We start from the raw sequence: 288,358 nt of genomic DNA, 5'->3' as shown, positions 1-288,358 counted from the left end.
AACATTCTTGTTCTAAAGCTTGACTGACTGCTTTAAATATTTTATAGAAAGTGTACTATGTAATCTGTAGTTTTCTAGTAAATTCCTTGGACTTTTACTGCTTCAAACTTTGGAAGCAAAATCTTCACTTCATAAGAAAAACATCTAAAGAAGCTAGAAGAAATAAAAATCTGCTTTAGAACTCGCTTCACAGTGTTTATAAAATACAGAGTAAGATGTGATTGATTATGTAATTTTGTTTTTCCTCCTTTATTACCATCTTATCAAATTATTTCTATATATGTATGTGTAATGTGTGTGGCCTTTCTCTAATATAGCAGTGTGTGGCTGTATTTCCTTTGTATTTCTTCATTAATGTTTATACACCAGTCAAATGTCAAAACCTGGGGGTTCTTTGGTTTTGTTTTGTTTTGTTTTTTGGTGGGGGGGAAAGACATTGGAGGAGAAACCTATTGTCAGAGACACTTTGTCAACATCCTACACAGAACTCATGGCTATAACACCAGGATTTCTAATGATGTCTATAATAAAGTCACCTTCCTAGTCCATCCCTCTGAAAGGTAAGGTACAGGATGTTACTTGGAAAACCACACGTAAAGGTACAGGTGCACTGTAGTTATCTCTGATGTCAAAACACAGAGTAAGTCATAAAATATTCATCTAGAAGCCTGAGGCAAGCCTCAGTAAAAAGTAAGGTTTGTTCTGTAAAATTCTGGTGTACATCAGCTGCTACTGCTGCATTGGATAATATTACCTGCTCCCAGTAAAGCACACACTGATCTACTTGTACAAAAGAAGGTAGAAGAAAATGAAAAGAAAACTTCCAAAACTATTTACAGCACTAACAGGAGCACAAATTCAGTGAACTAGGAATGAGACACTGAAGCTTTTGGAAATCTCCCTTTAAGACCCTGCAAACCCTTCACCTTATTATAACATAAGTGTATTCTCCTGTAAATACCTCCCATGAATGTCCAGCCATTTCCTTTAAATTGTATCTCACTCATGTATCTTTAAGATACTCACTCTGTATCTTTAAGAGAACTGAAATGAAGTTCAGGAGGGGCAGGGATTTACTTGAAAGAATCCAATGGAGGGCTACAAGGATGAGGAAAGGATAAGAGACCTGGGGCTTTTCAGTCTGGAGAAGAGAAGACAGAAGGGATCTAATAAATGTATGAAGACTAGGTGTGAAGAAGAGAGGTGGGGGTGGGGGGGTGGGAAGGCAGCCTCTGCTCACTTGTGCCCTGTGATAAGACAAGGGTCAATGGATGTAAACTTCAGCACAGGAAGTTCCACCTCAAGATGAGGAAGAACTTTAAGGATCACAGAGAACTGGAACATGCTCCCCAGAGAGGTTGTGGAGTCTCTTTCTCTGGAGACTTTCAAGACCCATCTATATGTGTTCCTATGTGACCTGTGCTAGATTCTATGATCCTACTCTGGCAGGGGTGGATGGACTCGAAGATCTCTAGTGGTCCCTTCCAATCCCTAACATCCTGTGATCCCATGAAAGCTTTCATTTTAAACAGAGCTGGCCTCCCTCAGGTTTGTGCGTGCATTAAATAAACCCTGAGTCATCTGAGCAGAGGGACCCACTAAGAGAGTATATCCAAGCATGAAACAACTGTCTGAAGCTATAAAATTTCAATTACTATATTCCAAAATTTGGAACTAATTTTCATGCTTACAGACAACAGAAATTATTTGGGAAACAAGCAGTATTGCTTCCATAAATGAAACCAAGGTTGTCTAAGTTGTCCTTTGACCTGCACTTTAAGTACTTGTATGCATTCCTAGGATGCAAAAAGGATGGGGAGCATTTCCAGGTCCCTTTGTGCTTTATAAATTAATGGACAACTGATGGGTCAGAGGAGAGTAATGCTTGTTTAACTCAGATGAGTGAAGGTTCAATATTTCAGTCATCACTCCATGATTGAGCAACTAGGCTTTCACTTAACATGAGCCTCTTCCAACAGGAGACCAGGGCCAGTGGAACATTTGTACATGGTGGTGCTTGTTCTCCCTTCTGACCTCCTTTGTGCTTAAGGAAACAGCAGGCTTGTCTAGGATTTAAGTGCATCAGCAAGGGTCATAGTCTGACCCCACACAGTGGGTATGGTGGGCTACCTGAGCATTAGGTATGATGCACAGCTCTCTTCTCCTTCTGAACTGGAAAAAGAGCAGTGCTGGTGAACTCCAGACCTTTGAAGGTCCTGGCCAATACCCCACAGTTCTGACAGGCAAGTCCACTGCTCCAGTCTTGCCTTACAGAGCATGGTTGGGCCTCCAAACTGAGTCCCTTAACAAACACTTGCCTCTGTCCTGCATTTTGGATGCTTATAGCCCTGGGACTTTACCTGCAACTCCACCATGGATCAATCTCTAGGTAGAAAAGAAGCTGACCTTTTGTAATCATGCTGCCTCCCCACTCATCCCACTGTCCTGGGGAGTTGGTGGCCACAATACCTTCCTGAAAAACCTTGGTAAGGAACTAGCACCTAAGGGTTGTAGGCTATTTGCAGTACTAAATATGTATTGCCTGAGTACTCTCAAGAGTCCCATCATCACTATCAGTTTCTTTCACTAGTAGGAGGTGGTCTGTGTGGGGCCAAAGAGAACAAATAGAAAAAGACAATGTGAGTGGGGTTCCCTCTAGAAAAGATGATATCTAGGAACTACTGCATTGTCTTCTCAATGAATAAATACTCCAAAATTATTCCTGAGAGACATTTGCGCAATAAAAACTTACAGAGGTGGCTAATTTGCAATGTCCTTAGCAGCATCTATTCTAGTATTTATTTATAATTTTCCCTAAAAAAGGTTTTCATGAAGCTTAAAATAAATCTGCTGCTACTTCTGGACATACTACTCTACTGCAGAAATATCAGATTACACCAAAAAGAGAGAGAGGAAAAACAAAAAGAAAAATACCTGACTGAAAATTGTACAGGACAACTGCACCACACAACAATGAGAACAGAAAGAGAGCAAGCTCAGCCCCCACCCCCCTGACTACAACCACTTCTTACAAGTGTTATGAATTTCAGCCAGCATTGCTCAGAATAGTGTAGGCATGTGCTCAAAGCATTACAATTACTTATCTCAGCCCAGAGAGTTTTTTTTTGGTGTTACTTTCCTTCCTGTCTCGGGGGTCGGGGGAGGAAGTGGGGCTTGGAGAAAGGGTTGTGTTAACCTACTGTCCATTTACTTCTAGATATGAATTCTTTTCTTTGTAATGGATTTTACATCATCTTATACTATTAGATTCTGACTAATGGATTTCTAGCTGCACGCAAGGTTTTCCACCTCTGGAAACATTGCCACTCCTGACTTGACACACATGACAACAGTCCTTGGTACCAGATTTGGGACTACACATGCTGAATTTCCTTTATTGGAATTTTCTGTCTTTCTTCAGTGTGTTTTTATTTAAATTAAAAGAAAAGGAAGGCTAACTATCTTCAACTCATACTCACAGCCTATCATGCCTTCTTCCTTGCTCTTGTGTATTTTTTGTCTGCCTGCATCAGCTTTTATTCTATTTTTTTTTAAGTTTAATTTGGATCAACTTCTATTGACTCTCATTTTCCCCTTAAATTTTCCGACCTCTTAGATGTATTTCCTTTGCTGGTTAGTTACCTTTTCTGTTCCCCTACCAAATACCATCTTGTTATTCATGCACCTGAGTATCAGCCTTACTCCTAAAAGTCTCTTTCCTTCCCCATGGCACTCATATGCCAGACAATTCCTAAGGATTTTTTTAATCTTCATCCACGTTCGTGTCCCTAAGATGTTAGTCTAATTAATAAAGAATAACATGATCAGGATCAGAAGATTTGCTCCCCCTCAATGCTCAAAGCACTTTCACATCATTGGCGGTGGTCTTCTATGGAGATACAGATCCTCTCAGCCTGATGATCCTTCACATACCATTTTCTGCCTCACAGTTTGAGCCCTGTTCCATTTCAGTATAAAGGCATTCGATTTGCTGAGGCCTTTCCCTCTTTGATTTTGTAATTACTTTATGTCAGCCTGCACATACCAGACTGTTTTTGATCTGTTTTCCTTTCCCTTCCCTAACTTCCGTCCCATTAATTCCCCAAACTCCATTGGTAGAAATAGCTGTTAGACATTCCTTCTTCTTCTGGAATATTGCATTCTGTGCTAAACTAGACAAATCAGATCTGGAATTAAAAGTGTCTACTTCTTGATTCAGGACAAAGTTCATATTTTGACTGGCTTCATAGTATGCTGCAATGAGGAACAGCACTGGCTTCTCCTGAGGGCAAGAAATGTGCCCGCACTGGTGAATCATTTTTGCTCTTCCAGGCTGTGGGCCGTCACTGAGCAGAGACACATCAGCCCTAAAATTACAGACAGTGGTGCATCCTTGGAGCTGCTATGATTCACAGTTCTGGAAAGGGTGTTCTGACAAAAATTAATTGCATCCTGCTGAATACTCCTGCTTTGGTCTCTGTGCCAGCAGAGAATGGATTTATGACTTTCAGGAAGATGTTCTTTGGTGTGAGTGCAAGAACGGCTGTTTGTTAGGGCAGGGTTTCCTTTCTCCACATCTTCTCCTCTCCCTCTATTCGAACTGTAACTGAGGTAAATCAGGGGATGAACCCTGCAGTTATGCAAGACCAAAAGTCTAGGACCAATGCTACTCTTTCCCAGGGGATGCCTTGTTTGCCTCCCAGGGGATGCCCTGCTTGCCACCCAGGGAAAGTCAGTCAGAGTGTCCAGGGAAGAGGTGAATCCCAGTCCTAAAAGAGAAAAGAGTAATGGAACATCCTGTCCAGAAGGACAGAGGTTTGATAAACGACTCTGGATTTGAGTAGAGAGAGAAAAGAGAGTGGGAGGTAGAGGGTGACCCTGCTGTGTATTGAGGTGACAGGTTTGGAGGTGTCATTGGGTGCACAAGTTTGAGGCTGGCGGTGGCAGAGGGTTTATTATGGAGGTGGAAACTAACAGCGTAGTTACTTAGATTCAGAGGGTGAGGTTCAGAACACAAAAAGTGAGTGGGACAGACTCGACAGAGAGAAGCTCAAATTATGCCTGAGAAATACGTGGAAACCCCTGTTCTTCAACTTTTGAGACTTGTTTGTTTAGTAAACACTTGGTTACTAGAAAGCTAGTTCAAGAATATATTATTATGCTGTGCTCCAGAAATAATCTTGTTTGGGATTCTAAGCCTAAGATTCTGTTTCTAAATGTATCAGGTAGTCTAATAAAAGCTATTACCTCTTTTTAGAAACCTTGCCTCTCATCTATCCCTTAGCCATCACTGCCACAATATACCTTCTCCTTCTCTTTACTCCATCATAGTAAATCATGTAAATAAAGGAGTTCCCCTGGGGAGTAATAGCCTAGCTGTGTACCCTGCTGCTAACTCTTATGGAAACAGTCAATACTGCCTTGAGAATTTGCCACTGTTATATTTCCAACAGCTTAATGTGAACTAGGCAATCAAATGCCCCTAGATGCTTTGAGGTCCTATCATTAAATAGCAAAGTAAGATAACGTTTTCTGGCAGATTGTATTTCTATCAGGATGGCTACTCCCTGTATGCAAGTACTGAGGTGGCAAATACCTTGTAAAAGCCTAAAGCAGTTTAGATGGATTAACTTCTCAAAGCAGTATTTAATATTTTATTACTGTAGAGTTTTCTTACACTAAACTTGAGTTCATTCACAGTGTCCAGGAGACAGGCTTCCTCAAAGAGGGAATATCATTAAGAGTTTGGCAGTTTTATCAGGCTGTGAATTTCAGTAATGCTGGAAAATAAATATTAGCTCTTTTCAATTCAACTGCCCGTCACGGATTGCCTTTAAGGCAGAATTGGAGGTCAGCACCCAAGTACAGCGCCTCTTATTTGTCTGAGGGAAATGCCTCTCTAAGATACAGTAAGCAGATGTTCCTCTCACTCCAAAATGTGCCATTCTTGAAGAGGGGGGGAAGGAACTGCCTTCCTTTTTTAATACATATGCAGGCAGCAATATTAAAATCAGAAAAAAAAAAAAAAAGGCCTCTACTGGCTTCAGTCCATTTTCTTCTGAATTGAAACAGAATGAAAGTAACATTTTGCTTTACCAAAAGGTTCAAAATACATTTGTCAGTCAAAATACCATCGAAAGTAATGAAGCCATTAAGTCAGCATTGACCAGTCCTTGTAATATTTGGAAACCAAAGAAAGTGGTTAGCCCAGCCTGTAATGAATGGACTAGTGGAAGCCACAAGTAGGGAGGAACTGATGCTGTTCACAAGTGTTTCCAAAACAAATGATCTACAGACAATTCTAGCACTATGTGTTGTATGCTTAAAGCAGATTTTACATGTAAAGGATGACCTAGGATGGCTTCACCATGCACTTCTGCCCAAAGGGACAGGATACAGAATGACTGCAGAACCATAGCCTGCTGGAGTTCCCACTGCCAGATTCTGAAGGTGGTTTGGCAGCTTTGCAGCCTTACTGGATAACTGCAGCCTTACTGGATAACTGCAGCCTCACTGGATAACTGCAGCCTCTGGGAGGTTAAAAGACTTAACTGCAACTCTTAGCAATCACTAATCTAAAGTGTGCTTTTGATAAATCTACATATTACCTCTTCCAAAAAATGTTACTGGACCTTCAGTTTAGCTCATTATCCTGTAACATACCAACCTATTCTTGATGAAACCCTATTAAAGAACTATGGACATTATTGTTGCACATTTGTACAACATTACAGTCTGTCTATCTATAGGTGCATGTGTATGTGTACAGACCCTAACATTCAATGTACAGAGAAGACATACAATGAGGAATCAAACCTGCTTTCTGGGAAGCAGTTAAGTGTTTACATTATTGATGTCTGTAATTAAGCACTGGGGATCATTGACAGGTTCTGTTAATTATGTGGACTGGAGATGCTCTAATTCCTCCTTTTCAAGGGCCATCAGCATTTTAAAAGCTAAGGAGGAAACAGAAGAAATCATGCCAGGAAAGGATTGAAATGAACATACTTATTTGAAGGAAAGAGGAAATGTAAATCTGAACAGAGATCCAGGGAAAGATTAGATGTAAAGGCTAAGTGCTTCCTCAGTGGCCTATTTTCCTCTTTGAAGGCAAATTTTGAGGTGGACATGTTTGCATAAGAACTGGTATTCTCATTTTGTATCAGGTAAGCTTTCAAATAGCATAACAGATAGATGACACACGGAATGAGGAGACTTCTAAAATCTGGTCAGGTGTAACTGGGATTTTACTTTTTTTTCTTCTCACTTGACACTAAAGCCATTGCATTTGCCATGTCCAACATGTAATAATATATTTAATTCTACTTTAATAGCTGAGTGCTGTTCTAAATGGTTTTGAAGCAACTCAGTCAACTAAACATTTCCTTCTGAGAGGTAAGGCAAGCCTTTAAATGGAGGTACAGTTCTCTAGGTTATACAAGGGCATCAAAGCTCCCTTCAGGCTGATTCAGAGGATTGTTCTGATACAGTTAATTCTTACAACTGTTAGTAAATCCAGTGACTTGCTGGCATTTATGAGGTTGTTGAGACTTTCCAGTTCACATGAATTTCCATTATAATGGTAATGTTTGTAGATTTTTTTTTCCCCAACCTGTCTCAAGTAGCTCATTTTAATTTCTGAAATTTATCTTCAAGTTTCAAAACTGTTATTTATTGATTTTCCTTTTCTGGTTCCTTCCCCTTAGGTTTCAGTTACAAGAACCATCCTGGACAGCACATGCAGCAGCGCAGCCTGAGTGTTCCTCTCTTGTCCCTACACCTACACTTGAATGTCACTCACCACAGGTACTGCTTCCAATTAAAGATAAAAATAACACTCAACCATTTAGCACTCTCTGGATGTATTGCTGCATAACTAGCATATGATGCATTCTAATACAATTTCTGCCAGCAGTTCATCTTCTATACCAACCATGCCCTGACTGTCACAGAGTGTAATTTTATGCATGACCTCAATGGCTGACCCTTCTAGAGTCATGTAAGGAAAAATTATTTCAGAGCAATCCTGCTAGGTAAGTCTGTCAGATAAACAGATTCAGGGTATTAGGCATGGTCCGTTCTTCAGCTGCATATACTTTCAAAAGCTGGCTGGCTGAAAATGTTTGTGCAATGAAAATTACACAAAGAGTCCTTCTGCTGAAAAAAACGACATTTTAATGCCAGTTTTGAAGTACTTTTCCGTAATAAGTTGCTTTCTTTTTTGAAGTTAAAATAACAAATAAACAGCTTTCAGAATTCAGAGGTTAAAAAGTCATACGTGATGAGTGAAGACTGTACTCAAGTTAACTAGCATGCCTTGTGTTCAGTCTTCTTCTAAGGGAGTAGTCTTCTGCCAGGGAAAGGAGTTTCTTATAGACAGACAACCACCTATGACTTCTGATTTCATTTCTACCACTTCCTTCTTTGAGATACTGAGTGAAGTGCCTTAACTTTTCCTTCATCACAGGATTTTTTTTTTCATAAGATCTGCAGAAGAGTGATGCAATATTAATATCTCCTTAAGGACAAATCTGATAATGGATTGAATTTCTAAAGGTTACATTTCATATCTTAGCTGAAAAAAAATTCTATCTCCAGATTCCTGTTAGCAGACTTGAAAGCAACCCCAAATTTCTTAGATTCCTTGAGTGTATATTCCACATAGTCATGTAACATTATATGCTATAACCTATTTGTCACTCCTTCCTTACAATTTGCAACTGTAGGAAGAAGGGGATTTTGTGGGCTGTGAACGGTTTAGATGGGCAACTCCCTTTTCACAGGCTTTGCTTTGAACGTGCACCTAAGCTTTTAACTACGTTACTATCATCAAAGGCAATGTCTGATATTGCCAAACACATGGAGCCTGAAACACTACAACACACAAGCTATTGTCAAACCTTTCTTTGACAGAAATTCTAGAGATCTTCATGGTCTTTAGTGGGCCAACTCATTTGTGGGTTGTTTTTTTTTTTTTTTTTGTTCACTAGACCCATTGGTTCAAAGGCAAACCAACAGGAAACACATCAGTTTCAACAACACCCATGAGTTGTCATCCTATACTGTTGTCTCAAGGTAGTGAGAAGAAAGTAAAAAAAACATTATGCAACAATTATTCCCACCTAGCCCAAGGCAAATCAGTCTTTGGTGTGCATTTTTGTCTAGGCTTGTTGCTATCAGTGCAGGCAGAGACACATACTCGTGGGAATGAGCTCTGACTTCTTTCAAGATTCATTGTACATTGAAAATAAATCTCATATTAGACATTTGTCCACTACTCCTCCTAATGGTACTTGGAGAAGATGATTAGTGTGGAATATCAACAACACCATCCTTCTAATAGGGAGCCAGTCTCATAGAGGATTGCTTCTTAACAGTGACCTTACTTGTGGATTCAGAAGCAGAAGCTGTGAAACTCTGCCAGCTATTTGCTTTGTCGTCCTCGTGAATTATGCAACTGGTAGAAGGAAGCTTTGATGTTGATTGGAATACTTGACTTTCCTGTACCTGTCTAATATCATGATTATACTTTTGTATTTGATTAAAACAAGGAATCTACATTAAAGAGCTACACCGAGTACCTCCTGGCTTGATTAAAAAAATTAGAAATCAGATCTTTTCCCAGGACTTTAGCATTTAGAAAGTAGTCTCAGACAAAGTCCAAGTTTACCTTTTGTCGTAAGAACAAATGTAATGACCTATTTTGCATAATATTTCAACAGAGGGAAGTTCAGACTTTCTGTTCTAAATTTCAACATAGCTGCAATCTTGCAGTTAAGAAATTATTAGCCCTGCAACTAGGTACCTTTAATTGAATCCCTGACACTTGCTTAATTATAGATAGCATCACTACAGACACATTATGAGAAGCAGTAAAATCAGCTATGACACTCCTCTTCTAGTTTTCCATTGGCTGGAAACTTGTTAGGCTTGATAGGTAGGCACTGTAGTCAGAGGGGATTTCAAAGCAAATAAATAGCAGGTCCTTTTAGCCCGTCAGAAATGGATTTCCACCTATCTGAACCTCAGACTGAAGCAAGCTGCTAAAAACAAAACAAAAGCAAAACAGTGACTTGCCATATAAGGAAATTATTGGAGAAAATTTTGGAGGATTTTCTAGGCCACCTCACTTGAGGTGTCTTTTTCAGAAGAACCATGGCTTGCTGTGTGTTACAAATCACTGGTCTACTATTTGGAGGTATCGGCATGCTTGGGACTTTGACAGCCACGGTTATGCCACAGTGGAGAGTTTCTGCCTACATTGAAGGCAACATTGTAGTATTTGAGACCATCTGGGAAGGACTGTGGATGGACTGCATCAGTCAGCGGGGCATCAGGCTGCAGTGCAAATTCTATGATTCTCTCCTGGCTCTTCCTTCACCCTTGGAGGCATTCAGAGCTCTCATGTGCTTTGCAGTGGTCCTATCAATCATTTCCTTTTTGATGGCCATTGGTGGTGTGAAGTACACTCGTCCAACCAAGGAGGATTCTCAGGGCATCAGCATCTTTCTACTGGCAACTGGAGTCACCTTTCTCCTGACAGGCATCCTTGTTTTGATCCCTGTGTCCTGGACTGCAGGTAGCATAATTCGTGACTTCTATGATCCAGAAGTCCCTACTCCACTGAAACGAGAACTGGGATCTGCTCTCTATGTGGGCTGGGCGAGCACTGCACTTCTCATTGCTGCAGGAGCAATGTACTGTAGCTTCTGGTGCTGGGCAAATACATCCTCAAAATCCAGGTATCCAGTACTTTCCCATCACAGATTGCACAAACCTGATTTTGCAGGAGGGCCATCTCTAAGTGTGCATGCCTATGTGTAGTTGTTACATGCTTAGCCTGTTGATATGTACTGATTGACTTCAGCACCTGATTAAGTCTGAGTCTGTACTGGAGGAATGATTTTGTTCATTTGCTATTTATGATTGACATGGTTGGACCTGACAATCTCTGGAGGTCCCTTCCAACCCATAGCGTTCTATGAATCTCTGGTGCCATGACATATATATCTGCTTTCTAACATGCTTACAGAAAATGTAGTTACATTATATTAGATCACATTCAGAAGAAAAGCCTCACCATTTTATGGGAATGAAGAACAGCATGGAAACAGCAGCAGCCAGGAGTCTCTCAGAGAAAATGAACAGTGTACAGCTGGGCTGGAAGGAAGGCAGATGCTGTGCCATAGCACTGTTGCCCTGCCCCATAATCCTTAATACACAAAGGAAGCAGTGCATTTTACTCTAAAGTAGTCTTCATAAAGACTGCTCTAGGACATGGCTGAAGCAGCTGCTGAATGAACAAAGGAGTCACCAGCTCCCAATACTGGCACTCAAATTTTCATATTTTCCCGTCAGAGACCTCTGTGTTTGGCTATAGATTTCATTGACACTTGTTGAGTTGGAGTTGCAGTATTCTTCTCACTTCTTCTGCAGGACACATAATCCAGCTCATGGAATTGTAAATGTTTGGTCACTTCATCAGATTTGCCATGAATTTATTAGCTTTTTGTTGCTTATTACCTCTTGTCTTTTATGGTTTCTCCTGTTCTACAGGTTGCACCAACTCTTCTATAAAATTCAGGGCAGACCATCTGTTTTTATGCACTTTAAAGTAACATGCTAACGTGAAGTATATTTAAACAAGCCAGGGAATGTAAATGTATAATCCCCATTTTCTCACTGAAGCATCATGAGTTCTTGCCTCCATCTTCTATCACACCCACAAAAAGCCGAACCCTGATGTTCTGACTGTGTTTGCAAGACTTGTTTGAAAATGTAGGCTGAGCTACATCATGCCTGTCTGCCCATCATGCAGAATTCATCAGCATTTGTGGCTGTGCATTTTGTTTCCCATAACTGAAAACTTGGAACCTGCTTTTGACAGCTTCTGTGTCATAACATTGATAAGTGACCAAAAAAGGCCCAGTTCAAAAGATTTTTTTTCTCTTTATTTTCATAGTGGTAAGGGATACTACCTTTTCATTGATGATTTTATGACAGAGGCAGTCAGTCTGATCCTTTTCTGTGTCCGTGACTGGTATCCGAACAAAAGGGTGTGATGACTTTTTGAGCTGAGCACTGCAATGCCTCTGTGTATTCATTTGACTGTCCCATTTGAAGCACGACAGGGAATGATGCATTTAATTAAACAAACCTTTTATTAACTTGAGTTCAGATGAACCTAAAGGAAACAGTGCTATTGAACACAGATATTCATTACATATATTAACTAATGTGTGTTTACATTTATGACAAACAGCTCAGGTCTTTTAGTGACGATGTTCTAGTCACCAGAAAACAGGTTTAATGTATCCTGCTCATCACTTGAGCAGTCAAATCACCACTTATTAATTCCAGATGAGCACCATTAAAGAGAGTATTTGCAAAGAGCTTTTCTAGCACTAAACCACAGATTTTTCACGTTGTCATATAGCTGTTATGTCTATCACAGCAGCTGTCATTGGGTCAGACACCTCATTTCAGTGTAGTCATTCTGTTGATTTTGGTAATAATTTGTACTACCCTGAGGACCTACACCTATTATTTTATTGTGTTTACGTCCTATATTGTATATTTTGTTTAATAAGGAACTATTTGGTGAGTAAGCCAGAACTGCATTTTTTGAATTAATTTAGATATGATGTTTGATTAACAAAACAGAATGAATACATTTGCAATGCAAATTTGATGCATATTTATATGTATTGGATTTAAATTATGACATATTCAGTGTAATGCAACTTTATGCATACGTAAGTGCTTAAGAAGTAATTAAGTGCAGTCTTCTGTAACATTAATCAAAGAATCCTGAATGCTTTGACTATAATTGGGTTCATCTAGATATTGAATTTGAACTGGACGTGCCATTTATACTAGCAACTTCATTTTCAATGTTGAAAGACAATCTGCTTTATTTGACCATTTAACATGACTTTCAAAGAAAACCTAAGCTTCTCACATCGAACATTAACAACCTGATGGCCGCATATTGTTTTATTTCTCTTTTACCACTTGATCAAAAGATGAGATCAAACAACCTTGTAGTAGGTTTTCCAAGTGTACAGTGAGGCTGGGCAGCTGTTCAGATGTCAGGGGTTTTATTGACACAAATAGCAATTTGGGGTGGTATGATTTATCACTTTAGACTCACCTGAGTATGTTTAAGAGTCTGTGGTATTAGAATTTCTGAAATTGGTGCAGGAACAAACTTCTCATGAGAAGTTAATCTGCAAAAGATGTAACACGGTGGTTAACCTTCTCCCTTTGAACAGAACAGAAATTCCTGAATTGTGGATTGTGATGGGGAACCTCCCATAAAGGTGATTAGTAGGTATTTTACCTCTGCATGCAAGGAATGTATTTGTCTGAATAAACTGCATGGGAGTGTTTACATCTGCTAAGGAAGACAGGGTTTTTTCTTCTTCATTTTTCCCTGTTGAAAACCTGTGATGCTCAGAACTGACTAGTTGAAAGATACAGTTTGGAGGTATAGAATCATAGAATAATAGAATGGTAAGGGTTTGAATGGACCTCTGGTGATCATCAAGTCCAACCCTCCCACCAAAGCAGGGCAGGCCATACAGGAACACATTCAGGAGGGTTTTGAAAGTCTCTTAGAGAAGGAGGCTCCACAACCCCTCTGGGCAGCCTGTTCCAGTGTTCCACCACCCTCACAGTAAAGAACATTTTCCTTATGTTGAGATATGAAAAGGTCGTTTAACGGCTTTAATGAAAAAACTGTGGTTGAGATTTGAAAGCAAACTGCATCTGTTCCTGAGTTTTCTGAGGGTAGTAAGAAGAACTGGGCTTGAGGAGAGTGATGGATGAGCTTTTACAGGTCTTTAGTGATCAAAGTTGCACCTTCTGCCTTCTGCCTGCTGCTTCAGGAAACTTTCTGCCTGTGTTGGGTTATATCCAACCAGACCTGGTCTCAAGTAACGCAGCATGTCTAAGGTGAATCTTGGAGATTATTTAGATGGCTGAACATGTCAGGAACACTCTGTGTAATGAAGCAATAGACATATAGGGAAGGGGCCACCACTTCACTGCAATGCAAAGGAGGGCCATGGAAACGGAACATTGGTTACATGCTATGTGATGAAGGACCCAGAAGAAGCAAGAAATCACTCTTGACTGCACTTTTCCCTCAGAAGATAAGCCCTGGCACGTGGGTGACATTTGATATGGATGGGCCAGAGATTACTAAAATGTTGTGTGAGGTTTTCATATTCTGGAACTTTGCTTTCATTGAGGAGTGGAGGCAGTAAACTTCCTTTAGTGATGCTGTGTTTGAGTTCCACTACACATAACTGTCAGAAACTTCAGGCCTGCTGGGTTTGTTAATAACAGCTGATTTAATACCATGGTTAAATATCTAGTTCAATATCTTGGTATTATAATATACTTTAGTATTTTGTGGTTGTACAACAAAGTGACTTTGGAAATAAATGTGAATAGCTGAGATTTTGTTATGTATTTGAAATAAATGTAAGAACCCTTGAGGTAATTTTTTTACCAATATATCATTGTTTCTTTTTTTATAATAAAGTGAATGAATGCATTTCCCCATTGCCAGAGAAAGACAGTTTCAGTATTTTTGTAATGTTCTTTTCTGATTCAGTCTTGGTTTTTACATTATGCTTTGGGTTTTGCTAGATAATAAACAAAGTGAGTCTGATTCCCTAGAAAATAAAATGCACAAAGCTGATTTAGTTCTGGCTTCCAAGACTTTCTGATAAGAAGTTTCCTGAAGCAAATCAATATTTGAAAAGCTGTTCTGAAATGTATATTCATCTCTGGGATGAAAAGAAAATTTTCTGGAGCAAATAATCCACCACTAGGATGTAGCCAAGGGAATATATTTATGGCAGAAATGATGGCTTAGTAAAACATTTCATTATAATAGAATGATGAATCAGGCAGATTTTGAGAAAGGTAAATGCATGTAGTCATCAGTCCTGATATGCAAAGACAAATCTCTGTGTGAGGGACACTAAGACTAAATGAGTCCACACTTAAAAATGTTACAATGCTCCTGGAAATGAGCAGGAGGACTCAAAAAGTCAGAAATAGGAGTTTGTGTCCTTCTGATTGGCTGGAACCACCCTTTTGGAAAAGGCACAAGAGATCTCTTCAGGGAAGACCTACATCATCTTTGAAAACTGGGACAGAACTGACCCACCAAATAAACAATTCCTTTCCATTATATCTGATATGGAAATACTCTCTGACTGACACACTTTGCTTTCCTGATTTAAGTCTGAGACTGAGTTAAGACTAACTTGATGTTTTATAACTATTTTAAGAAACAAAGAGGAAAAGAAAACAAGAAATAGCCTGATAAGTGTAGGACATTTTCAACTGAAAAGGTCTCTGACAGTGTTTCTTGTGTTCAGTTAAAGCTTGCAGAAATCTCCCAGCTGTCAATGAGGATGGACAAAAAATATGCACAAAAAAAAGCACAAAGATTAGGGAACAGAGCTCATTAGGGGAAGGGTTGTGACAGCAGTAATAACAAGCCATGTATACCTGCAGAGTCAGTGTCTAGAGAGTGTGCTCAGTTCCAGGGATCAATAGCATAATTTTTAAAACAATTGAAGGAATAAAGAGAAAACACTATATTGAACTCATCTGTTTGTGCCAGAAAAAAAGCAGAACATAAGATTACGTGACATTCTCATCCCTGCACTTCCATCCCTTTAGAAGTGAAAGAGTAAGCTAATTTTACCATTAGGCTTTTTATTCTTTTATGTAGTCACTTGTGAGTCCCTCCAAAAAGACTTCTCAGTTCTCCATTTCTCACCTGAACACTGTGAAATCTTGAGGCATTGTAAAAAGTTAAATGTACTGTACTTTCACTTTCTGTTAGCAGCCTGTCCAAGTAGCAAGGCCAGCAGCATACATGTGCTGAAGCAGAGACTCTATCAAAGCAACACTGCTCTTTAAAGTGCCTCGTTCATATGGGCCCTGCAGAGGAGAATGAATCTTGCTCTAAGATGTGTTTTAAGAACTGTCATTTTATTCAAGGATTCTGGATATGTCTTTTATCCATGAGTGCTCACCACTTGAGTTATAGTGGTTGCTGCAGTGACAAGGGAAGCAAAGCCAGAGGATCTGAATGCAGCTCTCTGCTCTGAGGAGGAAACTGACAGTATTGCCCCAAGATGTTTGAACCAGTTATCATTCATCCTAACACAGGTATGCTTCCCTTGCCCCAGTAATTTCCAGGCAAACACTACCTGTGTATCAATCACTACAGATGAATTTATCATGCAGTTTTCTCGCTCATTCCTTTTTGTTTTCTATTTAAACGTTGCTATTCATTTAAACAACAAGAAAAAGAGCTCGCAGCAATATAACTGACAAATCCAACACTTTTGTGCAAAGAAGATGCTTCAAAAATAGAAACCACAAACCAATCAAGTTCTGTTCCCTGCATCAGCATCAGTCAGAATGAATAACACATTATGCTTGCTAAATCTCTGTTGCCCACTTCTGCTATGGACCTTAATCTGTGGTCTTTGTCTCAGTTACTGTGAAGTAGTCCCTGATTTTCAAATGACAAAGCTGATGAGTGCATTAGTGTTTCATCTTCTCTCTGATGCATGAGTGACTGACAGAATGATAAAGCAATGTTTATTCATTCAGAGTTTCCACTGTAATGCCAGATGGTGCTGGGAGATAAAAAATAATCCCTAGACCTCAACAAACATTGCCTCACATACTGTTACATTCATTCTGAATTTAGCAAAAATTTGCAACATAAACTCCATGTGCTGAAGAAGAGAGTATTGTTAACTAAGTACTTCTTGTGAGGCAAAGTTTCACAGCTTTGTCTGAGTCCTGGTGTCTCACCAGCACATACAAAATGCTGACTGCAAGTTCTTCTTACACCAACCCGGTGGCTGCTTCAGCCACACCAGGGCATGTAGGAAAGGCCAATGTTGATGCTAGAGCTCCTGCCTGAAGCCCCAGGACAGGGGACAAATAATGACAACAGTCCTTGCAGGTGTCTAAAGGAAGACATACTCCTTCCCTCACCTGAATATGCCCTTGTGATGGTTGGCCTTGGATGGCTGCCAAATGCCTACCCAGATGCTTCCTCTCCTCACACTTTTCTTTTGCTCCAGTGTGATCTCTCCAGGGACTGCAGGGATCCCTACCAGGACACCTGAAGCACCTCCTTCCCCTTCTGCCTCTCTCACCTTGGGGTTCACAAGGCTGTTAATCACTCTCTTTGCCTGACCAACTGGCACCATTTTGCCCTTCTTTACACAGGGTTTCTCTGAGGCACCACCATCACGGCTGTGGGGCTGAGCACTGCCCTGCAGTGGGTCAGTTGGAGTGTGGGTCTGGCTGTGTCTACAGTAGGACAGCTGCAGCCTCTCACAGAGGCTGCCCTGCAACCTGCCTCCACCAGCATCTGGCACCTATAATCAGTACATCCCCACTGAAAGCTTCCTCCTAGGATGCAGCCCTAAGGGGTGGCAGTGGGGCCATCGGGGCAGCACAGTGCCCTCCATCTCTATCAGAACTCATTCCCCAGACCCCAGCGAGATGAGCTGGTCGAGGCCAGTGATGATGACTAGACCTGGCCACAGCCCAGCCATCACCATGTACCACTGAGAGCCCCAGGCCTGCCTGGGACAGCAGTGAGAGAAGCATTGAAGGGTGCAAGGCTGCATCTAGGTTGTGTACCAGGATCATGTCAGAGCTGACCTTGTGCACTGGCAGTCAGATCCTGGGAGAAATGGAAGAGGTTGCAGAGCCTCTTGGTGGACTGTCCTGATGTTTCCCATCTGTAGTTATCTAACCTGGGTACCTCACATTTGGGTCTCCAGGGAAGATCTCCTGGAGTCCTCCTGCTCTGGTTCAAGCCACGGCTGGCCAGGATGGGAGCAGTGAATGCTATCAGGAGGGATGCTGCTGCACACAGTGCCGAGTGGGAAGCTCTGATGAGATCACCAGGCTCACTCCATGGATGCACATAGCTGCCTCATGCAATCTATCCCCTCTGTCTGCAACAGAGAGACTGCACTGATTTCATGCTGCTGCACTGGAATGTGCCTTCTCTCCAACAGAGTTTGGCCCACTTACCAAGTCTACTTTTATGTGTGTCTCTTCATCAGGAAAGTGTAGTGATTATCAAAGTAATTATCAAGAAATTGACTTTGTGGAGTAAGCAACTCAATTTGCCTAGGGATGTGTACAAGGAGATGAAGTGTTGGCTAACACAGGCAACAAAAAGCACTGACCTGTCTCTGAGCAGAGCAGCAGTGACTTCCTTTCCCTGGGCTCACTGCACCCATTCCCTCATTTGTGTGCCACCCAAAAAGCTGTTTGACACCCCGCAGTTTGGAAGCACTCCATTGCTAAGAGGCAATTAGATGCTAATCTTTCTTTGAGTGGTGCCCATGACAAATTGTCTTTCAAGAGAGACTGAGCACTGCCATGTGATGCACTGTTCATAAATCCGTGGTTCACCTGGCCTTATGACCTTGCAGGGCATAAGAAAGATAGAGGAATGTGAGACTTTGGAAGTAAATGTTCAATGATTTTTTGTATGCTCATTACTTAGGAGTGAGGGTAAAATTCAAAGTTTATTCAAACCAATGGACAGGTTCTTGTCATGATCAATAGATCTTTTAAGCATCAGATACGTCAGCATCAGTTCTAGTTATTCAGGATCAGCTGGAGATGCCTGTTCAGTTGCCCAGGGTTTCATATAAGAATGGATAGCACACTGTAACTGACTGCTGAAATGCAGTGCTGAGTGTTCTTTCTCCATTGATATTTATGGAACAACATTTCTGGAACAACTTTCCCAATTCCTCATATCTACATGTGTGCTCACACACCCATGGTGGTAGAGGTACGATGGCTATGGACACTGAAATTATTTTCCATAAGATGAAAAGTGTTTCCAGATTACACAATCTGCCACATTGGTAAATTAAATGTTGCTAAACATGGAGATTTTCCAAAGATTAGAAAGACATAGTCAAGTATGGTTTACTCACTGTGTATTTACTTCCCTAATTAGCAGCTGAACAGCCACCCCTCCCTTTAAGGTATATTTTGGGATTTTTTTTAATTGTGTTGTCAGCTGGGAAGTTAATCAATCTAGATTTCATCCAGGTTGGCTTATGCTGTGGAGCAACTGGGCATAAGTAGAGCAAACTAGGATAGGAGAAAGGGATGTGGGGCTAGGGGCAACAGACCCCCCCTGCCCCAATCCTCCCCCAAGGTCTACTGCCCCAGGCCACTCTTTTTTTTTTTTCTCCCCACTCTCTCTAAGCATTTCCCCTGAAATCTGTAGTATTTAATTTATCCTTGAGGCTTTGATACCTGTGTCAAATAAAATTGAAATTGGCTGACAAGTACTAGAGTTACTGGGGGAGTTGGATAGACAGACAGAATAACTGTGGTTTTCATGAGAGGAGAGCTGAAAATGTATTTTTAAAGAGGTTTAGTGCTAACATATTTTCCTGCGTTATTTATGTGGTAGAATATGTAGTTCCTAGCACTTCTGTGAGAATAGTCTCATTCAATTAACTTCAACCATCTAACCAGCAGACAATTAAAAATAATCTTTTCCACAAGATCTAGATTAGTAATGGTTATTGGTGTGGTCTTTTCCATTTATAAATGATTTAACAAGAATAGATTCCTTTTTTGATGCCAAAGTGTTATCGAAATCTTTCCAATACCATGGTGTGAAACACTCACATATAGGATTTCCTTTTTATCTTTCCATCACATTCTAAATAGTAAGTCAGTGTATTTATTATTAAACTTTCATTTTACATTATATACCTTTGAGTGTCTGCAGTTGGTTGCATAAAAATTTATCAGCTGACATCAACAGAATAAAACAGGGGTATTGACTTGTTGGGATAATGTCATGTTTCTGACTGTGCAGCTTGCTTTACTAGCAGAGGATTCCTGCTCAAGGAAATCAGTGCAATAACGCTTAAAAAATTATTACTAAGATTCTGTATTAAGAGAAGGAAGCAGTTTTTTATTTTATTCAGCATGAACTCTTCAAGTGATGAAAAAATCATGCTTTCATGAAAGCCATAAAGCAAATGATAGAAGTAGGACTTGACCTAATAGTACCATCAAAGAAGAAAGAAAATAGAAATATCAAATTATTAGCTGGATTAATAACTAAAACTTCAGCTGGACTAAAGACTGTTTAGTAAAATGATTCTAGAACAGCTGAAATACTGGGTTTGTACTGTTCTGGATTGTTAACTTTTTCCCTCAATGCTGTACAAAATTATTAACTGACCTTTAATTAAGTGAGAAAGTAAGACGGCCCAGGAGAAGGGCAGAAAAGCCAATATCCTTTAAATATTCATAACATTCTACATAATAGTCAGATTATGAAAAGCTCTTACCCTTTATAACAGATAACTATGAAATTTTACTAGGACATAGTTGCTTTATTTTTCAATCTAATTACAAGAACAGGGACCGTGTGTGTAGTTGAATGAATTCAAATGGCTATTTATTTTTCCAGAAGCGTGTTTAGCAGTAGCAATAATGCAATTGCTAGCCACAGGAAGTGGCTAAATTAACTAATCAATCTTATTAATCATTGGAAGCAAAATTCAACTTTCAATATAGTGGAGTTCTTATTAAAAAATGATTCATTTCCTGCCTCTTTTATAGCTAAAAAATGACACCCTTGTTTTATTTATGCAGCTGAGTATTTATTTTTATATTTACTCGTAGCATTAAAGTTTAATACGTCTTTGTCTGTTGTTAAATCGTTAATCTTTGGTCCCCTAAATTCCCAGTGCAACTGTTTATTCAGGAGAATCAATAATTCTTAGAGTACTCTGCACTTTTATTTTGTGACAGATTAATGATCAGATTAGTTGCACGGAACAGTTGCTTCTAACAGAAGTATTAGAGGATGCCTTAGACTTTACTGAAATCTGTGCATAAAAATAAGAGAAGTTTGAAGCTAGCATATGTGATATGGAAGCAATAACTATGAGTGACTAAGGTCAGGGGCAAAAACCTAATTGGAAAAGATAATGGCTGAGCAGAAGGAAGCTGGAGAGTTTTTAGAGCGCAGAAAACCAATGTAAGTGTCATTAGGAACCCTGTAAGAAGAGTGACAGCACTTGCAGTAGGAATGTCAGCAGCATATGCATGGTGTTTCCTAGCAAATAACAGCAAGACATCAAAAACATTGCAAGAGTCTAAATGAGAAGAGTCTGTGATAGGGAACATGACCATCCAGATCACACCAGAAGTGCAGGGTGTGACTAGTAGTAAATCGTGCTTAGTCATTGACTTGTGTCTTTAAATCAGTCTCTGTGTATTAGGTACAGCATTTTCTGTGTTTTCTGTGAGACCAGGAAGATGTGGAATTCTGGTGGAAGGAACTTTAAGGCCCTGGTTACACAATGCACACAAGCACACGCTTGCCTTGGTTAAATTCTTGCGTGCCTGACGAAACTGCTCCATTGGCCCAGGGAAGTGGAATGTTATGTACCACATGCTGGATGAGGCCAAGAAATGCCTGGTTCTCAGCTACAAGATCAGCCCACGTGGTTATGCCTGTAACAGATAACTAGGGAGAAGAAACATTATAAAAGATGAAGGTGTGGGAAAAGATTAAGTACTTCCAACAGGGAAGTAAACTAATAACATCTAACAAAAGGGTTGTTGGTAGCTGAGAAGCTGATGGGCCAGAGGAAATTAAGCAGCAGCAAAGTGGCTTACAAAAGGAATCATTTAAAATAAGCATGTGTGCACCTGGGTGTGATGGTTTTAAGATTGTGTCTTTGATTCTTCTCACAAAGCTCAAGCAGAGAAAATAAAAGAATGTAAGTAAATCACTATTGGGTGTAAGTGAGCAAATAATGATTATTCTAAACACTTCCATTGGAGAGATAGAAATGTTTAAGAGCCAGTACTCAAAACAAGATACAGGACAGTGGGGCAGTCGGGCAGTCTATCTTCTCTCAGTCTGTGTGCCTGCTTCTTCTCTCTCCTGGCTGAAGATAGCATACACCCACATACTGAGCTTGACAAGCTAAGTCAAGAGTCTCTCTCTGATTCTTGGCTTTCTTCCCTTTCGCCTACTCTGGGAGGAGGGGGGGGGGGGGAAGAAACATGGCCCCTCTCTTTTGGGGGGGCCCAAGGGGCTTTGTTGTGTTTTTCTGTCGATTGTACATATTTGTAAATGTTGTGAATAGTGTATACTTGTACATATTCATTGCATTTCATCATAGATTGTAGTTTTGCCTGTAAATACAGCTTCATTTGCTTCCAGACTGAGCTAGCCTGGTTATTGTCGATGTGGGAGGTGGATTTCAGCACTCACACTGGGACTTAAGCAAATGTATATATCAGTGATGATCATAAGACCTCATTCAAAACTCAGTGAAGCAAATGCACTGCTATAATATCTGTGGGTGCTGCACAGAGCCTTCATGCTTCTCATAGGTCTGCATGGGCTCCGTCAGTGTTGAAAATTCTTCATGAACATTTTTTGGCTTACATCTTGAGCAGCTGCCAGTTCCTGGTGGAGCTACCTGTGCATACATGCAGTGGAACGAAATAACCACCTAGCCAGAATCTTCCTGTCAGTGATTCTGAAAGGCAGAAATAAATAATGGGATATTGCCTTTCTCTTACATCTGTATTAGCTCAAAGAATTCTAATAAACCAGGAAATGTGGGTGTACATTCACAAAGTCACATGGGTTTGTCTCCAGCAGAGGACATTCTTGTTAAATAATGCAGTGATGAAGCAACAATTGAGAAATATAGATGAAGAGATAAATAGATCTTTCATAACTCTCACCTTAATTACCTATGCATCAAGCATAACTGATCATGCAGAAATGCCACCTGGCTTGCAATATTCTGGATAAAGGAGCATCAACTAATCTCCAATCTTTGGGACTGATATCTCATTTTAGTAGCACAGTAAGTATTTCCCTTGATATTTCTACTCCTTCATTCTTATTTTGCAGCACAGCACTTAGATAAAGAATCTGGTCCTGGTGACTTGTTGCAGTGTAAATGATCGCTTAGGCATCATGTGTTTTCCAAAAGTCCTCTGCCTCTGGCAGTGCATTATCCATACTGCCAACCAACAGCAGCCTTGAGGCAAGTATCTCCCTTCTTTGTTCTTCAGTAAGTCACCTGCCTTTTGGAGGTCTCTGGTTCTCCTTGAACTGTGCTGCTCATTTGCTGACACTGAGCACGTTTACAGATTTTGAACTTCGGAGACAGATAAAGAACTCAAAACCATAGATTTAGTGGCCTTCTGTGTATAAATTTCATCTTTTGTATCTGCTCTAGTACAGTGTCTCAAATGGACAGCACTTACTAGATACCTACTTAGTCTCTCTTTCTTTAATGCCCTGCAACAGACACAAACCAATTAATTCTTCCTGTAGTGTTATGTTATACACTGAAACTTGACTGACAATAATATTATTTCAAAATATTCAGAGCTTGCTTTGCATATTTCAAAGGATTCTTTCTCTTGTTGTAATTAATTCTCTGCATTTGGTCAAAGATGGCATTTGTTATCTTTCTGAACATAAAAGGTCTATTAATATGTAAATTAGCAGGTTTTCATTTTCTTGGAGCAGAAGAACTTTTTAACATTTTAACGATAAGTTCACAATAGTGGTCCCTTTCTATGTGTCAAAAGTGTAAGTTTTGCTTATATTTCACTACAGAATGCCAAAGTAAAATCAGATTTTGTTACAGCAGGGAAGATTAATGCTAGACAGCCTAGTTCTCTGCCAGTGGTTGTGGAGAATTATCAGCAGAGGCAGACATAAATGTGTTAGGAATTAATGAATTTAGGGAGTTAAATTCTGAACTCTGTTAAAAAAAAAAAAAAAGCAGCATGTGCAGTAGGTCAGTATGATTCAAGAACACAGAGTCACCCTTGGTGACAGAAGCTGTCTTACAGGTACAGTGGGACTTGTTGTGGTTATCTCACACACACCACACACACATCACCTCCTGCCCCAAACTGCTGGCAGTATGTGTGCAACCAGCAGACTGAAACAGAAAAAAACAGGCTCCATCCACACTAGGAGTGTAGAGGATGTCTGTTGTTACCAGGAACATGAATTAATAACTTCAGAATAATAACTTCATGGAAGATATCTGGTCCTTGGAGAGAACATTTTCACGAGCTGTGAAACAGTGCTTTATGGATGAAAAGAGATCCTTTCTTTTGACTGCTCTCAGTATAATGGGAACAGTCAGACTTATTTACATGGAAAAAAACAACTGAAAATTCAAACAAATAGAAGTGCTTAGCCTGGAATTTTATTCCTTGGAAAACTTAATGATTTCTAAAAGGATGTATTTGACTCTGCTGCATAGGCATCAAAAATGTGTCTGTATCTGGTTCAGGTGAGTTGGAATTAATTCTCCCCAGAGCATTATTCTAGTGCTGTGTTTTGCAGTGCTGTATCTGGGTGTTGATAACACAGCAGCATTTTGGCTACTGTTGAGCTGAGCACCCAGGCTGTGCTTTTCCAGAAGTTTCTCCCCAAACAGTAGGCTGAGGGATGGGCAAGGTCTTGGGAAGGGACACAGCTCGGCCAGTTGACCCAAACCGACCGAAGGGGTATTCCATGCCATATGACATCAGCTCAGATACAAAAGATAGATCAAAGAAGGAAGTGCAGGGACATTCGTTGATGACATTCGTCCTCTAGAGTAACTGCTATGTGTATTGAAGCCTTGCTTCCCGGGAAGTGACCAAACATTTCCTGCTGATGGGAAGTAGAGAGTAACATCTTTGTTCACTCTTGCTTCCACATGCAGCCTTTGCTTTTGCTTTGCATCCTATTAAATTGCTTGACTCACAAGCCTTTTTGCTATATTTTCCCTTCTCCCATGTCCACGTAAGAAAGGGAGTGATAGAACAACTTTGGTGTGCATCTGACCCCAACCAGGGCCAAACCACCACACTGTCTTTCAGCCCTTCCTCAAATTTTATTTTCCCACGTTAAGAACTGGTGTGTCCCCCTACTCCTCTGCCAGAGAAGACTTGCTTTCTGAGAGACAAAGAATCCTAAAATATCTGTGAAGTCACATAGTCTGTGGAGCCCCAACACTTAAACCTTATGTTTCTGTTCCATGCCAGGCAGTTACCACTGGCTACTGAAAGGTGAAGGACCTAGAGAACCTAGAGAAGATGTCGTATGAGGATGAGCTGAGTGAACTGAGATTGTTTAACCTGGAGAAAAAGAGGCTGAGGGAAGACTGTATCACTCCCTACAGCTACCTGAAAGGAGGTTGTAGCAAGGTGGATGTGGGCGTCGGTCTCTCCTCCCAAATAACAAAAAGATGTGGCCTCAAGTTGCACCAGGAGAGGTTTAGAATGGACAGCAGGAAAAATTTCTTCACCAAAAGGTTGTCAAACATTGGACCAGACTGTCCAGAAAAGAAGTGGAATCACAGTCTCTGAAGGTATTTAAAAGACACTTAGTGACGTGGTACAGTGGTGGAATTGGCAGTGCTAGATTAAAAATTGGAGATGATGATCTTAAATTTCTTTTACAACCTATGATTAAATTTCTTTTACAACCTATGATTCTCTAATTCCCCAATCCTTATTTTCCTGGTTCCTGTGATACTGACTTGTTGTTTGGCCCCTGCAGCTTCAATAGGATTCGCTGTGCTATGTTTTGGATGCTGGGGAGTTACAGAAATTCTTAAAATTGATTTTTGCCCTGTTTCCCAGGATGAAAAACATTTGGTTTACCCAGTTGCCTTAAAATGAATCATAACTCAAGCAGGGGAGGGGGAATGCAATAATAATAATAATAATAATAATAAAAAGATACACAATAGACAACAGTTGCAAGTACTATGTGCTTGAGGTGTGTTGTGATAACACAGATAAATCAGTCACACAGCATGGTGCCTTCCAAAGCTCTCACATGGCCCTTGGTGAGCCATTTTGGGAAGGTCATTGAGCTAAAAGCTAATGCTGAAATTAATCCAGCAAACAAAAAAGTGTCAGTTTTAAGCCAGATCAGCTGTCTGAAGTGGCTCACCCTGCGGTTAAATTGACATGAATGTTGGCACAAAAGAAGGGTGGAGGGTTGGGAGAGACTGAACAGCCCAGATTTCATCATCTTAAACCCCTGAGATCTGCACCTGCAGTGCTCATGTCACTGCAAAACACCTCTGTCATTTATACAAGTTTGTACAGGTAATGTAGCTAAATAAAAATCAACATGGAGTAAAAATATGTAGTTTATCACTGGCTTTTCACTGGGATAGGACATAGAAGTCATCTGCTCAACTTGCTGACATCAAAATATGGAGAATTATTTGTCATTCCCATGACATTTTTTTGAATTGGTTTAAAATACTATTTTAAAACAAGATGACTGACAGGTATTTTGTGTCTTCTGGATCTTGAAGTCTTTAGGTTCTTCTGCATGAGCTCTGCATTGAAATCATGAAAGCTGTTTTAAGTGAGGAAGAACTTCAAAAGTTGGAATTCTTTCATAGTCAACTGACTCTAGGGATTTTAAGAACATCAAACAGGCTAGACATTTAACTAAATCCTAATAGCTGGCATATTAAATTCTTATACATATACACATATGTATTTGCATATAGGCACATAACTATAATAAAAAAACCTATTCCTTTCCTTAAAGGAATTTGCAGTTCTTAGGAGTTTTAGTTCCTGTAGACCATGAATATAATCTCTGGCATAAACAGTCTGTGAATATTTGAAACAAGGTCCTTTGATTAGTTCTTGATCTTTTTGTTATTTTCCCCAGGGTTAATTTGTGGTTTTCTTTGTTGTTGTTTTGTCTGGCACTATTCCTGCCAAACCAAGGAAACAGGAGCTGCAATATTAGTTAGTTCTGAAGTGGCTCTGGAGCTGAACGAGACTTCATGGAAGAGTAGATCTACAGCTGCTCTGGTGCCTGGAGAGTGAAAGACAGGAGAAGTTATTTCCCTTGTGGTGGCTCCTTGGACCTGCTTTGGTCTGTCAGGAAAATTTTTCCTTGTTGTTAGTTCAGATGAAATGCCACAAGAATTAGCTCAGGAAAGCAGGTAAGAAACAGCTATCTGGTGCATGTGCAGAGCGTGCAGTCATGGCAGGCCTTGATGAGTTTTAGGACTCAAAATTCTTAGTCAGAGACCTATTTTAAACTTATTTCTAGTGGGAATTAAAATTTTTCAAGTTCTTATATCGAAAGGTGAAACATTTGAAAAGTGTGAAGATGGTAGAAGGGCATGTACTATACCTCAGGAAAAATGACAGCTGCACTTGATGCTTTTTCATGTTACAGTACATGTTAATAACACAATTTTTACAGCTGATAGTACCTGTTAATAACACTATTTTTACAGCTGAGGGGACATCCCTATTCTAAAGCTTTTATATTTCCTCAGCTTGCAACTATTTTCCTGTATTCTGCATGGGTACCGCAGAACAGTCAGTTGCTGGTTTCTAGCTGAGTTTAATGCTCCATGAAAGTACTGCCTAAAACTTGTGGCTAGGGACATGTTAACAATGCAATGAAAATAAAAACAAGTTTTGTCATCCTAAGTGACCTCCAAAATCCACTTGGTTCCTGTAAAATAGAAGGCTCTGTTTTCTCTACGAGCTCCTTCACATTCACAAAGAATGTGAATGGTGGTGTGAAACAAATCTTCAGTCAAATCAGATTACTTAACCTCATTTGGAAAGCAGAATGTCATCTACAGTTTGGCACTAAGCTTACTTCATTAAAAACCTGTGTGGTGGTTTTCTTTTTTAGTATATTAATATAAAAATACCTCATCAATATAAAATCTTGAGTAAAGTTTTCAGTCATGCCAAAGTGATGCGCAGAGCTGAACTGAGCAATAAAAATTATTTAGTAAAGATTTTCCAAGGTAGAAAAGACACTCAGGAGCTAGTTCTCAAACAGATGAGACCTAGGTTTGCCCAGGTCCTCTGCTACAAGGCCATGCCTTTGGGGCCAAGTCTGCAGGTGGGAACGAGCAAGCCTGTCTGATACTTTAACAGATTCAGCACCTTTGCTGAAAACAGCAGAACTGGATTGACTGGGCCACTGAGGATCTGCTGTGCTTTGGAGGGGTAATCTGCAAGAGAGGAGTGAAGTAACCAGTTGGAAGGAGATAACAGTGCACACTGCCCTGGAGTCTGCTGAGGTAGTAATGGGGGTCAGAGGCAGCCTCTCTCTGAAAGTAAGTAGATGGGAATTTCTTTCCTTAGTAAGAACCTGAGAGTTTGAACCATCACTGATCCCTGGCTCTGTGATGATGTTCAGATTGAGCTAAGCAGCTGGTGAACAAGTGGTGGCTGGGTAGAAGTGGTGTTAAACTGCAGCTAAGACTGATTCCTTGACCCAGATTGTGGCTCTGTGAGACTCTACATACATTTTCTCCAGAAAAGGTGAACTGATGTGTTGCTTTGGTGCCTCTGCTTTACTGAGTCCATCTACCACCCTGCCTTGGCACCTAAACGTTTCAGTGTTGATACAATTAAACAATAGGGTGTCACCAACTGAATAATTGCTTCTCAGTATCTTTTAACCATTTCTGCAAGTAAATACAAGGGCTGAATCTAGGTAGAATGACAAAGTCATAAACAAGAAAATAAAGCAAAAGCTTTGCCTTAATTAGCAGGTCTGCAACCAAATGCAACCACTGTGAATGAACAGAGATAAGGACTGCTAAGCTGAAGTTTCATTTCGAGGCTGGATGTCAAGAGAGGGTAATTTGATACATTCTGTCGACCTAATAGCAATTTGTCAGACATGTTCCAACCTGTACTACTGTCTTTGTTTGAGATGAGATGCCCTACTTCCCTGATTAAAATGAAGTCCTGATTTGCAATTCTGAACCGAGATAATTGCTTCAGCAGCATTCCAAACTGGGCTACAATTATGGAGTGGGCATGCATTAACAGTGGTAATTTAATTTGTGTGTCTATTTGCTACACAAGTAAAGAGTCTTTCAAGCATTACTGTTAGTGATATTTTTGCTTCTAATACATATTGGAGGCCACATTCACAAGATATACTTTCATGAATAAAACATCAGTAAACCAATTCCTCTGTCTACTGAAACAAAACAAACGTTGCCTTTGGGAAACCGTATACAAACAGAGAAGCATTCAGGCTTGCACAGAACTGGCTTACCTAAGAAGGGCAGCAGAGCTGCCTGAGACAAGCATTTCATTTCACTAGAATTGCCAGAATTCTGACAGAAAGTGGTCTTGAACATCAGCTAATCGAAGTAAGTGCTACCCAGCTCAGAAGAGGAGCTTATAATTAGCATCATAATAAAACTTGCACGCTAGCCTTTCACTTCCTCTCTCCCTCTGCCTGTTGTGCTCAAAGGAAAAAATGCCTTCAGTAGTCAATGGCATCATTTTTTTTTTAAACAGATGGGGATTTTCAAAGGTGCTGAAGGAGATTTCTTGTTCCCTTCTACAGAGAATTGCAGTGATGGATGGGAATATGTCTTCTAGGAACAAATGTAATGACTGTTTCCCACAGACTACAACTTAACAAAACTATTTCTTTGGAGTACTCTGGTTTAAGTTGACTGGAGTTTTTATGGCTTCTTAGTTATATTACATATTTTGTTCTTCTTGTTGTTTTTAATTTTTTTTCCACCACAAGACATATTCTGACATAGCTTTACGTGAAGTGTTCCATATATTTTAAATATGTTCCTATGTTCCATAGATTTTAGATGACTTTAGTGGTCTCATTTGATGCTTTCTAGCCAGCTAATGAATTCAGCACTCTGTTACACAGATATTAATCTGATGTAATTCCCTTGAGTCTTAGTTATGTATTTTCACACAGAATCAACCAGGTTGAAAAAGACCTCAGAGATCATCAGGTCCAACCTATTACCTAATACCTAACACCTCCTGACAACTAAACCATGGCTCCAAGTGGCACATCCAATCTTTTTTGTACACCACTAGGGATGGTGACTCCACCACCTCCCTGGGCAGCCCATTCCACTGGCCAATTACTCTTTCTGTGAAGAACTTTCTCCTCACCTCAAGCCTAAACTTCCCCTCATACAGCTTGAGACTGTGTCCTCTTGGTCTGTTGCTGGTTGTCTGGGAGAAGAAACCAACCCCCACCTGTCTACAACCTACTTTCAGGTAGTTGTAGAGAGCAACACGGTCTCCCCTGGGCCTCCTCTTCTCCAGGCTAAACAACCCCAGCTCCCTCAATCTCTCCTCATAGGGCTTGTGCTCAGGACCTCTCACCAGCCTCATTGCCCTTCCCTGGACATGTTCAAGTATCTCAATGTTCTTCTTAAATTGAGGAGCCCAGAACTGGACACAGTACAGTTGAGTACAGGGGCACAATGACTTCCCTAGTCCTGCTGGCCACACCATTTCTGATGCAGGCCAGGATGCCATTGGCTCTCTTGGCCACCTGGGCACACTGCTGGCTCATGTTCAGCCAGCTGCCAACCAGTACCCCCAGGTTCCTTTCTGCCTGGCTGCTCTCCAGCCACTTTGTCCCCAGCCTGTAGCACTGCATGGGGTTGTTATGGCCAAAGTGCAGAACCCATCAGTTGGACTTGTTAAATGCCATCATGTTGGACTCTGCCCATCTGTCCTGCCTGTCAAGGTCCCTCTGCAAACGTAACTAAACACTAATCCAGTAGCTTCTGAATTCTGGTAGTTTTGCATAAGAAAAGGTCTTTAACTGGATCTTCTATCTTCACATGATTCTGATGAAGGTAACCACTTTGGAGTCTAGGTTTTGGATGGAAACTTCATCTCAGAGGCAATAAAATAGCCAACGTGTTAATGACTGACTAAGTTACCCACTCAAGGGCCTGAAGCAATGAGTCGTTAACCCAACCATGTAATTAACTTGGACAAGGGACACATTGCATTTAAACTGATTATGGAAAAAAACCCAACCAACATATGCCAAGTAATAAAAAACTTTCAAGGATCTAGGCAAGGACATAATATGAAATAAAGCTGAATGCAGTACATTTTACCCTGAAGGATACCTAAGTGCTTTGCAAGTGATATACAGGCAATACTGATGAAATAAATCCACCTTCAGGTGAGGTGCAGTATTCTCCTAGCAGAGCCCATGCTCTACAATATGGGGAAACAACAGAAATAATTATTTGAACTGTAGGATGCATGGAAAAAATCTGCATTCTAAAAGGACCCTTGGATCTTCAGAGTAGATGGGATCTCTGTTTTTATATGTCTTTCAGAACATTCCAATTAGGGCAAAGTATATAATACCCCATACTAAGAGATACGAGTAGTGTTATTACAGGCAAGAGGGTCAATGAATGTGCCTATGCAGGAATACCAGAGAGGAAATTAGTTGCTGTTGACAGGACAAGCACCAGATGCCTTGCATTGCTTCTTTTTGTTTCCAGCTCCACAGCTTATAATTAGGGAGACTTATAATGCAGTGAAGTATTTCCTCTAGGAGAATACATTTACCTTTGTCAGATCATATTTCCAAGGGAAGTAGAGAGGGATAATGTCTTCCCTCAGTTGAGAGGCTTAGTTATGCATTTGCACTGAGAATAAGACAACGTGTCAGCCATTCATTACCTGACTGTCATAAAGAAACTGCCTCTATTATTCAGATTGGCCTTTGTGGAGATGCAGACTGACCTTACTTGATCATTTCCTACTTTTCCATCATTGTTCATTGGAAGTCTCACATTGCAGAACTGTCCAAGCCTTCCATGGATGAGACCCAGCTGGAACTGTGGGATGTCTCAGTGCAGACTCTTGGAAGTAGCAGGTTAATTTAACAAAGTTGTGCACATATCACCCATCAGGCACAAAAATGACTTTTTCATGTCATGTGAGCCCACAGGTTGAGCAGACAGGCACCTCCAATAGATCCTGGAGCTCCATGGTCCAGTGTGCTATGTATGTGGCTAGTGGCAGCTCACCCTCTTGTGGTACTCAGCTCCATGACCAGAGGTCAGCTCCTCTGATGCTTTTCCCCATCCAGTCATTATGCAAGTGTGAGCTGTGTAAGAGAAGGCTGAGTTCTGATATAGCTGTGTTGAACATCTCCTTTCAGCCCAGGGGATATGAACAACTTGATCAAGATTCTACTGCACTAAGCTTCCAGGAAAATGAGGGATGCAACCATCATCTCATTTCTCAGATTTTTTTTTTTTTTGAGCACTGGGAGGATAAAATGCCTCAACAAAGTGTAAATTCTCTATTCCTGTTCTAAAACTCACTGTATTACAGCTTTGCCCAGTGGTAGGATAAGTGGTTCAGTTTCCCTTGTTGGGATATGCTACAAGCATACTTTGAAACTGAATTGCTCTAAATATTAGCACTTCAGAGAAGTACCAAAAATAGAAGTAGTCTTTATCAAAATGATTCCATTGGTTAACTGCAGCACTCTTTTTAGCAATTTCAAAATTAACCAAAATAAATAAAAAGAACCTCAGTGGGATCTTGAGTCTTCTTCAAGAGCAAATTTGTCATTACTCTAATGAGTATATAAAGCAGATTATGGAAAACTTGGAAAAAGAAAGTTTTAGGAAACTAACAAAACATGAAGCAAGGTAAGAGTGAGATTTGTGGACAAGACTGTACATTTATTAAGGTGTTAATGTATATGTGTGTGTGTGCTGCACTCAGGGGGAACTGGATATGACAGTTATGGGTGAAAAAGATACATATGGCTTGGAAATGCAGTCTGCTTTTAAAAGGAAGTCAGAATATTTTCTCTGTACTTGTTTTAGGTGGCCATCTGAAAACCCACCTTAAGCACAGAGCTTTCAGTGTGATGTCAGTTATAACCACTGTATCCTAGAATTTGTGTTCCAAATGAGCTTGGGTGAGAGGGAAAGGGGGTAGGCCAAAGCCTCCACTATCAGCAAATTTCTGCCACAGGAATGACATTTATTTGCATTGTATCCATTTAAAACTGGTCACTTATTTCTACATTTCTCCTTGGAAATAAGTGGGAAGGTGAAATGGAGACTTTTAGAAGTATTGTCTCCAACTACCTACATACTACTCACCTTTCTCCACTGATGTACAATTACTAGCCCTTATGTTTTTGGTCAAGGTCAGAAAAAAAAGGCAACTGTAATCTTTCTGTCAGCATCCAAGGCTTGAGACTAAGTACAAAGAGCTAACATACCATACAAAACGTGCCATTAACTTCTGCTGTTTGGAGCTATGGAGTAGGGCTGGGGTAAAAAAACAAAGTAGGAGTTGTTGAGTGTTATTTTTTTGATACTGTCTATATAATTACTGTTAACCAGATTTTTATAGTCATATTATGAACAAAATGAATGAATGGAAAATGAAGAAGAGCTACTTCCACCTGGAATACTGTGTCCAGTTTTGGGCTCCCCAGTTCAAGAGAGGCAGAGAACTGCTGGAGAGAATCCAAGAGAAAGCCAAGAGGTTGACTAGGGGACTTGAGCATCTCCCCTGTGAAGAGAGACTGAGATCCCTGGAGCTGTTTAGTCTGGAGAAGAGAAGACTGAGAGGGGATCTCATCAATGTCTACAAATATCTGAGGGGTGGGTGTCAAGGGGAGGGGACCAGGATCCTTTGGGTGGTTCACAGTAATAAGACAATGAACAATGGGTTCAAACTTGAACACAGAAGATTTCACCTCAACATGAGGAGAGACTTCTTTACAGTGAGAGTGATGGAGCACTGGAACAGGCTGCCCAGGGGGTTGTGGAGTCTCCTTCTCTGGAGAGTTTCAAAACCCACCTGGATGTGTTCTTGTGTGGACTACCCTTAAGTGATCCTGCTCTGGTAGGGGGGTTGGACCTGATGATGTCTTGAGGTCCCTTCCAACCTCTGATATACTGTGAGACTGTGATACTTCTGTTGAGATCACAGTCTGGTTCTCAGATAATTGTTGGAAAGCACGTATATTTGCAGTAGAGGAAAGACAGACCTCTGTCAAAAAGTAAAGATATTTTTATTTGCAATAGATATATAATGACAATTCTTAGTGAATGGTACTATATACCCCAGCACTGTGCTTAGGTCATCAAAGCAACAACTAAACATACCACAGTATCTAAATCTGCAGAAAATGATATCATTATTGTAGTTGACCATTGTATAAGTTACATTTGCCTAATTACCACAGGAGAAACCAAAGAGTGTTGTGTACGGCTATTGACAAACTCTGATTTGGATGTATAAAAACACCAGGCAAATACAGGTCATGAAGAACAGGAGAAAATTTATGGCAGAGGAGAGGGAAGCTCCAAAGCGAGAGAGGTTGACTCTCTTTAAACAATGCTGTACACTTCTTATTTTTCAAAACCTTCTCATTTTCTCTTGTAAGTATAACAAACCAAGCACTGGTGCCCTTCTGTTCCACCAGGAGGAAGACAAAGAACAGTGATCAATTATTTGTCTATATGTGAATGAAAATAGAAAACAATTTACTCCCTCAATTTAGCCCAAAGTCAGCTTTTACCCAGAGGGTGAGAAGAGTTAGAGACTCAGGCTCATAAATTTATTAATGGTTACATTTTTACTATTGATTTAATGTGGGAGGTTCTTGATTACAACAGCATTGGGTTTCAAAATGAGACAAATGATGAAGGAAATGCAGTCATTCCAGATGTGAAAAAATGACAATAGGAAATTCCTGTTTATATTCAATTTGCATGAAGCATATTTGATAAAAATCTTTCCCAGCTACAGACATCTCAAATAAGACCAAAAGGAAAGCAAAACTTTTGGGATGAGAAACCAATGATCACATCAATGGATTTATATTTCAGAATGAATTTGACTTCCTGCCATTTCCCTGTCTGAAGAAAAATCCAAATTACTCTTCCGAAAGTGCACACAGTTATTGAGAGCTTAAAAAAGTCATTCTTGCAAGCAATAAAAGACATGCTACAGGTCCTCTAAGAAGTGCAACATTTTTGAAAGCTGTGGATGCATAGTAAGCAATTACTGACTTCAGTGAGTGTGCAGTAACCAGGATACATTAGCAGTGGAAACTGGATGAATGTATGCTAAGCCAAACACTGTAACCTCTAAAAACAAATGTTCGATACTAATTTTCTACAGGCCCACGTTAATCTATACTGCAGGGATATACTGTACAAGAATTGAGGCAAACAGTCTTAATGACCATCAAAATCGATGTATTTTCACTGATCCCTGTAAAAGATGCCTTTCAGAGGCTGGTGGAAGATGTGGGATTCTGCACTGAGTGAAATGGCAACCAGTGTTATGTGAATTATCTGCCAAACTCTTATTTCTAGCCAAGGAGTGGCAAGCAGGATTTGTGTGTTGGGTTGGCAAAACACAGGAACAAATCCTGTTCTAACACAGGGACCTTTGTGTCAGTGTGAGCTGAAATTCCCCCCACACCAACAATAACCAGGCTAGCTCAGTCTGGAAGTGAATGAAAGCTGTGTTTACAAGCAAAACCTACAATCTATGATGAAATGCAATGAATATGTACAAATGCACAAAATTCACAATATTTACAAATATATACAATCAACAGAAAAGTACAACCAAGCTCCCTTTGCTTCCTCTGAGGGGACCTTTCCCAAGGGGCCTCTCTCTCCCAGGGGCTTTCCCCCCAGACCTCCCTGGAAGAAAGCAGTGTTAGCTAAAGCAGAAAGTTGTTAACTTAGCTCGCCACGGTCAGTGTGTTATCTTCAGCCAGCAACCAAACAGCCCCAGCAAGCTGCCCCAACTGCAGACTGCCCCACTTTGTTTTGAGTAGTAGTTCTTAAACATTTCTATCTATCCAATGGAAGTGTTTAGAACAATCATTATTTTGATTTCTTACACCCAATAGTGACTTATTTACACTCTTTCACTTTCTCTGCTTGAACTTTGCAAAGAAAAATTAAAAAGACAGTTTCAAACCATCGCAACCTTCAAGTGTGAACATTTAACTCCTTAATTCTCTCAGACTACACTTCCATGGCTTTCTGGAGGCACATAAAAAGACAACAGTAAATTAAAGGATCCTGTTGCCTTTTTCTGAATAGAAAAGATTCTCTTGCTTTTTGTTGAAAAATGAAAGCATTCATTTGTTTGAAATGCCTATCATTTTATCTCCACTGTTACTAGGAGAAGAGGTGTGAAGGAAGAGGAGAAACTGACTGGTTGATCAGAAGATGCCAGGAGCTGCATTAGAAAGAGAGTAAGTGAAGTGTTCTCTATTTGGAGAAGCAGATGGAGTCTAGGCTGGCATAGAAGGAGACATCAGCTGTTGCTAATGGTAATGTGGGCAGTTTATATTGCTATTATCAGCATATCATGATTTCTTAGTTGGAATGATAAAAAGCTGCTTATTCTTTTATAGAACAGCGAGCAGATAATTAGAGAAACCATTAACATTAGTAATTAGAAAAGCTTCAACACTTCAGTCAAGCAGCTGACAACCTCTGGAAATTACTAAATAGTGCTTCTTCGGTTCTGCTGTCTAAAACCCTGTTACCTTGAGTCCTTTGCCTGACTGACAGTGCAGACTCAAAGCCACTAATTATATCTTGGAAATCTGTGTCTTGGTAGTAGATGTAAAAAAAATAAAAACAAAAAACCAAAACCAAACAACAAAAAATCATTGTTGTGGGTTCTCTGTTTTCTAAAGTACTTCTTTAAAATAAAAGTTTGTTTTTTTTTTTTCAAAGAACACCTTACCAGCTGCAAAAGCTAACAGTAGAAAACAAAGTCAGGATCATGCCTCAAAGTAAAGGCAGGACCAGTTTCCATAAGCCAAAGCAAAATTTCTGGAGCAGAGTTTGGAACAAGCATTCATTCTCTTACTGTGAGCCCACAGAACAACCTACATTTTTGTAGACATGTTCTCTTTTTGACCAAGAGCTAGTTTCTAGGAGGCAAGTTTGCATGTGCTGTGTTTTTAAATGCTCTTGAGACAGGAAAAAAATAATAAATTTAGGTAGGAGAAAAATAAGTCATTGAATTGAGCAGAAACATGGTTTGAAATCTCTGTTGCCTTTCTCTGACAGCTATTTCACAGCCAAGAGCTGTAATAATATTTTTGTTTGAATTCTCCACCCCACTGCATAAAAGCTCTTATCAGCATCCTTCATAGGGAAATTAAATGCAGCATAGGTTTCTTTCATAGGTGTTTACTGTCTTTGTTGCACCATTTATCTCTTTAGAGAAGCTGTATACAGATTTTCAGCTTGTCTTTAATTCCATCTACTTCATCTATTGGTTTACAAATAATTGTCTTCAGCATAGACATGGTAAATTTGATTTAAAAATCACCCTCTCTAAGACCAGCCATACCTCAGAAAGAGTCAATCAGTCTGGTGCTATTAAGTACTTCAGGGGATGTCTTTTGCATACATAGTTAGAAAAACTAAGTCTCAGAAGTTGAAAGGATGTACTGTTGTAACCATCTTATGAATTATGAATATGTTCCTGTTTTGACACAGATTTCATTTTTACTTACACAGAACTTATCAAACACAATGTAAAAAAAAACAAAACAACCAAAACCAACCAAACAAAAAACTCCCCATACACAAAAACCCCCAAACAAACAAACAAACCAGCATGTGGTAGTTTTAGGCTATGCCTTTAAAAATTTCGAGCAGATTTTGAGCAGAAAGTAGTAAAGATGTAAATAAATCACTATTGGGTGTAAAAAGGAAAATAATTATTATTCTAAACAATTCCATTGGAGAGATATCTCACATGATTTGGTTCCCAAAAAAATCTCTAGCTCTTCTTCTCCCTTCTTCGCTGGGGAGATATAGCAACAGGCTTTGCTGACCTTGACTGCATTGTTTTGTCTGGTATTAACCTTCTCTGCTTCTCTCTTTTTTTCTGTCTTGTACAGGGTGGGGGGAGGCAGCTTTCCCTGGTCTTTTAGCCAGGGAAAGGGGTCCTTGTACTGTTTTATTAATTGTAAATACTTGTAAATATTGTTAATACTGTATATTTGTACATATTCATTGCATTTCATTGTAGATTGTAGTTTTGCTTGTAAATACAGCTCCATTTGCTTCCAAACTGAGCTAATCTGGTAAAGTTAATGTTGTGGGGGAATTTTCAACCCACCACACATCATTAAATGGAATAAGTCACAGAGCATTTGGGAAGGAACTTTCCCAATACTGCAGAAGAATTGAGGAGCCTCCAGGTTTATTTTTCATTTGTTTTACAGCAGTCTAAATGCCATTGCCCATTCTTCTGCATACACTATAAGTGTAGCTAAGAGATAGTTTTAGCCCAAAATGTTTACAGTTGGAGTTTCAGAAGAAGGACGTTGAATACAACAGAAAGGGAGCACATGAGGTAGCAGGAAGGGTGCACACGAGGTGACAGAGACACTTGCTTAGAGTAGCAAAGCCATAGCTGTTGTGATTCAGGCACAACAGATGCCTAATCGTTATCTGTATTCAATGACCTGAAGGAGAGGTTAAAGGAGGGTGAATGAGGAAGAAAGAGCTATTGAGATGCAATTATCTTTACACTAGTTTTAATTTGCACACTTTAATCTGCATAGGCAGATCTAAGTAGTCCTCCATCGCCATTTTACAAGGCACAGCAACTGCAGGCAGGCTTAAACTTACTGGTTGAATAACATAACAGAATTAGAAAAAAGGGACACAGAGATTGTTCAGGAGCAAAGGCAGCACCTCCTGACTCCACTGACAATCTCTGAGGTATGATTTTTTTGTTTTCCCTCCACTCCTGAGGATCCTGTACCATGAGAGGTTGTCTTTGGAGCCCATGGATAGCTGCAATACATGCTTGTCTGCAAGGGCAGAGGAACATCAAAAAAGTCAAACCTCAGGGACTACTAGTCAGTGGGGTCAGCCATCAAGCTGCAACCATTCAGGCAGGTCAGAGGACATGGCCAAAGGACACAACTGGGCACAGCTTTGTGAAAGACTGGAGGTGAGCTGGGTCCTGCACATGGGCTGCGCTCTGAGCTCAGAACACTTTGTCTGGGCTTTCTGCATGCACAACAAAAATGTATCACAGGAAAAGATTTCTCTCTGTTAAAAACTGGAGTGGGGATATTACAGTTATAAGCTGCCATGATTGCCACAGAGCTCATCACTTTTTCTGTGTTCTCTCTTTGAAAGATTTTGTTTTCCTATGGAAATTAGATCTATAGTTGTGATATCCATTTAAATGCATCTGTTAGTGTCCCCTGAAAAATATTGAATCTATTAGTCAGTTTCAACCAAATCTGACAGAGGATTTTTTTGAGAGTTTTGTAAACCTCAGCAGCTAAATGGAGAGAGGTCTTTTTAACAACTTTTTAGGGGGAGAAAGGCAGCAGCATAAGATCAATTATATTCTCACACATCTGAGAATCCACATTATGAGAAGTGGCTTTCTGAATATCCATTTGCAGGAGGCTTTTTGATTAAACCTGGTACTTTAAATCCTAGAGAATACAAGCACTTCACAGCAGTTCATTGGAAGCAGGCTTCATTAAGTTAGCTGCTCACAGAACGACTGATTTTCCTCCCTGACCTGCTGGTGCTTATAAAATGAGAAGCACTGTAGTTTCAGAGTGCCCTAGAACAGCAAAGAATGGCCTGTGAAGCCCTGGAAGGTCATGAGATGGACATATCAGGCATTCTGTAGAATTAATATTAACAGGGCAGCCAGCATCACTCTAAACTGCGAAGTTGTGACCTGATCAGAAAAATAGGAAGGAACTTAAACTTTGTTAGGTCACATGTGAAAACACCATAAAGAAGGCTAAAGAAAATCCTGAAGAATAATCAGCAAAAAGTAACATTGTTTTCAGACACAGCAGTTGCAGGTTCAGCAAGGTCAAGTTCAAGGTTGAGCACCTGGATCAGGGAGGCTCCCAGCATTAATAAAGGCTGCAGGATAAGGGATTGAGACCAGCCCTGCAGAGATAGATCTGGGGGTACCAGTGGATGAAAAAATGGGCATGAGTCAACGATATGTGCTCACAGCCTAGAAGGCCAATAGTATCCTGGGCTGTGTCAAAAAAAGCATGGTCAGCAGGTTGAAGGAGGTGATTCTGCCACTCTGCTCTGCTCTCATAAGAATTCCACCTGGAATACTGTGTCCAGCTCTGGAGTCCTCAGCACAGCAAAAACACGAGCCTGTTGGAATAGGTCCAGAGAAGACCACAAAAATGATCATATGGCTGGAACACCTCTCCTATAAAGAAAGGCTGAGAGAGCTGTTGTTCAGCTTGGAGAAGGCTCTGGGGAGACCTTATAGTAAGGGACTTGTAAGAGAGGGGCACAATCTTTTTAGCAAGGCCTGTTGTGACGGGACAAGGAACAATGGTTTTCAACTAAAAGCAGGCAGATTTAAACTAAATATAAGGAAGAAATTTTTCACAATGATGATAGTGAAACACTGGAACATGTCGCACAGAAAGGCTGTAGATGTCCCATTCCCAGAAAGTTGAAGGTCAGGTGGGACAGGGCTCTGATCTAGTTGAAGATTTCCCTGTGCATTGCAGGATTGGACTAGATGACCTTTAAAGGTTCCTTCCAGTGCAAACTATTCTGTGATTTCATGATAGTATGACATCTGCCAGAAGATGCGAAGACCTAGTAGACAACAAAGGCATAAAAGAAGCGAATGCTTAAGTAATATTAGGACAGAGCAGAGAAGTGAAATGATCTTCTGCCTCTTGAATCTTAAGGCATTTCTCATGCTGAAGGTCTTTATGAGGGATGTACCAGAGGCTACATCTCAAATAAGTGCATTGGACAAGATTATAAATCAGGTGGATGAAGATAGCAGACACAAATATCCTGGAGCTGGTGGAGTTTCTGTGGAACTTAATGGTGAAATTGAGATGTGAAACTGCTTGCAGGAAACCGTTTCCATATCACAGGACTGCAGAATGGGTAGCAAAACCTCGTATGAGAGAGGAGTATGATCAGAAAGTCTGATACCTCCACCAGGCAGCCTGGTCAAGCTAGAGTAAAAAGAATCAGTGGGTAAATAAATACATATTGGATACTGGGAAAGCTCAACAGAGCTTTGTCAAAAGGAAGCCAGGCCTTACAAATCTTTTGGATGGAGGCCTCAGGAGGAGCCAGTGGGCATGGACTCCAGGAACAGTCTGCTGATGAGGCTGGCATGGACTTACAAAGGGAACGAATCTCTTTGACTATGGCTCTTCAAGAAGCCAAGCAGCCACTGGGCGTGAGGAAAGTCTGCATGCCTGGAGGTCCACTGAAAAATACATGAAACAAAAGGTATGAGTAAGTGGCTCTTGTCACTGTAGCAGAAGGTCATCAGCAGAGCCCAAACACAAATAAGGGAGATTGCAAAAGTTGCTGGTGCTATTAGCCATTTATACTAATAATACAAATAATTCCTGAATTGCATTGGGCATCCTTCAATGTCCCAAAAAACAGAAACCAAAAGAAAGGTTTCTGAGGCACAGTACTTTATCTTTCCTCCAAGGCCCAGCACATACTCACTCAAAGAGGGATTATACAACAGGAGCTATGAAAGTGTAAGAAGAGACCCAGTGCTCCAGGGTTTAGAGAAGAAGAAATACTGAATTTCAGTATGTGAGAATATTTGAAATTCTAACATATTGTGAAGATAGCTTTCAAATAATAGAATTTTATGAAGCATAGATTAGAGACCTTCAGAGGTCATCTAATCTGGATTACTGCTCAAGACTAGATCAGGTCAGATGGCTTTCTCTCACAATACCTAGAAAGAAGGCTATTTTACAACTTCTCTTTTTCAGTGGGTGTGCCACTTCTGTCGAGGAAAAAAAAAGGAAAAAAGTAAAATAAAGATGCCTGTATTAAGTTATTTCTACTCACATTTGGATTCTGTTCCTTGAAGCATCTCGTATTAAAGCATTTGTTTGCAATGCTGAAGATGAGAACCAGAATTCTTCCTCAGAAAAAAACTCCAGCTTTTCCTGGAGAAGTGATTTCAAAAGCTGAACCTTTGAGAAGCACACTTGTGAAGCCTGGCAGAAACCTCTGCTGTTCTGCAACAGTCTGAGCTAGAACTTCACCTGTACAACCTCACCATCCAGCCAGATAATTAATGACTCACAGATACCTCATGTCACAAGTAACACAGTGTTCGTATCGTATTAAAATATGAATTTTAAAAAACCTTTTCCAAGCATCAAGACAGTGGTTTATAGCTAAAAATGCATCAACATCAATACAAATTAATTATTTGAATGACAAGAGAGACTTTAATTTAAATCACATCAATGAAAATAGTCATTGAAGAATGAAATGTCTTATAGCAATTGACTCTTATAGTTGAACATAATTGGAAGGGAATGCATAGGGCATCACTCATGGCAGTGATTTTATACCTCTGTAGAAAAGCTGTTTGCAAGATTCTTTTAATAAACCCTAGCCAAGCCAAACCCAAAAAGTAATAACTTTATATTTGCTTAAAATATTATTATATCATTGCCATTATTATCATTATTATAATATATGGTACAGATGGGTTTTTTTCACATCAAATAAAAAACTTTCAAGTGCAATGGAGGTCAGTGTGTGCCCATGAAGATTCTGAGGAACTTGGCTGGATGAAACTGCTTGAATATTCACAAGTTCATTTTTCTTCAGTCACACTTCCCAAGTAAAGAGAATTTAAACACCCTACATTTCCTGACTGTCTCTTCCAGTATTATATCTACTCTGAATTATTGCATTTATAGGTGATATGGTAATGCTTTGGTGGGTGCACATAATGTTTCCTTCTTAGAAGTAATCAAGATCTGTCAGACCTATTTGAGAATGTGAGCAGTCCAATGATCCTAGATCACATTCAGGGTCTGACCTATGCTTTGCCATGATTCTGGTTTATAGCTAACAAACATCATCCTGAGAGATAATATATATATTCTCCTTTAAATTTGGGGCCAAAAGCTTGTGTTCTAAAGCTCATTTTCTTTGGCATAATCCATCGCTGCCATCTGTAAAACCTCTGCAGTGAATGTGCATGGAATTGAGTAACAGTCATGGAGCTGGTGTTGTTAAAATCATACACACACTGTTGTAGAATGCATTAGAGGTCTGAAAAGGCCATGCTCAAGCTCAGTGTGTCTGTCTTGAGAATAAATTTAATGGCTATATATTCCTCAACCAGAAATGAGAATAATGCTATTTACCCTTTCCTCCTAGCTGACAAGCTGCTGAATACTCTCTGGGAGAAGCAGGCTGTAGGAACCTGGAATATGTACCACCATTACAAAGCAGTGCTTCATCTCAATCTTCCTTTCTCTGCTGAGGCCACAGCATTATCTCCTCACCTATGGCCTCCTATGGCCTGATAGCTTTAAGACTTCAGCTAGGCATAATAGCTCAGAAGAACATGCACCCTGGTGCATTGGTGATGATAATGTAGAAAATGCTGCAATACAGAGGTAGAACACAAAGGAAAGCCCATTGCTGTATCACAGGGGGTAACTCAGACTGTTCAGGATGCAAATCAGGGATGAAAAGTACAATACGTTGCTATCAGAACTCTTTGTAAAGAGTGTATGACTGCAAGAAGTTCTAATTATGTAGCATTTTGATTTCAGCTTTCCTCAAGTAGTAAAACCTTTGCTGTCTAACCAGCTGCTGAAGCTCTACAGCAGATTAATTACAAGTTTCAGCTTAGCACAAGTCAAGAAGTCTCATGGTTATCATAAATTTAATTAATCTGTTTGCAAATGTCTGCATGAACTCAGAAATACAAGCATGGTTTGTGTGCAGATTGCTAACATACATGCACAGAGATATCCCCATTTTTTCAGTACAAGCAGAGCACAAAAAATCCACACATGCAGTTTTCAAAGGAGAAGAGCAGTCCTGAATCCTGCTGAAGATGATGGAAACCAAAGCCATTCAAGCCATTGAGCAGAGATCTATTCTTCATGGGGGCAGCAGACATTCTTTTAAGGACAGGACAGATACTTCAGATGTGGAGGAAGTTTCAGAACTCCTGTTCTGCTTCTGAACTCCTGGGTGATATTAGATAAGTTGCCAGTGTCTACATCCACAAAAGAATTCAAGCCCCTCATTTCAAGGGCAAAAGTAGGGCCTTGGTTTTGATTTTAGAAGTGGGATGTTAGCACTATGAGGACAAAGACACTGAAGAATGTGAAGTGCTGAAGTATTGGGATAACAAGGATAGCATAAGTACTTGCAATTGTCAGCGTGCTGGTGTCTAAAATGGGTATTCACCCACTAAACTCTAGTCTACAAGCCTCCTTGGGCAGCTGAAGGAAACCATGTCTGACATATTGGGTGGGTGTGTTGATCCACTTGAGGGTAGGAAGGCCCTGCAAAGAGATCTGGACAGGCTGGATCAGTGGGCTGAGGTCAGTTGAATGAGGCTTAACAAAGCCAAGTGCCAGGTCCTGCAATTCAGTCACCACAATGCTGTGGGCTTGGGGCAGAGAGGCTGGAAAGCTACTGAGCAGAAAGGACCTGGGGATGCTGGTTGACAGCTGTCTGAACACGAACCAGCAGTGTGCTCAGGTGGCCAAGAAGGCCAACAGCATCTTGGCCTGTATCAGGAATGGTGTGGCCAGCAGGACAAGTGATCATGCCCCTGTACTGGTGCTGGTGAGGCCACACCTTGAATACTGTGCTAGGTTTTGGGCCCCTCACTAGAAGACATCGAGGTGTGAAGCATGTCCAAAGAAGGCCAACAAAGATGGTGAAGGGTCTAGAGAACAGGTCTTATGAGGAACTGCTGGGGGAACTGGGATTATTTAGTCTGGAGAAGAGGAGGCTGAGGGCAAACTTCTTTGCTCCCTACAACTACCTGAAAGGAGGTTGTAGTGAGGTAGGGGTTGATCTCTTCTCCCTAATTATCAGATTATAGGACAAGAGGAAATGGCCTGAAATTCTGACAGGAGAGGTTTAGTTTGGATATTAGGAAAAATATCTTTACAGGAAGAGTGGTCAGCACTGGAATAGGTTGCCCAGGGAGGTGGTGGCGTCACCATTCCTGGAGGTGTTTAAAAAACATGTGGACATGGCGCTTTGGGACATGGTTTAATGGCCACGATGGCATTAGATCAGTGGTTGGAGTTGCTTATCTTAGAAGTCCTTTCCAACCAAATAAATTTTATGATTCTGTGGTTCTCCGATTCTGTGATATTACACAGAAAAGAATGCAAATATTCTTTACATTTAACAAAAAAAGGGAACAATGCCAGCTAGCTGAAGCAATGAGGCAAACAGGACAACTTAGATTTTAAAGCATCTGCCCATTTTAGGAATCAAAGGGTCAGCCCTGTAAAAACAACTCACTACTACACAATTACACTTAGGCACTCATTTAGAGAGGTTGTCCCAGAAGGCATTACAGCAAAAGGTGGTTCATATGATCTGTAATCTCTGCATTGGTCTCCAGTGCAATCTCTGTCTTTGGCTGAGCTCTGCTCAGACACAGTAGCTGATGGGACAAATACGTAGGATCACTAAAATCCTATATTCTGAAGTTACAGGTCAACCAGTCTGCCTTCTTCAGAAAGGCAAAAGCTGTGTTTCCTGTTTCTAAGAAAGATATCTAACCATTCATCTGCCAAAATCCTGGAGTAGATTACAATCTTTCTTGGTTTAAATTCCCCATTTTTTTGATAAATAACTGCAGTTTTAATTAGATCAGGAAGAGGGCTTTAGGTCTTTTGTCAAATATAATTCCAGAACCCTGCTTGCATTTCTGAGAATATATGATCTGCCAAACATATAACATGGGTTTGCTTAGTTGTTTTAGCAGGCAAAATCACATTGACATGGCTGGCTGTTGCCAGTGATACCATAACAGTTCTCAGCAAGTGAGGAAGACTCTGGCTAAACCATACTTGTCCTTATAGCTAACCAGCTTTAACTTCTGCTAGGCAATACAGTGGCACTAACTGCATTGACAAGGAAGGTCTTTCTTCTGTTGTACCAGAAACTACATCTAATGGTTTGTAGCATGAGCCTGAAAAGGGACCCTGTAAACTTTACGTGAGGTGTCCCTTACCCGTTCCAACATCAACCCATACACTGTCATTCTCTTTTATCTCCTTTTTAATTATGCTGCACCTTCCACATAATCCAAGGAAAACTGAAAAAAAAAACAAACATCAAGAATGTGGTGGCAAATGGAAAACTTCTTTCTAACCTGAACTTTTTTCTTCCTTCTTTTCTTCCTTCTTTTCGCTACTCCCCTACTTTTCTTATTTTCTTTTCCCTACAACTTAGCTGGGTAGGCTAGAAACACATTTAAAAAGCAGAAAAATAATTGCATTTATTGCACTCACAGTTACTAGAGGTACTAAGATGCCTCTCTCCCTTCCCTAAGCTAATCACCTGTCCCAGTATAGGCATTTCTGTTGAGTCATGAGTTTGCTTCTGAACAGCATTCTGAACTGCTGGCTGAACTGCTGCAGCTGCCCCTGTGCAGTTATGGACCTGGCACAAATGCTGATGTGAGCTCTTGTTAAGCTTGCGTACAATTAGGTTAAGCTTGGGTACGACAGCTTCAGGTTGACACATTTTACCACAAGTGGGACAGGCTAAGGCCGTAAATACAGAAAGCTGCTGCCTACCGGCTGATAGCTAGCAAGCAGGTAATAACTACAACACCCATGGGAGGTATAGCTGTACCCTTGAAGCCCATGGTGGATTTGGGACTGAAGCCTTCATAACACCTTAGTGTAAGAGCCAGGACTCACACTGCTGTTTCAGTTCAGTTCACTAACTTGTGGGCCACCAGTGGCCCTTCTCACTGATGCCTATGGAAAGAAAATGTGGGTTGTATGATGATGGGCACTGTATAGCAGTCAAATAATTTAATTAACTGCTACCACACTTGTGGCCTGTGTTGCCTTTCTAAATGCTCTCACTAGAGAGTGATTTGCTTCTCAGCTGGGTTAGTACTGAAGGATGAGCTGTGATGCTTGGTGTAGTTTCCTTTATGTAGGAAGCGGGGGGGGGTTTAGTTTTCCTTCAAGGATTAAATTTGTTTTTCCTGGTGGATAAATAGAATTTGTACAAGTCTCTCGCATTTCTTTTTATTAAAAAGGGGGTAAAACCAAAAAAAAAAAAAAAACAAAAAAACAAAACCAAAACCAAACCAAACCAAACCAAAACAAAAAACAAACAAACAAACAAAAAAAGCTTTCAGCTCCCCACCATAGCCATCTGTTACTCACTAACCTTCCCTCCCTACTCCCTTGACTCCTTGGAGTGCCCCAGTTCCTCCAGAGGAGGAAATGGGTCAAAGCTGCCACACTAAACTTCAGGATGTGGCAAGGAGGAGACATACAATGATCATGTTAAGTGAAGATGTAAAGAAAATAAATACAGTCATTTTTTTTTTTTAGAAGTGAACAAAGTAAACACATTTTTCAGTGAGTACTTCATAATCTTCATTAAAAGAATTTCTCTGCAATTGAAAACAAAGTTTTATGGAATTATTTTTACTGTTTTGTACTTTTGCAGATGGGCAACCTTAGCACCATCTGGGCATACTGGGTGCTATTGTAACAGAGCCAGTAGCATAATCTGGTTTCTGTTGTTGTGCATAAACAATTGAATGACTTAGATAACAAAGGAAATTTTACTAGTAGTTGAACAGGACAAAACCTGAAAATGTGACTATTACCACTTTATCATTTATTCTTCTAAAATGGGTAGTTTATAAGTTTGTAATGTTATCCCTTCATTTTCCCTAGGTGTCCTTACCCTTCTAAATGGACACCCTTATGTGTGCCATGCCCTGGCTGCCCTTGTTGGTCAACATTAAGCTTCAGATGTGGCTGCATTTCAGGATTTGATGATTCATTACCCATGTATGTATCCCATACAAAACTCACAGGCATGCTGAAGAACTAATATTTTCAAAAGAAAGACAATCTGTTTTCTATTTTTGCTATATGTTGAGAATTGGATTTGACAAATATATCTTTCCTGAGGCATTACTTCTCAGTGAAAAGACCAGTGTAAATCCATATGCAGATTATGCAGCAACTTTGACCCATGTTATCTTCTGAATTTGCTGACCCAGGTGCCCACTTATTTTAGTGGCATCCAATGATTTTGCAAATTTTCCCACTTTCCTCTTATCTATTTAGATTTTTTTTGTGTTAGATGTGTCCTTGAAAGCAATTACTAGACACAAGCTAATACACGATGCAGGATATAAAAATGTTTCTGTTGCTTGATTAGTTCTATTTTCTTCTTGCATGTGCATAGATGTGCTACAATTCTTCAATCTTGCTTATGTAGAAAAGTAAATTGCTGTTTATTAATGGAAAAATGTTGCTAATTTCAGACTGAAAACTTTTGATATCTTCAGGATTAGCAAGACCAAACTAATCTTGCCTGTCAGAATGAAACCATGAATATGGCTTAATAGCTGTGGTGATGTGAAGTCAGCTGCTGGACTCCATGATCTTAGATGTCTTTCCAACCAAAACAATGTTATGATTGTATGATACTACCATGAAAAAAAATGGGTGCTTTCTTGATACAAAGACACAACATGGGATGAGTGTGTGGGGCTGGCATTCCCTAAAGCCATTAAAATATGAACAAATACACACATCTGCCGGCACGTGCTGACAAATTGCTTGTCTCTCAGGTTGAGCTTAGTAACAAACTACCTGAAACTAATACACAGAAAGACTTGTAAGATCCAAGTGCTTTGTTACTTATTGGCAAGTTCTCCATTTTACTGGATTCGTGCAGCTCAACACTGACATCCCATGGCTGCTCCTAAAAACCCCAACTGTTGCCGGTCCCTAGAGGAATAGTGACATACAGCTCCAGGATTCCTAAACTGCACAGACAGAAATGCAGGAACAGAAGACTTTTGACTGTATGGATTACTATGGAGTAACTTTTATCTTCTGGCTGCTATTTGAACAGGACAGTTCTGGAGCCCCTATTACAAGAGGGATATGGACATGCTGGAAGGTGTCCAGAGAAGGGCCACCAGGATGATCAGAGGGCTGGAGCACCTCTCTTATGAGGACAGACTGAAGGAGTTGGGGCTGTTCAGTCTGGAGAGGAGAAAGCTCCAAGGTGACCTTATTGTGGCCTTTCAATATCTGAAGGGAGCCTAAAAGAAAGCTGGGGAGGGACTTTTTAGGATATCAGGTAGTGACAGGACTAGGGGGAATGGAATAAAGCTGGAAGTGGGGAGATTCAGGCTGGATGTGAGGAAGAAGTTCTTCACCATGAGAGTGGTGAGAGCCTGGAATGGGTTGTCCAGGGAGGTGGTTGAGGCCCCATCCCTGGAGGTGTTTAAGGCCAGGCTGGATGAGGCTCTGGCCAGCCTGATGTAGTGTGAGGTGTCCCTGCCCATGGCAGGGGGGTTGGAACTAGATGATCCTTGTGGTCCCTTCCAACCCTGACTGATTCTATGATTCTATGACTTGCTGCTGGGTCTATAGTTGCCTTAGGCTATATAGTTGTGACACTATAAACTTCACCCATGTTTAAATGAAGAAGGCTCTGACTGAGACCAAGAGAACATCCTCCTTTCTACGCTTCCACTGTGGTTCTGCACAGAGGTCAATTGATAATCAGTTTCTGTCAGCATGGCCCATGTATCTTGGGTGAGAGATCTGAAACACAGGCTCAGGGATGCAAGGCCTGCAGAATGGGTACATTTGTGAACATTTTGACAGTCATGTGGATTATTTCATGGTTTTAAATGCCACATGTAGGAATGTAAGCAACACGGACAATATTCTGTAGATCAAAGTAGGCTGACCAAAGCCTGATCAGCTTATTGCAGCTTGGAGAAAAAGCAATATCCTATCATGTTTCTCATGTCTGATTATAGCATATCAAAGGGTAAATTTTCTTCAAATGGTATGAGGCACTGTCCATTTTCTGCCTTTTTGTAAAAATGTGATCAATTGCTCCCTTGTTTGACTAAGGAATGTCGGTGGGGGGGAATTTCAGCTCACACTGACACAAACATATATAAGACAAAAATGATAAGTAGGGGATTTTAGAAAGGGTACTGATTCATCTGATAAAAAACTAAATAAAAGAAATCATAGACTAACTCAGAGCTTTAGGAAAAAATAAAAAGCTTGCTTTTAAAAACATTTATTTTATTTTATTTTGTTTTTTATTATATTTTCATTTTATTTTATTTTTATTTTATTTTAATTTTAATTTAATTTAATTTAATTTAATTTAATTTAATTTAATTTAATTTAATTTAATTTTATTTTATTTTATTTTATTTTATTTTATTTTATTTTATTTTATTTTATTCTTTATTAGTATGTCACATTTGTAAATGAATTAGGAAAGCAAAAAGATCTAACAATGGACTGGAGATCCTTATCAGCTATTAAAACATTTTTTTTCAGCTGTTAAATATCTACAATTTCCTGTGCTAGGACAAAATATTAACCTAAGAATTAAGGATGTGATCTAAAGCAGACTCAATAAAATGGGGATGCAAATCCAACAAGAATACATTCATGTCCTAAAGAGACATTCAGACGTGGTATCTTCAGGTGATTTCAGGAATTAAATCTGCAACATTTAACCTAATTTATTGGGGTCATATTTAAATAGGTTCATACAGGCAGTACTAAGAATTTCTGGGAATTGAAGCCCTTAGGTCTTCAGTTTTGACACATATTGATAACATGTTCAGGTATCTGCAGAGTTTCAAGCAACAAGGTAGTACATGTTTATTTGGGGGATTCTGATGAGATGTGTGTCCTGGGTTAAGACAGCCCTCTCTCACAAACTCCCCTCTCTACACACAAATGGCAGGGAAAATAACACAAAAAACCCTCTGGGTTGAGATAAAGAGAGTTGAATGAGATTCTAAGATGCCCAGTTACCTTAGCCTATTTGCAGAAAAGTGCAGCAAAATGCAAAAGCAGCAGCAGAAGCCAGCCACTTCCCTCACCCTCCCAACTCGCAGCCCACCCAGCAGAAAGGACTGACACCCTAAACCCAGAAACCAAAACTAGCAACTGGAACAGTTAAGCCTCTCATGTTACAATCTGAACTTCAAGCCCTGTAATACTTCGCTTCAGCCAGCACTTCAATTTTGAAGCTGGCATGACAGCACCACTGTACTGAATATCAGCAGCAGATTCAATTCAACACATGACAATGTGATAGCCAGATATTACTCAATGTCCACTAATGGAATAACTACAGTGGACCTAGATCTCTCTCAGAATTATGCCCTGGTAATTCCCTTATCCAGGCTGGACTGCAGGTAACATTTTCTGTTTACAAGTCTTGAGATGCAGTTACAAATATAATGTATGGCAAATCAGTTCTTATCTATTATTTTAGAAAAGAAGTCATATGATTACATCTGAGCAAGCAGCCATTTTCACCATAATGGAGATTACTTATATATCATGTCCTGAAAGCAATAAGTACAGATGGTCCTATTGCTGGAAATTTTAGTGAGGAGATTATACATCTAGTGGGACAAACAGAGAAATGTTACATTTCCCTCTTCTCTGTACCTTTTCAGATAGGAAAAGCCAAATATTCTGCCTATTCTTCCAAACTTCCAATTAATTCTGTGGATTTTTGTAATCTCTGAAAGGCATCTACTGTCAGGAAACCTAAAATATAAAACTCAGGTATCTCTTTTAGAGGCCATGTTTGATCATATAGGTCCTAATAGGCTTTTGATTACAGTACACTCCATATCACATTTCTTTTATGGATTAATGGAAGACTTTTGTCTTCAGAAACTTCTAGCTGACCAGAGTCAACACTCCTCTTTCGTGAATTTCCAAATTTTGTTTTATTTTATTTTTTTGTATACTTAATATCTGTTAGATAACACTGATATGGTAGAAAGGGTCAGGGAAAACAAACATGCATCGTCCAAAAGAAGCTGGACATGAGCAGACAGTGTGCACTTGCAGCCCTGTGATGGTTTTAAGACTGTCTTTTTAAGTTTTCTTCACAAAGTTCGAGCAGAGAAAGTGAAAGAATGTAAATAAATCACTATTGGGTGTAAGAAAGCAAAATAATGATTATTCTAAACACTTCCATTGGAGAAAGAGAAATGTTTAAGAATGTCTACTCAAAACAAGGTTGGGGAGTTGGGCAGTCTGGGACTCGGCTTGCTCACTTGGTTTTCTGTCTGCCAGCTGCTTCTTATTTTCTGGCTGAGGATAACACACTGACCTTGACAAGCTAAGTCTAACAGGCTCTCTGCTTCTTGACTCTCTGCCTTCTGCCAGTGGGGTTGAGGGGGGATTCCTTCTGGCTGGGGGAGAGGCCCCGTGGGGAAGGCCCCTTGGGGGAAGCAAAGGGGACTTGGTTGTACTTTTCTGTTGATTGTACATATCTGTAAATGTCGTGAATAGTGTATATTTGTACATATTCATTGCATTTCATCATAGATTGTAGTTTTGCTTGTAAATACAGCTTTCATTTGCTTCCATACTGAGCTAGCCTGGTTATTGTCAGTGTGGGATGGGGATTTCAGCTCTCACACTGTTACAAGCCCAGAAGGCCAATCACATCCTGGGCTGCATCAAAAGATGCTTTGCCAGCAGATCCAAAGAGGTGTTTCTACCACTTTACTCTGGTGAGACCTCACCCAGATTACTGTGTACAGGTCTGGAGCCCTCAATATAGGAAGGATATGGACCTGATGGAGAGGGTTCAGAGGAAGGCTATGAAAATGAGCAGGGGGTTGGACTACCTCTGCTACAAGGACAGGCTGAGGGAGTTGGGGTTGTTCAGCCTGGAGGAGGCTCCGGGGAGACCTGATAGCAGCCTTCTATTACCTGAAGGGAGCCTACAGGAAGGAGCCTACAGGAAGGATGGGGAGAGACTGTTCACAAAGGCCTGCAGTGACAGGATGAGGGGCAATGGCTTCAAACCAGAGAAGGCAGATTTAGATTGGATATCAGGAAGAAGTTCTTCATTATGAGGGTGGTGGAACAATGGAACAAGTTGCCCAGGGAGGTGGTTGAGTTCCCTTCCCTGGAGATATTTAAGGAGGCTTGATGAGGCCCTGAGCAACCTGATCTAGTTGGGGATGTTTCTGCTGACTGCAGGGAGGTCAGACTAGATGACTTTTGGAGGTCCCTTCTGGCCTGGACCATTGAATGATTCTATGAAAACAGCCCCAGAACTCTACTATTTTTTTCTGATAATACCTGAAATAAAGGATCTAAAAGCAACCATAAAAAAACAGAAGGCCAGGATGTTTTTGCTTTACCTAAAAGAAAACATTGGAAAAAATCTAGAGGAGTTTGGCTATACCTAGAGTAAGAAATGCTTCAGAGTAAGGAATCTGAGCTGCCTAAATGGCTTTCAAAACTGCCAATAAAGAATTGATTGTGTTAACAAATAAATTGATTCCTGTGCAGTTTTGCTTTGGAATGGACAGGAACCTGCCTACTGCAGCAAGCTCTTCCCATGTGATGTGCTCATATATGGAGAATAGTACTGAAATTACTGATCTGAAGTTGTCTCTCACCTATTTCCAGAGCTTCATCCTTTGCTAATTTTGGGGTTTGATAAAAGATTCTGTGTCTACCATACTTCTCCTGGGTATGAATGTGGAAAATTGCAATGGCTTACTTCTGAGAGTGCTCGAAACCTTTCAGGATCAGGCTGCTCTTGCCCTTCACAGAATCACAGAATCACAGAATTACAGAATGTTAGGGGTTGGAAGGTCAACTAGTCCAATCCCTTTGCTAAAGCACCTAGAACAGGTTGCACAGAAATGAGTCCTGGTGGGTTGCGAATATGTTCAGAGCAGAAGTCTCCGCAACCTCTCTGGACAACCTGCACCAATGCTCTGCTACACTCCCAAAGTAAAGAATTTTTTCTCATGTTCAGATACAACTTCCTGTGTTCCAGTTTGTGCCTGTTGTCCCTTGTTCTGTTGCTGGGTACTGGTGAAAAGAGCCTGGCTGCCCCCTCTTTATAGCCCCGCTCCAAGTGTTTATTTACATTGATGAGATCCTCCAAAGCCTTCTCTTCTGCAGAACAAACAGCCCCATGTCTCTCAGCCTTTCCATGTATGAGAGATGATTCAGTTCTTTTATCATCTTCATAGCTCTCCACTGGACCCTCTCCAGTTCTTCCTTGTCTCTCTTGAACTGGGGAGTCCAGAACTGGACTCAATACTCCAGATATGGAAGGAACAGGCAGAGTAGAGGGAGAGGAGATCCTCTCTCAATCTGCTGACCACACTGTTCTTAACCACCTCAAGATACCACTGGTCTTCTTGGCCACAACAGCACATTGCTGGCTCATAGCTAACTTGTTCACCAGGACTTCCAAGCCCTTCTCTACAGAACTGCTCTCTGGCATGTCAATATCTAACTTGCACTGGTGCATGGAGTATTGATGCATTGATTCATTGATAGCTTGAATAAGACCCTTGAACCTTACTACTGAGCACAAGACCAGTGGAATTAATCTTCTGGAGTGCTTTTTGGTTTTCTGTTTTGGTTTAAGGTTACATGATCTTTTTAAACGTGTTTAGCACTTCATGCTTCTGCCTGAGTAAAAAACAATTGAGATAGTTTAAAAAACAACTTTAAATCAAAATAAACACATTAAAATATTATGATAATTAAGAAATTGTTTGCTTAAATACATTGAATTTTGTAGTATACTAAATCAAGAGTTGTTGTAGTCACCATGGAAAAACAAGCTCCGTTTGTTGACCTTTGTATTTATGTCCAAATATATTGGAAAAGGATCAAAACATTCTCTGCCTGTAATTCATGTTTTTTCTCGTTTAAATCTTTTACAAACGAAATACACTATTTTGGTAACTTTTGTTTTTATTGTGCATGAATTTATTACGCAGTCATAAATTCAGGATACAAAAGCCAAAGGAAAATGCATTTCAGACAACTAGTGTTTAGGCTACTTAGATATCAAACAAGATAATATCTGTGCACAAGAGAACATGCTTATGCTGTGGTCATAGATATTGCTATCATCACCCTGCTTTGAGGGCTTGTGTTGAATGAAGACACTTTCTCTTTTTCGTGGATCTTCATAACAGACCTGTCTGACTCAAGAAATGCTCCAGCAAACATAAGCATGCTCTCCCTTAGAAACATGAGAGGTTTGGCAAGCTCATCATGCATGCATGGAAGGACAACCTCATTTTGCACTGCATAATGTCTTTACCAGCACAACTCCTGCCACAAAGGAATTTGGGGTGATATCTTACTTTAAATCATTCCATCATCCTGATCAGGGCTTTTTTTTTTTTTTTTGTCCCCCACTCTTCTCCCTGTTCTTTTTATTTTTCTCTCTTGGTGCATGTATGACTCATATCAAAGCTACTACAGAGCAGTTCCTAAGGCAGGGCCTGAGGCTGTTCCTTAAAGTTTGACTTGACAATCTGAAATAATGTTGTCTGCATGTACACCTCAGTCTACTCACAGGTATAGACTGTGTATTTCATAACTTTATCAGTCATAGCCCTAAATCAAGTGGACAATCCTCTAGGGAAACAGAGAGACAGCACTTACTGCTTTTTTTTTTTCTTTCTTTTTTTTTTTATGCATTACAAAGGGAAATATCCTTTAAACACATAGTAAAAATGTGAACCAGACATTATTTCTAATTTAGGTTGCAAAGTTCCTTTATTCTAACAAAGTCTCTGATGACTGATTTTTTCTCCCTTTTTAATTTTTTCTGTTTCTTCTGTTTGCTATGGAGACATATTACACTCAACAGAAAGCATCAATGGAAGAGTAACTTTAAACTGTCTAATGTGCTTGCTGAGAAATCGAATGATTACAAAGCCAGTCTATTCCTTCAATTGACAAAATGCAATTTCTTCTTACTGCTTTGCCTATGAAGGTATTTTTCTTCCTGGAAGGGGGACATTTCTCTAATCAGCAACAGTGGTTTTTTTCTATTGCTAGCCAAAATATACTTAGAAAGAAAAGAGTGAAAGGACAGGTGTCTATTTCCTGCTTTTAAAAGTATTGAAAGGTTGTTGTTTTTTTCTGCACAGCTGGTGATGGCACTGTGATGCAGGGTAAGTGTAGGTAGGCTAGATACAGACCAGTGGTGAAAATACAGAACTGAGAATGACCACAATGACCTCTCCCTTGGCACAGGGCCTGTCTTTGCCTATATATCGACACAGGGAGATCAATTTAAGCTGAATAGCCGATGGCTATTAAGGCAGGTATTTCCTTTATTTAACGATGCCAGATGCAAAGAGGTAGCTCTCCCAGTTCAAGTAACCAAAGATGGTTTCCACATGCTGTATATACACTTAACAGTAATACATACTCATCAAATTTCTGGGAAATTGTTTACATAGGCATGGAATCATTGAAATACATAAAGTCCTTTTACATCTTGGTCTCTGCTGTCACTTTCTGACTTTCCAAGAATATTACAGTCTCTTGTTTATGTTTTGGCCGACTTCTCAGTGTGTGAATTTTTATTCCCTTAGCCTCCCCACTCCCTGCTGAAACTTTAGCCATTGTTCTGTGGCTGTGCCTTATCTTCACTCTGGCCAGCTCAAGGCCTCACTATTATTTATGTCTAAAAGTTGCAGTGGGTTAAAAATTGCTCCCAACATAAAATTGCCAGACCAGCTCAAGTGAAAGCAAATGAAGCTATATTTACCAGCAAAACTAGAGTCGAGAAATATGGAATGAAATGAATATGTACAAAATATACAATATTTGCATATATATATATATTTACAATTTATAAACAACACAAGAACCTCCCTGGACAAAACCAGGGGGTTACCAATAGCTTTCTCTCCCTGCTCCCTTCCCTTCCCCCTATACATGGGACAAGAGAAAGAGACAGAAGAGCAGAGAGTAGTTTGTTAGTACTTAGCCACAACAAAGTACACAGTCAAGGCCAGGAAGCTAGCAGAAGCCAGAGGGGAGTATCTGCTAGAGCAAAGAAGCTGAAAAGAGTTGAGAGTTAGTGTACAGAACTAACCCTATGTCAGTTATCTGACCAATGGGATTGTTTAGATCTTATCATTATTTTCCCTTTTACATCCAACAGTAACTTACATTCTACTATTTTCTGTTCAAGATTTGTGGAAAATTTTCTAGGCACAGCCTAAAACTGCCACAGAAGTCTAGAGGCGAATCTCTCTTAACTACTGCAAAAGTTTCTAACTGTAAGAAAAACAATTATTAAGTCTCCCTCCTTCAATATGGGCATTTAGCAACTAGCATAAAAGAGCTCTCTTTTTATAAATGCTACTGTGTATTGTTTGATTTCCTAAATCTGCAGTTGAATGGTGAACTAGAGATCTGAAGGGTGTATGAAGTTACCTGCAGCCCCTGAGATCTTGTTTGTAATTCTTTCTGTCTCTATTCAGAATCTGGTATGTCTGAATTTTCCCTCCTGAAACTATCAATCAATCCCCCAAACCTCAAATTCAAATCTCCAGATATCCAAGTACAGAATCTCTGGAAATGTATATTGAAAGAGTTGGGTTCAGGCTTTCAGGAGGCTCAAAGAAGTAAAATCAACCACTCAGCCACTAGCTATGAGTGAAACAGTCACAGCCAAAGCTGAAGACTTCTTTCAGGTGTGTCAGTAAAAGTAACTAGCAGTCTTTTACCAATGGTCAATGCAAATTCAAAATGCTGAATACACTATTTTTGTGTTTTCCCACAATTTCCACTATAAAAATGATTAAAACACACCATGAGGTTGTTTAGGTTGAGACTAAAGAAAACACATAGTTGTGCTTAACATAAGTTATAAGATGGTGCTTTGGGAGAATATGTCATTCAGAACTCTGCAACAAAAACCATTAGTGTTGTTTGCATCATTAATTGCAAACAAAGAGCTGTATCTGGTAGAAATAGTCAGGTTATTAATAAGAACGTTTGACTCTCCTTCAGAATACAGGTTTGCTACCTGCTAGCCTTAAGGGATTTGGACATTGGGCATAAAAATACTTGAGTCAAGGTACTTTTATTACTTTTTATATGAGTACTTAAACAATGCATTAAAATAATTACTTTTGGTGAAACAGCATTTAGCACACTTTTCACCTTTTTTTTTTTTTGTGCTAGAAAAAGTCATGCAGCTGACAGCAGGTAATCAGATCTTTTTATAGCACCATTTCCCTGAAAGCATGCAAAATAGTGGATGAAACTAATTTTAGAAGGGTAATTAAAGAAGGAAACTATACCCATCTTTTGTGCTTTGAGGCCCACTTCAGCAGACATCGAACCACATGCTTAACTTCAAGTACATGCTTGCCTGCATTACTGAGCAGGCATAGATTGCTTTTCAAGTGAGAAATGGAGCAGCCAGGCTCTCAGTTGGTGTACATCACTGCATTGCCACTGTATGCAGTCAAGCTGAGAGCTCACCACAAGGTAGCTCTCAGCACAGAAGTCTGTCAGTAAGCTCTGCCTGTAGCCATTTAACAATACAATTCTCACTCACTTCAACAGAGCAAGAATTTTGTTTGATGAATCTAACTCCTGAAAGCACCTTTTTGGTCTTGGGGAGAGATCCTACTCAAGGAAAAAAAAAAAAAAAGAAAAAAAAAAAGAAGAAAAGTTTTGTCTGAGTGAAGTTTCATGATTATGACATAGTCAGGCCAATATATTTCTCATTAAACTATACATATGGGATCCAGATCTAGCTGCACACATGAGAAAAAGGAATAATTACATTTGTCATGAGGCATTAAACAAAGTCAAGGAAGGTACCAAATGACATCTGAATGAAAAAAAAAAAAAAAGCCCACAAAATCAGTGTTCACACAAGGCTGCCAAGAAATTTGTCAGCTGCTTCATCAACTGGGAATTTCAGATCTTCATTTTAAACTCTAGCTATGAAGAAACAAGCTTTAGGGGGTTCATATTTAATGAAGGTAGTTTAGTTCACAAACAAAAAAAAAAAGTCAGCAGGAAGAAAACCTTGCCTATTGCCATATGGGATCACACACACAGTTTGTTTTTTTCTTCCCAGGGTTGTTATTTTCAGGTTGTCTTTTTTCCCTTTTGCTGAACTAGGAACTAATATTGCAATTAATTTGAGCTTCATTACTAGTGAGTGATGCAGAGCCCTAGTGGCTTTCTTGCTTTATTGCCAAGAAACAAATTGTGCTGGCAGCTGCAGTGGAGACTTTTGCCTGTAAATGGACACCTTGCCTATCAGAGCCCACCATCTGGGCAGGGCAGAGGGAGCTGATACACACAGCCCCTTCATGCTGCCTCTCAAAAACTAAGGTCCTGTCTTGCAGTTCTTCACTACTCATACTGTGGTGGTTATATTAACTAAAATGATTTTCAGTGGCAACTGATTTGAAGCAATGAAATCCCCTCAGGCAAAGCAAGCCTTAAGGATATGATTGGAGATGCAACTGCTCACTGGAGATGTAGCATGAAAGCCACAGCTGTAACACTAAAATACTTCTAAGGATTCTCCAAAGTATGTTTATGTGCAGGTCTGTCTAACAGTAGGTAGGTCCCAACGAGCATCACTACTTTAGGATTTTATGACTATTTTAACAGGTTTTCTTAGCTTCATCTCTCTGATTTCCAGCAACCTAGGTGAGGTTTATGCCTCTCCAGCTGTGCAGAGGCATTGTCTCCTCCGCTTGTGTAGATCCTTAATTTTTAACACTTGCTCATTTAATTTCACAGTTTGGCTTCAGTGGTACCTTCCCAGACAAAATTAACAGCTCCAGTTGGGACCTAGTATAATGGAAAAGCAGCTCAATTAATCCTTTACAATCCAATTTTCTAATTTCCATACTGTGATACAGGTAACAACGAAGCTGTACATATATATATACACACACATTTAAGCACATTGTATGGTTAAAGTTCCTTTTGTTTCCATGTACAAAATATTTAGATGGACTATTTTATAAACTACAAATCTCCTAATAATGGAGATGAATGGCAGCCAGAAGAGCAGCATTAGTGCCAGCAAACATACTGTAGCTGTGAATCCAAGCAACTGGCAAGCCTTTTTTCATCTCACAGGGGCTTAAAACGTTTTTCTATTCAGACTTACTAGAAAAGCTAAGAAGACTACAACCTTGTTTAGCACCTTAGGGGCTTGTGTTAGAGAAGTTGTTTGTGTGGTTGGGTAAACTCACCTAAATGTGTTACTGAAGCAGTTTTGAGTATCCATAGAAAGTTGAAGTCAGCAACATGGTTAAAGTCTCAGGTGCTAAGATGTCTTACTCTTAGAGAAGTAAATAGCATCTGGAATTGGCTGATGACATTTGCATTGCTGGGGAGACCCTAGTAGCCATCTCTATCTCCAAAGATCAACTTTGTAACGGGAATGACTAGAAATCGTCACTCCCACATTACGTCCAAGGATAGGAACATTTATTCCTTCAACTGATGTCCAAAAACCTTGCCATCATATGTGATCGAGTAATATTCAAACCTAGAAGCCATAGCTGATACAAGCAACTGTTAGCATCATCAAAGCCTCAAAAATAATGAGTAAAGCTCACCTCCATCCCTGGAAAGATGATGGAGCAGCTCATCCTGAAGGTCATCTCTAACCACATGGTTATCAGGAGTAACCAACATGGATTTACCAAGGGGAAATCTTGTCTAACTAACCTGATAGCCTGCTATGAAGTTATGACCAAGTAGGCAGATGAGGGAAGAGCAGTGGATGTCATACATCTTGACTTCAGTAAAGCTTTTGATACTGTCTCCCATAACATCCTCATAAAAAAGCTCAGGAGATGTGGCATAGATGGTTGGTCAGTGAGGTGGATTGAAAACTGGCTCCACAACAGAGTTCAGAGAGTCATCATCAATGGCGCAGAGTCAACTTGGAGGCCTGTGGCAATTGGTGTTCAATGCCTTTATCAGTGACCTGGCTGAGGGCATTGAGTGCACCCTCAGCAGGTTCTCTGATGATACAAAACCTGTGGGGGTTGGCTGACACCTGTCAGGCTGTGCAGCCATCCAACGTGACCTGGACAGGCTGAGAGCTGGGTGCAGGCAAACCTCATGAAGGTTAAGAAGGACAAGGGCAGGGTCCTACACCTGGGGAGAAATAACACCAGGCACCAGGACAGGTTAGGGGCTGCCCTGCTGGAAAGCAGCTCCACAGAGAAAGACCTTGGAGTACTGGTGGACAGCAAGTTCTCCATGCAACAACAATGTGATCTTGTGGCCAAGAGAGCCAATGGGATCCTGGGATGTATCAAGAAAATGGGATGTGTCCAGCAGGTTGAGGGAAGTTCTTCTACCTCTCTACTGTGCCCTAGTGAGACCACACCTGGAATACTGTGTCCAGTTTTGGGCTCCCCAGTTCAAGAGAGACAGAGACCTGCTGGAGAGAATCCAATGGAGAGCCATGAGGATGATTAGGGGACTTGAGCATCTCCCCTATGAAGAGAGACTGAGATCCCTGGGGCTGTTTAGTCTGGAGAAGAGAAGACTGAGAGGGGATCTGATCAGTGTCTATAAATATGTGAGGAGTGGGTGTCAGGAGGAGGGGGCCAGGCTCTTTTGGGTGGTTCACAGTGATAGGACAAGGAACAATGGGTTCAAACTAGAACATAAAAGATTTCACCTCAACGTGAGGAGAAACTTCTTTCCAGTGAGGGTGAGAGAGCACTGGAACAGGCTGCCCAGGGGAGTTGTGGAGTCTCCTTCTCTGGAGACTTTCAAAACCCATCTGGATGCATTCCTGTGCAGACTGCCCTAAGTGATCCTGCTCTGGCAGGGGGGTTGGACCTGATGATGTCTTGAGGTCCCTTCCAACCTCTGATATACTGTGATACTGTGATACTGTGATATTGTGGTTTTGGACTTTTTAAGCCAAGCACAAAGAGAGATGAAAAGTGAAATGATGCCAGCAAGTGAATGGCCACAGAGACCAAAGTATTCTCTTACTCTTAGGTGTAATAGCAACGACAGTTGTTAAAAGGAGATATAGTGACACCTCCTAAAGGACCTTTCATATGGCCACTATTTCCTGCTCTATGAGTATTCTCAACTCTATTACTTTAAAATTTTGTGTTAATTTCTTAGCTAATAGCAACTTCATTATATAATCCTTTGCTCTGAAAGCCTCAGGATGTCTCCTTATATCTCTTCTTTTCACGACCTATGGCTTTGCTGTTGATTCCAAACTTCATGATGTCCCATTACCATGCTGCCTTTCTAATCTAAGAACACTCATCATTCTAGTGCATTTCAACCTTATTCTACCTCAGCCTTGAGGATACCAAGAATCACAGACTGATTGAAGTTGGAAGGTACCTCTGGAGGTTATCTTGTCCAAATCCTGTGCTCATCAGGGCCACCTAGAGCTGGTTGATCCAGACTGTGTCTTGATGTTTTTTGAACATCTCCAGGGTAGGAGACTCCACAACCTAGCTCTATGGGCAGCCTGAGCCAATGCTCACAGTAAAAAAAGTAGTTCCTGATGCTCAGATGGAGCCCCTGTGTTTCAGTTTGTTCCATTACCTCTGGTCCTGTTACTGGGCACCATTGAAAAGAGCCTGGCTGCATACTCTTTGCACATTTGATGAGATCTCCCTGAGCATTCTCTTTTGCAGGATAAACAGCTCCATTTCTCTCAGCCTTTCCTCACAGAAGAAATGCTCCAGCCCCTTCATTGTCTTCATAGCCATTGCTGGAATCTCTCCAGTATGTCTATGTCTCTCTTGATCTGGGGGAGTTCAGTACCTTATTCAGCACTCCAGGTGTGGCCTCACCAGTGCTGAACAAAGTGGGAGGATCACCTCTCTACCTGCTCACAGTACTTTGTCTAATGCAGCCCAGGGTTCCATAAGCCTTCTTTGCCACAAGGCCACATCACTGGCCCGTTTTTGACTTTGTGGCCACTAGGACCCTTGGGGCCTTTTCTGCAAAGCTAAAATGCTCCTGAGCTGTTGAACTTAAGTATCCCCTTCCTGTTACTCTCAAACTAGAATGCATCATAGTTCCTCCTTGTTAAATCTAGGGATCCCTTCTAACACTACTCTTGAAATTCTGTAACCTATTTTCAGTGTTCATTATAACTGGTGCTTAGCATGCAGCTTCTCAGAATTCTCTCCACATCTGCATGTACAATAAAACTATATCTATTGTTTGTGTGACTGCAACAAGTAATTAATCATTAGTGTATAAAACCCTGTGCTGAAGGATTTCAGGAACACACTTTTGCTTTAGTTATTGAAAACAAGTTTGCAAAATACTGTACAGCCTTTCAAGTCTCATATTGTGCCTTTTATTGTAATTTATGGCTAGATGAAGCTAGAACATATCATATTCCTCTTTGTTTCAACTCTATGTCTGACAAAAACATTTGGTAGTTGATGGAAAATATGGTGTAATCCTAAATCACTTGGTTCAATCATGTCTATAGCAGTGGCATCTACAAGGGAAACATTTACACAGAGGATATTTCTTCCACCTAGAATATTAAAACTCATTTCCAGATAGAAAATATTTTTGTCATAAAAGCTATAATCCATACAAACAATTCAAAGCCTGTTTATTACTACTTTCATAGAATGATATGGTAGTGTATAGAAATCGGTAAAAGGAAAGCAATAAAACCCTAGCAAGTGCATTTGACCATCAGTGTAATAGAGAGATGCCAAGAGCTGAATTCTCATTTCCAACGTTCATTATTCTGAATAGCTACAGTTTTAAAGGATCTTAGAAGACTAATTCTTTTGCATCAGAACAGAAATCTACCTGCCCCTTCTTCTGTTTCTGATGAAACGAGAAGCATACACTCAGGGAAAGAATATCACAGCAAGTGTAGAGTAATATATCCTGCAGTTTGCTCTCCCCATGTTCAGTAACCTGCATTTTAGGGATTTCTTTAGCCAGAGCTTGCAATTAGAGCTTTATATTTGCTTCTCAGAGAGGAGCTGCTGCTTCTTCTCTGTATTCGCCTAGTCACAGCCTGTGAATGAGCTCCACAGTTTGGGTGCTTTGTGAAAAAACGTTTCTTTCAGCTACTCCTAACGTGCCACCTGATAATTTCCTTTGGTGAATGTTAGTTTTTGTGTTCACAGAAGTAAGGAACAATTATCCCTTATTTACTTTCTCCCTAGTATTCATTATTTCTGATCCCTTTGCTTTTGCCCCCTTTTCAAACTAAAATGTCCTGCTCCATTCAATCTCTCTTTCTTCAGAAGTCCTTCTCTGTTCCACCTTGTTTCCTTGCATCTGAGCTTGCCTAGCATACTCCTGAGGTGACAAGGTTGACAGGAATGTGCCATGATATTCAAGGCATCAGGTGAGCTACTTCTTTTTGCAGTGACATAATGATGTCCTCTGTTTTCTTCACCTTTTTAACAGTTCCTAAAGACCACAGCTGAGCAGTAAATTCATTTTTCTTTAGTACATTTCGTGCAGTGATTCCAAGGCAATTTCCTAGTGCATTCAGAACTGACAACTTTGTGCACCCGTGTGTGTGCAGCCATACAGGCACAGGAAAACACATGGGAAGAAAGGTGGTGTGTCTGTTAAAGCTGCTTTTATTTTGCATTTCCCCTTTGTTGTTACTGTCATATAGCTTTTCAGCATTTGGTCAGTAACACAAAGGGTTGTAATTATCTGTGATCTAAGTGTCTACTTTTGTGATCACTATAATGGCTCTTGGATGAGGAGACAATCTGCTCTGGCCTGTCATGTGTAAAAGTGACAGATCTCATGGAGCACATAAATGACCTCTTAAAAAAATGATAAGGATAAATGTCAACAATTATAAGATAGATGGCAACAGTATTGTGACATGTTGTGGAAATGAAATCAATGCATGGGCAAGAACAGAGGCTCAGGCTTACCAGACCTACACATGGCAGCAGATGGAGAAGCTCAGACTCAGTTCTTCACTGAAAACACAGTGCAGGGAAGGACAGTTGAGATGTATAATATTTGTGGGGAACAGGGTCTGCATAATCCAAAACTGAACCTGGTCACTGAGAATTAAAATTAAAAAAAATCAAGGGGGATTTTTTAAGCTAAGACTGAGAGAAAGTCAAGGTACACGGTAAAGCACATCCTACAGGAAGGTGCATTGAACAGGGATAAAGTAAAAAAATGCTATATCCTCAAATAAATGGTGTGGTGGAACCATAAAATGCAGCAAAGCCACAGCAAAGGACACCTTAGCAAGTAAATCTCCATTTCAACACATTGACAAGCAGACTAAGACCAAATATACATGTGCTGCTTTGTGCTACTGGTAGAACACTGCACCACTCTAAGAATGTGAAACGTGTGGTTTAAAACTGACATAATGAATAAACTGATATCTCAGGAACTTGGCAGAAGGAACATAATCAGATCAGTTCTGGTTTCAGGGAGTTAAAAAGTAATAGTGTAAGTAGTGGCTGGAATCATATAAAGTAAATATTCTAACTGCGTATACTGGACTTGGCTGGGATGGAGTTAATTTTCTTCATAGTATCTAGTATGGGACTATGTATTATATCTGTACTGGAAACAGTATTGATAACACAGGGTTGTCTTATCTGTTGCTGAGTGTTGCTTGCACAGGGTCAAGACCTTCTCTGCTTCTCACACCACCCCAGCAGTGAGCAGGATGGGGATGCACAAGAGGTTGAGAGGTGACGCAACTGGGACAGCGAACCCTAACTGACCAAAAGGATATTCCACACTACACAACATAGTGCTCAGCACACCTCCCCTTTCCCTGGGGGAAGAAGGAGGAAGGGGGAGATGTTCAGAGTGATGATGTTTGTCTTCCGAAGTACCCATTAGGTGTTTCTTAGCTATGAGGAAGAGATGTTAAAAGAGATTCATGTAAGGAGCTGCTAAACTGGTAACTATAATCTGTTCCCTAAAATAGCCTTGAGGCCAGTGAAAAAGACAGTGACAAAGGTAAAGACAGTTAAAAAAAACCCCAAACCCAACAATTCCTAGACAGGAGAAATATAGGAATTAAAAACAATAGCTCAATTTCTGCATTGCTTATATTAGTCAGAACAACAGTAAACCTTAAGTTAGTGCATGCATAACTAGATAATGGGCATGTATTCATGTGACTTCTGTGGAGGCAAGAAATGCCTTGTGAATCTGTTAGATTCTTTTCACATTAGCAATGAGACTAATATCCACTAATAAAAGACAGATGACCTCTTTTTTCTTTTTTCCTAGTGTGTCTGTCAGAGAGGCTGAATATGCGTATTTTTCTGACTTCATTTGGAATAGTTTCCAAAACAGCTCAGCATTTTCAAACTGCCCCAGAGTACATCAACTTGGCAACAAAACCCTGACACATCACAAACAAACATACGTGTTCTCTGAAAAACTGTGTTTGAGTGTCTAGATACAGCCTACATCTTCTAAAATGCAGAACTGAAGTGATGTTAATGTCTATTGGGAAATGCAAAGAATGAAAAATAAAATTCAGTGCTTTTAATCTTTGAACACTTTTTAGTCATAAACGTAAGCTTCTCACCAATTTCAACCTCTCTTTTTTCACCAACTACACTATCTAATTGTTCACTTCTACTATTTTATACTCTATACTTTATTTTTTTTCTCTTTGTATGTGTCCTCTGGACTTTTTTTAGACCAGGACATTTAAAAATTCCTATCACTGCTGAACTTTCCTGGAGCTGTTTTTCTTTTTTTATATTTTTTATTTCCCCAAGAAGACCACAGATTGTTTACTCAATTGTTTTAATTTGAAGTTCCATAATTCCAAATCAAACCTAACTAGGCTATTTCATCAAAGAAAAACAAGAACATTACCCAAAAAGTACAAATAATACTGGTAAAAGCAACAAGTTGTTTCATAAGGGGCTTTAAATGTTTATTCTAACGTATGCTGATTGTGCCTGAGTGGGAGAAAGTAAATTAAATTAGTACTTAAGGTTATCCTTAAGGTTATCATTAGGAAACAAACTTTTTTTTTTTTTTTTTAAATTGAGAAAGCTCCCTAAATTAAATCCACTGTAACTTAGACCCACCCATTACATAAGCCACTAATCCACATCAAAACCCTTTTAGTAACATATGGGCCATAACAATTTCCGGTGCTCCTTACTTCTTAAGCATAACAAGCTGTTAACCAGGAGGGACTTATGTTTGTGTTGGTAGTTACCACAGAGATCAAGACTGGAGTTTTCCCATCGGGATCATTAGAGCCCATTAAAGAGGCTGAGATTCACAGTTAATGATATTACTTAGCAAAGAGTAGCGTTAAGGCATCAGGAATAACAATCCAAATCACAGTACCTGATGGAAACGCCGTGGCAGAGGTACACTTTGTACTCAGGATGTTTGGGGGGCCCTTGAAAAATACATGCAGGTTGTCTGCATTATTGTCTTCCTAAGGAGTGCAGTGGTACACGGTCTTCCTATTATTTTGAAAATAAGAACACATTACATGAGAATATTTTTGTAGCATCTAATAACAAGTTTAGATTTATTTTCTTTAGAATACAACATTTATATTAGAAACAGAACTTGATGACAGAGTATCCAATTAATCGCTAGCTTTGTATGCATCCAGCATATAATGAATTTACATGAGTGTGGGAAAACAAAGCAATATTCATCCTTAGTGTAATACCACTAATTATGGATGCATGTTTCAGTTTTCAACTGTTCCATTATTCAGAGCACCCACTCTCCTTCCATTCATTCTTTTCCACCTCTCAAACCTTCCTCTGTGGCCGTGCCACCCCTTAAAAATAGCCTCTCATTAGGGCATAACTAATCTTGTAGGCTAGATGTATGAATTAAACACTATTCATCATGAATGCCTAGGACGTACTTTAAATTGTCAGGTATTTGCAAGTACAGCTTGAACAAGTCACTTTTTTTCCTCAAGCTGTTCAGAGAAATAGAGGGATGTCACTGAAACAGAATATGTCTCTGCAGGAAAGAGTCCATGGTTGCTTCTTTGCTCTGCACAGAACAATATAGGTCTGAAAATACAGAATTGGAGCTTTAAACTTAAATGTTAAACTCTGTAGAGAGGAAGATGGTCTTTTTATTTGCCCACAAAGGGCCATGCCCACCTACAGGGCTCCAGAAACCAGAATAATAGTAATGCTTCACAAAAGTAGATATAGGCCAAAAACTGGCATTAACTAAACTCTAATAGCTCCCACTGACTGCATTCCAGACAAAAGAGATTAAAACTAACCACCTTAGCGAAGATGGGGAGAGAACCTCCAAGCACAAAGCTGATTTTTTTTCCTCTTTATTGGTATTTAGTTCATTTAAAGGTAAGTTGAAGATTCAAAAGCTGGTGGTTTTTTTTAACTGAGAGTTGTTATTTTTTTTCTTCCCCCAGCAGTATGTTCTAATCTTGTTCACTTTACTTGAGAACATGATGAAAAATCGGGAACAACTGTGTGGCAATGACTTTCCTGAACAGAAAGGAAATGTCAAACAGAATTGCTGCTTGTGCCCATGCTCCACAGAGAGATGGTGGATCAGACTCTATCCTCTTCTAGCAGAAAGAGGAAGAAACTTTCAAGTAACAACCTTGGCCACATCTTCCCAGAACCTGCTGGGTTCCTTTAGCCTCCAGGAAGCCAGGCTTCCTTTTCTCCAAATTATAAGCAAATCTCAGCCTCAGCTGATTTATGATTCTGGCTTCTTTTATTTATCTTCATTGTTTATCTTCTTTATATTATCTTTTTTATTTATCAGATAGGAGTAACACACACGAAAAGGGCCCTATTTGCTTTATATTTCACCTCTAATTTGGAGTATCCAATATCCCTCTTACCTTTCTTTGTCACCTTAGGACTGTCATATCAGCACAGTACAGTGTGGATATCCAGCAAGAAAAGAAGCTTATGTGTATCCAGAAAGAACACCCACTTAAGAACTCCACTTTGTTTACTACGTGTTGCCAGTTACTTTTATTGCCTATAAATTCCCCAGTGGCTCCTCTATTCTCTTCCAGGACAGTGCTTGTTCTTAAGGAAAGTGAATCAAATATTAAAGACCCTTCTTGAAACAGTTTCTCAGAGCAGGCAGCATCCTTTTCCAGTCAGAAAGTGTGCAGATTGATGCCTGGGCTGAACTAATTCCTGTGGAGCTGATGGCTAGAATCTCTATGGTCCTTTCACTGATTCTGTCATTGGCATGAATCAATGTATATTTTACACAAAAGATGAGGATTCTGAGGGACAGAGAAAGAATTCCTTGTCCTGCAGAAACTGAAATCAATAGTGGTGAAACTCTCTGTTTTAATGTACAGGACATATAGCCCAGTAATTAAACTTTAGTTTCATAGACTGAGCTTTGTCCACTAGGAGCATGACACTCCTTTCTAGGACTAAGATTACTTAAACACAACAATCCCCCAATGAACACTTTTCTGACAGAAAATGATCCAGTGTCTACTCATGGGAGGCTAGGTAATTTGCATGTTATTTGGAAATTCAGGAAGAGCATTCCAGCTTTAGATTTTGCACAAAACTGAAAGTTCACCCTGCAGAGATCTAACAGAGATGCTGCCAGCCTTATTGTGGCTTTCTGGGCCACAGATATCACTCACCAGTTGTATATTTTGTAAAAAAAACCCAAAACCTGTTTTGATTTTCCTTCCATTTCTGCTGGTCTCTGAAAGAAACTCTGAGATAGTAAACAGAAGGCAGCAACCCTTTACCACCACACGGCCAAGTGGTGATCAGGTGCCTTGAAAATAAGACATCTGATTACAAGTTGGATAAATAAGCATAGAGAGTCTTAAGCAGGAAAAGTGTTTTAAAGGGATAAGAAGAGTTTTGTCTTGGATCTAAAGTGGTTTGTGAGAGCAACCTTTAGATGTGTAAGCTAAAAATCAGACAAGCTGTCTAGGAAATACTTCTAAGAAAAATTAATAAAGTCTCCATCAAATTTATTCTCCCTGGAGAAGGAAATCCCAAACAGCCAGTTGCTCTCCAAGCTGTTGGAAGCTATTTATTGAGGACAAGCTAAGTCTTCCTCTTATATATATTCTCTCAGCATATCAAGAAAATAAGCCAGATAGAACAAAACAGTACTACTTATTCCCTGAATACTCACAGCCAAGGAAGCAAGAACTCCAAGATCATGTACCTTTCTGTCCAGCTCAGGACAGTAGTCACATACAAGGCTTTTGAGCCTGAAAGATTCATAGGAAGATATGGATGTCAAGATCTGTGTTCTTTGCTCAGTTATATAGTAATCTGCAGTCAGGGCTTCGTCCAAGCAGATGCACTATCATTATTTAGGGAATACTGCTGCACTCTGCAATGTGTCTTAAGAAATTAACACCTGCCAAGTGCTTTGAAAGGACTGTCTTGTGTGCGTGACAAGGATTGCCTTGCTATTTCTTGCTGCTGACACATACCTTATATCCAATCTCAGGAAAAACTGGGAAGAAACATTGTCACATTCCCTTTGTGACTTTAATTCTTAGCCCCACAGCTCCATTTTTGCCATCCAGGAATGCTGTAGGACAGAAGGTTAGATGGCACAATTCCAACTTGTGCAGGAGCTGGTACCATGCTGGTCAGGGGATTAACACTCTCCCTCTGCAATTTAGGTTGCCAAACCACTTGCCTGCAGCTACCAACATATTATCTTGACCTATATACCCTCTTCTCAAATTGCTTTGGAGTAAAAGAAGAAAATGGCAGACTGTAAGTGCCCATAGTACCCTGAGAGCCACACATGTGGATAAGGGCTTTTTCTCTCTTATGTGCTTAAGTCACAGCACACACTGGCTTATGATCCTGCCCTAAAAATGTGTAGCTATTAAACCAAACTGACTTAATTCACTGCAGATTCCTGCATAATTCACAGTCTGACTGACCTATTAAGCAGAGGGTTTTCATTTCTTCCTGCTATGTATCTAAGATTATATCTTGATGCTCTCTAGGTATATGGATGACATCATCTTAATTTGAAGAGTGATTGCATCAGCAAATAGTTCACACAATCACACATCCAAAGTGATTCATTTAGTGAATGCACAATCATGTATGCCAGCAGATATCTATAAGTGAGCACTACACAGACCTACAAGAAGTAAGCAAAGCCAGTTTCCTTACAAGCTTGTTTGGATTTCAAAGCCAGAAGCCTAATACTGCACAGAGCACCACTGCCATTTTAATACATCAAAAGGACATAATTGAAATGAAAGCAAGTAATTATGACATGCAGATAAAATGTATTTTAATGCATGCAAATCTACTAAAGTTCACTTTGAATGTATGTCCCTGACTGAAACAAATTCTGGTAAAATCTATCTGTAACACTGTTCCCTTCTGCCCTTTCCTCCTGTTCATCTTCCATTCCATTGTACACTTCAAACTGAGATAATTATAATGAGTAAAATGCACCACATCATTACGATAACATGGTTCAGCAGGAATAGGATATTTCTTTGATTTTTTCTGCTTATACTGTAAGAACCACTGTGCTCAAGAATTCAGAAGAGCAGAAAACTAAAGGACATATAATGAGAATTTTGTGTACTTCACTCATTTAGTGCATTTGCATTCTCATAATAAAATTAAATGACCTCGCTTACCTCACTTTTATTTCTCAGCATCGTATTTAGCATTTTTCAGTCACTGTAAAAATGTCTGGCTTATTTCTCAACAGTAAAGATGTCAAAGTTATAGCAGTGATGGTACTCAAATTTCACAATTTTTTTCCAGAGAAAAGCTATTCATCACCTTCTAGCTGAAAAGTTAAATTTTTAACTTTTTTAAAATTTATTTTGCTTTAAGGTTTGACTTTGAATGGGCAGTTACTGTAAATCATACATTTTGAGAGCAGAGACTTATGATATGATATGATATGACAATAAAGAGTGCTGAGGCCAGAAGTATTTGCCTCCCCAAATTAAATAAGACTATGCAGTGTTTAAGAACTGTCATTGACATGATGCCAGCTAGTCAAGCACAGGAGAGAGTTAAACCACCAATGTGAATTCAGGAGAACTTTGGTTGGAATTTTGGCTTTGCTGTTGGGTTCCTTCCAATCCAATGCCAGACTAAATCCTTGTATGCTTTGTATTCTGGTATATAAAACTAAAATAATAGTACTTTCTGCCACATTATATCTTTCTTGTTCTGCTCTGTAAATTCTTCTGAACAGGCACTGTCTCTTGTTCTATATCTGTGTGGTGCCCAAGCATGGAGCTCTGAATGTGACTGATCCATCTTAGTAATAACAAAATAACACTTTCTATCAATTCTTCTCTGTGGAGGGTGCTCCTGATGGTAAGATCGGAGGCCTTAGTCAATTCATCCTAATTTAAGTTATTTTCTGAGATGTTAGCATAAGATCTTGCAGTGGGTGACTTTAAACAAGCACGTTCAGAGGTATTACAATGCATGTATTACCTTGAACACCAACTCCCACAAGGACAAATGAACATCATGTTCACATGCTGAAGAGGATCAGGCAAATTTAGTTTGCAACTCTGGTTCTTTCACACAAAACAGAGCTTAAGGCTGACAAAGATCTGCTGGACCAAGAAAATGTGGCTGTGCCTTGTGTAGCTTTTGTTTCTTCTGGAGGTCATTTTGATGATACGATAAAGTAAAACTGATGGTTTAACTTGAATCAGTGGGCATGCTTTGTGGCTGCTTGTCGACCAACTTTAGGTGCCTAATGGTTAAGCTTTTCTCCAAGGGTCCTTCTGTGGTGAGAAAGGGGCATCCAAAAGCAACTGTGAAACAGGTTCCTGCTTTGAACTGTCCCCTGGAAAAACATGTTTCTGCTGACTAACTACAGAAGGGATCTATTTCCTAGTTTAAGCATTTTAAGTTCAATACCACAAATCGTTGATCATGATCCTACCTCAAATCCATGGCTGGAATTTTTTTTTGTTTTGTTTTCTTTTGTGCCATGAGCCTTCAGCTGAACTCAGGGTTGACAGATACAATTTGTTAGACTTGAATTCTAAAGTTACCATAAATATGTAGCTGGTACTGTGCCTGCTACTCTCTCAATACTCTAGCTTTCTCAGTGGGACCACAAATATCATTATTCCTGTAGATAACTACATTCAGCCAGGGTGGTTTTCTGGCCATTTTTGTGCATAACATGCTCTGTGGCACAGGCATGACTATTGACATCTGCACCTCTTCTTCCAATAGCCTTCCTGTATTTTATATTTTTCCAGATTATTATTAATTTCAGTAAATGTCAATATAGATTCCGTTCCATTTTGGAAATGTTATTAGAAGGTCTAACCCTATTTGAACATAATTCATTATTATAAATGACCACATTATAGATGGCCCAGGTCTTCCCATAATGAAACTGCAGAACATAACATTTTACTGAGGATACATGGTAAATGGCAACATTTCTCCACTGTCTTCATTTCTTGAAATTCCAGCTGCCACTGTCTTCATTTCTTGAAATGCCAGCTGCCACTGACATAGAAGTACACTCCAAAAAATTCTCTAACATAATATTTTGAACCTTTTCCCCCTCATGGGAATTTGTCTTGGCTGACAAAGTATAATTTAAGTTTTATCTCTAGTACTTCTATTATATGTAGCTAGTGACCACTTATTGCAGCCACTGTCCTGCTAGGATGTGTGCCTAGTGTGTGATTCTCTAACCAGTGAATCAGACACTGAGAGAAACAAAGCAACAACATTCCTAGGGAAAATATTCCCGCAGAAGCCAGCCCCCTTACATGCTGCAGAAACCACCTCCTTGACACGCTGGCACCTCTTACTGGGAAAAGGTTTTAGCTTATATATGTGGTTGGGTTTCACTGGTTAAGTGATTGATAAGAAAGAGAATTTAAGCAGCTACCTGGAGCAGTACTGGAGCTTGGGGGGTTTAGGGCTTCTAGGGACTTCTGTTAGTTAGCTACTTCATCTGTTAACGGCTTCAGGGACTTCTGTTAAGGACACTTTAAGACTCTGATTTAATGCTGGGGATTCTACCATGCAGTCATAAAGGACTTCTGAGAGGACTTCTGAGATTCTCTGCTCTGCATTTCTGGAATTTCATTTCTAGAGCTGCAGTGGGGTTTGTGCCCATTCGTCACGCAATGGCACCTCATTATCAGGAGCTAGCTACTACTACTGCATCGGCTCCCTGAAACAGGGGAGGTGATAAACACTCTTGAGAAAGAAAATACTTAAATACTTCTTTTGGCATTTTAGATTAAAGTAATGAAAATTCTTTTGGTTTACAGGTATTTTACATAAGGGCACAGTACTCTTATAGATACAAAGACAAGAGTTTAGTGGGGGTTTACAAGTACCTTCTATATCTGTGAAGACAATTACTTTGTTGCAATAGCATCCATATTCAGAGAGAACAATCTTTCTGTCATAAGCAAGACTGGTTTTGTGTCAGCAGAAAGCTTTGCTTTTTTACATAGTTTAGGACTGAAACAAGCTTATTTTTTTAGAAAAGTTACATGTTATTTTAGTTGGCAGGTTATTCGGGTAAAAACACTACATATCCTGTAGATTTTTGGAAAAGGGGTGGGACTAGATTTTGTAACAAGATAATGGAGTTACCTCTCTCAACTTGCCTTAAAATGGAACAAGGATATAAAGAATGGGGTTTACAAATGAATCGAAGGAGGAGTTTCTAGCTGCAGTGTCAATAACAGTAGCTCTCAGGTTGCTACATGTGAATATAGTGGACTTGGCACAAGCTAAACTAAAACTTCAGGCATGCTTAGCTTCCTTGCATTAAAAAGTCAGGCTGCAAATAATGTTTGACTAGTCATAAGGCCATGTCAAAACCAGTATCTGCCTTCGGGGCAAATGTGGAAACATTGAGTGGGTGATGCTTTGAAAAACTGATAGTAAAAAACATGAATTCCTGGCACGCATTCTACTGCTCAGCTTTACAGAATTGTCACCAAACTGTGAAACTAGAAGTAGATTAGGATAACAGAGGAGTCAGAATCTGAGAAAGGAGATTTAAAAGTAAGACTTTCTGTTTAGAAAACAACACACCCTTAACCAGATGTAAACACTCCCAGCAAGCAGCTCTAGAAGGGGCAGCATAATTGCATATACCAAAACAGCAGAGCTAAGAACAGGAATCAGGGTGGTCCCACAGCATGACAAACAGAAAATGAAATGGTCTGTGAGTACATTTACTTGAACTTTGTGTTCCTCCAGGCTGACACATAAATAGGCACTGATGAATAGCTATGTAACTTTACAACTATAAATGCCTCACAGGGTAATATTGAATGATTCCTGTATGTGAGCACTAAATAGTAGAATAGGAGACACAAGCTCAGAAAACTGGCTTCTTATCTAAGCAGACAGCAGATACTTCATGCACTGGTTTCCCACATACTTCTATGCCAGACACTGTGTGCACAGCAAGTGAGGCAGAAGAGACAACTTCCTACTTTCCTCCAGGGCTGTGGTTGTACAAGACTGATTGACCTGGGAATGCTGGAAAAGGATTAGTAGCAGCAAATCTAATTAATCTTTTGGATGCAGAGCGCTTTGTCCTGTATGCGATACAGAAAAAAAGATTCCTGAACAGCCCTGACAAGAGCTCTGATCCTTAGATAGCCACAGGAGTCAGAAAACCCCACATCTTCAGACAGTGAATGAACGTCTGATATGTGATAACTAAAATACAACAGACTGTAGGAAGACAGCAAACCTTTGAACAACTTTTGGGAAGGCCATGCTTTGTCTTTGAGTTGGAAAGAACGTAAACACCTTGTAACTGAAGAGAAAGACTAGGCAGAAGTTGACTGGATATGTTGAGAAGCTTGTTTGCCAGTATTAACCTATTGTATGTTTTGCTTGGACCCATGTCAGTGAAAGGATAGCCACAACTGGGATGTGGCAGCTCTGTATTGGGAAAGTATATAAGTTGACTATGTAAAAGAGTAGAAGGCTTTGGCTTATGCTTAAGCTCTTGCTTTTGCTTTTGCTTGTGCTTAGTGCTTGGCTTAGTTGCTTAGGCAGTAAATGCTTTTGCCTTTCACAATAAGAATCTTCTCGTCTTGTCTTCACCTGGAAACACCATAACATGCAGCCTGTGAGAAGAGCACTACTGCTACAATTATAGCAGACTACAGCAATGATATCTAATTTAGATTTTCTTTTTTTCTCCTATCAGAGGAAAAAAACACATACATATGAATCTGTGGTTCATATATGGACAAACACAGAACTTTTTCATATGAAAAAGAGATTCCAACTGCCCAATAATTTTGATCTCTTTCTCTTCTACTCCTCACCTTAGACTATCCCAGTATTATTTAAAATTCATTTTATTATTGAAATATTCTTTTTTCTTTTTTCACCTAAAACTTAAGTTATTGTTCCAGTTATTCACAACTCGTATGTGAAACAGTGGCCATTCATATTCTTAAGGCTTGGCATAAGGTATTTCACTGGGAGGTTATGGACATTACATGTCTGCATGCAAAACCAGTGCCTTCCCTCTTTCTCCAGAAAGGCGGTATGGACAGACAGATGAGACTAATTTTTAATCTCAATGCTGCAAAATTTATGTTCTGAAACACAAACAAGCTCTTCAAATAACATTTGTGGGGTTTGTTGGTTGTTTTATAACCTTGGAAAAATATATACTTTTTCTCCTGGAAATGGCCAAGGCACAGAGGAGAGGGACCTCGGGGTCCTGGTGGATAGAAGGATGACCATGAGCCAGCAATGTGCCCTTGTGTCCAAGAAGGTCAATGCCATTCTGGGGTGTATCAGATGGGGTATGGTTAGTAGATCAAGAGAGGTTCTCCTCCCCCTTTGCTCTGCCCTGATGAGGCCACATGTGGAATATTGTGTCCAGTTCTGGGCCCCTCAGTTCAAGGACACTGAACTGCTTGAAAGAGTCCAGCACAGAACCACAAATATGATTAAGGGAGTGGAACATCTCACATATGAGGAGAGACTGAGGGTGACCTCATTAATGTTTATAAATATGTGAAAGTTGAGTGTCAGGAGGATAGAGCCAAACTCTTATCATTGATGATAGGACAAGGGGCAAGAGCTGCAAGCTGGAGCATAGGAGTCTCCACACAAACATAAGGAAAAAGTTTTTCACTGTGAGGGTGAGAAAACACTGAAACAAGCTACAAAGAGTGGTTGTGGAATCTCCACTGCAGACAATCAAAAACCTGCCTGGACAAATTCCTATGTGACCTACTCTAGGTGATCCCGCTCTGGCAAGTGGGTAGGACTACATAACCTGCTAGATGACTGGTTGGGTTTTTATTCACTTCCTTGTCAACAAGTCTGTTTTTCCTTTCCATGTGTTTATAAGGACAGGAGACAAGCTTTATGCACCATGAAAAGCACTCTCCACTCTCAAATTGTTCCACTGAGATCAGTTGTTTCCTGAGATTTCCTATAAATACATTGCATTCATTTGGTATTTCCAATAGTTTTGCTTGACCTAAACTATTAAAATTATGTTTTAGAACTATGCACAACATTTCAATACTTTAATCCCCCAAGGTAGAAAGATGTTTTTCATACCTAGATTTTTTTCTAGAAAATGTCATAACACATCAAGCCCTCCTTGACCTGTTTGTGTAGCTGCACTGTGGAACATGTATCTCTGCATAGCACATGTATACCTTTGGACTATGTCAGACAGTGAGCTTCACATTGGATTAAGTCATCTGAACTCCACTAAATCTGGCACTGACGCTCGGAGAAGTGTCTGGGCCACAGATGGGAAGAGATAGGATGAGAGGTTCAGAAAACCATCAGATGACATATTCCTTCCCCACACGTCTTCTCATGCTCGTCTCCTGTGGACCTGATGCTGCTCTTGCTGCAGACGAAATGCAGGATTGATGAACAAAGCTTTAGTCTGACCACTGGCATCCACTCCCACAACTGTTTTTTTAATGTGACTTCAAGAGCATGTCAAGACTCTTGTGTTCACATTCAAAATCTCTGAATTAATCTCAGAGTACCTTTGAGATAGGGAATTAAAACTCCAGATGATTTCAAGAGGTGTCTTCCAGCTTCAGCCATTCTGTTATTCAGACAAAGATGCTGTTTGTTTAGAATGTGATATTTACATTCTAGAATTTATTGCGTTTTTTTATTATCATGCAATTTAAAAATAAATGTTTTGGAAAGTCAGAGGGAAGCACAAATATGGAAACAAAGAAGTAAGATGATATGATCTTTAAGTGTTTTGTTTTCAATTGATGATACTCACTAACATTTCCCTGAAGGGAAGTTTTCAGTTAAAAGCTCTAAAAATTCCACATTTAGAATAGAAAACACTGATCTGCTATTTATGTGGTAATAGGGTACTTAGGACACAAGCAGTCTTAATGATGAAGATCCGACATCTTTACAGATGATATCTTCACAGATGACATCTTCACAGACTCATTTATGTCCTTGGAACACTGGAGAACTTGCAAGTGCTTTCTTGGGGAGAAAATGACTCAGGGACTAAATGGCTTCCAGCACTTTCAAGAACTAAGCATGTCCTGTGCTTTGGTTCCTAGGATAACTGCAAGCAGAGAGGTTAGACTTGTGTTGTAGGTTAAGGACTAAAGAAGAGCAAACTGGAAACTCTTATAAACACAAAACCAAACAGTTATGCCTACTTGGGTTGGGTGATGGAACCCCTTGGCTTAGGAACAGAGCCAAGCAACAAGTAAAGCTAAGCTTTGAAAATTCAGAAACAATCAGGTACATTAGCTTAAGTTATCACAGTATCACAGTATATCAGAGGTTGGAAGGGTCCTCAAGAGATCATCAGGTCCAACCCCCCTGCCAGATCAGGATCACATAGGGTAGTCTGCACAGGAATGCATCCAGGTGGGTTTTGAAAGTCTCCAGAGAAGGAGACTCCACAACCCCCCTGGGCAGCCTGTTCCAGTGCTCTCTCACCCTCACTGGAAAGAAGTTTCTCCTCATGTTGAGGTGAAATCTTCTATGTTCGAGTTTGAACCCATTGTTCCTTGTCCTATCACTGTGAACCACCCAAAAGAGCCTGGGCCCCTCCACTTGACACCCACCCCTCAGATATTTATAGACATTGATCAGATCCCCTTTCAGTCTTCTCTTCTCAAGACTAAACAGCCCCAGGGATCTCAGTCTCTCTTCACAGGGGAGATGCTCAAGTCCCCTAATCACCCTCATGGCTCTTCGTTGGATTCTCTCCAGCAGGTCTCTGTCTCTCTTGAACTGGGAAGCCCAAAACTGGACACAGTATTCCAGGTGTGGTCTCACCAGGGCAGAGTAGAGAGGTAGAAGAACTTCCCTTGACCTGCTGGACACACCTTTCTTGATACATCCCAGGATCCCATTGGCTCTCTTGGCCACAAGAGCACATTGTTGTTCCATGGAGAACTTGCTGTCCCCCAGCACTCCAAGGTCTTTCTCTGTGGAGCTGCTTTCCAGCAGGGCAGATGGAAAGCTACTCACAAACTTCTGAGCTGCTAATCAGCAGAACTTTTGCTGGATGAAGTGATACCCAGGGTTGTGATTTGTAATCTAAGAGGGAAGGAAAATCCAAAAGGTAAATCCCAAAACAGAGGAAACGTGAGCGAGAGCAAGTTGCTGTGGTGGAGCTTTGTAGCTCAAACACCTTCGTAGCTCAAACACCTTGGAACAAGCTGCTATTTACCCTGAAGACAGGAGTGCAGTGCAGATGCTCATCGCAGTCCCGGTCAGCGCAAGCTTTTCAAATCATCCCCTATAAATTCCCTTGTTGGAAACCAAACAGCCCAATGGCAGATTACCTATTCAAATCTAGCCAATTGATTCAAAGTGCTGTGTAATGGGCAGACTGCACATGCACTCTTGAACAGACAGCTGCATATGTCAGAGAGTATCTGAAGCACATGCAGCACGGGCCTTAGCTCTCACACCCCCCCCCCCCCAGCCTGTCTTAACAGCACCTGCCTATTGTTGGCTTCTCCACCTCACCCTGGACCCTGTAACAAGGGAGGGAAAAGCAGGTTTGGCTTGTTAGAGCCTCTTCCAAGACAGACTGTGTATATATATCCTTTTACTGTGATACCTTTTATGCTTTTGTTTACTTTTGTAAGTAGTATTTCTATTTAACCTCCAATTCTGTGTGTTTTTATTTTACTCTTTTGGAGTAAAATACCTTCCCTCGCACCTCAAACCAAGACATTCTATCATACTGGCCCAGCCTTTCTAGAACAGTTTCTTGTCCTTCAAAAAATTCCAGGTGATCTTCAGGAAGTGGACACCTGGAGGACATACTAGGTTGAATATCTTAACAATGTCATTCTGTTAATTCCTTTTGGTCAATGTTTTCAACCATTATTTTCCCATAAAACATTTACACATGAAGATGGTCCAGCAAGGTTATCAGAAAATAAACAAAGATAAAAAAGCCTCATGCTGGAGCTAATGCAGTCATAAGCATGTGCACATTAATCAACAATGCTCAGAATAAAACTAGTCCCACTGAAGCTGAAAACTACTTTAGTGAACACCAGCTGAGGATTCTGATCATAATAATATCAGAAGAATAAGTGAAGATTTGTGGCCTTTGCATGTTTTCTGTACTATATCTGATCTGAGAAGAAAACAAGATTTTAAAAAATCTAGAGTCAGCAATTTACTCCCAAACCCGTGAAAGCAAATACTTCATTTGTATTGGTGTAAGATATGTCTGCTTAGGCTGTTTTATTGCTTTATGAATATTTCAGCTAAACTTTAGTATTATATTAAGGAACCTAAAAATATCATTCACTGCAAGAAGGGATAAAACCAGCCTGGTATTCTTAATGGCACTCCTCCAGTAGGAGAGGTTGGAGTTTTGGATCCTTGGATTGTATCGCAGTTCAGGATAAGAATCTGATTGATTTTGCATCATCATGTCTAAATTTCAAGTTGTTTTGGCTTGTAACACTGAAGTCTTAAATCAAATGAGAAAACTACATCAATTAGGAAGATTTAATATTCCCTTGCTGCCATTAATACAGATCTAGATACACTTCATTTTAGAACGTGTTAGGATTGCAGCCCAAAAGAGGCTGGGCCCTTACCAGCATAAACTGACATAGGTCCAAGACAAATGGAGATGAATTATCTTGCCTCTAAGTTCTAAGCAGAATTTTAATACTGTCAATATGGTTAATTAGGGAGACTTGTAAGTGTCAAGACCTGGTTGTCCTGTACCAGCCCTGGTCAGAAAGGGATGTGGGGGCATTGTGCTAAGGTTCAAATAATTCCCTTGGAGTAAAAAAAGGCAAAACTATGTCAAACAGCTGATGAACTGGGTTTATTAGATTGGACTTGAGCAGAGGAAAAATGGGAAGGAAAAGCAGTGGGGAAAATTTATATCAAAGAGAAGGGATATCACCATTTCCCCGGCTTCAAAAACTTGGCATTATCAGGAGCAGTTCAAAGTTTCTTGGCACTGGAGGAGCAGGTCCATGCCATGTGGCCTTCTCCAGGCCACAGGCAGCACGAAGCAGGGCTGGTGGTACATGACTTTTGTCCAGGACACAGGCAGTGGTGGGAACTGAAGAGCGCAGAGCTGGTGGTACAGGGCTGCCTGCCACAAAACCCTCAAGGCACACAGGCAGTGGTGGAAGCAGAGAGGCATGGGGCCATGCAGAGTAGGCAGAGCAGAGGGGAGTGCTTCCCTGGAAGTCCACCATGCTCCCCTCAGCCTTCCCATAGGCAGGCACAGGAGAAGGGCATAGCCCCCAGAGCTAGGCAGAGTATCGTGTGCGCACCCTGCCCTTCAGTCGTGATGTTTGAGACAACCAAAACAGTCAAGGTCTCACAGCAAGTACATCCACTTATGGGCACAGACGAAATAAGGTTTTTTTTGGTGTGGTGTTTTTTTTTTTTTTCAGTAATTCATTTATAGTGGTGAACTGTCTTTCCATTCTTTGTTCTTCCTTTCTCAAATACATATAGCAGAAGTAACCAAAAAAAATTCTATATATCATGGTGAAAAAACACAACATTGTATAGATTACATAAGCAGAAAAGAATCAGGAATTAGTGGTGTGAAGGAAGCAATCCAAAGCAGTGAAAATCACTTGCAAAAGGATTTTATTCATTCATAAGAGAAATGCGCTGTCATAGTCACAGCTATAGAAGTTGCCCTACATCAATCAGATTGTTTCAGTCAACTTGTTCTTCATGCTAATTAAGAACAACAAGTTGAAAGAGATCTAAGAAGGCTAGCAATGAATTTCTCAATTACAACATCATGTTTCAGACATGATCAATTTCTCTTTACATATCAAGCTATCAGTGTCATGGCCAGAGAGGAAAAAGCTGCATTTAGAGCCAGTTTGAGACTTGTTATATACAGCGCTTTCTCCAGAGGGACATTTTAGCAATTAGTGATGTCAGCCCTAATTTTTTTGAGACAACACAGAAGAATTAGGGTTTGGGGCTGAGATGTATTATCCTCTCTGTTTTCTATAGAAAAGGCACACAAGTGTGTTGAGTGGGTCAAATAATGGGACAGTCGTCAGCTAGTTGCAGAGAGCACTCATGCAGCAACACAATAGAGTGGAGAGAATGTGAATTAGCAGTCAGGAGAAAACAGAAACTGGAGCTGGAATGCATAATATGGAGAGTGTGACTGTTTTCAACTCACAATGTAATGCTAATGCCAAGGTTTTCAGCATCATTCACTATGTTAGAGGCAAAAATCAAAACATGCAAGAAACTGGTTTACAGATGTAATAGCACATCTTAGGTTTAATTTGAAAACTGCAGAGAAGAGTTGCTTAAAAAATATACACAAGGTGCTTACAGAAATGCAGTAGGCTGTGGGTTTTTAAAACAACCATAAAAAATATCGAGGCATAAGTTTTAGGGTAACATAAATTGTTTGTACATAGGAACTTCAGGCTTAAATTGATGGCATTAAATACAGGAATTGCTTTGTAATTATAGGAAGCACATTACATGAGAAGCTTACTTCAAACATCAGAATATTAAAGAACTTGATCCAAACCCCGAAGTCAATAGAATGGGCAGCCCTGCAAGGACCCAAACATAGCTGGTGTGATGGTTTTAAGACTGTCTTTTAAAATTTTCTTCACAAAGTTCGAGCAGAGAAAGTGAAAGAATGTAAATAAATCACTATTGGGTGTAAGAAAGCAAAATAATGATTATTCTAAACACTTCCATTGGAGAAAGAGAAATGTTTAAGAATGTCTACTCAAAACAAGGTTGGGGAGTTGGGCAGTCTGGGACTCGGCTTGCTCACTCAGTTTTCTGTCTGCCAGCTGCTTCTTATTTTCTGGCTGAGGATAACACACCGACCTTGACAAGCTAAGTCTAACAGCCTCTCTGCTTCTTGACTCTCTGCCTTCTGCCGGGGGGGGGGTTGAGGGGGGATTCCTTCTGGCTGGGGGAGAGGCCCCGTAGGGAGAGGCCCCTTGGGGGAAGCAAAGGGGACTTGGTTGTGCTTTTCTGTTGATTGTACCTATTTGTAAATGTTGTGAATAGTGTATATTTGTACATCTTCATTGCATTTCATCATAGATTGTAGATTTGCTTGTAAATACAGCTTTCATTTGCTTCCAGACTGAGCTAGCCTGGTTATTGTCGGTGTGGGACGGGGATTTCAGCTCACACTGTTACAGCTGGAAATGAAATGTTTAGCCTCAATTCTAGTAAGACCAATACCATGTAAACTGCAAGGGGAGGACCACCTAAGAGCTAGCTCCAGACACTGTTCGTCTTGTTAGCGTAAATATCTGCACTGCACAATCTGCTGATGTTTAGACACATGGCAGGAGCAGGAGCTCATGCACCTATTATCAGGCATGTGAAAGAAGGTACTAGACACACTGTGCTGCCCCAGAGTTCATGTATTACTGAAAAATACAGTAAATTAGCCTGAGCAGAGCACTGTTAGCGATGCTAGACATTATTAGAGTGACACACAGGTATATTTACATGGCACGGCCTAGCTTACAGAGAAGCCACAGTGGTATACTACCCTACTTTTCCCATTCATCTTGCCTGGATATGAGTCCTTGCTATTGGGCTCTGTACCTGCATCACCCTTTGGGGCAGATTTGTGTAATGCCAAGGGTTGAGAGGTAGGAGATCTGTGCAGGATTGGTTCATATGGACCAATGAGAGTCCACAGTGTCTGAATAACAGAACCACAGAAAACGTCTGGTTGGAAGATATCTCAAAGATCATCCAGTCCAACCCTTGACCCACCAATGAAGGGTCAACACTAAACCATGTCCCTAAGTGCCAGGACCATATGCTGCTTAAAGATCTCCAGCTTTGTCCTAGGCAGACCATTCCAATGTTTGAAAACCCTCTCTGTGAAAAAGTATTTCCTAGCATACAGCCTGAACCTCCCCTTGTGCTGCTTGAAACCATTTCCTCTAGTCCTGTCACTTGCCACCAAAGAGAAGAGGTTGGTCCCCTCCTTGCTCCAATCTCCCTTCAGGTAGTTGTAGAGAGCAATGAGGTAACCTTCACCAGCCTCATTGCCCTTCTCTGAAGTGAGAGGACCTGTAGTGAGGGGACCAGAACTGAATACAATACTCGAGGTGTGGCCTCACCAGTGTTGAGTCCAGGGGAGATAATCACCTCCCTGTTGCTGCTGGCCACAGTGTTTCTAATACAAGCCAGGATGCCATTGGCTTTCCTGACCACCTGGACACACTGCTGACTCATATTTAACTGACTGTCAACCAGAACCCCCAGGTCCTTCTCAGAGTTGTAGCTTTCCAACCACACATCCCCAAATCTGTAGCTTGCAATGTTGTGACTCAGGTGAAGGACCTGGCACTTGGCCTTGTTAAATGTTGTACAGTTAACTTTGGCCCATTGGTCTAACCTGTACAGCTCCTGCTGCAAAGCCTCCCTACCTTCTAGCAGATTGGCACAGCCACCCAGCTTGGTGGTCAGTAGACTTTCCTTATCTTCCTGAGTTCTGCTCAAAGCTTGCTGCTTAGCCAGGCTGGTCTTCTGCCTTGCTGACTCATCTTCTGACGCACAGGGACAGCTTGTTCTTGTGCCTTAATGATTTCCCTCTTGAGAAATATCCAGACTTCTTGTCCTTCAGGAATCCTCGTCCTTCAGGATTGCCTCCCAAGCGATACCATCAGCCAGTCTCCTAAACAAGTCAAAGTCTGCCCTCTGGAAGTCCGAGGATTTAGTTCTATTGTCTCCTCTCCTAACTTCACTGAGAATTGCAAATTCCACCATCTTGTGGTCACAATGAATGATGTTGACCTTGCACTTCTTTGTGTATGTAAAGGTGAACATACACAAGTGCATACAGATGATCCTTGTCTGAAAATGGAGGAGTTTGAGAAAAAAGAAATCTTCTCCAAGTCCACCAGAGATCAGAGATGTTGTAACATTGCTGTCTTGTCTATAAGCACACATCTCAACGTTGAGATTTGGTCTTGATGAAAACCCAGCAATGAGCATGGGCTATTTATCAATATGTTGGGATTGTTGAAGAAATGGGATTGTTAAGGAAAGCTCCCTTTTCGACCTCCACAGAATAAAACCCTTCTTCCTGTTCTCTGCTACATGCCATCCTCTCTGCACCTAATTCAGGGACTATTTGACCCTTGATTTGTGGCCACAGGAACATACGGTTTCTGAGATATATGAACTCCAAATAATTTCTGTCTCCTCTTAGTGCCTCCCACTTGCCTGTCTTCATCTTTCTTTTTAAAGCTCCTATTCCTCCCCTCCATCCTTCATTCTTAATAGACATCCTTCTACTTCTTTCCTTTTTTTGACACTTTTATCCTAATTTACTTCTCCAGTATCCAGGAAAATTCTTAATAAAAATTAAACATAACCAACATGCAGAAAAAATAGGAAGGCACAATCTGCTTTTCCAGGTTCTCCTTGGCTGTGCAGGTGAAGTATGGTGCCTGCTTTGCTGCTCATCTGTCTATTTTTTCTAATATAAGCTTTTCATAGAAGGGAAAGGATTTCCCTGCAGCTAGTGATTGAAGAGGGGAATATATACAAGCAATCCTGCATTCAACCAATTCCTCTCACACATAGAGAGGAGATGAAAATATGCTAATAGATGATTGTGGAGTTCTAAGCAGGGCTGGCATGGCACAGCAATACACACTGCTTCATTTCCAGCACTACCTGCATGCGTGCCTATGACAATGGAACCCTTCCCTGGGCTAGAAGTGCTGTGCACTGCTACAAAAAAAACCCAAAACCAAACCAAACCCAAAAATATATATAAATAAAAGCCAGTGACTAAGGTTAAAAATAATTATATTACATTATATTATATTATATTATATTATATTATATTATATTATATTATATTATATTATATTATATTATATTATATTATATTATATTATATTATATTATGTTATATTATATTATATTATATTATATTATATTATATTATATTATATTATATTATATTATATTATATTATATTATACTATATTATATTATATTATACTATATTATATTATATTATATTAATGGAAATATGCAATATGCAGGTATTAGAATCTTCTAAGTAGATTTTTAAATTTATGTGGTGATAAATATATATTTAAAACTATTTAATTACACAAAATACTTTTTTTTTTTAAGCAAGTAATATTTTATTATTTGTGGATATATAAAACAGATCATGCAAATCCCAAGTGAAAGAACAAACATTCAGAGGGCAAACACAGCTTCTATGATCCTTAGAATGCAGAGCTATAGAATAAAAAACTATAGTTCTCTGTGAATTTAATTTTGGCAGGTGTTACATAAACGATGATGTGAGCTATCAAAATATAAATCACACATATTTAAAATGAAACATTCATTGTAATGAAGAAACTTACAGTCTTTCATAAGCAATGGAAATTTTTTTTTCCAAAATCCTGATTCATATCTGTAGAAAAAGGCCTACAAATGCCAGAATCCTTCTTGTGCCTCCTTGCTACTAGTCCAGCTGGAGTGTTTCAGTCTGGGATGGACTGAGCCACACATCACAGAGGAGCTGTGGAAAGGAGCTTCGAATTTCTGAAGGACCTCTGAAGTTTGTACTAACTCCTAGAATCGGCTGAAGCAGGGAGGTACCTAGCACCCCAGAGCTGCTGCAGCTGGTAGTAAGAGGTGAATTATCTGCTGGAGTCCTTGAAAGAGCAAGTAGAAGCTCTCCCATTTCTTCTTGTGCTGATGACTGATTAGAGCAGGAAAAAAATAAATTCCTGAAGAATCAAGGGAACTAATTACCCTACTCTTGTCAATCCAAGAAGAAAATGGTCCTTCTTGATTTCATCAATATTGGGGTACTACAATAATAAAGTGAAAAAATGTCTTTTTGACATTTAAGTCACTCTAAGAATGAAAGGAAAAAAATGAATTAGGACACATTTAAATAATACTGGGTAGAGCTTTGGAGCAGTCATTAATTTACCCTACCAGCTTACTCATAATTAATAGTAACTCAATGGCAGAAAAAAGAAATATACACTGGAGAAACAGTGCAGTTTAATAAAAAATAGTATTAATTCTCCTCCTGTCTGCATTGTCTGCTAATTTTTTTTTTTTCCCTTTAAAAATGAAATATGACAAGAAATTCTCAGGGCAGAGCATTGCACTTGGTCAAATGTTGAAAGTTTACACTGATTCCACTCATTTTAGTGGAACTTTCTAGATTTTTATTAATGTGAGTCAGCAGAAATTGATAGAAGTCCCTTCTTCAGTGGAAGAAGTGCCAGCATCTTCTATGTATATACAATAGAACTTTTCTTTCTCAAGAAATCTCTAGTGTATCATGTATTGGAGAAGAAAATGAGCTGAGAAAGGTTTTCAGTGGGTTGCATTTGAGTTTCAGGTTATTTATGTCTTTTAGCTAAATGGTATGGTGGATAGAAGTAGCTACTGCTCAAGGAAAAGCAGTTTTGCAGATTAATGTTAGAACAGCTCAATGGAGTGGATCAATGTTAGTTTGTTAAGAGATTCGCTGCAGTGTTTTTAGTGAAAAGAGTTTGAAAAGGGAAGAACTGCTTTTATAGGCTTGGGAACATAAATAAAGAGAGTACTTGAACCAAAACCAGCTTTTCAAAATGTGGTGTGTAAGCTTGCTGTCATCATGGTGCTATTTCAATGGGGGAAATAATTCATATTTATTTTCCCTTGTATTACAATGCTTCAGTAAAAATACTTATATCTTAATGTTTTTAAGCTTAAAAATTAATTTGACAAGAAATTCAGCGATGCTTTGGTAACAAGCTGTTAAAGAGAGAGGGGAAAAATATAAAAAATATTCTTTGACTTCAACTGAAGCAAAACTGAAGGCATGTCAGGAGACTCTAAAACAGCTCTCTCCTCTCCTCTGCCAGCATGGCACTCCATCAGTTACATCCACCATTTCTGCTCTACAGATTTCTTGAGTCGTCATGCCGTCTTCCACAGATCTTTGTGGTGGTTCTCCCAGGACAGCTGTTCTTCATGGACAATGGCACCCACAGATGCATAAAGGTTATTTGCGTCCCTGTGGTTGCAGGGATGCTTACTCCTTGTGTGTTCCAGTCAAGTAGAGGACAAATTCCATCTCTCCTCTCCTCTCCTCTCCTCTCCTCTCCTCTCCTCTCCTCTCCTCTCCTCTCCTCTCCTCTCCTCTCCTCTCCTCTCCTCTCCTCTCCTCTCCTCTCCTCTCCTCTCCTCTCCTCTCCCTCTCCCCCTTTTCCCTTTTCTCCTCTATTCTCTCTCCTCTTTTCTCTCTCCTCTCTCTCCCCCCTCTCCCCTCTCCCCTCTTGCTTCTCTCCTCTCCACCCTGCCCACTTTCCTCTCCTCAGGATTTCCTTCTCAAGCACAATGATGTGGCGTCAGGAACAGAGGAAAGAAATCTGGAGACTCAGAAATTAATTTTGCAAGGGAGTAAATGGGGAGAGTTAACATCAACGAAGTGAGGGAGTAATAACAGGAAGCATTGAAGACAGATGTGGACAGAACAGCCAGACGCCACCAGTGGTGGATGGGAGATACATGGGCATTTGTTTGGTCTGAGAAGGAGAGAGTGGTTGAGAGGGTTATCTGAGCTACTGTACTGCCTTGAAGAAGTTCATCTGAACAGAGCCTGTCTCAGGCAGTGGCAGAATTTTTCAGGAATATGGAACAGGTTCAGTGTGACAAAGGTGCTGGGTGAGACAAGGTCTTTGTGGAGGAGCAGCACTATGGTTGGGCACAGGAGGACGGACAACACAGTGGAAGTCTGAATGCTGATGGAGCAGCCAAACCCAAGCCTGCAAACAAAGGAGCTGCAAAGGGTGCCAGGGCTCAGGAGATTAGGAAATCCAAAAATCATTTGAGCTTTCTCTTCCTATCTCCTTTGGAGTAATATTTATTTTGCAATTTATCTTGAATGAAAATGTTTGAGAGAAGGATTTTTTGTCTTCTCTTTTCAGTTTCTTTCAGCTTTTTTTTCTAAGGTACATTTTGGGGTGCAAGATTATTTTGAAGATCACAGCTGTTTGTTGGAAGAGCAGAATGCTGATATGGTGTGGTTATTTTTAGATGATGCTGTCAGTTCCTGTGTTATCAGGTGTTGTACATAGGTTATGAAAGACCTAAGGATGCCTGATTTATTATGCTTTCTTTTTGGAGCTTTTACTACTGCAATATTGTACAATCTATTGCTGCAATCTATCGAATCTTGTACTGCATGATGGTAGAAGGCTATTGGAAGACAAGTGCAGAAACACAGCCTTCCCAAATGAATGCTGATTGCAACTTGTAATCTTAACTCAGTTAGACAGTAGCTTAGACTGGAAAGGGTTTGGTTAAAGTCCTAAAAACAACACAGCACAGCTAAAATGTCTCAGAACTTGACCAAGAAATTGAGAAAATTCTAGATTTTCTGAAATCTTCTAGATTTTCCTACACATTCACATACACTTATCCTTTTGATATTTTGACCACACACAAACTCCAAACAAGAATCCTGAAGTGGATGCAAAATGTGAAGAAGGTGGTTTATAGCTCCAGACTCAGTCAAGAAGCCCTGATATCAGACAAGGTTTTATCTATTATCCTAAAAATATTGCCAAAACTGCAAATTGCATAATAATTATACATGATATAAAACTGCAACTTGATGTTGTGAAACAAGAATAAAGACTGCAAATTCCTGTGTAAAGGACTCCTTTTTACCATTTGTAATATTAATGTGCTATGTGACAAAACTAGACTGATTACACACACTACCTTTCATTCTCAAGGTATTTAAACACATATTGCTAATCAATTCTTCTAAGTATTGGCCGTGCAATTAATGAATAAGCAAACCTGGTAGCCAGTGTGAGATGAACAAGAGCTCACATGTTGAAGCTCTGGGTATTCAAACCTGCTTAACTGGGAGAAAAAAGACTGGCAAAGGATCTGGGTTTTTTGGTGGGTTTTTTTTTTGGTGTTTGTTGGTTTGTTTGTTTGTGGTTGTTGTTGTTTTTCTGAACAAAGTCCAACGTCTCCAAAAAGGGATCAAAGATTTAAGAGTATTGATAATGTCAAACCCACAAGATGAACTGTATTGAGGCTTATTTTCACATATCAGCCAGAAATAAAATAATAGACCCTGCAAAGCATGACATGATTTGGTAGGCTAGACCTTACTGAATGATTCACTATGTTGTAAGCAACAACCCAGATTAGAGCTTACTGTAAAATTAGAAACTTGAAAGATACTTCCAGGGAAATTTTAGTCAGTTTAAAACAATTTCTGTCTTTTTATGTTTCAAAATCATCCCTTTCTAATTCTAAAACATATTTTCCAGAGCTATACTGAGAATTGGAAATGCTTTAAATATCAAAGTGGGCAGTTAAAAACTCCTCTCCTTCTCCCCTAGTTTTCCTTTGAAGATTTGTGAAAACACAACCTTCCATTTCATGTTTGCTTTGGCCAGTGCAGGGCATAGGTATCATATATACAAACAAACAAACAGGTCAAAATCCAGTCTTCCACGATAGCAAATAGGCTATTTCTCATTTTAAAGTTTAGCTGGTCTTTGCAGCATTAGAGGCAATTTGAAGTATTCCATTTACAGTTTTTCAAAGGCTGTCACTCTTTATGTACAAAGATGTGGAATATAACCCATGGCTGCACCCTGAAGCAGAAGCTAGTACCTCTTACAAATGCCCAATGAGCCACTCCTGCCACAAGGGGTTAGCAGAGTTTGAGCTGTTCAGGTTTCTACTACTGGTATCAAGTGTCTCCAGACCTCTGCCATCCTCTCACAGTCATTATTACACCCTTATTTTTCCCATTTTTGTTCCATCCATGTTCTTAACAGCTTCAAAGAAAGTATATGTTCTGGTCAACTTCTTTTGTCCCTGAAATGAACACTGAGGTGTCTGTTTTCTGCAGGAACCTGTTTATGCTGGGGACAAATGGTTCTGTGTGGTTTTGTAGAGTGGATGAATGTGTACCTGAAGGTTACCTGTTATAAACCATTGTTCAGGGGCTGAGATTTTCCCAATTAGGAGATGTACACCTTCTCTCTTGTATAGCCTTTGGAAATGCAAAGATAGATTATAAAATCGTGCCAAAGTTACCAAGCCATTCAACCCAGCCCAGGGTGGCCTTATGAATTTCTTTTCTGCCTCCTACACAGGAGCAAATGCTGTAGTTATTAACCACATGAATGAGTTAATGTAATTGTCACATTTAGTTGGTGTGATATGCATGAGACAAGCGAGGGTGCAGGCTGAGCCTACCTCTCACCCTCTGCCAGGGCATGTCCTGCAAGATCAAGATGTGAGGGGCAAGTGGTCACACAGATCTGTGTAAGTGGGCACAGGTCCAGAGCAGTGATGCTGACATCAGCAACTGACACACAGAGCTGTGGGGTTAGAGCTGGGGTAGCCTCAGTGCAGGCACGAGTCAAGCTATGTGCTGGCACTGTGGCTGGGAGCAGGAGACATGGTGTGAAAGCTAACAGGAAATGTAGCTGTGTCACCCTGGGGACTGGCAGGAAGCTTGTGCCTGCCAGTAGATTTTGCTCCATTCTTAAGGAAAGGATGTCTTTTAGGTAAATAAACAAAAAAATTAACATTGTGGGCAAAAATTCTCCAAGATGCATGTAAAAAGTGGTGTAAGAAATGTAAAGTAAGGCACTGATTAGTATCCTGTCTGAGAATCTCGGCAGTGAGAACTCCCAAATAGCCGGAATTGCTCTGTATGCAGTAGAGTCAGGCTTTTCAGGAAACATTTGAGACTGATTGGGAGATATAAAGTAGACACTTGCATTTCCATTGCACTTCACCATGTGCTGAGACTGCTCCAAGGAGTTGATTTCTGGAACAATAGTTAGACTGGAGAGGAATATAAAATAAACATATTTGAATTAATTCCATTTTGGATCTCAGCTATGCAATTTTAGTTCTGTTGATAGATGGAAGTCATTCTCCTTTTATGTTTTTTTTTTTTTTTCAGATCAGCTCAGGACCCATACGTTTACTTCATAGTGAAGCATTTTCACTGAACCTTTAAAACAGAATTTTAAAATAATTTGAGAATGCCAAGTCACAAGGGAAAACTGATCTGCTGTCCAAGTCAAGGATGGCGAGTTTTATGATCTCTGTGCCCAATGGTTCAAAACTAGCCCTGAATTTTCATCACTCAAACTTTGTGAACTCTTGATCCCAGGCGAGTATACCTGCAGTCATCTTGCTTAAGCTCCTGCCATGTTTGGAGAGATGCACTGTGGTGACATGTCTCCTGTCCTTCACTTGGTTGCAGAGGTCCAGGGTAGCAAATGCACTGCATTAAGTTCTGCCTTCCCTCCACCTTGCCTCCAGTGGCTTCCAGATACTGGGCACCATTAACTTGTCCCATGCCTGGCCCTCCCAGAAGGAATCTGTGCAAACACAGGGGCCTGCTGCCTCTTGCCTGCATTTCAAACCCGCGTACAACCAGGAGATAAAAAAGAAGGAGTTGTGAGGCTGGCGGACACGGGAGGGAAAGCTTCCCCCGGGCCAAGGAGGGGCCTGCAGCCGTGCGGAGAGAGACCCGCGGAGCCGGGACCGCACATAGCACATCGCAGGGCCAGTAGGCTGGCGCGGCCGGGGACAGGGAACATTATGGCCCCTCTCCTTGTCCTTGTCCAGCGTGGGCGACGCGGCTCCAGCCGTGCCGGCGAGCAGCCGGATAGTTTTGAGTATACCCGTGCGTGCGCGGTACCCGGTCACGGCCGCCCGTCCCGGTCAGCTCTCCGAGCCACCTCGCCCCGCCCGGGGCCGCCCGCAGAAGGAGCCGCCCCCTCCCTTCTCCTCCCTCCCTTCCTCCCTCCCCTCCTGGCGGCGGTGACAGGGGGCGAAGGCAGTGGGAGCCGCGGGTGGCGGCGCAGCGCAGCGCGGCAGCGGCGGGAGCGCGGGCGGCGGGCGCGAAGCCCCCGCGCCATGGGCAGGCGGCGCGCAGCGGCGGCGCGCAGCCGGCCCCGCCGGGGGTAGCCGCCCGCGCTCCGCACCCGCGGAGCCCGGCATGAACTGAGGCGGGCACGGAGGATGGCGAGCGCCCTCGGCCCGCGGTGGCCCCTCCGCCCGGCCCCGGGCGGCGGCGGTAGCGGCGGCGGGGGACTCTTCTTCGTGCTGCTCTGCGCCTCGGCCGGCCTGCCCCAAAGCGGCCAGCAAGTGCTGCGGATCGGTGAGTGCCACCCACGGGCCCTGTGCGCCCCGCTCCGCGGGCACCGTTGGCTCCCGCGAAGCAGTGGGAGCCGAAGCAGTGTAGGGGGTTCTCCCTGCTGCACACTTCCCTTGCCACTTGCCTCGAGCGCTGCGCGGGTGCTTTGCTTGTGCCATCGGGAGCCGCGTACCTCCCGCGGGGCGCGGGACTCGACGCAGCCCGTGAGGAGTTGCCGCGCCTGGGCTGGGGCTGCGGGCGGTGCCGGCTGGACTGCCCTCATCCTAAGGCTTTCCTCGGAGGGGGCGTTTGCCCAGGGAGTGGGACGCAGTCTGCCCCGCTTACTCCGCTCATGGGCTCTGCCCCGCTCCGCTGATGCCGCTCCCGAAAGTTTGCCCCAGTGCGCGGCGGCGGGACGCGGAGAAGTTGGGCGTGGGAGTCCTGGCGAAGCGGGGTGGGGGCGAACATCCCGGGAGCCGCTTGGGGCTGGCCGCGGACAGGAGGGTGCCAGCCAGCGCTGGGGCGCTTCGCGGCGGCGGGTGTAAACTGCGTCCAGAGCCACTCAGGCACCTCTCTCTCCGCCACGGGGATCGCAGGAGTGGTTCAGTGACCTTAAAATGCATTTCGAGAAGCGCTGAGGTTCCCTGGGTCGGACCGGAGAGCAAGCAGCTCTACTATGCGAAGAGCAGCCTTTTAGGATGGGGGACGTGTTTACTCTTCTTTGCCCTCAGCCCCTAACCCTGGGATGGGGTGAGCTCCGCGAGTGCTGTACATTCTGGTAGCCCCAGAAGACAGGAATTTATTTTTAAGTAGAAAACTCTGCACCATGGAAACGGGGCTCAGTTCACAGGAAGCCTTTCTCTTTACAGTGGGTTTCTTGTGTCAGTCAAGCGAGACAGTGAATACAAAGTATCGAAAGAGTTAGGGGTTAGGAAAAACTGTGAAAAAGATGCAGGCAGAATCTGTCACGCTTCTGTTTCTCTGCGTGCCCCTCTTCTGCTTCACAAATACTGAACATGAAGCCAAAAAAAAGAGAGAAGCAGCTGTTTATGCCGCCCGGAGAGATGCATTACTTAAGGGCGTATTCCTGTGTGAAGTAAAAGATTGATGCCTTTTGACCTGTCAAGCCTTAACTCCACTCAGCTTTCCTCACGAATGGTCCTTTAAACATAAGTGGAAGGCTCCTTAATATGCTTAGAGAGCAAGGGACCCGATGACTGAGACATTTAAATAAATTAAGACGTGAAATCCCTCAAAGTGCTGAGCAAAGTCAAGGGTGGTGGAAAAAGAAAAGCAAAAGGCACTGAGCACCTTGCAGTTTAAAATCTGTTCATAACTGTCCATATGCGGTGCATGTTCGGTTTGTTGTGTTTGGTTGGTTTTGATGGGTTTTGTTGTTGTTATTGTTTCCCCACCCCCCGCCCTCATGGGATGCAGGTGGTTTGCTGTTTCTCTCCTTGCCACCACAGTGAAAAACGGCCTGTTTGGAGTCTAGGGGAATGTCTGTGAACAGGCAGAGAGAGAACACAGGAAACACAAAGTTTTGAGCTCTCACAGGCCGGTGAATTCGGGACCAGTGAAACTTCTGAAAGAAAGTAAACCATGTTCAAATGACTTAGCTACATGCTAAACAGCAGGATGCTTTGGAAATGCACAAGCAGCATCACTGCTACTAGGCAGCCCTTAATGTGCTTATCTGTAATAGGAAGTTCCTCTGAAGAAAAAAAAGAAAGTGTCAGAGTTTAAAGGGAAATGTGTTTGCTTGAATGTAGTCTAAATGCTGTGCTCTGTGCAGGATGAAATCTTGGCTTCACAGCTCACATCGGCATTGCAGCGACCCAGGCAGAGAGTTAGGGGGTGCACTCTTCTCCAACCTCCCCATTGCATAACTTGCTTTGCTGCTTCCTTTTGGTCTAGTGAGGCTCCCAGGCAATTGCCCATGTTTCTTTTCCCTCTTGTGTGCTTTTTAGTCTCTCTGCTGCAAGATCTGTGTATGTCTCTACTTCGGAATCACTCTCAGTTCATGCAGTGATGGTATGATTCACACTGATTTGACTTTGTTACTTCCACCACAGTATAAACAGTAAATATGACAAACTGCTCATCTGTCAATTACAGCAACCAAATACACATCCAAAGTGAAGCTGTCAGAGAATAAATGTTCCTTATGAGTTACGTGGTTGTAAATGCATAAAATATTAAATCTCTTCTTATTACTACAGTTATCCTGCCTATAAAGTAATGGTGTTATAAAATATTAATCCTTCACATCCGTTTATGGCAGCAAGTTTCTCTTTGAAATCTGTCAGTCTTAGAAGTGACAAACAGCAGCAATGGCAATAACTCCAACACTTTTTGTGATAACATAACAAAATCATCTCAAAGCATTTCTGCCATTGAAGAAAATACTATTAAGCCATCAGATTTTCTTCTTCATGCTTTAGTTAATTAAGGAAAGGAATGCACTGCTATGCAATGGTGCAGCAGTTTGTGCCCAAATTAATACACTGGTAGTTTAACTGCATTTTCCACTGTTAGGAAGATTTTTTTTTAATTTTTATTTTTCTGGCTTTTTATATGAACAAATTCTCCTGTTGGCATTTAATTAGCTGAGAAAGGACATGCAAGCAATAGAAATTCTAGCTGTTTCTCAGCATCTAGATAATGACTATTTTTCTAGCCCTCTAAACAAGAAATTGATGGCAATATGGCTAGTAAAACCAACTCATCTCAAAATCCATTATTTTTATCCTAATAAGATAGAATTTTCAGTTTCAGGTGATACAGTACTTAAATTTTGGCACCCTACTGAGTATTTTTTTCACATTCATGTTAAAAAGCTTTTCCTTTGATATATGAACTAATAGAGCTGTCCAAGGAAATGCCATCTTTATCTACATGGGACCCATTAGACTATATTGTATAAAGGTATATTTAAAGTTCATGATCCTAATATTTTTTATTTAATTCCAAGGAATTTCTAGCTTTTACACTAAGTCAGTCTAACCTTCTTATCTGGCTTGCTTGTTCCACTTGTATAAAATAAACTAACTCAAGTAACAGAAGGAAGAATGTAAATTAAGAAAAGCAGGTGCTAGGTAGTAGAAGCAGATGAAATCTCAACAATTTATTTGTTTATACTGGATGCAGAGCTTTCTTATTTCTTACTGTATGTCCTTAAGACCATTTCAACTTCTAACTAGGTTATAAGAATATACTTCAGCAGTATCATGCTACTGCACCCTGGATTGAAACTAGCCAGCAGCTGAGAAACCAGGCAAGTTATTAACATATCACTGGAGTTAATTTAAAAGATAATGTAGCAGTTTTCAACAAATACTTGTAGAAAGTTGTACTTGGATGAATCTTGGAATTAATCTTTTAAATTAACAACCTCTGAAAATGAGCAAGTGAATAATTTTTAGGTTTCACAGAAATTGCTTTAGGTGAGGAAGTAAGTACCAGAAATAGTTTTCAGAAATTTGTTGCTGTAGTTAAAGAGAATATTATAGCGTGGTTTCAGATTCTGCACTGATTTATTCCTTACTTAAGCAAAATTACCAATGGTTTAGTGAATTGTGTTTTCAAAGATGCAGGAATAGCCCCAAAAATATTTCTCTCCAATTGAGAGATACAGATTTTAAAAAGACACACCTAAGTCAACTTAGCCTGCAAAATAGTATTTTCAAATAAATTGAAATTTTCCATATTGATTTCAGAATGGGTGTCTGTATTTCCACAGACAAGACTCAAGCTGTGGACTTTTTTTGCTGCATGGTATTACCACTCCTGCACTGTGAGAATGATAAAGACAAAAACCTAATTAATTTAATTACTTTAATTGCAAATTTGCAACTTTTTGTCAACTCTTTTGGAGATTTTGCTTGTGAAGGGAATGATATTGTTACACTTTTGAGCTTCATCAGTGTGACCATGGCAAAAACTGTATTTGGGGAATCTTTATCATATTTGAACATCTTTAAAAATGTGGATTGTCAAAGGTATTTCTTACTAGGTTATTCTATTCTGTAATATTGTAGGAAGTGGGACTACATTTTCTATCATTAGATGTTGAGGCATTAACTGTGATTTATTCACCAGATCCTGAATGCTCAGTGGTTTCTCATTTCGCTATAATACAATTTGTCTAAATTTCCTCTTTCTACACCTAGCAGAACACTATTTTGCTACAAATATTACGAAAGGATTGATACCAATATGTCCAAACATTAATTTTTATGCATCTCCTTTCTCACTGGATTTGAGAGCACTGTACAAGTGCGAGACAATGGCAATGTTTGGCTTGCATGCTTTAAATGGTTAATTAAGTTTAAAATACCCTATAAAAGACAGATAAAAACGTGAGGAAGAAGTTCTTCACCATGAGAGTGGTGAGACCCTGGAATGGGTTGTCCAGGGAGGTGGTTGAGGCCCCGTCCAGGGAGGTGGTTGAGGCCCTATCCCTGGAGGTGTTTAAGGCCAGGCTGGATGAGGCTCTGGCCAGCCTGATCTAGTGTGAGGTGTCCCTGCCCATGGCAGGAGGGTTGGAACTAGATGATCCTTGTGTTCCCTTCCAACCCTGACTGATTCTATGATTTTATGATATTGCTGGCACCTTAGCAGGGCACTCCAGTAAGCCTATACTTGTGCAAGCAAATGTCAGTGGAGCCAAGTGACCTCAATGCATTCAGGGAACTCAGGGAAAACTTGACTTGCATGGTGATTTGCATGGTTTCACCCTAAATTACTAAAATCAAAATCTTGTAGGTGATTTCTTTGTGTGCTGCAATTTAGGCTTGATGATGTAGAGAGGTGGACTACTTTGCATTCCATACCATTATGTTTCCAGGCTTTTGTACCTTGTAGGTTGTTCTGTTGCTCTAGTAGGTTGTTCTGTTGGGGAATATTAAAAATTTGTGAAGCCAGTTGTGAAGCCACTGTAAATGGACATCCTTTTATTGAACTCAAGGCAGTGATGCCAGTTTCAATTGCCCGAAGAGCTGCCTGGACATAATATATTTAGAATGAAGAAACTTTTGTAATTCCTCTGACTAACCTACCTACTTACCACCCTTCCTTATGATGGCTAGCATCTGACAAAATCCGATTTTTATCTTGTTTTACGTAAGTGCACTGTACAGAGCATTTCTGGAACTCACTCCTGAGGCTGAGCAAGGGTAGACATGAGTGCTTGAAGCTCACCAGCATTGTGGTGACCCACTACACTGTCAGCTCTTGATCATAGAGTGATAGAATTATTTTGGTTGGTAAAGACCTCTAAGATCATTGAGTCCAACCATCAACTGAAGACCACCATGGCCGTTAATCCATGTGCCGAAGTGCCATGTTCACACATTTCTTGAGGGGCAGTGACTCCACCACCTCTCTGTATGTCCTATTCTAATGCCTGATAATTCCTTCAATACATCATTTTCCCCTAATATCCCATCTAATCCTCCCCAACACAATTTTAGTCTATTTCGTTTTGTTCTATGACTTGATACCAGGGGGAAGAGAGTGACGCCCACCTCACTACTCCCTCCTTGATGCCTCAATAAGTGTGTTTGCTGAGGGACTGTGCTGTGGCCATAGTGCCCTTATTGCTGGTGTGGTGTAAATCGCTGCTGAGGAATTGAAACCATAGAGGAGACCTTTGCTTTCCAGAAAATTGGTGGTTTGCATTTCTGTTGTCAAAATATACCTATGTCCTAAATATCTACTTTGGCATGAAATAGATGACCAGTAAAGGTGCACGACAGCCTTCAAATAGTCTCTAAAACTGTGGCTTGATGATTATGCAGCAGGCAGCCAGACACTCGGGGCTGTGTTAACAAAAACACCAATCATGAGTTGCTTCTGTCCTGGACCACTTGTCAGTAAAGACTGGTGGAGAACAAAAAGAAAATGAAAACTAAGGAAGCATGGCTGCATTTACCTAACCTGAACCAGAGCTATGATGATTGAGAGGGAGATAAAACCATTTTAAAAATATGTCACGAAGGTATGTTAGTCCTGTGTTTCACATTGTGGTTAAATATGGCAAATTTTGTGTAACTATCTTGGTGAAAGTCAAGAGATTTATACAGAAAATGAAATGGAAGGCAGTCCAGGGTGTGGTATTTTATTATTTTCTCTTATGCAAGGTGCGTCCTGATCTGCCTCTCTGCAAAACAGTTCCATAGCACTGCAGTGAGCTCCAAGTGGGCAGATAAATAGGACACCCTACTGTGATTAACCAGGGCTTCAAATGCGTTTATGTAACACACGTGTATCAGTTCAGACACTTCAGATTTTGGTAAAGTGCAGAATGAAATCTTGAAAGCAGTGGAATTGATGAAGTTTTGCCAAAGGATAAGAATTTTTCATCAAATAGTTTGTTTCTGCAAAATGAGTGATCCTTTACCTAATACTTTTTCAGTTTCCAATTCATGCCCAGTACGGTGATCATTGCAGCAGGAATAATCCTTTTAAATACAATAAAATTTCTCTGGACTTAATTTCTTGCCCAATAGCCTATTTGTAGTGGTCAGGTATAATTATTATTTTTTTTTTAATTCCTGTGACTTTCCCATAATGCCTAATTTTACTTATTCAGAGAGCATTTGCCTCAGCATCCATTCTTGCTGTAGCTATAAGCTCCTCCATATGGCCCTGCCTTTGCTTAACATTTTCCATTCAGACCTCAAGTACAATCTCAATACTGTTTTTTCATTACAGTCTGTTTTGTATGTCCTGGTCCATAATGAAGCTTAAATCCTGCTTCTCCCCACTCCCCCCCAAATATCTGAAACAGCTCTAATCTTCTTTTCTCAGAAAGACTTGATTTGACCAACTAGACTATAGATTGTATTGCAGTAAAAAAAAAAAAGAAATCCAGTCCAAGAACTGATTAGTTTTACTCCAGAGCTTTGGATCTGTAACCTGCAAGCCCAGTATGTCCTAGTTTTTAGCTGACTTTAGATTTTAGTTTGCAGTAATGAGTTTATGATTTTGGGAAAGCTTTGCCGTGGGAATGTTATTACCCTTCCCTTTCTCTTTCTGTTGAAGGTAATACAGTATTATCTCGAAGATGATTAGCTTTCAAATAATGAATTTGCTTTCACCAAGCAAATTCAAAATTAAAGCTGTTTCATTATTCCAAATATGTGTCTTTTTCATTTCAGCTAAAGAAGTAAGTGTCTGATAGGGCTGCTGAAGGTTGTTCTTATTATAATTGTTATTTATTTCTCTCACAGTGCAGAAGGTTCCTTGCATAGCTTCACCTGTGCCCACATACTAGAGAGTGGTACAAACACTGGCAAATGTGAATCAGTTATAAGGCCCATCAGTGTGGACAAAAAGAAGTGGTCTCAAAGCCTCAGTTTTAGCTTCTTTACTTGGGTTTGTCAGGCTCTGTACAATTACACCTTCTAGTTGTTTTTTTTTTTTTTTGCTTTGGGCTTTAAGACTGCACCACTAGAAATTTAAAAGAGGAACATTATAAATTCTGTTAGCTTTGAATTTTTTCCCACATTCTGCCATCAAATCTACACATGCAAACTAAGTCTATTTCAAGGAAAATTTTGTTTACAGCACACTGATTCTGGCTGGGGTTCAAGACCAGCCATCCTTCCATATTGTTAAATGGGATGGAGGTCCTGGTGCAATGCTGAGTAGGTGGAAGTGATAGTCAGAGTGCAGAAGTACTTCCAAAACTATGGAGCAGGTCTTATTTTGAGTGAGCAAGTGCAAAACTTATTGTTCTACCCACATATGAAGGAACAGTGAATCTTCCCACAATTGTTATGTCCAAGCAACACTTCTGCTAGAAAAATTATCACAGATGCTTAGGCTATGCTTTGGCTCTCAAGTTGAGAAGGGACAGAGCCATCCCCAAATTCAGTGGTACACCACTGAGATCTTACAATCACTGTGATTTTGCATGCTGTTCTACAGAGAATAAAACAAACAAACAAATAAACCAAAACTAGGAATACAAAAAAAAAAAAAAAACAAACAACAAAAAAAACAACCCCAAACCAAAACAACCCAGAACTCAATGTTTTGTTGTTGTGGTTTTTTAAGATCAAGCATGTAGTAAAAGCCATTCACTATACTGTAATTAATATATGTCTTTGCAGTTCTAAATGTTTTGTACAGAATGAGCAGGAGGAGACTCTGGTATGTGTTGTGGATCAGAGGATTTTTTTAGGGCGGGGAAAAAAAAGCTATTTTAAAACAACATTAGGTAGTTAGAAGAAAAGAAAAAATATTTGAAGGTACAAGTTATTCTTCCCTTGGGATGAGCAATGGATCAGAGTTCTGTGAGGATGTTTATACTGTGTTTGCTGCCAGTCACTTCTACGAAAGATCACTTTCCCTTCCCCTCCCAGTGAGAGATGTGTCATTAACGTCCTCAGCATGAGAACTAGATCCCCAGGTGAGTAATTAGGCTTTCCTAAACTGCCAGTGCTGTTTCTGCAGTTAATGGCAGTCTGTATGTCAGCCTGATGTATCCAAAGTATTACTTTAGTTACTTCTTTAACGTTAAATGACTTCTACCTGAGAGCTTTGACTGTCATGGTCCATGAGTGTGCACACAGAAGCCAGTAGGTTCCTAATCCTTTGCTTTCCTGCAGTAAATGGCAAGAGCAACCCACTCGTCTGGGTTTACATCTATGTCTCCACACAGGTAAATCAAACAATGCTACTTCTCTTTATGACTCTTAACTTGGTATGGCTTTGCATAGCTGTAGCAGCACTGCTATTGTACATTGAAATGCAGTAGAAAAATTAAACTAACAACTATGATGTATTATGCTACCTTTAGGGGAAGCTGGATTGTATAAATCGTATTTAGCATGATTCTGCAAGACAGTGTTGAGGAAAAAAGCTGTATGTACCTTATGTCTTGGATCATATAATTAGAAGGCAAATCCATCCACCAGGAAATTGGTGCTTTGGGGGTCTATCATGCAAGGAAAGGCTATACTGAATAAATTTCGTTACTGCTTCATCTCATGTAGTATGAACTGTGTCATATTTCATCAAGAACTGTAATTATTCATTCTCAGTGTTGAGATCTTCTGAAGCAGCAGCGCTCAGAGTCCTTGACAAAGCACACAGAATTAGTTTTGTTTTATGACTGGGGAAGCCAGGGTAAGATAAATGAAGTATTTTGCTGATAAACTTGTGGCAAAGCTAGAAGTGACTTCAGGTCTCTCTCGAATGCCATCACCCCAGCCCTCTGCCCACTGCATCACAACTTAAACATTTCCTCATAGTTTGTATCTTGGGTGAAGATTTGGATAGATCTTTTGGAGATCAGTAGTATGTAGTGCTAAGTCTTACTGCCGCAGAGGCCCAAGTGTATTTAAGTAAACAATTTCTAGGTGTTTTATGACCTAAATGGTTTGCACATGCTTGAAGCATAACATTGGATGTGCAGTGTGAAAGAGACAGCACTGAAGATTTTTGTCTGACACTGGAGGATCCTCTGAAGTAGGAGAGCATGTACCCCCTTCTTTTGGTTTGGGTAGTGGCCAAATATTATGTACTCTATCTGTTCTTAGTGAGAAGGCCCTCAGGGGCTACCAACATTGATGGCCCTTGGAAGTATCATTTCATTTCCCAGATTTCTTCTGAGCGTCTTTCAAGCATGCTTTGCCACGTCATCTCCAGCCTGTGGCCTCACATTTGCTCAGCAGAATGGTGGTCTACTGAAGATCAGATGTGGCAAGCCTTAGCAAGGGATGGACACCTTTAGGGTACAGAATCATTGCAAGTTTTTCCCCCGTTTTGGCACTCCCATGGATTACTCCACTATGGTACACACGTCCCTCCATAATTAATTATATTTCAAATACAGAAATACTTCATTATTTATGCCCTTTTTAGAAGGATGTTATGTACATTGGCAAAACGGTTAAGTGTTTTGCTAGACTGTAACTGCCAGGCACATACAGCATTCTGTGTGATTTGGCTTGATTTATTCTTCTGCATGTGTTTATTCCAGCGCTCTTTCCCCCTTCTTCCCCCTAAAAGTCAGAAAGAGGCTTTCAGAACATTCCATCCATTTGTAGTCATGTAGAATGTACCATCAAAGCTGTTGAAGTCTTTATCAAATATTCAGGTGTCCTTATAAAATTTTACAGCCATGCTGGCTAAGAATTAACTTTGGCTTCAGGAACTACACATCTCAGTGATTATAATCCTTTGCTTTCAATTACTGGATCTCACCCCTGATAAAGATATGGAGAATTGAAAATTAGATGTGCTGAGATGTAAACGTCCAGAGGAAAAAAAAAACCGACACAACAAAACCTCCACCTTTCACTTCCACAAAAATAATCTTTTCCCTGCTTACATTCACAAAAAAAATACAAGAGAAACCAAAGCCATTTTCTTCCTCCTGTGCAAACGACTTTCTCCTAAATGTCTTGGGGGCTATGTGCCAACATATTCATTTCTATAAAGGTTATGAATAGGAAGCTCAGATCTGAGTGAATATGAAGAGTAGTTTACGTGAAATAGTTACTTCATTTTCGAGGAACTGCAAATTAATCTCAATTTCTTTGGAATGGTCCCAAGAGATTAATCTCAAGACATCTGAGTCTGTATCAGGCTTAGAGGCTTCCTATCAGTAGTCAAGGGAAAGGAGGCCAGGGTGCTGCAGTAACAGCATGACATATGTAAAACTCTGTTTGATTATGTCAGTATGACAGAGGAATCTGTTTGAAAGTTAGGTCAGGCTTTTTATCTGTGCTGTACCTTTCCAGAGACTGTCAGTCACTTACAAATTGACCAATGAGTCAAAACGCTCACTGACCACAAAATTCAGCAGTCTCTTGTGGAGAGTGAGTTGGCTGTCCACACAAAATAATATGGTCATTTTCTGTGGAGAACTATTAAAGAAACTAGTAGCAAGCCACTTCAGAATTCTTCCATGCAATTTGGAGACAAGTAAAATTACAGCTTCTGATGAAAATATTTTAATGTTTTGTCTTCAAATGCTTTCATTTGTCTTAGGATTCAGAAAGAACATCAGAAGTTATTTACAAAATCCAACAAAAGATCATTGATAGTGTGTTAGAATGGGGGTATGAATGGGGTATTTGTATGGGGTGCAAGAAGAACATGGGGTCACTGCTGTACTATTTTTCCCTTATGATTGTCCAAGTGCATTTTGTGTGGTAAACCATGCTCATGCTGAATGAAATGGTTTTGTTAATATAATGCTGTATCCCAGATTCATTCATCTCTATCTAAAACTATTAAATACTGAAGACTATAGTAAAAGAGTGCAGTAAATGAGCTAGAAATCCTGAAGCAGTTAGGCAACAAAAGATGAGATTTTGAAGTTGATCAGTCAACATCCTTCTGCTGGTGTTTTTCCAGAGGTGTTTGATGGTGGGAAGCTGGCTGACAGGTTCCTGTCTTGTGCTGCAACAGTCACCAAACCAGGCAAAGGGCAGGCTTGCTTCTGCAGCTCTGGGCAACACATGCATCATGCAGACTGGTACAGCAGGTACTTTTCTGACCATTGGTAAAAAACTGTGACTGACTGCATTCACAGCACCAGGCCACCAAATTTTAAGTCCCTGCTTGGAGATATTCATGGTAAAAACATTCTCAGTGAAAGGATTATCAGAATGTTTGTAGTTTGGGGGAAGAAAAGTATTTGTTATTCTCAGGAACAGTTAAAACCTCCTGTATGCAGGCTGAGACAGCTGCCAGGATAGGGCAAATGTCACTGTAGATGACATTTCACAGAGTTACAAGCAGCTGAAGACAAAGTTGTGTAGCAGACAATCGCTGTTCTCCTGACATTGCACAGTGAAATACTGCCTCTTTACAGTGGCATGCTGTTTTCCTCACTGGAGCTCTATCTGCTTAAGTAAACCTATTAAAGATGGATATTTGTTCTTTCTTGAATGACTTTCCTTTAGTTTATCTGATAATGGCCAAGTAGTGCAGGAAGAAGTACGTTTCCTGCTTCTTCATTTGGAAACAGTTTAGCAAAGGCCCCTCTGAAGACACAGGGCACTCTTGTCAGTAACACATTCCCAGGGATATGGGCACAGACCGAGATCACTGCAAAGAATTACTTAGTCCCAAGTGTGTCACTGGGGGTGACTTGCTGGTCTGTGATATGCTGCTAAGCCATTGTGGCGTCAGGATGACTTCAGTGCTCACCTGCAGCTTACTGCCACACACAAAGCCCTACAGAGCTGGGTAGATGCCGTTGAATGCAAAGTTCAACCTGCATGTGGCTAAACATTTTGTCCACAAAGCCTAAGGAGTTTGTGGTTATAAGGGGAGTTTGTGGTTATAAGGAAGGTGAATGTCGATGAGTGGCTGTTTCTCTGAGCAGCAACCTTTAAGCCTCCCAGCCTTGTCCTCTCTGTTTCTGCCTCTGCTCTCTCTGAGCTCATCTGGCCATGTGCTCTGGTGTACCATTTGATCCTGGCACAAAGGCCACTTTCAGAATTTTTATGTAAAAATTATGTCTTTCTTCTTGGTATCTCTGATCCAACAACTTAAACACAAAAAAAGCTTTTTATTCTTCCAAAGCTGCTTCCTTTCAACTATGCCAAACCACCCCAAAAACTTATCAGTGTGGCACTGCAGCAGAAGTCTAGTATGAGCTGATGCTTTTCCAGTTGTATCTATCTTGAAAATTTTCAGTTCACATCCAAATTGTTTACTTATCTGCTGGAAACACATGTTAAAAGAAGTTAAGGCTCTGTTGCCCAAGGTGCATTTTAATAAGGGGGAAGAACTGCTTCAGGTATTTCACATTACATCTTCTAGCTGTAATCTGGTGCTGTAAATTACAAAGCTGCTCCATTGAACTGAATGAAGATTAAATTTTTGAACACTGTTTTCTGAAGAATGCAGATTTTTCTGTTTGAAATGAAGAATTTGTTCTACATCAGTGTGGCTCACTGCATACTTTGCTGCCCAAGCCTTTCTTCTTTTTTTTTTTTTTTATTAGGGTGTCAGGCTGTTTCCTAGGGCCCATGTCCTGTTGTTGATCCATATACTGACATTAGAAAGCATCTGCAGATGGAGTGAGTGTGGTATATGCCCTGAACAGCAAGCATTTTGCAAAATTGTAATCTTTTTGCTATCGTATTGACATCAGAACTGTCATGAAGGAAAACTAGCAAGAAACATTTATCTTTTCATCTGCATAGACCTTCTTCTGTAGATGCCCAGTGTATGTATGATAGATACATGGGTGTGTTTTTTATACACAACTGCTTGTGCACTGATATTTTACTCAGATGCATTCCTCTCTTCTCTTAACTCTACCAGTGTGGGGGGGAATCTCATCTGTGTCTGTTGCCTTCTATGCCTAACAGAGGCCCCTGGGAGGAAGCTGTGGGTGCATTCTTTTAAGCAACGTAGTACCAATAGGATCGAGTGTTGCAAACAGTTTTGTTGCCTGTGTATAAAATGATGAATTTAGTCCTGTTCTGTCTGATGAATTGTCTCCCATATATGCACATTTGCACAAAACAGCCAGACACTACAGCTGCCCCAAAGGCTGCTTGCTCAAAATTGCAACATGGGTCCCTGGCGCAGACACTACACAGGGCTGGAGGATGTTAACCAACATGGGAAGAGCACCAGCATTGAAGTTCTCCATGGCTTCTTTTCTGTGCTCTCACCACTTTTACAGGGAAAGCAGAGAGGGAGACTGGGCAGCATGGCACCTTGTTTCTTGTGCCCATGGTAGCTGTCCTCCCCTTCTTTCAGGAGAAGCACTTGGAGAAGCAACATCATCTCCTTTCCACTGAAGAGAAAGTAGTGGCAAACATGCCTGGGGCTGATGCAGGCAGTGTGTTTCTGGGTGAGTGGGTTGAGGCCACATCCACCTTGTCAAATTCTCCATCAGCAGAGACACTTGGGGAGTGCAGCATATGTCTCAACCTTTCAGCAGCGCTGGGGTTAGCATCAGAGGAAGAGAAAGAAAATGTCTTCTACTAATTAGATGACTACATACTTTATGCTTTTTGGTTCTTTGCTTTAAATGCGAATGTTTCTGCATGTAAGCAGATTGCTTCTGTGTTAATCAGGGGGTTTTGTAGCCTATTTTATATTGGCAAAAAGTTAGTCCAGTTTTCCATGATGTATTGAAATACTTTGCGCAGCAAGATAATGAGAAAGGCTGATAAGGGAAAAGTTTTTTTTTTTCTTTATAAATCCAGAATATTTAATACTGCAGCTACTGTTTTAAGGTGACTCGTGCACTAATTTATTTCTACAAGTTTGCAAGTGAAAGGTTGATGAGATGCCACCTTTTCTTGCATTTCATGAAGGTTATTTCAGGAAGCTGTTATATGAATCTTTGTTCTGAATGTTTCTGTGAGTGCTAAATGGTTATCGTGCATCAACAGTAAAGAGGTGAATCTTGTTTCTGGGCAGTTGTACTTATCTGTAGCACTTTCCCTCTGTTGTGTGAGAAATGGAGTTAGTCTTGATCTGTTTTCTGGGTTGCATATTGTTTAACAAGTATCATATGCAAGAAATAAACCAAACTCTTCAGAAATAATGTTTATGACCTATTGAAACTGCTCCCAGAAACAAACACAAAACACTGTCTGGCAGTGAGGGATGAGGATAAAAGTAAGAGAAACAGCCCTGTGAGCACTAAAATGGGGGGAGAAGTTGTTCCAGGTGCCTGAGCAGGAATCTCCTCCAGTCCCAGAAGAGACATGGTGGAGGAGATACCCACACTGCAGCTGGAGAGAACCTCTCACTGGAGCAGGTGGACATGCCCTGAAGGAACTGTGGCCCCTGACGAGCCCATGCTGGAGCAGATTTATCCTGGAAGACTGCAGCTTGTGGAGAGGACCCATACTGGATCAGGGCAACCGTATGAGAAGGAAGGAGCAGTAGGGAGGAGCTGCTATAAGCTGACTGCAACCGCCTTTTCCCTATCACCCCTCTACTGCTCAGGGGGCAGAAGGTAGAGAATTTGGGAATGAAGGAGTGAAGCTGAGCTTGAGGTAAAGGGGAAAGATGGTGTTTTAAGTTGTCTTTGTTCTCACTATCCAAGTCTATTTTCACTGGCAATAAATAAAATGAATTTTCCCCGAGTCTGTTTTGCCTGTGACAGTAACTCAAGCAAAGTTGTCTTTACCTTGAACAACAAGCTTTTTAATCTTAGCTTTCTCTCTCTGTCCTGAGGAGGAGGAGGAGGAGTAAGACAGCATCTAGCAGACAGCCAAGGTCAACCCATCACAACTAAGGTGTGGAAAACCTGAGGATTATTTCCATGGCATTTATATTGGAATTGCTCATTTTTAGCAACTTCTAGTGAAAACATTGGAAAGCTACTTCTGTCCACTGGCTTTTACCTGCTGTTGTGAAGGCTGGACTTTCTTAGATGGAATACTGAGCTGCTCAGTGATACCAGCTGAATATGCATTTGCACACTAAGAAATGGGATTTAAAAACATTTAAAATAAGATAGTTTAGAAGATGGAGAGAAAACTTTGCTGGAGACCTTTAATGCTAGAATCCCAGGCTTTTTTTGTTTACAACTCATCTGTTTGCCATACCAAGAACATATTTTAGTACAAGTCTTAGAATGATGCAGTGATTCAGAGTATTTTATAATGAAGTGATAGGCTTTAAACTGCCTACCTTTAGCAGATTTAACTAAAAGATCTCTGAAAACCAAGCCCTTGCTCTTATCTGTGAGTTCCTACAAAAATATGGGTACAAAATAATATTTTCTCATTCTCTGTCATTTGTTTTAAGTGACAGACCACTTTTTCTCAGGAAAAATGACCCAAAGACTACTTTAGCTGTGTCCCTCCCAGAATCAGTGGAGCTGTAGCATTTTATAGTGATGAGGTTTTGGCAAGTGTATTATTCTGACAGAAAAGAACAGTTGGGCAATTTACTGCAGCTCATTCAAACTGCAAATGAAGGTTCTGGATTCCAGTAGTTTGAGGAAATCAATGGTAAAAGGCCTCCTCCTGTTTCCTTTTTCTCCAGCTGCTGATTTTTGTCAAGGTCTCTCACTTTTGCAAAGGTTCCTTTCTCTGCCCTGTTTGTTCTGACCAAAGCAGAGGCATGGAAAGAATGGCAAAATTCACTAGTTTATAGTGAGAACATGCTATCAGGTGCAAGTTATTCCACCTACTGATGATGTGCAAACAGATTTGAACAAGAGAGCTGGAATGTCTTCTATCCATAGTTTCTAGAAAGAGCATTTTTATTTACATACAATCCCATGGTTGGAGCTAGCACAGCAAATACTGAAAGCACAAAACTCTATTTATATAGAAGAATATCTCATTCAAAAAGAATCTTCCCTTGCTTTGTGCAGCTTAGCATGGAGCTTCTGACTCAGTACACGAATATATCAAATAAGGTCAAGCATGATACAATTTTGGTGTCATGCTGAATTCATGGTAGAGCTAATATTGTTACAGTCCGGTTGTGACTGGCATAAACCTGACACATTTTCAACAGGATGATTCATGAAAGATACAGAAGAATCAATGGAGGTAAAAATAGGTAATGCAGTTACATTTTCCTTGTATTGTACTGAGTAACCTGATTGAAAGGGTCATATTTAAATGCAATCTGGAAGAACTGTTTATGAAAATGAGAGTGGGAGAGAAGGAACCCAAACTGGCAAGCTTTTCAGGTAAGCCAGGGGGTAATATATCAGTCTCCACAGGGGACATAGCCCCCATTGCCAGAAGCAGGCTCATTGCAGCGGCCCCCACTATCTGTGAAACCTCCTTTAACTGGAGAACTTCAGGCAGCCTGGCACATTCCTACTCAATAAGAGCCAAAGTGAAATAAAAAGACCTTGGATGGTATGCTACAAAGAGAAAAAAGCCCTCTCCTTTGTATTTACACCTAGAATGGTACACCTTTGGGTCCCTATGGCCCATGATTCTTTCTGAATGTTTTGAGGTCATTCAGTTACTCCTATAGCTATCAGGAATGGTGCATTCTGCATTTCAGGAGGAATTAGCTTCATGACATACTTGATGGACTGAAGAGTGTGTTACTCAAAGAAAGGAAGGACTACTCTTAGCATATAAACCACAGCATTAAAACTTAGCTAATTTTAAATTTCCCTCCCACATTATTGATCTCTAAACATGCAGGAATACTTTGGGTGAGGTCTGATATAAATATAAAGAGCTGCCTGACCTCCAAAGAGCCACGTGAGTTTACATCATTCAAGGATCAGGATCCTGTTCGGTTTGTTTGTGTTGTATAATGAAAAACAAAACATTGCTGCTAGATCCCTTTTGCTGGAAAATGGTGCTGTATGTATTCTGAGACTGAGACACACTAATGCTTATATTGGACCACTAGATGGATAAAGAACTGGCTTGATGGCCGCACCCAAAGAGTGACAAGCAGAGTCCCTCAGGGATCAGTCCTGGGACCAATCTTGTTCAACATCTTTGTTGGTGACATGGACAGTGGCATTGAGTGCACCCTCAGCAAGTTTGCTGATGACACCAAGCTGTGTGGTGCAGCAGACACGCTGGAGGGAAGGGATGCCATCCAGAGAGACCTTGACAGGCTGGAAAGGTGGGCACAAGCCAACCTCAGGAGGTTCAACAAGACCAAGTGCAAGGTCCTGCATCTGAGTAGAGTCAATCCCAAGCACAAATACAGGCTGGGCAGTGACTGGCTGGAGAGCAGCCCTGAGGAGAGGGACTTGGGGGTGCTGGTGGACGAGAAGCTCAACATGAGCTGTCAGTGTGTACTTGTAGCCCAGAAAGCCAACCAGATCCTGGGATGCATCCGGAGAAGTGTGGCCAGCAGGTCAAGGGAGGTGATTCTCCCCCTCTACTCCGCTCTGGTGAGACCCTACCTGGAGCACTGCATCCAATTCTGGAGTCCCTATTACAAAAGGGATCTGGACATGCTGGAAGGTGTCCAGAGAAGGGCCATGAGGATGATCAGAGGGCTGGAGCACCTCTCCTATGAGGACAGACTGAAAGAGTTGGGGCTGTTCAGTCTGGAGAAGAGAAGGCTCTGAGGTGACCTTATTGTGGCTTTCCAGTATCTGAAGGGGGCCTACAAGAAAGCTGGGGAGGGACTTTTTAGGCTGTCAGGTAGTGATAGGACTGGGGGGAATGGAATAAAGCTGAAGTGGGGAGATTCAGACTGGATGTGAGGAAGAAGTTCTTCCCCATGAGAGTGGTGAGAGCCTGGAATGAGTTGTCCAGGGAGGTGGTTGAGGCCCCATCCCTGGAGGTGTTTAAGGCCAGGCTGGATGAGGCTCTGGCCAGCCTGATGTAGTGTGAGGTGTCCTTGCCCATGGGAGGGGGCTTGGAACTAGATGATCCTTGTGGTCCCTTCCAACCCTGACTGGTTCTATGATTCTATATTGTAAGTGAAAGAAAAAGAAAGAAAGAGAGAAAGAGAGAAGGGTCCAAGAAACAAACGTTTTGCCAAAGAGCTGACATAATGAAGCCCAGACTTCTGCTTCTCTCCATCCTACGTTTACTGTAACCTGAACCATCTTTGTTGTTCCTGCTTGACCTCCCCCCTGCAGCAGCACCTGTGGCTTTCCTGTCAAAGTCCTTCTGCCTGTTCCTAACGACAAGTGGCAAGAGGCAGTAGTGCTATTTAGTGCTATTTCCAAGAGACATACAGCCAGCAGACCAAACCTGCAGATAACCTTACCTTTTCCTTCAATGAGGCCATTTACTGCATTCTTCAAAATGGTTTTCACAAAATTTGTAGAAATTGCATGGCTTTGAGACCTCTGCCATTTGTCAAACTTGGCTAAAGGTGTCCAGTGCTAATGGGACTGAGCTGATCAGAGAGTGTGATTTGGCAAACCTTGTTTCCTTAGAAAATCTGACTGAAATGGGGACTTAAGAATTTTTGGCTTAAGAAATCAGATGCATCTGTTACCTACAAACTAGATTACATCTGGGGTAGTAAAAATAAGTTTTCCCATTCTACACTTTGTGAAGATGTATAATCAAAATCAAAGTGTCACTGCTCTTGCCATGAAGATTTTGCTTCTGTGAAAGATTAGATCTGGGGAGATTCGTGTTCCTCGTGGGGCAAGAGTGGATTAAGATATGATGCTACATTCATTGAGGCAGCAGAGAGCAGTTGAGAGACACACTGTCCTCTGCTGCCTGAAGTGGTAGAAGAGGAGCTGCAACTTGACTGTCGTTTTCTCAGTGACTGTTGCAATATGAGGAAAAGACATGGACACAATAGGAAAGCAGATTATACATTTGTACAGTGATACCTGCATGTGGTGACAAACCACCTGCTTATGGACCACATATGTTGACAAGAATGGCAGTCCTGAAGCAGTGCTGTGCTGTTTGGCTCTAGTCACTTGCTGGCGTATTAAGGGAGGTCCAAATTCCTGCCTTTCACCATTTCCAAATCTATGTTCCTCTCCCTGTTGGCCTCTTAGCCCTAAAAATTTGGGCTGGAGGCTGCTTCTGAAGCCTGCAGGCTTGCCTTAATAAAGGTGATCATTTTTATGAGATTCAGTGATCACAGTTCTGCTACAATAGCTCTTTACTGCACTCTTGCTATCTGGTGTCATCATGAACTCAAGCACTGGTACACAAGAAGGATAAAGAAAAGGAAATGGAATGAAAAAAAATCTCAGATAAGAGTGAATTGACAGGCTGATGATAATCTTAAGTATGTGGAACTGTGTTTATGCACATTTTCTAGTTAAGTGCTTTCCAGCATGCAGCATGCTTCAGAGATCACAGAGTGTGAGATTTATTGCAAAAATTTTCATGAAATTCTCAAATATACTTCTCTTGTCCTGGCTTGAAAGAACATTGCAGTGTGAACTCAGACATCTAGCAAGTCACAAGGGTGTGCTTATAAAACTACCAAGACAATATAAGAATGTATTTGTGGCTAATGGAGAATAAAAGATTTTATTAATGTTCCTTTCAGTAGGGATGCCTTTGTAACAGTTAAGATTCAAAGATGTTCAGTATTTCTGCCAGGACCAAAAAACAAACAAACAAACTAACAAACAAAAACCTTTCTGTAAGAAAGGGAGCAAGTTTCCTGGGTTTTTAAGTCTTTAAAATTCAAATAACTGGTAGTGACAAAATGACAACCCTCGCTGCTACTGACAGTCTGTTATTTTTACAGTCACCTTCCAGGGTTTTATTGCTTATCACCACATAGAACAGTTGGCCCCAATGGAAAAGACAGGTTGCTAGAAATGACAGGATCTTTACAACAGGCAATCATGATGGCATTAGTGCTTATCCACTGTAGTAAGCATATAAATCACAGCAAATGGGCTTCCCCTTGGAGTCAGAATCTGTTGTGTTATTTTTGCCCAGCCACAAATATTTGTCCACCAAATGGTGAAATTTCTAGGCACACTTTTTGGCTAGTCCAGTGAGCACTTAGAGAATATTGTCCACAGATCACAAACCTGAAATTAGAATGCTTCTTGGACATACAGATGTTAAATTAAAGGCAGTTTGTATATTTATTGGAGTTCTCCCTGCTTTCTGTGAGCTAGAGGTGTTTTGTAATCTGTCAGGTAAATGATTACAAGGTTTAAATGGGTGCTATTCCTCTTGTGGGATCTGTAGTGGGAGAGTGAAGTATGGACATGGGGCTACAAATTGTGCCCAGTTCACATATGAAACTCACTGTTGTCAGCAGCTTAGATGCATAAGGTTAATTTTACCTAGTTAAATACTGATATGCAATTTTAGTTTAATACTTGCACAGTTTATTTTCATAGAACAGGCACTTCCCAGAAAATGTTACATAAAGCAGAAGAATTACAGTATAAGCATCCTCTGGATTTTTTTCATTCCAGCCTTCAGTATCAGACACTGCCCAGTGTTAGAGGTTTGAAAGGAAGAAATTAGCAACTGTGTAATGGAGTATTATGGAAAGATATCTCTCAAGAAAGCTCTTTCCCATTTTCTTATTCTCTGGTGTTTTGCTCATTACTAACAAGCATGAATTCTGCATTTAATTTTACCTGATGTAATCATAGGTGTTCTCATTCTCCTTGTGTCTCATCTTTTCTTGGATCCCACTGAACTCTCACTTTTTCAGTATCAACTTGTAGCAACATGTCCCCCAAGTTAATTATTCTTTGTATCAAACAGCATTTTCTTTCTATTTCAAATGTGGTGCTTTCTTATTTCACTGAGTGTCTGCATGTATTCATACAAATGAAAAGGATCAACTGGAGAGGATAATCTTCTGCCTGTATCCCTCTTGCTGTTTGCTGCATCTGCATCACATTTTCTCTGCTTGGTTCCATGTGTTAGCTGTTCCATCCCCACAGGCAGAGCCCAAGTCCTAAGCTAGTCTTTATTCCCCTTAGTATTAAGGGGAATAAAGTGAAATCTGTGTTTTGGTTGTGGTTAAACAAGCTGCTGTGTTGTTGAGCATAAAGGAAAGAAATGGCTAAGAGAATGGATGGCAATTACTTTTCCCTCTGGAGACATCAAAATGGCAAATTTTGGTCCTGAGAGGAAAATTCCGAGATTAAACAACAGTAGAAGAAATTTCATGGCTTGGGACATGCACTTGTGCATTCAATTCTGCTCTCTCTATTCCCTTTGCCAGAAAGGGATACCCTGAGAGGAGCAGCATCATCTGATCTCCCCAAAAAAGCCCTCCCATTTCCGTAACTGCCCTGCAGAGGTGAGCTCTCTCCTGTAAACCCTGCTGTGGCATTGTAAGTTTTTGACATGGCACTCTGAGGTCACCCAAATGTGCTTTTTATAGCACTCTTCCCTCTGCATCTGGAGGACACTTTCTTGTATAGAGCAAAGCTTAACTTCTCTCATATAGAAAGCCTATGATGTTAGCCTCTGGAGATACCGCTATACATAGATACTGACTCCTCTGTAGGCACTGATATAAAGAAAAAGCCAGTTTCCCATATGTAAATTTTAACTTCAGGTATAGCACCAGGCCTTCCATCCTACATAAAGTTAACTTTTCTGAAAAGTAGGCTGTCCTCTTCTCTAGGTGAGAGTTCCTTTGAAAACAACCTCCCAACTTTTGTTCACCACTCTCTTTTCTGAGCTGTCTGACATGCCCTGTTTTGACCACCTTATGAGAAAGAAAAGTTGGAATCTTGCTAGCTGAGTTTGTCCACAGATAGTGCTCTAATACATATTTTATGCACAGCAAGGTAAGCACCCATTTGAAAAAGACCTGGGATCATGCTCTCTGATCTTGTCTGGAAAGGCTAGGATGCTTCCCTGGGGCCAAGTTCTGATGTGGAAGTAAAACATGCAGGGATCTAAATGGTCCTGTGGAGTTTTAATAGAGACATGGGTTATTGCACAGAGAATGAAAATGCCAGTTTTCCCTAAGTTCAGCAGTTGTGTGTGTGTGTGTACAAGTCAGAGGCAGGCACGAGCAACCACAAAGGGCTGAGTCTGTTGTCTTGTTCAAAAAGATGACATCATGAGAGCAAACCCCTGGCATCTAATTAGAGCATCATGAAGCCCAGAGGTCTTGTTGTTACTGTCCACATCACTGTCACCCTTTTCTATCCCCCTTTTCTATCCCTATGAGAGGGGCTCCTCCTTGAAGCAGCAACTGTTTTCAGTTTTTTCTTTAAAACAAGTGTTATTCTTTGCTTTATTATAAATCAAGGAGGTACCCTGGAAAGCAGGCTGTAACCATATACATGTATTTTCAGTGTGGGATTTACAAAAGTGTTGTAATTTGGCTTGCTTGCCCAGACTTCTTTGACTGATCAATGTCATGGTCTTCTAGATAGTGCTGTCTGCTAGTTTTGTATTCTCAATATATTGATATATGCAAAACAAGACTCTGTACTGGTAAACTAGGTGCTTGGAAATGTGCCAGAAGTTTTTTGTGGTTGTCCAGCCCTGACGGTGTATACAGCAATATTAATATTTACTAATCCCACTGCTTTTACTTCCCATGTAGGAATTCTGGCAACTGAAGAATTGCTGAGAATCCTATTTTGATAAAAAAAATAAATATCAGTTCTTTAAATACATAAATCTACTGAAAACCATATCAGGAAGAGCCACTTGAATTTGATTTTTGTTTTGTTTTGTTTTGGATTTTTTTTGGGGGAGAGTTGAACATACACTAAAGTACTTCCTAAGATCATAAGAATAGATTATACATCTGCTTCCAAAGGAGTACCATCCCTGCAGTGATGGAATGTCTTTTAAAGATGTACTTTGTAGCCACAATGAGCCTCCTTCTGTCTTTTCTTTTGAAGAGGAGGAAAAGTAAAAGAACTAGTCATAGTTAGGCATCAAGAGCTGAATAATTGGTAAGCTAAGTAAGTTCCTATTTTTTCCCCAGGGTGAGAGTTATGTATTGCACCAAGCAGCAGCCCTGAGGAATACAAACATACTGGAGAAATTTGCTAATGTCATAGAACCATAGAATCATAACCTAGTATGGAAAAGGCCTTTAAGATCGAGTTCAGCTGCAAACGTAACACTGCTAAGCCCACCACTAAACCATGTCTGGTTGCTTGTATAAAATCACTTTCATTCTTCCTGCTTTTCAGTTTCCTGAAAATCTATTTTTACCAAACTCTAGAGAAACGTGAAGTATAAATTATTTACCTGTAGGTCCCCAGAGGTTTGTTAGGACACATTTGCTTGGATGTGTACAGGCAGATACAGCAAGCTCAGTCCAAAGGAGCTATCAATGAATCATTGCAGAATGCAGACCAGGCTGGCATGCTGTGTCAAGGAGGTACTAGTTTGACTCCTGAATTCTGACTCCAGTCCTTGCTTTCATTCACCTACCTTGGGATGCTGATAAAGATGATTAATATCTGTGTAGACATGCCTACAGAATGTCTACTGCTAAAGGTGCTATACAAGCACACATTTTGCCAAAAAAAAAAAAAGCAAATGTGAAATGTAATTCGAATAGGAGTGAAATACTACAGCATCAAGTTTATATCCACTTAATAGCCTAAAAACTGCAAATCAATAGAAATAGAGAGACTCATCATTAACTGGTCTTGAAGCATGGTATAACAGAATATTTTTGTTATAAATAGAACACTGTGAGATTGCTTAGTTTATACCCATGATAAACAGAAATAACCCTATACTGCCTTGGTCAAATAGTTTTTCTATGGAAAACCCTCATATCCTCAAACTGTTTCTGTGATCATCTTGTCATCATAATCAAGTGAAAATAATACAGGCCTGAGAATACACTCTAAGAGGCTACTCTCTTTTCAGTTATAGTGCTTTCAGATACGCCTGGGCATGACACTCTTCCCATGTTAGCAGAAGGTGCTGTAGACCCATTCATCAAAACAGGTGACAACTGCACTTCAGTGGCTGCAGGCATTTATGGTGGCTGAGCTCTGCTGTGCTCTCACAGGATAACCACTGGTTATAGGCTTGAGTTAGATTATGCTTCTGTGTGCATCTTCTTGTTTAGCTCTATCCAGATGTGAAGTAGCTTGTGTGCCCAAGACTGGTCCACAATGCAAACAAAAATCTGATAGCTGGAGCGATCAGCAGATTAACTTCAAAACTGCACTCTGAGCTATGTCTGAGCTAAAATTCTACACATTCTCCATAAGGAGCTTTTCACTCAACACCTGACAGCAACAGCAGTGCCATCAGTACTGACCAAACTGTATACACACTGTGTGCCCTGTTTCTTAAATAGAATATGCTATAGGCTTCTGTGCTCCAAATATTTGTTTTGTATTGGATCTGTCATTTACAAGCTTGTGTGCCAAACATATTTGGCAGCTATCCTTCTTTGGTAATCCAACAAACCCTGGTTCTGCTAATAACAGAACAAAACCACTGCCAGTTGTGACATTTAAAACTGCAGCTTTTAATGAAAACATGGATGAATCCTTAAGGACTACAAACATCATCAGCATCATCCTAGAAGCCAGTCCTGCTGAGAAGGATAGATAACTGTAAATTTGTGATATTGACAAAAGTGATGGGAAGAGCAGTCAAAGGATGTGTGAAACACTGGACAGTGACTGTGATAAAGTTAGATAAGGAAACCAGCAAATGAAAAAGCAAATTCACCATCAGGAAAGTCATGTTGTACACAGTGAAAAACTATAGCTACCATAAAGCAGGAATAGGCTGGACCCCAGCAAAAAAATCCCTGGGGGACTGTGAGTGAATTTAGTAGGTAGGATTTAAATTTAGTTCAGCATTGTCTGTTACAATGTGAACCAGTAGCAATAAACTGTAATTTCTTAGAAGTTTCTGTCTAGTTTGGGAGGAGGTAAGTGAAGGCTGAAAGAGAAAGCAGACACATTTTTTATTTTTAGATTCTTTGAGTCAATTATGATACTATGTAGCAGAAGAATAGTGAGCCAGAAACCAGGGTCTGAATCCAATATAGCTCTCCTTTCTTTAAAGTAAGTATGGATTTATCATAAATGAGTCAAAAGAGACAGAAATGTGTAACTTTATTTCAGAACCAAGCTGGTTCTGATGATGGTTACTTAATTATCAGACTGTGAATATGAGCTCTGTTACTAACAATGATATGTTTGGATGTGGACAGGGAGCATAAAGTAAAAAGAATTCCCGGGCAGCATACACATCCCTAGAATGACACTGAAAACTCTGGATTTGGTCTCTGAGCTCACTTGGCAAAGCAAGTGCAGTACGAGGCTGCTCAGGGTGAGTGGATTTGTCACACTCAACCCCTCTGAAATAGTAAATTTATTGGGAATTTGCAACCAAACATGAGGAAACTGGAGGCCGGCATGCACTGTAGTTCAGACATTTGGTAGGTGACCACATGCCAGGGCAATCGCATCAGTGTATGTTAGAGCATCCATACCACCATACAACTTCACATTAATTTCTCCTCCAGCCTGTTCCTACAGGGAATGCTTGGCAGAAGAGACAATACAAACTGTTCTGTTTGCCTTCATTCACGCAGCTGGCCTGACAAGCTTTTGATAGGTTTTCAAGTTTAGAGGATTATAAAAAAATCCTCTTTTGTGCCTTTTTTTTTTTTTTCCCTTGTCACAATGTAAGATGATGGTTTGGACATTTTGTGCTTCCTTACTTTATGTATTTGCTAAAATAAGTTCAGAAACAGCTGAAAACACTCACATATTGGAAACATAGTAAAATGCCAATACCAGGGCAGTTTTTCCCCAGGGGATGTGCTCATAGTTGCCCCAGGAAGCCTACTTTAAATGCCATCCTCTGACATGCATTTGCTGCTCCCTATCTTGTTGCTTTGGTTTCACCCTATAGAAGCTGAAGAAATTACCTAGTTAGGAAGTTTTATTCATGCCTAGGAGATTAAACTCCTATTTATATATTTCTGTCCTGTGAAGGATAAAGCTCTTTGGGGCTTTTTTATTTTTTTTATTCCCTCCTTATTATGGTGGCAAGCACAAAGGATTTTATAACGACAACAAAACCATCATGGGTAAACTATGAGATGAAATCTTCAGACAGAAGCACACTTCCAGGGTTGCAATGTGTGAACACATTTCCTCCCAAAACCTGACTATATAAAACATGCCTGTGTCCCACTCTTAGCTATTTATTTTTAAGAAGTTCCTCTAGGAGCCATGAATGACTGACTGTGCTTGGTTTATAAGAAGCAACAGTGGGACATAGTGATTTTTCCTGAAAAATGGCAACCAAGGTGGGTCAGTAACTGAGATGTGGATTTTTTTTTGCTTTTTGTGTGTGTGCTTAGAGATGAACCTAAGCCTACTGCCTTTGCATTAAAAGGTTTTTTCATAAATACAGATATTCTACAATGGGGTTATTCAACTGGGGCCTGGTACACAAGCCCTATGAGGAGAGGCTGAGGGAGCTGAGGTTGTTTAGCCTGGAGTAGGCTTATTGCTGTCTACAACTACCTGAAGGGAGGTTGTAGCCAGGTGGGGGTCGGTCTCTTCTCCCGGGCAACCAGCATGAAAACGAGGGGACACAGTCTCAAGTTGTGCCAGGGGAGGTATAGGCTGGATGTTAGGAGGAAATTCTTCACAGAGAGAGTGATTTGCCATTGGAATGGGCTGCCCAGGGAAGTGGTGGATTTGCCGTCCCTGGAGATGTTCAAGAAGAGACTGGATGGGGCGCTTAGTGCCATGGTCTGGTTGGTTGGATGGGGCTGGGTGATAGGTTGGGCTGGGTGATCTTGGAGGTCTCTTCCAACCTGGTTGATTCTATGAAAGTACAGTTTGTTATGTGTTTTATTTATACTTTATTTATATGTTTTGGTTTTCATTTGATCTGCTATTTCATATTTTTGATTCCTGAATACAAAGGAATTTGAAGGATAAGCTACAGTTTTATCTGGTGGGGATAACTGTGATCCGATGAGACATTTTCCTGTAGGCTGGATCAGCCTTGAGAGCTAAACTGATCACAGAGGAAGTTTATGAGAAAAAAGGCCAATTTGACAGGATTCATTTGTCAAGATCAATGGTGTGCAACCTTGATGAAAGAGTAGTAACTGCATATTGCCCGTGTGGAATTGCAGTAATTTTTTTCTATTGCTTTCCTAAGAAATATGAAGAATGCCTCTGGTAGCTGTCCAGGCTGAGAGTTAAGTGGCAAATAAAGCTTACTTCTCTGAAGAGGTTTTTGTTATAAATATATATTTGACTTAATAGCTCAAACATTGAAAAATAACTTCAAATTTAATTTTGTGCTTATATCCCAGTTTGGATTTTTCTAAATAGATGTGGTGTTCAAGCAAAAATTCAGCTGTTTACTCTTTACTGTGCTTATTTTTGTTACTGTTACCTTTGGGATAGTTAGACTGTTACACAGAACTAGCATTTTTAAAATAGATTCCACTCCTTTTCAGATACACAGCAGGTTAGATACTTCAAGAAAATCTCAGAGTAGACTCAGCAATGTGAAAAAGCCTCTGGCACAAGAATCTTCTTACTCCTCTTTTTGGGTGATCTGAATGTCATAGGAAAGGGAGTCTGGTAACGTTGTTGGTTTCCAGAGTTGTTGATGTTTGGAAGATCAAAATCTCATCAGAAATAAGCTGAGTTAACCATAAGGGGCCCTCCAGTGTCCTGAGCCCTTCAGAGATGTTGTTTTTTCCCCAGAGTCTCCTCTGCACACCACACTTGCAGTTTCTCTGGAGAGGACGTGTTTGATACATGGAAGGAATGAGTCCCTTAGAAGTGCTGTTTAAGGAAAAGTAATGAAGTAGTCTTGTGCAGTGCTGGCACAAAACTTTTGAGGCACATTGTATGTATAGTAGCTGTTTGTGGCATGCTCACACACGGTGATGTAGGCTAAATACATTGATTTATTAATTTATTAATCAGGAATAATAATACATTTTGTGACTACACGTGAAGCTGCCAGATGTGCTACTGTGGGAGTTGAAATTTTCTGTCTAATTTGTGATTTAGATGGACATCTAAGGGATGCATGGTTTTGCTTGGAGTTTTGAGGTTACATCCTCCTCCTGCTTGCAGCCCTCCAGCTGATCCAGAGAGAGATTTTCCCCAAATTGTTTAATTTCCTTTATATGAGTCTCTCATTTTAGGCTTCCCTTTGTAGGCAGCAAACCCAAGTAGAATATTCTGCAAAATGATATCTATGCATAAATAAGACAGAAAAGAAGTTGTCAATGCTGCATGAAACTGCCATTTGTCTTCAGCAGGAAAGCTGCTCTGCAGGACTATGGAAGGAGCCCAGACTGTTTGGGAAATTTGATAGCAGCGAGTTGGGTAACTTCCTAGCTACATCGAAGCCACCTGAGTAGCCTGCTCTCCTTTTTCCTTGCATCGGTATTCCTAAACACTGCAGTATTTTACATATTATTTAATATATTAATATTCTTAATTTATATACCATTTTGGTTTTGTCTCAGAGAACTGTATAATAAATGTGACCATATTTTCCTAACCTTTCCTCTTCCTCAGACACAAAGTCTATGTAAAACTGACAGCTTACTTAACTAACAGTGGGGGTAATAACATTGTTGACATAGCCTGTGATGTGTGTCCAGTTATTTCCAAAGGTGCAATCAATTTTAAGGAATTTGTTTTCCTTTGGTAGAGTCAATAGATGTTTATTGTTATTTAATTACATCCACTTGCCTTTTAAACAGTGCTTTCTGATCTCCATAACACTGTCCTTTGTATGAGAATTGGACGTTCTGCATAAAGAAAGCATTTAACATCCTTTTCCCAAATTCACTTCTGTATTTTCTTCTTCCTTGGTTTTGTTTCTTCTATCTTGCCTGTTATGGCACTTCCATTGTACTTCCTCTTCTTTGCTATCATAGCCATTCGGTTGTTTCCCTATTTTTGCTGAAATTTGCTTCCTCTGGTCCAGTTGTACTGCTCTCCCCTTCTCCCTTCTACAGATCTATTTCTCCTTGTTCAGTTTGTGGACTTCCAAGTGCTGTTTAATAAAGTTCTGACCCCAGCACTAAGTGCTTGAGATAATAAATTTCCTTTACTTGCCAAAGCAGCCCATGCAGAGCAGAGTGGTAAAGGTGAAAGTGACACACTATGCCTTACAGCTGCAGGCCTCCTGCCCTGCACCACCTCTGCAGAGATCAGATCTGGACTGCCCTTCATGCAAATGACCCCTCAGGAACAACACAGAGGGGAAGGGATCTATAGAAGGAGCCGTGCCATCCCCCATCCTTTGCCAGTGTATAAATACAAAACTTAGTGGGCTGATGTCCCTTTTGTTATGGAGAAAAGTATTTTGCCCAAGATATTTTCCATGATTTAGTAGTTATCAGTATGGAACTGGTGAACAACTGGGGAAAAGCTTGAATGCAGAATATAATTATATAGATGAATATCTAACATAAAATAAGAGCCCTTTTAGGAGATCAGACTTTTCTTCCAATGCTAATGTGCATGCTTGCAAAAACACAGAGATTAGTGTCTTAAAATACCTGAAGATATATAAAACATCTTTCAGTTATTTTCTCAGTAATGTAATAATATTTACTAAGGGGAAGTGGAAACAGTATAACTAAGAAATAATTATGCAGTGCTAAGATCCCTGCTCATTCTGTCATTCTATAGTGTACAAGCTTCTTTCAAAATGGACTCTTCTACAATTTCCTGAATCTCTTTTGTATCCAAATTCAGAGAATTGTGCTTAACTGTATAACATGACCCTCCTTTAGGATGACCCCATGCACTTCTGCATGATTGCTTTGAGCCTCATGCTCTAGTAGGAGCAAAGGTGCAGGAAATAAATAGTGCTTAGGGCTTTCCTCAACAGAGCCACAGTTATATCATTACTGTCAAAGCAAGGTACATATATCTGCATTGCCCACAAAATTAGGCTGCTAATTTAAACACCTTTATTAGATGTCTACAATGCAATGGTGTGAAGTATCCACTTGCTTGATATGACCTTATTGCTGCATTTACCAATTCAGAGGACAGTTTGCTGTTCTGATCTGTCTTAGTGGAATCTACAGGAAGAAATATAAAATCACAGGGAAAGTACTCTGTAAATTTTTGAAGGAAAATGAAAATAGTGACCAAAAGATTATTTTTCTCACATGCTCTTCTTATCTGATTTTATTCCCTTCTCTAAGGAACATAAAAAAAATGAATAAGCCACAAATTCAATTTCTTCCTTATGTTCTTATCATAGAAATCTTGAGTGGTTTTTCTCACTTTGTGTTTACTATAAAGCTGGAAAGTTGAAAAGTAAAACTATCAGATTGGTCTGTACTCAAAAATTCTGTTGACCCAAAAAATACAGGTTGAACCTAAAAAAATGATTATTTGCTGTTGTGGCAAGATAAGGAAACTTTGAGCTTATAAATCTGTGATTTTCCATCAAACTTATTATAATAAGACAAAATAAAAACCAGTTTCCAAATTAGCATAATCAATTGAAATGTAATTATGTGTGAACTACCCTGAACTGATGTTCCTGATGAGCTTGAACTGATCCTCTACCATTTTCAGCCTGAATGGAATTGAAATGTCAAAACTCTAGGAAGATAGATACTTGGGGAATTTTGAGTAGATGCAAAATGATGAAACATTTCCTAGAGTGCTATGGACCTGACCAAAAGGCCACAGAAATCTTTACGCCTCATAACTCTAATATAGGTTTTTGAACACTTAAAAATGTAAATAATTTTTGTTCTGAAGCTAAGTTAGGTGATGTACTTCAGAAGGACTTGGGTATGGATCTGAGTCATTGCCATGTTTCCATAGACAATTTTCTGAGGGACAGGGGATGGTAATCATTCTTTGCATCCTTTCCTGGTGCCTGCGAGAGTCTCTGTGGACAGAGTATATACAGAATATAAATTCTGTTTCCAGAGTCAGTTTGTTTTTCCTCACAATCCTGGAATGAATAAGAAAGGTAAATGTCACAGTTCAGACGAAGGTAATTAAGGATATCTTTAAACAATGATGGACTGATATCCTAATAGAGAAGCTGTTTTCCTCCTCCCCCTGCCTCTCTGTGAGAAGTCCCTTTTAAACCATTGTGTTGCTTTATCCAGATTGTCAGACAGGTCTGCTTTTAGGTGTACAGATAGAAGAAAACTGATCGTTAATCCTGGCTTAACATCTCACTCAGGTGTTTGTGCCAGCATGCCTGATACATATTTTAAATCCTCTCTTGAGTGTGGAGGTGAAGACAGGCTGAGAGATGTGACATCCTGGGGCAAAAAAAAAAAAAAAAAAGGGCAAATTATTTTTCAGTGTCTGTTCTTTTCTGAAAAACAATGCACTGTGTTACAGGCACATAATGACACTGCTGATATGCAACATTTCTGTTCTGATTAATTTACTGCATGGATGAGATCATTCTGTATTGCAAGATGGCTTAAATGATGGTTCTGAATGTTTGGCAGGGCTGTTATAAAACATTGTTCTGGAAAGCAGTGTATTCAAAATTCACAACATGTTGGTTGTTTTTTTTTTTCCCACTCTTGCTAGACCATATGCAAGTAGACAGTTTGTATCGGGCCCCTGGTGCCTTCTTCTGAATTACTGCCTAAATAGGGAATATTTTCATAAAGGCAAAAAGCTTTCTAGTTTTCTGATGGCATTTCATGCCCCATTAGAAACTCGAGGACCAATCCCTAACAAGGTTATACCAAATGTGTACTTATTCATGTTCTTTTTTTCTCACTGTGCAAACGTTTGCAGCCTTCACCCATTATGAATGTTAACGTGTACGACGTGCAAAATCAATCCTATCTGTGCAGACACAGCAGAATGAAAGGTATAATGATGTGGGAGTGAAGTGTCAATCCATAATTCATATCTGACAGCACACTCTGTGGAGTGCTATCCAGCAGCCTTCCATAGCAGTGAGGTTCTCACACACTCAGGAAATTCATCTGCATCAGCATTGTGTTTCTGCTTGGGTGGCAAGCTCGTCGTTTAGGGTGAGTGAAATACCATTCAGAGGCACTTAGGAAGTTCTGTGCTACTCTGTTGAGACCTTTTAGCCCAAAAAACTTAACCTGGTGGAGAGTTTCTCCTCTAGGTCGAAAAGACCCACCTCCAGCAAAGATCCATCCCCCTTTGAAACAGTAATTTAGTATTGCCAGATTACAGAGTAGAGTAGAATAGTTCAGTCCGGAGAGACCTATAATGGTCATCTAGTCAACTGCCTGAACAATTCAGGACTGACCAAATGCTGAAGCATGATATTAAAGGCACTGTCCAAATGCCAGCCACGGGGCATTGACTGCCTCTCTAGGAAGTCTGTTCCAGGGTTTTACCACACTCTTGATTAAGAAATGCCTCCTCATGCTTCAAGCCCAGAAACTTATTAGAAACTAGTAAACACCCTCACAGCTCCATCTTGCAAGTGCTGGCACTCTGCCCTACTGGAGCCAAAGGGGCTACCACAGTAAGGACATGCAGTTGGCTCTGCCAGTGGTTGCTGTGTGCAACCTGCAGCAAAGCATAAAACTCATGAAGGAAAGTTCTTTCCTCAGCTCACTTGAGCACATGTATATATTATAAAACTTAGGACCATTATGTTGTCAGCACATTTAAATCAACACCATGCACTGAAAGCTAGTGGAGCTGTGCCAATTTACACCTCAGAGGTGATCTCAAACATAAGACAAGGACCCAGAGCTTGGTCTCACTCTAGGAGGCGGTGGGAACAGATCCTGATTTTGACCCGAAAGATTCAGTTGCAGCTGAAAATTAATTTTATCTATGGGCTTTTTTAATTAAACTTCACTTTTCTGAATGAATGCTTTTGTGTAGCGTGCTTTGTGAGTCCTTGCTTATTCCACAATCATAATAACAAGGTTCATTACGTTCTAACCCAGCGTGTTGTGACAATATCACAAAATTATTGTTTTGTTTCTTCTAAACTCAAGACTTTTTGTAACAGTAATGGTAATAAAAGACATGCAGGCTGATTTATTATCTACCATATCAGACTGCAGCACAATGGAATCTGAAATAGCTGAGGGAGTAAAACTGAAAAATATCTAAATTTACAAGTGAAACTGTGACACACACTAAACTTTGGCTGCAGTATTCCTCATCTGATTTTTAGCTTTGTCTTTGCAAACAGACAAAACCTATGCTGCTCAGGTGATGAATTTTAAGCAGATTATAGGGATGTTCAGCTCAAGCTTTCCCTGGAATGCATAAATTGTGTTCTTTGTGCAGGTTCAGGCTCAGAGAAAAGCAGTGCTTCTCAGTCCAGTAAGAGATGCATTTTCAGGCAAATAAATAATCACTATAGGTGCACAGTTAGATAACAGCTAACTTCTATAATATATTAGGTAGAATCATTTGAAATTAAATTGCTACTTCTGACTATGTGCAGTCAACGTTTTTCAATATGCAATTCCTGCAAGTTTTACAACTTCAGACATGAGAGTTGGCATAGTTATAATAATTTGTTTTGATCTACACCAGTGGGCAGCTTAATCATCTGAAGACACAGCAAGTAAGGTACACTACTGTCTGTTTTTCACCTGAGCTTGTCTCATCCTGAGCTCACAGGAACAAGGAATGGGAACAGTCGTATTGCATAGTGAAGTGCAGTGCTCCAAGCCTGGACCCGCTCTAGTTTTCATAATGTGGATACTATAATGTAATGTACTGTGGCCTCTTTGGAGAGAGATTCTTCACCTACAGTACTTCCTGCCAGGAACCACAGCTATTCTGGGATTTTTGTAAGCAGACACTGTCAACTATGCAATTTTGAGGACTGGCTAGTCTTAAACCCTTGATATTAGCTACAGGTTGCCCAGGGAGGTGGTGGAAGCTCCATCCCTGGAGACATTCAAGGTCAGGCTTGATGGGGCTCTGAGCAACCCAATCCAATTAAAGATGTCCCTGCTTACTGCAGGGTTGTTGGACTAGATGACCTTTAAAGGTCTCTTCCAACACAATGCATTCTATGATAACTTTCCTATTAGTGAAATGATTTAAATTTGAGTCTCCATCTTATCCTTGTATAGTGCATCAATCACCTTCCCTTTCTAAAGTAAAATTCTCATGCATATGAGGAGCATATATAACCAACAGTTATTTAAAGAAATTCTTATGTAAAAGTAGTCATATTAATTTTCTATCACTGTAGTAAATGTTTGTGTCTTACAAAAGGTTGTACCTATTCTGGGAGGTAGGACATGCTATTTAACATCTGCTAAGCTCACTTAACAGTGAGCTTAATACACACACAATACAAATTGTATTAAACTCTACACACCTTTTTGATTTCACTGATTCTAAGCCATTTTAAAGAAATGATGCTTTATCTACTCTGGATTTGGAGGCAGTTGGCACATTTGGGCATCTTGTGCTATTTGAAATCATGTTGACAGCAAAACATGAAGCCTCAAAATAAGACCCTGATGGAATTTTAAATGTATATATGTCCCTTGCTGGCCCTCTGTGTAGAGAGGGGCTGCAAGTAAAGGCTGAGCTGGGTGGCTACCTACTTTTCAGTTCCTTACAAGCCAGTGTGCCAGCAGAGTGGGCTTTTAATACTAGATTCTGATTTCCATTTCAGTAAGCAAGTATAAAAAAAATTAGCATTAAGTTCATTGCAAGTGAAAAAGAAGAGGTGGTTTGTTTGGGTTTTTTTTCAGAGAAAGTGCTACACTGCTAAAGAAAGATGTTCAGTATGAGGGTGGTGATTAATATCTTCAGTATGAGAGTGGTGAGACTCTGGAATAGGTTGCCCAGGGAGGTTGCAGATGCCTTCTCTCTGGGGTGTGTTCAAGGACAAGTTATATGAGACCTTGAGCAGCCAAGTCTAGTTGTGAGGCATCCCTGCCCATGGTGGGGAGTTCAGAGCAGACGATCTTTAAGGTCCCTTTCAACCTAAACCATTCTATCATTTTATCATTCTGTGTTCTGTAGAGGCTCTTCATTTATTTTAATTATTCACCTTTGTCTAGCCAGGCTCCAATTTTGGGGAGCACAAACACTTCTCTGCATGCACTTACACAGCATAAAGGAAATACTGATTTTTCCTGTACTTCTGACAGACCTTCATAACTTCCTAAACTACTTGATTGATTTACTTGATTGAAAAAAGTATTTTAATTGGAAACTAGTAAAAATGGGACTGGATGAGGATGAGTGTGCTTTGGGTGTCAGACTATGGTACAGGGCCTCTGAGCTAGAAAAGTAGTTTTTCAACTACTGGAGCCAAATGATTAAAGTTCTTTGTAGCATCTCAAACTGCCTCTTAAAGAATGACACAGATCACCAGATTGTGCCATTTATGTACACTGGAAATTTTAAAAGGAGAGGGCTTTTTGTGAAAGAAAGCTCTTAAGGGTGACCTCTAGGTATCTCTATGGAAGTCAGTGTCTAGATGGCAAGCTGTATTGATAAGGTGCCCATAAAATGATAAAAGGCTGTTTTCAAAGCAGTTAATATGTACATGGTTGTGTATAGTCTTCACCTAGTATACTTTTAGAGGAGTATGCACCTGGAGATACTGAGCAACTCAGCTGTGGTAGTCTTTCTGGAATGTCACTGTCTGAGAATTTGGCTGCCACTAATGTGCATCAGGCAAAGGAAGAAAGAGGAACATCGACCAGGAAAGGAAAATGTCAGCAGAATTGGTCATGGGACGTTTGAAAAACAAGCCCCACACCCCTGGCCATAAATAAATAATTTACTCAAATCTTTTTGCCATATGCTCTCTATCCTCACTGGATTCTTTCCCATGCTTTCCTGTGTGCAGAATTAACATGAATCCTCACTTTGTTGTGAAAAAAACTGTGAAGATAATCTAGCTTTGATTAATTCTAGTTGTGAGTGTATGCAGAAAATGCATGAGGGACAGTTACCCTTTAATCTCTATTAAATCCTGAAGTTCCTAGTACAAAAATATCAATCATTATCTTCCCAATTGCATATGATAAAATGCAGCACTCGCTGATTAGAGGGGAAATCATTTTATCAGTTGCAATTGGGAAAGTAGTGCTTAATGTCACTACTCTGAGGATGTCTAGAATGAAAAGGTACCTTGCTCTGCAAACACCCGTTAGGAATGTAAGAGAAAAAAGCCAGGAAAACCTACAAGATTTTTCATCCATTTATCCCTTCCTCTTTCCAGCTCATTTGGTGTCACAGAAATACATGGAGAGGTGGTATCTTTGATTATGATTCTCCTGGAAAAAAACATCTGAGCTCTTAGATGCAGAGTCCCTTTCATGCGATTTCAGAGTTTCAACACCTGTGCTGTGCCTTCATGCACATCCTTCTAAGTCTGAGCAGTAAGGCACCCTGCCAGTGGGTTTCTTTCCTTAATAAAGATTATTGCAATTAATTTAATTAAGAATTAAAATGTCATTAATTCTCTGATGATGTAAGTGTATTAAAAATGAAGCTTTGCCCAAAGAAGATGTGATGAAGAGTTGTTGCAAGGATCCATACTTACTGTGCCTGATTCTGTATCAGATTTACCCAGAATAACATTTTACTGTCCTGACCTCCAAGTTCTCTGTGGATTCTGAGACTCAAGGGGGTTCCTTTCCTCTCACTCATCATCATTTTAAGTAGCCAAATTATGCCCTCAAGTGACTTTGTGCAACCCTATTACCTTCAAAGTGAATCCGGTGATGTACAACCTCATTAGATTTGAGGGAGTTTGCATAGGTTTCTCCAAAGGCACAGTCTGAAAGTAATGGAGTTATAGAATATTGCATTAACTACAGAATAGCTTTCCGTTGATGCAGGGAAGGACCCAACTATACTGGCAAAGCCTTAGTTGAATTTTCAAGGGGAAAGAAAATATTTAGACCAAAAATATAATAGGAAGTAAGCAGGACACAGTAATTATGTGGGTTTGGTCCATTTTTACAGTCCATTTTAAGCTCAATCACATTTTCTTATCAATATTCCTATTAAGCTAAGGTTTCAGTAAAATAAAGATTTCAGTTATTAGAGCTTCTGGTGATTTACATTTGCATGGTGCGTGTTTTATATGTCTCTACTAAAGAAGGGATTCTGAAGCACAGCATCCCAAATGATTCAGGCATGAGATTAAAGTGCCATTCAGAATCACTAAGCAAAAGTAAACATCAGAAATCACATGTCACAGTCAGAGGAAAATGAAGGCTATATTAAAGGCAGCTTATTGCTTATTTTTAATAAGAGTTCTAATTACATTTTCCTACGTTATGTCAATATTACCAGAGGAAATTGAATGCCTCATCACTTTGTGTGTCCTTTTAAAAAGTGCACTTTTTGCTTGGTCTTTCCAAACACTTTCCTAAAGGTAAGTGCTCAGTAGGTTCTTCAAGCTGGCAGTGCTGCCATGTCAGTTTTTCTTCATGCTGGTAATGCTGACAGCATTTTACAGGGCATCATTTTGAACATCTGTTTGGAGGAGCTACTGTTATAACTTCATGATCATGAGGTCCAGTGGATTCAGGCACTTCTCAGAAGAGTAAAATCCATGCCAAGACACTTGATACATCATTGGATTTCAATAATGCCTTTGGTTTTTGAATTTTCATTCTGTGCCATACATTCTACTTTTTCTCTTAGATAATAAATATTTTGGTCCCTCTCACATGGATTGTGCAGTGCCTGGTGCAGGGATCCTTGAGGCTTGGCTGGAGCTGTAAGGCAGTGGTCATCTTCAGAGACAAATACTGGTGAAGCATGGGCTCGACCACAGTTTTGCAAATTTAAAATTTTAGTAAACACTTAAACAGTTTTAAATTTTAGTAAACATTCATGTTTATTCAACTTCAACTATATTTTAAGTTAAATTTTTAAACACATATTAATTTATTTTTGGTCATTTTTTAATCAAGAGATGAAAAATATGGCCTGAAGAAAAGTCAATAACAGCCTGGTGTCTGTGTCTCAGATTCAGGCCATGTGCAATTTAAAAAGAGCATTATTCTTCTCTTTAGTGAAATGGAGTAAATACCGATCAACTTCAGTAAGACTTGTCTCAAAACAGACTGAAATAATTTCTCCAAATGGCTCTATAAATTAAAATATTTGCTCTGTCTTGAGCACCAGGGGAAGACAGATAGTAGCCCATTCATAGCAAAAGTACAGCAGACCCAAATGAAAATGCAGAAACATCAATTGTTTCCATTCACTAATCATATGTAATTGGTCTGGCTCACCTGAACTAGAACACATTTGTTATTATAATGCATAATTAAAGCTCTTTTCATTTTGCTGCTTTCCAGTTGCAATTATCTTTCTTCTGACAAATGTATGAAAAGGAAACTTCTTGTAAAAATGAAGATACATTTGACAAATTAGTATAATTAAGAAAATGTCCCTGAAAGAGGAAAAAACCTGAAAGTTCAAACATTTTCAAATCCAGATTACTTACTGACTGTCTCCTGTGAATTCCATGAGGCAGGAGAATTTCTGATTTTGTTTCCTATGAATGCACGTTCTTTTCTATTTGATTTTAACATGCAGCCAGGAATAGTGGGGGATCAGCTTCCTAAATAAATCATTAAAGGACAAGGCTAATTTTGATTTTGACTGAGAAGTTTACCATTAGAGTGGCACAAAAAGACAGCAATAAAGAGTATAATGACATAACTCCATTGAGTAACTTGAGGAGATAACATAGCAGTAAATATTTTTGTGTTCAACAGCATTAAGGAGGTAACGTTACATAATGTGCTGTGAATAGGATGTTTTACATTGTCCGTTACTGCGTGGTATCATTTGCAGCTCTACATATTCTTTTAGGAGGAGGATTAGAGAGCTCCTTTGCTAGGCCTTGTCCAGTCTTCTCTCTTTTTTTCAGGAGTAATTTGCAAAAATTAAACCTTTTCTGTGGTTTCACTTGCACAGCAGAGTGGCAAGACTGCATGTGAAGGATGAAATTCTAAAAATCAGAATGGCTGAAACATGTATCCCTTTGCTTTGCTCTTCACTTTTAAATCTTTTCATGCTCTTCGAAAAACTGATTTCTCTCCTCCCTATTAATCTTGACACAAAATCCCCCTCAAACAGACAGCATCCCCTGCCTCTCCTGAACTTTCCCAGTCCTACATCCTCCTTTCCAGTTCCTTGACTGAGCAGTGTACACAGTGTCAGAGGCTGTCTCTCTACTTATACCTAGACAAAATGGATCAAAGTAAAACATGAGGTCATGCACTTTTGTGAAACCAGAATGCTGGATACAATAGATCAAATAATCTATTAAATATATAATCTGAGCTCAGGAGTGCAGATGAGCTAGAACAAGCCACTGATCCTCTATAACTACAGTGCTCCCCTAGATCTGGAGTGAAACTCTAAAAATAAGGCTCTTGTTTATCAAAGTAGATGGAAACTAGATTGTGTCCCTGTGTGTGTCCGACACCATGAAAGCAAGTGTCTGAGGGAAATAGGAATATGGCCACTTCCCTCCAAAATCTGACCATGAAGTGAAGACCAAAAGTGAATATCTCTGACTTGCACAGGCTTTGCTAGTATCAGTCTATGAAAAACAGCTAATAATTGGTACTCCTGCATGGAGTGTCCTGTATTCCTTGTGCTGTTTCAGCCCTGTGCTTTCTGGGTGCAACTGAAAAAATGGCACCTTCAGATGATGGCCATGCAGTGATTTCAAGCTCAAAGTTTCTGTCTGAAGTCTTGTTCATAGAATCATAGACTCATCGAATCGTAGAATCATAGAGTAGTCCAGGTCGGAAGGGGCCTCCAAAGGTCACCCAGCCCAACCTCCCTGCAGTCAGCAGAGTCATCCCCAGGCTGCCCAGGACCTCATCAAGCCTCATCTTGAATATCTCCAGGGAAGGGGCCTCAGCCATCTCCCTGGGCAACCTGTTTCAGTGTTCCACCACCCTCATAGTGAAGAACTTCTTCCTGATATCCAATCTAAATCTGCCCTTCTCTAGTTTGAAGCCATTGCCCCTCATCCTGTCACTGCAGGCCCTTGTAAACAGTCTCTCCCCATCCTTCCTGCAGGCCCCCTTCAGGTGGTGGAAGGCTGCTATCAGGTCTCCCCAGAGCCTCCTCCAGGCTGAACAACCCCAGCTCCCTCAGCCTGTCCTCGTAGCAGAGGTGCTTCAATCCCCTGATCATTTCCGTGGCCCTCTTCTGGACCCACTCCATCAGGTCCATGTCCTTCCACCTACTTTGTTAGTTACCACTGCAAACTTTTCTTCAAGGCAGTGTTCTCTGTGAATGTGAAGTGATGACATGGCACTACCTGCCACCTGAATCTGCCAAGCTCATCTCCAAAGAACAAGTTAAATTTGAACAAAGCAGCCTCTTTTAACCTAAATTAAAGAAAGAAACCACTGTAGCTGGTCCCAGTTAACCATGAATGCAGCACACACACTCTGTTAACACAAAAGTTTAAGTGAAATCTCATTCTCAATGATCTATATTTTGTCTTTACTGGTGTATTGCCACTTCCCATAACTAACAGCTAAATACAAATTTTAGAAGTGATCATAATTTTAAATGATGATGTTAAAGTCAGTGATGGATTAGGATCTTCAGTGATCTAAGATTAAACATTATAGTATTAAGAATATGTAGGCAGTCATTAATGTAATTTTGAAATATAAAGGTTGTCCAATCTAATTTATTATATTACAGCATGATATATAATTTTGCCTAATTAAATGTCTTTAATCTTTTTGCAAGCTTAAGCTTCAATTAACCAATATTTACTTTATTAAGATAAGATTAAATACCTTGATTTCCAAGAAAAGTCTTTAAAAAGCCTAGCCTCTCAATTTCGGTTGAAGCGATGCAGTGCAAGGATACCAAGAATCATTTCAGAGAATTAAATTGTGTTAGATGACTGAATATAGCATTTGCATAAGGAGGACCATTAACCCAGTAAAATGAATTTAATAGAATACTATAAGCACTGTTATTGAGAATTTAGTATGTAGAAAAGAAAACTACTCCTGTCTGTGCAGCATACAACAAAAGGCACGTCTAAGCTTGCTAGCAAGATGCTTTAAAGTTTGCCTTCTGTAGGTTTTCACTGCAAAACAGAATTGGTGATAACTTTTTCTCTGTGCAAAAGAGGAGGAACTGCAGAAAGAAATTGCAGCATGACTGGAGGCAATTTATTAAAATCCTCAACACTGTTAACTGTAGAATGAAAGTTGCATTTACAAACCATGGAATGCATTAGGTAAGATGAGATACAATAATGATAAACTAGAAAGCAGAAAACTTAGCATAAACAAGCGGAGGCATCACAGCAAAAATGTTTAAAAATGTGTCTGCTGTCAGATATCTCACGCAGCACAGCAGCAATTCATATTTAAGGCTTGTCAAATACGCCTGTTCTCTGTGTAATAAAATACCAAACCAACACAAACAGTTTTTTAAACAGTCACCAAAAGTAGAGGCAAGAGCCTGGAAGTCATTGCCTGTCATTTCTAGCTGAATGATGAGACCGTATAAAAGCAGATTCTCTTTCCTTGAAGAGTGGCCAGAAATCCTGAGCAGTCATTCCCTTCTGCTCCCTCTCTCCTTTGCCCCAATCCTAACTAGCATCAATTTTTTAGGAAGAGAAGGAGATGAAGGTTTTTCCCAACAACCTTGCAACAGGCAAGAGAAAGCCTGTTGGGATGGAAGGCTGGTCCAGAACCTTGTTACCATCTTTGATATATATGTCACTACTTCACATCCATGTCTCTGTGAGTTGATTGTGTCATTCAGCCTTTCCCTCCCTTTATCAGATGCCTCCATTCCACCAAAAGTTGATTTTTAGAAAGAGAAACCATGTTCTCTTGAAGCCTTTACTCCGTGATCAAGCCTTTCCTATCCCCCACTCAGACGATGAACTTTTCACTTCCTGAGCATCCTGGCAGGCCATCTCTGCACACTTTTTTGGAATTGTATACTGTCCTCCTGGAGAGTTCTTACTAACACCTAGTGCAATCACACCAATATTTTACTCTCTTTAGGGGACAGAGCTTAACAGACGCATCCATGTAAAATAAATTCCTGCATCAACACCAGTCTACTGCAATTTTGCCATTTTATTGTGAGCCCTGGAAACCGCTCTTCATTCAAAAAGGAACACTCCCTTTCAGTAGCAGCTGTGGAAGTTCAGTATCACTCCAAGGCTGCTTCTTGTCCAGTCACCATCTGGCTACTGATTGCATAAAACAGAATCTTAGGTTCATTTTGTACGAGCTGCAGACAAAAGACAAGCTCGTCAGGAGGAACGGAAGGGAGGGTGAATCACTTATTCACTGAAAAATAAGATTTCAGAAAAGACATAATTGTTAGTACATTCAGGTCTATGATTTTGAAGAGTGTTCATATCAGTATTTTCAAAATGGGGCTAGGTTAATAAATTATGACCCTACTGACAGAAGAAGAAAGCAAATATCCTCTGTGGCTTGTAGGTAGGACAGGGTGCTCGGCCAGGTCCCAGCTCTGCCCCTGAGGGCAGAACTTGTTTCTGCTCCATCCCCCTAGAGCACCTCCACAAGAGCTGCTCAGGAGCATCCCTGAATATTTACACTTGCTCCTGTTAAAAAGCAAAAAAGTACATGCTTCCAGTCCATCAGTCAGATCCTAAGTTTCCAAAGATGCATTGCTTTTATTTTAAATGTTCTTGAAAATGCTCCAGACTGTTTTGGGTTTTTTTTGTTTGCTTGTTTGTTTAAAAGGCGTTTGGTTTCAAGTCTGCCCTGACAGTGTTTGTTTTGCTTTGGTGTTCTTTGCAGGCATTCCTGACTCCTAAAGAGAAATACTGAGAAGCATTTAAAAACAAGCTATATAAATAAACTCTCTTTTGAAGCAGATTATGGATTCACACTTTATTTTTAAAGCTCACTTATATTATGCATTTGTTACAATTTTGACTTAACAGCCAAACCCAGGCTGTAAAGTGCAAAACAAGTACAAATAAAACATAAGGAATATTTTTAAAGTTGAAAAGAGTGTGGTTTAAAAGCACTTTCTTAACAATCTGCAGTGTAAAATGTACCAATTCACATGTATTTAAAATAATTGGTTTTATTTGAATATCTACTTTATTAAGGTGTAACAAATGGTAACACGAAGTAGTAAACTGCCTGGTTTGATCACTGCAGTGGAACATAAATGATAGAATTAAATGGTTATGATTGCATTAAATATTACTGTATGATTGCATTAAATATTACTGTGATGGAAATAGAAATTAGAGGACTTCTTTTAAAATGAAATGAAACTAGGAACAGAATAATTTCTTTAGCACGATACAAAAATAATAATAATAATTTTTACAAAATTCAGTAGGGTAGCACAGATCTTGCACAGTACTTGTGCATCACTTGTGGTTGTTATACCTTACTTTAAAAATGTTGTTTTAACTTCAAAGCATTTTGTAAGAAGAAACGTCTCTGTCTGTTGCTGAGTTAAAGCAATACTTGCCACAATATACAAGAATTTTAAACAGTGGCTTGGGCTGGGCTGAAAGAAAAGATGCTGTATCTAACAGAAATGACACAGGAAGTAGTGCACGGAGGAAAAAACCTCTCCCATGAATTGGAGCTGGCCATGGCTTTGGGTGTAATACTCTTTTTTTCTGAAAAGAAGTGACAAATGGCCTTTATTTTCTTTGAACAGTCAGAAGTACTGTTATTTTCTGTTTTATCCAAGAACTAGCAGGACAGAACATTGGCTCAGTGCTGAGTGAGAACAATGTCAGTTTCTGAGTCATGACCACCTTCTGGGTTTACCCTGCAAATGTGTCACTCAAGAAGTGGCCAGAACTGACCCATCTCAACCTGTACAGAAGTGAAAAAGTCATTAGTCCTTTATAGGAATTTTTAGATATTGCCTAGACCAAAAGCATCCTGTGGATAGAAATCTTACATAAAATATACTGTGGTTGATGAATTGTATATTTGGGGGAATTATCACTTCCTAATAACAATGCATGAAGGAATAGCTTTCTGTGTAATAATGTTAGAGATATTTAGAAATATATTTAAAAAGCAGGAGGGGAAATTGCAGGCAATTTTGCTTCCAGAACATAAGCCAAGTGTGTATTATTAAGACTAAATGGATTGGATTAATCAAATGTCATATTGGTACTTCTAACAATAATTTTACATTGCAAATTCCATTACCTAGCTTTACCAACTGGGAGAAAAGTTACATAAGATCAATTAAACAAACAGGAAATTACCTTTTTTCTTTATAGTCCGTGACTTCCAGCACTTACAATGGTGCCAAGATCCCTGAAAGTTAAACAGGAATTTGCATAAGATTAATAACTCGCTTGCTTTCTACCTAAGATGCTGTAGGTTATTTAGGACCCCAGAGTTATCTAATGTCTACTAGAGAGGCTGGAGATGATGAGAGCAAATTAAAAATGGCTTAATATGTCAGGAAGGATCACAGCATTTTAACATGGGGCTCTTACAATAATAAATGCATCTGCAGCATCCCAGAGATTAATGAGCAAGATCTCAGTAGAATTAATTAAAAGTAGGACACTGCCTACACATGTTCACTGGTACACTTTCCTGCCCTGAAGCAGGTGCTGAAGTCCTGTGAACATGTGGAAATGACACTTTTAGAGGTGGACAGTCAACCTGTAAGGAATAAGCCTTACATTTTCTCCCAGGGGCCACATCCAATTTAAGGAGGAACTTGTTGAGTTTGCCCTGTCAGCGGGGAACTCCTGTTTGAAGCCCAAGTAGCCAAGCTGGGTTAAGTAGTACATCTTAAAGTAGCATTCCTTTTCCTTGTTACATTATGAGTGTGTTTTAAAGCATGTTGTTTGGAAAGATTTATTCTCTCACACAGAATAAAGTGAGGGGTACATTTTCCTGTGTTTCCCCTCACAGCGCTGAGGGCAGGCTGGGGCGTCTTGCCACCAGCCACAGGAGGTGGCACCAGGGATCAGTACATCTGTGCTCACATAGCTCAGAGTTTGGGCAATGGTGGGTGGGAAGCAGTTTTTAAGATCCCAGATGGTCTTGTTTCATCATCACATCTGTCCAGTGATCAGCTCCATTAATCTGCACAGTTTACAAATCCTTGCACTTGGGGAGAGAAAGGGTCAAGCGGCACGAGACTGGTGCTGTCACGGGCACAGGGTCTCTTTAGTGACAACTGGTCACATGAACATTAACCTATAATAATTGCTATAGGGAAAAAAGGAAAAGGTTGGCTTGACACTTGGAGAGGAATAAAGATTTCTTACTGCTTATTTGACAGCCCTGGCTGCACGTCTCCACACCCCAGATGGGGCCAGAGGATCTTGCTGGACCCAGGTTTTCACAGACTGAATAAATGATGTGGTTGTTACTACTTGAGCTGCTTAGCAACCGTTTAGAGAATGAGAGTACTTCCTCCTCCTTTCAGTGGCTGGCTCCTAACAGGATGTTTAGCCAGATGGTGTACATAAGATTACTGGAAAATGATTTTCAGATAAACCATGAGTCTGAACAAACTAATGTAGTTCCAGGTGCATTATCTGGTAAGCCATAGCAGAAGATAATTTTCAGAGGAAAGCGCTACTGATCTGACCCTGAAAACGTGCAAGTTTCTTTTTCCGTATCTATGTGCCTGTATACAGAGCTCCAACAGCAATCTTACATCTTTGTGAAGTGAGTATGGAGGGGGCTGGAAGGAGGCAAAAGTTTCCTTTAGTGATAGTTCTTTGAAAAGAGACACAGAATGTGGGAAGACAGGATACATGACGATGAGAGGAAGAGGGCAGCAATCCTCTATCCAATGTGAATGAGAATTAAGTTTCAGTTAGGTTGAATAATTGTGGACAGCTTTCTCAAAAAAAGAGAAATCTCCTATCATTTCTCATTTCAGTGCATCAAAAAAAACTTTAAATAATAATTCAAAAGAAAAAAGAACCAACACACACACACAAAAAAACAACCCCACAAGCAAAACAGGATTTGGCAGTTAATTCCTCGGTGATGAAAGGATGCAGAAACATATGAGACAAAAAGCAGGATTTGAAGGTGATTACATGTTGAAATGAATCCAAAGACATTTAATAACTGCAGAAGCAATTTACTGAGAATGTTCCTTCTATTCTGAAAAGTGGCCATGGTCTTCATTGAAGGAAAACAGATTCCAGATTCAAGAAAATGTAAATCACAAACTATATATACACAAATATAGGACTTAAAAAGTAGATGTTTAAAAGTTTTCATTGCCACTGGTGTTTGGTTTTGGTTTGTTTTTATTCTGTGTGTTTGCCACACGGAGATCACACTCAGGTGAGTATTTATTTGACTAGAGCTCGCCAAATGGTTAACCCTTGAGACCAGGATTAAAATGCCAAATACCTTTTAGACAGTGATGTTGGAAATGCACAAGCAACTGTATTGGCAAGCTGTATTTACAAAGGTCATTTGATCCCAGCATGTGCAGAATGTATGCACATACTAATTGAGAGGCATATCTGAAAATTTGACAGCCTGTTATTTGTGAGAGCATTGCTTGTATTTTCAGGAGTAGGGGAGGTTCAGATGAGGGCAATAAAAATAGCTTGAAGCATGACAAGAAAAGTACATGGAGCTGGCATGCAAAGATGGTAACACTAAGACAGAGGGCTGTGAAATCACCCAAGGCGGTGGAGAAGGTGAACTGGGAATAAGGTTTTTTTGCCTTTCTGAATACGAGGACTAAGGGACATGAATGGAAAACATCAAAGGCCAAATTTGCAGCAGCAGCATGAAGTGGCTCCTTACGCAACTTGCAGTTAAACTGCCACAGACCACCAAGGAAGCTAACAGCCTTTCATAGGTTCACAAATGCATTGGGGAAATCCTGGTAAAATAACCCACTACTAAATGTCTACAACTAAATGTCTGAACTAAAGCCTAGTGAATGTCTAAACATCACCTCTGGCTCTGGAGCTAAAAGACCTACACATACCCAGAGTCAAAAAACTGTTCTGTGTTTCCCTGATACTCATGCTATTTCCTAAACATCCACGTTTTGCTACTGTTGGAGACAAGAGCATACCCTTTGGATTGAGCCAGCACAAATGCCCCATGGTTCTCTTCTTTAGATTGCTCTTAGCAAAGGCCTAGCCACCACAGGAGTATTGGTAGAGTATCAACATAAATGACTGCACCAGATCTCACCCCTGACCTGGATGGGTCCCTTTCATGTGTCCCAGTCACAGGAGAGCTGGAGGATCCTCAGGGTATGCTGTTGTCAGCATCTTTGGAGCCATCCAGAGACAGCCAGCATGGGCCCAGAGAAAGGAGAGGCAGCACATGAAGATGAAAGGACCTCACTGCCATCTACAACTGCCTCAAAGGAGGCTGGAGCACGGTGGAGGGTTGGACTCTTCTCACACACAACAAGTCATGGGACAAGAAGAAACAGCCTCATGTTATGCCAAGGGAGGTTCAGGTTGGATATTAGGAAAAATTTCTTCACAGAAAGCATTGGAACAGGCTGCTCAGGTTATAAAACTCTCAGACTTTTAAACCTCTCAAACTTTTCTCTGAACCATTTCATGCTAGTTCATCTTTGTAAGGGGTTTCAGTGTAGGCTAGCTGCTCACCCTTTTTGAAATGCATTATTACTAATAAAATCTGGCTTTCTCTCTCCAAAACAACTCATGCTCACATTTGGGCTCTACATAGAATCAGCATAATTGAACAGAAATCATCTAAGTTACTACTGATTTTGTAAAAGAAAACTTTAAATACAAGGGGTTTATTTTGCAAGACCAACTGCCAGGAGCAGAACAGTTCAGTTCTCATGGAGCCCTGGCACTTCTGCTCATGTTAGCAAAGCAAAGTGTCAATTTCATGCAATTCTATAGTACACAGTCTAGCTATGACCCACCAGCACACTTTATGTAAACCTTTGAAAAGCTGCTCTAGGCAGAGCCTCCAATAATGTGATCTGAATTTCAATAGTTTCTTGATCCAAACTTGGAATGACTTTACAGCACCTTTCCCAATGTATTTCTTTTCCTTCTGTAGGTCTGGGTGACTAAGAGATATTTCACCATATACATTGTGACTATGCTTTCAATTCCAGGATTGTTATTTTGCTTGGAAAAATGTAATGCTAATTTTGATCTATACCAGAATCAATAAGCAAAAAATCCCAAAGATATTTATGAAAACATATACATGTGATGTAGGGATTAACCAAAAAGTCTAGTTCAATAGAACTACAGTTACCTTGAATAATGTCTTCTTATGGGACTCCTGAGTGCTGGTAGATCAGAACAAATTATTCATGTATTAGGCATGACGTGCATATACTCTGCACACTCTCAAATCAATCCAGGAGAATATTGACTACTACACTGGCAAATTACCTAATAAAATGCCAATATACACACAGGTTCTCAAGGGCTTAAGGGAAAATGTTAGTTTGATTGTTCACAGAAGGAGAGTGTGTTCTTTAACAAATGCTAGGATATCTTGTTGAAGGCTAAATCCTCTTGGAAATTAATCAGGTTCCAGTTACTCATGTGTACCTCATAGCTATAATGACTGTTTGCAGACTCTATAAAGTGGTAGTTTATATTTAGACAGGAAACAGATGTGAACTATATCTCATAACAGTTTCTGTCTTTCATAGAATAAAAATGAAAAGAAAGCAAAGCAAAAAAAAACCAAAAACAACCCAGCAACACCCAAACCTCCTCTTTAAATACCTAATCCCTAAACCCAAGCTCAGCAAGACAGAAAAAATTCCTTTGATCTTAATTTTGATAAGGTATCTAAACGATTGACTTCTGCATAAGCTTGTTTCCTACAGCTCACTCTGCATCACTTACTGAAAGAATTAGATTACACAGCATACACTCACCAAAGAAAGCTACACAGATCTAAGATCTGATGCAGATCTCAAATATCAGTACCAGTAACACAACCCCCAAGTATTGTGTAACATATAACAACAGCAAATATGTATGCATCCCTAACATTTATATGTCAGTAGTTTATAAGAACAGGAGTTCAGACTTCCATTGGTACTAGGCGTTTGAAAATGCATTCCAAATTAATCTAAAAGTGTTCATATTTGGAACTATTCAGTTAAGTCACTCTAATTAATATCTAGTCGGTCTTTAAATTAATGATATACATGCACAATTTTTATGCCATCTTAATATACTTTTGTCCTAACATTCCCTTGGTTTTATTAAAATTTTAATAACTTTTTAAGCAAGGGTATTATGTCTGATATTGATTAAATTATGCCTAAAATTAGAAACTAGCAGTCGATGTCAACAGCTGAAATGATGCTCTCTTGAAGCCTGACAGTTTGTTTAATTCAGTTCCAAACAGCTTTTGCTCTCTTGAAAGGTTTTTAGGTTAGACTATTTATCTGTAGTTGATTTAAAAACGAATATTGAATAAGAATGCCATCTGACTATAGTTGTGGTTCCATTTTCAAGACCAAGCATAAACCCCTAGGAAGAGGATCTGAAACTACTGACGTACCTGCAAGTGCAGCATGGGAATAGTGGTGCTGCAGTAATTTTAAAGGTAAATGTGGAAGTAAACCTTGCTATAAAAACCAAGCAATATATTGGTGACAGCAAAGAAACCTGTAGTACCTTTGAACTCTCTCAGTGCTAGCAGTTTTGACATGATATTCCTTTTCTATAATCTTTACATCTTCATGTGAAACCCCGAGGCAATAAAAACTAGTGATAAAAAACAGTGGTTGAGGGCAGCACTGATAGTGATATAGTCATTTAACTTCTGGTGACCAGCTCATACCAAAATATGTTAGTCCAGCACTTGAAGGAATATTGTGACAGGAGCAGATATATTGCTGTAGTAATCTCCGTGTTCCAGTTCCTTTCCTAGTTATCTTCCTAAGAGATTTCTTTGTCGGGCAGCATTTAGTTTTAATCTGAGACCAAATCAATGCATCTGCTTCCTTGTCACAGACCAAAATCAAACAAAATTCTCTGTAGGGGAGAGACAATTACTCATGAATGTAGAGAACAAAAGAAGTGATTACTGTGGTTTTGTTTTCCATATTGAACTGTGGTTCCACACCTGCTGGTAGATATTGCTGAAGGCAGTCCAAACCACAGAGTACCCTCTTTACCCACAGACACTACTCCTGACCCCAGGCTAGCCCTTCATTTCTCCAGCACAATTGTTCTTGTGGCTCCATGCCAAACCAGGTAGGGAACTGATTTGTTCAAAAGGATATTAGTTTGAGAAAAGCTTTTCAGCTGGGTTTGTTCCCTTGCCTGATTCACCCAACTATGCTGGACACGTGGCAGTCTGCAAGTGGGAATAAGCAACGAGAGGTAGGTCTTGCAAGGCACTGAGAATTGCATAGTGAGGGAGCTGGGCACAATGTCTTGGACAAATAACATTGTGTTTTGAATCATCATTTCCCAGAGAATTCAGAATTTCCAGAAATAATTGTTTTATCTTAATTTGAAATAGTCCATTTTCAGCTGACTTTCAGAGGTCATGTAGAGAGGAAGTTATAAAAGATAAAGGAGGAAGAGTCTGAAAGATGAGACAAATGCTGAGAAAGATCAAGACTTATCTCTATGCTATCATTCATCTTTGAGCATCTACTGCTTTTGGATGTTTTTGGATAGTGTAATATGGATATCCTTACACACGACAAAACCTGACTGTACTGGGAAAGAAAGAGCTAGCACAGAGAGAACAAATTAATGGATTCTCATAAAAAAAAAAGGGGGATAGAAGTGGGACTGCAACAGAGAGTGGGTTAGTTAGAAAATATAAGAATGGAGGTTTAGGTTAGGTATTAGGAAGCACTTCCTCACAGAAAGGGTGATTAGACACTGGAATGGACTGCCCAGGGAGGTGGTGGAGTCACCGTCACTGGAGTCTTTCAGAAGAGATTGGATGTGGCACTTGGTGGCATGGTTTAGCTGATGTCATGGTGTTGGGTCATAGGCTGGACTTGATGATCTCAGAGGTCTTTTCCAGCCTCAGTAATTCTGTGATTCTGTGTTTGCTGAGTATCAGAAACTTGAAGGAAAATGTAGTTTGTAGGGAAAAGTGAAGGTGAGGATGTGAAAGTGAAACAGGTGAGAGGGAAAGGATGATAGTGGAAGGATGACATGAGTTAGAAACCAAGATGAGGAATGAAGTAGTTGAAAAAGTGTTTGAGAGGAAAGATCATGGCAGTTATTACCACCCTTGGGGAAAACAGGCTTTTTAGCAGACAAAAACAATCTTTATGAAAGAATAAAAAATAAACTGTAGGACTCAAAGTGCTGATTGGTTGAGATGTGCTGAAAAAGGGAATAAAGTTGAAGGAAAATATTAGCAAGGAAAGTAAATACTGGCACAGTATAAGAGAACAGAAGTGAGAATATTTCTCATGGAGAATGAACAAAAGTAGAAATGAGAAACGAGCTGTTGCACAGAAGGAAACAAAATTAATTGTCTTGAAAACACTGTCATAAAAGTATGGAAGCACTAAGGGAATGGAAAGAAAACTAACAACCATGGTTTCAGACAGTATTTTGATAATACTGAAAGAGAAGTGATAAGATGGAAGGAAGACCACAGGAGAAAAACAAAAAGATCAGAGGAGGAGAGATCTGAAAGGAATCTGTTTTCAGCTTCTTCACCAGTCCTGGTGATGTTAAGGGCATTGGAGAGGTACCTGTGATACTGCTTAAAGACAGCTACTAAATTCCTGAAGCACTTGGTTTCCTCCTTCCTCTTGCCTCTTTCCTGAGGACTTAATTCTGAAAATTCTTAACTGCAAAGGGAAAGACTATGCAAGGAGACCCAGAGAAGGAAAACAGCTACCTCAGGGTTCACACTGCATGAGAGGAATGTTGTCACTGCTTGTATATACACAAGAGATGCTGAGAGCCATGAAAGCTCTACCTAATAAAAAGTGTTATCTCATGATATATTGGGTAGAAGCCACAGCTAGGGGCTCAACTGATTTTATGGCTCTTGCAAGGAGAGGCAGGATCACACTTGTGATTTCTCAGGAAAGGTTCTATAGTTCATTACCTGTCTGAGCTCTTACAGTATACCTTTGGGACTAGGGATTCTTTTCCAGAAAGGTGTCTGTTAAATCAACTTCTGACCTCTTGGGGGTTTTCACAGATGAGATTATCTACTGCCTGGAAGCAGACACACAGAGAAAATCCTCATCTGCCACATCTTGTAGAAGAGACAACTCTCATTAAATACAAGCAGCACAGTAGCCTTAAACAGCACATTTTGGGCCATGCACAAGTTCACTCAAGTGCTCTTAGAAATGTAGCATCCACACTCTTCCAAGATTTCAGGACTGAACTTCTGTCATTTCTCTTTCTTCATTAGTTAGTTAGTTGTATGTGAAACTTTAATATCAGAATCTGTCTCAGACTCATGAGGCAAGCTTTCTTCCATGTACGTTATATGGGTAAAATGAAGGAAGTGTGCCTTGATCCATTACAAGCGATATCCAGTAAAGCTGGACGGAGCATGTTTATTCCAACATCCATCCCTAGGCTACAGAACATCTTTCTTGCTTTCTCCTTCTGTCTATGAAAGCAGGATATGGGCAAGTAACTGCGGAATATGCAGTCAAATAGAGTGACATTAATTTGATCCCTCTCTTTACAAAAACATGAGCATTTATCACTCACACTCAGAATGAGGCGATATTAATGTGACCAGTCATACTGTGTGCCAGAGTTCCTGGAGTGGCACAGTTACATTTTGTTCAGGTGGCTCACACAGACCTGGCATTTGCCTTAAGTATCGTAAAAGCAGATGAGACTTTACCCTCTTACATGTTCTCTCAGATCTGCCTGATGTGTTCTTTTCACCATTTTAGAACACATCCATGTTCAGGTGTGGAGACTCCTCCCTGCAAAGCTTGCTCCCTGTTGCACATTGCACTTGTCGATGCTGCTGTGTACATGTAAATATTAAGCAAGGATTAAACCGATTTAAGGGACAGATTTATTTTTAATTTTGTCTTTTATATAGTGTTACAGTGTGAGAGCTGAAAATCCCTGTCCCACACCGACAATAACCAGGCTAGCTCAGTCTGGAAGCAAATGAAGCTGTATTTACAGTCATAACTACAATTTATGATGAAGTGCAATGAATATGTACAAATATACACTATTCACAACATTTACAAAGATGTACAATCAACAGAAAAGCACAACCAAGCCCCTTGGCTTCCCCCTAAGGAGCCAAGCCAGAAGGACTCCCCCCAGACCCCTCTGGCAGAAGGCAGAGAGAGCCAAGAAGCAGAGACTGTTAGACTTAGCTTGTCAAGGTCAGTATGCAGGTGTGTGTTATCTTCAGCCAGAAAAGAAGCAGGCAGACTGAGAGAAGACAGACTGCAAGACTGCCCAACTGCCAGACCTTGTTTTGAGTAGTGATTCTTAAACATTTCTATCTCTCCAATGGAAGTGTTTAGAATAATCTTTTTTTTTCTTTTTTTACACCCAATAGTGATTTATTTACATTCTTTCACTTTTCTGCTCAAACTTTGTGAAGAAAAATTAAAGACAGAGTCTTAAAACCATCATATATAGGTACTGTTATGACAGTCTGGTGGTGTAAATGTTTACTGGATTGCTGTCTCCTTGGACCAAGGATGTCTGTGTGCTTGAAGAATATCTGCAAAATGGAAGAGGTTATCAGACTAAAAAAAAACAAAACAGCTAACCAAGACACTGTTAGTTTGCTTGGGTTTAGCATAGGAACTCCTCTCTGATAGGCTCAGATCAATGTTTATGAGAAAATAATTAGCATAACCCATTATACTGGAAAGTGCTCAGCAGAATGCCATTACATTTGTGCATTATGACATTGAAATAAAACAGTGTTACTCAGTTTCACTGTAATTATATAACACAGAGTCTGCACCAGTGGCTAGAACAAAAAAATAGCTCCAATTTCCCTCAATATTTGTTACTAGAATTTTGCTATTTGTTAATACTCCACAGTTTTCCTTATGTACTTTCCCTGTAACTACAATGGCTGTTCTGTCATGGGATGCAGGCAATGATTATGTGACAGCTTCAGGGTATTTGCAAACATAAAATATTTTATAGGTGCATTTATGACCTTTGCAGGGAAGGGCTGAAGTCACAAGAATAAAACCTGCTGTTAAATCCTTACCCCTTTCCTACCTCACAGCAGAAAGCCAGCACCACCACTCAGCATGCTGTGGCTGCACAAAAAACAGAGCAGCAGCCTCTTTGCAGAAAGATATATGTGTGCCACAAGGATATTATGACCGTAGTCACAATCTGACAGAGTGAAAATCTGGGAGCCTTCACATAGAAACCTGAAGGATTTAATCACCCAGATAGTTCCAAACAGCTGTTTTGCCTTGTATTGACTCCACCAGGGACAGTTCTGGGGAAAGTGAGGTAGGTGTTTAATTTTGGCTATTCTCAACCACTTTCTTGTTCCTCATGTAGCTGAGAATGATTTCCACATAGATTTGCTCCATTACCTTCCCAGGGATTAAGGTGAGACTGATGAGCTTGTAGTTATCCAGATCCTCTTTCTTTCCTTTCTAGGAGACAGGTGTGACATTTTCCACCTTCTCATCCACTGAAATTGCTGCAGTCACAAATTGTGACAATTTGCCTTGCAAAAAAATCATCCAGCTTGCCTAGCATCCTCACACACAGGCTTATAGGCTTACACATGCCCTATTAGCCTAAGTCATGCCTAACCCATTCTTACACTCCCACATACCCCCCCACAGGTGCAGGAAACTGCACAATGAAATGACAGATCTTACTAATGAAAACCAAGGCAAAACAAAACATCAGGTATCTCAGTGTTTTTCTTGTCCTTTTTCAAAAGATCCATCTACCAGAATGCGAGATTTCTCTATAAGGAGCTGAGGATGCCGGCGAGGAATCCTTGTATCCCCAAATCTTGGCAGAGCTAATTTTAGCATCAAGGAAGCAAAAGGTTCTCTGTCCTGGCTGCATCTTCCCTCTTCTCCCTCCTCCAAGTCTTGCAGTACTCTTTACCAAGGTTTGGTGCAGGAGCCAGGTGGCACCCAATTGGCAACTAGATTGCACATGAGCTCAAAGTAGAGAAGCTGCAGTCAGAAGACACGTCAGAGAGATCATATGAGAAGAGAGTGGATACAATTTTCACAAGGATTATGTGCCATATTGCTGCCTTGGCCTTGTCTGCTCTTCTGGCACTACAAGCACACCTGCTTCAGGAAGAATCAGGGCATATGTCCTATTCCCTTTTCTCCCACCACCTCCCGAGTCAATCACATGCAGATGTACTCTCATCACCTTTAAAAACAGGATTCAGAGTCCTGTCACTATGTGGGCCAATAGGATGTGACTAAGTGCAACAGTTCATGAGTTGCCTCTGTGAGACATGCTGTTCTTATGGTGCTTCATCTCATTACAGTACCAAGAGGCAGATCCTTGCTGTCTTCGGGCACTCAAAACTCAGCTTGTCTTTGAGGGAAGTTTGGGTGAAAGCATACAAGTTAGATCCAACACGAATTTGTGAAAAATTGAATTTCAAAGCAAGGGTTCACATACGCCTAGAAGAACTTTTCTTTTTCTCATCTTCTGTCCAGCCAAAATTCAGAATAGCTAAAAGAAGAGAATTAATTTCTATTTGACAAGCTGACTTTGTGACACTGGCATAACAGCTGCTTTCTCCTGCTTTAGAAGCTTGTATGACCATATCGCCTCTGTGGGGTTGTCAGTTTTTACCTTCATTAATGAGACAGACAGAGTTCACAGCCATCAGAAAGCCTAAAGGCATTATCTGTCAGTCATCTCCTCCTAAAATCACATTTTCTTCATCTTTGCAAGAGATGGCAGTGGTGCTTCTGGACCACAGTGGTACACTATTATCTTGCTCACAAGAGTGGGCAGCATTTTAGAAGGAACTGTAATCTCCACTATATTTGCATGTTTCTGTATATCCTTTCTATTTACATTCTCAGTCAGTGTGAGCTTTCTGGAACTATATTTTGGAAAAAAGCTTAGCCTGTGTTTTAGAATTTTTTTTTTTTTAAGATTCATAAAACATTAATTCCCTTTTTTTTTTTCTTTTAATGGATTTCTTATTTCACACATTTTTTATTGATTTCAGAGATGTTTCCCAGAAGTTTCTTTTGTCTGGCATTCTCTAGAAGTACTAAATGGAAACACAGTGGAAAATGTTAGGAAAACCCCACTCTAAATATTTCAATTAAGATTACAGTTAGAATTGATCCACTAAATCTTGCCATGTGCTAGGTTGTCCTAGAAAATGCATGGTGTATTTATGACATGCCATGATGTGAGCTTATGTATATGTACATTACATGATATTTGCATTAAATTTCATAGTAGCTACAAGCTTCCCTGGAAAAATAAGAAGTCACCCAAATTGAAAGCAAAGATGAGGAGATGAGGCCAAGTTTCAGAATGGAAGCTCAGAAGGAAATAAAACTGGACCTTGGTCATTGCAAGTAGTTTACATACATCAGTAAAGGGGATCTGTCAGAAAATACAAGGTGATTTTGACCAGAGAACTTTTTTCTACACCTGAACAACTGCTTCATCAGTTCTCTGCTCTTCAGTGTTTATTAGGAAGCATCCTCTTGCTACCTTCATAACTTACTGAATGCATAGTCACCTGAAGGATTAAGATAACAATTTGCATTCTAAAAAATCACCTTTTATTTTTCTCCAAGAGAATTAACAGCCCTGGCAAGTTTTTCCAACTACATGGTGGCTCCATAACACAGAAGTAAAACACCATTATCTGCATATTTCAGTTTCCTGACTCCTTTGCATATTAATCATTGATGGTTTGAAGGACTTGCAGACTGTATCTTCTCCTATGCAGAAAGCAGCCACAGGCATTTCCAGGTGAGCGACACAGTCACAGCTGCAGGAACTAAGCCTGGTTGGACCATAAAATAGTATGGGAGATCTGGCTGCTGTAACCATTTACCTGTGATCATCCAAGGTTACAAATACAGCCTGCTGTGAAATACCTTTTGCTCGCTGCCAGACCCAACCAAACACAAAGGACACATGAATGAGTAGAACAGGGAATAACCCTGGTCTGTTAAGTCCTGACCAAAAAATCTGAACCTTGTCATTTCTTTGATCACCAGTTGGACATAATTTTGAGGGCACTGTTGAACATTCTGTGTCAGATTTTCTTGGCAAAAGCTTTCCTTGTAAAACTTTATGACAAAAAGGCATCAGTATGAGCTTTTACTGGGAGAGGAGAGAAGACCCAGGTGGGAAGTCCTGCTCCATCTGCCTGAGATGCTGAAGCTGCGCCCTCCTGATGAATGAGAGTTTCTGGGCTACTGGACACATTGACTTTCCCCAGTGCTTTCATCCATTAAATTCCATGTCAAACTAATGCTTTTTCATTGGAACTGAGGAACATTTTTTTACTGACTGGCCTTAGATGGCATGTCAGAGGAATACATCAGGTTCACAGGCTTTTTGATGCCTAAGTCCATTTGTGGCTGCCAGGGTAGAATTAGGCATACTTTCTTGCAGCAGGTATTTAACTTCCAGTTCTAGATGGAAAAAATTCCTCACTAAAATCATTAGAAATCTGAGCAGAACTTAACAATTGCAGCCACGGGTTTCTGTAACAAAGATCTAGAAACCACATACTTTTTCTAAGCAGCTAGAGCGAGAGATAGCACACCAAGATAGTAGTAGACAGTAGAAATTACTTGCTGATTTGAATATATGCAACTCTCAGCTTTATTATTTTATCAAGCATTCCACAACATACCAAAGTCTGACTGCAGCATCTCAATCCAGCTGCTCACACTCAAATGCCTACTGCTTCCAGAGCAACGGTTCAGTGTAATCAGAAATTTAGACTCAAGTAACCTCTTCACCTTAATACTCATAATAATGACATGTTAGCTGCCTCAAGCCCATGGAGAAGAGTGGAAAAGAAAATGAAGCCTTATAAAAATCCTGATGCTCTGTCTCCTTTATCTTTTTTTTTTTTTTTTTTTTTACTTAATGGTAGCCCTATTTACTTTTTGCAAGTCTACTACTTTGAAAGAAATGATATAATATATACACACTATACTTCATAAATCCAAATCTTGGAACATGAAAATAGTTTTTATAACAGCATTAAGGAAGATCCGTCTTTCTTATGTGTACCAAAGGCATCACTCTGACATTTTTAGGAGATGGCACATAAGTTTGCCAGTGCAGCAGACCCCAGGGAAATGATGATAACAATAAAGCATCTATTTAAAAAGGATTTTTGGTAAAGTTTTTTAAGCTGTGTTCCACAAAGATATACAGTAATCATATAACAGCTTTGTAATTTTAGTTTTTTTGAGAGAACTTCAGCTCAGACTCCAATTTCAGGGAAGCACTTTGCCAGAGAAAGATTACTTTGGGAACATTTTATAGCACATAAGCCATCTTTTTTTGTGGGATAATCAGGTAGGCAAAGGTTTATGTATCGAAACATGCCCTTGCACCTATTTGCTATAAATTGTACCTGTGGTTATTTGCAGGCTCAGAATTGTAGGCTAGTTCTGTACATTGGGACCTTAATAGCATGAATAATTTATAGCAAATGAGTTTAGGTAATTGCAGGTTGTAAAGCATGATAAATCTAAGGCATGTCCTATATCCATCTGGCATATTGGTTAATATGGGCCAATTTATTCAGGGTGTAAAAGGAATTTCAACACTGAAGAGGCAAAGGGGCTTTTCCCTATTTGTATCGAAGCCATATCAAGTCCCTTAAGCCTGCTTTTCTGTGGCACATTTACCCATAGAATTTAACTACTGTAATAATGGATGACATGAATGAACATCAAAGGTTAATTCCTGCTTTTTGCCTAAAACCTTGAGAGCACACAGAGCTTGCATTACTCTTGTCAGTCAGTCATGTATGATGGGATTTCAGATATTGTGGCTTATTAATAAGAGAGAACATTCTGTATATATGCACACAGTATCAGAACAGACAGCTACCCAGCACTTTTAAGTAGTCTAATTAATGAGTTTTAATCATCAATATTTACATGTAACTGTAGGCCCTCCAGTGGAACACACACCGGTGCCTATTGGCAATGCTTTAAATACATACAGGGAATCAGCCATTAAAAGTCATGACCTAACTGCATATAGTTTTATGTAAGATAGGAGGATAAGACCTTGGAAGTCTTCTTGAACATGCACAATGAGTGTGAACCTGGGCAGGCTATCTACAGTATACAGATGCACCACTGAAGTGATCCAGGACAGTTTGTTGCTGTAAAAGCAACCAAAGTTTAGAAACATCACGATTTGTATCTCACCATTGCATGGCACATCAAAGCAATCCTGTCTGATACGTGTGGTTGCAGACACAGCTGATCCATATCTAAGCAGCCATGACCCTCCTCCTTACAGAAGCAAACACCAGCAACTAATTCCACATACAGAGCTGCTTGCTTTCTTCCACATCAGAGCAGTTCCTACAACTCACCCCAAATGACTATATTCTTTTAATTTGCTGTCTGGTCTAGCAGGTTATTTTCCCCAATCCTGGCAAGCTAATGCCTGCCTGCCCTCCTTCCCATACTGAAGCAGGAGGGCAGTGAGGCATCAGTGTGCTGATGGTCAAACCGGGATCAAAGCACAGATTAGTTCAGCATACCCAAGTCAAAGGCTCATATAGCTCCTAACCACCCAACACCACAAGCTGAAAAGATGTGTTTGGTCTGACACTGAGAATATTCACACCTAGACCATGAGTTGTTTGCGGTTAAGTACTTTACCCTGTAGGGTTTCAGGTGTCTTATACTACAAGGCAGCACTGCTCATCTTGGTTTGATAGCTGTCCTGAAACTGAAGCAACTGTTAAGTAGTGTATGTTATGCTATTTGACACAATTTTCTGTAGCCTGTAGGACTGCAGAACAACAACAACAATGACAGGTTCTCCTGAGAAAAGATTTTAGGCTAGAGGCAATTACCATCTACTCTTCCAGGAGGTGTTATTGTGAATTAACTGCTACGTACTTCTACCCTCTGCAGTTACCTGTCACAGGCAGTAGCTAGGTAATCCAAAGATTTTTGTCTTCTTTATGCCATAAAGGTAGCAACATCCACTTAAAGCTCACAACCTTTCTCAAAAGACGAAATGCAGATGACCAGAATGGATAAATATGGAAGTCAGTACATGGAAATGAATTCTGCCTGCTTTCTTGCATTCTTCCTGATATTAGAAATGAGAATACTAGCTTTGTGAAAAATTAAATCTTGTGACAATGAAAAAGAAAAATATGGAACAAATAAAATATGTCAAATATATATTCCCTTTTAAGAACTGAACTGTGAGTTGAGATGGATCCTCAAAGAATGCTGTATGTGACAGTAACTAATCTGCAGAAACTACTTTGCTCTTTCTGTTTACTCCTTGATACCAGTCATGGGGAGGAGGTGCGAGATACTGCAGAGAACTGCAGAGCCAGATTCACAGCACAGACCTAGACCTGGTACAAATGTTCTCATGTTAAGAGATCAGTCAAAACAAACTGAATTTTCTTTGAACGCTCAAAGCAGTGCAGAAGGATTTGTGTACATGCAAAAATAGGAGAAGAACCTATGCAATGAACTGGAAAGGATCATTGTCTGCATTGTTTCAGCTAAAGGCCACTTTCCCAGACTGTGCTGGCTAGCTTCTGTCCCAGAAAAGCTATCCATCTCTTCAAAGGACAATAGAATAATTCTGGCTGGAAGGGACCTTCTCTCCAGTCCAACCTCTGGCCCAGAGCAGGCCAGCTCTGGGATGAGACAAAGCTTCTTAGACATTTCTCCAGGCAGGTCTTAAAAACCTCTAAGTACAGAGATTGAATGCTGCTTTTATAGATATACAGCGCTAGCCCACAGGCAAGAGTGGTAGATGTGGCCATTGCATCCCTCAGCCACCACAAGACAGCTAGGTGCCAGGCCACTTAGGTGCACCAGATACAATCTGGGTCATCACCTACCTGTCCCAAATCTTATGGAAGCTCATCCTTCTGGCACATGTGCTGAGAAGCTAGTGCAGGGTCCAGCAAGACTGTGGCATTACTCACCATCCTTTTGCATGAGGCCTTTTTAGACTGGACCCTCTCATCCCTGGTAAAAAGAATGCAAAGCCTTGGCTGACTGATTTCCTCTTTGTTTCAAATGCTCCTTTCAAACGTTCTGCTGGATGTTGAATAAGCAACTAGTAAATCCTGGGACACTTAAGAATACACAGTTTTATATTTATACCAGAATCTGAAATGTAGGTCTGCTCCTCATAAGCAAGACTGATTTTACTCTTGTTTTCTGCCCAGTGTGCTGGAGGAGAATGCAAAAAACAATCTTCTTGGGGAAATTTCAGAATGCTGTTTTGCAGTGAATTTTAACTTCACTGTAATCCTCATAATTATACCTACAGGTTTCATGAAAATGTTCCTATTTTTCTGAAGCTTTGCCATTTGCTGCTGTAAACATCCTCCAGTTAAGCTTGTCCTTCTGGGTGTCCCCATGCTTACTCGAGCTGAAGAGTGACTTTCAGTGCTTAAAAATAATAAGAAAATAGAAATATAAACCTTTTTGACCACCTTAGCAAAGCCTTTTGAAGACTTGTTGGATTTCCACATTGTTAACTTCTACCACTAGTATTGTCTAAGGCCTTTTTCTGTCCTTCTCCCACCTCTCATCTATAAATTTTGAATGATTTTAGCCTTTTTTTGTGGAATGAATGCTCTAAGACAGTTATCAGAGGACAAGAGTGGCAATCAGCTACTACCAATTATTAAGATCTACTAAACACAAAAGCTGCCTTCATCCCACCCACAGAACCTTGCAGAAAGGGGTGAGGGGACCTTGCTATGTGTTGCACTGTGTCTAAGCCATTCTAGTACAAGGGAACTTTTGCACAAGCTACACTGTTCTAAATGCAGAAAGTTACAATAAATTTCCACCAGGTCTGAATAATGCAAAGGAACTGCTTTCATAACAAAAATCCTCACATGAAGAAAAACTTCATTTCTGTAAAAAAAAAAAAAAACTTCCATCAAGAAAACCCAGTTGTTTCTAGCAGATGATTTAGATACAAGAATCCATCTCCAACACACGCATGATTCCAGTACTCTTTCTCAAAGAAAAATTATTGATGAAATAAAGAGAATTAAACATCAAAACACCTGCCAATTGAAGACATTTTAATTAAAAAATTCGAGACAAGGACTCAAGGAAACCCACCTACATGACTTTGGATCATCACACGAAGACATATTTGTGCCTCATAATGCAGTTCAGCTTGCAAAGCCTAAGGTAATGCACCAAAGCCAGGCTCTGGGACTGGGTGGAGCAAAGCTGTGTCAGTGGGGTGCTGCCAAACTGGCATGCATGCTCTTGTGTTGAGGGTGAGAGCCAGAGCTCACTTTCATTCCTCCATAAACCAGAATTCATCCAGACCTATCTGCACTTACTGTCTTTGTTATGTTATATAATGTATGTAGTGCATTTTGTTTTGTTTTGTTTTGCTAGTGCTGATAATGTAATTTCATGTGCTAAGGGGAAAAAGCAGTCTTGCTAACACGACATCAAAGCAAACCCAGGCCATGCTTTGTTTTAAATAAAATAAATGTAATTTTCCTCTTTACTGTGAGTCTTCCTCAGCAATATTCAAAAGGTGAGAAACCCAGAAAAAAACTTTCTTGGCAAATAACCATCATAGTGCTGTAATGTTAAATTATGCATATGGAAAATATGAGACCCTCAAGGAGGCTGAGCTCCTACCTGCATTTTCAGCAGTGTTGCCCAGCAGTAACAGCAAGAAATGCAGTGAATCCTTGGTGCCATGCACCTTAAAAAAAAAAATCCTGTGGTGTAGCTTGGTGTAAACCTACTTCCTTAGTGCTCTACTTGGGTTTGCATGTTAAAGATCTTAATGGTGACTTTAAATTTCTGTCAAATTATCTGTCTTCTTTAGTGAAATGAGTCCCTGTAAGGGCTCTTTGATCATTGAGACATCGAGAGAATATGCACAGTCAAAACCAATAAATAAATAAATAAATATTTGGTTATTATACTAAAAGCTTTGCTATAATTTAAACACGGAAAACAACAACCAAGCAAATGTCCAGTCTCTTTGTGTTTACTTCTGGACAGCAGTGACCCAAAACTGAGACTCTGGGCAAAGAGTAGAGAGTAAGTTTGATTTTGCCTGCACATCAAAGAGGTCTGTCTTCAGTCAAACTTACCACCATGTTTTCAGATGTATTTGCAAACCTTCTTGCTCAGTTGTCATCTTCATTTGAGGTACCTATAGTGCAGACATTTTCTTGTCTCTTTCTGGTTCTCTTTTTCTGTTAAAAACAAAGTAATTGTTTTCTCTATCAACTTCCTTCTTAATCTTAAGTCTATGGTCAGTGCTCTGCAAAGTGTTGTCTCCTGCAGTGAGACTACAGTTAGGTGTAACTTTCTGAGTACTTAGGTTTTAAGGCAGATTGTTACTTCCCTCAAACTAGGAGCCTCATCATACTCCTGTAATAGCTCTTTATGAAGATTTTCTCAGGCACAGACCTGAAAAAAAGTGAGAAAACTGTCCTTCTTCTATCTAGGAAAAAACATGGCTGATTTTGCACACACACATAACTTCTGAGGTTTAGAGACCCACGCTGTGCATCCATCTGCATAAAATCTCTTCTACCAAGATGAGAATATTTTAGCTCTGTAACACCTACCAAGCAAAGAAGTATGCACTGGCTCAGTTTTAACTGTAGTCCCACTGAGCTCAGTAGGAGCATGTACTTAGCACATTGAAAGACAAAGAAAATATTTCTTCAGAAACCATGTATGACATTTTTACTCGTTTGGATGTCAGTGACAAAACCTCTGTGAGCCAGGACTTCATCCATGACTGCTGGGTAAAGTGTGATTCAGGCTTATTCTGCAAGTAATTTACAAGTATGCTATCTGACTTGTCTTACTAAGAATTAAATCTGATATCATAAAAAAAAGTATTTCACTCTTTTTTCAGATAGTTCTCATGTATCTCGCACAGAATCACTCAGAAACATTCAGGTTGGAAAAGACCCTCAGGATCACCAAGTCCAACCAATACCCCTACTCTACAAGGTTCACTCCTGAACCATATCCCCAAGTACCACATCCAAATTACCTTTAAACACATCCAGGGTTGGCGACTCAACTACCTCTCCAGGCAGCCCATTCCAATACCTGACCACTCTTGCTGTGAAAAATCTTTTTCCTCATGTCCACTCTAAACCTACCCAGTCATAGCTTGAGACCATTCCCTCTTGTTTTCACTACCTGTGAGAAGAGACCAGCACCAGCCTCTCCACAACGTCCTTTCAGGTAGTTGTAGACAGCAATGAAGTCTTCCTTCAGCCTCCTCTTTTTCAAACTAAACAGACCCAGCTCCTTCAGTTGCTCTTCATAAGATTTATTCTCCAGGCCCCTCACCAGCTTCATTGCCATCCTCTGCACTCACTCCAGTACCTTGACATCTCTTGTATTGTGGTGTCCAAAACTCAACACAATACTCGAGGTGTGGCCTCACCAGAGCTGAGTACAAGAGGACAATCATCTCCCTACTCTGCTGGAATGAAAAAAATCAAAAAGATGAATGGTTTGCCTTCCTTTTGTGTAAAAACCTGATTTTTAATTTTGAACTTAATGAATGCCATAGAGAAATGTAGGTGAAATTCATGTCACCATTTCCTAACTTAATTTGTCTTTATGTAAGTCACGTGGCAGGATTCTCTCCAAGACAAAAACCACAATGTAATCAAATTTTACATGTTTTTGTAGAAAATGCACCCCTCCCCTAAAATATTTGCAAGCATTACCTGAGGCTTTCAGTGAAAGATATTAATTTCTTCTTTCTTTTTTTTTTTTTTTTTTTGGTAATTGCCAGAAAATGCATTAACCAAGCAAGCTGTTCGTTCATAGGATACACACAGGATGTTAAAAGATATCATTGCTGATACTTGCCACGTTAGGCAAGGAGAAATAGGTTTTCTCACATCCTGATGACATGGACATGATTAAACAAGATGGACTGTACACACAGCTTTCAAGAGCAGATATTTGCAGTAATAAAAAGAACTTTTAGGCAACACAAGTGTGATCCATTTACACCCAAAAATGGGAAAGAGGGATCATGCAGTTTTATCTTCATCAGGAGAAGACACCTTGACCCTGGTGTGCTGCCTCCTTCTTGCTCAATCCTTTAGAGAGAAATCCAATGAAAATATCTCAGCCAGTAGTCCAGCTGGCCTAGAGCTGATGTAATGACTTTCAGTGCTTCTGCTTATCCCTTTGCTTTTTCTCCTTTCTTTTTTTTTAATTTTCCTTTAAAATTTTATTTTCTTTTCCCTTTTTTTGCCCCTTTCCTGAAATGAGAGAATGGCTCAGATTGGAAGGGACATTTAAAGCTGATCTAGTCCAACCTCCCTACGATAAACAGGGATATCTTCAAATAGATCAGTTTGCTTAAAGCCCTGTCCAACTCAACCTTGGATATTTTCAAGGATGAGGCATATACAACTTCTCTGGGCAATATGTTCCAGTGTTTCACCACTTCATTGTAAACCCTTTTACCCCTGCTTCCCCTCCCTTTTCTTCTTCCTCTACTACCATTTATTATTTTTTTCATTTTTTACCTTTCCCACAGCCTGTGGCAGAAGACATGGTGGTAGGAGATGCTGCTGCAGCACCTCTGCAGCTGTCAGACAACCTGCCTCTGGCTGTCAACAGCTGGCAGACATTACCACAGCCCCCTGAGGCTGCCACATGACACAGCTGGACTAGCATCACGTCCAGGCACAGCCGCTTGTAGTTCTTTAATTCCCTCCACCTGCATCTTCCTCCAGCAGCAGGGATATGGGTTGGAATAAAAACAATCTACAATATAACAAGATCCCAATTTTCAAAGGTTTTATTATTAATTTCCAGGTCTGTTCAACAAATGTGGGGAGGAACACTCTGCCAAATAAGGAGAAAGTTTCATTTGGAAGTATTGGTGGATGAAAAATTGAGTATGAACTGGAAATGTGTGCTCACAACTCAGAAAGCCAATAGCCTCTTTTTTTGTGATTCCATGGTTTCTTACTGCTAAGAGCAGGGTTTGTGGTATGGCAGCCAAGCATGCAGTACACCTCTGGCCATGGCAAGGCACATCATTAGCAAGCACAGTGGCACCAGATGCTTTGTGTATCTTCTGCACATGGATGACAAGAAAGCTGTTAAGATGCAACTGTTGTCCTGAAGTATGGGGCTGCAAAACTCCTTGCTAAAGGAAGCAAGTGTCCCTGCTCAAGTCTGCCCCAGCTGACTGGAATGGGTATGCTATGGAAGGGCAGGACACAGTGCCAGGCAGGTTGCAAGCCGCAGTCTGGCCTCTGCTGGTCCAAGTAAAATGGGGCTGCTCTCTGGTAAAGAGCCACAAAGCTGGGCTTTAGATACCATGGCAGCCAGAAGGATCTGTTGTTGCTTTTCTTGATCTAAAAAGATAGGGATCATGGCGTGAGTTTGTGCCCTCTTAGGAGAGTGTTGTCTCTTTGAGTCTCTATTGCTTCTCTAAAACTCTCAGTGCTCTTTGCTTTTTGATTTATGCTGCATGCTGCACCAATGTTTTCTAGACAGTATACACAGTAGCTTTGAAGTGTCTTTTCTGAATAATAAGAGTTCATGTAATTAGTTTAATTTAAAAATTAATGACTAAATTTTTATAACTTCATCAGTCATGTTATAACTTCCCTGTTGTAATCTCTTGATCCTCCAGATAGTGAATTTGGCAGTAATTTGCAACATCAATCCCAAGCGCCTTTTTCCAAAAGCTAGTACAAGGTTTGCTACCTCTGAGTCCTGTGGTAATGATTCCTACACTAATGAGAAACTGAATATTTTTTTAGCAGCTCAGCTACTTTACTTTCCCACTTGATTTTTCCCCCCTGGACTTCTTGAATACATGTCATCTGGGTTTATTTGCTCTATAAAAAATGTCTAGTTGCCAGAAGAAAATGTTAAAGATACTCACACCTTTGAAAAGATCCAAATTATGCTCTATAAGCTCAAGAAGAAATTTTTCCTGATGTCCAAACTAAACTTCCCCTGGTACAACTTTCTTCCTGTCCTGTTGCTTTCAGGTAGTTGCAGAGAGTGTTAAAGCCTCCCTCAAGCCTCCTTTTCTCCAGACTAAGCAACCTCAGTTCCTTCAGTTGTGATTTATAAAACTTGTGCTCTAGGCCCTTCACCAGCTTCATTGCCCTTGTTTGGACATGCTCCAGCACCCCAATGTCTCTCTTGCCCAAAACTAACCACAGTATTCCAGATGTGGTCTCACTAGTGCCAAGCACAGGTGAGCAATCACTTCCCCAGTCCTGCTAACCACACTGTTTCTACAGAATCATAAAATCATAAAATTGTTTTGGTTGGAAAAGACCTCTAAGATCACTGAATCAAATTATCAGCCTAACACCATGGTCATTAAACCATGTCCTGAAGTGAAGCCTTCTTGGCTACCTGGATACCCTGCTGGCATCATATTAGCTGACTTCCATTCAAGTGAGACCTCCCCAGCTAGGCAGGACTACTGATAAATATTGTAAAGTGTCCTGGTGACCATTTCTGCCAGCTCCCTTAGTATCCTCGGGTGGATCTCATCTGACCCCATAGACTTCTGTGTGTGTCTGAGTGCTGTGTGTAGTAAGTCAGTAATAATTTACTCTTGGATTATGGGGGCTTCAGTCTGCTCCCCATCCCTGCCTTCCAGATGAGGGAGCTGGGTGCTTGGAGAACAACTGACATTGCCATTAAAGACTGAGACAAAGAAGGCATTAAGTACCTCAGCCTTTTCCTCATCTTTGTCACTGTTTACCCTAGTCTTCAATAAATGATGGAGATTCTCCTTAGCTGTCCTATTGTTGTCAAGGTGTTTACAGAAACATTTGTTATTGTCTTTTACAGCAGTAACTAGATGGAGTTTTAGTTGGGCTTTGGCCTGTCTAATTTTCTCCCTTCATAACCTCATGGCATCCTTGTAGTCCTCCTGAGTTGCCTGCCCCTTCTTTCAAAGGTCATAAACTTTCCTTTTTCTTCTTTCTTTTGTTTTTCTTTTTTTTTTTTTCCTGAGTTCAAAAAATTATTTAAGAAATAGTTTTTTGGCACACCAAAACCAGGATTAACCCCATGAAGGCAGAGATTCAAAATTACACTATCCCATGATTGTGGACAATGCAAGTGCTGTCTGAAAGAACAATGTGACTGAATTCTTGCCATGGCAGTTTTATGCACTGCATTCTTTATATAGCAAACAATCTGAAGAAGGAAAACTATTTAAAAAAATACTTTTTTTTTTTTGTAAAAGAAGACTTATAACCATGACATTATATCTTCTTTTCAGTCCAAATCAGATCACAATTTGGAGATGAACTCTACCACTAGGCAAGTCAGAACTGTAGTCTAAATGGGAACAGTAAGATTCAGATTTTCATACTCACATTCCAGCCCAAACTTCTTGTCTATATCTGGGGTTTCATTGATTTCAAGGAGCTGGATTTTGGATCCCGGCTTTCTGATTTGCATAAATTTTAAATAATATTCTGTAGCCTTGCTTGATTCTGGTTTATGTATTCAGGGAAATGATCTGGGAAGGATATGTTTTTATTTTAATAGAATAGTTGTCTGGAAGGGGAATTATTAATTACCCTTACAATAATAATAAACGATATGTCAAGTGGGTATTAACAAAATATTTGTAACCCTTTATTAATGAAAATTGCCAAAACTCGTTAAATAGGATCATTGTACAGTTGGAATATATATTTACAATGGGAATATGCAGTCTTAGACCAAAATATAAACAATTTTATGCAAATGAGGAGGCAATAACTTGACTTGGAAAGAGAAGGTCCGCGAGAGCAGATAGTGCTCAATTACAGCGGGGGGAGGCTCGATAAGAACCTTTAAACCCAAAGGGCAATGAATTAATTACTCACAGCTAGTTTTACCTGCATGGGGATGCTGCTGCTGCTGTGCTAGCTTTGGGGTGCTCTCGTAAGGCGCAGCACGGCAGATTGCCACCAAGGAGAGTTTACTGCGTGGTCCCAGGCTGCTCTGGCTTCAGCGGACGGCAGGCAGTTGATGATGCTCTTCACGACGGGCGCTTGCTTGGTTCCTGGGGAAACTGAGGCACGGCACGATTCTAGAGGCAAGGGGAAGCAGGCTAGGCAGATCTGGCTTCTAGGCTTGTGGCTTCTCTGGCTTTCTATGTATGGGCTCATGGCTTTATCCCAGGCACTGGGCGCTTGAGGCAGGGCAGGGCAGCTTGAGACAGCTTCTACGAGTTGGGTCCGAGTAGGCTTGAAAGCAAGGCTTAAGCAGGGCAAGGGTGGAAGCAAGGTTTGAAATAACACAAAGGCGACTACCAGGTCAACATCTGTATACATATGGCCAGTGATCAATTGCTCCAATGGGGCACTGAAGCTAACGTGTAGCTGCCCGATGGAAAGGCATTCTGCCAGGCTATAACCATAAAAGGCAGAAACAAGGACCTTGTATCCAGGGGAGCAGTGGTCAGCTTATGTGCTCTCACCCCAGATAAACAACTTGTTTACCAGACAGGCAGGAGTCCTGTCCCCTTTGCTCTTTCTCCCACTGTGCCTTGTCTTTCTGCAGGAAAGAGGGGAGAGAAAAGGACCTTGTCCAGACATCTTAAGGCCTGTCTGGGTTTGTACTGGGCCATGTCATGGCCCTACCACAACAATAATTTTACTAGAATCAGTTATTATACACTCCCTATTTATATGCAGTTATACCAATACCCAGTATCATTTTGTGAGACTCCTGTTTTCTTGATGTGCACTGAAAGTCAGTTGCTATCCTCAGATAACTTTTCAGGACCAGTACTGAGCAGAGGATAATAAAGAGGTGCCTTCAGACTTCCCAGAAGGATTGCTTCAGCCAGTGACTATCCAGGAGGTTCCATAATGTAATAACTTGCATTTCCTTTAATTGATAATTAATACCATGAAACCATAGGCTGTTGTTTAATCCTCTGACACAGTTTAATTTTTTGAAGTGAATACAAAAAGTCAAAGATGTGTCCCAGAAAGTGCTTCATATTTTGTGAGAGGAAATGTAACAACTACTAGGAAGAAAAGAAAAATCAAAATGTTTACAAAGTACCCACACACTGAAAAGCAAGAAATTTCACATGGAAAGTGTACACACTCTTCTAAATGCTTAGTGTTTGCTCTCCTTTCAAACTCATTTTGCTAATTTCTATTTAATACTTTTTTAAAACACAGGTGTCTTTCTGTTAGGGTTTTGTTGGGTATTCAAGGTATATTTTACATCTGCTTTGGCTGGACATATATGCATCATCTGCAAGAAATATAATATACCCAGAAGACAATGTACAATTAGATTCAGCTCAGCAGAGGGGACATCCTAGTTCTGAGTCGGAGCATTTATTGGTGCATGGACTTAGACTGCAGCAACAGCTCCAGCAATGGGAATGTCAATTCACTGTGGTGGGCGGGTGCACCTTGTAAAATGTTTCTGGGATGTGCAGAGTCTAAGGTAGCTCACTTCCCCCAGAGGAAAAAGGCTGTTTTCAGAATGTTTCTAGGTTAGTAAGGAGTGTAAGTCTTCTTTGTATGGGCTGAGTTTCATAAGAAAAAGGGTCATTGGCACAAACAACAGATTTATGTGAAGTTCTCCAAGCTTCATGTTTATTATTTGGTCAAGATTGCTCAGTGAAGCAGTTGAGATTCTGTGTTGCATTTTCCCTCGATGCCATCACCCCACTACCACCACCACCAAGTTCTTCAAATGCAAGCAGCCAACAGCTGTATTTTTTTTTCCACATGCATTAAAGGACAAATTAACATGCATGAGATCCTGCACTCCTCTTTGGGCATTTGGAGACCCTGCACTAATAGAATCCTGGAAGAAGTCCTTTCTTCACAGAGCTCCTAGAAACCACAACAGAATAGCCAACTACTTGGCAAATCTGAAGAACACCATCAGCCACCTAGTATTCAAATAATAATGAAATAACCATTGGTTCAGTCTCCTTCAGTCTTTTCCAAGACAGCTGGCATTGTGCTACAGGGAAATTACACATTCATCTGCACTCTGTATTCCCCACCCTCACCCTGGATTAAGCAATCATAACCTCATAAAGGCTAGACCACTGAGTGCTAAGGGGCCAATCCAAAGGTCAAAAATGTTAATGAAGGACTTATAGGATCAAAATTGCACTTTCACAGTCAAACAACTTCAGTGAAAGCTATGTACTCAGTTCCTATGTGCATCTGCAGATATTTTATGGAGAGCATATTACTGCAAAATACTACTTAAAGGAGTTTATCAACACAGGAAGATACCTCAGATTAAGTTTACATTGCTACTAAATTTGATAGTGACACTTCTGAATCCACAGGTTCTGCAAATCAGCAGTTGATTGATGAGCAACGACGAAAAGAGAAAACTGGAGAGTTTAAAATCTTCTTAAGGGGTTGGACGACCAGTTCTTGCTAACTTTAATGGGAACTAGCTATCCAAAAACTGTTGGCAAGGGAAATAGATAAGGAGGCTGTAAAAATTTCAGACCTAACACTTAGGTTAAAAAAAGTCAAATTCAAGAATACAACAATTTTGTTCTCACATGTGACTTTACAAGGGCTGATTGTGCTGGAAAATGGTTAAACAGTACATAAGGAGAGGGAAAACTGTGGCAAAAGCCCACAGTTTAGATCCTCCAAGAGATAACTGAAATGTATTCAGAGGATGATCCTTAGCTGAACACAAGCTACAGGGTAAAGCATAAGCTTCAATCAACTCTTGCAAATAATTTGAGCCCAATGCCATAAGTGCCTTAAATTAAATCCCGCTCAACAGGAGCCAATCGAACTCATTAAACATATGTCATGTAGAGAGCTATAATCACTAGAAGTGTTGTCTACACAGCATTTAATTTGCATAGAAAATGTATTACGGGTGTTAATCTGACCATTTTTCAGTGTTCAGTATCTCACAGCAAACACGTAGTTAGAAGCAATGCTGCTTCTGTCAAGCGAGTCACGTGTGCACATAATTCTGTTACCCAGTTTGTTGTGACATATATAACTGAAAGAAAGCTTGGCTGCCACATAAGAGCATCCTCTGGCTTGTTTGATATCTCCAGTATGATTTGTTATTGCCTTTGGAATTACAGATTCACAGAATCATAGAATCAATAAGGTTGGAAAAGACCTCAAGGATCATCAAAGTCCAACCTGTCACCCAAGACCTCATGACCACTAAACCATGTCACCAAATGCCACGTCCAATTCCCTCTTGAACACCTCCAGGGATGGTGACTCCACCACCTCCCTGGGCAGCACATTCCAACATCTCACAACTCTCTCTGTGAAGAACTTTCTCCTCACCTCGAGCCTAAACCTCCCCTGGTGCAGCTTAAGACTGTGTCCTCTTGTTCTGGTGCTGGTTGCCTGGGAGAAGAGACCAACCCCCTCCTGGCTACAACCTCCCTTCAGGTAGTTGTAGACAGCAATGAGGTCACCCCTGAGCCTCCTCTTCTCCAGGCTAAACAACCCCAGCTCCTTCAGCCTCTCCTCATAGGGTTTGTGTTCAAGGCCTCTCCCCAGCCTCATTGCCCTTCTCTGGACACGTTCAAGTATCTCAATGTCCTTCTTAAACTGAGGGGCCCAGAACTGGACACAGGACTCGAGGTGCAGCCTAACCAGTGCTGAGTACAGGAGCAGAATGACTTCTCTGTTCCTGCTGGCCACACTATTCTTGATGCAGGCCAGGATGCCATTGGCCTTCTTGGCCACCTGGGCACACTGCTGGCTCGTGTTCAGCCAGCTGTCAATCAGAATTTCATGTTTTGGGCCAGGCAGAATCATTAGAGAATCCACACCTATCTTCCACTATAAAAAAGCAGCAGAATTTTGTCCCTTACTTCAGAACTAACTCCTATGTGACTGTGGCACATCTTTCAGAAGGGCACTCATGATTGGTTTGGATAAATGACAACTTGCCGAAGAGTAACATTCTGGCTTTTGATCTTTAAAACTGACTCTGTTTTTTAAAATCATATGGCACTTTTTCAAGTGTCACAGCCTTGGGGGGAAAAAAACCCAAAACCCTCCCTCTGTCTCTGTGATACAGGTAATATAAAACTTTTGCCAGTCTATGGGCACCTGGTTCTTTGGAGGCTTGTCCATCCCCAGGTAGCATGAGTGCTGGTAATGTTCCAGATCTGCATGCTAGGGAAAATAGCCAGAGACATCTCTATGTTCAGTATGCTTCTTGCACTGAGTACATCTTCTAATAAAAGCCTGGTTCAGTTGTTATCTTTAATGTATGTTGGAAGGGAGCCTTCTGGGATAGTAAGTAGATGTAACCTGAGAAATTTCAGTGATATTGAGATCAGAGTCATGCCCAGCAGGTACCAGCATTTTCTAAGCATGAAATAACTGCAAAACATAAAGAGAGGAAAGGATATGTTAAGCACAGCAAACCCAAGCAGACACTTTGTCACATCTGCATGACTTAGTGTTTAAATAGCAGGGTTTCACTGCAATAGTTTATTTATTGACTTACTGAAACCAATATGATAATACTAATGAATGTGCATATGGGATTAAATGATAATTTTATTGGATAAAGCAGGAAAAGTTGAATTCACATCAGAGAAAACAAGAATCACAAACTCTGAAAGAAATAGTCTGTATCTTCCTAGAAGCACCTGCTTGAACATGCAAAGTTTCTATGAACATCTGCAAGACAATGATGCCCCACTCAGAAGACCTTTTAGTCACTTGCTCTCTTATACTTTGCTTTCATTTAGCTCTGCTTCATTCCACTCAGAAGACCTTCTTAAGTGACCTTGGGCATCTGAAAACCTTAGTCCAGTATCTATCTTAGAGATGTAATTCATGTTTAGCATGAACTGTGCAAGCTGCTCTGGCAGTTCTGTTTCTGCAGTTTCCACAGCTGCACAGCATGACAATCTTCATTCTCTTGTTATGGTATACCAACCTGAGGTTTTCAAATGTGGAGACATGAGGAGGGCAGTTCAAGCTCTGTTTGATTTTCAGGAAATTATCTTTGGTGTCACATTGAAATAAACTTAATATATAGCTTCCAAAATCTGTAAGCCTATTCAAATGTACAGAATGTCAAGAAAATTCCAAGTAACCTAGTGTAACCTAGATTTCACACACAGAAATGAAAAGTGAGTCACTGAGCAAGGGAAAAAAAAATCTAGTGCCTCCTGAGCTGAAGTTTTAATTTTATTTTGTAATTTATTTTTTTTTCTCTCCTGATTGATGGTAACACATTGAAATTATATCTGTTATGGCCATATTCCATAAAGCATGGAATGATTTAATTGAATTAAAGTCATACTTTACACACTGTACTAATGATAAGGTAATTGGATAGACTTTTGATTAAAACTTCTCACAATGAAAATATGAAGATGAAAACCCCCACATAATAACTTTACCTACTGGCATCAGCTTTTATGTTTTAAAAATATGAAGAATCATTTACTAACACATATATTTACCTCCTATAGCCCAGAGATGTTTCATTTAGGTTTATAGAGAACTGTCTTTTTCTTTCTTTAGTTTTGTTCTTATTAATTTTATTATTATTATTATTATTATTATTATTATTATTATTATTATTATTATGCCACAGTTTTAACCTATCTGGAAAATTTTCCACAATCAAATTTTCCTGTCTTTTTAAAAACAAACAAAAAGTCCACAAAAAAACCCCACCAAAGTATATATCTAACTTTCTTATCAATAACTATGAAAGTACAGCTAATTATAGCTATAATAAAATAAATAAGTGTAATATCTATAGTAACATAACTAATTAGTGCTAGTAATTCCTGATGAAGCTGTTTGAATGCTTAGCCACAAGGAGATGGAGTATCTAATGCTGCACCACATCCTGTAAGATTTTTTTCTCTGGGCTTGATCCATAGTTGCTCAGAGAAGTCAATGGAAAGACTTGGGCTTCAAATCAGTTTGATTGCCTGTAACACGTAAGGGTAGGTCAGGAAAAAATAATTTATAGATGAAGAAAATAGTCCTGCTGAGACAAAACTCTGGATGAAGCAACCAAAGAGATCTAAAATGTAGAAATATATTTTCCATGCAGAACAGTATTAAGAATGCACTTTGCAGGTGTGCACAGCTGCTAACATGCTCATTGCACAAAACAAGCAGATCTTTTCAAGGGTGTAAGACCTGCACAGATATGACATCTTCATACAGGAAATAGAAAACAACCTGTGCACTTTGCACATCTTAAAGTTGTTTGGTCACATCAGTGCCACTGGAATCTTTTCTATTGCAAGAACACACTGCCTAGGCTTTGCAATAAAAATCCAAGGACTATTGTACAGTCAGTCGTGCTATCATAATTTTATTTGCAATCAAATATAAACTTGGATGCATTTTGAATTTTCACCTAAGATTTGCTGACAAGTAGGGGTGTATGCACATTTGAGAGGTTTTGCTTGGTTTTAAGAATTTTAGGAGACTTTCACAGACCTCATTCAGACAAATCAATCACATCTGTTGCTTGTAGTTCTTGGAACACATGAACAAATCCTGTCTGCAAAAACACTGGAGAAGAAATGAAGAAGGAAAATAGATATGGCCACAAAAGGCTTTTCTACTCAGCTTTATACTGAATTTGTCCCTAGGAATCTGGTAGTAAGTGCAGCAATGGAATGTCTTAATCTGAGTATGACTGTTGGTGAAAGCCAGTTCTATGTATGCACCAGGTGTGAATGTTACACATTTTGTGTTTGAGTTTTATCTGGTTAAAACATTGCTGGCACAGGTTTCTCAAAATTAACTTGAAGGTGACTTCCCCAAAAGACAGCACTTTTACAAGTTTCATGAGTGATTGGAGTAGCTTCACATACAAATGTAACGTTTGGTTCCAAAGAACCTCTAGGAATATTCAGCATTAAGAAAAGTGATGATATGACCTGGAAAGTTCCCTCAAAGAAAGAATTCTGGAGTTAAAGCTCTTATATCCCCTCTAATTTAGCCCCCATTATGCATAGGAATTTCAACACCATATGTTTCTCCATCAGATGGTTTAACATTTCTGGGAAGTCTTGGCTTCCTCTACACATTCTAAACATTTTCAAATCAGCCTTGCTAGAATATGGGTTTTTGAAGAATATATATGTCCTTTTCTTTGTTCTTTTTTTTGTTTGTTTGTTTGTTTGTTTATTTTGGGTGGAGGGGGATGGGGAAGCATTACATAAAATCAGTATTTCTATAGTTGTTTAGATTCCCATTACACATTTCTATCAAATTTGTATAATTTAACACCTCATGTAAAGTGATTAGATGCAGATGCATTCTGTTTACACTTGTTACTTCAACATTTGCAATTGTAGATGTGAATGAGATATTTTTCAGACAAAAATAGCCCTCAGTAGGTTGAGGAATAGAAATGTTCCAGAATGATAATTACCAAGAAAGCTTTAAATCTCAACTAGGTGTCTTATCAAGAGCCAACCATCATTATTATAAAGAAATATGACAACTCAAAGTGCAGATGTTGATTAAACATTACTTGTAAGAGTGGATTGGTCGCAAAATCTTCAACCCTACCCTGAAAACTATAATTCTAGATGAGCCTACTTAGACATTATACTTTCCAAGACTGAAAATGTTTCCTGATATTTTTCTTTAAAGCTATGCTGAGACTGCAATATAAATAATAACTTGTTTGGGAAAATGTCAGTTTATTTTTTTTGTGTTCCTCTAAACTTCAGGTTTTAAGGATGAAACTATGTTAATGCTAGTAAGAGAGAGACAGAATAATCCAGCAGGATAGAAGAAAATATATATTTCTGTAAAGTTTAAAGAATAATAGATGCATTCTGAACAAAACCTGCCAGATTCCTTATATCTCAGACTGTAGGGGACTGTCATTGAAGTAGAACATCCTAGTGGTGTGCTTGGATTTTCAGGAGAATCGAAAGAATTGAGCCAAGTGGAAACCTGGTAACATTTGTTTTTATATCCCTCCTCTGTGTCAATAGAAGATAAAAGTTGGGGGGAGGATTTTTTTTTTTTTATGACAATCAATTAAATCACTTATGTCTTTTTTAAGTTTCTGTTTTTAAATCTCAGGTTTATATTTCCTTAATTACATACCTGACATGATCTGCATGGCTTGTAGCACTTCTGCCTGTACTTTGTCACTCTTTCTAGAAGTCTGTGAGTCTTTCTGTCATTGCAACAAGCTCAGCTGTGCACAAGAGCAGTAAAGGAGGCTTGGAAAAATCTTCTGCTAGGTTAGATGCCACATGAACACATTCTGTTCACAAAGGGGCTGTGGAGGGTGCCAGTCCTTAGGGTTTTGGGGGTTTAGTTTGTTTGCTTGGCTGGTTTTTGTCAAAGCTCAAAAGCTTCTACAGAATAAACTTTCCTAATAGACATGTTACATAGCTCTCCTCTAAGTCAAGACAAACTCAGGTAGCAATATATCAAGCTGGCTATGTTTTATTAATGCATGTCTGCTGTGTTTTGAGCATCCACCCTGATCTGATGGCTACAAAACACAGCCAATGCTACCCTTCGCTGAGGTGTTACAAGAAATGCTATCATTTCAGTCTGATGAGGACTCAGATACACTTGGCCCAATGGTCTATTTCAGTAACAGCTATAATTAAAAGGCTGTTGGGCTAAACCCAGTTTGGATCTAAATGAAGTGCAGCAGACCTGAGGAGAAAAAAGGCAGCAAGGCTGGGACAGCATGTTGAGAAGGTGCAAGTGAAAGATGGTGCTGAGAGAGGAGGGTCAGGGAATAGCACCTTCCCTACACTAATCACCTTCCACCAAGGGTCTGCATCTCACAGAGTTAGAGGTGTGGACAGCAGAGGAAGGTGCCAATAAGTTCACAAGTTTTGTCACTGGTGTACTTTTGAAGCTGAATCGGAAGATGTCTGATTCAGTTGCTCAGCGTTAAGAGTACAGGACATGTTGCCTCATGCAAGAGAGAGGCACTGGAAGGCCACACAGGTCCTGCTCAGATTTGTCACAAAAACTTATTATGCTTTTCAGAAAAATAGGTCCATTCTGTCACCATTTTCTTGACAAAAGTATTTTGGGGTATAGGCTGTCATTTCCCAGTGAGACTGGAGAGAGGCAGCACATTCTACCCCCTGGTTTGTTGTCTACACAAGTCTTTCATATTGCCATAATAAACAAAGAGGTATGACAGGTCTCATTTTCCCCTCTGATGAGAAGAGTAAGGACACCAGAACTGAAGCAGGTTTCTTGTTTTCTGAGTAGTCCTACCCAACTGACTGTATTTACTGCCTGTCCTAGTAGAGCAGAGGCTCCTGCCATGAGCTGAGACTTCAGCAGTTAGCAAAGAGCTAACTCCAGACGTTATAGGAGAAGGAGGGGTAGTGACAGCCACAGATAAAGTCCTCTGTAGATAAAGAGGATAAAGTATTTCAGCTGAGTGATTTTAAGTCTTTTCTCTAGAGTGAGAGGACCAACTTCAGACTCAGAGAAATCTCCATAAACAATCGTTCAAGTTAGGAGAAAAGCAAAGTCAAAATTCTGTATCACTCCATGCACAGCATGTGACAGCAAAAGCTAATGTAATACTTGTATCCTTAAACTCATGAAGAGGATACTATTTTTCTCATGCTTATAAATACAAAGTGTCCATAGTAATTTATAAATTAAGATCACTGCCTTGATTGCTAGCTGTGGGCTTCATAGTATCCCTTGTGTGTAGGAAGGTAGTGACCTTTGAACAATTTTTGAGAAGGCTATGTTTTGTCTTTGAGTTGGAAAGAACGTAAACACCTTGTAACTGAAGAGAAAGACTAGGCAGAAGATGACTGGATATGTTGAGAAGCTTGTTTGCCAGTATTAACCTATTGCATGTTTTGCTTGGACCCATGTCAGTGAAAGGATAGCCAACTGGGATGTGGCTTTGGCTTTTGCTTATGCTTAGGCTTTGCTTTTGCTTGTTCTTAGTGCTTTGCTTAGTTGCTTAGGCAATCAATGCTTTTGCCTTTCACAATAAGAGTCTTCTAGTCTTGTCTTCACCTGGAAACACCGTAACACGCAGCCTGTGGAGAATAGTGCTTGCTGCTGCTACACTTGTGTCAATTTGTGTCAATAATTTCTGGACTAATAGATAGCACTGCCTTTAGAGGAATTGTAACAGCTGGATTTCAGAAAAACAACCAAAACAAAGGAGCAATTGAGTAAAGTTAGAGTTTCAACTGTCGTGTGCATGTGTCCTCCCCCCAGCTTTAACTTTAACCTCCCTCCACTATCTCCTTTCTGGAAGGGATGTACTTCTGAATAGTCTGTGATCTGAGTTTATCCATGCTTTTTCAGGATAAGCTCAGATTTCTTCAGCTTTAATAAAGACCTTATGTTCCTAAGCATCTTACAGATAATAATGCTTAATGGGCACTCACAAAAAAGGAAGAATATATATTTTTTAAAGATAGAACTCTGATGTTTATGCATAAAAGTGCTGCTTACTGATTAATGCACATTTCAAATTATAGTCTAGGATTTTGGAATGTCTTTCCATTTCTGTCTAACATCTTGAGAAAAATGGCTAATCTTGAAGTAGTTTCATCTCATATGCAAAATCACAATTGCTTTATAGCAAGGCTGTATACTCACACCTCAGGACTGCTTTCCAGACTAACCTTTTCAGGGCTTCAGTTGAAGTCTGTACATCTTTCTGTGGGTCATCTGCTGTCATAGTGCAGAAAAAAAAAAGGTAAAATGGCTGCACATACTATATTGATTGCTGCTTTCTGGAAAATGTAGTATCTTATAACCACTGCAAAGGAAGGTGGTAAAGCATTGTTTTAACCAGGTGCCTACATAAAAGTGCCCTCTGAATTAAAACCCCCTTTGAATTAAATTTTCCTTTCTATCCTTTAGAAAGAGTCTCTATTGCTCTGTTTGGTTCAAGGTTGCCTCAAATATAAGGTACAATTTGTACCTCTAAACCAGATCTTGCTATAATTTTAAAGCAATCTAATACTTTTGAGATGGAACTAGATCAAATCAGTAAATGTTGGGAGGGGTTTGTGATCTTTCCTTCCTCTACTTTTATGTTGCCTTTCCATCCTTTTCCATTTCCAAAAAAGTATTCGAGGACATGTGTGGCAATTAATATGCCAAGATGTCTGGATGTCTCAGAGGGAAATCCTCTGACTCAGACAGATACGTAGGAGAAGTTTATCTGTGAAGTAGTTCTCTGAAAGATTTAAAAAGACACCAGAAGTATGTTTTTCTTCCACTGGTGTGTCAGTGTGAGCTGAAATTCCCACCCCCACCCCCCCAAACCCCCCTGACAATAACCAGGCTAGCCCAGTCTGGAAGCAAATGAAAGCTGTATTTACAAAACAGAATCTACAATCTATGATGAAATGCAATGAATATGTACAAATATACAAAATTCACAACATTTACAAATATATACATTAACAGAAAAGCACAACCCATCTCCCTTTGCTTCCCTCCAAAGGGGACCCTTCCCAAAGGGGCCTCTCTCTCCCAGGACCTTTCCCCCCCGCCCTCCCCCCTCCCCCCCCCCACCCCCCCTTGGACAGAAAGCAGAGTTAGTTAGAGCAGAAAGTTGTTAACTTAGCTGCCAAGTCGGTGTGTGTTATCTTCAGCCAGAAGAGAAGAAGAAGCAAACAGCAGCCAGACAGCCCAGCAACTGCCCCCACTGCAGAATGCAGAGAGTGCAGAGTGCCCCCACTTTGTTTTGGGTAATAGTTCTTAAACATTTCTATCTATCCAATGGAAGTGTCTAGAACAATCAGTATTTTGCTTTCTTACACCCAATAGTGACTTATTTACACCCTTTCTCTGTTTTGAACTTTGCAAGGAAAAATTAAAAAGACAGATTCAAACCATCACAACTGGGACTGTTTAAGTTGTTACAGCATGGAGGCAGAAATGCTCAGTGGTAAGAGAATTTGATCAAAGCCTATTGAAATCAGTAGAAATATTTATCTGGTTCATTAAAGTCTAATGTCTTCAGAACAAAATGTTGGGGAGTGATGCTGAAAAGCCTGTTACATTGTTGCTGGAAGCCTTAAGAAAAGAGGGAATGATGAGCCACCAGGGTGCACTTGTAGCCCAGAAAGCCAACCACACCCTGGACTGCATCAAGAGAAGCATGGCCAGCAGGTCAAGACAGAGGTGATTCTTCCCCTCTACAGTGCTCTGTGTCCAGTTCCAGAGCCCCTGTTACAAGGAAGATATGGACATGTTGGTAAGTGTCCAGAAAAGGGTCACGAGGAGCACCTCTCCTATGAAGACAGGCTGAGGGAATTGGGGTTGTTCAGTCTGGAGAAGAGAAGGCTCTGAGGAGACCTTATTGTGGCCTGCCAGTGTCTTAAGGGGGCCTACAAGAAAGCTGGGGAGGGACTTTTTAGGGTGTCAGGTAATGATAGGACTAGGGGGAATGGAACAAAACTAGAAATGGGTAGATACAGATTGGATGTTAGGAAGAAATTCTTGCCCATGAGGGTGGTGAGACACTGGAACAGGTTACCCAGGGAGGTGGTAGAAGCCCCATCCCTGGAGGTTTTTAAGGCCAGGCTGGATGTGGCTGAGAGCAACCTGATGTAGTGTGAGGTGTCCCTGCCCATGGCAGGGGGGTTGGAACTAGATGATCCTTGAGGTCCCTTCCAACCCTAACAATTCTATGATTCTATGTATTCTCCTGCATTTTCAGTGCTTCCTGACCAGTCTGTTCCTCAAGTGAAAACAATAAAATAAAGCCAACAAGGAAACAGGGGTTTTAATTTCTATTAAATAGGGAGTTTGCACCTCTAAAATGATCCTTTGATTTCTAGGTAGTACTGCCACTATATTGCAAGAGATATCTAAATCAGGTCAACTTTTTTTTCTTTTTTTCCTGATATAAAAAAAGAGCAAGTTCATTACTTAGAAATTCTGCAACATGAATCACACCAATTGAGCCTTTGGGAAATATCTCCAAACTTATATGCCGAACTCAAATAAACCCCATAGGGAAAAGTAGATTTTTGTGTCTTAATAAGCTCAACTTTTTATATATGTATGTACACACATACATATTTTTATCCCTCTGCTTTCCACAGCATAAAGGCATTGCTGAATGCAGTACCTTGCTACAGTGCAAATAATTATAAAACCCCATCCCTCACTCTCATAGAGAAGATTTTGGATAAAGAAGTGCTTTAACATTTTATATTTAAGATCATTTCCTCCTTTTGTATTCTTCATTTCAATCTTTAGCTAGGCCTTATTTGCTCTGAGGTATGTGTTCAGACCTGGTATAAGGGGTTGCAGCTCTTTGGCAATTAAAGAACTCACACCTGCCTGTGTGAGGGCTGAAACCAAAATGTGATTTCTGCCAGTTTCATTGATCTCTAATTAAGCAGTAGCCATGTGGCATGGAAAGAACAGAAAGGCTGAATCTCTGTGAGAGTTCTGTCTAAATCACACAAATTCTGAGTCAGACTGCAAAGTCTGACAATCCACATCTCACCTTTTGTTAAAGCTAAGAGTAAAATATTCACAGAATTGATTGGGGTACAACCACATCCTAATGACATGTCCAAAGCTGTATTTCAGATGTGAGATGTGCAGTTTTGAACCTAGAATATATTAAATTTGTTAAATATTCAATGACCTTTCTGAAAAATAATAAAAAATAACAAACCAAGCCAAAACAAAAATCCTCACATTTACTGAATTTGACATTTGAGTTACACCTTCTTCTACCTTTTTTATGTCAAGTTTCAGATCATGAACCTGTCCCATGTTTCAGTTTCCCAGTCCTACTATGCAGTCATGGAAAGGAAAATATAACCATCACCCCAATTCCCCAAAGCCAGCCCTGCTCCATATTATTCTATTTGGTTGCAGATATCTTGCCATCTGTAGAAGCTTGAGATCCACAGAGACAGCAGAGGGAATAAATGCAGAGGTGAGAGTAAGGGAGTCAGGAAATCCAGGTGAGAGCCAGAGCAAGATATTTGCCTTTCTATACTCACCATCTCATCTTTTATTTATTTAGATGGCTGAAAACAATGAACATAGAGTGTAGAAAGAAAAAGGGTATGGGCTTTGAGACAGATGCTGAGTTACAGAGGGAAAATGATCCAGACCCAGGATCTGGCACAGGCAATGAAATGGCAGTGATGTTTGGCAGAGTATAGCAATGAGGAATACAATCAAAAGGCATGCTGGACAGGAACCAGGCTGGGTGACTGCAAAAACGGTGAATGCTGAGGTAAGGACAGAGACTTGAAAAAAGCAGGAATAGGCTGAGACAGAGCACAATGCATGGAAGATTTCCAAAACAGCTTCTGAACAGATTGAGGAGAGAGTCATGGTAGAAAAGTCACCCAAGCTTTCAGTTTCACTGTCTGTAAAATGAGGATGATAATAGCTGCCTAACTCAGAGGTCCCTGTTGCAAGGCTAAATTCACTCGTGCAGAGAATGCTAATGTGTTCAGTTTGTGTTATGTGAGCCAGTGCAAAACCCATGTATTTAATTACATGAAAACCTAGGGGAGCAAACCCACTTTGGTCTGAATTTGTAAATGTAAAATGCAAATACTGTTTGTTATATATGATTGCTAACGATTCTTCCTGAGAAACATTTTATTTTGAATACACATAAACTTATAGCAGAATTGGTTTCAGGTCATGTGTAAATTAGAGGTAATGGCAAATTTCTGGACCAATCTTACACAGTCACTGAGCTAACTTTAAAAATAAATACACTGTTAAACTCTACTGAAGGTAAGCCTCTAAGTAACAACTCATTTGATTATTCTTTTCTGGTAAGCTGAATGCCCAGACTTCTCTCTGTAATGAGCATGCTTGCACTGGCTCTGTCAGCCTCCTTGTGGCACAGGAGATGTCGTCCTCTGGGCAGAGACAAGAATGGAAAGAAATGCTTGGGGGGATTTCCAGTAGTGAGTGCTTTCACTTCAAGCACCACACTCTATACTCTGTAAATGGACATTATCTGCAGAAAAATACCTCCATAAGCACTGTTTTGCTCTGCCCTATTTCTCTTTGGACTAGCACATCTACCCCTAAAATTCAGCCCAGCTGAGTGTCAGGGGTACATAACTTTCCCAGCAGTAAAGCAGTATGAGTCCATATCTATATCAACAGAGGGTAAGGGCAAACTGCATGCTAATTTAGATTCATGCATCTCCTACCTTAACTTGTCATCAGCAACAGTTTCTCTTTCGGGAAACCAGTGACACATAGCTGCACAGTCATTAAGATCTTAACTCTCATTTCTCTTCAGTGACTGAGAGGTGTGTTTTAATGAGGTCTCATGGAACTCTTGGTGTTCAAACGGTGCTGTGGAAAGGAGGGCAGGCTTCCTAAAGCATAAATCCCTCTGGAAGATAGCAATATACCATTTAAGTCTCACTGGATCTGGTGGGCTGTCTTTTGGTCCTTGAATGCTGTATCTAGTATTCAGCAACAATTTTCTCAGTTTTAACAGTACAAGCAAATGACTTCCCTACATTTCAGGTATTTTCCACTGGTCAGAAAGTAGAGAGAATTAAGTAAATGGTAGTGAATATTAATAAAAACTGTCAGGAGGACAGTTCAATGGCTTATGTGTAGTGGAATCTCTATGTGAAAGGGAGGTTGGCTGCTGATCCAGTGTGTAACCATGGACATGGATCTGTTGTAGAGCTGCCTCATGTAGCCACCAGTGAGCTGGAGAGACTTTTAAGACATTTAATTTTGAAACATGCCATTTATCCACATGAGAATGTCCCTGAGCAAGATCTGCATCTGAAAAAGAACCACATTTTTGGTATGTCTGTGGTGACCAGGTCTTTGGTTCTCTGTCTGGTTTAAAAATAGAAGATGAAAACATCTTTTAGGTGTCAGAAGGAAACACAGACCACCCTTATAAAGCACAGCATTTTCATGCTTCTGTTTGCCAGGCTATCAGTACTGTCTTTTTCTCTGGGCCTACCTACATTTCATCTGGATTTTTGTAGATAATAGGAGGTAGCAAATAGCAAAATACCCTTCCAGTGCAGTAAGATACCGTTCTTGTTCTTGCTATGGAGTAAGAAAGGAAAATGCCTCAGCAAGTGGGATTGTAATAAAATATATATTTTATATTTAATATTTTTGGCAGTGGCATCTTCAAACACCGCCGTGATTTATTTACAATGTATATTGACAGGTTCTGTTACTCGGTTGTGAGTGATACATTCCACATATGAAGACAGTTAAACGATTTAAGCACAAATCTGAGAATTTCCAATACAGTGACTTAAACTGGAAATTCTGGTGCCACGATCTGTGGTTTCCCACAAGGGGGATTCTGTAGCAGATTAGCCGGGGACTCATGGCTTGATCCTTTGTCTGGTATCTTCCCAGATGCTATAACTATAATTCAAGCAACTCTTGGCTCGGAGAGGGTTAAGAGGCCTCTCTCTTCTCCTGCCCAATTCAAGGTCTGGAACTTTTCCTTGGCTCAGAGAGGGCTAAGGTGCCTCTTTCTCTCATGCGCTCCGTCGCTGGGCTGTAGCCTTTCCGTGGCTCTTCTGGGATTTGGTTCTCTTGGGGCTTGTAACAGTGTGAGAGCTGAAACCTCCCAACACCAACAATAACCAGACTAGCTCAGTCTGGAAGCAAATGAAAGCTGTATTTACAAGCAAATCTACAATCTATGATGAAATGCAATGAATATGTACAAATATACACTATTCACAACACCAACAAATGTGTACAATCAACAGAAAAGTACAACCAAGCCTCCTTTGCTTCCCCCAAGGGGCCTTTCCCAAGGGGCCTCTCCCCCAAACCAGAAGGAATTCCCTCAGACCGCTCTGGCAGAAGGCAGAGAATCAAGAAGCAGAGAGGCTGTTAGACTTAGCTTGTCAAGGTCAGTGTGTTATCTTCAGCCAGGAAAGAAACAGCAGCCAGACAGCCCAGCAAGCAAGCCGACTCAGACTCAGCTGCCCCAACTCTGTTATGAGCAGAGATTCTTAAACATTCCTCTCTCTCCAGAGGAAGTGTTTAGAATAATCATTATTTTGCTTTCTTACACCCAATAGTGACTTATTTACATTCTTTTGCTTTCTCTGCTCTCACCCTATGAAGGAGAACTAAAAAGACAGTCTTTAAAACCATCACAGGGCTTTTCCCCTTTCTGCCTCCAGCGCAGGACTCTCGGAGTGTTGGTTGCCTTGGTCCAGGTGCAAGGCCCAGGTGTGGTTTGTCTGTTAGGACAAGCTCTTCAGCTGTAACTCTGGCAGCATTTGGCTCTTCTTGCTTTCTGGGTGAGAACAAGGCAAACTGCCTACCTACTCAGCTGGTTTAAATATGGTCCCAAGACAATTAATGCCTATTCATACCAGAGAAACCTGATAGCTGAACCTACAGGATGGGGCATATCTCAACATGGCCATGTGCACACACAGTTAAAAGGTGTGTTACAAGGTTAATTATATATGCTGCATGTTTACCTGGATCATCTGAACCCCAGGAAGTGTCCAGGTTTGCACATTCACAGGTGCTTAACCCATTGTCTGGTTTAGGGCATGTTTTGGGGCTTGTCCCTGCAGGACAGGGTTATATCTTTAAACAATATTTTGAAAGGCTACATGGTCAATTTTATGTATATGTGGCTAAAAACTATATTACATATGCTGTTTGGGGACTGAAATCTGATAGCAAAGTGTTTTGTATTGAGGAAATTTGACCAAAGAATCTCAGGGAGACAGGTTGAACTACCATCAAAAAGGTCAAAAACTTTTAGCTGTTGCTGTTTATGCCTGATTTTAAAACAGGGACAGGTATTTTTTTTTCCCAATAACAAGCTTTTGTGCTCTGCCTTGTCTTGAAGTGAAATGTTGAGACCCATTGATTCAGCCATGACCTTTTCTAAAACTCTCTGAGTCTGTGATCAACCCTTTTAATGGAAATATTTGCTTTCTCAAGACTGGAGCTGTTTTTTTTTCAGGTGTACATACTGAGGTGTGCTTTTACATTTTTGACATTTTACTTGCTGTAGAATCGTTTTTATCTTCAGAGCCTGAGTGGGGCTGAGGCTTTGTCATAGCTGGCAGTTTAACTCACATCCCTCAGTCCTCTCTGCAGAGTAGTTGTTAATGTGGATCAGCCTTCATCTCTGTCAGAGCCATATTATCCAAGCAGTCTTTTCCTCTAACTTTCCACAGCTAAATTCAAGTTAGGTGCAGATACAGCATTTGCCTTCATCCTCATAGACATCACTTTATAAAGTAAATCCTGAAAGTGAAAGATTTCCTCACACACATGACCTGAAGTGGGATTATCAGTTAAATTAACATGAACACTGGGTTCTCCAAAAGATGTGCTCACATGTGGCTGGTGGAGAGTTACTTGCAGAGTGCGATAGGATCAAGTAACCTACATCTGGCACTGATCCTCAGCTGTACCTGCTGAGGCATCCGCTGGGAGACTATGACATCTGTGTGAAGCAGATCAATCCCTATAGCTCTGGCACTCACCTGGTTTTGGGTAGGCATCTTCCTGCTGACTCAGGAAGCCAATCCTACTCATCATGAGGGCAGACACCACCTATGCAGAAGAAAGATCAGGACTACCATTGATCAGGACTAAGCAGCCTTTGGCCAGCCAACTCTGCTACAACATATTCACTATCCATCTGATTAACTGGGGAGGAAGGGAGTGAGGTGAAAGGCAGAGCTCAAAAATTTAAGCTTTATTCCATGTGTATGCATATGCTACCAGCTTCCTACCTTGAAAGTCAATGTTTGCTTTCCTGCTCATCAATAATAGCCTCACCTCTGGAGTATCATTGATATCTTTGAACTAACATTGATTATTTTTTTCCTTCCCTTATAGAATCTCGTGGTTAATTTGTTTTTTAAATGTTGTAAGGTAATTTATTTAAATGAACCATCTTACAAAACAGTTCTTCGTCAAACTTGTCACTTATTCTGCTATTTCTCTTTTAACCTGGACCTTACAATGAATTCTAACCTTGACTGTAAGTCATCAGCAGAAGGCAGGATCAGAGAAACAGTTTACTGAATTGCTAGTTTTCATTAAGGAGATATGGATGAAAACACAACAGCACAGAACATCCAGATTTTATCTGATTTGTGATACAGATTTAGAGACTGATTCAACCCTTTCACACATACATACGTCCCAACAGAAAAGTCAACCTCCTAGGCAGTAGTTCAAGCTTTTCACAATATAACTATCCCAAACTTCACTCACAGTAAGCAATAATTTGCTCCATAAAATGTCTCATGAACTTTGTTCACGGACACTACTTTTTGTGCTTACTTTAGGATTTAATCAGGAGAACATTCAGTCAAGTAAAGGTTTGCTGACTTGAAAGAATGACTTTAGTAGTTTCAAACCTTCTGTGTTGTAGTGGGGACAGTACTCTAAATGCAGGTTGCACAGACTCTAAATGGCAGCCTAGTCAGCATCTCCAGTTCAGCTGAACAAAATTTCCTGTGTAAAATTAGGAACCTCTTGCCTATCTGTGTTGTTCTTACACAAGACCTGTCTCATCAACAAATTAAAGCGGTCTCTAAGTGCTTTACTGCTGTGTTAACACATACAAAAAGAACCTGGGAAATGTGTTGAAAGGTTACCAATATACTGAGCATACAGATGACTTTCAGAGAAATTTATCTGAATATATTAGATGCATATGGGATTGTGCATATGCAGTTTTGATTAGTTTGCTTAGGAAACACACTTATGCAACATTTTCCCTCTTTCCCTTACTCCTGCTCTCCCACCACTCCTTCCCTCTGCCCAGTGAGTTTCCACTCTTTTTTAAAATGGACTAGGCAAAAATTATGCAAAATTCTGCTAATGAAGTATAAATAGTTCAGGGATATTAGTAAATTAAAATTAATCTCCATTTAATAGGCAACGGATTAGAGGTCTGGAAAAGTTCTAGTCCTGAAATGAGAAAGTGCTTCTGTATGTGTAGGTATGAAGGTTACCTCAAGGGCAGCTGAAAAAAGGTTGTTTTAACTTACCAAAGAAAGAAAAAAAAATGAACCAAAAGAACCCACCAAAACCCAACCCAACCTAAACCAAGCAAAAAACTCCAAACCAACAAACCAACCAGAAAAAAAAAACACCAAAACCAACCCAACCCAACCCTGCCCTACAAAATAAGTTCAGAACAATAATAATTTCCAAGATGGAGAAGAATTTTTACCAAGATCAGATGGATGGGTCAGGAGACCCATCCTATTGGAGGTGGGGAGAGATGATGGTCACCCTGTATTAGAAAGTTATCTCAGGCTAGCCATTATATTAAAAAATCACTTTGTCTTACAGGACAATGCTCTGCTACTTCTAGTAGGGGACTAAGCAAAACGCAGTGACTATATCTCATTGGCCCAAACCCAGGCTGGCATTATGAGAAATTGAAAATACTTGTCTTCCTCAGGTGAAAGGAGAGAAAACAAATTTTATTTAACCAGAAAAGTAGTAAACTTGTTGATGTCATCATTGGGATGAGGAATTATAAAATCCAAACGAACAAAAGATCTGAAAAAATGAAAGATTTTTTTCCTTCTGGTATTCCTATAGTTTGTAAATCTGGAAAATTCTGCTGCCTGTCAGCATTCCATATGAGGTTTTACATTTGGTTCCAAACCCAGCAATTAAGTTTTTTTTTCCCCCTAGCTCTTTCTGTGTGTCATAGTCTCCTGTAATCACTTGTATGTTTTATGATGGAGGGGAAAAGCAAATAAATCAGAAAGTCTTTAAGGTTTTGTTACATGCATATAGTAAATGAGAAATACATATTGTCAACAAGAATATCGGTTAAGTTAGCAAAATTGCTGAAGTCGTGTTAAGGTATTGTTATAGATGAGTTTGAGAGATAACATAATGCTGTGTACTCCAGAGTAGCTAGAGATTACATTGCCATCTTGGGATTGACAGCCTCCAGTGTGTTCATTGCTGAGTTAAAATTCGGAACAGGTTTTAATTCCTCTGTGTTCACATTTTCTGATCATCTGCTAATGACTGCATCCCAAACTGGTGACATCAAAATTAAAAGACATTGCAGTGCATTAGCTGAATATATTCTGATGCTCAGAAAGTATAAAGCAATATCTAGGGCTCAAATTTCACATGGGGAAATGTGAAAATACATAGCTGAGAAACCCAATGCATCCTCTAGTGACTTGCACTAAATGAGTAAATTATACTTGCAAAATCAAGTACTGAAGCTGGAGATTACTGTTTAAAGGAGCTATTTTTTTCAGATTAGCTGTGTTTGTTATGCATTCATCAAGTCCCAGTGCTCCTAGACAGCCTGAATGTGTTGTTGGCACAATAAAGTCTCTGGAGGCTAGAGGGAGTAGACATTCTAGTTTAAGTGGGCCAGCCTGTTGATTTGAAACATAGCCACCTTCTCCATCTCATAGTAAATGCCAAAATGTTCAGAATGCTTCCAAAGTTCAGACTGGTTATTTACAGATTGTCTCCTGGAAAACTTGCTTCCAGGTTAATGAAAAGCTCAGATTTACCTTGTTTGTTTTAAAAAGAAGCAAGCAGTACATATGTTTCCAGTGTGAAAGGTAGAAAATAGGTTCTTGCAAACTGAGCAGTCCTCAAAGAGCAATTACCCAGCTGGAATTGCACAGAATGGGCTGGGACATATCTTTGTTCAAGTAGTTCAAAACAGATGCTGGAAAAAGAGTATCACAAGAAGTTGAAAGCAATTGTGCTAAATCCAGTGCTGTCCTTGAAAGAAGACTTTTAAGCTACCGTCATCATGGTACTGGTAGACAGTACACTACTGGAGAGATTACTAGACACTGGCATGGAGGTGAAATCTTCTGTAAGAGCAGTGTGTGATTTGGTTGTATTCTGTATCATTCAGAAACAAGCTCCAGAAAAAGTAAAAATAGTCACCTCCCCTGAGCAAACTGAGAAATGGCCAACAACATTGCCCAAGGTTTATAAAAAAACAAAGCCTTGCTAATACACCAACCTCAAGTGGAAGCTTTCAATCCATTTTGACTCAAGCTCCTAACTCACTTCTGTCTGTGGATATGGTACTGCCAAGATTTGCAGAAACACTTCATAAGACATCTTCATCACACCCATGTTTCAGTCTAAATATAGATTCTATTGGAGCAGTGGGAACAAAACCTATGAATATCACTACTGTCATTAGCTGGGAGCTCAAAAGAAGTTTTCACAAGCATTTAAAAATTTTCTTTTGAAAAAACGAAATAATAAACATGCATAATCTTTCACAGATGTTTGTCTCAGCCACATTCATAATGTTGAATTAACCTGCAGTGACATTGTAGATAAAAATAATGATCCAATATGCTTTAGCTGTAGTGCTTTTAACAGCAATTTTAACTGTTTTCCTTTATGAAGGCTCAGATTATTATTGCTCATAATTTATATTTCTCTTTCTATGTACAATGATGAAGAGGTGAATAATATTTCTCATTTATCTCTGTTGCAACAGGAGGGATATTCGAAACTGTGGAAAATGAACCTGTTAATACTGAAGAATTGGCTTTCAAGTTTGCAGTCACCAACATTAATAGAAACAGAACACTGATGCCTAACACCACATTAACCTATGACATCCAGAGAATTAACCTTTTTGATAGTTTTGAAGCCTCAAGGAGAGGTAATTATCTCAATTAGTGTGTCAGTAACATACGTGTTCCATACTGCTTTTTCCCAGCCCGCTCTCCTTTTTGTTCCAATTGTAACATATGTGTATGAATGGTAAACTAAAATTCACCTTTCAAAATCATTTTAACTAAGAATGAAGCTGGAGTTGGACTTGTCATCAAGTTTCTGATAGAACACCTACATACTGTCTACATGCTAAGATCCCCAGATGGAAAGTGGCAAGTCCAACCCATTTTCTTTCCAAAAAAACAGGTTTGCCACCTGTTATTCTGCAGAATATAATCACAGACTAACAGGAATCACAGTGGGATGTCACAACCCATAAATAGCACACACAGAGAGACATCCATTATTCATAACAAATTATTTCTGTTGTACTTTAAAGAATAGAGGCCAGTAATCTCCCTGTCTTGAAATATTAATGCTTCAGAGGATTAGAGGCAGAAGTAAATTTCTCTGTTATAAACAACTATAAAAACTGGAGTGGACAAGTTTGGAGGTTTTTTTGCCTATTCTTTTTCTGACAAGGAAAATTATGGTCCTATTTACTTGCGACTAATTTACTTGCAGATGAAAACAGAAGGAGGGAAAAACTCACAGCTCTCCCTAAGCACAGTGTATTTCTTCACCTCTAGGAGGCAATTTTGAAGTTTGCTAAGATTTTGTATGCAGCAGTTTAGTTCCTGTAATTATATGGTGTGCACACAATCTCATGCAAACGAGTCTGGAGAAAGACTAGTAAGTCACTAAGACTTTGCAGATGTGCTTTACAGTTCACTATAATATCTATTAACTATAAATGATGCAAGATATGCTTGCTATAAGGCAAAACATGTGCCTGCTATAATGAATACTGGAAAATAAGCATGCTTCATATCATGAATGCTAGTGAGATGTCACCTTCCAAACATCTAAATTACTAAATTCTCCTCATGGTACTCTGGTTTCTTGCTATACAAAAAAGGAAAATGCTTTCAAGAACATGGAAAGTAGCCTCAAATTCTATTTATTATGTTATTTCTCAAGTATCAGCTACATGCTGTAACTGCATTATATCAAAAATCACATATTCTGGATTTACAATCCATGTAATCCAAATAGACAGGGTTTTAGATTCCCTGTAGAGGGAAGATCTTTACAGTGTCTATTGTCAATGTACTTTCTCCATTTAATCTGTAGGAAGGAATCCATCATAAATATTTTTATAATTCTACAAACAAGGAATCCAATCAAAGAGTAGTTATTTCTTCTGATAATTAATTATTTATATTATTTATGCAATTTACACATTAAAGCCTGTGATGCTTTAAGAAGTCTTCTGAATTAAACCTTGAAGGCTTGCACATTTTAGTAATGCCTGTAAGACATTAATTTGTATCTTACACACAAATAATTTATTTTCTGTTATATTCTATTGCTGTCAGAGAGCTAAATATTAATTGAAAAGACCTCAGTTAATTGTGGAAGTACTTAGTATTTCATCCAGTCACTATAAGTTCTAAATTTCCCACCAAGAGTACAGCAACTCTGTGCAGGGCTTTGTCTAGTTGGTAAGACCTTATTAGAAACATTTGTAGTAAATTTTACTAATGGACAAAAGTAATTAGTATTAATGTCTGTTAGCCTGAATAAACATGGGAGAGAAAGAAAAATCAAGAGACACATACAGGAGGAATTCTTTTGGTGGAGATATAAGCACAAGGAGAAGGAAACCTTTGTTGATATTAGCATCTGACTGAAAGGTATTGAAAAGATAGTGTGTGCTGGTTATTTCCCTGTGTCATTACTGAGGGCTTCAGGCTTTACTGCCTATTTTGTAAACACAGATTATAGAGCACTGTGAATTATAGTGCCCTTTGCTGTTTATATTCCTTCAGCATCTTGAAATTAAAGCAACTCACATTGGTGGAAGCTTCCCAGTCGTGGAGGGAATCCTTATTGTATCTGTTATGACTCCATGAACATTATTTCCTGACACACTGCCATGAAACTTAATTCATATGACATCCCTTGCCAGGCCCATAGCTCCTGGTTTCTCCAGGATAATGCTATTCTGGGAAAGGCAATTTAAGAATCAATGTGATCTGAAGTTAATGAGCAAAGAAGTTGTTTTGATTTTTATGGGTAGTAAGCAGGTTCTAGGATATAACACTAAGCATTCAAGCTGTGCCCAGGAACCATTTTCAAATCTCTGTTTGGGAGCAAAATGTTTACCCATTCTCACTTTGAAATGATGGGGTTGGATGGAGAATAAATGATGGAGAATAAATTCACAAAAGTGACTTGCTTTTGTGAACTAACAGCTTTTTCCTCTTCCTTCCTCTCCCCCTCAGCATGTGACCAGCTTGCTCTTGGTGTAGCTGCTCTGTTTGGACCTTCTCACAGCTCCTCCGTCAGCGCAGTGCAGTCCATTTGCAATGCACTTGAAGTCCCACATATTCAGACACGATGGAAGCATCCTACAGTGGATAACAAAGATGCATTTTATATCAACCTTTACCCAGACTATTCAGCCATCAGCAGGGCAGTTTTGGATCTTGTACTCTACTACAACTGGAAAATAATAACAGTAGTATATGAAGACAGCACAGGTAAGTAGTAGTGGTACACTGCAGATCATGTGTATCCATTAATATCCATATGTGAATAAATTCTGTGAGAGAGACTGTCTGTGGTAGTTCAGTTTAGCATACTTAACAACAGAATATAGAAGAGAAAGGTCTCTTAAGGCTCAGCTGTATTTCTGTTGCTGTTGCTTTTGGAAAGTTGCTCATTTTATCAGACGTTAACAAGTCACCAGGAGGTAGCTTGTGAGTTCTGAATACTTGATCATGTTTTCCTTCCTGTTTGTGGAACAAATAACACAGCTTCAAATTGATAGATAGTCTAGTATGGGGCTAATCAGGGATTCCCCTCAGTGAGTAGCTGATCTTAAAAAGGATGCATCTACAAGCCAAAAGTTTAAGCTGCAGCATTCTTAGCATAGAGAATACCTTGTTCCTTGAAACTGTCTGAGAGTCAACCCACTTGTCAGCTGGGTACTGAAGGCTGAATCTCAAAGTTGCAATTCATGTAAATGTTTCCACCCTAGGACTCAACTCAGAGACCATTCATTCTTTGTGACAAGAAGCTCCTACCACAGGGCACACAGTAGTCATAGCTGTCCAACAGCATACTACAAACAATCAGTATCAGTAACATGTCTGTTTCTATTCACAGGAGAAAAATAAAAAGAAAGAAAGAGAATAACAAACTCATTCCTCAGAACAAGTGATTTAAAATCTTATCAGAGACTAGGACTTTTGTTGTTTTAATACACAGAGAGTGTGGAAGAGTATTGATGTTACAAGGAAGTCCGAGCCACTGTTGCATGACTTTATGTATATAGGCTTTGCTAACCCTGTAGCTGATACCAAAGAGTGTACTGTATCTGTTTCTGAAAAATATATTAGCTGCTCTAGTTACTGAGAGCATTGCATATCTAAACTGCTTCAGGAGGATTACACAAAAAAATTATTCCAAGAACTACTGCAAAGAACATAATCTCTCGGACGTTGTAGACAGTCATGGATCAAGGGTCCATAATTTATCTTTGCAAGAAAAGGTTTACATGTAAACAAACCATTAAAAGCTCAGAGAAGTCCATAGTTCTTCAAAACACAAGAAACACTAAGCAAAACCAGTCAACTAATTGTTTTTTTTCTTTTGCAAGGCACTAAGTTTTAAATAAGAGCACATTCTAAGCAGCAGAAAAGGTTTTCTTGGAGACGTTGTATCTGTTGAGATGAAGAAAATAGAGACAACTAAAAAGACTTACATTGAAAGTTGTTCCACTGTAAACCCTCACCACAATCCTTCAACACTATATTTTAATGGTAAAAGTGTGTCTGAATCATATGCATTTCTGAAAAAAACCTGTTGTGCATTAGCAGTCATTGAGGTAGATTAAGCACATCACTGTCAACCCCACTCTGAGGCTTGCATTCCCCTTTCCCTTCCCACTGCGCACAGAAATACAACACCAACTAGAGCCCTACAGGTGCGGAGGCAGCATTTAAACTGATTCTTTGTTAATGGCATAAACCAAAGCTGGATGAGCCCTCAGCTTAGTTGTCTGCCTAAGTCTTTAAATGGAGTGTGAAAAAATAAAAATAAAAATCATGCCTTATGAAATCACATTGTAAAAACATGTCTGAAAGGCAGATTTCTGATAAAAAGCCCTCCCAAAACTCAATTTAAGGCTGAAAATGTTGTATTTATTTCTGCACTGTTGATAGCACAAAAGAGGAATGTTTCCTCCTGGATCCAAGAGGCAGGTCTCAGCACTAATGTTCTTGCTCACCTTGGACTGAGAAGGTACACTGGAGGGTTGAAGGTAGAAGAGAAAGAACAAGTCAGGCTAGACTTACTGCAGTAGTCTTCTTGCATTTCCATTATGATGGTCTAGCTTAGCAGGATTTCTGCTGGACTCCTACCACTGCATGCCAAAATGGATAAACAAGTACACATCTTTTTAAGCTCATTCTATTATCAAATTAGCACTCTAAAACACTAAGGTCTGTGTTCATATTCAGTTACAAAATTGACTGATATTAAAGTGACTTAATTTGCAGAGATACTTAAAAAGTAAATTAATCAATCATAACTTTGCGTCAGGAAAGTAAACAGGTCAACTTCTATCAATATAAATAGTCCTTGGATTTGGGGTTAGGGTGATACTATTTAGCTCAAGCTCTTTTTATTTCTCATCTCTCAATTTTGACATTGTAACACCACAAGAAGACACAACATTAACCAATTTTTTTCTTAGAGACTAATGGTGTGGGAAGATCAGCTTCACTCCTAAACAAACAATGAACTCATAGCTGTAACAATGAACTGCCAATGACCCTTACCCTGATTATTTAGGTTGAGATTAGCCCTGCTCCAGGTTAAGTTTGTCTTGAATTTTAAGTGTGGAAAATCCTTCTTTTATCCTTCACACTACAGCACTGCTCCAAGCTCATGTGCCATCATGGCCAGCTCCAGTGCAGATGCCACTTACTGTGCCAGTTCATCGAGCAGTAGTGACCCACCTCCTGTAGTTATGGTTTTCACTGCTTTATGGACATATCCATTAAGAGAAAAAGCAGTTACAAGTCTGGATCAAAGGAATAGTAAAAAAATAGCTAATCTAAGTGAACTCTTGTTTCCAAATCACTTATGTGATTTGGAAATGCCTACCCTCCTTATCTCAAACACTATTTACCATGCTGCCAGTTTTTGACATCCAAATGCGTTTCAGCCATAACTTTTTTTCCAGACAATGATTTTGGAGTGCATACAGAGACAAGAATACTACAAATGTCTGAATGGTTTAGCACCAGCCTTCACAGACCTCTGCTATTTAATAAGGCTTCCTACTTGCCATCTGCTTTTTAAGATCAGGCAAAGGATTATTTTACAGTCCCACATTTTTCATGAGCAGGTTGTATGATATATGAAAATGGACATCTCCCAAGGGCAACTGCTTTACATCTAGGAAGTTACCTGTGTCAACAGAACTTGTAACACCAAAGGCACTTGACCTGGTACAGACCTATCTTCCCTTGACAGCTTAACATCTGTCTTGCAGTCCCAAGTTTTCATTCTTCAGCATTTTACCACCATATTAGCTTTACTCACAGCTTGTCCAGTGCTTACACTGGGGTAAGCCACTCTGTGTTATCTCACATACACTTACACTGATGAAACATTAGCAGTTTTTTCCAGTCTTTCAGTATTCATTCAAGGTTCCAATACTTATCACATTAGTTGTTAAGTGTTAGTAATCTACTGAGTGTGTTCTACAGGACTGTAAATGACAAGCAACTTTTATATTAGTAGGTCTAGAAAACCTGCAACCAATAGTGCTAAAAATGACATTTGGAATAAGACGTGTTTATTCATCCTGCTTCTTATCAAGTGTCATATTAAATGGTACCAAATGCACCATGTTAAACAACTTTACTGTCTCCTCCAAAGGGACCTGCAGCAATTATAAAGCTTGTATTTTGTTCCTAAAATACATTTGAAAAATTTATGTTTTCCGAGTTGAGCTTATCAGATTTTTACCCTGTTGTCTCAGACTTCAATATAAATAAGAATAATAAAGCACACTACAGATTATTTTTATTTCTAATTTCTGTTCTTACTGTGCCATTGAAAGATAGACTTCCAGCCTGGCATCATTTTTCTTGATAGTAAATTAAAGTTTTCTGACTATATTTATTTAAACCTCTCATAGTTTTCCTGAAATTTTCAACCTGCTTATTAATGCCTATAGTTTTTGAATGCTAGGAAAAAATAAAACTCCTAAACAAATATATTTTTTTTTTCAGATTGAGACTGTGTTGCTCTTTTCCATATTAAGCATGATCCACATTATGTTCAGTCCCCGAGACATAATCAGCCTTCACTCTGATTAATAATTCCTCTTTTTTTTTTTTATCAAGTTGTTAAAAAAAAAGATAGATTATATCAAATGCATTGCTTTTGTGTAAGGAAAAAAAATTGTCTCCTGAAGTTTAAAGACAATCTAATGAAGTCTTGCAATGGACTGCATGATATGTTGAACGTGTAATGCTCAGACTTGGGTACCATAAATTATGGTTTACCTTTCCACTTGCTAGAACTTAGTAGACATACTGTTCACTGGTTTAATTTAGTGATGTTTAAGAGATCTCTTCCAATATCCTACTATTGCATGTTGTTATTTGGCACATTGATCTGCACCAGCACATGACTTTTCTCTCAGTTATCAAGAACTCAAACAAAAGGAATAGCACTGCCTTCAGCACAGCTTTGACTCTGCTTTTGATCTATTTTCCTGGAATTCAATAATTTAACCTACCAGGTGCTGAGAAAGGCAAATACATCACAATCTTCATCTTCTGTAAGAATCCTTGACTTTCCCCACTTGTTAGGCTGCTTTCCCAGCATTTGTTGAAGGCCCAGAGGAACAAAATCTTTTCACTGAATCAGTTCAATTAGTTTGCACTTGGCACAATTTGAGTTCCTACTGAATTTTCTTTCTTTGAACTTGTGGTTACAGGAGACATCTGACTTTGCTAACCCTTACACAGTTTTTAATAAAAAGGAGTACTTTCTCACAAAGCAGTTAAAATATTCTTTCAGTTTTATATGATTTACATAGAGTTTTTTAATTTGAAAAATGGGGAGGGGTGTGGAATTGGAGAGATGAACACTTTCTACCAACACATACTACCATGCATACTTGCCAATGTGTATGATCAGTTGACTGTTGCAATGCTGTGTTTATGTTAGACAATTTTGAACTCCTAAATATGTCACATAGAACTTGCAGTAGTTCTAGACATCATGGAATGATATGAAATATTCAAAGACTTTCTCGTATTTTAACTTCTAACTAAGGCGTTGGAGCAAACAGTTTCTCTTCATCAATCCGACAGCTGAAGCTAGAAATCCAGCCCCAAAGCTTACTGCATCAATCAAGGTTAAAGACCACAAGATACATCATTGAAAACACAGAAAATTCCCAAGTCTATTTACAAAGGAAAAGAAGACAATGTATAGATGTCTGAGTAAAAGGCAATGGAATACACACAACAGGCCAAGAAATTTAGTGGAACAAGTCTGGTTTCCATCCTTAGAGATTTTGTTATGAATTCCTGAATTAAAGCTTTCCTCTCAATTGTTCCTTCCAGGCCCTTCACAGCTTGTACACAGACATCACATCTTTCTGTGTTGTTGCTCAGGTGACCTGAGAGACTTCGCAGAGATAGGGCTGATGCCCAGGACATGTTCTTTTGTGCCTATCCCAGCTTGGCCACTAGTCCCTTCTCAACTTCCACAGGTAGTCCGTGATTCCTCCTTCCTGTTGCAGGTTGAACTCCAGGTGATCTCACCAAGCAAGAGAAATGCGACCGCCCTAAGCACTGCACTTGCCCAGGCACTCCTCACTTCCCCCAGGAGTCTGATTAAGTACTTCACATTCAAGATCTGTCACATATCACAACTTGATGTTATCATGTCCAAGGGGTTGGATTTGTTGAGGAGGAGGAAGAGGAAGGAGAGCACTGATGATTATTTGCCTCTGCTGTTAATTATACTGACGGTCACCTGAGTCAAGCTTTTGCCTGGTCATCCAGAAAAAAACCTGCAGTCTTTTCATTGCTTCTTTGATTTCTTCAGTATACTGTAGCTAGTCTTTACCTTCCTTTCATGCAGCAGTAGGAAGTGGTGGGAAGTATAAGGTTTAAATCTCATGTGGCTGAAGTAGGTGTTTTAAGGCACACAGCATTTTCCTTCCTCCAAAAAGGTGATGGAGGTGGGTGGATGAATCCTTTTCTTCTGCTCTTCGCCACATTTGCAACTTTTTGTTGCCAGAAAGAGAAACACCAATACTCAGTCTGAGGTTGCAGATAAGATTCACATTTCCCTGCATGCTTGACTCTTCCACTCAAATCTCAGTTTTCTCTCTCAGAGTTGCTGGTTGTTATAGTGGCCAAGGCACTATGGTCAGGGGTTGAACATGAGAGTGCATGGTACAACCAAGCTACAGCTTTACAGCCAGATTACATAAACTGTCATACTTGGTAGTGCTGGAAGCATGTGCCCATTCTCATAATAATGAGCTCAATATGCTTCATATTTACACAGACTGGCTTCCAGACGGGCTCTGGTCTCACACTGCATGCAGTAATTTACATCTGAATACTCATGATGCTTAATATTCTATATTGATTGTTGATACTTCAAAACCTGCAAAGAACAGACCCAGCATTGCAAGCAGGGAGAAAGATTAATTTTTCTTTTTTTTTTTTTCCAAATGCATTGCCAGTACTTGAGCAAAAGCCAACAATCTACAGCATAGCAGTCAGTTGCTAACCTCGTAAGAAACAGTCGTGCTTCATCTTGCCTTGTATATACCATTCAATCAAAGACAATCATGCACAAAATAAATATATACCCAGTCCCAGCAGGAGAGTGATTATTTTTTTTCAAATTTATAATTTGGTTTGATTTTTGTTCAAAAAATGCCTTTTGCCCATGTTCTCTCCCTCTTTATGTATATTTTTAAGACATTTTACTTTTACTCAGTAGGAGATCATGATTTTCTTGTGGATAAATTATATTCATGGATGATGAGAAAGAGACTGTAATCACACACCTCAAAGAACTCTTAACTATCTTACTTAGGTTCTGGAGGCAGTAGAAATTACATAGGAGTGCTGAATTAGCCAGTGGAATTGCACTGTATTTAAATACTCAGATAAATTGTCAACTGGTTGAGCTCCATTGATTTCAAATTAGACATACAGATTTGTACCACCTGAAGACATAGTCTTAGAAACCATGTTCTTGTGTTTACAGGCATAGAGATGGATATCATGATATTTAATTTTTTTTTAAGATCTCAGACTTCCTGAGTGACCTTATGCAAGTCACTGTACCTTCAGGAGTTTTTTTCTCCAAACCGGTGATCAGAAAAGCTTAAGACTCCTCTTCCAGGGTGTTGCAATGTACGCTGAAATGAGAACAGTGAGACCCATATGTGTAGCTATTAAGAATAATTATTGGTAAGTGCCATTCACGCTAACCACTGGCTTCTAAGTGAGCCAAAATGGAGGTGCTGGCTATTGAGTATTTTTCTCTATCATCCCTCATCTGCTAATACTTAATATTAGGTAGGAAATTTAGTAAGGAGGTTTTTTTTAATTAGATGTTCACATTGTTTGATATCAAAATAATAATTAGCTACCAGGTAAGAAGCACTATATCCTTTTTGCAATAAAATGCAGTAATATAGCATCATGACAAACATATCCTGTATTCAACAAATTAAAGTACAATTCAGAACATTTTGATGTTGAAGGCAGGTATAACTATGAAAAGAAAAAGCTTTAACAATATTATCCTAGAGTCCTATAATACTTTATCTTGGAAGGGACCTTAAAGATATTCTGGTTCCAAACCCCTGCCATTGGTAAGTACACTTTCCACTAGATCAGGTTGCTCAATGCCCCATCCAGCCTATCCTTGAATGCTTCCGGCGAGCAGGTATCCACAATGTCTGTTTCATTGCCTCACCACTCTCACAGTGAAGAGTTTCTTCCTAATATCTAATCTAAATCCACACTCTTTTCGTTTTGAAACCATTACCTCATGCCAAATCACTACGCTTCCTGGTAAAGAGTCCATTCCCGTCTTTTCTGCAGGCTCCCTTTAAGTACTGCTAGGCTGCTATAGGGTCTCCTACATCACTATAAGGATTTCAACTCTGTCAGCCTGTCCTCACAAGGCAGATGCTTCAGCCCTCTGAACATCTTTGTGGCCCTCCTCTGGACCTAATCCAAGAGGTCTGTGCCTTTCTTATTCTGGGGTCCCCAGAACTGAACATAGTACTCCAGGTGGGGTGTCAGGAGAGTGGGGTAGATTGGGAAAAACATCCCTCTTAGCTACACTTCTCTTGATGAAGCACAGGATACGATTTGCTTTCTTGGCTGCAAGTGTGCTGGCTCATATTCAGTTCTTTTAATCCACCAGTATCCCCAGGTCTTTGTCTGCAGGGCTGCTCTCAATCCACTTGTCACCCAGCCTGTATTTGTGCTTGAGACTGCCCTCAGCCAGGTGCAGGACCTTGCGCTTGGCCCTGTTGAACTTTGTAAGGTTTGCAAAGGCCCACCTCTCAAGCCTGTCAAGGTCCCTCTGGATGGCTTCCTTTCCCTCCAGTGTGTCTACTGCACCACACAGCTTGCTGTTGGCAAAATTGCTGAGGGTGCACTCAGTTAGGAGGCTAGCAAACATCAAACTAGCAGCTGCCCTTTGAGTGTGTGAAATATGCTGGGACTGATAAGAGACACTGTTCAAGTGACAATAAATCCTCATTGCAAAGAATGGTTAGTTGTATAATTGTGTATCATTTTTCAGGTCTAATTCGTCTGCAAGAGCTCATCAAAGCCCCTTCTAGATACAACATTAAAATCAAAATTCGCCAACTGCCCTCTGGGAATAAAGATGCCAGACCTTTACTCAAGGAGATGAAGAAGGGCAAGGAGTTCTACGTGATATTTGATTGCTCACATGAAACAGCTGCAGATATCCTTAAGCAGGTAAGAGGGAGAGGATGAAAAAGCATGACATTAATTTTGTGTCTCTCTAATTTTCATTTTCTGGGAAATGCTAAATCTGAATGCATTTACCAGTTAGGACACAGGCTCCGTACTACCAGGGACAGGAGTTGTTACAGAATGTGCAGCAGCATCCGAGAACTACACAAGGCTTCAGGGCTTCAAAGAACCATAAATACCAGTTGCAGAATTGATGTCTGAAGAGAAACCCATAGATATCCCACAGAAGGAAATATGTTTTGTTTTTTTTTTAACACTTCAGGTTCTGCTTGACTAGTAAGATCATTGAATTTATTTAGTTTGTATTGTTTTTATCAATACAGATTTTCTGTCTTCCACTCCCCCCCCCCCCCCCAAAAAAAAAAAAAAAAGGATGCTCAGGGAGTGGCTCATGTTGAACTATTGCCTCCACAGAGGTTGCTGCAAATCAGTTTCAACACTGACTAAAGTAAGAGTGGGGCATTAATCCACTGCAGACAAGGGCATAACTCAGCATTCATTTCCCTGTAACAAAGCAAGATTTGGTCTGCTGGTACTGCATCGTTACATTTTAAACTTTGGTGCAAGAAGATCTAAGGGACAAAGTATTAGAGGAAAAGGGTATGGTGTAAAATAGGAAGAGAGGCTACCATACAAGGTTTCATGTAGCCCTGACCTAAGCATGAGAGCTGGACAACCACACAATGCAAGGACAAATGCCACAAAGTCTGATGTTAATATACTGGGACTTTACCAGGAGTGCATAAGGACTGGTGTAAATTAGAATTTATTGTGGTCACTTACTATATATTTTTAGACAGTCAAAGTCTAAAGCATTGGTTCTTGCAATTCATTCACCTGTAGACAATAATGCCAAGCAAGTACTACATTGTGAATGGCATTCCCCCCCACACCTTTTGTTTTTTTGCTATAATCATAGATATAAGAAGTTGTTTGGTTTACTGTCAGTTGGGAAACACTGATGCCAGATTACCATCAGTGAGATTCCACTGATCTAAATGTACATATATGGGCTGCCTCACAAAGGTTAAAACCTATTCTTCCAACCCAGAATGTTTTGCTGAAATATTTAAATTATTCAGAGCAGTATTCTGTATCAAAGTAAGAAACACAGCTTACTGGTTGCTAAAACGAGGAGCCTGAAATCATCCTCTCCAGACTAGAGAATCTTGGTCCTGTGAATCTTGACATGCAGAATGGTTTCCTAAATCAGATACACACAATTGAGAAGAGCACACAAATTACCATGAATTGGTAGAGTTAGATTTATTGCTGCCAAGAAAGTTGCCCTGCAATGCATTTTATGGTTTTCTCAGTGCAAGTTACATGTTTAAGCTACAGCAGGGCCAGATGTAGGCATGATATTGGGAATTTGAAGGAAGAGCAAGAGGAGAGTGCACAATCATGCAGCTGCTCTCTCATGTATAGGGCAGATCCCTCTATCAAGTGGCATTAATTGGGAAGGGGGATGGACAGAAGAGCTGCTGTCCCATCACTCTGCTTCCCCTAAAGCTGTCCAAAACTATTAAAACATGACAGCAGGAACAAGTTCCTCCCAAAATGAGATCTGTGGAGGAAGAGGTAAACTGACAACATACATCTTCAAGGATCTGCAAGAAGAAAGTAGAGATGTCTGGCACACTGCAGGAGGCACAAAGCTTTGACAATACCTGGATGAGTATGGAAAAAGAATTAAAATAACCTTTGTGTCAAAAGAAGAGGAAATGCTAAAAGATGTACTAAGACAGGGCAAAATGACAGAACAGTTTGTGTGGGAAATGGATCAGGGAGAAAACTGACAGGCTGCAGATACAGATAATGGTCTCCAGTGCCTTAAGAACTTAAGAGTGGTGAATGGCAGTGTGGAACAGAACAGGAAAATTATGAGGCACACCTGTGGGTCAGAGCTGCAGGAAAGGAACAACATAAATATAGGCTAGAAAGAAAAGGAAAATTACTTTTATATGAGATAGTTCTGTTTGTTGAATTTAGATGCTGGTAGCAGAAACTCATATGTTGAAATTCCTCACTTCTAAAGGCAGCTGTGAAACAGGAAGATGTGGAGGGCTCTGAATTCAAACCATCACAGTGACTCATCTGATTAGGGGTTAGCTACATCAAGTACTGTGGTTCACGTTCTCATCACTGTGCACAGGGCATCCTATCTAATTTTACACTGAATGAAAACAAGGTATTAAAAAGAATATTATAGAAATTATTTTTAAAACCTCTTCAATGTTAGCAGAAAATTTTTGTGACTTTGTAAATGATCCAATAAATATTATGGGAAAATACATATCATTGTTGGATCACATAGGATTCCTAATATGAGTGAGAATTAGAGCAAACAGTCACCTAAACCTTTCCTCAAAGCAACAATTTCTGTCTTCTGTACCTACAATAATATAGCTGATGTTTAGTAGCCCATGCAGGAGAACATAAATAGAGGAAATAGAGATTTTTAGTGGGCTGATTGGTGGAGGGTATTACAGGTTAGGACTGTGGCAAGGTCACACAGGCATATAAGCACCACTGCTCCTGTGTCCTTCTAAACCTTTGAGCCTGCACAGGTTTCTCCTTAAAAGCTTTACACAAGAGCCTGCATATGTCCCCTTCCAAGCTCAAGGGTGCTCCCTCTGCACTGGGCTCTATCTTCTTTGTACAGTCCTCAGCCAAGGACTCCTTCAAGCCTCTGAGAAAGAGACAAGAAGTCACCTTGCATCTCTTGTAGTTTCATGTCCCTTCTGTTAGTCAGTGAGGCATACCTCCAGCAGCATTTCTGCTGCCAGTCATCAGCCCTCCCCCTAGCTGAGGACACAGGCAGGATAGAAAGGCTGCTGCCCTTCTTGCAGTGTCTGCAAGCTGGTCCTATTTGCACCAGCACTCAGGGGGGCACTGCTGTGTCATGGCTTGTTCTGCAGGATTATTTTTAGGCAAGGGATGCCTAAAAGCTCTTTCTGGGAACAAAAGGATAAGTAATCTGAAGTTATGTCTTGAAAGAGCATATAGACTGTAGAATGAGTGGAGGTGACATCTTCACTTGCCTCCTTTGATCTATTGTTTAAAAACAGGATAAAAGACTAATTTCTTCTCATAAATGAGACTATCTTTCTTATTTATAGCTTCAAGTAAAATACCATTGAGCCATGTTTCTTCCTTGTGCTCAAAAAGAACAGGCAAATCAATAACCTAATTTAAACAAAATACAAAGCCTGCATTCAGCTGCATTCCCTGTTCCCCAAGCTCACATATCACCCTTTTTCTCTGAAATGCTGCAGAGATCACAAGATTTCACAGTCTCCAAACAGCTCAATGAAGCCTGACCCCCTCATCACCCAGATCTGGAAGGAGCAAAAGCAAACTGTGATTATTAGTTGCTGCCTTTTCCAATAGTCACTTGGAATTTTCTCTCCACATTCTGTCACGAGAGTTGGTAACCTTGTACAACTGGTGCATGGTGGCTAGAGGTGCTTTCCAGCTCTGTTGCTTGTATCAGGTAACCACCCAAACTAGCAGCTCTGATGCTCAGAGTGACTGGCTCCACAAGAGATCAGGTTATTCTGAAAGTACTTGAACTGGAAGGTTATGACAGCAGTGTTTTCAGTCAAGACATACTATACCATTTGAGCTGATCCATGGATATGCAGAAGCAGCTGGTCTGATGCTCCCATAGTCTACTTGAAAATTTTGTCTGCTGGAGCTTTAAAAGGTATGAATAATGGATAAATCATCTTACAAGAAGAGAGATCTAGTAGAGAATTAGATTCCAAAAGCAGGAGCCAAGTGTTGTTATGGCTTCTTAGGATAAAACTGTGATCTCCAGAGTCCTGCCCAGGATCTGCTTAGCCTCTGTAGGAGCCTCCTTTGACCTCAACAGTGTCTGTTCTGCTCTGCTCCAAGGGTGCATAGCATCTCTTTCATTTCCAAAACTAAAACCAGACATTCCTGAAGAGTGTAAGGTAGGTATTCTCCTTTTCCAGCAAGGAAGCTGGAAATGCTTTCTTAGGGAAAAAAAAAAAAAAAGTGGTTATAACATTAACCTAAAATATTTCATAGACAGTGTCTCAGTCTAGACTCTGTCTAGATTGCATGAGCAATCCCTAATGTCAGTTAAATGACTGATCACAAATTGCAGTCTGTTTTACGCCCAAATCTTCCAATATATTTTACATATTTATTCAGTCTATTTAGTCTATACACTGTATTTAGTCTGATACTGGTTTTTTTTTTGGATGATGAACTTAGTTGAAGAGGTTTAATTGTTATGGTTAGCCTTCAATTTATTTTTCTAACACACCAATAGCTGACATAGAATTTACTGACAGGCAAACTCGTCTCTCACAGGTGATGTTTCTACTAGACTTACATTATCTTCTCCTACATCTATGTCTCTAAAATAAATTTTATGGAATGTACTGTATATTTAATCAGGTTTAGCACACCTGTAAAACAATTTATAGAGACTTCTATGTTCACTTCCTCTATATGACAGGCAAAGAGCAAAATAATTAATTCAGTTCCTACAAAAGTGTGAAAATCAAGTGTCATCATAGTGTACATTCCAGGTACAATAATAAAATATAAGAATATAAAATTTCTTTTCTTGAGTATGCTCATTCTAGTAACTTGACAAATAGGCTGAAGCCCACTCTCTGCTAAGGCAGAATTAGTTCTCTTTTCATTGCCACTTGAGAAACACCAGTGGCAGATTTTCACAAACCCTCAAGCCCCAGGGTGAGAAGCAGATAGATACTCATCTCACTGGTTCTTCCCTCTCTTATCATTTCATGAGGGTGTTTTTCTGGGGACATGTTCATTTCTGGCCACCTGGTTTCTGATGAAAGTCATCAGATGGTGAGAGCTGTAGGTTAAGACCTCTGTGAAAACCATGGGCACAGAAATAGTGTAGTGGGGGTAATTCACCCTGAAATTTGTCAGTGCACTTTAGTTCCCAAATGTAACTGTAGGTCTCTGTAGAAGCAAATGTGACCATTGCTTCAGAAACTTCATTCTGAGCTTGGAAGTCACAGTAGCACTACCTATTAGTCAGAGTACAGTCTTTTGGGGTCCTGACTGTGCTATGCTGAGACCCCTGCTTCTCCGTTCTTGTTAGCTGTGCTGTCTAGATGAAAGCTGAACTATTAGACAAACTAACTTTTGTAATTGTTCTTTCCTTCTCTCAATGATTCACTACATGCAAATGCATGTAGACTTCCAAACTAAAAGAGTGCTTTCATTCATGGTACTGTGGGATTATGTCCATGCTGGAGTTTGAAAGGCAATGCTACCACCCTAACTCCCTGGGATCTCTTCAGGAAGCAGAAGGAGCCAACCACAGCTGACTGAGGCTCTTGAACAACACATTTGTCCTGCCCAATTGCTGTGGCCCCTGTTTCCAGCTGGACTCTAATAATAGTGAAGTATTTACAGAATATATCTTGTTTCTTGATGTGGCTCATGTCCATTATGGAGGAACTCTATATCACTCCAGCTGGACCACTGTTGTTGCATATTTCCAGTGAGTTAATTCAAGAGCAAGTTGTCTATATGGAGCACAGGGAAGCGCTGTAAACAAAATATAAACCTTTTATATCAAAACACAAGAGGCATGGAGGCAGAGGGGTGGTTATTCATTATGGTGTATCTTGCTGATCTGTGGTGGTACTAATTAATTGGATAATGAAATGCTTTCACTCAATGGTTATGAAATTAAATAATGAGTGGGGAAAATGCATAGTGAAAGGAAGCAAAGCATTTGATTCAGTTCCTGCTAATATGCTTTGCTATCATTCTGATTTCAGCCTGCCTTGAAGGAAGACTGGCACTAACTCTAAATGAGGTGCTGTTATTTCACATGATGAACAAATGTAGATTAGAACTGGGATATCATGCAAACTAAGAATAGGGCACCCAAAGAGTTTTACAGACATAAGAGAGAGTATTTTTATCCAATCTCTATCCACTCGCCATTATATTTTGACCACTGATCATATTCACATTGCAGTTCATGACCCACATCTAAAAGTGTAGGTCTGCAAAATACAAGGACCAAATATCTGATCTGAAATGGGTAACTAGAGATGGAAGTCTCTTTTTCTTATTTGCCAGGAGAACCTTTAATTGATCCATATCTGGTTTGGGTGAAGAACATATTTTACACAGGCCAGCAAGGGTAGGAGATTTGCAAGGAGAGTGCAGAATATTTCAGCCTAGTTTTGCTAGTTTACGTTCATCTAAATTCCATAGTAAGTAAAAGCTGTTATTATTTAAATAGGACATTTATATCAGATGCATAATTATTTCAATAATTACATGCAAAGTTATTTAAATAGGAATGTGTAATGAAATTTTGTTCTAGTTTCTTACAGGCACAAATCAGTTTTGTTGCCTTCCTTTGTTCTGGGCTGCTCTGTTCATGTTCTCTAATGGGGAGAGCACTTGCTGTGTAGGAAAGGCTTGTGCAACTGCTTTGCAAAATACTTCATCGATGTCCCAGACTAAAAGGAATCTTTGCTCCCACTATGCCTTTATTATGTTTTCTCTGCTGGTAGTCCCAAGAAGCTGTGTCCCTGTATCTATCTCCTGTGTTGCAAAGTACAAGTTCTTGCTGCTGAGAACACGAAAGTGTAACTCTCCTGTTTACACAGTGTCTGAGCCATTAAGGCTTGGAAGTCATTAATGCTTTGGAGTTTTCATTATTCTGCTTGCTTTTGCTTCAACTTGTTTTCAGCTCTTGTTTACCTAATGCCATTTGCTAGTGTCATCAAACTTCCTTCACTGGAAATTTTATTCAGTGACATGCTACCCCAAAATATAAATAGGTTATTATTATGAAGTCATTACAGTTCGTTAATAAAAAGCACCATATTTAGGTCAATCTACAAACCTGACATGTCACATCAATGTAACTAATTGCCTTAATGATTGTTAGAGGGAAGGACAGACAGTTAAGGCTGGTCTTGTGACCAATACTAAGTGAGAGGGCAGAGCTCCATGGCAGATCAGGGCTCAGCCTGGAACAGATCCAGCACCAGCGCTTATTCTTTAGTCAGACAGGACATTGGTAATGTGTATGTGACACTTAGAAGCTCTCTTACAGCTGCCTGTAGCTTTGTTTCTTAATTGAGTCATTGTCAGTAGAGAAAATAGAAGAGCAACATATTGATGAAGTTTTCCTGGGCTGCTGCAATGCTTTCTTTGGAAAAAGATCAGTAAGCATCTGTCGTGGAGCCCTCAGGTGCAGAGTCTTAGGCAAATTCATGACACCCTCCCAGCAATTTCCATTGGAACCTGTGTGCTGGTTATGGCAGATAACATTGCTGGTTGAACCTCACTTCTACCATGCAACCCCCTCTGTTTTTCAGGGGATTTGGTTCTGCTTTGTTTTCAAAAACAATCCTGTAGCGCAGCTTTTGAAATCCTTATTACTCACACACACATAGGTGTGTCTGCCTAGCTCTGTTTATAGCATGTTACTTGGGCATCAATATTGTCATAAAAAGTTTTAATCAAAAATGTGTTCAGGAGGCAAATACTCCTCTCATGCTACTGCCCCTGTATTTGTGGGAAAACAATAATGGGGCTACCTTGGATTAACTAGCTGGATATCTAGTAGCAGTCTAGCTACAGCAGCACAGCTAGGTAATGCTTCCCAGACATCCAGGCTACACACTTTATAATCATTCTACTTAATGTATCTGTCTAGTTAATGTCAAGTTTTATTACAACTGTAATGAATCAATAATCTAAGTCTGGGTCTTTGAACCCTCCTATTTACATTTATTAGTATGACCATGTGTTCATACTAATATTACACTATGGACCAGCAGTGAACTTCATACAGAGGACCAAATAAATTAAGATATATAGTGGTTTACCTGGGCTAAACCTGCATTTATAACCTCATGGGTGTTCTGTGCCCCATATGAGGTGATTGGGCTATTTCAACAGTTTCAGCCTGAAAGGCGCTGTCTGACATTTCCTTCTTGTAGCAGAAACCTTAGACACAGAAATCCAGCAGCTCCAGGGAGCAGAGTTGAGCCCAGCTGTGTCAGCTGGAAAACTCAGCATGCAAAAGTTTCCATTAATGCTACTGCATATAATTCCCTGTGTTTAAATAGGAAAGGAACATCAGTCTCCAGGATTGCTAGATTACTCATTTCTACAGGTACTAAAGTAAGTCTAAGATGTGGAATAGAAGAGGATCAATAAAAAAAGAAATAAAAATGGCAGTTTTGTCATGTAAATTCAGTGGAGCGTTTCAAGAAAATACTTGCCTTCTGGCTTGATTTTTAGTGGCTGGAAATGTATTGGTTCGTTGTGATTAATAACTGGTTTTATTGTCTACTGTATCTTATAAAGTTCAGGTTCTTTCCCTTTTCTTTGTGTAACTAATAGCAACACATTCACAAAGCTAATTTTCAGAGGCTTTTGCCATGAAAGACAATTTTGGCAAGCCAAATTGCAGTATTTCCCCCTCTATTTCAAACATCTATCCAGATACTCCTGGAAGTGTACTAAAATACTCTTAATAGCAGATGCTTACATTACTATGATCAAGACTGAATAACATTTAACTTTTGTCTGTGTTACTGTCATGATAATGAATTCTTCAGTAATTTCCTAGCTCATAATTCCTCATCCTCTTCACAAGACCTCAGAGCGGGCAAAATGCTTGCATCATGGTAATAGCATATGTGGATACAGTGACAAATGTAGGTGATGCTGGGCTGAAACTGTAGAGCATACATCACTGGGGTGTTTTATGTAAGCATTCTAAATTATTTTTGGAGGGAGGTTGAGGGGGAAACCACATCCTTGTAGAAATTTCCTGTAATGCAAGGGTGGAGAAGAAGAACTTCATCCCCTTACACCTGAGGTGGCCAGTCAGTATGCATATAAATGCCATCCTTAACTTGCAGACCTTCAAAAGGTCTGACTCTGGAAAATTAATCCAGACCAGAAATCGTTTCATACCAATTGTTTTGACAACCTCCTGTAGATATTCAATTCCCAGGTGGAACAAAAGACATTCATAGACACTTTCTTCTTTTTGTTCTTCTTACCTCAGTGAGCACAGAGTGTCTTGTCACATGGTAATACAAAAGAAAAAAAACCTGCACCTAAGCACTTTTCCCCTACGAATTCTGTTGTCTGCTAGTAAATTTCTTTTTTAACACTTCTAAACTGCAGACTAAAGATTTTCACTTTTAAAAAATCAGCTTCTTATTATCACCAGTAATTTTTATTGTCCTAGGGGTTTTGTAATCTTTAATTTCTTCTGGAGCAGGGGTGATAAAAACATAATTTAAATATAATAGGATACTTTTTGCTCCTGAGGAAAAAAACATTGGGGTTATTGTAATCAAGTTTTCATGACCTGTAATGTATTGTTCCATATTAGCCCATGCTTTTCAAACGACACCGAGGTGTACTGAAAACACACAAAGGACATTCACCTTTCAATCTCTTTCAACAGATACTTTCCATGGGAATGATGACCGAATACTACCACTACTTTTTCACGACATTGGTAAGGAATGCTAAGGATCTGGGAATGAATATTCATTGTTGTGGAAGAGACAAGTAAAAATTTCCACTTTTTCTAGGAGATGTTTGTTGCCATTATTCAGGAAAAACCCTGAGGAACATTCTTTAGTAATGCCAGGACTCAGAATTTGGTACAGAAGTTGTCTTTCAGTATCTGTGGGTCTGGCTAACACTTTAATAAAATGAGAATTTACTGGAGTATTGTGTTTAAGGAGGAACTATTGATACAGGTGGATCCAAGTGAAACAGAATAATGCCTTGCAATGGAGCCAAGACTAAGCACAACAGGCCATGCAGGTTCATCACTGAAATGTTTCATTTACTTATTAAAACATGAAATCACATATAAAATCAGTTGGGAAAATTTATAGTAAAAGAAACTTTCTACATTTTATTTCATGGTAAAAATACTTATTTCAGTACTTTTTTTCCTACATTTTAACTTAAATGCTATATACAAATATAACCCAATCCATGATTAAGGTCCATTTGCATTATAGACCAGAAAGACAGCAAAGAACCAATATTGTTAGGAAGTCCCAGAGGGCTGCGTTGTATCATGTGCATCAGCTTATTCTTTGTTTGCATTCCCATATAAAATATTATGTGAAAGTGAAATATAATTTTGAATTCAATAGTCAATTTGTAAGTCTAAATAGACTCTCTAACTGTTTGAAGTAGTAGCTTGAAATAGCTCTCTCAGGTTATTTTAACTTCAAGAAAAGAAGATGAAAAGAAAAAATCCTAATTTAGGATTTACTGTGAAACTTACTGTTAGGATTTAGGTTTTACTGTGTAACTTACTGTTTTATACAAGAAACAGTACAATAAACAATCTAACGTAAAACGGTAAACAGCATCATGAACATGAATGAGATACCATAAAGTGCATACTAGAAAAAGTAGTAAGCAGTGCTGGTGGTATCTTGGCATTGTGTTACTGTAAATATTGATATTTTGATGGTTTTTGTGGTGTTAAACCATGACAAATACATTTGTCATTTTTGAGCCTGCTGTGATCAGCAAAAAGTTGTTTTAAAAAACAGCCTTCAGGCTATGAGAAGCAGTCATCTTATTTTCTCTGCCTGATAAATACAACTCTGGAGTGTACCACACAATTATATCACTTAGAATACCCAGTATTCTCCTACAGTGCTGTAAACACTGAGTGCTGAAGTGTATGGACTTATGTGCACTAGCTTGACAAGTCCATTACACTTCCTGGTAGCAAGTCACCTGAAGGAGAAAAATGAGATTCGTAAGTAGTAAAAGTGTATTGCTCTCAACATCTCTTGGAATTTTCCATCTTCAGGATGAGAAATAAGCTTGACATTGGCCAGCTAATTCCTCATGTTGGCTTGTCAGAGTGGTAACACTTTTAGGGGACTGCTATAAATTAAAATTAGACACTGCTGTGAAGGTTGGTTGCAAAATAGTGATGTTGTGGGGAACTGATTTTTATGTTCCAAAAAGCAGATATGTGGTTTGTCATAAATTTCACACAGCTTTGCATTATTCATATTTATAACTGAAGCAGTCATGACTAGACTTTGAGGGCAAGCAGAGCATTCACAGGCAAAAACCCAACCCTTGAGTTTAGGATTGAAAATTAAATACAGCTTTGCCCTAACTGTACCTTCTGAACATTTCACTTTAAAAATGCTAAATGTGGGTTTTGTTTGTTTTAGGATCTATTTGCATTAGACCTGGAACCCTACAGATACAGCGGAGTGAACATGACAGGGTTCCGCCTGCTCAACATTGAAAACCCACAAGTTTCATCGGTCATTGAGAAATGGTCAATGGAGCGTCTGCAGGCACCACCAAAGCCAGAGACTGGCCTCCTCGATGGCATGATGACAGTAAGTGAACAGAGTTACAGGGGTGGTACAGGGGTGGTACATGGATGTCTACTGTGCAGTTCATAAGTCTGTTCGTGCAGGTGTGAACTGGCTCCATTACGGCTTTGTTTCATGCAAATGCTGAAGCAACATCTCTAAAACAGACTTCTTTTTACCTGCTTCTACACAGGAGTGCATTTGCTCTGCAAACTAATATTTGTGCTCATCTGTGTGACAAACCATTCCTGGGCAACTAGAGATGAGTGACAATTCTTTGGCATAGTGTCGTCCAGCTAACATCATTCATCTTATTATTGTCAAATGTAGATACTGCTGCCTCATTTCTCTAATAATACTCTACATGGAGTGAAGAACATAACAAGAAATAAAAACTTTGAGAGCAAGTATGCAATTTATAACCTGCAGGAAAAGATATTGTACATGTGGGCAGGTAATACCATTTTTAAATTGGAAAAGTGCCTTTTCTCTTCATTTCCGTCATCTACAGCATCCCTGGCTTTTAAGATATAATTTAAAGATAAATGAAAGGTATCATTAAGCCAGGAAGTTAGGATTTCCTCCCTAGCACTCCCCCAAGAAGTAAAGGATAGGAACAATTACATGGAAGGTGTGACTCCATTCACTTTCACGGAGTGAAGGGTTGCCATCTTTTTGCAATATAAGATAATGTATCAGATGTACTGAATGGAGTTCTAAGTGATATGAGATAGACTTTATTGCAGATGATAGCAGGAAAAAATTTGAAACAACCTAATATCTTGAAGAGAAATGCATTATGTGTGCTATCTCTAGCATTTGCAAAAAATGTTGCTTCTTTGGGCAGTGCCATTGTGCTCACTCACACAAAGGCAGGGGAGAAACTTCTAATGTGAATGCACAAGACCTGCAAGTGTGTTCACAGGTAGCTAGTCACGTGCATTCACCTAGCTGTAAAAACTAAGAAAAACAAAGTTCTTACTAGACTCTTATCCTCTCCTGCACATCTCTATAATCATTTAGTACCCCTGATGTCCTGAAACAACATGAGCACCAAAGAAAACATCTTCCTACTTGGTTATGATCATTTAAATATTCAGAGACAATTTGATGGAGCGTTGCAATACTGCTATATCTCATTCAGCAGTAAGGCTATGACAAGCTGCATAGTTTGAGGAGATCAGGATTACATGTCCTATTGTTAACTCAGGATTTCTCCCTTCTGGTTCACACTGTATTGTTTGCCCTAATGTCAGCTTGTGGGAAGCCATCAGGGCATGACCAGGATAGTTTGGAGCCCATGTCCCACTCTATGCCCAAATTGCACACGGAGGCATGATTGTTTTAACCAGATCTTTGGGTTCTTTTGCAATAATTTAAGTAGAATGGGAAAACTAGAAAAATGAGTTCCAGAACTAATTCTTGGTCCCTTTCTTCTTATGCACAGACATCAATACGAGGTGGTTTGCTTCAGAAAATAAGGTGGTCTTTCACTCCTTCATGCAGCCTCAAGGCCTAAACCAGAACAGTGAGGGGAGAAATAAAAGGCTAAGGCTGGTAATATAACCTCTGAGCTACTGCATGGTGTGTTGGGAAATTAACAAGTTATTTAAGCACAAAACTGAAACGTCCAAGTCTGGCGAAGCTGCCAGTGTACAAATGCTGTGAGATGCACCATGTTTTCATGTAAAAGCATCAATGGTCTGAAGTCCACTGACATTGATGGAATTTTTTCCATTGATTTAGAGGCGTTTTGGATCAGACCTTTAGCTTCTGGGTTCACTTGGAATGAGTATCTGGTTTAAGTCACTTGATGCTGATAACAGCTGTTACTATTTCCTTCTGCTTGCCTCACCATTTATTATGTTTTCAGTTTGCTCTGATTGTGGGGGTATTGTTTGGGGAAGATCCTCACCAATGTGTCAGGAGTGATTCCTTATCTGAGGTATATTAGGATTCCTTGATAAATTCAGATCACGTTTGATTGCCAGCAAAAGCCTCCAATGCTGATAAGGCCGATGCTGCTGTAAATTACTTACGTAAATGAAACTGACAGAGAATCAAATCTATTCGTTTCCCAAAAGAATTGTGTGGGAAAGGAATAAAAAGTGGATTAATTTTGCAGTTCACATAGACGAGTCCAGTTTCTCATCTGCAGAGTTAGTACTTTTTTAAAAAACCCTCTTTTTTAATTATTCAGTAACTTTAGAAGAAAGGTAAGAACTTCATTTTTACAGCATCCTCTTTATTAAATGACTGTTCCCACCTCACACATGAGAGCACTGAAGAACAGTGAAGGTGAAGGAAAGACTTTTCTAAAACTTTCAAATGATAAAGGGTGATCAGATATGTGATCTCAGTTTGTGGCTTACTGGACATGTTTTTCCAGTGAGGTCATGTCACCTATTTATGCCAAAAGGCAAGATCCTTGAGGGGAGTAGACACTTAGAGGCAGTAGATACCTGGTCTGGTGGGATACCTACCAGGTGCTCAATGCGATTGATTTCCCTGGCAAGCAGGTCTTGCCTATGAGAAGAGCAGCAACGGGGAGCCAGTATGACTCCACACAGGCAGCCATCCACCATGCTATGCCACCATGCCATTCTGGGCAGACATCAGCTTGGGCACCTGAATGGGGCTTTTGAATGACACACCTTGAGGTGCTGAAAGTCTTTGGCAAACCCCATGAGGAAACTACAGAAGACAGGGTACTGAAAAGTGCTTGGCCTTAAGGGATGCCTGAAGGATGAGATTTTGGCTGCTGTATCACCCAAGGCTTCTTAAAACTTCTTTCTATGCCACAGTTACCTCTGTGCTTCCTGCACTTTACTTGCCCCTCTCTTTCTGTAGCTACCCAATGTGGTTTTCTTGCCAATGCCTCCCTGCGAGTACTCTGAAATTAATATAAGCTGCAAAAAAAATTTCTGCACCTCAGGTTTCCATGGAGAGCTGAGTAGTGGCCTTTTCCATAACAGGAGCTCAAGGAAATGGTTCCTGGTAGAGAAAAGCAGATACATAAAGTTGTACATTGAAGAAAGCCTTTCTGTTTTTTCATGCAGACTGAAGCAGCTCTGATGTACGATGCTGTTTACATGGTAGCAGTGGCCTCCCAGCGTGCCTCCCAAATGACTGTCAGCTCCCTGCAGTGCCACAGACACAAGCCATGGCGTTTTGGACCCAGATTCATGAATCTGATAAAAGAGGCAAGTGTAGACCATCTGCTTATGGTCATCATAGTCCTTCCTTTTTTTCTTTACCACTCTGGCTTGTGTTGTTGCTCCCTGCTTTTTGTCATATGCTATGCTCTCATGTCTGGCACTCAGATGCCCACTGCTTCCTCAACTTCCTAAGAGAGAAATGTTGATTTACAGATACAAGGCTGTGTACTGAATTTTGGCAGAGAATTTATCTGGTCTTAGGAAAAAAAAAATACTGCTAAACTGTAGGTGTGATAAAATCTTAGACTAACACACCATAAGGCTGTCCATATTTTTTGCTCAGTTAATGTTATGGTTATGTTAGTATGTTATTATGTGTGCATATAATTTCTAAAAATATGTGATAACTGAAAGCAGCCATTCTAGAAATTGAAAGAAAAGCATTTGTAGCAATTTGTTTCTTCACTTAATTCCAATTGTTTCACAGATTGTTTGAGCATTGATCATTATCCAGAAAATGTTTCAGCCAGTGTTTATAAAGAAGTAAATTGCATCATGAAGTCATGCACTATCTCATAAGAATATATCACTGAGCTAACCTGATCTACAGATTTTCTAAGACAGACGCATTTTACCTGAAATGCCTTCGCTCTTCCAGAAGTTCAAGTTTTATTAAGAATTTCAAAACTTTTCCTTTAGGGAATCATGTGGAAATGAAAATTGAAAAATTATGTGGAGTTTCCAATGTATATTTCATCTTTTCCCCCAGTTCTTGTCCATGATAATGTGATTCCTATCAAAGCCACATTCATTAGCACTTATGTAGGTGGAAAAGGACCCTGTAGGCTGAAGTATAAGGTAAGCGGTTGCAGCACATTGTGACATACACCTGAATCCTGTAGGAGCAAACTGAAAGACAAGACATGTAGTGATTACAGAATGTGTGGAAGAGCTGTCTTCACCTTCTCCAGTCCTAGGCAGTTTTTTTAGAACTGCCATAGGGCAATATACAACATGGTGATTCACCTACACAGAAAGCCTTGCAAGTTACTCAAACAGTACTCTCCACACAGAGATTTTTATGAATTTTAAGCTTCTCTCTTTGAAAGTATAAAGAAAAGACAAGTGTTACCCCAGTATGCATGGTTCTGACTACAGAACTAAGAAAGCTTTGAGATACCTTCCTTACTGCAACACAATCATAGGAACAACCAGAGATCAGGCAAACAGCACTGGGAATTATTTCACACTGATATCAGCCATGCAGCATCCAGCCCACCGTCTGGGGAGGAAGTGGGAAGACTGTAGCAGAAACAGTAGATGGCAGGGGGAAAATGTCTCAGAAACGTGTGTAATAAAGATGAACTTCTCACTCCCTCCTTTCTGGTTTGATCTGAGTGGGAACCTCTGTTCTTTTGCTTGTCAGCCTCAAACTAAATGAGGTAACATTGCTACTCATACAATTTCTGGTGCATTTTTAAAAGCATTATCATGAAATTGAAAGTTAACAAAAGATTTTTTTATCAGTGAATACATCTGCATAATTCTACAGGGATGACCTACTTATTTGGGGTTTTGCTAAGTATATAGCATAAGGATCCTGAACCCTAAACCAGAGGAAGTACTTTGAGCAAGAGTACCAGACATACACAATTCAAAGATCAAACAGTTACACAGTTCACATTTATCAAATAGAGCTAGCTTCTCTTGCATGGAGATATGTGAGCTAATTTGTGATCATTTTGCAGATAGTATCTTTCATGGTCAGTAAAACATTTATTTAAATACTCCTGGAGTCTTATCTTCCTGTTTCTGTTGTAGCCAAAGCAAACCCAATGGTAGTTAAAAGCAGAGGATAACATTTAATAAGACAGTACTACTTTTCCCATAAAGGCTATAACAGGTATTGGAAGCTAAATGCCAAATACTTTTGGACCATCCTCTTTGGACCAAATCACTGTTAGGATCTGGTTTGCTCAATGAGGATAAATGAACTTTATAATTAATAATCAAGTGAATAGGCATGGAGAAGAAAAGACAAGCAGAACGATAGTTTGGGCCCACATAAATACAATTCAATTTTATTATTTTGTGATATGCTACTGGTGATCTGTGAAAGCATTTTAAAGACTGGTCTGAAGACAAATATTCTGCAGCCTTTCAGGTAAAGAGGTTTCCTGCAATGAGTTCTGTAGGTACCAGAGCTTAGCAAGTACTTTAATGTCTCCATGGTGGGGTTTTGCATTTCATTTCAGTGGTGACAAGAGCTGCAGTCATCTTATTTTCTGTGTGGGCTAATTCTATAAAATGCCAGGTTGATGGTGATAGCCTCTTACTTGCATAGCTGCTCATAGGCTGTTTCTCTATTGACTCAGCATATATCAAATTAATTTTTTTCAGCCTATGAATGTCCTCTTGGGAAGTCAAGTTTCAAGACATATCTGACCCTTAGGTACACATGAGCTAGCTTATTCCTGAAAGCAACTGGAAAGTGTACATCCTAAGGCAAAACACTTTGTTTTGATTCATGCTGATTTGAATGCATATGCATTGAAGTCAGTTTCTGAGATAGCTAGTTTAATGTGAGAATACTCTTCTCTTGATCTTAGAACTTTAGGTAAGTGTATCAGGTAACAGCACTAACAGATCCACTGACCAAGACTTGTGATGCCAACAAAAGTATAAGAGAAAAGGAGTAGCAAAAATGTCCAAGGCTACATGATAATCAGTTACAGTAACAGAAAAGAGTAAACTTCTATGCTCTAAAGACTTCAGGAGCTAATGCTGATTGTAGTAAGCACTTGGAAATTTGTAGAGAAAGGCCCCGACCCTGAAGACAGCTTGGAGGTCAGGGAGGTCATTGCTAGTTTCTGTGAAGGAGGATATTACATAAAATACACTGTCTGAGATCAAGGCTATTCTATAACAGTTCATTAAGATCTTTTTAATGAAAAGTAAATCCTTGTCAGAAGCTTTTGTCTTGCAATGACCTAATGTCATTCATATCTAAATGATATTTTAATCTTTAAGCCCTTATGGAAACATTTGCTGGAAGTACATCTTACCCATGACCAGAAAGAAAAAGGACACTGTTTTATCCCTTTAGAGAGGGAACAAAGAGAGAGAAAGGATCATTCCAATTTCCTAAAAAGAAAATGTGTGTAAATTTGAAAGAGATGTTTGTAACTGAATGATAAATTCCCTGGTCCTGTCTCCTTTAAAGCATGGGATAAGTCCCAAAATAATGATTGTCTGATATTCGACTATCACCTAAATTAATGTGAGCTCTCCTTATGCAAATCCAATAATAATTAAAAGAATGACTGCAAAAGGAAGTATTTCAGAAGATGTACAGGCTTTACCATGAGTGACTTTATTAAATCCCTCAAACAGATTCACACACACAAATGTCAAAGATTAAAATAAATCTGAAACATTTACATCTACATTTCAGATTATGTTGTCCTTTTGACAAGGTACATTTCAAACATGTCTAGTTAGCAGAGACCAGGACTGAGAGGAATTCATCTAGATTCTTCATCAAATAATTGAATATAGACTGCCTCTCATGGTGTGATGTTAAAAGCTCTCAAGAACCCTCTGAGCTGAACTAATTTTTTGTGCAGCCTAATGTAATGGCTACAGAAAGCAACAAGATAAAGCAGACATGGTCATTCAGGCACTACCATGTTTGTAAAACTTTCAAACCTCTGTCTCAGCTTATTTATAATAATTCTTCAGAGTGAAGATGTCCAAATTAGACTGGAAAGCTAACCTCATTTACATGCCTTCAAGCTCAAGACATACTTTCCTTAGAATTTACAAAAGGTTTTCCAGCCCTCTGCTCTCTGATTTGCTTTTCTACAATTAATAAGTGCTACACCTCATAGAATATCTCCAGCCTGCAACAAAGAAAGAGATTAGTAAAATAAGTCCCTGAAGTAGTCTGCTTAAATACTTCCATCATTTTCCGTTGCTAAAGATTTTAAATGATACAATTATTTAACTTATTTGTATACATGAAGAGTATTGTAGTTGAATACATTCTACAGTATTTAAAACATCTAACACTGTATGACTCTGGTCTGTGGCTAACAGTCTGCTTCAAGAGTAAAATCGATTAAAGAAGAAAGATATATCCAGTCCTTCTCTGCACAAAAGGATAGCAACTGACTGAAATTATGCAACAAGTCCATCTTTATTATCATACGTTGGTATTTTGCCTTCTTTTTGAAACCATGATGGTAATTCAGAGTATGGTGCTCTGTTCTGGTTACACTGGCTATCGATTGGTTTATGTCATGTTTCTTCTTTACAAAAAGAAAAGAAAAAAATCCAAACAAACATTTATCCTATAAATAGAAGAACATAATTCCTTTATTTTTTTTTTCTTCCAAACTGTTATGGTTTGAGGCTGGATGCCTTTAAGAACCATAGAGTTCCTTCAGGTCCTCCAGAGGGACTAGACAGACCCCAGGAAATTTTAACTTGTAATCACACTGCATTATTCTGCAATGTCTGTATAAACTGGCTGCAGAGTCAGTTTCTTCCCTTTTGTAACAGTGTGAGCTGAAATCTGCGCCCCCCCCCCCAAAATAACCAGGCTAGCTCAGTCTGGAAAGCAAATGAAAGCTGTATTTACAAGCAAATCTACAATCTATGATGAAATGCAATGAAGATGTACAAATATACACAATTCATAACATTTACAAATATATACAAGAAAAAGAAAAGCACAACCAAGCTCCCTTTGCTTCCTCCCAAAGGGGTCTCTCTCCCAGGGGCCTCCTCCCCCCAGACCCCCCTGGCAGAAAGCAGAGAAGTTATAAAGCAGAAAGGTTGTTAACTTAGCTTGCCAAGGTCAGTGTGTTATCTTCAGCCAGAAGAGAAGAAGAAGCAGCAGCCAGACAGCTCAGCAAGCAAGCCGAGAGCTCAGACTCCGACTGCCCCAACTTTATTTTGAGTAGTGGTTCTTAAACATTTCTATCTATCCAATGGAACTGTTTAGAACAATCATTATTTTGCTTTCTTACACCCAATAGTGACTTATTTATATTTTTTCTCTTTCTCTGCTTGAACTTTGAGAAGAAAAAATTAAAAAGACAGTTTCAAACCATCACATCTTTTTTTCCTTCCCTCTCTGCCCTGGGGCACACATGCGGGAGGCTATCTTTGTGCACAGGAGATTTGAGACCTGGCTTGGTCTTGGTTAATCTGCCAAGTCTGGCCTAGTGTGAGGGGCCAGGGTGATATGGAGGGGCATTCGAGGTCTGGGCTTCTGCCCTGGTTTGGAAGAAGGTGGTGGAAAACGTTGGCCTAAGGAGTTTTTTTGGAGAACTGTGGCTGAAGTGTATTATGGATTTTGTGTATTTTATATGCTTTGCACTGTAGTATGTAGTTATGAATAGCATTTCATAGAATCATAGAATCATAGAATCAGTCAGGGTTGGAAGGGACCACAAGGATCATCTAGTTCCAACCCCCCTGCCATGGGCAGGGACACCTCACACTCCATTCTATCCAATCCTGCATGGGGTGTTTTCTTTAACTCCTTCGAGAAGGGTTAAAGAGCTCTGTCTTTGTCCTTAAACCCAAGACACAAACTCAAGGCATTTAAGCAAAGGACAGCCTTGCTCTGTAGAGGAAGAGTCTTCTCCATCAGCATAATTAGGAAGATTGAGAAACAATGAGGCATTTCAATTTCCAGTTACCACAAAAAAATCCTGGGAAGACCTGCACTACAGGAAAAACCAGTCTTGACTGTCCTCTGAGATGAACCACTTCTTCATATAGACTAATGACCATAGAAAGCAACAAGATGGGCAGTCTTGGTGACACAGGCACTACTACAACTGTATATCTCTCAGGCCTCTGGCTCAACTTATTTGTAATGATTCCTCTGACTGAAGATGATTCAGTGTGTTATTCACTTGCCTCCAAAACCAGCTGCATGTCTACTGCATCTGTTCTGAGAGTGTAGAAATGATTTAGAAACTCCTGTCTGTCCTGACGTATCTGCTATGTATATGCTTATTCCTGACCTGGGAGTTAGGAGTAGATAGTAAGGAGTAGACTTATCTGTTTTCTTACATTTTTAGTGCTGTTTTGCAGCTCTCTGGGGGCTTTCAGCACATGAATGTTTAAAGGTCTATAATCTTTAAATACCTGAACTGTTTAACACAGCACTTTAGGTAGAGGGCAAGTTCCTACTCTCATTCTGATTCACCAATGCAGATGAGATCCTGACAGTTTGTTTCTCTCTTGGCATGGAGGAAGCAAGCAACCATCCTCAGGACTCTTTGGATTTCCTGTGAAGCTCTGGTGTGGGGAAAAGACAGAGTTAAGGAGTTGACAATGACACAACCACATCCAGACTGATTTTGTCCAAATTTGATGAGCTGACTAACATTTTGAAAAAGGGACAAGATTGTGCAAAGTCTTGATTAACTGGTATCATCCTGTGATTACAGGATGTAATTTTCAGAGGATTCTTGATAATAACTAACTAAATCTAAAACAAACACAGAACATTATTGGAAGAAGGTACTGATGTTTTTTCTTTACAGGAAAAGTATGAATTTAAAATAAGACAGATGGGAAAGCAATCTGTCTGGAGAGATATTAATTATTATGTTTTGTTGTTTTTGTTAAAATTGGCAGCATCTCTAAACAAACAAGCACAAATAGTCTTGTAGCAGAACATAACTTTTTTGTTTGTTTCTTTCTTTCATGGTCTTTTATTACTACCAAGGTCAACATGTTAGAGTATTTTCATGAGGCTAAAAATTTGCAGTGTGGAACAAAAAAAACCCACCATAGCAGTATAAGACTCTGGATGTTGGAAGACCCAAAAATTCACCATGTCTCCAGCTATCTGAGGAAGGATCTGTGTGTTAGTCATCCAGTCCTACTGCCACACAGAAATGTCTGTGCACATAACTGGGGAATGGTGACAATATTTCAGCTCCAAAACATAAAATATCATCTTTTCTGCTGCATCTTGTTACTGTGTTTTAGTGGTGATTCAATCAGAGCATCTATAGAAACTGACTGCAGTTGTCCTCTGGGCTGTGATACTTCAATATTCAGTTAATTGAAAGAAAACTAGAGTGTAATATCTCCTTTATGAGGAAAGGCTGAGGGAGCTGACTCTCTTTAGCTTGGAGGAGATGGAGGTATGACCTCATTAATGTTTATAAATATGTAAAGGGAGAGGGTCAGGAGGAGGGAGCCAAGCTCTTCTCATTGATGTCCAATGACAGCACAAGGGGTAATGGGTGCGAGTTGGATCATAGGAGGTTCCATGTAAGCATAAGGAAAAACTTTTTCACCATGAGGGTGATGGAACACTGGAACAGGCTGCCCAGAATGGTTGTGGAGTTTCCTTCTCTGGAGACATTAAAAAGTGCCCTGGATGCAGTCCTGTGTGATCTGGTATAGGTGATCCTGCTCTGGCAGGGGGGCTGGACTAGACGATCTTTCGGGGTCCCTTCTGACTCCTAAAATGAGAAAGAATTACTGTGAAGTGATTTTCTCTGAATATATGGAGAGTATTTTGGTATTTGCTACACGAAACGTTTTTCCAGAATGTATTGTATATGTCATGGCCTACTTAACATGCTCATCATTTACTTCACAATGATATTTCGATTTAAGTATAGTACATTGTGTAAACTGGGTGATACTTGATTGTACAGGAAAAGCTCCCATCAGCCCTAGTCACATCACTGTTGAGCCATTCACTGCGTACATTCTTTGCTCCAAAAAGTTTACAAAATAACTGCTAAATGCAGATGATTTAGGTTTTGGAGCAGTGTAGTCTTTCTGAAACAATCTGTTCCTCAACCACATAACCCCCTACTCACTCATTCACAGATTTGCCAGCACTTGGGTCCCATTATCTCAAATAGAAATGACATAGTGTTTTACACCACATGAAGTCCCCACAGGCTCCTTGTCATCCCTGTTGTTCAGTGGGCTGATGTCACTTTAATAGAACAACAGTTCAGTTTGGGAGGACATTTCCCACTCATGATGGGAAATGATGGGGTGGGGTATGGGGCATGCCAGAGTTTTGGCTTTGGCTCTGGCTCTGGCTTCTGATTCTGCCATGGACTCTGTGCAGCCACGTTTAAACCACTTCAGGACAGTTCCAAAACCTATGCTGTGGTTACCTGATAAGGCAAAACTTGTCACTGCTTGATAGGCACTTCCTATGTGCTGACATGTAGGCTCTTCACCATCTATGCTTGTAGCTACCACATCACTCTAAACCAAAACCAACAGAACTTAAAATCTAGGTAAAGATGTCCTGCAGCTGGAAATATTGTGATTCTCCTCTGTAAAAGATGGGTTATGGCTTTTGTCTGGTTAGTGTATTTAGTCTGTTAGCTGTGTGGAAGGGAATTTCTTTACTTACTGTCTTGGGTATACAAGCATTATCTATTAAATGGAATTGCAGTCCCCTTAACACAGTAAAGTTACAGTTTCCAAGTTCATAGTTAACAACAATCCCACTCAGAAACTTCAGGGACAGTCATGTTTGCAAGTGATAGGATAGCCTCTGCTCTTGCTAGGAAGAATAACTGTCCTTCCTTTTTGATTCTTCACACCTACTCTCATCTTTGGTATTGGTATGAAGCAATCTGGTAGGTGTCAACTTTAAAGGAACTCAAAGGGTTTTCAAACATATGCTCTGAAGTGAATCCACCGAAGTCATCATCCTCAAGTATTCAGGGCTCATTTGTCAAAATTGTCACACCAAAAAACCTTTCATACAACTACCCCTGAATATCATTAATCTCAACTACTCTACTCTAGAAATGAATAGCTTTGAGCTGCTTACAGAACAGTCTGTGACTTACCTAAGAAATTCCCCTTCTCTCTTTACTCACCATTTCTCTCTCTCATTTCAAGGCAGACACGTGCTCTTTCTTATAGCAGTTGACTAACACCCTTCCTAAGAACAAGCCTCTCCCACATTACTCTTTTCCATTTCAGTGCTGCTTAGTAAAAGCCCAGGACTAGAACAGACCTCTTGTGAGCAAAGTGACTATGAAGCATCATAATTTTCAGTGGGGTAGATAAAACCTTGTAATGGTGAATGCTGAAAGCTGAATTTCTTTTTATTACATCTGTTATACGACATTTGGATCTGGATAATGCAAAAGTCATACTTTAACTCATTTTATTCCATAATCCTTGAGGATCTCTTTTATTAAGAGGATTAATTGTAAGAGCTGGTAAGTTCATGTGAGGTTCAGAGCACGTTATGATTTCCTCTGTAACTAGAGGCAGTATCATTATCACTTAAATCTATCAACTGCCTCTGCAATTCTAATAAAGTGGAAGCTTTCTCTTCCAAAGGCAAAGAAAACCAAAGGAAAATTACAGTAAACTTCTTCTTGAGCATTATAATTTTTATTAGCATATAGTGGTATTGTTATTTACTGTGCTGAAAGATTTTGTTGTAGAGAAGTAATCTGTAGCATTCTGAGCATGTGTCCAGAGTAGGTTTAGTTAAGTCTATGTTTTATAAATTTTTCAGATACCTAATTTTGTCAAGAAGCTAAAGTTTGCCGTTATTCACTCTAGGTTGTTAATGTTTAACTGAAGTAAAATGTTATAGTGAGATGGTGGCTAAAGGAAATTATGACATCAAGTCTCTCTCCAGCACCAGACTTTTCATTTCAAATTGGTCATTTTGGTAGATTAGCACAGAAGCAGAATGAATTCACGAATCTCAGTTCTAACACATAAAGCATTCATTTTAGAAAATGCATAGGTACAAAAAGACCATGTCTCTGCCATTGTGCAATGGTAAATGAGCAAACATAATTTGGGAAGTTGAACATGAATGCTTCCTGAATTCCAGATCACATGCTTGCCAATAAATAGTTTCTATTGTTTCATTCATCATTAAAATAAAACAAAACAAAACAAAACAAACAACAACAAAACAAAGCAAAAAAGAACACAAAGAAAAACAATGACATGATGGTTGTGTAAGTTAATAACTTTTTGCTTTATAACTGTGGTTAAATAGAAATGTGCATTAAATCAATAATTGATGTACAGTTTTGCCTAGCAGCTTCTGAGAATAAACAAACATAACATCAAGAATTAAAAAATAAATATACTTATTTTATATATCCATATAAAAAAAAATTAGAGATAGAGACATAAAAAATACAGAGACTGTTTGAAAACAGCCATTTCCAGTAGGGTTCTTTTTTTCTGTGTGCTCAGATGCACTTGGAAGTCTTTTGAATGAAGACAGCTGACATTTATCATTGCACTTATATCCAAGAGTAGTGTTCTCATTGGTTGTTGTTTATGATCAATTTACAATACTTTCATATTAAGCAATGATTCAATCTTCAGTGCCGTATGTAAAGTGTCTGAATATCTTACACAAAGTCTGGCTTGAATCTGGTATGTTTTGGAGCTAAACAACAGAACAGTTCACTTTTGGTCACAATACTGTGCTAAAATACTGGCTTTTCACTCAGAATTTTTGTCAACTCCTTGTCTCTTAATATTTAAAAAAAATTGTTAGGAGTTGTAGCAGTTTCTCCTTACATCATTTAAAACAGATTTGTTATCAACGTGCTTTCTTCTCACATTATCTTGTGGACATACATTCAAAATGAGGATTCTTACTTTGTGAGGAGTGGGAACAAGAAGTTGAAATTTGAGTTGGAAACTCTAAAGAGATTAATTATAAGTGGAGGTCTAGAAAACAGATTGAGTAAAACTTGTATTTCACAGGCTTTTGGAATAAGAGTGTAAATGTCAGCACATTATGATACATTAATGAACATAACAGTTTTAAAAGTTAAAATACACCTTTGCATTTTTGCATTGCCAGTGCCTTGAAAAATGTAAAGTTTTCTAATCAGAAACACAACTATCCAGCACCTGTCACTAGACTCAGAAAGAAAAAATACACCATAGGCAGATAGGCAATTAAATATTTGGATAAACTTGAATTGAATAAGAAAAAAAAACACAACACAACAAAATGAAATATAATTTTTAAAAAGTAATCAATTTGTCTGAGAAAGATTGACATTTTGTGTGCAGCACAACACAGTATCTGCAAAAGTAGCTGCATCCCATTGAGGCCATACCATAAAGCTGAATATTGACCCAATCAATACATTATATAGGCTGTGCATTATGATTTCTTGATCTACATACATCTTGCTGATACAAATCTGGAAATGTAACTGAATTCTGGTAGAGCCAAAAGAAAAGTAACATGAAATGTGCCTATTTTACTTTAGTAAGTCTGGTAGCAGCTGAACTAATTGATCCTGTGGTTGAACTGTTGATTGGCTTTGGCTGAAACTAGGATTGTTAAAGTAATTGATTCAAGATGATGAAGTGGAAATTGATCTAAGTACCACATGATGGTGGTGTGAATTGATAGCAAGCTTCTGGTGTGTTTGCTCTTAGAAGCTGAGTCAGCTTCATTTTCCAGCTATAATTTTCCATCAATATATTTATATGGAAACCGATATTGTAACTGAAATATTTAATTCCAGATTTCAGTTTGTGGTTGACTCACTAAAAATAGAAAATTGCACAGTTAATTAGATTGGTTTGGGTATTTTTGCCATGTCAGGTACATGGTAGCCTTCAGAGATGGCTGAAGACTTACCTGCAACATATTCTATCTATCACCTTTTCGATGTTTAGTAAAAAAGGGTCTAAGTAGCTGCTTGTAAGGTTTTCTTCTCAGCTACATGTTGAAACCAACGTATTAGGTTAATTCCCCTTTTTATTTCATAAACAGAAGAAAGTCTTCAAGCGTTTACAACTTAGAAACAGGAATTATAATTATCTGATAAAACACAGGATTGAAGAATGTGAGATGTTATTTTGAATCTCAGATGAACACTGCATTGCCCTACTGATGCAAACCAAACTCCCTGAAGAGCAGCAGTTCCTCATGGTTCTGTTGTCAGAGGTAGCCTGCATGAATGAGGTCCAAAACAAACAAAGGATATTACAAACACAAGTCACTGAAAACCACATTTTTTAATTAAGCTGCAAGCTCTACTTAAGATTGTACAAACAAAAAAACTACATTCTCTTCCTAAGAGTGCCCTCAGTTCCTTTAATATTAAAGCAAGGACAGAGTGCAAAAAAGCAATTTCTTTTTATAAATTACATGATTAGGTTCCATTCAACTCTTATTATATTCTATAATATTTAACACAAATGTCAATAGAAGCTTTAAAATTGCTATAAACCTTGTGTATAAAAGCATAAAGTCTGTATTAAACAGTAGTGTGGTTTCTGACTGTTCAGAAAGTTCTGTTTCACTTCTGTTTGTTAATTGCATTTGAGGACTGTGCAACTGCCACCTATTCTATTTGCCTGATCATGGTGCCTAATAGGCACTTCCGTCTTGATTTACCTGACAGGCTTCTAAAAGTAGTGGTGTGCAGCTATGATTTCAGAGCAATGATACATTTCACTGTCTTTGCATGCAGCAGGCAGTGGTGCATTAGGGCTTGAATCACATCAAAAACTTTAAAGATTCATCATAGACTTAAGAAGGCCTGGGATTGACCATAGCTTCCTAGCTTATGGGTCCCTTTGTTTCATAAGGAACCCTTTTGTTAATGATCAGGAAAGAAATATCACCTGTCTGCCTAGACACGCTGCATAAGGAAGCACTATAACTATCTTGAAGTCAGAAATAAAATTATGCTTACTGGACTCCAAATAAATAAATACAATAAATAAATAAAAGTCAGAAATTAAATGAAGAATTCAACTAGTATTTGAAGCAGGTGCCTCACAATCAGGGTATGAAAAACTCTTTCAGCATTTTACATTCAACTCTTCTGAGAAACTCTCCCTGATTATGTTTATAGTTCAAGCCCTATTTGCATCAGTATTTGATGGTCTAAGGCTAGACAGCCTTCCCTGCTACCTGCAAATTTAAGCACACACTTAGGCCGCTTTTCCTTCCATGTTTTCTAACATGGGCATAGAAGCACCAATGCCTATTTTCAAAGGTGAGATAGCATTTGAACAGATAAATCTTTTTTACAAGAATGGAGATGTAGGCTCCTGGTACCATTTCCAAAAATAACATTCGTTTCCTTTATTCAAGATCACATCACGTTAGCAGAGAGGCTGAGCATCTGATGTGTAATCAATAAATGTGAGCATTTCACACAGGCAAATTGCCCTCTGAGGAGGAATTGATCACTAAAGATCATATTTCAAAAAATGTTCCATCTTTATGAATAAGTAATGGGAGTCATGTCAGAGTAATAAAAAGAGAGACTGGAGAAGAGATGAAATGCATTCATATGTGTCTCCACCTGCTATCTTAACTATATCAGCATAAAACCCCACAAGTGTTTAAATGTTTACAGCGGAAATTTTCCTATGATCATATGTTTCACCATCAAGATGGAAAGTCTCTTAGCAAGTTTGTTGCATTTGTGATTTTCCAGTCTTATTTTATTTAAGCATGCTTCAAAATCTTGCGATACTGACACAAAATTATAGAGGCACCAGATTTGCCTGAAATGCACAGCGGTAACACCCCAGCATCTGAGTTCAAATCTCGCAGATTCAGAGCTAGAGTTTAGATTTACCAGGAAGGGAAGTTACCATTCTGATAAGTCTGCTGATTTTTAACACAGCTTTCCTTATGTCATCTGTCTGCAACAAATTAAATGAAGCAAATAAGAATGCACAGTAGAAAAGCTTGTAATTTAAGAGTTATGTGGCTGACACACATGAAAAAATTATGCCATCATTTATCATCAGCTTTTCGTGTCTCTTTGAAGAATTTAATCTAATGTGGGGGCTTCCAAAAATAGTGTGATGGTTTGAAACTGTCTTTTTAATTTTTCTTTGCAAATTTCAAGCAGAAAAAGTGAAAGAGTGTAAATAAGTCACTATTGGGTGTAAGAAAGCAAAGTAATGATTTTTCTAAACACTTCCATTGGATAGATAGAAATGTTTAAGAACCACTGCTCAAAACAAAGTGGGGCAGTCTGCAGCTGGGGCAACTTGCTGGGCTGTCTGGCTGCTGCTGCTTCTTCTCTTTTGGCTGAAGCTAAGTTAACAACTGTTCTGCTTTAACTAACTGCTTTCTGCCAGGGGGTCTGGGGGGGAGGAGGCCCCTGGGAGATCCCCTTTGGGGGGAAGCAAAGGGAGCTTGGTTGTGCTTTTCTGTTGATTGTATATATTTGTAAATCTTGTAAATTTTGTATATTTGTACATCTTCATTGCATTTCATCATAGATTGTAGATCTGCTTGTAAATACAGCTTTCATTCGCTTCCAGACTGAGCTAGCCTGGTTATTGTTGGTGTGGGGGAATTTCAGCTCACACTGACACAAATAGAAAACAAAAATCATCTGCAGTTTGAAATCCATCAAACACATTCCTTTGTAGATAAGCTAGATTTCAAACTGTCTCTCTTTCTGGAGAAAGTTGGTTCTGGACATAGATTCTGCTGCACTGAAGAAGCATTCCCCAGCACAGGGAATCATTGTGGCTATATAGACTGATGTACAAAGTCCATCACTTTCAGTTACTCCTGACATTAATATTTAAACCAAGGAAAATGTGATTTCACTTTATTGCGATAGAGCAATAAAATGCTGCCAGGACAAAACCCGGTCATATGCAACTCATATACTGTATTTCAAATCTGTGTGTATGACTTGCATGTACACTATATAATTTTTTTAGATCTCTGTGACTGGGTGAATTTTTCCTGAAGACTGTTTTTAGAGCAATCATAATCATGCTGTCAACATGATGTGAACACAGGCAGTGGCAATGCTCTTATTAGGAGAGATGCTTCTCATTTGCTTAATTCTGAACTTGTATCTGCTTCCTTGGGGACACAGAGTAGGGATTAGTGAAACCACTCAGCACATTCCAGGACATTAGTAGTCCAATACTGGTGGGCAGCATTTAACCACAACCTGTCCAAGAAATAAAGCAAGAAAGACAAAAGCCCTTCTTTCCTTCACATCTTCCTAGAAAAATCTAGATTTCTGGGCCATGAGTAGCAGAGGGAGTATCTACTATACAAGACTAGGGAATGCACAACAGAAATGCTGAGCAAGCTTTGGTGATTTGGGATCATACCTTGTTTCATTAAGGGCATTCTGGGGACTCCAGCACTGATTGCCATTTGTCACCCATTCATCATGGAGAACTTAAAAGGTCCTAGGTTGGGGTAAAGAGGGTCACAATAGGGAAGCTGTTAGATTTAGGCTGTCGTACTCTAAGGTTCAGACCAAACACTGGGACAAAGCAGACTCCTTTTTTAATTTCTTAGTGAATTCTTATGCAGTGCAAAAATTCGGGCATGTGCAATAAATATTTTATTATTTTTTCTTTTTTTTTTTCAGTATGTCTTTTTATGCAGTGCTAGACATATGCAAATGAATATACATAAATTGTCACTAACTTGTGCCCGATTGCAAAATACAAAACATACTGAAGAGAAAATAAACAACAAAAATAGTTGAAAGAACTGGCTTCTTTTATTGAAGTAACAAAGCCACATATGTTTTTAAAACTATTTGGAGGTGTATTAATGCTATGGTTAATTTAAAATTCAATTATTTGTTATGGCTTCAGAGAAGTTCCCACTAATGATTACAGGGAAGACTGTTTTTGTGTTCACACAGGCACGGTGGGATGGCCTGACAGGACGCATAACCTTCAACAAAACAGATGGCTTACGGAAGGATTTTGATTTGGACATTATTAGCCTCAAGGAGGAAGGAACAGAAAAGGTAATCAGATCTTTTGTAACACAATGACAAAAAGCTAATCTGACAGGAGTGTAGGAAAGTCTATTCTCTTCAGCTTGAATCTCCTGCACTTGGGGTAAAAAACAGTGTTGTCAAGATTATTTAAGTCAGAGTTTAAACAGAGCTACTGAGGTTGTTTTATTATTTCACAATGCGTACCTTGCATCTTGAGGTATGGGATAGGAATTTGGGACTGATAATAATTATCTGAATGGAAATAATTATTTTAATTGCACGTTATCTTCGGATTTTGCATCTGTAACTTGGTGTGGGAATTTCTTGTATATAGATAAAGCCTAGACTTATCTGATATTTGCTGCTTTTAGTAAATGTGACATGAGGGAGAGAGGAAAGAAAGTGTTTGAGTAGTAACAACACAGTTGAGAAATTAAAAATCCTTGATGTTTTTGAGATTAGATTAGTTCTTTCTCCCTTCCTGCAATGCTCAGTCAGCAAACATGGGCTCCTGATGGGCATCACAGGGCACCCTTCACTAAAACCAAGGAGGTGGCTGCCATAGGTGTCCAAAAAACCTTACCACAGGTAACACCACCAGCTCATGTCAGCTGGAGACATCATTGTCCCTGGCTCTGCATATGCTGGCTTGATTCTGAATGATAATTGCTGATGGGTTAATAGAGACTTCAAATGTAATTGCTCGCACACAGCTCTCCAGATTGGTTCTCTTTTAATTTTTAATGAAGCACTCTGTTTATTTTCCTCTGTACCAAGGCTGCTGGCGAAGTTTCTAATCATTTATATAAAGTATGGAAGAAGGTTTGTACACAAAAAACCTTTGGGCTGGGTCTTCAGACTCACCCTTAGGGTTTTGATAGTGATTCTCATATTGCAGTTTAGAGACAACAGTTTATTATCTGAGAGTATGAATCTTTCTGGCAGAGTAAGTTTCTTCCCAACCTGAGACTGTAATTCCAAATAGTAAAAACGTCTTGACAGGATTCATCTTTTTCACCAAAATCTCTCTTTTTTTTTTTAATTAGTCTTTTATTTCATGGGAATTTTGCTTTTCTCCTTTTTGACTCCTGGGTCCTGGCTGAAGCAAAAGCATTTCTTCCTCAGATTGTTATCCTTCCTGATTCACCTAAGATTCACTGTGGTAATTTTACATTTCAAATGTCTGTTAGCATCAGCAACAAGGACTGTTTCAATGTGTGGATTTGGGTGTGGTTTTTTGCCTCCCACAAAATGCATACTGTGCAGGCAATGTTCAAGTGTTGTTGACTCAAAATTTTGATGAGTGTTATTAGCTCCTTACAGAAAACAATATAGATGATTAAGTGGGAGCAGTCATTCAATAACATACAGAAATTGGAACTAAGCTTGTTTATGAAATTACCCCAGGTGCCTCTGCCTGATGGGAAAACCACCAAAGTAGGAGTCAAAGACAAGCTCCACGTGCTGTGCCCCACTGGAGGTACAACTCACGGTTGCCATTTTATAAGAAGATAACAACTGCATTTACCAGGTTTAAAGCGTTCTGGAGTCAAAAGATAAAAATGTTTCTTAATACTTAGAATTATATTTTTTGTATATTTCACACAGATCTTATTTCCCACCTTCCCACTTACACAGTTAAAAAAGTATTTTGGCTTTGTGTTGTTTCGGGAGGGATTTTAATTCTACAGAGCAGACCAGTGTAAAGCTTCCCATGGCACTCTTTTCACATTCTCATAAAGCACATACTTAATAACCTTGTTTTAATCTTCAGTGAATCAGGCTAAGGCACAAAGGCCCCCATTTCCCTCATTACTGGAGAAGAGATCATCCTACCTGACATGCAGGACACCATTCAACCAACCTCACTTTTGACTCTAGGCATTTTGTGTTATGCTGAATTGATTTAAACCAAATTACAACCGGTTCAGAGCACAGGCTTTATGAGAAGGGCATATGACACCTCTCAAACTTGTCACTAAACTGCAACAAGTCCCCAAGATTCACCATAGTGATGTACTACCTTGACTTCATTCTTCCAGTGCTCTTCCAACCTCCTCCATCGCTCTAATCAAGGTTGACCTGCAGTGTCATTCTTTTATCCCGATGTAGAGTGGTCTCCTGGTGTATTTTGTATGCACTGTGACTGTGTCGCTCCATGTTCTTCATGGTTATTCTCCTCTTCCCTGCTGCCAGCCAATAAAGGCATATCAAGTCAGCAGCAAAAAGCAGAATGGCTTTCAATTAACTCAGCCACCCTGGTGCAAATTCAAGGACACTGGTTATTTACTATATTCCTGTCACAGGCTATCATAATATCCAACATTCTATTTCTTGGGTACTTTCAAGATCAGTTTTCCAACCTGATCTAGTTTTAGAAACAAAGGGAATGACTGAAAATGCTTGAAAAAATATTTTTTTTAAAAAGGCATGACTATCCCCATTAAGCATGTTTCAAAAAAAACCCAAAAGGATTGTGAAAAGCAAAAGCAATGACACCCAGGGGCGCAAACACAAAAGTTTGTTTGAAATGATACAGTTATTACTTCAAATCTACATGCAGCAGGCACAAACTGATCTGCTGGGTTTGTACAAACGTAACACCATCTCTGCCTCAGTTAACAACCAAAGAAAATGAGTCCAGCCTGGATCTGAAATGACTGAGTATCTGATGACAGATAGAGATCTTCAGTACACAGGACAAGTCAGGGGAGTTTGCTTAGACTTACTTGGCAGCTTTGCTGGCAATCCCAGCAGGGAGGATCTGAAAGCAGATCTCTCCTGGGTAGAGCTGAAACATGCTGGCAGAGCGGTGCAGTGATGTCAAGGGCTCTGTGGATGGCCATTGTCAGTCCTCTGAGCCATCCCTTTGGTGCTTAGTACAAATGTCCAATACGAGTCAAAATGTCTGAGCCGGCCCCTTGCCTGGAGTTTTCTCACATTAGCCCTCAGCCTCAGCTCTGTATGTAAATCCAAAGGCAAAACCACCTGAAGATGCTTTCAGCCTGTGTTTATGCCAAGTAAATATTTATCTGAACAAATCAATGCAGTTATCATTTCTGCCCTCACAAGTTGTGGGTCCAAATCCATCGAAATCACAGAGACCTTTCCCTTGAGGCTTTCGATTAGATATTAAATATGGGAATTCTTTACTATTTCTGGGGATAGAAAGGAATTTGCCCTTGGCCAGTTATATTTACTGAACAAATACTGATCGGTGTGTTAAATAGTATAACCTTGCTAGCTCTGTCATCTATAATAATCAAGAAATGACAAAATAATCTTTGCTAAACATTCCGAATGCATAGCAGAAGCAAGAGGCCATTGCACCCATCTATCTCCTTCAATGCATTTATTCAAGCTTTTAATCTGTTACTTTGGAAGAGAGAGGTCTTGCCATTTTGCCATATGTTTCAACTCTACCATTTACAAAATTTAAAAAGGATCATAAAAATAGACGTTTGACATTTTTTAACAGGAAAAAAAAAGTCAACGTATTCCACTTTTGTAGCAAATTGGCTAATGCACCTTTGTATCGACATGCCTTCAATTCTTACAGCTGATTGATTTCCACCTGCATTGGAAAGGGTGATATGTTCCCTGTGTTTTCTAAATCAGCCATTTGGTGTTGCTGCCTTACACAGACCTACAGCCATTTCCCCTCTCTAGCATTTTGTTCGGCTGGTGTCTCTTTCTGTGGTGACCAGAACCAGGGACTCTTCCAAGGCAACGAATGTTTAGGGAAATGTTTCATCTCACTGCGGCCAGGCAGCGACTCACCTGCTCTCTTCCATGCAGATTGGGGTTTGGAACTCATACAGTGGCCTTAACATGACAGACAGCAACAAGGACCGCTCAACCAACATCACAGACTCCTTGGCTAACCGGACGCTTATCGTCACTACCATTTTGGTAAGTCTCGCTGCACAGAGGTGGCACCATCAGCTGCACTGTAAGATGCAGGCACTGCTGCTGCTGGTGAGTTGTGAGGTTCTCTGTAGCCACCTTTGCCACCTACATCCTGCACTTCTTGGCTGTTTTCCTCCACATTAAACAATGTTTTGTTAATTTAGCCTGGTTTCAAGCACTTGTCTGAACTTAAACTCAGAATTGACATACACATTAACCTGTAAACAAGATTGATTAAAATAATACCCCACTGCCAATAAAAGACCCTTGAGGATCTCCACCTCCAAAATCATTTTGCTTACTTCAGTATTTCAGAGAGGAACCCTACATACTTTTCTTCCCAGAAGAATTAATACACTCAAATACTCAGCCTGATAGTCAGTGTTTATACATATTTTCGTTTTCCTGAAAATTAGATGCAGAGGACTGAATGAAAATAGCAAACAGTGGACAGACAGATTGAGGTATGTCCTTACTAGAATAAATGGAAAATACGCAACTTAATATTCACAAATTGTTCTATCTCATTCTTTCTGCCTGGCCAATAATGCTACCTTTTTCAATTATTCTGCCTAATTCCTTAGTAGGAGGGAAAGAGCTCAAAGGCTCCCTCTATGCTCCTTAGAGGTCTTTTGCCACATTAAACTGTAGAAACCTGATTGCCAAAGTCTTCTTCTACCCAAAATCCTTTACAATGAAAAGCAACAAGGTTGGAATCTGCTTGTGTTGTTCTCCATTCTCTCCATTCTCTCATGTTCTACCTACTTGACTCACAGATGTCTTGTACATGTGATGACTTTTTTTCAATAAGGGTTTGTTTCTCACAGGTTATAAAGTTCTAAGTTCCCCTTGTGATTCTTTTTATGTTATTTAGGCTTTGCTCTCCTTCAATATCCCTTCCTGTCCCTTAGGGTGGGACAATGTACAGTACGGATCTTGGGTCTGATTTTTGCAGTTGCTAAACACTACTTTAATTAAAGCTCCTGGGAGCTATGAATGGTCTGTTCCATGGAAAATTAGGGCCCTTATGCTTATCACTAATTGATTCAGTCAATTTGTTAGCACGCCTAAAACAGATTTTAATGGACATGGTAAATTACTGAATTCCATCTAATTGCAATCCATTTACAAAAAATTAACATAATTTAGAGAAACTGATATAATATGAAGCAAACTTCATTTCTATTGCTATATGTCTATTGTTTTTTTCTATAGGAAGATCCTTATGTTATGTACAAGAAGTCTGACAAACCGTTGTATGGAAATGACAGATTCGAGGGTTATTGCCTGGACTTACTAAAGGAGCTGTCAAATATTTTAGGCTTCATCTATGAGGTCAAACTAGTTTCTGATGGTAAATATGGAGCCCAGAATGACAAAGGAGAATGGAATGGGATGGTCAAAGAACTCATAGATCATGTAAGGCTGAATCCTTCTCTCTTTACTCTTTTTTCACCTGTGGTATTTTATATGAAGCCAGCCCAAATGAAGTGTGTGATTTAGTTTTAATTTTTTAGAACCACTGGTCTGTCTTTACTGCAGCTTTTCAGAGTAGGAAGTCAAATCCAAACCAATGGTTTACAGGGGCAGGTGGAAACCTCCATCTGCAGTGTGGGGCAGTGGCCACTTTTAGCTAGCACTGATCCTACCCACCTCTTGGCTACAAACTCCAACAGCAGAAGCTAAGCTTCCAGCTCACCTCTGCCTCTTGTCAGATTGCTGAGCTTCCATGTCACCCATGCCCCCTGTCAGACTCAGATGTGTGGATATAGTCATTGCCCAGATTCTCTGGAAGTCACTGCTTAGTCTGCCATGTTGCACACAACTGAGCCCAATGTCATACCTCTCATACTTACATGAAAGACACAAATGTCTCTCTACCTGCAAAAAAGAAAAAAATATAGAGTACCATGTACCCAGTAATACCCTAGCAATGTTAAATTTTGTCACATGCTTCAGATTTATAGTCAAATTTTATTTGGTTCTTAATACTTGAGGGAAAAAAGTGGACAGAATAGTAGTGTACTTGCTGAACATGAAAAAGAATCTGTACTTTCCCATTTGTGTTTTCAGAAAGCTGATCTGGCTGTTGCTCCTCTCACTATTACCTATGTAAGAGAGAAAGTAATTGATTTTTCCAAGCCCTTCATGACGTTGGGAATCAGCATCTTATACCGGAAGCCCAATGGGACAAACCCTGGTGTTTTCTCCTTTTTAAACCCTCTTTCTCCTGATATTTGGATGTATGTTCTCCTAGCCTGCCTTGGAGTCAGTTGTGTCCTCTTTGTCATTGCAAGGTAAGTCAAAGATGCAGTTTTAGATGCATCTGTGTTAGCTGCCTCTCCTCCTATAGGTGCTGCATGGGCTCTGCGAAGCAGATGTAGTATAATACTATCCCAAGAGGTTTATTCAGTCCTAAAACACAATATTCTAGAAAGTCTCTTAGTATTTTCACATCACTGTTGCTATCACTTTTATATATTGCAATGTGATGAGGTTTTACTTTCCTTAAAGGCTGAACAAATAGCAATAGCTGATGAAATGTATCAGCCTTTCTTGGTCAGTACACAACACCTCAGCAGACTGCATGTTTTAAAAGCAGTTTGCAATCTCTTTTCTAACAGTGCACACAGTTAAGAGGATGTGAATGTATTTTTTTTCTGAAAGATGTTAGTTAGCTGAGGCCATTTCCCCTTGAAAATGCAAAATAATGTGACTGGGAACCTGAGGGGATGGTCTTCAATGTGAGGTACACTCAAGGTTCTCTCCCAGCGCTGTCCTGAGGTACAATCCCCCTGTCAGTGGCAGGGTCCCAGTGATGTCCCTATTCAAAACCAGCAGGAAATGAGTACATACACAGTGCTTTTCCAAATGAAGCCAAAGCTCACACAATTCTCAAAGGCAGGTGTGCCACAATGCTTCTGGACCAGTAGACCACAGTCACATCTCTAGAGGGCCAGCAGAGCGCTTTACACTCTCATCACTGAACTTTACCTTAAAAACACTAAACAGCTGATATGGTTTCACAAAATGAATACAAGCCTCAGAAACCATGGACCACAGACTCAGTCAGTTGCTCTAGGTCTCTGAACAAGAGTGAGTCAAGTGTCAGAGAAAATGAAACTAGAATCCTGTCAGAAGAAACTGCTCATTTGAGGCATATTTTTTTTCTATACCCCTGAATAAACCTGGACTCTGAACTGGTATAGGCATTGTCTCTTTTTTTCAGATAGTGGCCTTAGAATTTAATTTCCAACTCTGTTTATTTAATCTCATCTTGCCTTTCATTTTCTCCTTTTTATAATTCAGACATAAATGTTTTTATCAGTGCTTCAGAGAATTACTTGTCTCTTTTCCCTGAGGATCCCTAATTAAGCCTTTGTACACTTCTGTTGTATATTGTTTTCCGTATACAAAAATACATTCACATTAATAAATTATATGGAAAATAGCTCAAGAAAACATTCGTACTACAAAATAGAAGACTAAAGTGATGTATCATTGAAAATCCACACATACACTTTATAGAAAAGTAACAAAAATGCATTCAATTTTAAGAAGTCAGAAATAATGTGTATGTATTTCAGTTTGTACATACCTGTATCTCATTCAAAGGTCATAAAATAATTGCAATCAAAATCATTACTTCTGATAATATAGCACCTTGTACCTGACTTACACCTCTGTGTGAGCCAGGTCAAAATAAGCTCTTGCAACTTTCCCTTCAGTTCAGTTTCTTTTAATCAAAAGGCACTGCCCAGCCAAACCTTTACTGCCACAAGCAGTTCTGCTGAGAGAGTGACTGCCCACAGGCATACCTTTCTCTGGGGTCTGCTGAACCATCTTGCTCTAGGTGGACAGCCTATATGAATGCTCTGCTTGTTTTCACGTTTCTACACTGGTACTGCAGTACAGCAGTCTGTAGGTTTGGATTCTTTCCTTTAAATTGCTGATAACATGAAGAAGCAGGAGAGAATTAGAGAAGGAGAGGTCATGGGTTAGCTTATTAGTGTTTGCCCTAGGTAAAAGAAGTAAAAGAAAGAGGTTTTTCCACCCCTGGCAGCTATGGGACTGTATATAATTAGCCATGACTTCCCACAGGTTCTTGCAGTGGCTCACTGTACCATAGATAATAACTCCTACTGTACACAAATCATGATCTCATTCATGGCTAATACTAAATCTGCTCTACTGTGACAGACTGACTTTTCTGCAGCTGTGTGCCAAGACTAAAAACGTCCCACAATCCTCTCCACCTCAGAACAGGGGGAAGAGAAAACAAAGCTCAAGTGATCCTCAGTGCTTCTGTTTTTTAAAACAACAACATCAAGTTGCAAGAACAGATAAGCATCAGGGTCCTCTATCTGCTTGCAGAGCTGCCTACACAGAGATGCAAGCAGGAGCAAACCAAAAGGGAACACACAGCGCTCACAAGTCATTGGTTGTGAAACCTGTTTGTTTTTCTTTCTTGACTGTTAAATACTGCTCTAAATCACAGTGTAGCCTTTGGGTAAATTCATAGGTTCCCCCTGTGTAACTGTGCTATGTTTTGTTTCTGAAATCTTTCTAAAAAGCAGTAGTTCCAGGAGCAGTGTAACTAATGAAGCTTGATTTCCCTACAGATTTGTGTCTCGTGGTAGCTTGTGGTCGCCAGTTGAAGTCTGTCTGTTTGTTTGCTTTCCCTGCAGCTGAATGATTTATAGGAAACCTTTCCTATGCGGATTAACTGATAACGCAACAACTTGTGAGCTCATCCTCCAGCTTCTCTCCTAGTGAGGTGGCTACTATAATGTTTCACAGCACTTGCAGGAGTATAATAATCTCCAAGACCTCTACATCTAGCTATTTGTCAAATGTGACTACAATATGTTAAAACCATACATGTTATTAGAGGTATAGACCCACCCTGCCCACAGTATAGCATAACACACAGCGCAAAACGTGACTTGTACTACTTGAGCAAAACAGTTAATTTTTAACATGTTTTTTTTTCTGACACTTTTTTTTAAATGATGCCTAAAAGCATGGCCTAATAAAATCAGAACTACAAAGGTTGAAGTATACAGAATTGTGTTCATATCATCATAATTTGTTTTAGACTCTGTAAATTTTAATTTGCTCAAAGAAGCTAAGACATTCTTACAGCTCACATTGAGCCTATCCATGTCTCCAAATACATCAAAATTTCTGTAAGATTTGCCCTGTTTCAGCAAACATTGGTTAGATTGGTTTTAAGAACCTCAACTTTTTAATATTGCCACAGCAAATTAAATGTTTAACAGTATCTTGACATCGGTTCATGGAAGACAAATACTTAGGAACAATATTCATGGGCTGGGATTATCTTCCTGTTATTTTTTCAGACTTTTCGTCAGATGAATAATATTTCATTTGCCTTTGAGCTTTATGAAGCCCTGCTATATTAATTTTTAAATTCAAACACAGAAATTTTATCACTGTGAAGGGTTACAAACTGACAAAGCTCTTTCCCTAAGTACACTGGTAGTGAATGGACAAAGTGTTCCTTTACTTTTAGCACTGTATTAGATGTGCTGTTGATGTCACTAAGTGAGGCAAAAATGTCACATAGAGCCTATATATAAAGATGCTTAGGTGACCCTAAGGTTTCTTTAACAGAAACCTCAACATAGCTACTGCTGAAGGTCCAAAGAGGGAGAAAACCAAAGGAATGTGGCCAGGAAAGCAGAAGGTCTGAGCAATCAAATAGAGCTGAATTTCAAGGATGCCCCTGTTTGGAGCTCATCACAGCTGTAGAAACACAAAATGGAAAATCAGCTTTTGTTTCAAGGTGAAAAAGAAATATATATACCCTAGTATCATGTTAAAATATATACCCAGAGCTATAAAAAGCTTTCCAGTTTGGCAGAGTTTTGCTGCCAGAATTTCATTGCTGCTTTCTAGCAATGGCCATCTTGCTCTTTCGGTGATGGAAACCATTCTATCCAACCCTCTGAAAGTGATTGCTGTCTGAAGTGATGCAAGACCCCAGCCTCAGGCTTCCCAGTCTGATCAGGCAGAGTTATTTGTGCATCTTACTGTCCTGTGTTAATGCTCTGGGACCCTGTGGATGAATGTTCACCATGGGATCTCATCACTTCTATGGCATTAGCAGCTCAGGCAAACTACAGGTCCTAATTCTGGGTCTCCTGTTAAGGTTGTGTTTCCCCACATGCATGAAGTGAGTTGCAAACAGTTTGTTACTACATAGGAGTTAGTTCCATTATTGTAATACAAATCTGAAACATAACTTGGTGATTGCTTTTCTTTTAACTGGTGTATGTGGAACTATTGTATCTTGAACCTGAAAACTATGTCTCTCGTTAAGATTTTTAGTACCTCTGCACTAGTAATGGTAATATTGTGCTACTAATGGCATCACAAGATACATAGTGTTTCAATTAGTGGGTTCATTATTATCAGAGTTTGTTATTTCACCTTGCAACAATGCATAAATTCAACATTTAATTATATTGTTGAAACAGTAATTAAAATGTATAGGCACAACATGGTCAATTAAAGCTGTATTCATAAACTTCGTGAGAAAGTATGCAGCCAGCCATGCAGCAGTGGAAAGCAACAGCAGGCAAGGTGCCTTGGGGAGAAATGGTTCTTAATGTAGCTCAGCCAAGTGCTGTGCAGAGCAGAAGGGACATGGTTTGCTGTTGCAGGACGGTGCGTGGGGAATAGAGCGGAGTTTTTCCATTAAAAGCAATCCTCTGTGTAATTCTCTCCCAGCAATGCCAACAACATGGCCCTATGGCTTTCAGGCTCTGCAATTTGTTCCCAGACGCCTTCAAATGATCAACAGTCTTTTTTTTATTTTTTTTTTCTGCTGCTACAGCATCCTTGTGCAGGGAAAGTGCGTTCAACATCCAGCATCTCAACTCCAGACAGCTAACAATGGTTGCTTTTAAAGGGCTACTACTCAGCTATTAGTCTCTAAACACTTTACCAAGGAGCAGCTATATGGCTTCCAGATGTCCCCCAGCAAATATCTGTCTGTCAGTGGTACAGGCAAAGAAGTTGTGGGGCATTACAGCAGCCTCACCCTTGAGGGCTCTTACCCCATATTGGGAAGAGAAAGGGACTACCCTTGTGCTCAGTCCAGGACTGTAAAAGTGTCTTCTGGCATTGCAGTGGTGCTCCACAGCTTGCACAAGGCAATTGCAAGACGTCCCACAGACAGCATTGCAGCTGAGGTTTTCTTTTTCTTGTTTCCTTCATTAACCTCCTCACTTTGTGCATTGTTCAGCAGGTTTGCTGCCACTGTGTGTACTCTATTTGATGTTTACAGACTGTTTCTGTTAACTGCCACAGGTTTACACCATATGAATGGTATAACCCCCATCCGTGCAACCCAGACTCAGATGTGGTGGAAAACAATTTTACTTTACTAAATAGTTTCTGGTTTGGAGTTGGAGCTCTCATGCAGCAAGGTACATCGGTTACACTTCGTTATCGCACACATCCCACAGTCTGCTCAAGGGCTTCTGTGCTGGTAAACTCCACCCTGTGTAAATACAACATATACTGTAAAACCTGATGTCAGAAACTAAGCAATAGAAGAATGGAAGAAAACGATGTGCCACTGCAACTGGGAGCAGGCAGATGAGGGGAACCTGTGAAACTCAGAAAAGGACTTCAGCAGGAGGAAGGAGAGCATCTGAGAGAAAGGAGAGTGGACAGGGCCACACAGGAGTTTCTGGAGTGTAAATGTAAAATGATCACAGAGGGATATGAAGTGCTTCATGCTGAAGTTGAGTTTATTGGTGTAAGAGGTTTGGCAACAGGAAAATGTTGGGCTCCATCCCAATGGAAACAGTAACAGCCTTAGCTACCCTACAATGACTGTTGTAACTGCCAAACAAGAATATAGATTCTCTTTCTTCAGAAGGGTCGTTAAGTTTGTTGGCACTTGTCAAACATTTTGTTTAAAATCAAAACCAAAACTTTTTTTTGTTTTATGGCTTTTCTGCAGGTATGAGTCCCATCCTTCTGTAAATGCATCCAACCATAGAAGCATTAACTTAACCCAGTCACAAGTCCCTCTTGCTGATGATTATGGAAACAGCTGACATTTTACTCAGTTGGCAAGGAAAGGCAGTGAAGCTTACTCCAAAGTGGAAGTGAAACAGATAAATACATTTGATTATGGCATGTATGTTCTAAGGTTTCCAATTAAATCACTATTCACCAAAACTGGGGTCCACTGAAAAGAATGAAAATATTTTCTAAAGAAGCATTTCAAGTTGAACTAAAAAAACCCCACCCCATGACAGCAACCAAAAAGGCCATCCAGAGGAAAGCCCAGCAGTACCTTGGTGTTAAATTCCTAAAAATTTAAGTAAGGAATATAAAACCATCTCTGCATTCATCCAGGTACAGTTTATTCTTCCCTCCCTAACAGGCCTAAGTAGCAGTAAAGAAAACATGAGAAGAAGTTTATCCTAGATACAGAAGAGAATAATTTGAATGGTATCTAAGATGCACTTGCCTTTATTGGTGCACAGGATGCAGAGCTTCCTCATAGAAATTACTTTGAAGGAAGATGGATTAAGGAAGAGCTCTTCAGTTTTGCTGGATATTTTTTGTTTTGTTTTGCTTTGTTTTCCTTCCAATTTATCAGTCAAACACAGGCTGAGGTTTTACAGTATCAGGAAGATGTGTGTATATAACTGTGATGGCTCTGTGTGTGAAAGTACCCCGGGACTTTGTGTTTCACTGTACTGCCTTTTTTGGAGTTTACCATCATCCACAGCAAACTGTGGGATGCAGTGTCTGCTTGTTACCACTACCTTGGGTACATGACAGTCAGCCCCAACCAGACTCTGCTTGTCTTTCAGGAAGATTAAAAACACCAAAAAAAAAAAAAAAAAAGAAAGAAAGAAAGAAAAACATTTGTAAGGCAACACAAATGTTTCTGTGTACAAACTTGTGGTGTGTGTGATTGTAAGTTCATCATTGTTAATGTGAAGCATTTGAACATGATGTGAATGGTTGTGAGACTCAGCATCTGGTGTTATGCTCTTTCTTGTTGGCAGCAGCTTCTTGTTATGCTTGATTGGAAGCCACTTGTTATTAAATTTTAAAATGTGATGATCAGACTTTCTCTCTTCTACAGAGCGTGAGCAAAGTCTGGATCAGGATTGGCTGTCATGTCTGCCATAAAAAGGCACTAGAGAGTCTTCAGCAAGTATTGTCTCTGACCCTAAGTCTTGATAGCAAAGTTTTTATTTAGATGTTATTTCCCCTCTTTTCCCTCAGACATTCTCAGATGTGCTATGCATACTCTGAAAGCATCCAAACAGGGCACATTTCATCCAATTCATTTGCAGAATCTCATTTTCAGAAAGACAAGCTATCCATCAGAGCCCAAATTCAGCCAGGCAATGGGTCAGATCAGAAGTATTTGGTTAAGAGTGTGTAGAGTGAAGCTAGAGAGCAAGGATCATATATTAATGCCTTTTGCTGGAAACAAGGCCCTTCAAAAAGGTAAACATTGAAATAGTCATGAGATTAATCAAAAAAAGATGCTAGGCCAGCTTGGTTCAGTTGGGAATGTGCTCAGCACCTCACAAAAGCAAAACTGTCACTCACTGTGCAATCAATAGTCTGTGGCATTTTGAGCTTAATTGAACTGAATGTAGTCTGCTGCTTTTTACACTTTTTGGCTACAGGAAGTCACAGGAGGTTTGGCGTCTCACCCCACAAATTCAGCCCATAGAGCTTCTCCACCTACTCTATTGTGCCACTGTCAGGCTGCTCTGGCAAATTTCATGGTTGCTTGTTAAGATATCTGCAAGTTATCCAGCTACTGTGCACTACTGGGATGTATATGTCAGAGCCAGGCATTGCAGTAGGATTCAAGTGTAGAAATGACACTTGTATAGCTGCCTAAACTTTAGGAAAAGTACCTTTGGAATGACCTGAATCAGCACTACCAGAAGCCAGCTTTTGCAGGTCAGTCCCAGCTTAGAAATAAACACACACTTTTCATAAGACCAACTCTAATAAATAAATAAATAAATAAATAAATAATTTCATTGTATTAAAAAAAAATCTAATCTGAAAAGCAAGGAAGTACAACAGACTGCAAACATAAACCCAAACAGAGCTACAGCTCTTGAAACAAGCACGTTTGGATTTAAATGTGCTTTTGCTTTCAGACTGCTGGTTTAATTTGAAATCCATGCAGCACCAGGGCTGAACAGGGCTGTAAAGGCAGAGCATCTGCACTTGCAGTTTGGCAGTTCTGTCAACCTGCTCAAACCCTTGGGCTATGCTTAGCTTTGACCTTTAAGAGACATGTCTACATGTTTGCAAAGCTAAGTTAAATTCGCTTGCTGTTTGTTTGGAAAGTTTCTACTCTTTTCAGTCTTTGCCCAAAAAGTCACATTCGGAGTTTTTTCAAAGTCTGAAAGTATTCTCTGTAACATGTTTAAGTTTCTTATAGAAATCATTAAATAGCTAGGGAAAGATATTATGTCAACATGTTTATCCAGAAATAGAAATATGTTTGTTACCTCAGAAGCTTTACGTGCCGAGATCTCCATTCACAGGCACTTAAGTACTTTATTAAGTCCATCCTTTATCAACAAAATAAGTAAGCAAAGGCTTAACTTTGATATCAAAAATATTCAAGTGGCTCTCTAAGTGATTTACTGAACCAGATCCTTGAATCTTACATAATGAGTTAAGTTCAGTTGGGGATGCCTCTAGAAATAAACAGCATAAAACTTGCATTAGAATGCTTAAAAATATGAGTATCTGTAGGGCTTAAATACAAGTTATCTGAGGTGTTTACAAGCCATTTCAGTGCACTTAACATGCTGTTCTGTGGGGGTTTATGACTATGGCAGATTACTTTATTTGTGTGACAGGCAGGCATATCTGCTAAAACCTTTTCAGCAGTAATGAGTGTTAAGTACTCTGTCCTTTAGATGCAACCAATACATCCATTCACCCTCTGAATTTTCAAATGCAAACCAAATGTGTTCTGGGCTTTGAGCCCAGGTTCCCATATGCTGATGGATTCATTGGACCCATATTGATTGGCCTGTTTCTGTGTAGGTATGGCAATGGGATACACAGGGCACATTTCTCTCTCAAGGTATTTCTGCCAGGTAGCTCGTAAGCAGAACAGCATTCTGCTAAAGATCTCTGGTTGAAAAATGGATTACAGTATACTGGCAAAAAGCAATTGAGGAAATGGACAAAAACACTAGTATATCTTGCTAGAGATGTAAGAGGTTAATACCACAACGAGCATTAGCTCAGAGATGTAATGGGGCTTAGACCCAAGGATAATTCCATTTGTCATGTATCATGGCATACTTCCTCTTCACAGTGTGTTACCATTATAAATGTTCACTGTGCATCTGTGAGATTATTGTTTAAACCATTTTATCATACTACAGTTCATAAAATCATTCTGTGCCTAAAAACAGTCTGTGGTATCAGGAAAGGCATCTTTCAGCATCATTATAATGTGATTGTTTTGATGATATTGTAACAGGATCAGAGTTGATGCCCAAAGCTCTTTCTACCAGAATAGTTGGAGGAATATGGTGGTTTTTCACCTTAATCATAATCTCATCCTATACTGCCAACCTGGCTGCCTTCCTGACCGTGGAGAGGATGGAATCCCCCATTGACTCAGCAGATGACTTGGCAAAGCAAACCAAGATAGAGTATGGGGCTGTTAGAGATGGATCCACAATGACCTTCTTCAAGGTAAGATGGCATGAGCCAGCACCATGCAGTCGGACTGACCTAGAGCCCTCCAGTAATAGATGGTGAGGCAGAATCACAACATTTGAAGGGATTAACCTAAAAGGTAAATATATAATTTACCCAAATCCTTCAGCAATATTACTCTAAAAGATGGGAGGTGTCCCCCAAGGCATATGGATAAACAGTCAGATACTGCTGTGAAGGGCAAATCCATGCCTTTGATGAAAGGACCCGAAAGGAAGCAGGACATGAACCTGGGGGACATTCTTCTCCAGTTTACTTGTCAGAGTGGCATCTCAGCTTCTTCCAGACACTTCTGAAGGTCACATTTGTACCACAATAATGCTGCAGGCAGTCAAAATGCAAGTTTGTCCCTTTTTGTACATAGTTCATGAACAGTATTATACAGATTGTTAATATGTGGGCCATACACACACAGAGGAGCACATCTGTAAGCAAAATATCATTTTCTGTGGCTAACTGCTTTGTAGATAACTGCAGTTTTTCTTTTTTTTTTCCTTTTTTTTTTTGTTTGTTGGTTTGGTTTGATTTTGGTATTAGTTACATACAAAATGGGTTAATGTCATAAAATGTCAATGTTAAAAGCCAACAAGCTGTAAATATAGGATATGTGCACAAAAATCCTGTGACAATTAGAATTAATTAGGAGCTTCATCAGTAGTCTCAGCAGGGTAGTTAAGTACTGAATGAACCAGTATCATGCTTTTCACTGTAGCATCTGAGAATGGTGTTGATAGTCAAATATGCAGTGCCTCTGAAGAGGAGGTGACACTGTGGGGGAGGAACAAGTGGGGGAAACTAACACTTGCACCACACACAAACCCTCTCTCCTGCTGCTCCAGTCAAATCCTCTACTTCAACTACAAGCCCTTATGTTGCCATGTGAGACAAAGTGTTCACACACAAAAGGATGTTTGGCTAAATTATATGGCTCATCTCTCAAAACAAATAATGCTTATGAAGGATGTTTCAGTCATGTAACAGAGCTGATGGTAGGCTATTCCTGATGGAGATGTTAAGGGTGAGCTGTGCTAGTAATGGCTCTCCTGTAACTGATTAGAAATGTTTCCATGCTGAAAGGAATATACAAACTACAGTATTTTTCAGAGCCTCATTGTAGTCAAATGATGAGCTGACATTTCCATTAAGGTAAGCTGGGAAACCCATCTGGAGATATTTCTGAAGACTGCATAAGGCAAGTACTAGACTCTCACCAGGAATATAAGTCAGGAGGGAGCAGCTATGCAGCCTTCTGAAGGACTCTGGGAAACTCCCTTGATCTAAGAGTTCTTCTCAGCCCAAAGACAGTCACTGCCATTGTTATTCTGAAGTAAAATTCAGCATCAGAGAGAAAACCTCAAAACCATGTGTTTTTCTTTTTTTAAGGAGGCAGCTTCTGAATTTCAGCATGGGAAGTTCAGAACAAATGTCTAGAGCTGTTTCCAGATCTTCTTCTTGCACTGTTAATCCCTGACGTTAAAATTTGCAGCCTTTAAAATAAGCCAACCAAAGTTATTCAATATTTATATGCTATACATGCTATTTAACTTGTGCCTGAAATACATGTGTACAAAAACACAAGTGAAAGACACTGGGTTTTGTGCAGAATAGAGATGGATTCCCTGGCAGAATGAAGGTGACATAGTGAAAGATGCATGAAAAATATGATTTATCACACTTACAAAACAGCGAGACACTCACTGTATTATACAGAAGATGTTATTTTTATTTCAGACACCCATCAAGATCCTCACAAGATCAGGATTTCTTTACACTGTTTGAAACAACAACAAAAAAATTTAAAATCACAGAGCAGGTCTCTGTACAATAAATATAATAGATACTTGTGAGGTCTGTGTACAATAAATATAATAGATACTTGCGTGTGCAAAAGGAAGTCTGTGTGCTCTGGAGGGGTATGGCTTTGCCTCTCTTGGGCTGTATGTACTCCTTAAGTAAGCACACATGCACACCACAGTGAGAGACCTGGGAGTTAGAAGGCAGGAGTGAGGATTTCTAGGCAGAGTTCCTCCTGTTCCTGTACTGCATCACAGAATAGCTTAAGAAAAAGTGAGTTTACTGCAATGATTCTAAAGAAGGCACCTAAAATAACTCTGCCTCTTTTGAGGGAACTGTGAAGTCATGCCTTGGTCTGGAGGGTTTCCCTTAGGCTGCCATATGATGTGACAGAGTCTGGTAGCACCCCGATGCCCAGGGGTACCCCCCAGAAGCCATGCCCCTGCAATGCGAGGGCTGGAGTAGCTGAACTGAGGTGAAAGGTGCTTTTCAGGATGGGCAGCCTGTGCTGCAGACACAATCCTGACACCAGAGAGTGCTGAAGTGATGGCAGCAGGGGAAGAGGAACAGAAATGGAAAGAAGGAATTGGAATGACCACTTACAACAGCAGCAAAAATGTCCTGAAGGAGCATAGTGCAGGGCTGGAATGCACTAAGAAAGGGTCACTAGTTCAAGTGCTTCTTGTGTTGCAAGATTTGGTTTATCTATGGGCTATGCCCAGTACGTAAACCAAGAGAAAGAGTAGGCTCCTTCAGATCAACACTTTTTTAAAGCAAAACCATGACACTCCACACATTCCTCTCTATGGAGGAGAGAGGAGTTAAGAGAGTGCCTGTCATGTAGAACACAAGATGCAAAGAGCAGAAGAGTCTTATTTTCAGGACTGTAGGAGACACACATAGCAAAAGGATTTCTGAAGATACCAAGTGCAGAAAAAGCTCCTACCATGAAGTAAATTCTGAAAAGCTTTGGTTTAGGACTTTGTGCTTAACATAGCAGCAGGAATCGCCTGAAAGATATTATACATTATATATACTGGGTAGGATGCAAGCTGGGAATAATACAAGAACAGCAAGGTAATTCCACTGCTTTTCTCAAAACTCTGTTGGAATTTATTCAAACTTAAGTAATTTTTTTTAGTCTTGTTTATAATTAATATGTTAACAATTGTGGTTTTCTCCTAATTCTGAATGACATACATTAGTATCCCTGGTGTAATAGTGTCCACAGAAAAAATATTCCTAAAGAGACAATATTTTCCAGAAAGTTTCTGCAGAAACTATGCCTTCTAGCTAGGTAGCAGGAGGATAGACACAAATGCAATTGAATTTTTTTGTGGAAAAAAAAAAATAGTTCTGACTGAAGGAACCTGCAGAGTCATCCTCCTGCTTTACACAGATCCCAGATCTGGCCATACCAGACAAAAATAGGCAGAAAACAGGGCCTGGACAGTTAAGAAGAGCTCCTGTGTGGATAAAGGGTTCTAGGCAGGCAATCCAGCAGTATCTCAGGATGCATTCACCATCTGTGTGTGTCTAAATTTGGGGAAATTCCAGCTGAAGGCAAGATGTTTCTTATCCACAAATTGTGACACGCACATATTTCTCCAGACAGCTGTCCTGCTCTGTTTCCAGCACCTCTCCAAATCTTCCATTGCTTTCTTGCCCTTCTGTTATAATAGGTCTTTTTGTTGTGATGCAGGTCTTGCCATCTCCTCCTTTCTGATGTGCAGACATGTTTCTACTTAAAACAATGAGAATTCAAAGGCTAGATTTTGTCATATGATCTATGCTAAAAAAAAAAGAGGGAGTTGGCAAGCTGAGCAATCCTTGCTATCAATACAGACTGGGGGATGAGGTGTTAGAAAGCAACCCTGAGGAAAAGGACTTTTGAGGTTGCTGATGGATGAGAAGCTGGACATGAAGAGACAGTGTGTACTTGCAGCCCAGAAAGCAAATCACATCCTGGGCTGCATCAAAAGATGAGTGGCCAGCAGATCCACAGAGGTGGTTCTACCACTTTACTCTGCTCTGGGGAGACCTGACCTGAAGTATTGCATCCAGGTCTGGAGCCCTCAATATAGGAAGGACATGGACCTGATGGAGTGGGTCCAGAGGAGGGCCACAAAAATGATCAGGGGGTTGGAGCATCTCTGCTCCAAGGATAGGCTGAGGGAGCTGGGGCTGTTCAGCCTGGAGAAGAGGAGGCTCCAGGGAGACCTAAGAGCAGCCTTCCAGTACCTTAAGGGGGCCTACATGAAGAATGGAGAGAGACTATTTACCAAGTCCTGCAGTGACAGGACAAGGGGCAATGGCTTCAAACTAGAGAAGAGCAGATTTAGATTGGATGTTAGGAGCAAGTTCTTTACTATGAGGGTGGTGGAACACTGGAACAGGTTGCCTAGGAGGTGGTTGAGGCCCCTTCCCTGGAGATATTCAAGGTGAGGCTTGACGAGGCCCTGGGCAACCTGGTCTGGTTGAGGATGTCCCTGCTGACTGCAGGGAGTTCAGACTAGATGACTTTTGGAGGTCCCTTCTGACCCAGATTATTCTGTGATTCTATGTTTCTTTCAAACTTCTCTGAATAAGGAATATATCCATTCAGACTCAATCTACTGCATAAATTTATCATCAATATCAAAACATATTCTCTATTCAGCAGTAAAAATGGTTTCTATTTGTAAAGAGCCACTTAATCATCTTCAGAGTTTTGTGGTATCCTCTGGCTTACCAAACTTAGTTGGAATTTAGGCAGAATTCACAGGTATTGAATTCAAAGGTGAAGCATACTAACATTTAAATTTCAAAGAACCACAAAATCAGCTTTGCACAAGATTCCCCCAAGCACTGGTGTTTAATATGTGTATATGGTCTCCACATGGTGAGTTTAAAAACATCTATGCTAGCTGTAAAACAAAGATAGGGCCCATGAGGTAAGTGAGGATATCCTGGCCCCAAAACAGGAGGAACAAAAATGTGTGGAGGACCTTCAACTCTAATCTATAAAGTTGATTTGTGTGTATCTGGCTCATGCTAGGCTGCAGTACAGAGTAGTTCATCATCAATGGCTGGTTTTGCCACCTTGAGACAAAATTATTTCTGTTGTCAGTTTCTAAATGTTCAGCTCTCTGTAGATCTACCTTGATATTTAATTCAAAATCAACGTTGTGTGCTTAGTGCTGCTTGAGACCATAAAAAGAAGAGAGACATTTAATTGTGTTAGTACTGTGCAAGTGCTTGAAGGTTTTTTGGTTTATAGGTATCACATCTTGAAGGTAGCAGCACAGGGCTCCAACATGTCTCTGGGCAGGTTCAGCAGCTGCTTAGGGTTTGTTTCTCAAGCTTTATCCTTGAAGTATATGACTTCTAGGTAAGTGATATTGGCACAAAAGAGACAGTGCTTTATTCATCGTTAGGTTTTTGGATTACTGCATTTGTCTTCACAGGCAGAAGCACAGCTTCTGAGTACAACAGTGTCCAGCTGCACTAATTTAGCTAGGTTATGTGCAGTAGTCTATGTGAAAAATCCATGCCTGAAAAACTTCTAAACATTCTCAGTCGTGCCAGTGATGAAGTTCATGGCACTGCAAAGCAAGTGAAAAAAAGAGATTCCTCAGCATAGAACACAGTAAGAGAGAAAGGCTGTGGGAAGAAAAACCCTGCTACCAATTCTCTTTCATTCAAGATGTGCTATTGGCATCAGTCACAACATAAGGCTGAGGAATATTTTATAAGCATAGTTTGGGTGTCTGTGTGATTCTGTGCCCTTGTTTTCCCTCCTTAGAAATCCAAAATATCAACATATGAGAAGATGTGGGCGTTTATGAGCAGCAGGCAGCAGACAGCACTGGTGAAGAACAACGATGAGGGGATTCAGCGTGTGCTTACAACAGACTATGCACTGCTAATGGAGTCAACCAGCATAGAGTATGTGACTCAGAGGAACTGCAATCTCACCCAGATTGGGGGTCTCATTGATTCAAAAGGCTACGGCGTGGGAACCCCTATTGGTAAGATGCTTTCCAGCACAGGTGGTGTGGAACACACCCAGCAATGTCTCCCTCAGAAGTTTAGCTAGCCATTTGAATCATGTCCTAGTCTTTTAGAAACCTTTGTCATTGGAACAGAGCTGAGGACTCTCCTTTTAGGCAAAACGTTACTCTTACCCTGCTCAACTGCACACAATTTCTTCAAGCAAGGGGGAATAGAGCAGTGCAGGCTACATCTGCAGAAAAAGCTCAAGTGACCAGCTTTCCTTCAGGAGCATCCCAGTCATAGCAAACTAGGTATGCTGTGTGTTGCTTGAGGTACAAGTCACTCTGAAATTCAGTTCATACCGAATTTTGTACTGAAATTCAGTTAAGTTTAAGAAATCAGGTAATACCTCTGGGAAAACAGAAGTGGCCAGGATAAATGTTATGTCTAGTGTATGCATCCCAAAGAAAGATGCATTTATGGTTTATTTCATGACCCTCAGAGCAACACATAAGAATAGTGAGAAGCAATTACAAGGTTTTGCATCAGATAAGTGACTTCAGTGTATTGAGCTAAGCAGAAGCTTAAGACTCCCAGTCTCTGTGAAGTCTTTCCTGTAGACCTTTTTGTTAGCTTATCAAGTGTTCTTTTCAAGATTTTTCAGATAAATAGAAAGTGCATCAGTCTTTCATGCTGTGTTCTTGTGAATGAGTGGTACTGGGCAGCCAGATCTTTTAACTGCATAATACACTTCTCCATCCTGCTCATATATGCATTCACAACGCCAGGCTCAGTTAATAGCTATGTGATTTTATTGTCTTCAGGGGAGTTATTCAAGGCAATATCAGTTTACACAGATGTGGTCCATCAGTTGCTTGGTAGACCAGACATAAATAAGGGAGAAACAGCACTGCACTTTGAACTGTGATTCTTTATGCTACTGAGTACCACAGACAGTTTGTCTTATAGATAACTCTTTAACTATATTCTCTGCTGGCTGTGTGAGAACAGCCTTCCCACCCTGAGGAAAATAATACAAAAGCTAAAATCCCAAATAAAGACAATTGTATCAATTTTATGGCAAGAGATTCATTGCTGTTATAAAGCTGCCACACTTTAAACCAAGAACAATGAAGGAATAATTGGAACAGATGGTAATCCTCAGAAAGGAAATACAGCTGTGAAATATATTTATAAAATGTTTCTTATATGATAAATGTGTCTTCTTTCTTTTTTCATAAGGAAAACCAGCAAAATTCAAGGGAATAGATACCTCTTAACACTATCAGACATCTTAAATTCTTAAATTATTTAATAAACAAGATAAGCCATTCAGTCCGTTCAGATCGACCCCAAAGACTGTTATTTTTCTTATAACATTCAAGGCTATTGACTGCAGAAGCTATTTGGGAAAAAAAAAATAGTACTTCTGTGACCCTTGATATCAAAGCTTCATCAAGTCTTAACTGGTCTGCATTCATTCCTTCCTTCAGGAGAGTACACAAACACATGGCCAGGGTTTACAGCAGCAAAAGTATACCTTTCACACCAGAATTTCCAGTAAATAGGCAGAATGTCTTCATTATTTAGTTTCCACAGAGACAGGAAGGAGAATTTTCAAGAGTTCTATGAATCCAGGAAAATTATTTCTTTATCAGAGCATCTTCTGCAAGTAAAAAATGGCAGATACAGGCTGTCTTCCTATTTTGTGCTGATAAAGGATGAAGATTATTTAAGTGCATCAACAAATATCACCACTTATGTTTATTTTGGATCTGATGGATCAGAGAGAGGAGAGCTTTCATCAATTTTTTGGCAAGGACTGTTACTAGTAAAAAGTCTACAGCAACAGTTGGTGCTGAATTAAATGTGTGATGGAAGTATTGCTGTAGCAAAGGCACCCACAGAAAAAAAAAAACCTATACAAAATATTGTGCTGGAAGGAAGCCAGCTGAAAAAAGCAACATTATTGTAGATGTCAGGACAGGTATTAATTCCAGTATCACCACCAGTGCTGATGTTAGTGATTTTAACACCAAAGCTATTACCATTTACTTGGGAATCTGCTAAGAAAGTGGATAGATGCATTTGCTGGCCTAAGAGGTAGTTGTTAGTAGCTCAGAGGCCATAAAGTGTGTGCTGAATATTCAACGAGGTGTTGAGATGGATTTGCGTGCAGTTTTAGTGCTCCCCAATAAAACAACCTGAATCCAACACTCCAAGTACACTTGACAAACTTTAAAAGAATGTGTAGAAATATAGATGTACCTGTTACTCTCAAGATGAATTGTGATAATCCTGCTGGCAACACAAACATCATATGAAAGAATAAACATCCTCACAAATCCTGTGCTGTGACTCAGGCTGCTTCACTTTACCTAACAGCTATGTCTTTTCAGATAAGGGAAAATAGATGAGTCCTAACAGACTTCAGCTATCAGGGTGACAAACCTCTCCTAAGGCAGAAACAATGCTTCTCTTTCTTCTGAGAGGCACTGCTGTTTTCAGCAGTAATAACTCACTTCTCTGTGTAAAGTCAATATTTCTGTTTGGTTTTCTATGATGTTTATTTTGGGTTCTTTAATAACATGCATAGAAATCATTTATTCTTACAGCAGGCATACTTTCAAAGCTGGCTACTTGAAGCAGTGGCTGCTGATTGCTGACTTCCCAGATGCACTTTGTATAAGCTGACACATGTCTCTTGGCATCATTGGGCACAACATGTCTTAGTGCTGGCAGTAAGATACACTGAAATATAGCTAAGTATTGACACAACAAATGAAGAACTGAAATGTTTTTCATATTGATTCTCTTCAGACAATGCTGTAGGCTAAAGGAAATGGAAAGCAGAGAGGTGACTAGTATTCAAGGTACAGTTATTTTTAATAATGTCCTGCATGGCAGTATAAGAAATAAAACTGAAGCTGCAAGGCCAAATTTCCAAGGCTATTTAGATGCATGAAGGCACCAAAGTGGTGCCTAGTGAGATTTTTCCTAAGTGTCCACATCTACATGTTCCACACTATCGCTGAAATTGTGATATACAGTCTACCTTACAAATTTGTTTACCTTGATTGGATTGAGAATTGCAGCTCCTTTAGTGTGCAGCAAAATGTGACTTTTGGTGAAATTACTTCTCAAGAAAATAGCTGTATTAATGATCTAAAGGAGATGAAAGGATGGATGGTAGTTAGCTACACGGAAAAAGGACTAGCGACAGTTTTTCAGCCCAGACACTAAATGCTCACCAACTGTAGGAAGTTCAATACGGCAGGATTTGAGGAGACATGTTCTAGATTTAAAGAGCATTTCTTGCAACCCTCTCCAGCCTGCTATTATAAAATCCTTGCCCTATAAAGAAAAACCTCTCTTGTAATGCCAAAACTAACTTCCACCTGCCTATTGTAATTAATAAGAGGATTGCTGTTAATATTGTTGATAACTTAGCTTCTAGCAACACGAGTAAAGATAATTGGTAGCAATTTCCTTTAACTAGGCAGTGCTCCAGAAGCAGGGCCTTTAGGGCTACAGACTTATGCTTCCTCAACAGCATAAGTTAACTGAAAGAACTTACAGGCAGCAGAGATTTTGGAAGATGGAGAGCCAGAGTAGAGTGCGTGAGAGGCAATCCTAAACAAATTGAAACACCCAACATGACCCCACTATTTACCAGGGACTGTACATGACTATTAATGCAGCTGAATCTGAAGACACATCATTTAGCAAGCTGTTGGCTGGCAAATAAAACACATGAAATTGCTCCTATCTTCAGCTTGCAGTGCCAAAATTGTTGCAAGTCATGGTAAAAAAGACTTGGCTGCCTCATGTCCTTATAACCAGTAAGATAACTGAACTGGAGTAGTGGTCTCATGCAGATGAAATTGAGAAGAGAATGCATCTGACTGACTGGGTTTTTCTTAGCTACTTATTTTACATGCAGTAGGAAAAATAGACAGATGTTGAAGTCAATAGAAGAGATGCAAAGCAGGAAGTCTCAAAGGATGCTCAAAGCAAAATGCAAATATGATATGGCGGAATTACTCAGCAAGAAAACCCACAGACAAGGCTTAAATAAACCTTAGTAGTAGACCCTATAAATTATGATGAATTCTCAAACAAATAACTGCATCAAAGGAGCCTTGTGCTTTTCAGTCCCCAGGGCAGACACCAACAGATAGTTCTCTTCCCCCTTGCAGTCAAAGAGAAACCAAGACTTTCTAGGTGGAATAATCAATCTTGAGCACTTTATCTTCAGACAGTGGCATCTTGATCCCTGTCTGCCTTCACTTTGTACTTCACCAGCTCTGATGGATCTTCCTCTCACTTTGCAGGGTCTCCTTACAGAGACAAGATCACCATTGCCATTCTCCAGCTCCAGGAGGAGGGAAAGCTGCACATGATGAAGGAAAAGTGGTGGCGAGGAAATGGCTGCCCCGAGGAGGACAGCAAAGAAGCCAGCGCTCTTGGGGTGGAGAATATTGGGGGCATCTTCATAGTGCTCGCTGCAGGGCTTGTTCTTTCAGTGTTTGTAGCCATTGGTGAATTTATATATAAATCAAGGAAAAACAGCGATATTGAGCAGGTGAGTCATCCATTTCCAGCTTACCTATGTTTCTGGAAGGCTGAAATTTGTAGATGTGGTGGTGTCTTTGCAGGAGTGCAGATTTTGTATTGCAGAACTCTCACAATGCATTCCTGGCACTAAAGACAAATAATTTATTAATAAGTACAGGGAAGTACCTCACCCACAGTCTAATTAGTGTAGAACAAGAGCAATTAATTTCTCAAACAATTTCTGCTTGATCTTTAAGATTTCAAGTATAAATTACATTGAAAGGAATAAAACACAACTGGATTTTATTTTGTTTTCTTATATGGCATTAGCATCAGCCCTCTGAATAACAACAGGAATGTACTTTCAAATCCTGAAGTGTATTTTTCTCTTACTCTAGAAAGCATTTATTTCACAGCCAGGGGTTTGCACACTGCACTGAAGCATACACTTCAAAACAAGATCTATTGAAAGGTGATGAATGCCACAGTAAAGTAAGAATATGGAGCTAAAGAAATTCTGGTTATAGCTCCACAGAACTGTAATGAGCAATTTAAAAGGGCAGAGGGAAAACAAAGGAAATGCTGTGTATAAATCATGCCTTGAGTATTACAGCAGTTTGTGTGATAGAATCAATCATTAAAATAGAGTATAAACAGCCATTTGCCAAACCACCAGCCACTGCAAAAGAAACAAGGCATGAGCAGCAACTCAGAGTCTGTTCTTGAAGTTCTCTGCAAACTCTTTCTCTGGCTGCCTTCCCTGGTATCAGTTTGGTTCTGGCCATGTCCTAGACCCTGATATGGCCATGAGTGGCTCAACAGCTATAGCTGATCTGCTTCACTTCAACAGGACTTAATGTAGGGATGAGGGTCACATTGTACTACAGGATCTTTATGCAATTGTCAAGAGGTAGGTTCATGTCACCTAACTTTATATTTCTAGACATCGCAGGAGCTTTTCCATGGGCAATTCAGCTTCTTTATTCAAGGTGTAATCCTGCAAGGCTGATGGCAGAAATGTCAGAAATGATGACTGAGAAAAAGAGCACTATCGAAAGCAGCAGGAATGAGTGGGAGGAGAAAAAGTATTTTGAACTTGGTCTCAGAGGTGCAGTTTACACTGCACACAACAGTGATGCTGGGACATGAGATGAATTGACACCTAAGTAAACACAAGCACCCAAGGCTCAGGTCCTTAAGAGGACATCTGATTTTGGATAGATAAAATCACCTCTAGGTTCTTGCTGCTGGTAAGGAATCATCATGAGCTAACACTACATGCCTCCTGTTCAGACAGTTAAGAAGTGAGCTGAATCCTATCATGCAGCTTCATTTTCCAAAGGGCATACAGCATTCTTTTGGTCTGTGATGCCTAATGCTGATGTCAGTGAACTTGGTCCTCACAGTATCCCACAAGAGTGGGCAGCTCCTGACCATGCAGTCATCTCCACATGTGCCTGAGCAAGTGTTCTTTAAAGGAAACAGCATTGTCTATGAACAACAGATACAGCTGATGTGGAGCAACTTTGCAGGACATATTAATCAAATCGTCCCTGTTTTTGAATAAATCAGAGGTAAAGGATGAATGCTTTTTGCACATACTGCATCTTTTTAATTAGTACTTAAATCCTATTGAATAGTTTTAGTGTAAAATGCATAAAGAATGCATCAATATCTTTGCTTCATTCATGTCTCAGGAGATCTTTCTTTCAAACATGTTTTGGAGAATATCTTCATGTAATTAAAATGTTTAGTATAAATGATAATATGTTGCAGAATATCCTGGAAACTCAGAGTTAGAGGAAGGCAATGCATTCCTGAAGCCATAGTTAAAGTAGACCTAAAGCTTCACATCATGAGAAAGTATCAATTTACTTAGCAATGTGTTGGGTGAGTAACATAATATTCAGAGACACATACACCATTTCTAAACTTCTACTATGGTTTCACAGCAGTATGTTCCCTATTATAGGCACTTTCTTCATAATTAAAAACTTTAAGTGAGTTCATGTAGCATCACATAGCAAAGTGGAATACCAGCTATTCCAGTATGACTTTATAATTTCTCTCAGTTTGTTTTATTTCTATTATGGTGAAATAAGATGCTTAGATGAAAAATGCTGTATTGTGCATATTATCAATAATCTAATTCACAGCATGTGTCAAATACAACCTATGACTTTTCTATTTCCTTAAATAGTGTCTCTTTTACTTTAAATAGCTTTTGAATCTCATTCTCATATTTGTTTTTAATTTTACTTCTTCCATTTATTTATTTTCTCCATTTTTTTCTTTTCTTGCATGCAAGGCCTTTTGTTTCTTTTACGGACTGCAATGTAAGCAAACCCATCCTTCCAACTCCACCTCTGGCACCACCTTGTCTACGGAGTTAGACTGTGGCAAGTTAATCCGGGAGGAGCGAGGGATTCGAACACAGCCCTCAGTTCACACTGTATAGTCAGGAAAGAGAAAAGGTGTGTTCAATGGAAAGCATTAACCTTAAACAGTGCACACAATGGCAAAGGTTGTACTCAGCAACACGTAGTTAATGACTTCAAAGTGCCTCTTGCTTCAGCAGGAGGTAAGCTTATCAAACACAAATTGTTAAAGTCCTGGAAACTTGAGCAGTTTAAATGCATACCACAGAAAATGATTACACCTACAGTGAAGAGTGAGTGCAACAGACTGTGGTAGACTTTGAGAATTATCACAATCTCTATGTACAATTGTCATCTTATCATTTCATGGTGTAATTTGCCTACTTCAGGTAAGAAAAAGTATTTACCTCCTTTTCACGTCCTACCGAACCTTAGTAAATTAATGGCAGTCTCATTACTAAAAGTATGGAGAAATATTATGCTTGGTCTCTGCCAAAGCATTCAGCAAGTGGGCCAGACAGTTCTTTATAAACCTCAGAAAATAACCTGCAGGGCTCCATTAACTTTCTGAACCCCTGTTATAAGCAGTCAGAGATTTTTAGCTGGCATATCTTATTCCCAGTGTCAATATTTAATGAATTTTAATTCTTCCATTTAAAATTCATTAACTAAAGACTCCAAGTAACTATCATAGCACAAAGTCATATCTGTCATACATTTATGCCATGTAATCATTAACATTTAAGAAGATCTTCAACAAAAGAACCCTCAGACACCTTTCACAAAATAACTCCTTTGACTGGGTTGAACAATTTATGATGTTCATTATTTTCAGGCTTTGCAACATGGAACACCCCTGTATGGCAAAATCAGGATATGGATTTATATCAAACAGTAAAGCCTTGGCAATGCTTTGGATATTGATATGCTCAAGGAAACTTTTGTGTACAAGATTGATACTGGATTGTTTTTACACCCTGGAAGGGTAACAGTTTGATTTCTAGTCCTCATCTAGTGTCTGGGGACTGACAGGGCAGGAGACAATGGACTAGAGCTGTTGTTGCCACCAAAAACATATGACAGCAATTTGAGATACACAAAAATTATAGAAATGCTGGCTCACAGGATGTCATGAACTGTGACAAACAACCACATTTTCAAAATCTGATTACCTCTTATCTGTATTTCATTGTATTCCATTTTACCACTGGTTTCACCAATTCATTTCCCACCCCTTGCACCTACTTTATGTTTTCTTGCCTGCTGCAGTTCCTCCTCATCAAACAAGTTAATGATCTGTTATATTGAGGGGCAATTTACAATTAGAAAACTTGTTTGAGTGCATGCCTTCACACTCAGTTGCTGAAGTGCTGCAGTGAATTTCTGCTCTCTTCTTGAACTGTTTCTTTCATACCTGGCTCCTGAGGAAAGTCAGATCATACCTTGACCTGTGTTTTCTTTCTATTCATGCTACAATTCTTGGTCAGCATTACTTATGTTGGCAGTAAGTTTAAGTACTTTTTGTGCTCATAGCTCAGCTACACCATTTCTTCTCTGCCACTGCTCAGCCAGGTACATGACTATTTGTGTTCTATTCCAGACACCACAAGAGACTGTTGTGTTCAAAATGGCATTTTAACCTGTTTGAATAAGGCTTTGAAAGCTTTGGTTCTTCATAAAACGAGCCTTCTTACCAGCAAAAGCCTGAATTACATCTTCTGTATTCCCAGCTTAAGAAAACATTTTTGTTTGCAGTTTCCCAGTAGGAGAGACTTAAAACTAATTAAATTCAGCTTCTTTCAACTCTCAGAGGAGAAAGAAAATTCCTAATGTGTTTATCTCTGTCATTGCTCTACGCAAAATGTCCTCTGGGTTGCAACTTCAACCGATTTTCTGATTGCTTTTTAGATGAATGCAGATTCCAGAAATGTTCTGTTACTTTTGGGGTAAACATTTTCATCATATCTGTCAATAAAGAGCAACATTGCTAGTAACAATCATCATTTTCCTGTGTCTAGCTGTCCCACAGAACCTCACAGACTTCAGCTTGCCTGTGGGAATTGCAAAGCGGCTCCTCCTTTCCCTAATGGAGCTTCATACCTAGCTATAAAAAGAGTTGTTAAAAAAGCCTTACTTGCTCTTTAGCAGCTATGCCAGCAATTTTTGCAAGCTTTCTTGTGGCACCAGGAACAGGCAGGTGCCTTCAGGTTAACAGTGAAGCTTGAGGAGGGCACAGCCCTTAGCATCTCCTATGAAGTGCATGACACCTGGGAGGAATCCTGCAGAGACATAGCAAGCTTCAAAAAGTGTTAAAGCATTCAAAGATTTTCCATTTACCAGCACTCTAAGCTTCTTTGACTGCTTACTTCGAAATTGGGCCACAAAAAATAATACTGTGCTCGCAAATACAGATCACCCTTGCATCTTCCTAACTTGCAGTCTTGCAACTGCATTCACAACCCAAGGATCAACCTGGATACTTTCTGAAGTGTGTGTCAGCATGGGGACCTTGCTGTGCAACCAGCACAGAGCCAGCAGCTGTGCTTGTGATGGATGAGCTGCAACAGACTCCATCATTTCTGGCACTGCAGTACCAATAAAGCATAGCCAGAGCTACTTGGGAGGAAAAATAGCTATGAGCATAATCTTGTGTCATTTTATATTAATTTTTTGTTTTTTCTGTGCTACATTTTACTCAGAATTCCCAAAACATTGAAATTAATAAGTGCTTGCAAAAAACTGAATATGATTTCACATACAGGAGCCACCTACCACTGAGAGCAAAGGGGCTGCAAATAAACTAGTCCCAAGCCATCACCAGGTTAATTTGACTGGGGTCACTGTGCCTGCTTTTATTTAGAGGCAGTTTCTCCCTTCATCAAACAATCTGCAAACCAATTAGGCACAGAGGAGGGAAGAGGGTGAAAGGAGAAACCAAGAGAAGAATGAGAGGAGCAAAGACAATGCAATCACCATTTCAGAGAGCCAGGAGGAGGGTGGAAGAACAGCACACACCTGCACCATAGAACTAGACCAATCAGAGCAAAACCACCTTCTCCAACTAGATTGGTATTTCCTCAGAGTACTGCCACAGTATCTTGTGTTCATGCCATCTCTCTAGGATCAAAGCCTTGAAGCTTCACATCTTTAGCTCTTTGTAAACAAAGGAGGGGGAGAAGGGGCAGAAGGAAAATATCTTCTATCTCAGTGAGGTTTTTGCAAATCAGAAGTTTTTGTGAATTTACCAGGTTAGATAATTCACCCTGGTTTATGAGCATTAGCTTGAGTCCTTCTGTTTTCAGTCCATAACCCCACCACCCAACAGAACTGTGGCCATCTGCACCTTTGCTGAGCAGTCCTATGAGAGACTATCAAGTAGTTGTACTGATTTTTTTTTCTTGTAAACTAAGGAGCAGTTTATATAAGCGAGGAAGAGTTAAAATAATTCATGGATGATATGTGACACTGTTTTGATAATCACTGTTCAATAGATTCTGACAGCTTAAAAGACTTAATTTAGTGATCTCCTCATTCAATTAGCCATCAGTGACAGAATATTCAAACAGATCCTTAATGTGCATCAACAGAAGCTTTCTCACTAGGAGAAACTGCTTTGGATATTTTCCCTTTGGTGCACTAGGCACAAACAAATGACTTTTCTTTCAGCAGAAGACATATGGCAGTGTCCCAGATATGGATTCTTCACAGCTGACAAGGGGACTGCATCAAAAAAAAAACAAAAACCAACCCTGATTTCTGTACTTTTCCTCTGTGCCTGATCTGGTCAGGTGTTCTTCCAGAAAAAAATCTGGCTCACATCCTTTGATTTTTGCAGTTCTCAGTTCTCCAACACGGTAGTCTGGGTTTTGTTTTGGTTGGGGTTTTTTGTTTATTTGTTTGGTTTTTATTTGTTTTTACAATCTGTTAACAAAATGCTATTGAAAAGTTTTGTCCCAGTGACAGCCCAACACTACAAACAGCAGATCAATAAATCCTGACTACAGATTATTTTTTTTTTAAGTCTTGGTTTCTACTTTACATTACTTTAAAAATTCTGAATCTATAATTATCCTAAAGCTTTACATAGTCTTCTGTATGGGAGCATAAGGAAGGATTTTGGAGCTTCATGACTAAGCTTTTATAGCCTGCTAAAATGATCAAAGGGCAAAGAGAAAGAGTCTCACATCACAAGGAGAGCAAAATCTATTCTGTATTTAAAGGATAGCGTTTCCTTTTAGTGTCACATGCCAAGTCCTGCAGCATTTTGACACTGCTAGAATGAGAAAGTTAAGCTGACTAAAAACAAAATATTAAACTTATTACTCTGTCGTTAAATATATCGCTCTGTGCCTACTCTGCTCTCTTTCTGGACAAGACCTCAAAAGTGGACTTAACAGCATGTGAAAAAATAGCTTTTTAAAGAAACTCTTTCAAGTCTGGCTGTCCAAACATGAGACTAAAAGATCAGTATATTACCCTTTTAAATGGACTTTTAATGTCACCATCTCCTTTTTAAAGGCTACTGTAATTATGCTGAAGATATGGTGCTGTTCAGGGGTCTGGCCTGGGAGTCCCTGCTGAATATGTTCCCTGTCTGTGATTTTCCTGTAAATCCTATGGTACTTTGGCTCAGTTTGTAGTCTCTCTGTACCACTGTTTTCTACTGCTTGAAAAGTTCATGGCAATTTGAGTTTTCAGACATCTGTTCAGTTTCCTAATTACTTGGAGATAAACAGGATTTTGAGCTATGCTTCCTGGAACTCAAAAGAAAGTTCACGTGTAGCTGTCCTTCTGAATGATTAATCAAACCTCTGAAAGTTCAAAGTATCATCTGAGACTGCTCTTTTAGACTATCTGAAGCTCTGTGTGAAGGCAGAAGGGCAGAGAAAGTCCTGTGTCTCACAGGTTTTAATGCTCTTTGTCATCTCCAGCTGGTTTTCTCAAATGTGCTAAGATCTAAAACACAGGAATATGCACAAAATTGGTGAGAGTCATAGTCGTGTCTATAATCATTGCAATATCTTTGAAGTATAAGTCCAGGGTCTTAAATCTACATTTAATTCATTGCTTCATGTTAACAAAACTCATGTCAATAGTGGTTTAAGATCTCTGAAACTAAAGCATAACTGTAAAACTACTTTTACAAAGCCAGGAGCTGGACCTGCAACATGCAAGCCAAAGGAAGATTTCACTGTAATGTCTTCTCCTGTTTCTCCCTCAAGCCACTCTCTCTATAGTATGGCCAAGTCCATTCCCATGTGTGTGTGTGTGTTTTGAATTCTCTCATAGGTAATCAACCCACTGGGGTCTTGCACTGCCAGTCCTGATAAGGCAGTACCCTTTCAGATTTTGAATGGCTTATTTCTATACTTCATTAGGTGAATAAATTTGATCAGTTTACAGAAAATATTGACAAGAAGAGTAACATTTTTTTATTCAATTTTAGATAAAACTGTTATTAATGAAGCAATATAGAAATAGTGTCTGTGTTAGGATATCACCTGCTTCACCCACTGCTTCCAGAGGGCATGGGGCTGCAGCAGACACTAATTCCAATAATGCTGGAATTCATATGTTGCAGCAGCAAAGGGAATAATTGTGCCAGCAAATTCCTGCTTATTACCAGACAGTAACATGAAAAATAGAAAGCAGTATACTGCCCTGGCCTCTGTCTGTTACATTTTGGCACTGGCATTAATTAATAGTAGTTTAATTTACATATTCTGAAGAATTTTAGATGAACAACAATTAAGTGTCTCAAAGAGCACATGAAACTATCAGTTTAATATACTAAGGGATCTTAGTCTGTGTACAGCCCATCCGACAGAAGCACATGATGGCATATGCAGGATCACACACATTTAAAGTACATGCACACACCAGTGCCTAGAGCTCATCTGCAGAACTGGAGTTACACACATTAGAGGGGCATTTATCCTGGAGAGGCAGAAGCTCAGTTTGTAGGATTCGCTTCTCCGTGATCCCTTTGCTACCTTCAGCAAATGGTTTATCTTTGATCCAGCTTACTTCATATACCTTTTTGCATTTGAAAATATTCTCCTAGAATTAGGCTGTTTACAAGAAAAGCTTGAAGTTTCTCCTTTTCAAATAATATATCTGTTTTTACTTTTTTTAGCTTGACTGAGGTCAGTGTTGGATTATTACTGGTTAAGAACTGAACATTGCTTACCTTGCATTGGTATCACTCTAGAAGGGACTTTATATTCAATGCAGAGAACCATGTTTGTGTGCTGTTGCTGTCATTTTACAAGAACTGTAGTTTTAACCTGGTCAGTTCTGCAGTTCTAAAAAGGGTTTGGTAGGAAGGATTTATTCAACTTGATGAAGGTGAGGTGGTTAAAACTTTGTTTCACTCTGCTACCACTGCTTTATGTAAAGAATCCATTTATGCATATTTGCATGGAACTTTTTTTTCTTTTTCATTGCCAGATACTTCACTTAAAGCCTCTTTGTGTGGCTTATTTTTGGTTTGGGCTTTGGTTTGGGGTTTTTTGTTTGTTTGTTTATTATTTTTTTATTACTTTGTTTAACATGTAATTATTCCAGCTGCAGATTTTAAAGGATGTTTCCACTTACCCAAGAGGTCTTTGCTAATGTGATGTGAGAAGGAAAAAGCTGTCTGCTTTTTTTTCTAAACTATTTAGTTACCTTATTCTTGTGGTAATTTTCTCCTTTCTTCAAGACACAATATTTGAAAAAGATTCTTTCCAAAGGAAGAAGAGGATTGAGGACTGTGCTGTATTTCAGAAATGACTGCTAATTTTATGAGGGCAAAATAACTCAACTGCAAAGAAATCTTCAAAAATATGTTCTTTGGTTTCTCTAGTATATCGTTTTTTATTTATTTGTTTATTTGTGTGGACAAGTGTCATGTAATTTAAAATAGAAAGTTTGGGGTTTTTTTCTTTTAAGGTCAGGAGGAAGTTTACCTATGGAAAAAGGTAAAGAGTTATGATATGTAAACTGTAAAGTTTTATGATATGAGTCCAGTAAAACATCACAAATGTGTCTGTGTAAAATTTCAGAAACATTCATAATCAGCTTTAGTTAAGCTGAAGTTAAATTAAATTCAGTGGAAGCCAAGTTGGCATAAAACCATGATTGATACAGACTTACCTATTATACCTTAGGGGCTTATTCAAAGCTGGCAGAATTCAGCAAAGAAGCTTTTTTGAGCCTGCCAGTAAGAGTCCTCACTTCTAAAAGCCACAATTTGTGCAAAGAGTATGGCTGAACTCTGCTGTCAGTGAGAAGTGTTTAATGCTATTTCCATCTTCCACCAGTGTCTTTCTTTCAATGCGATAATGGAGGAGCTTGGAATTTCACTCAAACATCAGAAGAAGTTAAAGAAAAGGTCAAGAACTAAGGGGAAATCCTCCTTCACAAGTATCCTTACTTGTCACCAGAGGCGGACACTGAGGAAAGAAACCATAGCGTGAACAAGAGAGATCCCTGTAGAGGAAATATCAGGAACAGATGAAAAACAAAACAAAAACATTGCTGCCTACAAGTTGATTGTGGTGGGATTTCTGGAATATAGACATCTACCTTGTTCTTCAGAAATTCTCTGTGGTTTCTTTTTTTTTTTTAATCTAGAAGTACAACAGTTTAAATGCTCACATAGACTGATGTACTACTAATCATCTGGGAAGTGTCTCACTATTTCTTCTGAGATGGATTTGTATGCTCACCTGTTTTGCATCTTTCTTCCCCTTCCCATGCATTGCTGTATGTGCTTTCTAAATAAATAAATAAACAAGAGACAGGGTTCTTTTTTTCCAGTAGTCTGGGAGTGATTGTTTTTTGTCCTTTTTGAAGAAAAGATTGCAGTTCTACTGAGCATACCTGTTTAGAAGCCAAGACCCAGACAACTAAAGAAAAAGCCCCAACCAATTAACTCATAAACAATTACTACCAAAATGTATTAAATGTAAAGGTATCCAACAATGAGTTATTTTCACTTTGTCTGATATTGTAAGGAACACTCTTCAGGTTCTTTTCTGTGAGAAATTTGTTTTTCCTTATCTTTTCTCTTTTCATTTTCTTTTAAAATACAATTATTAGGTAATTCTATGGCTTCAGGTGCTAGATGTTCATAAAGAAAAACGAAACTCAAGTAACAATCGGTAAAGAGGGGAAGGCAACAGACATTATCAAACTGCCATATCCTCCAGCTCCTGATACCAATAAAACAATTCATGACTTCAAAATTAAAATCTCTTAGAAATTAGAGCCAAGAATATTCAATTTATAACAAATCTTGACCACAAAGTTAACAGCTTCTGACAGGAACACAGCCAACAGCTAGGAAATGAAATTTTTTCTTACAGCTGCTGTGGACATTAGCAAAATGTTTTAACACTGAAGGAGAAATTAAGTATTTTTTGTGAAGAAACCTGTGACTGAAGAACAGCAATGCATTATAGCAGCAGATCTCCCTCCTGCCCCTTTAAACTGCACCTTTATATTGCAGAAAGGTAGAGCATATTTATATTTATTGCTATGTTGTTTCTGTGATTAATTCTCTTGTTCCTGGGGCTTCTGTTGGTGCCAGGTGGCTAGCTCTGAGGATGACTGTGAAAGGAAGAAGGTGAAATGTGGGCACATCCACACTTTGAGGGACGAGGCTAGGTGTAGGAAAGTGGTGCCTCTTTGGCTGGAAGCTGTACCCTTGCCTTGCTACACAGCCAGTTAGATATGTAGACCTAGTTTGTTCAGGGCTATCCCACCACTATGACCACCTCTAATCCCAAGGTAAGGCTGGAAAAAGGCAACTAGAAAACTGGAGCCACTGATTGATTTTCTGCACAGCACAGAGGGTTGGGCAAGCCCGGGTTGTATCAACAGTATTTACTTCAAATTGTGACAATGTTCATCACCAAGGTGCTTCAATGAAGCATTGAGTTTTACTCTCCTTATGCTCCCCCAAGAACCTTAGTGCTTACCACTGATGGCTTTTCCCTTGTATCCATGGTCATTTCCTCTGCAAAAGGAGTAAGTGATGTGAAAGCCAATGAGTGAAGAAATCTGTCTTCCACCTTAACCTCACACTACTGGTGCCTGCAGCTCACTGTGAGCTTTTACACTACTCTGCACAACAAGATCGATCTGCAACGAACAGTATTCCTTACAAAAGTCCTGCTTCAAAAGTGATAGTCTTACAGACTAGAAGACACCTCTGCTTATTTAGCCTTTCCACAGCAGTCAAGCTTTCTAAACCTCTCACTATTAACACTGCTTTCCATAAGGCTCTCTGTAATTACTCTATATCCTACTCAAAAACTCAATGCCAAAACCTAGATCTGCCTTTCCACCCATATTGAATTGGTCTTTTGTGTCTCAAAGGTCATACTGCTGCTCACACACCTTGTGAGGACCTCTCTTTGCCTGAACTAGGACATCTGAACCTCTCTGTGATACAGGTGTCCTAGTTTCAGGGAGCCAACAGATGCTCTTTACCCCTTCCCAAAGGCATAAAATAAAACGCTCCACACGGGATTGGAAAGAAGCAGAAATTTAAATGTGACCACATGTTCACAACTATATCAACAGTACAAAAACATTCAAAATTATCCAACAATTCGTATTCAGCCTCGCCCCAGCTCTCCAGGCTGGGTTTTCTCCAAAACCTCACTAAGACATCACCTTCCCAATAGCCTTCACCCCACCAGGCCTCAATACCCCAGGTCTCAACCCTCCCCCCACACCCCCATACCTACCAAGGCCTGAATGACACAATAAGAAAATCAGCGTGCCCGTGCCAGGCCCCACTCCCCCATAAATACCAAAGAGATAGGAGTCTGCACGTGCTGGGAGAGGAGAGGGAGGAGGAAAGGGAAGGAACTGACTGAGCAGGTGATTTATATAGGGGAGTTGCAGGCATGATGGGATGAAGTAACAAAAGATTACATTTTCTGGTGTCCACTTCCTGGGCGATCTAGTCCCTTCTAGAGGACTTTAAGGAACTCTGTGGTTCTTAAGGAATCCAGTCTTGAACCCATTAGAACAGGCAGTGACCATTTCGGGCTGAGTTGAGGGCCATCGCCATAGAGAATTGCACATTTTTGTAGGGGATATATATTTACTGAACTGTTTATCCGGTTTGCCGAGATTGGTTTGGCCCCAGCCATGCTGCTTGCCTGAACCAGCCTGGTGCTACCTGCAAGTTTAGCAAATGCACTCACTAATAGCCATCCATAACTAAATGTACTCACTAATAGCCATCCATTGAGAGCCTGGAATGGGTTGTCCAGGGAGGTGGTTGGGACCCCATCCCTGGAGGTGTTTAAGGCCAGGCTGGATGAGGCTCTGGCCAGCCTGATCTAGTGTGAGGTGTCCCTGCCCATGGCAGGAGGGTTGGAACTAGATGATCCTTGTGGTCCCTTCCAACCCTGACTGATTTTATGATTCTATAAAGGAGACCCAGATGTAGTAGAGCCTGTAGAACTCCCTAATTTTGACAGTGAAGCTCTGAGAGTTAACAGGACAGCTAATAGTGCTTTTGGCTATCGTATAGCGTATGATATTTGGCCTGTTGCCCTACTTGTTTGTGAAAATGTCACAAGGGCAGGATCAAAGACTTATTAAGGACTCCTTCCCTCACCCACTGTGTTTGTTCAGATTTTACAGAAGAAAATTCTTCAGATTAATAATCTGATCTAATCTAGTTTTGACAGATTCGTATAAACTATTGCTCATTTCCTACCAATCACTTACACAATAGTTATTTCACTCAAGTGTTTGCCAGGCAACTAAAGTTGATCAATCCAGACCAAACTTCCCCGGATTCTTCTCCTTCCTCTGAAGACAGAAATTATCATTGCTGTTTACCAGCATTCCTTTTGGACTGTGTCTGTCTTCCAGGAGTTCCTCTCGGGAAGTTTGGAGCTGTTAGCCTCTGGGAATGGAAGGAGAGTAGGGCTGTAGTAGGAAGCTCTAACATTGCTGCTTGCTTTTGGAAAGTTTAGTTTGATATATGATGCAGTGACCTGTTGGGCTGAAAAGTAATAATTAAGAAAACTAGCCCCTGGCTGTGAGAGCTCATAGAAAATCTTATGATAAGGTGCTTTCATACTCCCAGAAGGCAATCATCAGGTTACAAACAGGCTGTTCAGACCACCAGCACTGCTCTAATATCATAATTGAAAAGCTGGTTGTCATTTTCTAGTCTGTGTAACTCTACTGCTCTGCCATCCACAGCCTTCAGCTAAGGTATTTTTAAATGAGTAAGTAATGAAAGATTTATGATCAACCTTTTTTTTTTCTTTCTTTTAAATATTTTTTTCTTTTCTTTTTTTTAATATTTTTCTGTGGCTTTGACTTTGAGATTGAAGAATTCTGAAGATTTTTTTTTTTAAATCTATGAATGTTTTCCTGAAACTAAGAGGCAATACTTTTTATGGTTACTTTTTACATTTCAGCTTTCTTATTGGTTTTAGTGGTCTACCACTTATGAAGAGGTGCCAGGATTAAAAAAATCAGCTGTCTTTGCTCTCTGGGAAGAAATATGTTACAGTAGGAAAACAATGAATAAAGCGTATTTGGGATTTTTTTTATTGTTGGGGTTTTTTGTTTGGTTTGGGGTTTTGTTTGTTTGTTTTGTTTTGGTTGTGGGGTTTTTTTGGTAGTTTGAAAGAGTTACAACATATCAGGAAGTTTCTGTGTTAAACTTGGATGGAAGCTTACAAGCTATACTTGCTTCAAAGATTTCAGCAAGAAGCACATGATGACACGTGGCTTTGACCTTTCCTCCCAGCTCCATGGTAACTGGTTATAAAACTCTCTAATATACACACACACACACACATACCCCCCCTACAAATTACCCCCAAAGATTGGGTGGATTTGAGGTGTGAACTATCCAAAGAAACATGGGTTTCTTAAAACCTCCAAGGAGCTACAGACCACAAGCTAAACCCATTGCTCTGCTTTATCCCTTGATATTTTTAGTGATCCAGAAACAGGTTACTCTAGCAGTCTGACCTGTCTCCTCTACACAAGACTTCCTTGGCTACAATATATGTGTGTGTGGGTGTATACATATATATATATATACAAAAGCTTAAAAGCAACAGTGCAGCACCACTTTGGTGGCCTGTGACTCTCATGCTAACTGGTCTTCCTTTAAGAAACTATGGAAAGGATTAAGATGAGATTATGAAGGAGTTCAAAGGACACTTGCTCCCAGTGCTTGCTCCTGGCTCAAGCCCATGGTGACCTACTGCAGCATGGAGTCCACTTCCCAGGCTCACATGGTCACCCCATGCTCCTCAGCATTGGCCATGAGCACAGTTGAAAGCACCCTCAGACCTGCAGGAAGCCCAAGACCACCGTGTCTCCCATTTCAATTGAACAGAGTATTTTGTATTTTGACTAGCTAAAATTATAGCTAAGAAAAACACTTAGAGATGCACTTAAATCCCACTAGTATTTCAGGATTCATGTAAGTGCTGTCCTGTTTCAAAGATGTGACATTTTCTACCCTTATTCAAATGTCTTCAGGTCACCAGCTAGGCTGCTCGTATGCTGCTCAGACAGGTCTCAGCTCCACCCATCTGTGCATACACAATCCACTGTGTTTGCAGTATTCACAGGCATGCTGTGCTTCATATTTCCATATGTAGGTGTGTTTAGGGCAAAATCAAATCATTTCTAAGGTGCCTTCCTTCCCTCCTGCAAACCAAGCTATGTCATTAGAATTTTTTCCCTTAGCTTCAGATACTACTTGTAAATTCACTCCGTGACTGAGAAAGTCACTTTGTCTTGAGGAGGGAGGGATAAGCACAGGGTAATCTTACATATTGATGTAGTAGCAGACATGATTACTGTGACCTTCTCACTGTATCCCAATGAATATTATTTTCCTGCCTTTTTTCTTGTTTGGCAGCATGTGGTAGCAGAGAAGCCTGATTAGAGATTACCAATTAGGAAAGCCAATGCCCTCATTAGATTTCTATCCTGGCAAGAGCAGGTATGCATCCTCATTGTTTATAAAAGAGAAACACAATACTGATGGAGTGTGTAGTACGGCTTTAATAAGTTTCTTTCCACAAATGGCCTTGTTTTAGTGTCTGGTGATCTTTCCTGTACACTTAGCCACCACCAGTCTGAGGGTTTAGTAAGGATTATTTAGCATCTTTTAACTTTCTTGAGAAAGTGGCAAGACAGGCCCAGGGGAAAAGAAGTACTATAATGGAAATATGTAAGCAATGGTTTATGCTGTGTTCTCAGGGCCCAGCCCAATAACATGATTGATAAGCTACTGCAGAACAAATGAGGATCAGTTTACTGCCATTTGGGGTTTTGTCAGAGGACTGCATCTTGTGGGTCTGCTGTGAACCTGTAATACCATGGGGCATTTATTGACTGCTGAACTTGTCCCTTAATTACTTTCTGTCACGCTTGCAGGAGTCAGGATTTCTCAGTGATCAGAACTGCCACTATTTAGAGATACATCACTTACAGCTGTCAAATGACCTCAATTTTATTTTAGCTCCATCGATTGATAAAGATGCATTGTTTTTGCCTGCAGATGAATTCTGAACCGAGCAGCACTCCTGTTAACCTCTTATCACATCCCTCAAATCCACAGTCGGTTATCAGTGCAAATGTTCTACAGCAATCATTATTAAGATGTGAAGCCCAGGAGATGAGACCCACAGTTCGGCAAGCCATTTATGACTTGTACATATGGCCCAGACCCATCTGCAAGCTCAGAGCCAGTGACACAGAGCAGCTTTCCACAAGCCAATGTGTGAGGGGAGGCCTGATTTCCAGCCTGACTCTGAATAATACAAAACCCACAGATATCTTCAGTAAGGATTTAAACACCCTTAGTCCTCCCTCTGCCTCTCAGTGGAGGAGAAATGATTCCTGGTTAAAAGAGGCTCAGCTGTGTGGGTTCCTGTGGCAGCATGTGGACAATCCTGCTTGGAGAGGATGGATAAAACGCTGTGCTGATCTTGCCCCTGGGTCATTTAAAGGCTGCTGGCAATCGCACCTTCAGTGATACAGAGGCAAATAATAAACTGCAAAGAGACTACAAAAGGAAGAAAAAATCTGGAACCAGCCAGTATTTATATTTCCTATCACAGATGGGAGCACCAACACCAGCTCAGCAGGAGCACATAGACATTAACCACCCAGCACTGTGCTTATCCTAGTGAATCACAATTACAGAAACACCTGAACCAGGTAATACTGCCTTCATCTGCCCTGAAATGCATAAAGACATGCAACATACCACTTCCCAGCTCCCCAGTGATTTCAGATAAGGTACTGTTTGGAAGGTGCTTGGGTTTTTTGCTTATGACAGACCTGCCTTGCATGTGGTACATATCTTTAGCCAAAGCTCGCAAAAGCAGACGGGAGCTTGGATACATTTCCCAGGAGCTGGACTCAGGAAGTTTGGAGATCCCCCTCCCTTATCATAGCTTAGCGTGGCATCCTGCAAGGGGATGGCAGCTGGAAACCTTACCCATTTTGGGGAAATGCAATCAACAAACCAGCTTCATACAAATTGCCTCTGGAAAGTAAATGCATAGTCCATGGGTCCTGATGGGATGCATCCCCAGGTGCTGAGGAAGCTGGCGGAGGTCATTGCCAGACCACTCTGCACTGTCTTTGGTAAGTCATGGTGGACAGGAGAGGTGCCTGGGGACTGGATGAAGGCAAACATCACTCCAATCTTCAAAAAGGGTAAAAGGAGGACCCAGGTAACCATAGACCAGTCAGCTTCACATCCATCCTTGGAAAGGTAATGTAACAATTTATCCTTGGCACAGTCCTTGCGCATGTCAAGGACAAGAGGGTTGTTACAGGATTACAGGATGTAAGGGGTTGGAAGGAACCTCTGGAGATCTTTGACTCCAACCCCCCTGCCAGAGCAGGACCATATAATCTAGTACAGGTCACACAGGAACACATTCAGACTGGTCTTAAAACTCACCACAGAAGGAGACTCCACAACCTGCCCAGGGGGCTTGTGGAGTCTCCTTCTCTAGAGATATTCAAAAGCCACCTGGATGCATTCCTGTGTGATCTGGTATAGGTGATCCTGCTCTGGCAGGGAGGTTGGACTAGATGATCTTCGAGGTCCCCTCCAATCCCTAATGTTCTGTGATTCTGTGAAATGGCTGCTGCTGTCCTTTCTGGTTCCCCCTTTCTGAGCCCCCTGAGAGAGAAGCATGTTCACCATCTGTCATGTGTGGCCAGCTGCCAAGCTCCCCATTTCTACCCTGGATGGCTGAGCTGTTGGGATTTTGGGAAAGCTGTATGTCCATGATCTATTTTTCCTTCTCTAGGCAATCTCCCAACTCCTTCCTTCCTAGGAGCAAGGACAGGACTGGCCTTGCCCAAAAGTACTTCCCCTGCCTACAACTGTTCTGCTTCAGTGTAAACTCTGTCTACCACCACCACTACAAAAAGGCAGATCATACAGGGTTTTTGTGTTCCTAGAGGTGCATGTACTCCCTTGGGTTGTCCTGTTGAGCAGACCATCAAGAAGTAGATGTCACCCTCGGGAGAGGTCTGAGCCCATGGGCATGGGGGAGGCACTGCTGGGAATCACCAGGGATGTCTCAGTCCTTGCTTTGCCTCCCTGCCAGATCAGAGCAGCTGTTCTCTTTTCATGCAGGCTTGTGAATCCTCAGGGCACAACCTGGACTGATGGATGGAGGCAAAACTCAGCAGAGAGGGACACAGGAAAGTCTTATTGGGGCAGTTTCCTGTATTTCAGAGCAATGCAGTGTCAGAAACTGCAGGCACACAGCACCTGGGCAGCCAGGTGGGGGGAAGCTGCTGTGGTAATCCTGCATCTGTAGCACCTCCACCCACAAGTGCACTTGAGCATCTGTTACAGAAATGGGAATTTTGTTATTAATAGATCCTAGAACACTTCTAGCAGGGAAGACTCTTCACCTTGAAAATTGCAAGAATTACAGGGATGGGTAAAGTGCTAAAAGCCAAGTTGCTACAGAGCTTTGTAGAGGGGTAGGGTAAAGAACACTTACAAGATTACATCATTCAGAGTAGTAATTGGTTCAAATAACCCAATTACCCATCAGCTGACCCACTTTATCTCCTTTGGGTCTGCCCCCAGCTGATATCAGACTCTGCCAATTATAAAATCTATAGTAAAGGGGACATTGTAAGAAGCCTAGATTTTTTTTCTTTTTCTTTTTTTTTCTTTTTCTCTACCAGCACCAGGTCTTTTACAAAGCAATAACAAGTAAAGCCTCTAGGTCTGGGTTGTTGGGGGTGTTTTGTGTGTGTGGTTTTGGTGCTTAGTTTTCTTGCTGAAAAGCACATTCCTGCAACAAAAAGTATTCCATGATTTATGAAAACTGAGAAAAAACAACTGAAACTCCAAGTTAGTTTTCAAGTGATTTCTAAGGATACCCCAAGGACAAATATGGATTTCTACCCGAAAGCTGCCTATCATCCCTTCCTGGAAACAACACTAAAGAAATATTCTGATCTCAAAAAACAATGAGGCAGGACCGGATGAGAGATATGTGGATGATGTTTCAATCATGTGAAGGGGCATAGCAAACTAGTGCAACTACAGGGAGAAGTGCCATTACAGGGAGACTTGTTCCTGTTCCTTGCAGCATGGCAGTGGAGATGATAAAGATTTGTAAAGCTTGGCACTGGCAAGCTGATCATGAGCTCCTTTGTTCTCAAGCACCAACAGTCGACAATTTTTAATCAATTGTCCGTGGAAGAAGCTGAAACTTCACCCTGCTGGGTTTCACTCATGCGCACAGCACCACACTGATGAAAATACTGAGCAGAGAAGATGCATCGAGTGACGTCCAGAGTCCTTTAGTCACGTGAGTGCTTAACTCTTGCTATCAGTGTCTTGGTTTCAGAGGAACTGAGCCACAGAAGGCCTGATTGTTAAATCAAGTATGGCCTGTGTTATTTAAAGAATTTAGAAGTCCAAAGATACAGTTAGGTAGTCCCTGAAGAATGTTCAAAAGCAGTTGCTTGAAGCAAGGTTGGGGGGGGGGTTTAATCCGAAATTAAACCTCTGAGTGTGATTTAACTTTATTCTAATGACTCACTTATCATTTCTCTGGAAAAAAAGAGACTTTAGAAATCACATTTAATGCTGCCTGTTAAATGTATCCCTAGTACATCCTCTATGAACAATTTTTTTTTCCTGCTCTGCAGTCCCAGTTTTCATTTTTTTATTCATTGTTATTCTGTAGAAAAAGTGAACTTGGTACAAACACAGTCATCCCCAAAACCCTTGTGTTCAGGGTTCTACAAAATATCATTTCCCTTTCATTTAGTAGTTGCCATGTTCTCAGATTTTATGCCTAGGTGCTTAGAGCAGTGGGTGATGACCTCACAGCTCGGCCATGGAAAGAGATGCAGAAATGTTTGTAAAAATGTTTATAGTATGTTTTCTAAAGTGTCTGCTTGCCATCTCAATTCAAGAATCATTTACCATGTCTATACTGACAAGAAATCCAGCTAGTTTAATAGTGCCTATTAAAGCCTGCATCATATTTCAGCAATCATTTTTTAAATTGTAGCTTTAGTAAGTTCCACTAGAGGAGAGCACTGTAACCTTTAACATCCAGTTTCCAGCAGGTAGATTTCCAGCAGGCAGCTCAGAAAATTATGGGGAACCTGTGACTTTTACAACCACATCCTTCCTTACAAGCTCTTGTCTCATAGTTTGCAGATGACACTAAATTGAGCAGCAGTGTTGATCTGATTGAGGGAAGGGAGACGCTGCAGAGATCTGGACAGGCTAGCTCTATGGGCTGAGGCCAGTGGGATGAGGTCTAACAAGAGAAAGCGCTGGGTCACAACAACCCCAAGCAAAAGAAACCCAGGAAAAGAACCTGGGGGTGCTGGTGGACGGCCAACTGAACACAAGCCAGCAGTCTGCCCAGGTGGCCAACAGGGTCAGCAGCATCCTGGCCTGTATCAAAAACATTGTGTCCAGCAGGAGTAGGGAAATGATTATGCCCCTGTACTCAGCCCTGGTGAGGCCACAGTTTGAGTACTGTGTTCAGTTCTGGGTGCCACAGTATAGAAAAGACATTGAGATCCTGGAGCATGTCCAGGGAAGAGCAATGAGGTTGGTGAATGGTTTGGAGAGCATGTCATACGAGGAGTGGCTGAGGGAACTGGGGTTGTTTAGTCTGGAGAAGAGAAAGCTAAGGAGAGGTTATTGCTCTCTACAACTACCTGAAAGGAGGTTGTAGTGAGGCTGATGTTGGTCTCTTCTCCCGAGTAACTATCAATGGGATGAGAGAAAGCGGGCTTAAGTTGTGCTAGCAGGGTTTAGATTGGATATTAGGAAAAATTTATTTACTGAAAGAGTGGTGATGCTTTGGAACAGGACACAAAGGGGGATGGTGGAGTTGCCATTTCTGAAGGAGATCAAGAAATGTGTAGGTGTGGTAGGTGTGGCAATTCAGGATATGACTTAGTGGTCAGGGTAGCTGGGTTGCAATTGGACTCAATGATCTTAAAAGTCTTTTCCAATCTTAATGATTCTATGATGCCTAAGAAATTATAAAGCTAAAGACAGAGACTTTTGCTCCTTGTTGTAGCCAGCACGAAATTCCCTTTTCTTCGAAGAAAAGAGAAGGCAAAGCCTTAAATGTCCAGAGAAAGAAAAAACAGGTTACCTAACAAGAAAACAGCAAGAAACCCTGCTACCAAAGTTATCTTAAGCTCCAATCACCCTTCTGCAGGTCAGCACGTTTACAGTTCCCTAATTGCTAGAGCAGTAGTTTTTCACGGACTACCAGCTCTAAATGAAAATGGAGGATTTACATCTGAAAGATTGATGTCTTTAGCAGTTAATCTCTCTAATCACAAGGTTTCCTAACTGCTAATCTAGCATTTTGTTATCCAACAGGGATTTACCCGGTTTCATTCAATCAGATTGCATGGCAGATTAATGGCCTGCTCAGAAAGCAGAGGCTGAGTATCAGTCCCCCACTGACCAGGGCAGAGGTGTGTGGAGAATATCTACATTCTACAAATACTTCTAGAGGATTTCACACTCAGCAGTGTTGTGCAGGCACTATGTGCACACCCAACAATCTGTATCTCCACGAGAACACTAAAGTTAAAAAGTTCTAATTCTTTTTTATAGGAAAGAGAAGGAACAAAGATCAAGTTTCACATGCATTTGACAGATATTTCCCTTGTCAAAAGGATGTCCCCTCATTAAGTCCCCGTAAATGACAGCTTTCTTTACAGAGACACTTGCTTCCCCAGCTTCCCTTTCAAAATAAATAGCAAATTACTTATCTTAAAACTCAGGTATATGATAGATTAAATAAACTGTCTGTGATGATTAAATCAGTCTGAGTATCTCAAGAGAATACTCTGAAGCTTGGCTAAAGCTTTTCTAGCATGCTGTAACTGTCTCTACATTTCCCAAATTATTACCTACCTTTCTTCATACAATGTTACCCTAGTCAGAGCACTGAACCCTGCAAGGTGATGTTTGCTATCCACTAGGTGTTGAAGTTATATACTCATTTTAGTGCATATCTCGAGCTCAGTAACTGAAATCCATTTATAAGGCCCTTGGGATAGTCCAATGATAAAAAATCAGATATAAAGGTTTATCTGACTGTTTATTTGAAGACAGAAAACTTGTCCAGCTATCAATGGCTAAATTGTATTTTCCATTTTCCATTTTCTGTTCTTAAGGTGCAAAGTGCCCACATCTCCATGAGCCTGCACAGAGCTTGGCTGTACACAGCAGACCTAGCACACCGGTATTTTAAGGGCTGAGACTTGCTTGTCTATAAAGAAAAGCGAACTGGAAGGCAACCTCTGAGAGCAGCACCTAGTGAAAACTGATATTATCAAAATGCAATTGTTTTAAATCAATTCCTAACTAGCATGACCTACTTGACAGTTATCTAAGGGCTAAATTCAGTAAACATATGTTCTTTTCCCCTGTGTCCCTTTTATTGATTTTAATGAGACCTAATGCTAAGAAAGACACATTCAACAGGAGGAATATATTAATTATTTATTTTGCCTTCAGCTTTATCTCTGCAGGTAGTTACCAATATACCTACTTCATACAAACAATTTGTTTTAAAAACTGAAAGCTGGGAAAAGGTGCCTGTAGTGGTTTAAATCTGTAGCAAGTGCCCCAGTGAAAGCAAGTATTCATAACATCACTTTAGGGTGGTTCTCCATCACAGAGTAGAAGGTAGTGAGGCTGGAGGGGCTTTTGCTATTCTGCTTTCCTGTGGAGCCATAGACCCACTAAGGCAAGCTTTAGCAGGGACACAGGACAAGGATGCCCATGACACTAGAGGATGCATTAACACAGCAACTGAAGAAAATTCTTAATCTAATATAGTCACCACATTCTTTGTGTTGGTATTCGACTCCATTTTGCAGTATAGACTCACACCCAGAAGCAATTTCTATCGATGCTGTGGTAGGTTGAAAATTCCCCCCAACATTAAATTGCCAGACCAGCCTAGTTGGAAGCAAATGAAGCTGTATTTACAAGCAAAACTACAATCTACAATGAAACGCAATGAATATTTACAAAATATACAATATTTACAGATATTTACAATTTATAAACAGTGCGAGAACCCCTCTGGCCCAAATCCAGGTGAGCTGCTGATAACTTCCCACTCCCTGCTCCCCCTGCCTCTTACCCCCCTGGACATAAAGGGACAAGAGAAAAGAGCAGAGAGTTTTTTTTGTTAGGATACTCACCTAAAACAAAGAACACAACCAAGGTCAAGCAGAAGCAAGTTAGTGTCTCCCAGAGCAAGGAAACTGAAAGAGAGAGAAAGATAGCTTACATTACCAGCCTTATGTTTGTTATCTCTCCAATGGGATTGTTTAGAATTTATCATTATTTTCCTTTTTACACCCAATAGTGATTTATTTACATTCTATCACTTTCTGTTCAAGATCTGTGGACAAACTTTAAAGGTACAGCCTAAAACTGCCACAAATGCTTAAGCATCTTTACTCAGAATTCATCCATAGGATTTTAATGTAGTAGTTTCTGACATGTGGACATTTAACTTTGATAAGTGAAATATAAATTGTTTCTACATTATGCAGGATGTGTGAATGAGACATGCTGTTCTATGAAAAAGTTCAAAGGTGAGGTAGATGATAATAGATCTAAAATTTTCTATAATGACAAACAGTGCCTGTAAGAAAGATGATAAGCTTACATCAAGAAATAAATTGTTAAGTTCTTCAGCAGTTCTATCCTAGCAAGGTGACAGGCATTACTAAACCACTTGTTTTACACCAGAGGGTAGCAAGCAAAAAGCTTATGGACAAACTATTTTTAGTTATTGAAGATCAAACTCAATAATGATTTATATTTCTAATACCATTTGCATCGCCTTTACCAGCCCAAGTAACTAGTTCACTGGAAATGTATCACACTGAGCATAAATGGCAAAGTAGACATTCAGTACTTCAGTGTCAATGCACTATTTCCATGAACACTTTGAAAGGTGGGAAACAAAACATATATTTGAAGAATATCCCAACTTTTGACTATCCATCAAACACCCTGGAAGGCAGGATGATAAGGCAAAGTGATTTTGCCAGAACAGAAAGCACTTGACATAGGTAGGATGCAAATCATGAGAGGACAAATGTAAAGCACCACCATAGAGTATGAATAATCAGCTGTCTGCATGAGAGACAGAGAGCGAATGAGTGTACAGCAGCCCCTCAGAAGAGGATCAAGGGATCATAAATTACTGTTTGTACCACTGTGTAAGAAAGCAAACATGCCAGGTTGGATATATGAGAGTGCACAAGCAAGGAACACACTGACACCTCTCTTAACTACTGTGCTCTCTCTTGGTAAGAGTAGAGTTGGAATGCCATGCCCAGGTTTGGGTGCTGTACTTCAAGACTGAAGGGGGTAGAAGTTATAGAAGGCAACAGTCAGACATCACCTGTGTATGCAGAAAACTGAGGTTGTTTAGTGCCTGCATGTGAGAAGAATGGGCTATGAGGAAAATTAACTCTGAGTGAAAAGCAAGATGACGTGGTGGGGAAATGGAGAAAGGATCAGACACATCAGAACAAGAAATGGAAGAAGGAAAAGAGGGCAGTTCATAAACCCATTAATTTCAGTGCAAATGAGAGTTGATCTTGCTAAGATCTCAAGAGCTACAGTTTGACAGTCCCAGAGAACCAACACATCTTCTTACATCCCATACATACTCCATCATACAAAAAATGAAATTCAGGGGAAATTCAGGGTTATAGTGTGGTGGGTTGAAATTGCCCCCAAAAGAAAATTGCCAGACTAGCTCAGTTGAAGGCAAATGAAGCTGTATTTATAAGCACACTAAAATCTTGAAATATGGAATACAATTAATATGTACCAAATATACAATATTCACTATATTTACAATTTATACACAATAAAAGAACCCTCCTTGGACTAAAATCAGAGAATTACCAACAGCTTCCTCCTCTTCACCCCCTTCCCTCCTGTACACAGGACAAGAGAAAGAAGAGCAGAGTGTAACTCATTAGTACTTAGCTACAACAAAGAACACAGCCAAGGTCAGCAACAGCTAAGCAAAAGCCACCAGCTAGTATCTGCTAGAGTGAAGAAACCCAAAAGAGAAAGAGTTAGTTGACATAACTAACTTTATGTTAGGTATCATACCAATGGGATTATTTAGACCTTATATTTTTTTCTTTTGCATCCAATGGTAATTTATTTACATCCTACCACTTTTCTACTCAAGATTTGTGGAAAATTTCCTAGGCATCAGCCTAAAACTGCCACACACAGTAACTACACAAATGTAATTTTCTAGGTTTTACTCAATGCATTCTCCAAACCAGTGACATAGATTTGCAAAGAGACTGATTTTACACAGCAAGGAAATATTGGCAGAGCTATGAAGGATACAGTTATGCTAATAAGATCAAACCTGACTTTTCTGTATAATCCACATTTCTGAAATGATTTATAGAGGTTTGCTCAGTCTAAATCAGCCAAGGCAAGTGTATGAAGTGACTTGCCCTGAAAAATATTATCTACGTTTAGCTGAGGTTAACAATTTCTCCAAAATTTACATGAGAATTTGCATGCCATTTCCAATTGATTAACTATTATTTGGCAGACTATTTGTGCAATGAATTGCACATTCTAAAAAGAGCTCTTTGGTGATTTAAAGTAGATTTAAAACGTGACCCTTGATTTATATAAAATGCATATAAAGTGCAATAAGCAGCAAAATGAGTTGTTGAACTTACAGCATACGTCTTATCTGATAGCTATGCACACTTTCTGTTTTCCTCAACTCTCTGCAGGAAGATTTTGGTGGATTTTTCAGGTACAGATTTGAACATCATCCATCTTCCAGGCCTATTTCAAAATGTCAACAAACAATGATGCTGATGCAGAGTCAAAGCAGCAGCAAGAAATGCCATTCCCAGTATGAATGGACAACTGATGATTATTCAACTTAGCCAGAGTGGTTTGGGTTTTTTTCAATAAATAAGTGGACTTCTACATTTAAGTAGCAACTTACCATGGTATTTAATGTGAAATATTACTTTTGATTTGAAACCAGAAAAAGAGACATTAGCATTCCTGAGATTAGCTGTAGCCCCTGAGATGAAAAAGCAGATGGGGACAATCTATTCTGAAGCACCTGCCAGACTGTCTCCCAGCAATACCATCTGAAGAAATACTATATATCAGTGATGCAAAGAAGAAAAGCTTCAGCTTTGTGTGCATACAAAAATCCACATGCATTTGTTCTTCTGCTTCTTTGACTTTATGCCTATTGACCCAAGCCTGTTATCCCTACTTCAGTGATTCCATGTACTTCCAGGGGATCCCAAGCTAAAATACACATTTCCTACCTATGAAGCATTTCTGCACAGTAAGACTCTTTTTCTCTCTGCTGTGCAGGAGCTCAAATTTCTGCTCTTGGTAAAACACCTGAGTTTCCCTATGCAACTGCCATACACATGCTTTTGGTCTGGATCAAAGCTAGAGGAGGGCAGATTTAGATTACATATTAGGAAGAAGTTCTTCACCATAAGGGTGGTGAGACACTGGAACAGGTTGCCCAGGGAGGTGAAGGAAGCCCCATCCCTGGAGGTTTTTAAAGCCAGGCTGGATGTGGCTCTGCCCATGCCAGAGAGGTTGGAACTAGATGATACTTGAGGTCACTTTCAACCCTGACAATTCTGTGATTCAGCTGCATTTTGCTTTGTTGTGACCTTTAAAAATATATAGATTAATATATCAACAGCAACATTGTAGTTAAAGGTTGCATGTGGATTGTACCCTCAAATCTGACCTTTCCAGTGTTATTGAAAAAAGAGCACAATAATAGGAGATATAGATATAGAGATATAGAGATATAGAGATATATACATATAGAGAGATATACATATAGAGAAATATAGATAGATATAGATATAGATATAGATATAGATATAGATATAGATATAGATATAGATATAGATATATAGATATATAGATATATAGATATATAGATATATAGATATATAGATATATAGATATAGATATAGGATTTTTTCTGCTCTTTCTAGACATATGGCAGTGCTACATAGGGAGGCCAGAAAACTGAACTAGAAGGAGTCTTGAGAGGTCATTTAGTTCCCCTTTACCAAAGCAGAATTGTAGATATCCAGGTATTCCTGGCAGATGTTGATCTCTAATTTCTCCAATCATGTCCCAGGGAAGTCTCCTTCTTGGGGAGAATTGATTTCCTAAGGCTTTTCCTTAGGATATAAAAACAAGAATGAAATTGTGACTATTATTGCTTAGGTCAATAACAGATGAAAGAGAAGAAATAGGGTGCCTGGGTCAGAAATCTAGTTCTACAAACCAAGGAAAGTAACATCAACCTCAATCTGTTTATGAAAAGCAATATATGGAGGCAACTATTTCCCTATTCCCAAAGAAGGCATTTCAGCCTTAGTTTTGATTGCAAAAACACATTGCAACTGTTACAAATTTATGAAAATTAATAAGGCAAATATGAATATTAAAAATATGAATATATTTTATTAATATGAAAAATTGCCAACACATATTAAATAGGTTCAGTATATGGCTGGAATATATATTTACAATGGGAATGTACAGTATTTAGGCAATATTTAACAATTTTAACAATTTGAAGGAAACAGGAAAAATAACAGAAAGAGGCACTCAGCACAGGGGGAGGCTCAACTAGAACCGTAAATACAACGGAGGTGTGGTAGTTTTAGGCTATGCCTTTAAATTGTTTCACAGATCTTGAACAGAAAGTAGTAAAATGTAAATAAATCACTATTGGGTGTGAAAAGGAAAATAATGATTATTCTAAACAATCCTATTGGAGAGAGATCTGCCATAAGATTTGGATCCCAGAACAATCTCTTTCTCTCTTCTCACTTCCTCGGGCTGGGAGACACTGACTTGCTTCTGTTTGACCTTGACTGCATCGTTTTGACTGGTATCAACTTCTCTGCTTCTGTCTCTTGTCCCTTGTGTACGTAGGGGAGGAGGTAGGGAAGGGAGAAACTGTTGCAGCTCCCCTGGTCTTTGGCCAGGGGGGGCTCCCAGTGCTATTCATTAATTGTAAATATCTGTAAATATTGTAAATACTGTATATTTTGTACATATTCATTGCATTCCATTGTAGGTTGTAGTTTTACTTGTAAATACCACTTTCATTTGCTTCCAACTGAGCTGGTCTGGCAATTTAATGTTGGGGAGGAATTTTCAACCCACCACAGGAGGCAATGAATTACTCATACACGAGTTTCACCCAAGTAGGGGGGTTGCTGCTGCTGTAAATTAGCCATTGAGGCTTTTTGTGGGAGCTTCCCCCCCAGACCTCCCTGGAAAAAAAAGCAGAGTTAGCTAAAGCAGGGTGGGTTAAGAAAGGGAGCTGCATTGAATTCTGCAAAGGGGCACAAAATATTTTGCTTAATACATATGAAAAGGCAAAGACAACGTAAAATTTTACATGGCAGAGGTGATATGAAATGCCTCTGCCCAACCTCAAAGCCTGATTTAAAAAAATAAAGGGAAAAAAAAAAAGAAAAAAATAAAGAAAAGAAGGATTTTGCCATCCAATGAGAAGGAATTTTTTTCAGTGGAAAAATGTAATGCTCCTGGCTCTAGTTTGAGTACAAACTCTGCCCACCAAAGGCTACATAAAGAACAGCCCAGACACATTGGAGAAGGCTACTGCCTGCTGCTTTAGCTTGAATTGCAAAGCTCACTTTTCCCCAGAAAAGCTCCCTTTCAGTGCAGCTCACCCCTCAACTCTGACACCTAGAGCAGTGCTTTTGTGCTGTGTGAGTGTGAGTGACGAAGCCCAGGTTCACACTACATGGATCCATGCCTAGGCAAGCTCTAATCAACCATATCTACAAGCAGATTCCCGCTGATAATCTTTACAGTTGACTTGGTATTTTGGGGGAATGTCAGGACTACAGAAAGTTGACTACTTTCCCTGAACTCTTTTTCCTACATGTTTTCAGCATCCCTCTTATTTGTCATCTTCCTTGGGGCTTTATGTCTCTGAACAATAGCATGGATAAGAGTAGTACTTCATCTCATAAAATGCAAGTTCTTTTTGTGAGAAAATTGCACATATGGTATATGATACCATCTAAAGATTCATTAGCCCTTGCTCTGCTCTTAGCTAACAAAAGAAAAACCTTTCTAGAAACAATAAAACTGGTAGGGAGGTCAGGATTAGGACTCAGGGGGAAAATAGGGGAAAATTAGTTTTAACATGCTTGCTAAGTTTTGGTATGTGACCACAAATGTTAAGAAGCTGTGTCTTAGAGGGAGAAAAACACACCAAAAACCACAGTGGAGACAAGAGAGCTTGTAAAAGTCATATACAGAGCTGCCACATTAAATGTCATACCACTATATGTTACTTGGGGAAATTAAAATGCATTGTCCTACTACTCTGTCGTCAAGAAAAGCACCCAGAGGTCATGCTGACAACAAAGCTTCCAGCAACATCTGCAGCTCCTGAACCCTGGGGCAGCACTAGCAGTAGGATGGCTCTGGTGGTATTGGCACTGCTCAGTTGCTTACACACCTCCCATCCTCCACTCTCAATCCAGGATGGCTGCAGGGGTACACCCAGGACATGTACTTCCCAGGGGCATAGGTTTCCCCTCAGAGATGCACCTCAGGATTTCCCACTTCTGAAAGGCATGTGCACATCCAGGATGATGGCCACTTCACAAATCCAGCACACCTGGGAAGGACCAGCATTGGCACACTGCTACACAGCTGGACTGTGCCCCATGTCGTTTGGTGGGGTTTGGTACTTGCTTATGAAAACACCCAGCCTGACTCTGGAGAAGGAATTCCTGAATGAAGATGCATCATGCACACATGCATGCTGGCCATGATATTCATGGGATAGAAACCTTAATAACTAGAGCTAATAATTCATGCCTCTCAAGAGAGCTTTTTCATGCAATAACAAAAATGTGACACCCATCTATCTACAAAAAGGGCCAAAAGGAGGATCTGGGCAACTACAGGCCTGTCAGCCTGACCTCAGTGATGGGGAAGATTATGGGGCACTTCATCTTGGGTGCATGGGAAATGAAGGATAACAGTGGGGTCAGGATCAGCCAGCACGGGTTCATGAAAGGCTACTCCTGCTTGACTAACTTCATCTTCTAGGACCAAGTGACCCACCTAGTGGATAAGGGAAAGGCTGTGGACATTGTCTACTTGGACTTTAGTAAACCTTTGACACCATCTCCCACAGCATTCTCCGTAACAAACTTGTGACCCATGCCATAGCCAGGTGGACTCTTTCCTGGATTAAAAACTGGCTGGACAGCCAGGCCCAAAGGGTTGTGATAAACAGAATTAAACCCAGCTGGCGGCCAGTCACAAGCAGTGTTCCCCAGGGCTTGGTACTGGGGCCAGTTCTGCCTAACATCTTTATTAATGATTTGGGTGAATGGATCGAGTGCACCATCAGCAAGTTCGGAGATGACACCAAAAGGAACAGGAGCATTGATCTGCTCAGGGGTGGGGAGGCAGTTCAGAGAGGTCTGTACAAGTTAAATTGATGGGCTGAGGTCAACGGAATGAGGTTTAACAAGAGAAAGTGCCAGGACCTTTCGTCACAGCAACCCCAACCCCAAGCAACACTACAGGCTTAGGGAAGATTGGCTGGAAAGCAGCCTCGTGGAAAAGAACCTGGGGCTGCAAGTGGACAGCCAACCAAACATGAGCCAGCAGTCTGCCCAGGTGGCCAACAAGGCCAAAGGCGTCTTGGGCTGTATTAAAGACGTTGTGTCCAGCAGGAATAGGGAAATGATTATGCCCCTGTATTCAGCCCTGGTGAGACATAGCTTGAGTACTGTGTTCAGTTCTGAGTGCCACAGTATAGGAAAGACATTGAGGTCCTAGAGGGTGTTCAGAGAAGAGCAATGAGGCTGGTGAGGGGTTTGGAGGGCACATCATATGAAAGATGGCTGAGAGAGCTGGGGTTGTTTAGTCTGGAGAAGGGAAAGCTAATGGGAGATCTTACTGCTCTCTCAGCTACCTGAAAGGAGGTTGTAGTGATGCTGGTGTTGGTCTCTTCTCCCAAGTAACTAGAGATAGGATAAGAAGAAGTGGGTTTCCATGATGCCAGGTGAGGTTTAGACTGCTATTAGGCACTGGAACATATTGCCTAGGGAGGTGGTGGAGTTGCCATCCCTGGAGAGATGCCCAGGGAAGTGGTGGACACCATCCCTGGAGGTGTTCAAGAAGAGTGTACGTGTGGAACTTCAAGATATAGTTTAGTGGTCAGGGTAGCTGGGTTAAAATTGCACTCAATGATCTTAAAGTTCTTTTCCAGTCTTAAAGATTATATGACAAATGATGGTGCAGCAAATCTAACTCTTCCTGGCTTGAGAAAGTTTACTTCAACAGAAATAACTGGCAGAGAACCCAGTTTATTTCCCAATGGAAAGCCTTGTGTATTGTATGTCAGTATTTTACATGCCCTGCCCTTGTACCTTTCACACAGATTGAAGTTCATGATCTTTCTCAGCAGTTACTGGAACTGTAAAGTGCAACGCTCTAAACTTTTCACAACCAGCATAAATAAAAGTGTATACAGGCAATAGCTCGTATTTACAAGCTCTGTACAGTGATGAGATAAATCACAAATACACTTGACCTCTCCTGCTTCAAAACACACAGATTGCCACCATGTAAACAGAACACACAAATTAAAATAAATAAATAATTAAAAAAGGATATTGTGAAAAGTACATCAAGGGTTTGGCCTTCATAGTGAGCTCAACCACAGGCTCTCTGAGTGGCATTGGGCAAGTCATGAGTTCTTCTTCCTGTGAGACCTGTGTTTTTCCCATTTATATGTCATGTTTTTAAGAAAAGGAATTTATCCCCTGCAAGGAGTGTCTATAGCTTCAGGGGGCTGGCAGCCTTCTACCCAAAGAAGGCATAGATATCCAATATCAGCATAGGGTACCAAGTAAGACAGTTCAGGCAATAAATCTCCCAGATTTAGTCTATGGCTAGTAGGACCATGCTATATTTAAGTAAAATACAAAATATAGCAGTTATTTAGGAACACAGAAACTGTTAGAGACTCTGGAATTCAGTACAGCATAGGAAGGTCCCCATAGCACCCTACAGCACTGTGTCAGCCATGATTTGCTGCACTGGGGCCATTCAACAAGGCAGAAATGCCCTCAGTGTACTTTCATGACAGGGAAGGAGTCTGCATAAGCATTACAGCACAATTAGAGATGTCATGTTCAGACAAATTGATTTTGGTGCCTGTCTTCCTCAGCTCTTCAGCTCTGCCAGGTCAGATAGGAAAAAAACGACAGTGAAACAGACTGCCAGCTTACAAGCAGACATATAGCAACTGCCTTTACTCCTAAAGAGGAGCAAATCAGGAATAGTGTGGCCAGCAGGAGCAGGGAAGTCATTCTGCACTGGTTAGACCACACCTTGAGTACTGTGTCCAGTTCTGGGCCCCTCAGTTCAAGAAAGACGTTGAGTTGCTGGAACATGTCCAGAGAAGGGCAACAAAGCTGGTGAGGGGTCTGGAGCACAAGTCCTGTGAGGAGCTGTTGAGGGAGTTGGGGTTGTTTAGCCTGGAGAAGAGGCTCAGGGGAGATCTTACTGCTGTCTACAACTGCCTGAAGGGAGGTTGTAGCCAGGCAGGGGTTGGTCTCTTCTCCCAGGCAACCAGTGACAGAACAAGAGAATACAGTCTCAAGCTGCAGCAGGAGAGGTCTAGGCTGGATGTTGCGAAGAAATTCTTCACAGAGTGATTGGTCATTGGAATGGGCTGCCCAGGGAGGTGGTAGAGTCACCGTCCCTGGAAGTGCTTAAAGTAAGACTGGATGAGGAACTTAGTGCCATGGTTTAGTTGATTAGATGGTGTTGGGAGTTAGGTTGGGCTTGATGATCTCTGAGGTCTTTTCCAACCTGGTTAATTCTGTGATTCTGTGAAATCCATGCTTGAAAATGTGGGGTTTTAAGAAGTTAACAAAAAAAGTAGTATTGCAAAGCTCTGTGCTAGGACATGCTTCACCCATGACTTTTCCTACCAGTCCTGCCAATACAGCCTTGTCCTAGCCATGCTCTCAATTGCACACCCATCATGGAGGAAAGCCCTACTGCCAGGCTCAGAAGAGACCTCTGTAGGGCCATGCCCTCTTGGAGCCAACTGTCCTTCACCAGTGCTCACACTGGGACAGTTATCAGCTGTTATCATGCGTAAGCTGATGCAGCTTTGGATTTACACTGACAAATGCACTGTGTCTGGAAGGGCTCTTCAGTGCTTCCAGCCCAGCTTTCAGCCTGGCTACAAGCAGACTTCGGGGCCCACAGGAGGCAGGCATGGTGTGCAGGAATGTGTGCCTGTATGTATTAAGACAAGACTGCTAGCAGGACTTTGGGCAGTCTGGAAAGGAAAGTCTATTGATTTATTTAGAGTAAAATAGAGTGCAGTGTCCTAGACCATTATAATCCCATTCTATCTTTTCCAGGGTTTTCAACTCTCCACTCTGTCTCTCACTTTTTTTTTTTAAATTTTATTTTTTTCCTTTTCTTTTTCCCTTTAAGCAAAACTGTCTATATTCTAGGTACTAGACTGAGATGTACCCTCAATATTTGTCTGTACATTTAAGGCAGGGGAGGAAACTGCAAACCTATTTCATTGTACTCCTATTGGCCAAGAAAGGGTAGATATTAGGATATTCTGTACCCCGAATACCTATAACTACTTGTTGCATTGCACACATACAAAGTGAATTCAGGATCTTCTTAGAATCATAGAATCAACCAGGTTGAAAGATCATCCAGTCCAACCTATCATCCAATCAACTAGACCATGGCACTAAGTGCCCCATCCAGTCTTTTCTTGAACATCTCCAACGACAGTGACCCTACCACCTCCCTGGGCAGCACATTCCAATGGCAAATCACTCTCTTTCTGAAGAATTTTCTCCTAATATTCAGCCTATACCTCCCCTGGCACAACTTGAGACTGTGTCCCCTTGTTCTGATGCTGGTTGCCTGGGAGAAGAGACCAACCCCCACCTGCCTACAACCTCCCTTCAGGTAGTTGTAGATAGCAATGAGGTCACCCCTGAGCCACCTCTTCTCCTGAGCCTCCTATTTCTCTTGTAAGAAACTATATTAAAATAAAGTGATTTTTCAATAATTATTACAAAACATTTAAGGACCTGCTTTTAGAAGTGCTCCAACAGTATTTTTGGCAAAGTAAATTCTTTGTTATTCAAGATATTACACATACCTTGGAGGAATTGAACACAGGCATCAAAAATCGGTGATGACTCTACATCTGTGTTCGTTGTGTTTTACTGGTCATGAACTTGTTTTACTTATATTTTCTCAGAGGCTTAAGAAGAAAGAAAAAGAAGGAAAATAAAAAGCTGAGAGATGCAGATATGATCTGAATTTCTAGGGCCCTAAATCTCCTGATAAAATATTATAAGAAATCCACATAATCTTCTTTTCCCCTCACATATGGTTTCACTTTGGGATTAACATTTCACTTTCAATTTGAGCCACATGTTTCTTTTCAAATAATAATTAAAATATTAAGAAAAGTCATCAGAAAGGTAGATTTTAAGGCAGCTTTTCTCATTTACAAATATAGTAGTAACAGTAGTTGAAGGAGCCTGGCTTTTCACAGTTAAAGGGCTTTACACCACAGTATATTACTGACATTTATCTATCTATAAACAAACACCCTCTGAAGAGCAGCACGTTATGGTTAATTAAACAACAACAGTTGGGTGGGGAGGGGGGAGGGTGAGGAGGAGATAATAGTCATTTAGTTTAACTGGAAAAACGTGAAGGGACTTGTAATTCAGGGAGTCAAAAAGGCAAGCCTCTAAAGTTGGTGTTTGAAGTACTACAAATAGCAAACAATGTCAGGATCCCAGGGCACAGCTAATTGATCAGTCATCTGTCATTAGTGGTACCAGATAGAGATTTGTAGCATCTGGAATTTTAAGAGATGGTTAAATTTTTACATCTAATTGATACTGAGGCTCTCTTTTCTTTTTTTCTTTCTTTTTTTTTTTTTTTTAATTCCCTGCCAAATGCTGCTGGGTAGGTTTCCTGATCCATCATGGCATTTTTGCCTGCAAAGGAAGATGCAACCCTACTGTAAAGTCACCAGATGCCTGGGAGGAGAGTGTTCAGAATCACTTGGGGACAGGCAATTTAAGTTCATGTTCAAACTCCTTCCCAGGTAGGAAGATGGCTGCTGCCCAAGACTCCCACTCAGCCTCCAGCTCTCCTGCCATGCAATCAGTTAGGTGTCATTTCTAAGGGGTGTTCAGTGGATGGTCTGTGGTCTGGA

The 288,358-nt window shown here is 40.0% G+C and overlaps 2 protein-coding genes across 2 annotated transcripts; both read left to right on the top strand.

Annotated features, from left to right (window-relative positions):
* The first annotated feature begins 10,155 nt into the window (after positions 1–10,155).
* On the top strand, positions 10,156–10,824 carry LOC128970201 (claudin-8-like). The gene has a single exon (XM_054385299.1). It carries the CDS (start codon positions 10,156–10,158, stop codon positions 10,822–10,824), a length of 669 nt encoding a protein of 222 aa, XP_054241274.1.
* Positions 10,825–93,381: 82,557 nt separating this feature from the next.
* On the top strand, positions 93,382–262,900 carry GRIK1 (glutamate ionotropic receptor kainate type subunit 1). The gene is made up of 17 exons (XM_054385311.1): positions 93,382–93,520; positions 185,430–185,597; positions 187,939–188,196; positions 196,538–196,719; positions 206,216–206,269; positions 207,975–208,148; positions 211,184–211,327; positions 226,969–227,076; positions 227,827–227,871; positions 230,848–230,961; positions 232,174–232,377; positions 233,032–233,255; positions 238,297–238,415; positions 242,495–242,712; positions 248,315–248,540; positions 252,840–253,090; positions 262,745–262,900. Exons 1-17 carry the CDS (start codon positions 93,382–93,384, stop codon positions 262,898–262,900), a joined length of 2,784 nt encoding a protein of 927 aa, XP_054241286.1.
* The last annotated feature ends 25,458 nt before the right edge of the window (positions 262,901–288,358 follow it).

The sequence above is a fragment of the Indicator indicator genome, chromosome 1 (assembly GCF_027791375.1).
Source record: "Indicator indicator isolate 239-I01 chromosome 1, UM_Iind_1.1, whole genome shotgun sequence".
Lineage (NCBI taxonomy): Eukaryota > Metazoa > Chordata > Aves > Piciformes > Indicatoridae > Indicator > Indicator indicator.
This window is presented reverse-complemented; position numbering and strand designations above follow the sequence as displayed.

Coding starts and splice junctions, on each gene's coding strand:
- LOC128970201 (XM_054385299.1), top strand. CDS start 10,156: ATGGCTTGCTGTGTGTTACAAATCACTGGTCTACTATTTGGAGGTATC.
- GRIK1 (XM_054385311.1), top strand. CDS start 93,382: ATGGCGAGCGCCCTCGGCCCGCGGTGGCCCCTCCGCCCGGCCCCGGGC. Junction 206,270..207,974: donor ACTACTTTTTCACGACATTG/GTAAGGAATGCT, acceptor TGTTTGTTTTAG/GATCTATTTGCATTAGACCT. Junction 238,416..242,494: donor TGGAGCTCTCATGCAGCAAG/GTACATCGGTTA, acceptor ATATTGTAACAG/GATCAGAGTTGATGCCCAAA.